Source organism: Bos indicus, chromosome 18 (assembly GCF_029378745.1).
Source record: "Bos indicus isolate NIAB-ARS_2022 breed Sahiwal x Tharparkar chromosome 18, NIAB-ARS_B.indTharparkar_mat_pri_1.0, whole genome shotgun sequence".
NCBI lineage: Eukaryota > Metazoa > Chordata > Mammalia > Artiodactyla > Bovidae > Bos > Bos indicus.
The window spans coordinates 26,127,102-26,379,547 of NC_091777.1; the positions used below are offsets into that span (position 1 = coordinate 26,127,102).

General features: G+C 51.7%; 5 protein-coding genes and 2 long non-coding RNA genes across 22 annotated transcripts; 5 read left to right on the forward strand and 2 right to left on the reverse strand.

Moving 5' to 3' along the window:
• Window positions 1-14,129: 14,129 nt before the first annotated feature.
• Window positions 14,130-15,350, reverse strand: LOC139177350 (uncharacterized). The gene is made up of 2 exons (XR_011561819.1): window positions 14,712-15,350; window positions 14,130-14,476 (listed from the first exon to the last, which is right to left on the reverse strand). It is a non-coding gene; the product is annotated as an uncharacterized lncRNA (long non-coding RNA).
• Window positions 15,351-38,165: 22,815 nt separating this feature from the next.
• On the forward strand, window positions 38,166-84,379 carry ADGRG1 (adhesion G protein-coupled receptor G1). Of its 6 annotated transcripts, none has more exons than XM_019979652.2 (14): window positions 38,166-38,291; window positions 68,942-69,035; window positions 69,586-70,008; window positions 71,597-71,729; window positions 72,591-72,738; window positions 73,110-73,241; window positions 73,831-73,947; window positions 74,159-74,204; window positions 74,464-74,567; window positions 75,281-75,399; window positions 77,821-78,089; window positions 79,400-79,508; window positions 81,055-81,323; window positions 82,921-84,379. In XM_019979652.2, exons 2-14 carry the CDS (start codon window positions 68,948-68,950, stop codon window positions 83,049-83,051), a joined length of 2,088 nt encoding a protein of 695 aa, XP_019835211.2. In that variant the 5' UTR covers window positions 38,166-38,291; window positions 68,942-68,947; the 3' UTR covers window positions 83,052-84,379. The 6 variants fall into 6 exon arrangements, with proteins under 6 accessions (XP_019835211.2, XP_019835212.2, XP_070626746.1 ...); XM_019979653.2 differs by lacking the exon at window positions 38,166-38,291 and adding an exon at window positions 46,478-46,948; XM_070770645.1 differs by lacking the exon at window positions 38,166-38,291 and adding an exon at window positions 58,383-58,576.
• Window positions 84,380-87,760: 3,381 nt separating this feature from the next.
• On the forward strand, window positions 87,761-116,059 carry ADGRG3 (adhesion G protein-coupled receptor G3). Its single transcript, XM_070770205.1, has 12 exons — window positions 87,761-87,812; window positions 94,975-95,137; window positions 103,675-103,813; window positions 105,336-105,482; window positions 106,290-106,424; window positions 106,950-106,989; window positions 107,155-107,246; window positions 107,403-107,515; window positions 110,103-110,383; window positions 110,592-110,685; window positions 112,002-112,276; window positions 114,758-116,059. Exons 1-12 carry the CDS (start codon window positions 87,761-87,763, stop codon window positions 114,868-114,870), a joined length of 1,644 nt encoding a protein of 547 aa, XP_070626306.1. The 3' UTR covers window positions 114,871-116,059.
• A 6,135-nt stretch (window positions 116,060-122,194) lies between these two features.
• Window positions 122,195-143,257, forward strand: DRC7 (dynein regulatory complex subunit 7). Of its 4 annotated transcripts, none has more exons than XM_070770646.1 (18): window positions 122,195-122,250; window positions 125,092-125,323; window positions 125,923-126,097; window positions 127,210-127,335; window positions 128,079-128,273; window positions 130,209-130,367; window positions 131,727-131,945; window positions 132,847-132,975; window positions 136,324-136,396; window positions 137,218-137,346; window positions 137,549-137,677; window positions 138,654-138,874; window positions 139,643-139,858; window positions 140,327-140,437; window positions 140,525-140,635; window positions 141,539-141,733; window positions 142,558-142,697; window positions 142,969-143,257. In XM_070770646.1, the coding sequence occupies exons 1-18, from the start codon at window positions 122,229-122,231 to the stop codon at window positions 143,060-143,062; spliced, it is 2,676 nt and encodes an 891-aa protein (XP_070626747.1). In that variant the 5' UTR covers window positions 122,195-122,228; the 3' UTR covers window positions 143,063-143,257. The 4 variants fall into 4 exon arrangements, with proteins under 4 accessions (XP_070626747.1, XP_070626749.1, XP_070626748.1 ...); XM_070770647.1 differs by having other exon boundaries at window positions 122,230-122,319; XM_070770648.1 differs by lacking the exon at window positions 137,549-137,677.
• A 2,971-nt stretch (window positions 143,258-146,228) lies between these two features.
• KATNB1 (katanin regulatory subunit B1) lies at window positions 146,229-164,188 on the forward strand. 3 transcript variants are annotated; one of them, XM_070770655.1, is made up of 19 exons: window positions 146,229-146,353; window positions 147,508-147,794; window positions 154,586-154,703; window positions 157,806-157,906; window positions 158,304-158,345; window positions 158,984-159,067; window positions 159,282-159,397; window positions 159,748-159,819; window positions 159,965-160,115; window positions 160,262-160,452; window positions 160,559-160,689; window positions 161,100-161,150; window positions 162,047-162,138; window positions 162,258-162,377; window positions 162,469-162,618; window positions 162,818-162,894; window positions 162,980-163,054; window positions 163,292-163,408; window positions 163,752-164,188. In XM_070770655.1, exons 2-19 carry the CDS (start codon window positions 147,546-147,548, stop codon window positions 163,882-163,884), a joined length of 2,070 nt encoding a protein of 689 aa, XP_070626756.1. In that variant the 5' UTR covers window positions 146,229-146,353; window positions 147,508-147,545; the 3' UTR covers window positions 163,885-164,188. The 3 variants fall into 3 exon arrangements, with proteins under 3 accessions (XP_070626756.1, XP_070626757.1, XP_070626758.1); XM_070770656.1 differs by lacking the exon at window positions 146,229-146,353 and adding an exon at window positions 146,689-147,377; XM_070770657.1 differs by lacking the exon at window positions 146,229-146,353 and adding an exon at window positions 151,986-152,116 and having other exon boundaries at window positions 147,544-147,794.
• A 999-nt stretch (window positions 164,189-165,187) lies between these two features.
• On the reverse strand, window positions 165,188-195,517 carry KIFC3 (kinesin family member C3). Of its 4 annotated transcripts, XM_070770651.1 has the most exons (21): window positions 195,352-195,517; window positions 192,883-193,025; window positions 189,031-189,169; window positions 185,904-186,106; window positions 177,306-177,371; window positions 176,693-176,836; window positions 176,312-176,551; window positions 175,617-175,790; window positions 174,988-175,135; window positions 174,772-174,902; window positions 173,495-173,606; window positions 172,010-172,191; window positions 170,918-171,022; window positions 168,923-169,053; window positions 168,288-168,411; window positions 167,931-168,060; window positions 167,612-167,841; window positions 167,070-167,204; window positions 166,565-166,673; window positions 166,050-166,078; window positions 165,188-165,853 (listed from the first exon to the last, which is right to left on the reverse strand). In XM_070770651.1, exons 1-20 carry the CDS (start codon window positions 195,515-195,517, stop codon window positions 166,074-166,076), a joined length of 2,817 nt encoding a protein of 938 aa, XP_070626752.1. In that variant the 3' UTR covers window positions 165,188-165,853; window positions 166,050-166,073. The 4 variants fall into 4 exon arrangements, with proteins under 4 accessions (XP_070626752.1, XP_070626753.1, XP_070626755.1 ...); XM_070770652.1 differs by lacking the exon at window positions 166,050-166,078; XM_070770654.1 differs by lacking the exons at window positions 166,050-166,078; window positions 185,904-186,106; window positions 189,031-189,169.
• Window positions 179,648-194,975, forward strand: LOC139177077 (uncharacterized). 3 transcript variants are annotated; one of them, XR_011561492.1, is made up of 5 exons: window positions 179,648-179,957; window positions 185,531-187,273; window positions 189,164-189,267; window positions 189,628-189,865; window positions 194,201-194,975. It is a non-coding gene; the product is annotated as an uncharacterized lncRNA (long non-coding RNA). The 3 variants fall into 3 exon arrangements; XR_011561491.1 differs by having other exon boundaries at window positions 185,531-186,957; window positions 187,062-189,267; XR_011561490.1 differs by having other exon boundaries at window positions 185,531-189,267.
• Window positions 195,518-252,446: the final 56,929 nt, after the last annotated feature.

Here is a 252,446-nt window from a genome sequence, read left to right on the forward strand (position 1 = left end):
TTTATTAAAAAAAATATATATATTATTTTATTTGGCTTTGCTGGGTCTTAGTTGGAGCACATGGGATCTAATTACCTAACCAGGGATTGAACTGGGATCCCCGGCATTGGGAACACGGAATCTTAGCCACTGGACCATCAGGGAAGTCCCTCAGATGCTTCTCTTAATTAAGGATGGCAAAGCTGAATAAGCTAGCCAAGATACAGAAGATCTAAACGACATAAGAGACAGATTTGATGTAATGGATATTAATTGAATTTTGTCTCCCATAATCAGATTCTCCTTAAGCACTTAAGGGCTATTTTTTAAAACTGACAGTAGACTAGATTAGAAAGCAAGCTTCAAAAAAAAAAAAAATTGCAAAGAATTGCTATTAGACCACATTCTTTGAACTCGATGAAGTGGAGCTAGTAATACCAAAAATATAATTTAAAAATCCCCACATGTTTGGAAATTTGTCACTGGGATAAACAAATTGACCAAAGGAATGGAAAGGAGAGCCTGGAAGCAGGAGAAGACATATGTGGGACTCTGGTATATGACGGTGGAAGCTGGCAGACCAGGGAAGGGGGCAGCATGTGGAGCGGGTGACACGTGTGGGAAAGAAGGCCACTCGAATCTCTGCCTTACAGTGGACTCAAGAATCAGCTCTAGGGACTTCCCTGGTGGCCCAGTGGTTAAAACTTGGGGTTCCACTGCAGGGGGTGCAGGTTCAATCTCTGGTTGGGGAACTAAGATCCCACATGCCTTGTGGAGTGGCCAAAAATCTTAAAAAAAAAAAAAAAAAAACCCAAAACCAAAAATAAAAACAAAACCCCAAAAAACAAGAATCAGCTCTAGATGAATTAAGGGTTTACATGTCAAAAGCACACCTTTAGTACTGTTTGAAGAAAATATAGATTAACATCTTTCTGACTTCAAAGTGGGGAAAGAACCCTTAAAGAAAACATCAAAAAAGTGTTAACCATGATGAAAAGATGGATACAATTGACCACATGCTAATTTGGGTTTGAGAGGGAGTCACAGATGCAGAAAACAAGCATGGTTACCAGGGGGAAAGGGAGGGGAGGGATAAATGGGAGACTGGATTGACATACACACACCACTATATAGATTCAGTTTAACTAATAAGGATCTACTGTAAAGCACAGGGAACTCTCCTCAATACTCTGTAATGACCTATATGGGGAAAGAATCTAAAAAAAGAGTGGCTATATGTACATGTGGGCTTTTCAGGCAGTGGTAGTGATAAAGAATCCACCTGCCAATGCAGGAGCCACAAGAAACTTGGGTTCGATCCCTGGGTGGGGAAGATTCCCTGGAGGAGGGTATGGCAGCATTCTTGCCTGGAGAATCCCTATGGACAGAGAAGCCTGGCGGGCTACAGTCCATGGGGTCTCAAAGAGTCGGGCACGACTGAAGTGGCTGAGCACACACACGTATGTATATGTACAACTAACTGATCACTTTGCTGTACAGCAGAAATTAGCACAACATTTTAAATCAACTACACTCCAATAAAAAAATTCTATTTCCCAAAATACACCTTAAAGGAAGTGAAAAGACAAGCCATATTTGGGAAAAGATGTAAGCACAGAGTTGGTATCAAGATCCCCTATGGATCAATAAGAAAAGATAAACAACTTAGGAGAAAAATGAGCAAAACCCATGAACTGGCATTTCCAAAAAATTGAAAAAGCCCTGGCCAGATAACATGTCATGGCTTCAGCTCAAAACCCTGAAATACATAATCAGCAGCCACTTACTCTGAAAGGAAAGTCAAGTCGAAGTCAGGTCATTAAAGTAATGGTAGCCTAGGGTCACTTAAACTTTGAGATTTCCATTTACTCACTTCTTTATACCTTTGAAACTCTTTGCTATGTTCCCACAAATCTTGGGTCTCTTCCTTAGTCATATGAATATAACTTAGGCAGGGGTCCCCAACCTCTGGGATCTAACATCTGATGATCTCGGGGCGGGGGCGGGGGGCTGCTGATGTAATAATAATTGAATAATGTGCACAATAAGTGTGATGTACCCTGGTGGCTCAGTGGTAAAGAATCCGCCTGCAGTGCAGGAGACCTGGGTTCGATCCCTGGGTTGGGATGATACCCCGGAGAAAGGAATACTCCAGTATTCTGGCTTGGAGAAATCCATGGATCGAGGAGCCTGGTGGGCTATAGCCCATGGGGTCGCAAAGAGTTGGACATGACTGAGTGACTAACATTTTCACTTTTTCACTGCTTGAATCATCTCCAAACCATACCTCCCCACCTTGGTCTGTGGAAAATTTGTCCTCCGTGAAACCAGTCCCTGGTGCCAAATAGGCTGGAGACCGCTGACTTAGAGGCAGTGCTTTATGCAGTGCCACTGGTAACCTGGGAAGGAGTGTGGGATAAAAAGAGATCCAAGATAGCCTTGCAGCCCAAAGGCTCACCGCTTGCTGACTGGCTGAAGTCTTGCTCTGTCACTGAGGTCACTGACTAGGGACACATTTAGCTGAGACTTGACCACCTTGTGGGCACCAGGCCCTGTGCCGTGGGTGTGAGCTGGTGGGAAGTCGGTGTCCCCTCCCAGGCCTGTGGTCCCTGGGGCGGCTCTGTAGGTAGAAGCCGAAAAGCTTCTGGAAGGCGTCCTCCACTGCCACCATCGCCGTAGAGCCCACAGCCGCCATCCTCCCCATTTTGCTGCGCAGCCTCGTCTCCATCTCGCTTCTGAAAAACAATGAAAGTAAGCGTGGCATTGCTACACTTGTGAGTTTTCAGGCTTTTCTTCCTCTGAGCCCCATTCCGCTCACTGGAATACCGGTGAGAGGGAGCCCTTGCTATGTACCCGATACTTCCTACATATATTAGCTCACTTAATTTTCACAGCAATCCTGGGACAGAAGTTTGATTATTATCAGACTCATTCCACCCATGAGGAAACTGAAGCACAGAAAGGTTAAGTGACTTGCCCAAGGTCGCACAGCTACTCAGTGCCGGAGCTGAGATTCAAATCAGCCTCTGGTTCCTTATCAGAACCGTGAAGGGGTGGGAACAAGCCCACCAGACGGTGAGTTCTGTGGAGCCAGGGGCTGGGTGTATTTGCGCTGTGGACCCACCGGGGATGCTCAGATAGTCAGCCACAATTGTCCCAGCAGGATCTGTCAGGGAGGCAGCAAGCTAGCCTAGGAGGGAATCTGAGACAGTCTGAGTTCAAATCCTGGCTCTGCAACTCACTCACTGTAGACCCTGGCAAGCCTCTCGAGGCCCCTCTGAGACTTAGGTTTCTCACCTGTAAAATGGGGGTCTAGTAGCTATTTCCAAGGCTGCTCTGAGGGGTCAGGGAGAGGTGAGTGTGACTTGGTCAGGTGTAGGCCCTTCGGTGTGAGTGAACGCCTGGCCTGCTGCCTCGCACACCATCGGTGCTGTGAGCTGTCCGAGAATATTTAGATGGGAACCTCAGCCTATGGGCCAGAAGGTCAGCGCCTGGAATTAGGGTGAAGGTAGGCTCCTTAAGCGGGGCCAGGATGGCCAGAGCTAGGCCCGGGGGCGGTCATTCCTATCCTGACCACCAGGGGGCGCGGTTGACCACTCCTGCCTTTCTCCCTGGTCCCAGAGCCCAGAGGCAGCCTGCAGAGGACCTGGGGGACCCCGACATTCCTGCCAACTGCAAGATGGGAACATTTCCAGCAAGAGTGCATCTGAGCTCTGACCTGGCTTTCCCAGCTCTGTTAAAGAAGGAAACTGGTAGATTTCCCCATCCTTCTGTGGGAATGTCTGCTGTTCTTTTATCCACCCATCTGTCTCTGTTCATTCACGTGTCTGTCCATCCATTCATCGTTCTGTCTGTCCATCTGTTCATTATTCCTTTATTTTCCATTTCATTTGTTCATCAATACACTTATCTGTCCTTTTATCCAGCCACCACCTGGCCACCATCCATCAATTTATCCTCCCATCCCCCCAATACCCAACCTCTGTCTACCTGCCCTCTATCTGTCTCACATGCGCAGAGACTGCGCTGGGGCAGGTTTGCTCAGCCTGGGGTTTCCCATGCAGGGAGGAGGCCAGCTGCTGCTCGAACCACCCCTCTCCCCCAGGCTCACCATCTGGTGGGACCAGGGATATACCAGACAATGGTAACATAAGATGATGTGTGTGGACAAAATTGGGGTAGCAAAAATGTCACATTTCATTATTAATTTTTATATCACATTAGGGTTTTCCCACCTTCTGCATGGGGATTGACATTGGTGGAGAAGGCCTATGAATTAAACAAAAATGAGAGGCTTCTAGCTGAATAGAGTAGGACAGGGGAAGGGGGGAGGGGGAGGTTTGGGGGTTAAAGGAAGAGAGAGAGAGAGAGTGCAGACACATGGGCTTAGGGGTGAAGATAGGAGAGGCAAGAGAGAAACCAGAGGGATAAGAGCCCCAGCATGGAGCTTGGGCAGTAGGGAGGCAATGAAGCTCTTTGACCAGGTGAGTCCCCCATCTGAGTGGTGTTTCCAAAGGGCCACTGGCAGTGGATGGAGACAGGTTGCAGGGACATCCAGGGAGGCGTAGCCGTCTCTGGTTGTCCTTGGGTGGACCTGAAATGCATCCAGAGTTGTGCTGACAGCAGGAATGGAGGGAGGGGCGAGGCTCAGAGGGGTGTCGGGAGGGGGAGCCCATAGGATGGAAAGCTTGCCTGGCCACCAGGTGGCCGGGAGCCATCAAGTCTGATGGTGGGTCCTGAACGGTGGGGTGGCCTGTCTGTAACTGCAGTGGGGAACTCACAAAGGGAGAGCAGGTGGTGTGCGTGCATCAGTTTTGTTGATGTAATCCTTTATTGGTGAACATTAATAAATTGTGAACTATAGAGAGTTCACAGGATATACACACGATTTAGCCAAAATTATAGAGCAAATTGCCACGTAACTCCCCCCCTCCACCCCTGAAACCTCCATCCTCCTTTCTCCACCCCACACCTTCCTGCACAGGGCAGGAAAACATCCTGATGTCTAGAGGCATCACTTCCTTACTAGCACTGACAGTTTTACCACCTGTATCTGCATCTCTGAACAACATAGTTTTGGTTTTTCTTATTTTGGAAGTTTATATAAACAAAATCCACGTTTCTTCACCTTTCCATTAAATTTGTGGGATTCATCTGTGTTGTTGGATGTAAATACGTTTTATTCAAGTTCATTGCTGTATGCTATTCCAGCACGGGACCACACTACAGCTCTGAACCCTTTCTCCTGTGGACAGATGTTTGGGATGCTTGCAGGCTGAGGTACTATAAGCAATGAGTGTTCTTGTACGTACATAGAGGTGCGTATTTGTGTTGCTCCAAGCTATGTATCTAGGAGTGGAATTTCTGGGCTACAGGTCATCTGCGTCTTCAACTTTACTAGACTATGCCATTTTTCTGAAGTGGTTGAACAAATTTTCAGTTCCTCTCTGCTCGGATGAGTATCCCCGTGGGTCTCTGGTGCCACACGTGCGTGCATGTTAAGTCGCTTCAGTTGTGATCCTATCCTCTTTGTGATCCTATCTATGGATTCTAGCCCACCAGGCTCCTCTGTCCATGGGATTCTCTAGGCATGAAACCTGGAGTGGGTTGCCATGCCCTCTTCCAGGGGATCTTCCTGATCCAGAGACTGAACCTGCGTCTCTTAAGTCTCTTGCATTGGCAGGTGGTTTCTTTACCACTGGCACCACCTGGGAAGCCCTTGCTTAATCTGCTGGGTGTGTAGTGGTGTCTCATTGTTACCGTAAGTTGCATTTCCAAGGCAATTTAATGAGGCAGAGCATCTCTTCATATATTTATTGGCTGGTTGGTTTCGTCCCTCCCCTTTTAAAAGCATCTGTTTAAATCTTTTGCCTAGTTTCTATTGGGTTGTTTGTAACATACACCCCGGCGTGAGCATCACTCTAATTTTGGCCATTGTGCAGGGTACAAAGCTCCCACTGCTAGAGAGCCAGTCTGTCAACGTTCTACCCAGGGTCTTTTCCAACACTATGGAAAAGACTGGAATGGGGGCATGATAGTTGATGGGCAGGCGCCCCAGCTCCTGACCTTCACGGAGACAGCTCTGACTCTCTCAGGAGTCCTGGAGGTCCCACCGCCTACAGCAGTGACCTTGACAACGTCCTGGTATTGGGATGTCTACCTGCCCTGTCTCACTCTCTCTACCCCTCACTCCTGCCTTGAGCATCATCTTCTAGACACCCAAGCCCTTGTCTCAGTCTCCCTTCTGCTCTTGTTCTTATTGATTTTTAGGGGATATTTATGTATTCTAGATATGACTTCTTTGTCGCTTATATTATTGCAATTATATTCTCCCACTCGGTGATCTTATTCACTTTTTCCCCTACAGTCTTTTTTTAAAAAATAATTAGTTTTGGCTGTGCTGGTCTTCACTGCTGCGTGGGCTTTTCTCTGGCTGCAGAGAGTGGGGGCGCTCTCTCGTTGTGGTGCTCAGGGCTCTCACTGTGGGGACTTCTCTTGCGATGGTTCCTGGGCTCTAGAGCTCGGACTCTGTAGTTGTGGCACGTGGGCTTAGCTGCTCCGTGGCATACGGGATCAGGGATCAAACCTGTGTCTCCTGCATTGGCAGGTGGATCCCTTATCACTAAGCCACCAGGGAAGCCCCCCCAACCCCACTCATAGTCTTTTGATGAACAGAAATTCTTCAGTTTATTATGTTCTAGTTGATTAAATATTTATCTGATGGCCCGTGTTTTTGTGTTAAATTCTTCCCTGACTCAAAGTCAGGAAGACATCTTTCTATATCATTGCCAAGAAGTTTTGTAGCTTTTCACCATCAGGTCTTTAAATTTACCTGCAATTGATTTTCGTGGCTTGTATGTGTTAGGGTTGAATTTTGTTTTTGTTTTTTCCTCCTCTGGAAACCCAGCTGTCTGAACACCATTCATATAAACGCCAGCCTCTCCTTGATGCTCAGAAACACCAGCTCTGTTGTAAATCAGGCAGCCACATATGTGTGAAACTGTTGGTGAGTGCTCTGGCCTATTTCTGCATGTCCCAATTAAATTTTAGAACTGTATCTGAATTGTATGCCTTTCTGGTTAGATTTATTTCTAGCCACTTGATCTATTTTTGAAGTGTTGTAAATGGTGGTGGTTATATTAGTTATCAGAAACTTATGACCAACCTAGATAGCATATTCAAAAGCAGAGACATTACTTTGCCAACAAAGGTCCGGCTAGTCAAGGCTATGGTTTTTCCTGTGGTCATGTATAGATGTGAGAGTTGGACTGTGAAGAAGGCTGAGCACCAAAGAATTGATGCTTTTGAACTGTGGTGTTGGAGAAGACTCTTGAGAGTCCCTTGGACTGCAAGGAGATCCAACCAGTCCATTCTGAAGGAGATCAGGCCTGGGATTTCTTTGGAAGGAATGATGCTGAAGCTGAAAGTCCAGTACTTTGGCCACCTCATGCAAAGAGTTGACTCATTGGGAAAGACTCTGATGGTGGGAGGGATTGGGGGCAGGAGGAGAAGGGGACGACAGAGGATGAGATGGCTGGATGGCACCACTGACTCGATGGACGTGAGTCTGAGTGAACTCCGGGAGTTGGTGATGGACAGGGAGCCTGGCGTGCTGCGATTCATGGGGTTGCAAAGAGTCAGATATGACTGAGCGACTGATCTGATCTGATCTGATTAACATGTAACAAATTATCCCCAAACTCGGTGGCAAAACCTCCAACATTTATCATCTCCATCTTTTGTGGGTTATTCACCTAGCTAGAGGCTCTGCCTTCAGTCTTTTATGAGGTTGCAGTCAAGTTGATGGCTAGGGCTGCGGTCTTACTTTTTTAAGTGTACAATTTCAATAGTTTCTAGTATTGGGTGGGCCCAAAAGTTCATGTGGATTGTTCCCACAAGATCTGGTTGTGCAGAATTGTGCAGCCATCACCACAGTCAATTTTAGAATATGTTCATTACCCCAAAAAGAAACCTCATACCCATTACCTCATTTCCGTTTCACCCAAGCTCCCAGCATCGAGCAACCATTAATCTACTTTCTGTCTGTATAAATTTGCCTATTCAGTACATTTCATAGAAATGGACTTATGCAATATGTGGCCTTTATAACTGGTTTCTTTCACCTAGAACATTTTCAAGGTTTTTCCATGTTGTAGCATGTATTCCTTTTTATTGATGAACAATATATCATTTGGACACACCACACTTTTATTTATTCTTTAATCTGTTGGTAAATATTTTGCTTTCTTCCACATTTTTAATAATACTGCTATGGGTACTCATGTACAAGTTTTTGTGTGAATATACATTTTCAGTTCTTTTGAGTATATACCTAGGACTGAAATTGCAAAGTCATATTATAACTCCATGTACTAGGGCTGTGGTCTCATCTAAAGGCTTTGATTCCCATGATGAAAAGCTGGTGGAAGAGGCTTGGTTCTTGTCTTCTTTGAAGAAAGAATTCAGCAAAGAGACCAATATTGTGAAAAAGTTAAAAGCATTGTTTGTGTGGAAGAAGTAAAGTATGTGTGGAAAAAACAATGCACGTGTGCAAAGCCACAGAGGCAAGCTCGAGGTGAGTAACCCAATAGAGGCAGCTCAGGTGGCTTATATAGAGGCAGTTTTCATTTGTTTTGTTTTCCTAGTCAATCATCTCCATATTTGGTCCTGGTGTGGCCATGCATCTCTCGGCCAGATGGATTCCAGCAGGTGTCTTCTTCATCCTTTCATCCTTTCCCTAGACTGAAGGCCTTCTCTGTGCATGCGTCAGGCCGGGAAATCCACAAGAATGCATCCCATTCAAGACCCAATCCTCCCACTGGTATCCCATTTTGAAATGTCAGCAGGAGGCCAGCTGCAGCTGCCCAGCCTGGGGCCAATCCACCTCCTACCTTGGCTTGACTTGTGAAGGGGACCCGTAGGGCTGCCTCAGGACCTGACAGCTGGCTCCCCCAGGAGGCAAGTAATTTGAGAGGGAGAGAGAACACCCAAGATGGGAGCCGCAGCCTTTTAATAACCTAATGTCAGAAATGACATGTCATGATTTCTGCTATGTTCTATTCATTAGAATATATATCATTAAGAAAGATGAGCCTGAAGAGTTGATGCTTTTGAACTGTAATGTTGGAGAAAACTCTTGAGAGTCCCTTGGACAGCAAGGAGATCAAACCAGTCAATCTAAAAAAAAAATCAACCCTGAATACTCATCGCAACGACTGATGCTGAAGCTGAAGCTCAAGCTCCAATACTTTGGCCACCTGATGCAAAGAGCTGACTCATTGGAAAAGACCCTGATGTTGGGAAAAATTGAAGGCAGGAGAAGGGGATGACAGAGGATGAGATAGTTGGATGGCATCACTGACTTAATGGACATAATTCTGAGCAAATTCCAGGAGATGGTGAAGGACAGGGGAGCCTGGCATGCTGTAGTCCATGGGGTCACCAAGAGTCGGACACGACTGAGCAACTGAACTGAAGTTACTAATTGCAGGCCACACATGAGGAGGGGATTACATAAAGGCACGATAGCAGGAAGCCAGAATCATTTTGGACCATCGTATAATGAATAGAACCTGTTACTGTGACTTTTTAAAAATTTTACTTTCTAATTTTGGCTACTATATAGTATTACATAATGATGTTTTAACATTGTTTTTTGTATCCTGCAAACTTACTGAACTCTCTTGTTATTTCTAATAGATTGTCAATTTTTTAAAATAGTTTTTCAATTTTTTAAAATATACTCATCATCACATCTATGAATGGTGAGGGTTTTTTTTGATGCTTGTCTGTCTTATCTCACTTCTTTTCTTATTGCATAAGCTAGGTCTTGACAGAACAATACAGAGCTGGCATAGTAATAGCAAGCTTCCTCATCTTGCTATCAGACTCAAAGGGAAAGTTTTTGACAGTTTCACCCTGAAGTATAATATTTGCTGTAAGTTTTTTTTTTTTCAGTATGTACCCTTTATCAGATTTAGGAAGTCCCTTATATTTCTAGTTTCCTAAGACTTTTTTTAAAACCATGAATGGATATTGAATTTTGTCAAACATCTCTTTTTCATATTTTGCAGTGATCATTAGAACTTTTGTTGTTATTCGGTCACCAAGTCATGTCCTGCAGCATGCCGAGCTTCCCTGTCCTTCACTAGTCAAAGCTATGGTTTTTCCTGTGGTCATGTATGGATGTGAGAGTTGGAGTTTGCTCACACTCATGTTCATTGGGTCAGTGAAATTGTTTTGTTATTATCTTTACCTCTAGTAATGCATTTTTGCCTTAAAGTCTACTTTGTCTTTTACAAATAAAGTTACATTAGCTTTTTGAAAACTAGTATTTTTATTTTATTGCCTTAAAATGTTCTCTATTCTTATGTTTTAGATGTGTTCGTTCATTTTTAAACAACATAAATTTCTCCCCATCCAGTCTGAAATTTTTGCCTTTTAACTGGAGCATTTCAGTTCAGTTCAGTCACTCAGTCGTGTCTGACTCTTTGCGACCCTATGAATCGCAGCACACCAGGCCTCCCTGTCCATTACCAACTCCTGGAGTTCACTCAGACTCATGTCCATTGAGTCAGTGATGCCATCCAGCCATCTCATCCTCTGTCGTCCCCTTCTCCTCCTGCCCCCAATTCTTCCCAGCATCAGTCTTTTCCAATGAGTCAACTCTTTGCATGAGGTGGCCAAAGTACTGGACTTTCAGCTTCAGCATCATTCCTTCCAAAGAAATCCCAGGCCTGATCTCCTTCAGAATGGACTGGTTGGATCTCCTTGCAGTCCAAGGGACTCTCAAGAGTCTTCTCCAACACCACAGTTCAAAAGCATCAATTCTTTGGTGCTCAGCCTTCTTCACAGTCCAACTCTCACATCCATACATGACCACAGGAAAAACCATAGCTTTGACTAGACGAACCTTTGTTGGCAAAGTAATGTCTCTGCTTTTGAATATGCTATCTAGGTTGGTCATAACTTTCCTTCCAAGGAGTAAGTGTCTTTTAATTTCATGGCTGCAGTCACCACCTGCAGTGATTTTGGAGCCCAGAAAAATAAAGTCTGACACTGTTTCCACTGTTTCCCCATCTATTTCCCATGAAGTGATGGGACCGGATGCCATGATCTTCGTTTTCTGAATGTTGAGCTTTCAGCCAACTTTTTCACTCTCCACTTTCACTTTCATCAAGAGGCTTTTGAGTTCCTCTTCACTTTCTGCCATAAGGGTGGTGTCATCTGCATATCTGAGATTATTGATATTTCTCCCGGCAATCTTGATTCCAGCTTGTGTTTCTTCCAGTCCAGCGTTTCTCATGATGTACTCTGCATATAAGTTAAATAAGCAGGGTGACAATATACAGCCTTGACGTACTCCTTTTCCTATTTGGAACCAGTCTGTTGTTCCATGTCCAGTTCTAACTGTTGCTTCCTGACCTGCATACAGATTTCTCAAGCAGCAGATCAGGTGGTCTGGTATTTCCATCTCTTTCAGAATTTTCCACAGTTTATTGTGATCCACACAGTCAAAGGCTTTGGCATAGTCAATAAAGCAGAAATAGATGCTTTTCTGGAACTCTCTTGCTTTTTCCATGATCCAGCGGATGTTGGCAATTTGATCTCTGGTTCCTCTGCCTTTTCTAAAACCAGCTTGAACATCAGGAAGTTCACGGTTCACGTATTGCTGAAGCCTGGCTTGGAGAATTTTGAGCATTACTTTACTAGCATGTGAGATGAGTGCAATTGTGCGGTAGTTTGAGCATTCTTTGGCATTGCCTTTCTTAGGGATTGGAATGAAAACTGGCCTTTTCCAGTCCTGTGGCCACTGCTGAGTTTTCCAAATTTGTTGGCATATTGAGTGAAGCACTTTCACAGCCTCATCTTTCAAGATTTGAAAGAGCTCAACTGGAATTCCATCACCTCCACTAGCTTTGTTCGTAGTGATGCTTTCTAAGGCCCACTGGACTTCACATTCCAGGATGTCTGGCTCTAGGTCAGTGATCACATCATCGTGATTATCTACTGGAGCATTTAGTCCATTTATAATTAATGACTGTGTATAGGTAAATGTAATGTACACCTACTGTAAACATTTATAATTAAATCTACTATCTTATTTTGTGTTTCTTATCTTACTCATCCTATTTTTTTCTTTTCTTTCTGGCCTTGAAAGAATTGTCTGTATATGTTTTATCATTTAACTCATATCACTTACTCTGTTGATAAGTTTGAAATGATGTACTCTTTTTCTATTCCTTTAGTGCAGGAGCTGGTAACTTTTTTCTGTAAAAAGCCTGATAGTAAATATTTTAGGCTTTTCGTGCCACTGATAGTCTGTCATAGATTCTTCTCTGATTGGATTTTTATAGCCCTTTTCATATGTGGAAACCATTCTTATCTGGCTGCTGCTGCTGCTAAGTCGCTTCAGTTGTGTCCGACTCTGTGCGACCCCATAGACGGCAGCCCACCAAGCTCCCCCGTCCCCGGGATTCTCCAGGCAAGAACACTGGAGTGGGTTGCCATTTCCTTCTCTCTTCTTATCTGGCAGGCCATACCAAAAGCAAGCTGGATCTGATCCATGGAACAGTGTCCTGATCCTTGTTTTAGTATTTACCCTAGATATTGTAACATGAACACTTAATTTATTAAAGCCTGAAATTAATCAAACCTTTATCATGCGCCTGAATACCCCATTGATACTATAACATTCTGATACTATTTGTTTCCCACTCCCAATTCATTTTAGATTGTTTGGTATTTTCATTTTAAATTCCATTACACTTTATGATTACTATTCCATACGACGTTTTATGCATTCGTCCGTATTTTATTCATTTATTTTGGCAGCGCTGGGTCTTTGTAGCTGTGTGGGCTTTCCCTGGTGAGGCGAGTCGGGGCTACTCTCCAGGCGTGGTGTGCGGGGTTCTCACTGCAGCGGCTTCTCCTGTTGCGGAGCACAGGCTCTAGGGCACATGAGTTGTGCTGCATGGGCTTAGTTGCCCTGCAGCATGTGGGATCTTCCTGGACCAGGAGTCGAACCCATGACCCTAGCATTGGCAGCCAGCCCCTCCACCAGGGGAGCTGGACCACCAGGGATGTCCTTTGTCGGTATTCTTTTAGCCACTTTCTTTAGTCCCTATTCTTTTTTTATACCCTCTACCTCCCATCTAGATAATTTTCCTTCTGCCTCAAGTACATGTTTTAAATTTTTCTTTAGTGAGGGTTTGCTGGTGATGAACTCTCAGTTTTTGTTTGAAAGAAAATGTCTTTATTTGGCCTTCATTCTTGAAAGATATTTTAGCTGAGTATAGAGTCTAGGTTGGCACTTATTCTGCTTCATTACATTAGGGATTTCATTCATTCCACTTTTCTATGGTTTCCATCATTGCTGTTGAGAATGATTTGTAAGTCTAATCACCATTGCTTTGAAAGTAAACGGTCTTTTCTCTCTGGCTAGGTTTTAACATTTTCTCCTTACTTTTCTATTTCTATTAAATATCAATTTTTTGTATTTGTTCTGTTTGAGATTTTCTGGGCCACTTGTATCTGTGGCTGGGCCACTTGTACCTTGCATCAATTCTGAAAAGATACTCAAGATATTCAACCACCATCTCTTGAAATATTTTCTCCTCTCTCCTTGGGATTCTGATGAAATATACATTAGATTTTTCTCTCACCATATCCTCTGTGTTTCTTACCATCTTATCAGTATCCTCCATCTTTTTGTCTTTATGGAGTACATCCTCAATAATTTCTTCTGATCCATCTTCAAGTTTCTAGAAGTTTCCTTTGGCTCTTTAAAAAATGTGTTATGCCACTTTCTATAGTTTACTATTCCCTGAAGCTATTTTCAGCTTGTTGTTCATTTTTGTAGAATATAGTAAGAGTAGTTGTTTAATCCTCTTTATCTGATCATTAAAATATCTGCAGTAACCATGGATCTGTTCCTGCTGATTCTGACTTACACTCCCCCTCGTCTTTGTGTAGTTTGTCATTTTTGACCTGGTTATGCCGTTGGCTGCGAAAAATTATTGTGGGACTTCCCCCAAGGAATGGATGTGTTCCCCTCCAGCTTTGTATTTATTTCTTTTTTAAATTATTAATATTTTTAAAAAATTTAGTTTGTAAGGTGAGCGCAGAGAAAAAGACAGCGAGCTGGGCAGTCAGGCAAGAAAAGGGAAATTTATTAGAGGGAAAAGAGAGGGTGACTGGCTCTTAAGGAGACCAAGCATCCTCCCTTTCTGATCGGGTGGGTCCTTCTTATAGCCAACAACGAAAAACTCTCTGAAGGGATGGTCACGGAGCCGGAGGTCTGGAATCTGGTGATCTTGCAGCTTTGAGAAGATAGGCACCAGCGAGAAAACAGCATGCCATTCAGGCAGTTTGGCCAGTCAAGCGGATCACTGTGATTTTATTCTTTGTTTGCGAGGTTGACATGATGAACCGTCTCATCGGTGAGGCCCCATGCGGGCCCTATCATAGTTGACTTACAGCGTTGTGTTAATTTCTGCTGCACAGCAAAGTGATCCAGTTATACATATGTATATGTCCTTTTTAAAAATCCTGCTCCATATGGTTTATCATAGGGTCTTGAATACAGTTCTCTGCACTACACAGTAGGGCCTTGTTGTTTTTCCATTCTATATTTAATAACTTACATCTGCTAACCCAACCTCCCACTCCATCCCTTCTCAACCACCTTCCCCTTCTTGTATTTGTCTCTGATAGGCAGTTGGGACACTTACAGATGGAAAAATGTCAGATGAGTTCACAGCTTGAGGCCCCCCGGTCTGCCCCTGTCTGCTGTACCCGGGGTGATGAAGTGCATGCACACCAGTCTACAGCTCTCGTGCTCAGAGTGGGCCTCTGAGTGGGCTTCTGCTCTTCTCAATCCCAAATTGCTTTCTGGGGCCAAGCGGAGGGGCATGATTCAGTTCTGGTTTACCGTTTTCTCGAGGAGGGGTCCCAACCTACGTGGGAAGGGCCTGCTTTACATCTCCCCTCCCTGGACTGGTCTTTGGCCTTGACTTCTGTCCTGCTCGCTCCGAAGTCCCCAGACTGAAGCCCAAGTGGGTGGCATCTGTTAATACCCTTCGTACGGAAGTGGCTTTGGTGTTTCTGTCGTGTTGTTTACCTCTCTGGGGTGATATTTTCTCCTCAGATTTAGCCTGCTGCTTCCCCACGACCTTTCTAGCGCTTCAAATAAAAATTTTTTTTTTAACTCAACATTTTAAACTGTGTTCAGAGGTAAAAGGAAGTCTGCCGTTGCTGAAAACAAAAATCTCAAGATCAGTTTTAGATCTACTGTGTTGGAGGGTCTGAGGGGACGTTTTGTGTTGGGTCGCATCAAAGAAAATCTGCTCTTTTTAATGATGCCAGTGTCTGCACACATCCAGCCTACCGCTTGTCTGCACTGTAGTGTACCGTTGCCAGGGTCCTGGCATCCTCTGAGACAGAGTGAGCAGAAGTGAGTCAGATACAGCCAGCAGAACTCAGCAAAAGGTCAGATGAACGGAGGCAGGAAAGTGGAGCCTGACTCCTCAATTCCTGGCACATCTCTCAGTGACCTCACCTCTGTCCACTTGTCCCCAGACTGCCACTGTAAGGACCTCCTGCCGCCTCCTCGGTGGACGGTTGGTGAAATGAGTGCAGCGCTGTGCCCGATGACACTGCTGACGGGGCAGAAGTCGCAGCTCCCTCCCATATGAGTTATGCAACCCGGGAAGCTACCTAACCTCTCCTGGCCTGAGGCGACAGATCTGCAATATGGGATGGGCATAATAGTAACCAGCTTATAGAGTTGATAGGAGAATTAACTAGCCAATAATTGCAATGCCCTTGAGAGAGTGCCTGCAACATAAGAAGGTCTATAAAATCTTTTTAAAATGGGATGAGGTCTCACGCACCTCTCCAGGTCACTGTAATAATAAACACAACATTACTGTTGCATTCGCTTTTTTAATCTCTTGCCACTCTTCAGTTTAGAGGTGAGAAACCAAGGCCCAGAGCGGGCAGGGATTCCACAAAGCAGCCCAGCAGGCCACCACCTCCTTAACCTGGAGAGGGCCACTCAGGGTCCCAGCCACACCTCTGCTCCCTCGGACTGGCTGTGTGGCTGTGGCCTGGCCTGTTCCCTCTCTGGGCTTTGGTTTCCCCGTTGGTGAACCAGGAGGAAAGGCCGGTCATCCCTCTGCCTCCAGTTCCATCTGACCAGCGAAGGGTGTTCTGACCAAGCTCCATGGTTTGTTCTGTGAGATTTTGGGGGGTTGCAATTGCTGAGGTGATTCAGGGGTCCAAGCGGGCTGGGAGGATGTGCAGTGGGTCATGAGAGCACCTTCCAGGAACCCAGAAGCTTGAGAACTTGCAGCCTCAAACCAGCTGCATCTACCACTTATAGCACTTAGAAAGGTGTTACCCAGACACTAACTTGGGTAAGTAGCTTCCCACGGTCGGGGTTGGGGGGTGGGGGAAGGGAGAGGGGGGTGGGGGAAGGGACGGACAACTGAGGGGTGAGAATTCACAGCAGCTCTCTGGCTGGGGGGCCCCAGGCAGGCACAGGGCCCTACTCAGTCTTGTCTTCCCTGAGCTGGGGCAGGACATCTAGGCTCTGGCTTCTGACTCTGGTTCAAGCCGGTCTCTGTCCCTCTCTGGGTCTCAGTCTCCCATCAGTGAAATGGGACCAGAGGCAGCACCGATAAGTCTCCAAGGCCCCACGTGACCGACCATCAGGCGAAAGTGTGACTGTCCCTGCTAGTGTGCGGACTCGAGGGCCTCCACCTGGCCCCACCACAGGGGAAAGGCTGCGCTGAGCGCCCTGCCCGCCTACTGTCTGACCTCTCTGAGCCTCAGGGCTCCTCATCTGTGCCGGAGGAGAGTGGCAACACCAACGTGACAGGGCTGGGAGGATTCCCTGAGATAATCACTCGGGGCCTGATGCAGCTGTCAGTGCAAAAAGTAATTCCCACTCACAGACATCCCCTGCTGCCAGGCCTCAGGGGCTAGAGGCAGCTCCCCAGCCCTTGCAGGCCCCAGGCCTCCATGCCCAGAGGGAGCCAGACCTGGGAAGAGGCCTTGGCTCTGGTGATTTTGAAGCAGGTGCTACAACCCCCACTCCTGAGGCCTGGGCTCCCACACACCCATATCCTGCCTCCAGGCCAACCCCCAAATTGGTTATCATTTAGTTAGGGCCACCAGCCTGCAGGCAGTTAATTGCGCCTGTCAGCAAAACAGGAAGAACTTTAGTGAGCAATTCATTAATAAAACTGGTGACTCCCAGAGCCGCTTCTTTCAGGAAGGACTGATTTCATTAACCACTTCATCACTCAGACAAAGGCTGATGATCTCAGTGGTTTGCATCCTCCAAGATCCTTGGGGGGAATATAGAATAACTGCTTCTCATTTATAGAGAGCCTGCTCTGTGCCAAGCGGTGTGCTTTGCAAATCCCACCAGATTCAGTCCTTACAATATGAAGGTGTTAGTCGTTCAGTAGTGTCTGACTCTTTGCAACCCCATGGACTATAGCCTGCCAGGCTCCTCTGTCTTTAGGATTCTTTAGGCAAGAATACTGAAGTGGGTTGCTGTGCCTTCCTCCAGGGGATCTTCCTGGCTCAGGGATTGAACCCGTGTCTCATATCTTCTGCATTGGCGGGTGGGTTCTTTACCACTAGTGCACCTGAATAAGGTACTATAATTATGCCCATTTTACAGGTGGGAAAATTGAGGCTCTGAAAGATGATTCTCTTCTCCAAGGACACGTAACTATTAATAAGTACAAATGGATCCCAGTCTGTCTGATTCCAAAGGTATTTTCTCCTTGCTGCTGCTAAGTCACTTCAGTTGTGTCCGACTCTATGCGATCCCATAGACAGCAGCCCACCAGACTCCCCTGTCCCTGGGATTCTCCAGGCAAGAACACTGGAGTGGGTTGCCATTTCCTTCTCTAATGCATGAAAGTGAAAAGTGAAAAGTGAAAATGAAGTCGGTCAGTCGTGTCCAACTCTTAGCTACCCCATGGACTGCAGCCTACCAGGCTCCTCCGCCCATGGGATTTTCCAGGCAAGAGTACTGGAGTGGGGTGCCATTGCCTTTTCTCCTTGAGTGGTCCCTAAGATACATGTTTCCTTTTATGGATGGAAAGTCTCAGAACCTGTGAGCTAAGAAACTGTCACAGGCTTGCAGGAAGTGGGTATGTGGACTCAGGTCTTTTCCTAAAGCAATTCCACTGTTTCAGTGCAAAAGGAACCCTTAGGTCCTGAAACACGCTGAGGCTGGCTTGTCCCCCCCTACCCCCCCACCCCGCCAGCCACTCTCCTGCCCCCCAAACCACCAGCCTCCATCCTCAAGATCTGGATTCTTCCTCTGCAGCTCACTTACCTATCCTCTGTCTGCAGCTCTCTCCATAAGAGGCAATCGGGATGGAATTTTAGATGGCACAGGGAAACTAATTTATTTTTTATATTTGTTTTTGGCTGCACTGGGTCTCTGTTGCTCACATGGGCTTTCTCTAGTCGTGGTGAATGGGGGCTCCTCTTCCTTGCGGTACATGGGCTTCTCTCAGCAGTGGCTCCTCTTGTGGATCGCAGGCTCTGGGCATGAGGGCTTTAGTAGTTGTGGTGTGTGGGATCAGTAGTTGTAGCTCGCATGTTCTAGAGCACAAGATTCAGTTGCCTCATGGCTTCCCAGACTAGGGATCAAACCCGTGTCCCTTGCACTGGCAGGAGAATTCTTAACTGGACCACCAGGAAAGTCCCAAGGGAGATTAGTTTTTAATATTAGTCTAATGGATAGCTTTTCGTTAATTATGACATGTGATCCTGGTCATTTAACACAGGATACTGTATTTTCTTTTAAAAGCAATCATTTGAATTAAGTTTAAAAAGATCCATCGATCTAAAATATTAAGTAAAAATTTGGCAGATTTAATGTCTGGACTTGGAAAAAACTGTGAGAACAAGCTTGCCTTCCTGAGTTGGGGATACCTAGCCTGGGTAACTCCTGCCCCCTTCTTAACCAAACAGATCCAGGGAGGTATTTGTCAGTCTCAAGAGGGTAGTCCTTTCCCGGAGGGGAAGTTGGCCTTCTTCCTCAGCCAACAGACTCGCGGTGCAGCCAGGTTATTTATTTCTCTGAAAATGTTATCAATGTACTACACACACACACACAGTTTAGCATCATGGTTGCCTGGGGTGGAAGTGGCGGGGAGGTTGACTGCAAAGGAGCACGCAGGAAGTTTCTAGAAAGATGAAAATGCTCTGTATCTTGATTGAGGTGTTTGCTACACAAGTGGGCATGCCTGTCAAGTAATTGACTTGTATACTTAAAACGCGGAGATTTTCTGCAGGGAGTTAAAGCTGGTTTGAAAACGATAAAAACCAAAGCCACAAGTATTCACTTATATTGGGAGCCGCTTGTATTCACTGCTAGTTCTAAATTCTGAGACCTGTGCTTTTTGCTGCATGATAGAATATGCTGGTCTCACTGAGCTGTTATTTTGGTTGCTCCCCTAAATCAGCATTTACAGAGTTCTGCCACATGCTGATCACAACAAGGGTGTTTAGACAGTCAGAGAGTTACATTTGGCAAAGGGACATCACAAGCGATTGTTGGGACAATTGGCTCTCCATTTAGAAGGAAATAAAATTAGATGCCTACCTCACACCATATGCACACATACAAACACTCCAGATAGATTAAAGATGAATGGAGTAAATGTTATTAAAAAACTATAGAAGTATTAAAATAAAATATGAAGATTATTCTTTTATAATTTTTTACATTTTTGGCTGTGCTGAGTCTTTGTTGCTTGCTGCATGGACTTTTCTCAAGTTGTGGTGAGCGGGGGCTACTCTCTAGCTGTGGTGCTTCAGGCTTAGTTGCTCTGCAGCATGTGGGATCTTCCCAGATCAGGGACCAAACCCACGTCTTCTGCATTGGCAGGTGGATTCTTTACCACTCACTGAGCCACCTGGGAAGCCCTGCTGCTGCTGCTGCTAAGTCACTTCAGTCGTGTCCAGCTCTGTGCGACCCCATAGACGGCAGCCCACCAGGCTCCGCCGTCCCTGGGATTCTCCAGGCGAGAACACTGGAGTGGGTTGCCGTTTCCTCCTCCAATGCATGAAAGTGAAAAGTGAAAGTGAAAGTGAAGTCGTGTCCGACTCTTATCGACCCCATGGACTGCAGCCTACCAGGCTCCTCCGTCCATGGGATTTTCCAGGCAGGAGTACTGGAGTGGGGTGCCATTGCCTTCTCCCTGGGAAGCCCTAGAAGACTGTTTTTAATAAGGTCCAGCCAGTAGGAGCTAAGACATGAGGGTCAAAATTCATGAAAGAACATTATGTTTGACTATGTGTTCAGTGGCTTCAGTCACGTCTGACTCTTTGTGACCCTATGGACTGCAGCCCACCAGGATCCTCTGTCCTTGGGATTTTCCAGGGAAGAATACTGAAGTGGGTTGCCATTTTCTCCAGGGGGATCTTCCCAACCCAGGGATCGAATCCACATCTCCTGAGTCACCTGCATTGCAGGCAGATTCTTTACGGCTGAGCAACCAGGGAAGCCCCATGTTTGACTGTCTAATAATGTAAAACATCCTGTGACCAAAGATACTGAGAATTTAGCTAAAAGGCATGCAGTAGACCACTGGAAAATATTGCCTCATATGTATTAAAGAATTAAAACTTTTAGCATGAAAAGGTGTCCTGTAAACTAGTAAGAAAATAAATTAGTGGCAAAAAGCCCCATTAAAAATGGGTGAAGGATGTATGCATTTGCTTCACACAAGAAGAAATAAAAATGAAAAGTAAAGTTATGAAAAGATGTTCAGACTCCTTCACAATTACAGATAGGCATATGAAAACAATGGCATCAGGACTTCCCTGGTAGTTCAGTGGTTAAGAATCCCTTGCCAATGCAGGAGACACGAGTTCAATCCCTGGCCCAGGAAGATTCTGATGCCACAGAGCAACTAAGCCAAATGCCACAACCACTGAAGCCCACATGCCTTAGAGCCTGTGCTCCGCAACTAGAGAAAGCCTGCTCACAGCAATGAAGAACCAGTGCAGCCAAAAAATAAATAAAAATAAATAAAATTAAACAAACAAACCCTCTTCCCCAAAACCCAGGGGCATCAGCCCCCTCCAGACTGGCATAAAAAAGTGGTAAGAGTATGGGAAAACGGACACTTTCACAGAGTTCTGGAAATCTAAATTGGTACTACTTTTTAAGGAGGGCAATTTAGCAGCATCTATAAAAATGTTAACCGCACAAACTCTGACCCAGCGATTCCCCTCTTAGGAATCTATTCTTCAGAAATAGCCGCACATGTGCCCAAAATATGTGTTCGTTGCTGCCAAGCATATTATACTAAAACTTGGAAACTGCCTAAATTTCCTTCAAGAGGAGGTTATGGCTAAATACATTTTATATTGTATGCAATAGAATTCTTGCATCAGTTAGAAAGAATGAAATAGAACTTCAGGTACCGGTCTGGAATAATGTCCATTATATCTTGGCAAGAGAAAAGAAAGCAAGTTACAAAAAACTATGTGTAGCATAATAACCCTATTTTTACAAACCAATTACATTTATGAATCATAGATGTTGTTGTTCATTTGTCAAGTCACGTCCGACTCTTTGTGACCCCATGGACTGCAGCACACCAGGCTTCCTTGTTCATCACCAATCCCTGGAGTTTGCTCAAACTCATGTCCATTAAGTCAGTGATGCCATCTAACCATCTCATCCTCTGTCATCTCCTTCTGCCTTCAATCTTTCCCAGCTTTAGGGTTTTTTTCTAATAAGTCAGCTCTTCGCATCAGGTGGCCAAAGTATTGGAACTTCACTTCAGCATCAGTCCTTCCAATGAGTATTCAGGATTGATTTCTTTTAAGATTGACTGGTTTGATCTTCTTGCTGTCCAAGAAAACTCTTGAGAAAACTCTCAAGAGTTTTTTCCAGCACCACAGTTCAAAAGCACCAATTCTTTGGCTCTCTGCCTACTTTAATAATAATAAAGACTCACAATTATATGCCAGCAGCATGGAGTTATTATTACTCCTATTCAATAGATGAAGAAACTGAGGTACAGAGTGGTTAAATAACTTGCCCAAAGTGGCACAGCTAGCCAGTTGCAAAGCAAGGATTTGAATCTTAGCAACCTGAATCCATAACGTGAGCATTTGACATTATTTTGGCTTCATAGGCCCCAAATACTTTTGTTAAGAGTTGTGTGTGTGTGTGTGCTCAGTCACTCAGTCGTGTGCAATTCTTTGTGATCCCTGTGGACTGTAGCTTGCCAGGGTCCTCTGTCCACGGGATTCTTCAGGCAAGAAAACTGGAGTGAGTAGCCATTTTCTCCTCCAGGAGATCTTCCCCATCCAGGGATTGAACCCAGGTCTCCTGCATCTCCTGCATTGGCATGGGGATTCTTTACCACTGAGCCACCTGTTAAAGAGTTATGACCTCCCAAAACAACACTGGAAGGGCTGAGTCCCTTTTTGACAAATACTTTTAAGAGATAGATATTTTAAAACATGAACTGGTAAATAGTACTTATCAGAAGGCCCGATTTCCTGCCAACCCCCTCCTCAGAGTCCACCACTTAGCAGTTTTAATTTATGTCGTGGTTACCTCCAGGGGAATAAATAGCATGCTTATACTGCTATTTTTTGATTTATTAACCTTGGACATTTTTTATTGACTTCCGTAAGCACTGGAAAAAAGAAAATTCAGTTTATCTTTTTTTCCCCTCTTCCTGTTATGGTGCGGTTTTCTGCTGTAACTCTAGGCTGGATCCTGGGCTGGGCACTTCATTTACCGTATTGTTGGTAGGATTAGGCCCACAGAGGCTCAGAGTTGAAAAGTCAGTGCCCAAAGTCAGTGTGAGTCAGTGATGGTGGCGGGGCAGGACCCCTGGTCTGCATGTCTCCAGGTCCAGGCTGTTTCTGTGACATCCTGTGGCCCACCCCATGGGTGACTGTGGTATATTCCTGGCCCGTAGCAGCCCCTTTTGCTCTGGTAGAGGCTCAGCACGGCTGGGGTAGGGTGGCCCTGGCTATGTGCCCGCGGGAGCCTGGCCTCAGGCCTGCTGCTCCGTGGCGTGTTTGCAGAGCAGCAGGTGCAGCCTCTGGGTGTTTGGCCAGCACGGGTTTCATTCTCTACTTCTGATGGGCACAGACTTTGACCTTCTGGGGCCTCCACCTTTCAGATCCTTATCCCTATGTTCCCTATAACTCCCGGGGAAAGGCCGAGCCAGTGAGAAATGGTAACCTGATACCCAAGACTCTCAGGAAGAAAACACCATCCTCCCCCTTAGCTGACGTGAAGTCACTTGGTAGGAGAGGCTTGAAAATAAATGACTAATGTTGGGCATTATCCAGGGCTTGCCCAGTGGCTCAGTAGTAAAGAATCCGTCTGCAATGCAGGAGTCACAGGAGACGCAGGTTCAATCCCTGGGTCAGGAAGATCGCCTGTAGGAGGAAATGGCAACCCACTCCAGTATTCTTGCCTGGAGAATCCCATGGACTGAAGGGCCTGGAGGGCTATAGTCCATAGGGTCACAAAGAGTCAGACATGACTGAAGCGATTTGGCATGCAGAGGCATTATCCAAAATCAAATAATTCAGAATGTGCAGCAGGAGGCCTTGAGTCTGGATGGGGAGGAGCCCAGAGAGGGCAGTGATTGGCCAGAGGCCACACAGCTGCCACGGGAGGAGTCTAGTCTTGAAGGCCACTTCAGCCTGGAGAGAAGCTGGCTGAGTGGGGCCATTGAGGGAATGCAGGGCTGGGGCAGAGGGGGAGGTGGCCACCCGGAAGGGCAGGTGAAACAGCGGGCAGGGCTGTGGCCGGTGTGGAGTCCTGCCCCAAGGCTATAGAAGTAGAACCAAGGTCACCTCCGGAACTGACTCCCTTTGTATGTGGGTGTACGCTCAGTTGCTTCAGTCTTGTCCGACTCTTTGCGACCCTATGGACTATAGCCTGCCAGGCTCCTCTGTCCATGGGATTTCCCAGGCAAGAATACTGGAGTGGGTTGCCATTTCCCTCTCCAGGGGATCTTCCCAACCCAGGGATCGAACCTGCATCTCTCGTGTTTCCTGCATTGGCAAGTGAGTTCTTTACCATTAGCACCGCCTGGGAAGCCCCTTTGTCGCCATTGCTGAAAGCCCCTGGTCCTTACAGGCCAGCTCCCTGACCCCAAACTAGGCAAAAATGCCCACCCTTGTGCTCAGCCTGTAGTGCCCTAACCAGTCGTCTAATGCCACCCTTCCAGCAGGAATTTTCTTTCTCTTGAGGATATAACAATTGGGCACTAACCCACAAAAAGCCTTGACTCTCCCTCGAGCCGGCCTGCTGTTCTAACACTGTCCAGCAACTCTCCCTGCTTTGTCGGTACGTCGGCCCGCTGTGCTCGCAGTGTCCACATTATCTTTGCTCTTTGTTCTTAATAAACTCACTCTTTTCTGCGATACTCTGTTCAGACTGCCACAACAGCCGCGTCTGTGTGCAGTGTGGTTGGCCTTCCTAGCCAGGTCCGGCATGACAGAGACGGGAGAGGCAGGGCAGGGACAGCCATGAAGGGAGATACATGGATGGCAATCCAGCCAAACCAAGCCCCGGGTCACTTCATCCTCAGCAAGAGCTGTGTGTGGATGGTGGGTGGTGGGGTGCAGGTGGGCTTCTCTACATGGCAGGGCTCTGAGAGAGAACACGGAAGAGGCAGTGGGATTTTGGGGGTGCAGGTTGGGGGATGGGAGAAATGTGGCCCCCCCAGTCCCAAACCCTAGTGCCTCCTCCTCCTCTTGAACTGTAGGGTCAGCACCCCCAACCCTGACCCTGGGGTGGCCCTATGACTCTGTATTCTGACTCACAGCAGCTGGGGCATCACATGAGCAAACCCAGCAGCTGGGGGGACCAGAACCCCAGGGGCCAGGCAGATGGCAATTGAGGGCAGGGCAGGGCTGGCAACGAGGGGCCTCTCAAGTGGGGTGGGGTCCTGGGTGGGCCAGCCTCCCCAGGCTTGCCCTCGGCCAGTCTGGTCCTCTCGCCAATCAGGAGTTCCTTGGGGCCCCCGGGGAGCCCTGCAGATTTGGGGGTCAGGTTGGGGTGCTGGAGGAAGGAGCAAAGATACACATTTTCTGACCCCTGCCTGGTGGCTGCCCTGGCACAGGTGGGCTGAGACGCCCCTACCCCCTGCAGGCCCCTCAAGCCCCAAACTCTCTCTGGTTCCCTGGGGGCTTGGCTGGACTAGAACAGTCCTGGATCCTTGCTGCCCTCGGACTCTGCAGGACCCTGGGCTCAGCGCTTTGCAGGTACCTTTGTTCCCACCAGTCATAAGCTCCTGATGTGCCCATTTTAGAGATGAGGACACTGAGACACGGGAGGCTTATCTGAAAGTGACCTCTTATCTTGGGGGCTCCAAGTGGACTCTTGTCCACTGCACTCTTCTGCTCCCATCTGTGGAGATGGGACTCCTCAGCCAGGCCAGACTCTGTGCTGGGAGCTAGAGGACATGTGCCCTTGTCTTGAACCCCATTCCTGCCACTGCCATGCCTACACTCTTCTAGGGAGACAAGACCCACAGAGAGAGCAAGGCTGCTTGTCTGGGGAGAATCCTGGCTTTGTTCCTCTTGGGTTGTGTGCACTTGGGCGTCTGCACCTCAGTTTCCTCACCTGAAAAAAGTGGATAAAATAGTATCTGCTGTGGGGCTGCTGTGGAGAAGGCAATGGCACCCCACTCCAGTACACTTGCCTGGAAAATCCCATGGATGGAGGAGCCTGGTAGGCTGTAGTCCATGGGGTCGCTGAGGGTCGGACACGACTGAGCGACTTCACTTTCACTTTTTACTTTCATTCATTGGAGAAGGAAATGGCAACCCACTTTGTTCTTGCCTGGAGAATCCCAGGGACAGGGTAGCCTGGTGGGCTGCCATCTATGGGGTCACACAGAGTCGGACACGACTGAAGTGACTTAGCAGCAGCAGCAGTGGGGCTGCTGTGAGCATGAAGGGGTTAACGTAGCAAAGTGTTGACAACTGCACGTGGCCCATATCAGTGTTAGCCTTTGTGATCTCCCGGTGGGGGCAGATGAGTGTACTCGGTCACGTGGCCGCATTTAACTGCCAGGGAAACTTGGAAGTAATGTCCTTATTCTGGAGAGCTGTGAGCCCTGCTAAAAGTGTGAGGTTCCATTCCACTGAAGGGGCACGAACATCGGGGAACACCCCAAGGCTCTGACATGAGGTCTAAATGCTGTCAGTGAGAGGCCCATGGTGGTATCTGGCCCTGTATATAGGCTTTGACTCTCAAAGGGCTTTAAATCCATTTGAAATCAATCTCAACCTTTTTTTTTTTTTTTTAAATAATTTTTAAAAATGTGGACTAGTTTTAAAGTCTATTGAATTTGCTACAGTGCTGCTTCTGTTTTTTTATATTTTGGTGTTTTGCCTGTGAGGCATGTGAATCTTATCTCCCTGACCAGGGATCGAACCTGCACCCTCTGGACTGGAAGGCAAAGTCCGAACTAAAAGTTCTAGCTTTTCTCAAAAGAACTGAGGGATCAGGCCACACGGGGCCCAAACTCTTTCGGGTGACATTTGGTTGGAGCTGGGCAGCACTCCCCAAGTTGGCCCTTACTCTCCAGTTCACCCCCCACCCGTTCTCCTCTCCCTCCTGCTCTCATCAGCTTTGCCTGCCCGGCCCTTGGCGGCCACTGCAGTTTGTACCTCCTGCTCCATCAGCTTCCGCAGACAGTGCAGCCGAGACACAGAGAAATGAAGGGACTTGGTCAAGGGTCACCGGGTGGGTCTGGAAAGAGTCGGGCCCCCAGCTCCAGCCTGCAAACTCAGCTTGGGCTTGTTTCTGCCACGCCTGAGGTGCAGGCAGGTGTCCACGTGCCAGGGAAGGTTTGGGGTTGGGGTGGAGGGATCGGAGAGAATGGCTCAGTGGTTAAGCCAGTGGACACTGGAGCCTGACAAGCCTAGGTTCAGGCTTGACCCTGCTGCTTTCCAGGGTGATTCACCTTGTGCTGTCTGTGGCTTGTGCTTTTTGTTTTATTTTGGTTTTGAGATGAGATAATAAGAGAGCCTGCCTTGCAGAGTCCAAGGCAGATTTAAGAGAGGTGCAGAGTCCTGGGCTCCTGGCAGTGAGCATCTCCTTACATTCTGTACCTGAACTGCCCTTTCCCCTACCCCCTGCCCCACCCTGCACTAGCAAATCTAATATTAGGACAGGAACTCAGAGACGAGGGAGAAAGAAGATTGGGAGAAGAGATAGCTGCCCCTTCTATGAATAGGGAGGGGATGGGGGGCAGACTTTCCTGCCTTGGGGGCCAAGGCGGCTCCCCAAGTTGCCAAGGCCAATCTCTGCAAGGCTCAGTGAGTGCTGAGGGGAATGGAACCCGTGTCAGCTGTGGAGGTGGGCCTGAGATGCGCCGGTGCTGGACTTCCCCAGCAACAACAGACACCCTCTCTGACTCAGGAGCTGCGCCTGCCCGCCTCCGATTTCCTCAGTCTGCTCAGGTTTTTAGTCCTGGCATGGGTTAGCATAACCTCAGAGAACAACCAGCCAGCTGCATCTCCTGTCAGCTGTTCTAAAGATACACCTCCTGGAACGGCACGCTTTGGGGCCAGCCGCGGTGTCCGGGGAGCAGCCCTCCGTCATACCCCCTCACCACAGTGTAACATTTGGTTTCAGGCTCTATTTATATCCACCCAGGTACATAGACAGCTCCGGTTTTTGTTTTACTTTGATTGTGTTGTGCAAAACAATTTTAGAACAGCCATAATGGAAACAATTCTAAAATGGAAAGAAATACCCACAATCCTTCCAACTGGCTTTACTTCCTGGTAGCATTGTTTCGGGCTTCCCTGGTGGCTCAGACTGTAAAGAATCCACCTGCAATGCAGAAGACCAGGGTTCGATCCCTGGGTTGGGAATATTCCCTGGAGAAAGGAATGGCAACCCACTCCAGTATTTTTGCCTGGAAAATCCCATGGACAGAGGAGCCTGGTGGACTACAGTCCATGGGACTGCAAAGAATCGGACACGACTGAGCAACTACCATACATACAGCATTGTTTAAGTGCCAGCTGCATGCCAGGCACTATGCTTTCTGTGATCAATCTCACTGAGGCTGCACAACCGCCCAAGGTGGTAGGAACAATTTACAGTTGGAGACACTGAGGCACAGAGCTGTCAGGTCACTTCCCAAGGTCACCCAGCAAGTGTGTGATAGAGCTGGGATTGAATGGGCTCCAGGGTCCCACACTTACCCACCCCTCAGGGTTGGGTCTCCTTTTCCCACATCTCTGCTATTGGAAGCTGGACCCAGAGGCACAGATTTGACACCACCGGCTTTGCAGAGCATTTCTGAGTAGACTCTGGGTACCAGCCTCACCTCAGAGCAGACAAACAGGTCCTCGGGATGGGTAGAGATGCCACGTTTGTTTTCTGCTTATTTTCACTGAATTTATTTTATTATTTATTTTTGGCTACACTTTTGTTGCTGCACTTGGGCTACTCTCTGGTTGTGGTGCATGGGCTTCCCTGGCGGCTCAGACGGTAAAGCGTCTGCCTGCAGTGCCGGAGACCTGGGTTTGATCCCTGGGTCGGGATGATCCCCTGGAGAAGGGAATGGCAACCCACTCCAGTACTCTTGCCTGGAAAATTCCGTGGACGGAGGAGTCTGGTAGGCTACCGTCCATGTGGTCACAAAGAGTTGGACATGACTGAGCGACCTGACCATCTTTCTTTCTTTCTTCTACTTGCAGTGCACGGTTTTCCTGTCGTGGTGGGCCTCTCTTGTTGTGGCTCAAGGGCTCTAGGGTGCAAGCTCAGTAGTTGTGATGAATGGGTCCAGCTGCCGCATGGCATGGGGGATCCTCCTGGACCAGGGATCAAACCTGTGTCCCCCTGCATTAGCAGACTCTCCACCACTGGACCCCTAGGTAAGCCCCATTTTCACTGAATTTGGTATTTATAAGCAGTTTTGGGGAGGTTGACCTTAAGGTGGGGATGGCCAACTGTCCTGGTTTGCCCAATACTCAGGCATTTCCTGGAACCCAGAATATCCAGGGCGGAAAGTGGGGACAGTCTGGGGCAAATAGAGATGGTTGGTCACCCTAGTGGGGCAAGCTGGGCTGCGCTTCCTGGCGCTGAGCACTTGGACTGTTTCCAGCTCTTGGCTGGCTGGGTTGGGAAGCCCTGTGACCACAGCTTGTCACTGGCACATCCTTCCCTCAGGACCCTTTCCTGGTAAGAAGAGACTGGGCTCTCAGGGTTCCTCAGAGATGTTCAGGACTTACCCCCAGATTTTCTGACCTGTCCCTCATCTGAGCCTGCAGGGAGGTCAGTCGGGGACTTGGGACAGGGCTGAGGGAGGCAAGGGCCTCCGATGTGTTGGAGCCTGTTCATACTGGCCTGCAAGAGCCAGCTGTTGGTTATGAAACAGTCCTTGTTAAGCATTAAATCACATAAACTTACAATTAAACTATAACCAAAATGGTAATAAATGCTCAAAATACACTACTTTCTAATTATTATGCCACATTTTGCTATTATCTATGGTTATGGGCTGAATTGTATCCTTCCCCTCGATTCATATGTGGGATTCCTCACCTTCAGTACTTCAGAATGTGACCTTATTTATAGATGGGGATCTTTAGGGAGGGAAACAAGTTAATATGAGGTCGTTAGGGTGGGCCCTAACCCAATATGACTGGTGTTTCTATAAAAGGGAGACATTTGGATGCAGACACACACAGAGAATGTCATAAAAAGATGAAGGCAGAAATCAGGGTGATGCTTCGACAGACCAAGAAATGCCAAAGATAGCCATCGAACCACCAGAAGCGAGGAGAAAGGTTTAGAACGGGCCCTTTCTCACAGCCAGCAGAAGGGACCAGCCCTGTGGATGCCGTGATCTTGGACTCCCACCTTTCAGAACTGTGAGACAACCCGTTTCTGTCATCTCAGCTGTTCAGCCTGCGGTACTTAGTCACGGCAGCTTTAGCAAACGAGTCATCTATGTGCTTGTGGGTTTTTACATCCATCGCACCGATACCATAGAAATGCTGTAGAATAAATAGTGAGCCGTGGCACAGCTTTCCTCCGATTCCACGTTCAAGGCATGATACATCTTATGGAAAAACACTCGGACGAACTTTTTGGTCAGTCCAATACCTTGATATGGTCCATGTTGGGAGTATCTATACCATAGAAGTCTGCACATGCTGCAATACAGATCAGGCCTTGATCGCTCGCTTTGTTGGTCATCTCGCTAGACTTAAGGAAGTGGTGGAGAAAATAGCGATAGAGCACATTCAATGCCGTGTGTCACGTCTGTGGCTGTTAGGTCGTGAAAGGCGCAAGACAACAGAAAACTGTTCTCCCATTCAGCAGTATATTCAGAAGCTTATCTGAGTCAGCAAGAATTCCAGGCTTTGAGGACTGTGATCCAATTCAGTTAAAAAAAAGAAATCACTCATGTCACTGATGAACAAGAAAAGTTCCAACATGTCTTTGTCATTTCACTCTTGTCTTAGATGTTGATACAAATAAAAATTTCAGTGTTTGGGACTTTCCTGGCAATTCAGTGGTTAAGACTCTGAACTTCCACTTCAGGGGCCACAGGTTTGATTCCTGGTCAGGGAACTAAAATTCTGCATGCCATGCAGTGTGGCAAAAAAGAAAGACAGAAGGAAAAAAGAAAATATCACTGTTTATGTCTGAACAATACACAGAGAGCCAAGTGTTACTGTTTAGCTGCTCGCTGTTGGTGAGGGGCAGGGGAGGCCAGCCCGGGACCCAAAACTGCAGAGGGCTGTTGGGCAGATAGACAGAGAGACTGCCTGATGGATAGACAGGTGACTACCTGACGGATGAACAGATGCCAGCCTTCCAGCTCTGGGGAAACTAGCTACTGTGGATGGACCAGCCTCAGTGTCTCCCTCCTGGATGGGAAGGGAGGTTGCCCTGCCCTCTGCCCTGGTGAATTTCTGCACAGTTCTTGCTTGACCCCACAGGACCCTTGATCCTTGACCCAGCCTTGATCAACAGCCTTGACCTAGTCAGGGCAGAGACTAGGTCTTCAGCTACTCTCCTTAAAATGTAAATGGATGCCCTCACCCCTTGCCTGAGTCCACCCATGGCTTCCTCCTGCTCTGGGATCAAGATTGCACCTCCCTCCCTGTCTCCACGGCCCTCCTTTCTGGCCTCATCTCTCTTGCCTCTGTGCTCCAGACACATTTACTAGCTGCCTGTTTCCCCAACGCTCTGAGTTCTTCTCCCACTCTGAGCCTGTGTGCACAAGCGGTCCCTTCTGCCTGGTACTCTGTGCCTCAGGCTCATTCTTTCCCAGACTGGCTCTTCCTCACCCACCAGGACTTTATTACAAATGTCACCTTCTCCAAGAATCCTTCCGCGCTTACCTGGCTAAAAGCAGGTTCCCTGTTGCATGTCATCTCTGCCCTTACGTGTGTGTTTTTTTTCCTTTTTTTGCCTTCTGCATTGCCCTTACATTATATAGAATTATTTTTCTTCATATTTATTGAATTACTTGATTCATGAATTACTTCACTGAATCTTTTTTTAATCCTTCACCCCATCTGGCTATAAATTCCATGAGGGCAGAGGTGATGTCTGTCTCATGTTCTAGGAGCTCAAGGGTGAGGTCTGGCATTTAGTGGGCCCTTGTAAAAATGTTTGTTGAATGAATGAATGAAATACATTTACTGAGAAGCTGCATAAAAGAGACAAATTATGGTCTAACACAGATATGGGTTCAAATGCTAACTCCGGCACTCATGGGCGATGTGTTCTGCGGTAGGTGACTCAATTTCTTTGGGGCTCCATCCCCTCACCTATAATAATAGCATCCCTCCATTGCATTGCTTCCTATGGAGCATCCCATGGAGCATCCCTCCATAGCTTCCCTGGTGGCTCAGCTGGTATAGAATCTGCCTGCAGTGCAGGAGACCTGGGTTCAATCCCTGGGTTGGAAGATCCCCTGGAGAAGGGAAAGGCTACCCATTCCAGTATTCTGGCCTGGAGAATTCCATGGACAGTATAGTCCATGGGGTCGCAAAGTCAGACATGACTGAGCAACTTTCACTTTTGATCTTTCAATAGGACTGTTATGGGCATTAAATGAATCTGTCCATGCAGAGTTTAGGCTTCCCTGGTAGCTCAGATAGTAAAGAAACTGCCTGTAATTCAGGAGACCCAGGTTTGATACTTGGGTTGGGAAGATCTCCTGGAGAAGGGAATGGCTACCCATTCCAGTATTCTTGCCTAGAGAATCCCATGGACAGAGGAGCCTGATGGGCTAGTCCATGGGATTGCAAAAAGTCGGACATGACTAAGGGACTAACATACACTTTAAAGCTTTATAAAGGAAAGGGCCTGGCACAGAGATGCTCAGGAGAGTTGGATGGTAGTATCCTTGTAGGTAAAGTGCTGAGGACTTTTGAGATGGTGGGACTCACGGCAGGCTGCTCCCAGTAGGCCATATTGGTGTATTGATTATTTTGAATTGAAGTTATTCAAGGACCAGCTGATGCAAGAAGGAAGCTCTGATCCTCCTCTGTCTCCTTGAAAAGCAGGAAACAATTCTCTGATGTGAAAGGTGCCCTTCCTGTGGATGGAGGAGGAAGGACACCCTTATCGCCAGAGACAGGAAATTTGGGCCGAGAAGCTGCATAAACAAACCTTGTTACTTCTTTCCTAATTTACAGCCCCGAGTCCACACTCTTGATTATTTCTGGCTGTGCTGGGTCTTCGTTCCTGTGTGGGCTTTCTCTAGTTGTGGTGAGTGGGGGCTACTCTCTAGCTGCGGTGCAAAGGCTTCTCATTGAGGTGACTTCTCTTGTTACAGAGAACAGGCTTTAGGGTGCATGGGCTTCAGCAGTTGCAGTTTGCGGGCTCTAGAGCACAGGCTCAGTAGTCGTGGCACATGGGCTTAGTCGCTCCACAACTTGTGATATCTTTCTGGATCAGGGATGGAACCCGTGTCTCCTGCGTAGGCAGGTGGATTCTTTACCACAGAGCCACCAGGGGAGCCCCCCAAACTCTGTTTAGATTCTTCACTAATTAAGTGATAAGTTTCTTTGTCCTGTTAATTCCTCACAAATGTATTGTTTCTCTGTCTAAATAGTATAAAACCTGCCACTTCTTGGGTTCCATTTTTTCTTTCTTTCTTTCTTGGCTGCACTGCATAGCTTGTGGGATCTTAGTTCCCAACCAGAGATCGAACCTGCGCCCCTTGCAGTGGAAGCACACAGTCCTAACTCCTGGACAAGGGAAGCCCCTTGGGTCCCGGTTCTGAGACCTCCCTGCTCACGAATTAAAATTTGTTTCTTTTTCTCCTGTTAATCTGTCTTGTGTCAATCTTATTATTAGTACATCCACAAGAACTCAAGCGGAGTAGGGTTGAGATGCCCCCCTTTCCAACAGAGGTTCGGAGGCTGAATTCCCCTAGGGAAGAATGGGATAACTCCAAGAGGACTGACTATTTGGAAGAGGGGACATTTGAATCAGGCTATAAGGGCAGAGGGTGGGGTTTGTCTGGGCAGACACGGGATGGGAGATCAGGAGAGGTGAGGGACACTTGGTCCCAATAAGGGACCCGCGGGCAGGTCAGGGCCACGCTGGGACTATGAGAGATTCTTCAAGCTTTCCCAGACATAGCCCCGGCAAGAGCTGCCCTGTTCTAGGCCCACAGCTCCTGCCCCCACAGTCTCAACAGCTGGTTTGTAACCCATTTCCTGTGTTTGGTTGCTACCCGGGGAGTGCTGACTTCAAGGAGACATGGGGGGGACCCAGCAGAAAATGTGACTCAGTTGTCCTAGAACTCAGTCAACTCGACAGAGGACCCCGGGACCACAAAAGGACAGCCTCTGCAGGGCCACGGAATGCCAGGGATGTGGCCTGACACCACCAACACACTAGGCTATGAGTAAAGTTCTCTCTCTGGGTCGCCCTGGTCTCAGACACTTGGGGACAGACCCTCGACAGTTGTTGGGATGGTGAAATGAGTCTTTTGGTTGGCAGAGTGGTTTCAGAGTGGTTCGCTGCCCTAAGTCTCCTCCTGTGATTCATTTGAAAACACTGTAGCATGGGTCATCTTATTATGTCCATTTCACAGATGGGAACGCTGAGGCTCAGAGGAGGGCCCTGGCCCGTTCAGCCTCACAGAGCCAGTGAGCGGCAGACCCAGGACTGGAACCAGCTTCTCCTGACCCTCAGACTGGGTGCAGATGAAGGAGCAGGTACAGACAGAGCCTGGAACACGTGTGTCCAAGGATGCAGAAGGTGGGGAATGAACTTCTCGTGCGAAGCAGGGTAATTCACTTGGCTCTCTCTCTGCCCATCAGAGCAGGGAGATGTGGTTTGTACACCCACATCTGGCCGGGGAGGTCACTTTCTTCCAAATGTGGCCAAAAAGGAGGAAGAGGCCAATTCTGTTCAATTCAGAGACAGCAGCAAAAACCATAACGGGCTTTGAAACTGAAAGTCAGTCTTGTCTGACTCTTTGCGACCCCAGGGACTATACAGTCTTTATAAGGTCCATAATTTCATTTCCCCTCTGCGTGTGGGTATGGCAAACACTGACTGAGCCCTTACCACATGCCAGCCACTGTTGGAAGCACTTAGCATTTTCTCATTTAATTCTCATAGATTGATACTGATATCACTCTAATTTTGCAGATAAGCAAACCAAGGGTACAGGAGGCAAACTGACTGGCAAGAGGAGCTGGGATGTCCCATCCAGGCAGTCTGCTCTAGAGCCCCACGCCCAATCACAGCGCTGCTGCCTGCCCATCCCAGCACAGTGAGAGCCGTGGGTTTGTTGAGAGCTGTGGGCTGTTTGCTTTTGAAAACATAAGGAAGGTCCTGGCACCTAGGAGTCATTCTGCAAGTATCAGTTTAGTGAATGGATAAGTGCATTAGTAAAAAATGACCCATGTGAATTAAGCTGTGATTAGAAAATTATTTTAGAGATCATTGAGGAGAATTCACGCACAGTTCAGTGGTTAAGAACTCTCTGCTTCCATTATAGGTGACACAGGTTTGATCCCTGGCTGGGGAACTAAGATGCCACATGGCATGGCCAAAAATAAATAAATAAATAAAGACCATTGAGTCCTCCTCACAGATGTGGCAAGTGTCTTTTCTGCAACACTTCAGCTTAGCACTCCTTGGTTTCCCCTGGGGATGGGGAGCTCACTCCCTGACAGTGGGTAGCACTAGCTCTCAGAGGGAGCTTGGACTGAGCCCGAGGCCCTGCTAGAGTGTGAGATGTCACAGCTGGGGACCCTTTACACCCCTTCACACGTCCCCCTTACCCCAACAATGAAGGGGTCTGCATTTCCTGAGACCTCTGAGTGGGGGTAGGGTTGAGCAGAGGGAGGCGGGGTTCACCTAGGGTCAGATAAAGGGCCCCAGTCCTGAGTCAGACTGTCTGGGTATGACCTCAGATGTGTTACTTAACAATCCCCCCACCCAACCCCACCTGTATCTGTAAAACATGAAAAAGCAGGTGTAGCGGGGAGTTGAGGGGATAATCTGCAGGTCCTGGATGGGGGCTCCTAGAGACCCAGCCCCCAGCCCCACAAGTTCTTCTCAGACACCTGCTCTGACAGGGCACTTTCCCATCCGTCCCTTCTCCTCCTCCTTTTGCCGCTGGAAGAGAAGCAGGGCCAAGGCCTGTGCTTTTATTCCATAGATGGCCCAAGGCACAGGTGTTAGGCAACCTCCCCCAGGTGCATCCAGCGAATGACGAATGACGGCTCCAGCCCCTCCTGTTCACCTGAAAAGCCTGCAGATGACATCACCAGCCAGGGCCCTGAGGGCACAGTGGGGCAGTGTGGAGGTTGGAATGCTGGTTCAGGAGTGGGGGAGTCACCAGCAGGTATACAGGAAATCACAGGGACTCCCCCGGTGTCCTTATCGGGGTGGGTGGCATCTCTGGGGCCACGGGTGCCGCTCTCAGAACCCCAGGGAAACTCCGTGGTTTTAGGGGTCAGGCTGTCTTCCTGCAGGCCTATTTCTCCCTGACACCCCACTGCTCTCCTGGTGCCCCCATCTGTGCTCAACTGTGGGCACATCTTGCTGCTGAGCAGAGCAGCCACCCAAGCTCATGGGCAGAGCAGCAGTCGTATCAGCAGTTAGAAATTTCCCTGGGGTGAAGACAGGAAGGTGATCTGGGGACCACAAACTGCAGTGGGGTATGGGCTAGCCTCCGGAAAGGGGCTGAGCTGTGGCCAAGAGGCAGACCCTCCCTCAGGGAGTTGGATCTCTCCCACACCTCACCAGACCCGCATCCCTCCCCTGTTCCCGTCTGTCCATCCATCCTTCCTTCATCTCCCTGAGCTCATCTCTACTTCGACCCCTTTATTCAGCAATGCCCAGCTCCTCCTTATTCCTCAAATGCATCAAGCGGCCACTCACCCCAGGGCCTTTGCACATGCTGTTCCTGCCCCCAGAATGCTCTTGCTCCAGACATCGCAAAGTCCACCTCCCTCATCACATTCAGCCTGTGTCGTGTCATACTCTTGGAGAAAATCAAAACCAACGCTCCCTCCTCCATCCTTCCCTGCCTCCCTTGCTTTATCTTGCTCCATAGTTCTTATCACTGAAAATATTTCATATTAATTTCCTAATCAATTTATTATCTGTCTCTCTCAGCTCTAGGAAGGCAGAGGTTTTTCGGCTGTGCTGGGTCCTCGTTGCTGCGCGTGGGTATTCTCTGGTTGCAGTGAGCAAGGCTTTACTCTCTAGTTGCAGTGCATGGGGTTCTCACTGCAGTGGCTTCTCTTGTGGAGTACAGGTTCTAGGGCAGGGGCTTCAGTAGTCGTGATGCATGGGTTAGTTGCCCGCTGGCATGCGGAATCTTCCCAGAGCAGGGGTCAATCCCATTTCTCCTGCACAGGTAGGTGGACTCCCAACCACTGGACCACCAGGGAAGTCCAGGCAGAGATTTTTATATTTTGTTTGCTGCTGTGTCCCTCGTGCCTAGAACAGTGTCTGGTACGCAGTAGGCCCTCAATAAGCACTCACTAAATACGTAGCTGAGTCTGTCCACCTGTCCATCTGTCTGTCCATCCATCATCCACTGCTTCTCCCCATATTTGCTCCTTCACCTACCAGTCACCCAGAATTTCTCTGCACTAGGCCCTGTGCTGGGGTGTGGTCGTCTGGCAGGGTTCACAGACAAGGAAAGAAATGACTCTGACCCTGGGGGATAGGCCCCAGAGGAGGGGAACCCATGGGAACCCTGTGTTGGGGTGGCGGTGGCAGGGGGAGGTGAGGAAAGGTGCTCAAGGCGTATTTATGTGGCTCAGGGCCTCACCTGGGGCCGAGTCCGCAGTGGCTCCTGGACTTTGCCAAATGAATCAACAACGGCCTGGATGGCTTCTTGGAAAAAGTAGTGGTTTAATTCTCAATACTATGGCACTGGGGTGGGGGTGGGCAGGGAAACAAGCCACCTGTGGAAGTGGGGCCAGAACTGCTGGCCTCAGGCAAGGCTGCAAGGGTGATGCAGGGGCCAGGCGGGTAGCACTGGGCAGGGGAGGTGGGGGTGGGCACGAATGGTCAAGAGGCCCAGGCCTCTGTGGGGACCTCCGGGATGGATGGAGCAGAGCCTGCCTGGACTACTCCCCACTGTACCCCTGGAAAGCTGGCGCAGCTGCCCACAATCCCTCCCATTCTTGCCCCCATCCTTCCTCTGTGTCAGCTCCTCTTTGTGCCCCACACGAGGCTGAATATCTGACAGCAGGGACCATGCCCCCAGTCCCCAGGCCCCAGAGCCCCACCCTCGCCTTCTGTCTCCAGCCAGCTGCAGGCTGTTGGCTTGTTCCTACTGCAGGCAGGTGAGTCTGGGCCCAGGCTTCAGGTGGGGTCTGAGCTCGGAGAGGAGGCAGGCAGGAGCTGGCAGAGCTGGTCATCACATACGGTGATGGGGGCAGTGACGCCCACCAGCCTTGGGGAAGGGGGCACTGAGACTCAGAGACATTGGGGAACCCCTGGAGGGCCACAACCCAGGAGGCCCCGAACAGAGGTGCAGAAAGCCCATTAAGGGCTGTAGTGAGGGCCGGGGAGGCTTCAGCACCCAAGAGTCCAAGTCAGCCCCTGCAGGGAAAGCCAGGAATGAGAGAGGGAGGCAGGAGCCGTGGGGCCACCGGAAATGGGAAGAGACACGCACGCGGGCGGAGCCATACCTGGGCCTGCCTGCCCAGACAAGCTCCGGCTGGGTGCCTGGGAGCCCTGGGAGAAGGTGGACGGGAGGAAGTCGCACAGGCAGAGTCCGGCCAGGGGCCTGTCCAGACTTGAGGTAAGAAGCGGCTGCTTGGAGCGGAGAGGTTGGGGCAGCGTGGCTCCCAGCCTGGCTCACTTGACCTTGGCTGATCTCAGTCTAATTCCACCTCTGAAGGCAGGTGTGCGGCCCAGCAAGGACTCAGGATTCTGCGCTGACGTGAAAGTCCTGGCGGTCCCAGGGTGGCCCCTCGGGGCTCTGAAGGGGGTTTGGCCATGCTCACGTGCTGGTCATCAGGGAAGCTGGCAGGCGCGGTGTGCTCCCTGGGCTCAGCCGGGGAGACTGCGGAAGGTGGGGGGCCGAGGGGAGGCTGCAAACCTCGGTGCTTGGATGGGGAGGCAGGAGGCAGGCACCCAGCACCCAGAGCCTACTTCCACCAGCGATCTCACAGGAAACCGGTTTGGGAGCTGGTTGGCCCAGGTTGTCTGACTTTTGACAAGGCGGGGGAAGGCAGTCTCCCTGGGTGAGACGGGCCAGGGTGCGGGCCTGGGGGCGTGCCTGCCCCTCTGGCCAGCACAGGGTCCTTCCCGCCGCTCCCCAGACCCCTCACCTAGCAGTGTGTCCCGTCCCAGCCTGGAGGAAAGGGCTGATCCCACCACTGCCTCCTGTGGGAACTAGGGCAGCCTGCTGTCTCTGGGGTGGTTCCCTATCTGCCTCGAGGGAGGTGGCAGGAGCGGAGATCTGAAAACAAAGACGGGAGCAGACATCTCCAGCCCCACCTCCACCCACACACACGCTGTCTCCTGGCCCCACACGGCAGCCAGATGGAGGTGGGGGAATGGAGCCGGGAGGGGGCCTGGCGCCCAGCCAGCTCTGCCCCCACGAGCTTGGCTCCCTGGGGCGTGTGGGAAGCAGAAAGGGCTCCCCATGTTCCCTCTGTTAATTAGGCCACCCCTGCTATTGAATGTCTGTCATCATCGCCCCATTACGCCTCCTGAACCATCTGCGCCCCAGCACTTATGGGGAGACCCTGGGGCGCCCTGGCTGCCAGGGCAGAGGCGCAGGCGGGAAGTGGTGCTTCTGGGAGATGCTGGGGGCGTCTCCCGGGGTGAGGATGGCCTTTCCACAAAGTACACCTGCCTCTTTATTTATCAAAAGAGGAGTGACGGTAGCCCCGGGTTCCAGGTAAGGACTCTGAGGCACCCTCTTTATGGCTCCCAGGTGCGTCTCCTGCAGCCAACCCCTTCCACACAGCTCTGTGTGCGTGTGTGTGTGTGTACGCTCAGTCGTGTCCGACTCTGTGACCCCATGGACTCTAGCCCACCGGACTCCTCTCTCCATGGGTTTTTCCGGGTTTTTCCAGACAAGAATACTGGAGTGGGTTGTCATTTCCTACCTCAGGGGATCTTCCTGACCCAGGGATCCAACCTGTGATTCCTGCGTCTCCTGCACTGGCAGGCAGATTCTTTACCACTAGCGCCACCTGGGAAGGCTGTGCTGTTGCGTGCATGCGTGCATGCATGTGTGCGTGTGCGTGTGTGTGTGTGTGTGTGTCTTGCCGGGGGTGTGGCACTGGCTGCCTGGGAAGGTCAAAGTAGAGAGCCTGAGCCCTGGGGAGCCTGTGGCAGTCAAGCAAGATGGCACCCTGTTACCCCACGATGAAGCGAGATCTGACGTCTTTGCCTGCTGCTGTGCCACCTGGCGGGTAGTCGCTCAACCTCTCTGGGCCTCATTTGCCTCCCGTGACTCAGGAGTGGTGATGCCTCACCCCTGACCAGAGACACCTGGCCCAAGTCTTGGGTGTCTGAGTAGCTGCCACCCAAACCTCACAGCCCAGGCCTGGGGGTGAGCACCGACCAAAGGGGCACAACCATCGAGACATCAGCAGCAGCTGGGGTGGCCAGCCTGGGTCTCCTGTCCAGAAAGGGAGGCTCCTATGGAGGAGTGAGAAGCCTCTTCTGCTCCTCCTAAGAGCCAAATTTCCCTTGAAAAGAGAGCCTGGAATAGTGAGAGCAACTGTGACTGCACTCCCTGGAAGCCCTGGCCTCAGACAAGCCTGTGCAGGCCCATGTTACACCAGTGAACACAGGCTCAGAAGCTCGAATCTGGACAGTTGGATGCCAGGTCCTGGGCTGTGCTGATTGGAGGACTTTGGGAGCAGTGTTGGGAGGAATCCAGGTGGGAGAGGGGCAGTAGGGAGCCTCCTAATCACCAGGCGAAGAGTCCACTCATTGGAAAAGACCCTGGTGATGGGGAAGATTGAAGAGAAATGGAGAAAGTGGTGGCAGAGGATGAGATGGTTGAATGGTATCAGTGACTCAATGGATACGAATCTGAACAAACTCTGGGAGATAGTGGAGGACAGAGGAGCCTGGCATCTTGCAGTCCGTGGGGTTGCAAAGAATCGGACACGACTTAGTGACTGAACAGCAGCAATTACCAGGTCTCTCCCAGGCAAGCCTGCCTCAGAGCAGAGCACCAGAGGTCCCCTTGGGAACAGCAGTTCTCCCAGATGTCAGCCCCCCAACCCCGGAGGAAGGCTGCACCCAGCTCACCAGCTCCAAAACCCTGGGCTGCAAAGGGGTGCCTGATACGTAAAGACAGCATGGGATCTCACCTGTGGAACCCAGACCTCTGCGTGCCCCGCCCTGCACCTACTTCCTGCAGCAAGGGTGGTTCAGGCTGGCGGCCTGGGGAGTGGGATCGTGGAGAGGGCTTGCGGCCCCCGTTTGCTGGGCCTGCCCTTGCCCTGGGTTCAGGGGCTTCTGGAGGCAGTAGTGTGGTCAGAATGGCCTTCCAGGCCTGCTCTGGCTGGATCCAACCTTCCTGGCACGTGTACTTGGGGGGCTGGGCTGAGGTCAGACATTCCGTCATGCCCAGGGAGACGGGGTGGCTGCCCTGTCTACCTTCTGTCTTAGGTAGCTGGTCACCCAGGCGTGCCTGCCTCCGGGGAAGGTCAGAAGGGTGGTCCGGGGAGGCCCAGCCAACCTGAACTTTGTCTAAGGACCTGCATAATGTGTCTATGCAGGAATAGGGCGACTGCAGGAGGTGGCGGGTGGGGGAGAGGGGTGGCGGTGTCTGTCTGTCTGTCTGGGGCAGGTCCAAGGACACTTCTTGTTGGCATGTGGTCAAGATGCCACTGGGAACAGGAAGAGGGTATTAAGGGAAGATGCTGGCCTTGAAGTCAGATCCTGTGTGACCTTGGGCTGGGTGCCCTCCCTCTCTGAGCCTCCATCTCTCCCTTCAGCAAAAGGGGCAAGACTTCCTCGGCAGGGCTGTGGGAGAAAACATAAGTCCCCTGCTTGGTACACAGTGAGAGCTCAATAGGGGCGCATGGACTCTGAGTCTAAAGCCTTCAGGGGGAAAGGTGGCGAGAGGTCAGTGCTGGGGACACAGGAGCCCAGCGGTTGGTATCCAGGGAGTGTCTTTTTCCCCAGACCACAAGCCCCATGCTTTTGAAACCTGATGCAGGTAATCATGGGTGGGGCACCTTCCTGGTGCCTTGGGAGGAGCCAATGGGGTTGAGTCTGTCCTTGGCCCTCCAAATAAGGCCTCAGAAAGCCAGCTTGGACCTGGGTGACCCCTGTCCTTCATTCCAACGCTGGAGCTGGCACCAGCCTCTTGCACCCCAAGTCTAGACTTGAATCTCCATTAAACCTGTCCCATTGGCTGAAGGATCCTCTAGCTCTCCTGTGTCTTGGATTTGTCAGGCTCCCTGCTCCTTCTCCAGCTGGGGGATGGGTGGTGGAGGCAGGCCCAAAGCACCAGGCACACAGCTCCCTTTGTGAGGGCGGCTGAGTCACATGGCCTGTGCCAACCCCCTGCGCCCTGGGGTGGCTGTGATGGTGTTATCATGGGACTGTGACTGCCCCCACGCCTGTGGCCAGGAAGCTTTCCCACGGGAATGAACAGGGAGGTGGCTGACAGCATTGGCCACCAAGTACATAGTCTGAGTCACAGGACCAGGGTTCGAATCCTGTCTCTCATGCGGATGCACTGTGAGGCTTTGGAAAAATTCTGAGCCTCCGTCTTCATCTCTGTTAAGTGGGAACAGCCATCACTGTCTTTAGAGGAGACACTGGACATGAAAGAGCTTTGCAAATGGTGGAGTGTGGGCCTGTGGCATTTGCGTTGACTTGGTGATAATCATGATATTGGCCAACATTTGTCAAGCACCTACTGTGTGCCAGGCATGGTGCTCCGTTATTTTCAGGGACACTCAACTTGCAAGGGGGAGACGCCTGAACTTGGACAATTCTTTCCAATAAGAACCCACCCATACACAGGCAGTGGTGACTTTCCTGACGGTGGGCACAGTGCTTCACTGTTTGCAAGGCTGCCCAGGCTGGAGGATTAGAGTCGGGAAAGGGTGAGGCCTCCAGGAAGAAGCCCCACTGTACCCTCCTACTTGCCCACGCCTCTGCCACTGTGACCACCACGAATGTCCTGTCCTCCCTCCTGTACTGGGGACCACACGTCCTCCCACTGTGCTGACAGCCTCACCTCTGTCTCCTGTGCAGGCTTCTCTGAACAGCAAAGCCCTTGCAAATACATCAGAGTACGCGTTTGTGCCAGGCTGGGCCAGGAGCTTGACGTATGTGGCCTCATTTATTACTACTGGTGGTGCTGTTACCATCTGCACAGATGGTGGATGGCTAGAGATGCTGCCTGAGTCCCTAGGCTGCCAGACCCAGGAGCAGAAGCCCGTTGGCCTGAGCCCAGAGTCTGAGTCCAGCCTCTCAGCTGTAGCATTACCACCTCTCCTCCGTCCCTTCAAATGAAGCCCTTTTCTGCAACTTTATGCACTCTCCACCCCATCTCTGGCCACTATCACCAGCCAGTAAAGTTCATGACCTTCCCTGGCCCTGAGGGACCCCAGCCCTTCACCCCTGAGCCCTAGCTATATGTTTCCAGTGAGCTTTCGGAAGGTTCCCCACTATATCACAAGGATACCCCATTCTGCTGTGCCCGAGGGCAGCCTCTTCCCTGTCACCCAGATCTGCAGTCTGTCCCATGCCCCCTGCATTTCTGGACAGTCTATGACATTGTATCCCCTCTCATGTGTGGAGTGGGGGTCCCAGCCTCTGCTTCTCATTTCTTGGACCAAAATCCCTAGCCTCCCACCCGCTTCCATCTCTAAAGCCCCAGCTGGGCTCTGGCCTCCCTTCCATATCCCATCCCCTCAATGCTGGTGCAGCTGCTAGAGCAGACCAAGGTTCCTCCTGCTTGAATAAATGCTGGGACCACCTAGGATCTTGTTTAAATACATACTCTGATTCGGTAGGTCTGGGGCACACCTGAGATGCTGGATTCCTAATGACTCCTCTGATCATGCTGTAGGTCTGTGGACCACCTTTTGCGTGCTGGTCACAAGAAATTTCCTTCCCTGGCTTCTCAGCAGCATTGATGAAACCCCTTCAGAAGCAAACTCCCTGCTTTCAAGATCTTCCTGAATCTGCCTTCACCCACTAATTAGATCCTACTTCTTTCCAAGGATGCCTCCCATGTTGGAGGCTTCTCCCCTCTCTGTTGATGCTGTCCCCTCTGCCCAGAAAGTCCTTCCTGCTGGTCTCTGTTCATTGAAACTGATTCTTTGAGACCCAGCTGCTCTCAAGGGCCAACAAACCTGTTTCAAACCCTGGCTGTGATCCTCAGCCTCTCTGAGCCTTGTCCCTCTTCAGTGGAGCAGAATAACAACTGTCCTGAGACGCAGGGGAAATCATGACTGTGATGAACCTAGCAGGAGCCTGGTGCCTGGCAGGTGCTTGGTTAGAGCCCATGGGTTGGAGACCCAGACACAGGCCATTTGGGTCTGAAACACAAGCATGACCAGCCCACAGGGTGGAGGATACAACGAGAATTCAGATAGAGCTGAGCATTTTACTCAGAGCCTATGGACACAGCCCTGGTAATCAGTCCCGGTAGCAGTACTAGGAACAGGCAGCATGCGTGCTAAGTCACCTTAGGCATGTCTGACTCTCTGCGACCCCATGGACTGCAGCCTGCCAGGCTCCTCTGTCCATAGGGATTTTCCAGACAAGAATACTGGAGTCGGCTGCTGTTTCCTCCTCCAGGGGATCTTCCCTACCCAGGGACTGAACCTACGTCTCTTCTGTCTCCTGCATTGGCAGGCAGGTTCTTTCCTGTAGCACCAGCTGGGAAGCACAGTAAGAGGTAGTGTTGTGATTAATAATAATTTATTTGGTTTCTCTTCTCCGACTCCCAGAGCTCCCTGGGGCTCTATGGTGCTGATAACTGACTCCCCAGTGTTGCTACATTGTGAGCCAGGCTTGTCCCCCAACCCCTGGAGCCTGGCACAGTACCCAGCAGATAGTAGGTCTCTGAGCAGGCTGATGGTGAGAGAGCAGGCAGAGCCTGGTGAGCAGCTCCTGCCCGGCTGAGCCACCTTCTAGGGCCTTTCCTACGTGGCCAGGGTGGCAGTTAGCTCCAGGCTTCTGCGTCCCTTGCTTGGACATCCAGCTCAGCAAGTCCCTGCCAACTGCAGAGTGGCGCTGCTGACCCTCCATCTGCACCCTGCTAGCCAGTACCCTCTGTGGCATGTGTGTGTGTGTGTGTATCTGGTTGCTGTCTGGCTGGCCTGGATCCCGGAGAACAGCTGAGGCTGCTCCAGTGACCATCTGGCCTGGCCCTGAAGGACAGACCTTAGGGGAACTGAACCTTAGCAGTGATGATTTGCCCAAAGACATGAATTTAAGAAATCCTGGATCCTTTTCCTGGGTTCTTTCCTCCCTGTCCTTTTTCTGGTGAGGAAGAACATCTTCACCCCTTGTTTCTTGGTCTCCAATGTGGACTGGCCCTTCCTGCCCTGGCCATGAGGCAGTGCTCACTGCAGCCCTGGGAGGGAGCAGCCAGCTGGACACAGACCCAGTGCCCACCTCTCCCAGGCAGGGGCACAGCTTGGTCAGCGGGCTGACTGGAGAGCACAGCACTGCTTTCCAGAAGCTCAGGCCTGGGGACTTCCTTGTACCCCGCTATGTAGCTTTATTGCCCTTCCTCTTCCCTGCAGCTTGATTTATACGAGCAGGTAAGGGATGGACTTCACCGGCAGCAGCCCCTGGCCTCCTGGGCTGCCTGAAAAGCTTCCATTCATGCAGCAGCAGGTGAATGATCCAGGCCCTTCTGCAGATCCCCGTGAGAGAGAAGGGACCTTAGGGCCCTGGGCATCCATTGTGTCCAGGGCCCGCTCCAGAGGCCTGGGAGTCTAAGTTCATGAGCGGTTAGGACGGATGGCTGTGGAGCCAGACCATCTGGGGTCCTGTCCCACCTCTGCCACTTCCCAGCTGTGCTATCTTGTGCAAGTTAATTCCCTTCTCTGGGCTTCCTAGCTCTTCCTTCTGCTTCAGCACATTCATGGCGAACATTGACTGAGGGCTCATCAAGTGTCAGGCGCTGGTCTGAGCAACGAGTTTTCCCATGGTGCAATGGGTATGGCGCCAGGGAAGAGTCTGGAATGTAGTAAATGGTCAGTACATATAATCCTTATTATTAATTATTATTATTACTGTTGTTATTGTTGCTCTCATCACTTGCCCTCATTAGGCTATGAAATCCTTCCAGCATCTGTGACTTGGAAATCATTGGTTCACATTGCAGGGATGAGGGAAGATGAGGGATTCCCCGCCCTCCACAGTGGGGGAGCGTGGGCCATCTGAAGTTTTCTGACTCCCAGGATGGCCGTGAAGGTTAACAGTGAGAGGAAACTGCAGACAGAGGCCAGTGGCCAGAAAGGGAAAGAGGGAGTCAGCCCATTTTCAAATTTCTCTCTCTGAGCTTTCGGAGCCCCCTGGAAGGGTTCCTCCCCTGGGCCTCAGTTTCCCCCTTTGACCCAGCAGACAAACTGGAAGGCCATTTCAAGAAGCCCCTGGAGTCTCAGACTGCAAGACCTGAGTCTGCTGAATGTTGTGAGTGCTTGGGGAGCACTGAGGTGGGTCCCTCTGCTGGGAGGACGAACTGAGGCTCAGGGAGGAGTCAAGGTCAAGTGGCCAGTTGTGTGTGGCCTGGCTGGCCGCATGCCAGGTGCTTGACACCGCCCCCCCCCCCCCCCCTTTCCACGGAGTCCCTTCCGCTCTGCTGGTCAGCACCGGCTCCTGCCTGCTGCCAAGGAGGCCGGCCTTTTTTTCAGGAAGGGGCAGTTGTTGCCGGGCCCTGGGTGGAGGCGGCGGCATCGGGGCAGACTGTTGCCATAGTAACCCTGGCCTCTCTGCGGGAACTTTGGGGAGAACAGCCTTGGGGAAGTAACAGATGGAGGGCGAGGAGGCAGTTATCTCTGACCAGCATCCGTCCACAAAGCCTGGCACCTGGATGGGGGGTGGGGGGAGGTGAGGCCAAAGTGCCCCCTTGCCCAGTGCTGAGTCATGGGCATCCCCCAATGTCCCCGCCTCGGTGCTCTCAGCCCTGCCCCCTCCCAGCCTCCCTGTGAGAAATCCGTGTGACTCACGTATGGTCCCGTCATCCCCGGCCGAGCTTGGAGGAGGGAGGAGCCCAGCTGGGGCAGGAGGGGGGTGTCCTCCCCCACCCCCTGCAAACACACCCCGGAGCCTCCCCCGGCTCCACACTGGCTGCTTGCCTTGCACTGCCTCAGGAGAGGGAGTCTCCACGCGCACCAGCTCCCTCGGCCCCTGCGGGACCACGGCTGGCAGGTTAAGCCTCAGAGGTGGATCTTTAAAGGTGGTTCCGCTGCCTGGTCCCACACGGGACCTTCTGCTCATCACCAGGTACCGGATCAAGGGCTTGACGGCAGGAGGGAGGCGGAACGGGGGTGTGTGCGGCTGAGGGTGGGGTGGCGGTGGAGCGTGGTTCTGAAGTCTCTAACCCACACATGAGCAGGGCTGTGCCGGGGCTGGAGAGTTGCAGGCAGATGGACAGCGAGATGCCGCGGGAGGGGGTGGAGCCGGAGAGGGTGGAACCTCTCAGAGCCGTTTGTTAGCGGGGGAAACTGAGGCTGGGAGTGGTAGGGTCCCTGGGTCCGACAAGCCTGGGTCTGCTCCGTGGACGGGGAGGTACCGTTGTCTCCTGCTCCTGCCGTTCAGATGATAGAAGCAAGGTTGCTGAGAGGGCAGGGGGCTCACTCAAGATCACAGAACAAGTGCGGGGAGGGAAAGCCAGACTCGGGCTTCAGGGAGGAGAGGATAGGGCAAGGCGGCTGGGCAGGGGCACTTGAGGGGCAGCCTTGCCTGTAGCTGCCCTGGGGCTGTGTGTGGGGACCCCCCCGCCGCCCACTGAGCCAGGGGCAACGTGGTTCTTCATGGCCCAGGCCCAGCCTTTGGGAGGAGACGAACCTGGCAGTGGGGTCTGAACATGGGGGACCTGAGATGAGAGAGAGCATCCTGGGAACCAGCGGCAGTCGATGGGGAAGTGCCCCCGGCTTGCTAACCGCCAGGCCCCAGGTCCCTGTCTGCTCGGAGTTGATAGGGCCTCCCCACCTGTGGGACTTCTGGTTTCTTTCCCCACCTCCTTCCCAACCAGCCTCCTTCCTGTGGTGCCGTTTCATGGGAGTTAGGGTCTCCCATGGCCCCCACGGACGTGGCTGGTGCTCATTTTACTGAGGAGGGTTGCGGGGGACATGAGTTGAGGCAGGGGCCCCTCTCACCATGCCGCCACCACTACCATCCTGCTTGGAGCAGCTCTTGCCTGGGTGAGGTGGGGTGGGGAAGAATAGCCTTTGTGGCTATAGAGGGCCCAAGAAGTTAATTATATAAATAATAATTGAGTGCCTACTGTGTGCCTGGTACTGTTCTAGGGGTGGGGACTCATTTGAATGAGACAAATGGAGTGTGGGTGGTCCAGAGCCAAGCCCCTGCCCTACCCACCCCACCCCACCCACGCTTGGGCTATGCTGAGGGCAGAGTGTTGATTCCTTGGGATTGAGTCGGGGAGAAGGGTCTGGAGTCAGTGAGAACCATCAGGGACTGAGTTAGTCCCCCAGATCCCAGGCCAGGGTCCCCGTGGGGTCTTCCCTGCCAATGACCAGGGTAGGACTAGCTCTTGGAGCCAGACCTGAGCCCCTTTGCTGCAGGGACCCCAGGGGCCTGAGATGCACCCCCACCTTGGTCTTAGCATCACCACAGCCACCTTGCCTTGCCTCTCTCTCTCTCTGGGTGCAGTTGGCCCTGCTGATAAGTGGAAGTGTGTGTTGGGGTGGGGGGTGGTAGCTGGCCCGCCTCCTCTCCTGGGCTTGGCTCCGAGAGGGTCAGGTTGTGAAGGACACCATTCCGGGCGGGTGTGGTTCTGAGGGAGGCAGAGGCTCTGCTAGACAGCCTGCTCTGTTGTTGCCAGCCTTGGTGGTTCCCTGGGCCACTGGGCAGGACACCCTCAACTTGTTAGGGATACAAACAAACAAGACAATTAGGATCTGAGGCCAAGGAAGGAGATAAGCTTGCTGACGGAGGAGGAGAGAGTTTCCTGACCTGGGAGGATGGGAGGCTCCGCAGAGGGCATAGAGGTGGCCTTGGAGGCTGGTGGGGAGAGGGGGAGGGCTGATGGGGTGGCAGGGGTGGCATTCCTGGCTGAGAAACTGCAGTGGGAAAAGGTTTAAGAATGATGAGAACTGGGGGGACTGGAGCAGATGATGGTACTGGAGAGCTGGCATGTGTCATTTTGGTAGCCTGAGTGCCAGGCTGGCGGGTTGCAATCTGCTCGCAGGGGAAGGGATGGTGGGAAGACTTGGCAGTACTGCAGCCAGGCCAGGTGGGGGATGAGGGGGAAGTTTCTGGGGGTGTGGGCTGCCACCCAAGCTGGATGAGAAGGGCAGGATTGTGATTGGGGTGGGAGGGTCTGGCTACCCCAGGCCCAAGGCTCCTGTTTGGAGGGAGGAGTTTCATGGCTGAGGGAACAGAGTGGGGTAGTGGTCGGCCAGTCCAGGAGAAGGACAGGTACAAGAGGCGGCAGAACTGTGGCCAGTCCATGTGCAGCGGGGGTGGGCTTCCTAGCAAGGTCCAGCATGACAAGTGCAAGACGGGCAGGGCAGAGTCTGCCATGAAGGAGGCCACGTGGACGGTGCTCTGGTTGAGTCTAGCCCCGGGTCACTTCATCCTCAGCAAGACCTGCGTGTGGATGGTGGATGGCGGGGGCTGGAGTGAAGAGTCAGGGGCAGGGCTGGTGGGGAATGGGGGAAATGTGACCACACAGCCCCAGATCTCACTGCTGCCACCCCACCTAGAACCAGAGCAGGTTCAGCACCCCCAAGCCTGATCCCGGGGCAGCCCTGTGACTCTGTGTTCTGACTCACAGCAGCTGGGACATCACATGAGCAAACCCAGCAGCTGGGGGGACCAGGACCCCAGGGACCAGGCAGATGGCAAGTGGGGGCAGGGCAGGCCTGGCACCGAGGGGCCTCTCAAGTGGCATGGAGTCCTGGCTGGACCCCAGCCTCCCCAAGCTTGCCCTCTGCCAGTCTGGTCCTCTCGCTCATCAGGAGTTCCTTGGGGCCCCCGGGGAGCCCTGCAGATTTGGGGGTCAGGTTGGAGCTGCTGGAGGAAGGAGCAAAGATACACATTTTCGGACCCCTGCCCGGCGCCTGCCCTGGCACAGGTGGGCTGAAATATCCCCACCCCCTGCAGGCCCCTCAAGCCCCAATTCTGGTTCCCTGGGGGCTTGGCTGGACCAGAACAGTCCTGGATCCTTGCTGCCCTTGCACTCTGCCAGGCCTAGGCTCGGCGTTTTGAACACTCCTCTATTCCCACAAGCTACAAGCTCCTGGTGCACCCATTTTAGAGATGAGAGCACTGAGGCGCAGGAGGCTCCTCCAGGAGTGACCTCTTATCTTGGGGGCTGCAGAGTCTGGGCTCTTGTCCACTGTGTTCTTCTGCCCCTCTCCATGGGAAGGGGACTCCTCAGCCAGGCCGGACTCCATGCTGGGGGCAGAGGACATGTGCCCTTGTCCTGAACCCCATCCTTGCCACTGTTAAGCCCATGTGCTTTTAAGGCAACAGGACCCATGGAGAAAGCAAGGCCACTTATCTGGGGAGAGCTTTGTTCCTCTCGGGTTGTGTGAACTTGGGTGTCTGCGCCTCATTTTCCTTATCTGGAAAAAGTAGATAAAACATAACAGTATCTACTTCAGGGGCTGTTTTGAGCCTGAAGGACTAATGTGGTGAATTGCTGACACCAGCGCTTGTCCCACAGGTTAGCCTTCACTATTGTGATCTCCTCCTTGGGCAGAGGGGTGCACGGAGGCCCAGAGACACGTAATAGCTTGAGGGGGGACATCTTCCTGCCTCCCATCCCCCAAGAGACCGAGAGCTACCTGGGCATCAGCAGGAACCGCCCCCCTACCCCCCCACCCACAGCCTGACTTGTGTTTTGGCGGGGAGGCCAGGGTGGTGGGAGTTGGGCTCTTGGGCTGGCGCTGGCTCAGGCTCAGGCAGCTTGTGGCGCACTTGGCAGTTCAGGCAGGCTGAGATAAAAGCTGAGCCCTGGAGGAGCTGGCAGGGCTTCCGGGCACCAGTAGACAGGCTTCTGCATTAGAGAGAGATGGCCTAGGGGTGGGGGCCTCTCTGTCCGGGAGCCAGCCCAGCTCTGGTCCCCTGAAAGGCCGGCGGTTAGACAGCTAATGGCTCCAGCCTGGCTCCCAGGGCCACTCACACTACCTCCAAGATGAGCAGCAGTGAGCGATCAGAGCCACCTCTGACTTCCCTCCAGTCCCGGGTCTTTGCCTTCCTCCTTCCAGAAGCCCTGCCCTTAGCTCTCTGGGCCCAGGGGTGAGAGCAGAGGACTTTCGGGCTTGTATCCTGCTGCCTAAGGTCACAACCTCCCAGACCTCAGTGTTCACACCTGTGCATCGAGGTGACCCCCCCCACCCCAGGATTATTGCTGGAATTTGGGGGAAATGGCTGCAAAGCATGTACTCAGCACAGTGTGCAGCATTGATGGGTCTTCCCTAAACCTCTGCTGGAAGTCTGGGCTTCAGGTTTGGTCACACGGTAGTTCAGTTAGAACTGAGTTTACATCCTTGAAAAGTGACCTTGAGCAGGTGGCTTAATTTCTCTAAGCCTCATTCCTTAGGCTGGAGAAGGCAATGACACCCCACTCCAGTACTCTTGCCTGGAAAATCCCATGGACGGAGGAGCCTGGTGGCCTGCAGTCAATAGGGTCACTAGGAGTTGGACACGACTGAGCGACTTCACTTTGACTTTTCACTTTCATGCATTGGAGGAGGAAATGGCAATCCACTCCAGTGTTCTTACCTGGAGAATCCCAGGGACGGGGGAGCCTGGTGGGCTGCCGTCTATGGGGTCGCACAGAGTCGGACACGACTGAAGTGACTTAGCAGCAGCAGCAGCAGCATTCCTTAGGCTGTCAAACAGGCAGAAGGATACCTGAATCCCTAAGTGAGACCCTGTGGGAATCATCTGAGTCAGCCCCGGGCTGTAGGGGCCCTTGAACAGTAGACCCCCCCCATTCCCAGCTGTTCTGGACCTTTGCTTTCCCATTGCCCAGCTCAGCTGTCCCCCTGGGGGAGGCAGCACAAGATGGGTGGCTCTGGGTTGCCCCATTCTGGCCCAGCTGTGTGAACTTGGACAGGTGTATTAGCCTCTCTGTGCCTATTTTTGTTATCTTCAAATTGAGGATAATAATGGCACCTTGGGGCTTCCCTGGTGACTCAGTGGTAAAGAATCCACCTGCCAATGCAGGAGATGCAGGTTTGATCCCTGGGTTGGAAAGATCCCCTGGAGAAGGGCATGGCAACCCACTGCAGTATTCCTGCCTGGGAAATCCCATGGATGGAGGAGTCCATAGGGTTGCAAAAGAGTCGGACACCGCTTAATGATTCAACAATAATAAATAACAGCAATGGCACCTTGAGAGGGTTAAGTGAGCCAAGAAATCTCAACCACTGGGTATAGGGCCTGGCACACCATTAGCGATGTCATCGCCACTCTTCTGGGCCATCACCGAGCCCTTCTCTGAGGGAGCCACAGTGAGCTTATCACAAGCATTAGCCCTGTCTTCCCATGACATCACTGGGAAAGGACCCAAGCCCCAGAGAGGCCCCCTGGACACCCTCATCCAATGGCCTCTTGATCTGCTGGCCTGAGGAACAGTCCCAGAATGAGGGTCCCTCCTGCCCCTGGAGACCCAAGGCCTGCCTGGCTTGACCACTGTCCCAAACCTGCAGGGGAGACCTGGGTTTGAGCTGGGCTGGTCTCCTGGGGTAGCTGAGTCCCCTTGACCCCTGGGCAGTGAGGGTGGGGGTCCCTGGCTGAGTCTGGCCCTCAGGGGTGTGGCTCTGTGGCTGGCATCCTGGTTTCTGACCCTATGGCAGGGGCACAACTGCCCAAACCCACCTGCCTTAATGGTGACAAATGTGAGGGGTGACCCCAGGGGGCAGCTGAGTCATGCTTGGCCTGGCACCCTCTGCCCACTGCTCCTCTGCTTTGTCACCAGTTCAGTGTGTGTCAACCGCCCTGGGCGACTCCTAACCAACCCCCCAGCCCTGGTGCGTACAGCTCCACTGCCTACAAAGACCTTCATTCAGTCGTGGTGCAGCTGCCCTCGGAGTTTTGAATCTGTACATTTCACAGATGAGGAAGCAGGCCAAGGTCCCCTGGCCGGTCAGAGATAGTCTCCTGACTCCGAACCTGGATCTTTGCCTGTGGCCCCGCAGATGATGTTCCCAACTGAGGTAGTGAGTTCCCCGCACCTGCTGGTATTTAAGTCTGACAGGGAAGTTGTAGGGGGACCTCAGATACCATGTGGGGATCTTCACGGCTCTTTCCAGTCCTGAGCTTTTCCGACCCTGCCCATTCTAGCATCAGGCAATGTTTGTGGGTAGGTGGCGCCTCCATATAAAAGCCCTCTCCAAGTCTTGCCAGTACACCCACCATTAGAACCATCCATTACATCTTCAGAGGCTCCTCAGTTCAGTTCAGTTGCTCAGTCATGTCCAACTCTTTGAGACCCCATGGACTGCAGTACGCCAGGCTTCCCTCCCTGTCTATCACCAACGCCTGGAGCTTAGTCAAACTCATGTCCATTGAGTCGGTGATGCCATCCAACCATCTCATCCTCTGTCATCCCCTTCTCCTCCCGCCTTCAATCATTCCCAGCATCAAGGTCTTTTCAAATGAGTCAAATCTTCGCATCAGGTGGCCAAAGTATTGGAGTTTCAGCGTCAGTCCTTTCAATGAACACCCAGGACTGATCTCCTTTAGAATGGATTGGTTGGATCTCCTCACTGTCCAAGGGACTCTCAAGAGTCTTCTCCAACACCACAGTTCAAAAGCATCAATTCTTTAGCCTGTAAACAGCTCAGTAAGCTGGATGGGAGGCACAGAGGGCAAGAGGACATCAGGGGAACAGGACAGGCGTGAGGAAGAAAGGTCTGATGGAGGAGTTGGGAAAGGTGGACACCCACCTCCTGAATTATCAGGTACCCCTTGCTCTCCCTCATCCAGTAGGTCTGCGCCTGGTAGGTGTGTGCCTGGCCTCATGGCACTTCCCCTCCCCCACACCTTCATGTGACATCACCTGGTGAGAGCTGCGGACAGTGGGCAAGGCTGGAAGGAATCCTCATGCAGTTTCCTCAAAGCTGTACTTATCCTTTGTCCATGACCACATCTGCCACACCCGCCTGGGGCTCTGCCACCTAGGTACACACCCCAGACCAAATGGGCAGAGTCTATTATTCAGTTCCTTGGCTAGAAGCCGAGAATATCTGGGTCCTAGTACCTGGGCCAGGTCTGGAGGCAGTGCACATTGCCATTTGTGGTGGAAAGGACAACCAGGGTCTCCCCAAGGAGACCCTGCAGTGGGTGTCAGTGCATCTGGGAGTCTGGCCTCTGCTCTCCCACCCGGGTTTAGGGAACCAGAGTTGGGAGCTGCAGTAACTAATGACCTGGAAGGATGGGAGTGCTTGCAAACCCCATGAGCCTATGGGTGAGGGTCTGACTTCTGGGCTGGAATGCTTTGGACACATCGTGTAGCCTCTTGGGTCTCATGTCCACTTCCCTGGAGTGGCTGGCAACTCCTCTCCATGTTCTGGAGATTCCAGGGCTGGGGCTGGGGGCATCACAGGTGAGGGAGTGCATAGAACTACCTGTAAGTTCAGTTTCACCGCCATGTGACCCCAGGAAAGAAGCTTCTCCTCTCTGAGCCTCAGTTTTCCCAGTTGTAAAATGAGCTTAATAATACCTACTCCTCTCAGGGCAGCTGTGTGCATTGCAGAAGGTCAGGTGCACATCATGTGGTTCATGCTCCCTCATGGTTCCTATCTCTGCCCCAGCTCCATCATGAGTCTCTGCAGGCTGGTCCTAGGGATACACCTGCCTCCAGGTGCCTAGACCCCAGGATCCTCCCTGGCCACAGGCACATACCATTTCCCCTCCTTGCTCCACTCTGGGGAGCCCACAGGGAGTCCAGATGGGAGATTTGGCATTTGGAGCAGTGGGTGCACGACCCACCTTCGTTGGTAAATTGCATGCCTGGGCCCCCTCTCTCCTGGGGCCATGGGAGCAGGTGGTGGAAGGTGTAGTAGTGTGTACTCTGCCTCCACGTAGAGAGAAAACTCTAATTTTGATCACAGTTCAGACAGGATCTCAAACATCAAATAATCCAGCACCTGTGAAAGTATGTCTGTGGTCCCACTGGTCTAGGAAAGCCTTGGGCTTCCAGGCTTGTGCACAACAGTTCAGTTCAGTCATTCAGTCATGTCCAACTCTTTGCGACCCCATGGACTGCAGCATGCCAGGCCTCCCTGTCCATCACCAACTCCTGGAGCTTACTCAAGCTCATGTCCATTGAGTCAGTGATGCCATCCAACCATCTCATCGTCCCCTTCTCCTCCCGCCTTCAATCTTTCCCAGCATCAGGATCTTTTCAAATGAGTCAGTTCTTGGCATCAGGTGGCCAAAGTATTGGAGTTTCAGCTTCCACATCAGTTCTTCCAATGAACACCCAGGACTGATCTCCTTTAGGATGGACTGGTTGGATCTCCTTGCAGTCCAAGGGACTCTCAAGAGTCTTGTCCAACACCACAGTTCAAAAGCATCAATTATTTGGCGCTCAGCTTGCTTTTAGTCCAACTCTCACATCCATACATTGCTAATGGAAAAACCATAGCCTTGACTAGACAGACTTTGTTGGCAAAGTAATGTCTCTGCTTTTGAATATGCTGTCTAAGTTGGTCATAACTTTCCTTCCAAGGAATAAGCTTCTTTCAATTTCATGGCTGCAGTCACCATCTGCAGTGATTTTGGAGCCCCCCAAAATAAAGTCTGCCACTGCCATTGTGCACTACAGGACTTCTTAAAAGCCTTTATCAGGTGGCTCTGGATGGGAGGTGAAGTTTCAGGTCCTGTCCTGGCTCTCAGGCTGTGCACAGTCTTGGAAGCCCCTCTCTGGCCAAGCCTCTGGCAGCGATGTGTGTGCCCCTAACTCAGATAGAAGCTGGGAAGCGGGGACGGCTCAGTGCTGGAATCCCCCTGCCCTAAGCATCGGGAATGGCTCCTTTGGAAACAGGCTTGGAGCCAGCCTGGCCTGGTCAGACTCCCAGCTCTGTCTCATTCACTCATCCATTTATTAACTAGCTGTCATTGAGCATCTACTGTGGACCAGGCTCTGTGGCATTAGGTACTGGAGATACAAGTGCTGAGCAAGATAGATAAGAAAGAGCAAACACAGAGAAATGGATGACAAGCAAATCACAGGGTCATTTCAGACAATGTTAAGTGCTTTAAAGTTTATTACATAAGGTGACATGGAAGAGGAGATGAATGGGGAGGCTATTTTGGTTGGGTGGACGTGGAAGGCTTTTTAGGAGAGGGGAGACTTGGATTAAGACTTGAGAAGGGGGACTTCCTGATAGTCCAGTGGCTAAGACCCCATGCTCCCAATGCAGGGGGCCTGGGTGCAGTCCCTGGCTGGGGAACTAGATCTCACATGCTACAACTAAGAGTTTGCATGCCACAGCTAAAGAGCCTACATGCCGCAGCTAAGACTGGGCACAGTCTAATAAATATTAAAAGAAAAAGAAAAAGTCTTGAGATGGAACCAGTCAGGGAAAGAACCCAGAAAGAATGTTCTATGCTGCGGGGAAAGCAGGTGCAAAGGCCCTGATGTGTGTCTGGAGATAGAAAGAAGGCTAGTGCGCTGGACCTGGTGTACGTGAGGAAGGGTGGGGGTGGCATAAGGTGGAGGAAATGGAGCGGGGTCACTAGCTTGTTATTTTGGCAGTCATGTTGCTCTCAGAGCATCAATTATCTGATTTATGAGGCTTATCACTTTGTCCCCGATCTCCACCCTGGTCAGGAGTGTTGTGGGTGTTAAGTAAGAATCTTTCCGGCAGACACTTGGTTATGGGCAGCTATGCGCTACTGTAGGTTTTTTTTAAATTCATTTTGATATTTGGCAAAACTAATACAATTATGTAAAGTTTAAAAATAAAATAAAATTAGAAAAAAACAAAAAAAAACAAAAAAAAATTGTTATTATAAGTGCTTAGTGACTATGGGTGGGACCAGGGATCCTGGGCCTCTCTTTCTCTGCATGTGGCTGCAGTTAGTGAGTACCAAGTGTGTGTACAAGGCCAGGGGTGCCCCATCTGTGGCCCCCTCTCTGGCTCCCCTGAACCACAGCCCCCCGCCAGGTCCTTTCAAGCCTAGGATCTTTTGATCCACAGCGACTGCCTTCTCTGGCCCAGCAGGCCCTGGAATCCTTTCCGGGCGAAGGTTCCACCGAGAACAGCAACTCCTTTCTTTGCTTTCTTTTCCTCTTCCTCTGGGCGCCAAAAATAGTGCCTGAATAGGACACAGCTCTGCGCCGCCAGTGAGACAATAGCCCTGGCTCTGGTCCATCAGTGGTGGGGTAGGGGGGCGATGGGAATGCAGGGGCGCACCATCCCATGGACCCCAGCTCCTGCTGCTTTTCCCATGGCCTCGGCCAGAAGCCAGCCCAGAGCCCCCTGGAGTGTGAGTGCCGAGGGGATCCTTGCTTATTCTGGGGAAGGGCTCTGAAACCCTGGGCTCCTTGGCGCCCTGAGCAGCCCCATCCTGTCTCTTAATCAGCTGCTGGTCTGGAGCTGAAGGCCCTCGTGGGGGCGTCCACAGCCCTGGGCCTCTTCTGGGCCCTGTATGGCACACAGAGGCCATCCTGTGGCTTTGATGTCCTTTTGCCTTTAACTCAATGGCTATGAAAGACTTTTCAGAGGTCAAAGAGATGTGTCCTCTTGAAATGAAGTGAGCCCTCATCAATGGAGGTAATCAAATAAAGTCCGGATATACATTGGATGGGGGTGGGATTAGTCAAGCATCAGATGGACACTGGGTCTTGATGTCTTCATGCCTCAGAGGAGATCATGGTTTGAATTCCATACATCTCTCTTACCAGTTAGGTGGCCTTGAACAGGTCACATCATGTGCCTGAGCCTCTGTCATTCCATCTGTAAGATGGGTTCAACAGGGCTAACCTTTAGAGTGGTGGAAATGGATTTCCAAAATGCCCAGTGGAGTGCCTGGCACATATGCAGGCTTGCAGAAGCTTTGCCTCTGTTCTCTTCCCTCCTCAGACAGGTACTTACTCTAAGGCATAAAAAGGACCCACTCTTGGCCCCTAGGGAGCTCTGGAGGAAAGCCAGGGGGAACCTCTGACTCCAGGGCTAATTCAGGAGAAAGATTCCTGGTGGGCTGTGGATATCTGGGACGGCTTCCTGGAGGAGGCACTCCTCTAAGACATTTCCAGGGAAGTATTGTACATATTCTGTGCTCTTGGAACCCAGTGGTGGGGATTAGATGGGTATCCAGGGGGATCAAGCCAAGGCCACAGGCTGGCAGCCTCATGGGCAAATATAGCTGATAGCAGACACTTTTGATCACAAGGGTAGACCTCACTAGTGTTCTAAAAAGATTTGGATTTAAAGTAAATGTTGACGAACTTAGGCAAGTGTTCCCCAGTGTTCCCCATAACTTAATGTACTAAACTCTGCCCTTCTTCCTGCCAGCTCCATTCCTGGCCGGCATCTGAGTAAGGGGATATGGGCACAGGACAATTAGGGGAACTGCGCTGTGCTGGGTTGGAGTTGGGTGGTGACGTAGTAGTCACTGCAGCTGCCAATGGTTGCCAGGGCAACGGTTGCCAGGGGTTGCTGTCACCTGCGCCCCTTTTCCTGGGCTGTGGGCTGGGGCTTGCAGCCCATCTTCCCGCTGCTTTGTTTGAGGCTCTGGTGAGGAGGCGGGAGCCGGAGCTGGGGTAGTTCAGCTTCAAAGTGCCCCTCTGGCCTCTTGGACTGGGAAGAAGCTGACCCACCGCCTCAGCAGGCTGCAGCCTGCAAACAAGGCAAGCCCTTAGCCTACTCATTCACGCGCTTTATGTATTGATAATCCGCTTGACGGCACGAAGGAGGAATCCAGGTATGATTCTTGCCCTCTCTCTCCATCCTTCTGACTCCCGCTCCCCAAACCCCACCCCCACTTCTCATCTCTCGCCTTTTCCTTGTCCACCTTCCCTGCCATCCCTCTCCCCCTGTATCACCTTCTGCTCCCTCTGCCTCTCCCTCCCATCCCCACAACCGCCCTTCCTCCCTAAACTGAAAGCTTAGCTGATGGGGAGGGTGGGGCTGGGTGTCTGTGACACCAGGGGCTCAGATGCGACTCCGAGGGGAATTGGTCAGTGAAACAGACAGCAGCCCAGAGTGACGAGGAAGTGGCTGGGGGTAAGGGCCTCATACCCCACATTCCTTCCCTCAGCCACACTCCAGCAAAAATTCAATTTCAGTTTATGGGCTGTACCCCCGTCATCGAAGACAAGCCTCTGCTGGTGCTGGGAGTGGGTGTCCAGAGCCTGCGGCGGACAGAGAGCAAGAGTGTTGCTGGGAGGGGGTCCTGACAGCTCCCAGGACCAGGGCTTCTTCAGAGGAAGGGATTCAACTAATACCAAGCAAACACATTTCTGGAAGCATCTTTTACTGGAAATTTTAAAGAGAAGCCCTTTCTAACAGGTAATGTCAAGCAGAAATGGACTGCAAAATCGAGAGCCTGTGCTCTGGAGCCAGGCCCCAATGCTGCACCTCAAGCCGCGTGATCTCCAGCAGCCAACCTGATCTTCAGGGCCTGTTTCCTTATTTGTTAAATGGACAGAATGGTATTTGTCTCAGATTTGGGGGAGGATTAAATGTGCTCCTTTGGGTGGAGAGCTTAGAATCGAGTCTTGCATCTTCAGAGAGCTTCCTTTAGTGCTAGCTGTGTGGCTGGAGGTGGTGAGCACCCCGCCCATGGGGGTATGCAAACAGTAGCGGAGGACCAGGTGAGGCAGCGCTGTGTGCTCAGTGAGCTGGGGTGGGATCCTAGTCTGTGCCTCCACCGACCATCCCTGGAGGGAGCGGGAACCTCAGGCTCACCCTGGCCCCCAGCCCCTGTTGGGGAGGATGCCTGGCTATGTGTCGGGTTTGCCCCTCAGCCAGGGATCTGGGACCCGGAGGAGGAGAAAGGAAAGGGAGGGCTGGCAGCTGACCTTGGGAATGCTAAGGGGTCCTATGCTCCAAAGGCAGGCATTCTGCCAAGGCCCCAAGGAACTGAAACACAGCCCCCAAAAAATGAACAGGGAGGTAACTGGGCTGACCTTGTATGCCTGGCCTTAGCCACTTTTGGAACACAGATGCAGAAGGGAAACTGCAGCCAGACAGCTGAGGTCAGTCTGTGGTTTGAGAGAGAAGACAGGCTGGGCAGGAGGATGGGATGGCCAGCACTGTTTTCCTCCCCGTTCGCTGTCAACCAGGAGGTAAGCTCTTCCCTTCCCTAGAAGCAACCTGGGGCTCTGGTCTATGGAGAAGACAGACGGGGGGACAGGGATCTTGTCACCTCCTCTGTAGAGGAGGAAGCTGAGGCCCAAAGAGGGGACTGGGTGCTACAAGAGTCCTAGGACCAGTTAGGTGTGGCACTAGTTCAGGACCCTATGGGCTTCTCTGATGTCTCAGGTGGTAAAGAATCTGCCTGCAATGCAGGAGACCCAGGTTCAATCCCTGGGTTAGGAAGATCCCCTGGAGAAGGAAATGGCAACCCACTCCAATATTCTTGCCTAGGAAATCCCATGGACAGAGGAGCCTGGCAGGCTACAGTTCATGGTGTCCCAAAGAGTGGGATATGACTGAGCGATTAACACACACACATGTCTAACTCCTGCCACCCCTACTCTGGGAGTGTGCATTCCCTGGGCAGGTGCTGACTGGTGAGGGCCCTGAGGCCCAGCTTCAGCTGCTCCTTGTGGGGAGGGCTGTGGGGAGCCCTGCATGTGGGTTGCAGGCTGCCCCAGGGGCATGGAGCTGTGCAGGGCTGGCACCACTGTCCCAGGACTGCTCATGACAGGTCCTGCTGTCTGAACACCACCCCCAAACTGGGCCTGACCCAGACCTTCCTAATCCCTCCCCTTCCCTGAGGTTCTAGATTTTTTCCATCCTCACTCAGATTCCAAAAAGGTTGTGATTCTCAGCTTCTAAAAGCTCTTGCCTCCCCATCACTTTTCTCTCTCTCTTTTTCTCTCTCTGCTCCTCCCTCATTCCCTTTCAGTCCCAGCATTCTAAGTGTCTCTGCTGCTTGAGGTGACTGTGGTTGACTTTAATGGCAATCTAGAAACATGCTGGCACTGCCCCTTTTTCCAAGAGCTGGTGCTGCCGGCCAAAGGGAGGTGTGATGGGGCTGCCATTACCCCAGGTTCCCCCAGGACCTCTGGCCTGGAAGTGTCAAAGATGGTGATGAGTTGCCCTGGGGAACATCACAGCCTAAATGGCTCCTGTAGCCCATCTCCTGCTAGTTAATGGCCTTTGGGACAGCTCAGAGGGGAGGAGAGGGGAGGCAGCTGGAGGGGGAATGCTGACAGCTTTCTTATCTGTGTGGTGTCAAGATTTCTGAGCGCTCCTCTTTTCATATTGGTAACAGGTGTTCTGCAAAAAAAAAGCTCGCACCATCACACTGGGCTGGGAAACTAAGCTCAACCAAGCTCTGTGGATTTTCTTTCTGCAGCACTTATCAGAGCCTTTGATATGTTAATTCATATGATCAAGTAGGACCTGCAGTATTTCTCTAGCTTGGGAACTAGTGCTTCTTAGGGAGGAACTTCCCTGTAGCTCATACAGTAAAAAAATCTGCTTGCAGTACAGGAGACCTGGGTTCGATCCCTGGGTCAGGAAGATCCTCTGGAGAAAGGAATGGCAACCCACTCCAGTGTTTTTGCCTGGAGAATCCCACGGACAGAGGAGCCTGATGGGCTACAGTCCATGGGCTTGGAAAGAGTCGGACATGACTAAGTGACTAAGCACACACAGCTTCTTAGGAAGTGCTTGGCTAAGTTACCTCATAGTAAAGTCAGGGAGATAGTTCCAGAGAAGGGAAGGAAGGGGCTCTGGTGACCGTAATGGCTGAAATCACGGGCTTTGATGTTTGGTAGACTAAAGTCTGAATCCTGGCTTGGCTACTTACTTGCCTGAGTATCACTTAGCCTGTTTGGATTTCCATTTCCTTTTTACATTGGGGCAATAATAGTATTTGCTTTATAGAGTTAAGGTGAGGATTGAATAATTATTTGTGAAAAGTACCTTGCACAGTTTTGGGCACCAAGTGAGTGCTTGCTCAATGGGAACTGTCATCCCCCGCTCCCCTTCTTGGATTCCAGCTCCTTTTTGCTGTGCCAGCTAGACCTCTGTTTATTGCCGTCTGCTATTCTGCCAGGCACTGCAAGGCTGGAGTGCAGGGCAGTCGGGGGAGGATGTGGAGGCTGAAGGCCAGTATATGGTCTGGGATCCCACTGGGGTCTGGTGGGGGCACCTCCTTCGTTTGTTGGGTACATGGCATTTCTAAGTTAGACCTTTACAGATTTGGCACAAGGTTGGCATCCAGTGGGGAGGACCGGTGTGTGCAGAGGTTTGGAGGAGGGAACACTCAAGCCCAGGCAAACCCAGAGCAAAGCAGAGCAAGCCCAGAGCAAACACTCTGATGCAGATAAAGCAGGTGTCAGGGTGGGTGGCTGTGGCTAACTGGCTCTCAGGGGAACCCGGCGTCCTTTCACCTGGGCAGGTGCCCCTCTCCTGCCCTTCCTCGGTCTCCCCCCAGGGCCGGGGCCTGTCTGGGCACGCGGAGGGAGCCGTAGCCCGGGGACCTGCTGGACGGAAGCCGTGGGGCGGCGGGGCCTGCGCTGACGGGGCAGCGCTCCAGAATGTGGGACTCATCCTGGGCAGTGAGCCGGCAAGGCCTTGGCACCCGCCGGCCTCCGGGAGGCAGGCAGCTAGCTTAATTTTTATTCTTTTTAATTGTAGAAAAATTCCTGGAACCTGAAGTCACTCTGTTTTCCCCGGCCAGGCCAGAACACCCTTCCTGGGGGGAGTTCTGTGTGGCCACCTAGCTTGGGCCTCGGTCACCCGGCCTGTGACTGAAGGTGGGGAGAGACGGGCTCCATGTTTGCAAGTGGTGCCCCCTGGAGCCCCGGGCTCTGCTGAGGGGCTGGGGGACTGGCTGAGAGTGAGGTGTGGTCGGGGGTCCCACTGGGGTCTGGTGGGGGCACCGCCTTTGTTTGTCGGGTACATGGTGTTTCTAAGTTAGACTGCATTTATGAGAGTTTGGAAAGGGCTGATGGAGGGTCCTCTCAGCCCCCCACCCCACCCCCATGGAGGAAACACCTGCTGCAGAGCCTCCGCTCTGTTCTAACGTCCCTCCTCACTCCCCTACACACCCGCACACATGAGCACACACACATGTGCACACCTCATGTGTTCTACCCTCAAGGACTTCATGCTCACCCACCCCTCTCTTGGCCAAATCCTTCTCTCCTAAGGCCCTCTGTCCAGGGCTGGGGGAGGGGGAGCCAGCATCTCCATGTTGTCCCCCATCCGTGTCCCCACCGCCTCCCACACTGACCAGCAGCTGAAGATGAGGGCTGGAGCTGGGAAGCTGGGCTGGGTCCTCCCACTGCTGGCCCTCCCCGCAGGAGGGCAGGACCAGGCTCACACCTGGAGACCCGCTGGGGCAGGGGCTCCCCTCCCCCTCACACCCCCCTGCTCCCAGCTGTGCTTGGGGAGGTCTCTTAAAGGTTCCAGGCACCCTGATAAATGCTAGGTGAGCCACCCAGGACTGTGATTCATCCTCACTACCACTGAGGTGGAGACGAGACGCCACGGGGGAGGCAGGCTGCCCTGGCTCCCGTCCAGAGCGAACTGTTTACCACCCAAGTGATCTGGGGTGGGGCCCCACCCACCTCTGACTCTGTAAGACAGGGCTCCTGGTGGTATCCCAGCCTTGTAAGCCAGTGGTTCAATGCCCGAGGAGTGCTGGTCAACGGGATGCCTGGTCCAGCTGGACTCCCAAGCCCCACACCCGGCCTGGAGCATCTGCCCCTCACATGCTGCTATTGTTTAGTCACTCAGTCCAACTCTTTTGTGACTCCATGGACCGTAGCCCACCACGCGCCGCTGTCCATGGGATTTCCTGGGGAGAATACTAGAGTGGGCTGCCGTTTCCTTCTCCAGGGGATCTTCCCAACCCAGGGATCCAGCCCGAGGCTCCTGTCACATCTTCTGCATGGCAGGCGGATTCTCTACTGCTAAGCCCCTCACACGTGTTCTATCACACGTTTGTGTATCCCTGACAGTACCCTGTGTGTGTGTGTGCACGTGTTTTCATCCTAATGTTACTACTCTCCTGTCAAAAAAAGGAAAAAAAAAATGAAAAAAAACCCCATCAAGCTCATAGCAGCTACTGGGTACAAATTCCCCCCTACTTCTGATTTGCTGAATGAAGAAAAAAAATCTTTTGTGCTATTTTCAGAGATACTCAATGTCAGTGTGGAGGGATCTGTGATAGTGCATTTCAGTGAACTTCCTGGGGTGGTTATGACCCATTGTGGGTTTGGGCACCTCTGATATGAACTCCTTGTGGCAAAGGTGGGCATATAGGGTTGAGTATAGGCTGTGGACTGCCCCCTTCCCCACAACACCAGAACACAGAAGTTAATTCTGTTAGGGAAGTTAGGGAAAGCTTCAAGGGGAGGGCGTGTCTTCACTGAGTTTAGAAAGATGAGTTTGTTCTTGGAAAGAGGGAGGTGATCCAGACAAAGAGGCTGGTCGGGGGATGGATAAGTCTGCGGTCCATGGCGTATGTTACTGGCAGGAGAAGGCCTGGGGGCCTAGGTCATCTTCCTGGGGCGGCGCCTGCCCGGGAAGGGTTAACCCCAGAGCCACCAAGGTCCTGTCCACTCAACTTCCACCTCCATCCTCCAAGGAAATGGGTTTTCCAGGGGCCTGGACTGGGCCAGCAGTGACTCGTGGCTCTAAACGGATGGCAGAGGAAGTGAGTCAGGACTCAGGGGAGAAAGTGAGCCATGAGTCCCCTGCCCGTTACCCTCTCCCCTACCATGAGGATGGGCAGGGCTGGGCCCGTGCTGGAGCCGGGGCATCTCCTCCTGGGCCCAGCCAGCCCAGGGGATGGGCAGCCAGGAGTCTTAGCTTAGATGAGCCCTGGCCCCTCCGCTCTGCCTGGATCCTTGGGACTCTGTCATGGTGGCCCCCATTGTGTCAAACTGGGCCGGATTGTTTTGTTCTCTGCGTGTGTTTACGGAAGGCCTGAGGTCAAGGGCAGCTGCTCTAGAAGGGGTGGGGCAGGGGGGGGCCTCTTTTGGGGACTCAGCCCCCTAAATTCTCTCTCCCAGGCTGGAGTTGCCTGCACAGCCTGTGGTCTCGGCTGTCACCCACCCACCATTTCTCTCTCCTTTTGTTTGGGGGTCTCCCCAAACCAGAGGAGCAAGCATCTCTAGAAACTATTGGCTCCAGCTCTCCAAGGAGTTCTCTAGAATGACACCAAGGTCCGTGTCTTAGCTCCACCAGTGGGGAAGCTTAGAACAGACAGCCCTGCCCTAGTCTCAGTTTTCTGATCTGTAAAATGGCAAAGCAGCAGGACCGGCCTCACAGGGTGGCTCTGAGGATCTCATGAGAGTGTAGGTGGTGCCCCCGTCCAGCCCTCCTGTCCCTCAGAGGCTTCTGGGGACAGGCTCAGGTCCGTGCTGTGAGGTGGGAAGTTTTCTGGGTGGGGTTTCAGTCTTCCCAGAAAGGAAATTTCATGCTCGAAGAATTTCCGGTCAAGGCGCTTTGGAAGTTGAGCTGGCTGTGGGGGCCACGAGGGGGTGACGTGGAGGGTGGGAGGGAAGGTGTAGGAGTCAGGACCTGTGACGGGCCCAGGGGCCTGGGTGAGGGGCAGGCGTGAGCTGGTCAGGAAGGATACAGAGGTATTGAGCCGATATCTATGGCACCTGCCTTGTGCATATTCCTGCTCTAAATCCTCTATAGATACCAATTCATTTAATTCTCACAGTGACCCTTGCGATAGTCTTGATTTTTATACCTATTTACAGATGACAAAAGTGAGGCCCAGAGAAGGTGAGTAACTAGTCCAGAGACACATGGCCATTGAGTAGAGGAATTGATATTTAAACCCAATCTGGCTCCAGAGTCTACTCTACTAAGGATGGGTTAAAGGAAAGCAGGCAGTCCCTCCCCCTCAAATTCCAAGAAAGTCTATGAGGCTAGAGTTGTTCACTTTGGAGTGGCTGTTCAAGCAGCCAGGGTAGAGTGGGGATGACCCAGGAATGTCAGAGCATGCCATTGACCCCTATCTGTTGGAATCATGGCATTTCACAAATGTAGCCTCACTTGTATCCCTCTGGTGATGGGAACCTCATTCCCTCTTTATGCTTTTTTGTTCTCGAAGAGATCAGTCCAGGAAGATAAATGAAAACAGATGACTCTGCCCTGTCCTAGGCACTGTATACTGATAGCGGTAACTCACTTTGAAAGTCAGTGGGCCAGAGAGATACTTGGATTCTAGCCAGCTCCATCCTTGCTTGCTGTGTAAGGTCAGGAAATCACTGGCCCTCTCTGGGCCATGAATGCAAATGCCGTAATGAAGAACTGGGGCCATATTTGCAAAGTGATCTGTGAACTCTGAGTTCATAGGTATAAAGCAAAAGTCAAAATAGGGGTTGGGGAGTTGCTTGGAGGAGATGTCGTTTGTATTGGGGATCAGGTACAGACAGTGACAGGGACTGGCAGAAAGGAGGAGGAAAGAGAAGGGGTCCAGCAGAGATATACTTCTGTCCCCAGATGCTGGGTTTCCTTCCACTGTTCTAGAGTGACAGTTTCAAAAGGAGTCCAAATGGGAGATACTGCTTTAGAAAGATGCTCGGTGTTCTCCTTACTTCAAGTAATAAATCCTTCATTCCCCCTAAAAAAAAAAAGAAAACACCAAAACCCAAAAGGAACCAAAATCCTCAGAGAGGATGCAGAGTGAAACATTAAAAATCACAATTTAGGAAATAGCAGCCATTCCCCCAAAGACTTCCACTTCTTTCTTCTCTGGGGTCTTGTGATATCACCAGGGCAGGGTGATGAACCCAGTTGACCAACGATTAGACTGACCAGACCCAAGAAATTAGGATTCCGTTATATATGTTGGGATACTGGAGACTGGCTTGAGGGGGCCAGGTCATTTCAGTGACTTCCTGTCTGGGCCACCCCTTCATTTTATGCTGCCCTCAAATAGTCCATCCAAAAGTCACTTTCTCCTGGAAGCCCTCCTGGGTTCCCCCAAATCAAACTCCTCACATGCCCCATGGATGCCAGGCTTCCTTTTGTCTGGCTTGTGGCAGATGACTGCATCTGTCACCACAGACATATGCAGCTCCCCACAGGATGAGGGTGTCTGTTCATGACTGCCAGCACCCAACTCAGTCACTGGGCCAGATGGCCGTTGGGTGGGCAAAGCCACCCGGCATCTCTCTGTAAGTCCCAGAAACGGAGGTTCCCTGCCAGTCACTACAATCCTGATCAGGCAGGGAAAGCCCTTGGCCTCTGGAACAATTAAATGGGCAAGTCGTTTAATTCCTTGGATCTCAGGTTCCCTATCTGTGAAATGGGTCGAATGGTAGGGCCTATTTCACAGGGTTGGAATGAGGATTAGCATACGTGTAGGGGTGAGGAGGCTGGGTCAGCACAGGCTGGCAGATAGTGGGTACTCAGCTAACAGAGGCTGGGGGAGTGACCCATTCTACACCAGGAGAGGGTTGGAGGGAGCTGTCTCCTCCCCAGCTTGGACCATACTGTTTCTCCCTGCCAGACTGGGACATCCCTCTGCCTTTGCAGCTGCCTTGGGAATGACTCCCCCTGGTGGCCATACCAGGCAGTGCCTCTCTCCTCCAGCCCCTGTAGAGGGCGCTGTGACCGCACTGATCCTTCACTCCAATACCCCTGCGGCCCGGATGCCCAGTAACCTCTGTGAACACTGGGCCTGTGCAGAGATGGATCAGGAGCTCCCTGTGGAGGAGGGGTGCACCGTCCTGTACCTCCCAGAGCTGGCTAACAGGAGACCCCTGGCTGGAGGCGGGAACCAAAGGAGTCTAGGACCGACTGTAGAGAGGTTGAGGAAGACTTCCTGAAGGTGTCCTCTGAGCTGGGTCTTAGGGGTGATCATGGTGAGGTTCCTGGAGGAGAACCCTGAGAACGTCCTTTTCCTTGTTTCTGAAGGCCCGGCGCGGGCAGGGTCGGGTGGTTCCTGGTGATGCTACCCTGGTTACCCCATCACTGCTGGGTTCCGAAGGGAGGTACTATTCTTAGTCCTGTTTTCCCTGACTTACACAGGATTATGCAGCAAGCCAGAGGTGGAGCTGGGACTTGAACTCAGTCACTGCCTTTTTTTTTTAATTAAAAAAATTATTTAAAAATGTATTTTATTGAAGAATAGTTGATTCACAACATTGTGTTAATTTCTGCTTATAGCAAAGTGATTCAGTTATGCAGTACTTATATACTCTTTTCATATTCTTTTCCATTACGGTTGGTCACAGGATATTGAATGTAGTTCCCTGTGCTACACAGCAGGACCTTGTTTTTCATGCATTCTGTGTGTAATAGTTTGTATCAGCTCACCCCAAACTCCCAATCTATCCCGCCCCACCCCCCTACCTCTGGGCAATCACAAGTCTGTTCTCATTGGTGTCATATTGTAGATTTCACATATAACTGATACCATACTGTACTGGACTTCCTGTGACTTGCTCCACTTAGTGTGATCATCTTTAGGTCCATTCATGTTGCTACAGGTAGCATTGTTTCATTCTTTTTTATGGCCAAGTAGGATTTCATTGCATATATGTACCACATCTTTATTCGTTCTTCTGTTGATGGAAGAATAGGTTGTTTCCATGTTTTGGCTATTGTGAATTGTGCTGCTGTGAACCTAGGGGTGCATATATCTTTCTGAATTATAGTTTTGTCCAGGCATATGCCAAGGAGTGGGATTGCTGGATTATACGACAACTCTGGTTTTAATTTTCTGAGGAGCCTCCACACTGTCCTCCATAGAGCTGCACCAGTTTACATTGCCACCAACAGTGTGGGAGGGCTCCCTTTTCTTCACACCTTCTCCAGGATTTGCTATTTGTAGGCTTTTTAATGATGGCCATTCTGACCTGTGTGAGACACCTCATTGTAGTTTTGATTTTCATTTCTCTAGTAATTAGCGACGCAGAGCATCTTTTCACATGCCTATTGGTCATCTGTGTGTCTTCTTTTGGCCACTGCCTCCTGATACTCCGCTCCTGGCAGCGCTGGGGGAGGTCCACGGACTGTTTCCACACATGCCTCCCTGCCTCGCACCCACATCCATACTACACTGGTTTGTCCCTCTGTAGGGCTGGCAATCCCCCTGGGGATCAGGACCTCGGCTAACACTCCTGGCCTCTTTCAGGCAGTGATGTCTCGGGTGCCTTGGGGGAGGAAGATGACTGCCCAAGTGCTGCTGCAGATGCCACTGTTCCTGCTGGGTCTCTTCCTGGTTCCAGGTAAGTTTTCCTGGAGGTGCCTTGGGACTTCTGTTAAAATGCCATCCTTGTGTTAAGAACCAGCACATCCACTAACCCCTTTGGGCAGGCACAGGCCTGCAAATACAGCTTAGCAAGTAGACGGTACCTTGGAAAAAAGATAGAGTCTCCCCTTCATCCTGTCAAATGCAGCCCCCGGCCCCAGTACACAGCTTGGGGTGGGTTTGGGCCCCACCCGCCCCTGCAGCCAGAGCACCCCTGTGCAGTGCACAGCCTGCGCCGCTGTCTGTGGCAGGCATGGCCTCATGAAATATTTTATTGCTATTTAAAATATTATTTTGCCTTTGAAATTTTTTTCTTTTCTTTCTTTTTTTTTTTTTAAACTGATTTTGAGTTTGTTCTTTTCCTATTTTTAAGCCAACCATCTTGGAACAGGGTAGATTTATATTTTTTGAAACCCTTTGAAGTAGGTCCTTGGAATGTGTGTGGGTCCCAGGCACTGGGCTCCTGTGTTCTGGGCCTAGGGCCTGCCTCCAGCCCAGAGTCTCATCTGCAGTCTCTGCCCCCTCAGGTGCCCATGGCGGGGGCCCCCGGGAAGACTTCCGCTTCTGCGGCCAGCGGAACCAGACGCAGAACAGCAGCCTCCATTATAAGCAGGCGTCCCAGCTCCACATCTCCATCAGGAATTCTGAGGAGGCCCTCACCATCCATGCCCCCTTCCCTGGAGTCCAGCCGGCTTCTTGGCCATTCCCTCTTCCCAGGGGCCTCTACCATTTCTGCCTCTACTGGAACCGCCATGCAGGGAAATTGCATCTTCGCTACGGCAAGAAAGACTTCGTGCTGAGTGACCAAGCCCTTGACCTCCTGTGCTTCCGGCATCAGGAGGAGACCCTGGCCCCGGGGCCCCCGCTGTTTGCCACCTCAGTCAGCTCCTGGTGGAGCCCCCAGAACACGAGTCTGCCCAGCGCAGCCAGCTTCATCTTCTCCTTCCACAGTAAGGTGACTTCCAGGCAGCAGAAAGGGATTAGCCCAAGGCCTGGAAACTGGAAAAGCAAAGTGCACGGGGGCTGGGGGCGGGGCGCTTAAAGCGGTCTGGGCTGCCTGTCATATCATGCAGTTGGGGGGGCTCTGTTCACAGGCAGTGGGGACTCAGGGAAGGTGTCTGAGGAGTGGAAGAGTGTGATGCAAGGTGTGTTTGTGGGAAGACAGGGGTGAGGGCAGAGGGGTGAAGTCCCATCCTGCGGCTGCAGCGTAGGTCCAGGTAAAGGAAGACAAGAGATGAACAGGGTGGGAGCAGAGAGAATGGAGAGACGGAGCTAGAGGTCAGGAGCTGGAGGAAAAATTCTGCTTCGTTAGCCTCATCTAGACTGTTTCTTCCCATTTCACAGAGGAGAAACTGAGGCTCAGTGAGGCACAAAGTTGCAAGAGTAAGGAGTAAGAGAGGGAGCCAGATTTGAACCCAGCAGCTGACTGGCTTGGGCCCGGGGGACAGGAAGAGAGGTCAAAGGTCAGGAAGTGGCAAGGCTCGAGGCTGACACTGAGGTGTGCAGACTGAGTCTTCTGGCTGAGATGTGACAGGTGTGGCCTGGCCACTGCCTTCTATTCAGTGTGGAGTGGAGGCAGGGAGGAGGGGCTGACCAGAAGGAGCTGGAGGCTTTACTTGGGGTCCAGGATTTCCCTGATTCTGGTTCCTTTCAGGCAGCTCCAGTTTGGGGCAGGGCTCCCAAGAGAGGGGGCACAGGGCTTTGAATATGTTAGCATCTCCAGGCCCATGGAAATGCTAAGGGGTGGTGGTGGGGTGGGAAGAGGGATGGAGGGGGCAGAGCTGGGGCAGGTGGGGGCGGGTAGACGAGGGTCCTGTCCCCAGGCCCAGATTCTGCCCCAACCTGGGAGGGTTTAGGGCAAAGTCAGGAACAGCTGTAAATTGGCCTCCTGCAGAGGAGATCTGGCCTGGTCTTACTTGGCCTGTACAGAGTTTTTGGAAAACATGAGCCAGGGTTTTCAAATGACTGAAAAATTAGGCTTTCTGCCTTAAAAATTCAGATGTGACCATGGGGCCTGCCTTATTTGATGGCATAGGGCCTGCCCTCTCCCACTATATCCCTATTTCCATCTGCCAACTTCATCAGAGTTCCATCTAATCCCTGGAGATGCCTGAGTCTGCAGCCCTTGGGTGCAGGGTAGCCTGGGTGGAGGCCCTGGAGCCACCAGAGAAGCCCCCCACCCCCCAGCTCCTCCTGAAGGAGGCCTGGCTGGTCCTGGGGAACTGGCCCTCCCAGTTCCCTCTGTGTGGTCAGAAGGTTGCCTGGGGTAGGGGTAGGGGTGGTCTAGTCCACCCTACTGGGGCTGGAGTTTCTGGGAGCTCCGTATGACAGAGGCCCGTCTGGCTGGCTACATCTCTGAGTGACCTGGGGAAGTCTACCCCACTACCTGGAGCCTCAGTTTCCTGTTCTGTAAAATGGGGACAGAAACTGTCAGAGTCACAAGGGGAGTAATTGAGAGTGTGATGAGTGTGGCCTGAGTTGAATGAGTGGAACCTCATTCAACAGCTTTTGGTGGCTCTGTCCATCCGTCTCCCTCAGATCCCCCCCACAAGGCCTCCCACAATGTCTTGGTGGACGTATGTGAGCTGAAAAGGGACCTCCAGTGGCTCAGCCAGTTTCTGAAGCATCCCCGGAAGACCTCAAGGAGGCCCCCCTTCACCTCCATAGGCCAGTAAGTGTGGGTCTGCAGCATGTGGGGTTGAGGAGGAGGCTCCCCCAGACCCGGGCATGGCAGGGATTTGGAGTGGGAGACCGTAGAGACCAACCAGTCCATTCTGAAGGAGATCAGCCCCGGGATTTCTTTGGAAGGAATGATGCTAAAGCTGAAACTCCAGTACTTTGGCCACCTCATGCAAAGAGTTGACTCATTGGAAAAGACTCTGATGCTGGGAGGGATTGGGGGCAGGAGGAGAAGGGGACGACAGAGGATGAGATGGCTGGATGGCATCACTGACTCGATGGACGTGAGTCTGGGTGAACTCCGGAAGTTGGTGATGGACAGGGAGGCCTGGCGTGCTGCGATTCATGGGGTCGCAGAGTCAGACACGACTGAGCGACTGAACTGAACTGAACCGTAGAGACCTCCCCTCGGTCTCCATCTTGATTCAGTCCCACAGGCCAAGCCCCACCACCTGCCTGAGTCAGAAAAAAAAAAGTCTCTCTTACCAGCACCCACGCCCTCCTCTCCACCAATAAGGAAAAAGGATTGACCCATTTTACAGCTCAGCAGACTGAGGCCAACTGATGGGTAGGGCTGTCCAGCGGCACAAAGTGGGTCGGTCCAGGCAGAACTGGACCCAGAGCCTGGTGGCTGAGTCTGAGGATAGGACCCCACCCCACTCCTTTCCTGTTTGCCCTGAGGCCCCAGTTTCCTCCACATCACCCCCGCAGGTCATTCTGTCGGGCCCCACACTCTTTCCTGTGTATCAGCCTGAGTCGCCTCTCTGCTCCCTCCGTCTTCCTGCCTGCTGGCCTACCTGGATCCACCCCTCACCTCCAGCAGTCATCTCTTCCTCTCTCCCCCTGCTTCCAGGCAGCTGCAGAGCCTGGAGTCGAAGCTGGCCTCTGTGAACTTCACAGGGGACGCCGTGTCCTTTGAGGAGGAGCGGATCAACGCCACAGTGTGGAAGCTCCAGCCCGCCTTCAGCTCGCAGGACCTGCACATCCACTCCCGGCAGGAGGTCAGGGGTCAGGGTCGGCAGCCAGGGCAGGAAGCAGATGAAGAGGCTGCGAGCGCTCCCTCCCCACACCCCCTCACCCTTCATATCCCCCAGCACACCAAGGGGCCATAGGCAGGGTCAGTGTCTGACACCCAGACACCGCAATAAACATGATTCTCCCAGGCCCTTATCCCCTGGGCTCTAACCACAAGACTCCATAGCCAGCACTGGTGCCAAGGAAAGGAGGAGTGAGTAGGGTTGCTGTGAGTCTGGCTTTGTGAAGGAGGTGGGCTTAGAGATGGCAGCATGCAGGAAGGCGTGTGCTGGGGGGACATGGCAGGGGCCTGGAGGTCCACTTCTGGCTGAGCCCCAGCAGGTCCTCTGGTCTGCAGGAGGAGCAGAGTGAGATCCTGGAGTACTCGGTGCTGCTGCCCAGCGTGCTCTTCCAGAAGGCCAAGGGCAGGAGACAGGAAGCTGAGAAGAGACTCCTCTTGGTGGACTTCAGCAGCCAAGCTCTGTTCCAGGTAGGGGGTGGTTGTCCTTGTGCCCTCCCTTGGGGAAAGCAGCTTCTGTCTAACAGAGAGGTGGAAGGTAGGCATTGAAGGTAGCCCTCTCCTCCAAGAGTCCTTGCAAAGTCAGAAATCAGATGGCAACATGCATGACATTTAGAGCTGCTGCTGCTGCTAAGTCACGTCAGTTGTGTCTGACTGTGCGACCCCATAGACAGCAGCTCAACAGGCTCCTCTGTCCCTGGGATTCTCCAGGCAAGAACACTGGAGTGAGTTTCCATTTCCTTCTCCAATGCATGAAAGTGAAAAGTGAAAGTGAAGTCGCTCAATTGTGTCCGACTCTTAGTGACCCCATGGACTGCAGCCTACCAGGCTCCTCTGTCCACCAGATTCTCCAGGCAAGAGTACTGGAGTGGGTTGCCGTGCTGGGAAAGATCTAAATGGTGTTATTCTTATTATGGTATAAATGACTACCTATGCAAGAACTGCTTCCAGAGGGAGACTCAAAATCTGGGAGCAGTGTACTGGGCAGAGACAAGAGTGTACTCTTCTTCTCAGTCCTGAGCCCCCTCCCTCCCCTCTCCTCCATACCCCATATATCTAGGATAAGAATTCCAGCCAGGTCTTGGGAGAGAAGGTCTTGGGTATTGTTGTGCAGAACACCAAAGTAGCCAACCTCTCGGAGCCCGTGGTGCTCACCTTCCAGCACCAGCCACAGCCGGTGAGTGTGAGCCAAGCAACCCAGGGGACAAGGGTCCCTGTTTGCCCATGTGCTCCCGTCTCTCCTCTCTTCTGAAAGAAAACTGATTGACTGGCTGAGGGCACTGGCCAGTCAGGTCAAAATAGGGTGGGGCCCTGGCACTGGCCCCCTCAGCCCGGCGGGGAAGGAGCAGACTGCCACAGGGCCCCCCCCTTCTTTCTTGTCCCTACAGAAGAATGTGACTCTGCAGTGTGTATTCTGGGTTGAAGACCTGACATGTGAGTGTGGAGGGGGCTCTGAGCTGGGCAGGTACCTGGAGGCAGGTAGTGGGGGTCCTAGAGGGTGGGGTAGATGGAGTTAATCAAAGAGGGCTTCCTGGAGGAAGGTAGCTTTGAAGAAAGAGTGATGGCAGGTTAGGGACCTGCTGAGGGAAGCAAAAACTCAGAAGGGGGATGCAGTCATGCATTTGTGGGGTACTGGGGATGACAGTGGGGGTGCTGAGCTTGGTCTCAGAGCCTCATGCTGGCCCTTCCTCAGTGAGCAGCCCGGGGAGCTGGAGCGACGCGGGGTGTGAGACCATCAGGAGAGAGACACAGACGTCCTGCCGCTGCAACCACCTCACCTACTTTGCAGTGCTGATGGTACATGAGCCCCTCCTGCCCCACTGCCGCCACTTCTCACATATATGGCATTCATTCCTCACAGCAAGCCTCAAGATGACTCCTGTTGTTGTCCCATTTTATCGCTAAGGAAACTGAGGCTCAGAGAGGTTAGGCAATTTACTCAAGGTCACACAGCTAGTAGTAAGTAAAAGGTCTCTGAAGTCCTTGCTCTTTATCCCCCAATTTGGGTGCCTGATACAAACAGGTTCCTGATCCTAACCTAGGAGTCTGATTCTAAAGGGCTTGGGTGGGGGCAGGACTGTGTTTCTGTAGAACCTTCCAGGGGATGCGGAGGCCCAATGAGGTGGCCCCCAAGATGTCTTTGTGTCTTACATTCCTTCTCCCAGAATTTTAGGACTTCCCATCTGAGGGACCAGAGTGGTCCTCTGGTGCTCTCTGGGTATCAGGAGCTCACTCCCTCCCAGGAGACTTATTTCTGAGTTGAGTGTTCTAGAAACAGAGTTAGTGCCAGGACAAAAAAGGGGTTCTCTGGTGGAGGCTGCTGGACCTTGGTGGGGACAGGGATCCATATGAGAATGTGGTGAAAAAATGCACTCATGGGACCCCACTCTGCTCCGCTGGGGGGCAAGAGTGGCTCATAGATGCCCAAGGTCCTGAGGGACCACGGGTTAGCCCCCGACCTGGGCACACCCTCAGCACGGAGGCCAACCCCGACCCCCCCTGTGGCCCAGGTCGCCTCCTTGGAGGTGGACGCCGTGCACAAGCACTACCTGAGCCTCCTCTCCTACGTGGGCTGCGTCATCTCCGCCCTGGCCTGCGTCCTCACCATCGCCGCCTACCTCTGCTCCAGGTAGGGCCTGGGGCTGGGAGGGAAAGGGGAAGAAGGGAGAGCCTCCATTCCCGGCCCCCGCGCTGGGACCCCACAGTCAGGGAGACCTGCCCTGGAGACGGGCCTGACTGACCCCGACGTGTGTGTGTGTGGTTTGTGGGAGCCCTGGGAGGTTCAGTCAGCTGACCTTCCCTCCTCAGATCTGTGATATTTGGCTAACATCGCACTGACAGTTTATATTAGCTGCCAATATTTAAAATTGGGCGAGTTGACGTAAGACTCTAGATGCCTGTCTTTGAAGGACCAGATGTGATTCCACTGGGGGCGTAAGTAATATGATGCATCTGGTGATGGTAACAGTGAACAATTACATCAAGCTTCCCACATGCCACACCCTGTTCTTTTTTTTTTTTTGAACATATAGAATACATTCCTTTATTTTAAATATCCCATTGTTTCCCTCTATTTTAAATGCATTTCAATACTTTATTTGCTTAAAGGCTACTCAAAGATCTGCAAATTTTTTTTAGTGCAATTTTTTTCTTTTTTAAAAAAATTTATTGATTTTAATTGGAGGCTAATTACTTTACAATATTGTAGTGGTTTTTGCCATACATTGATTTGAATCAGCCATGGGCACACCCTGTTCTGAGTGCTTTAGATGAACGAGGTTCATCCTCACAAGGGTCCTATGAAAGAGTGCTCAGAGAGGGTAAGTGACCTGACTGAGATCACACAGCACGGAAGTGGCAGAAGCAGCCTTGAACCGAAGCCCTCACGTTCCAGGCCTGCAAGGCCCCAGTTACTGAGCTGTCTGGCCATGGCCTCTGTGGAAAGGCAGAGCCTCCAGGGTTCTCCCCACCCCCATTCCCTGGTGTTTGTTTTGAGGCCCGGCCTCCTGGCTCCATGGAGAAGGCAATGGCACCCCACTCCAGTACTCTTGCCTGGAAAATCCCATGGATGGAGGAGCCTGGTAGGCTGCAGTCCATGGGGTCGCTAGGACTCAAACACGACTGAGCGACTTCACTTTCACTTTTCACTTTCATGCATTGGAGAAGGAAATGGCAACCCACTCCAGTATTCTTGCCTGGAGAATCCCAGGGACGGGGAAGCCTGGTGGGCTGCCATCTCTGGGGTCACACAGAGTCCGACATGACTGAAGTGACTTAGCAGCAGCAGCAGCTCCTGGCTCCATGGAGGAACCTGTCACCCTAGTCGTCTGGATGCCTGAGGAGAGAAGAGGTCACCTTTGGCAGAGTGAAGAACGCCTCCCCCACCCTCAGACGGGCTTGTGTGTGGTGTCTAGATTGTCAGAGCTGGGCTTCGCCTAAACTGAAGTCCACCTGCAACTGGGGCCTAGAGCCATTGCGGTAGAGGGGAGACAGCCTTAGATCTGGAGTGACACTTGGAGTGTGCTCACTGTCCTCGTGGGGAGGAGGGGAGGGTGCAGCCGTGTGCAGGCACGGTCACAGATGCACACGTGGTGGGCTGGAGTCGGTGATGAAGAGAGACGGCTGGCAGGCTTAGTGGAGGGCCAGGAGTCGGGGCACAAGCCCCCCAGCACTTACCCAGGACACAAAAGTGCCCCAGCACACAGGGACGGGAACGCTTCGGGACTGAGATCTTATCTGTTCTGGGTGCTTTATATCAGTGTAACCCTCACCACGCGCTTGGGGGGCCAGTCTTCCCACTTCACAGAGGAGTAAACTGAGGGTGAGGGGCGGGGCCAGCCAATTGTGGTGCCTGAGTCAGGGGCACAGCAGGCGTGGAAGTCCAGGATGGCAGGTGTTCTTCTGCGCCCTCTGGGACAGGCAGTGGATGGTGCCAGGCAGGGCACATTGGGGGCAGAAAGGCTGATGGTGCCCTGGACCACGTAGTATCTCAGGATGGGGGCAGGGCAGGCACACACAGACTTGCAGACTTAAGGGCACAGGCACACACAGCCTGTGCTCACAGAGGTACAGTTGTACAGACAGACATGGAACGTGGGTGGCGTGGATTCTCCAAAACAGCAAAAATTCCAGTCTTTCCCTTCTGACTTTGGGAGTATCTGGTTGATGGTTGTGTCTGTGTAATCGGAGCATCTATGCCTAGCTGAGGCTGCTGTTAAATGCACATACAGTGCCCGAGCCTGTGGGTGCTGGATACAGGGTAGGTGCCGAGGGACAGGTAGGCAAGAGCCTGGCTGCAGCCACAAGAGTAGGACAGGAAGCGTGTGTGTGTGTGTGTGTGTGTGTGTGTGTGTGTGTGTGTGTGTGTGTGTAGTCTGGGAAGGCTGCCTGGAGGAGGAAGGCTGCCTGGAGGAGGAGGGGTGGGTGGGTGGGGGTGGGCCCTCCGGGGTGGGCCCTCCCACCTCCCACCTCCCACCTCCCACCTCCCACCTCCCACCTCCCACCTCCCACCTCCCTGCCTTCCCACACTGACCGCCGCCCACCTGTGCAGGAGGAAGTCTAGGGATTACACCATCAAGGTGCACATGAATCTGCTGGTGGCCGTCTTCCTGCTGGACGTGAGCTTCCTGCTCAGTGAGCCGGTGGCCTTGTCAGGCTCCGAGGCTGCCTGCCGTGCCAGCGCCATCTTCCTGCACTTCTCTCTGCTCGCCTGCCTCTCCTGGATGGGCCTCGAGGGCTACAACCTCTACCGACTTGTGGTCGAGGTCTTCGGCACCTATGTCCCAGGCTACCTGCTCAAGCTGAGCATTGTGGGCTGGGGTAAGTTAGTGGAGGGGGTTTGTGGGTTCCCCCCAGATTGGCCTCCTCCTCTTGGCTTTTGACAACAGGTGGGCACTTCATTCCACTTCTCCACCTACCCTTCTGATTATTCCCTCACTGCTTCCTTCACTCAGCCATCCTCAGGGGTTCTTTACCTTGGCTGGATCAAGGTCCTCTTTAGTAGGATGAGGCGATGAGCCCTGTCTCCAGTAAATGCTTACATATTCTCTTCATCTCTGTTTTACAAGTGGGGTTTGCAGACAGAGCTGCCATGTGCGGATATGCAGGTTGGGCACTGCTCAAAGGCACCCAGTCGTGGATGAGTGGGACTGTAAACCAGTCCTCACATAATGCGCCTAGGCTGGTGGTGGCCCAGACTGTGCATCCCGATGAACCTCAGATAATGAGGTTCCCAATGGCTCTGGCATTTGTTCTTAGCCAATAGCAACCCAATTCACCTATGGCCTGGTCTCTCTTTTGTCAGACCCGAGGCCTAGGGGCACATACCACAAGTCCTTTTGATCACTGCACAGGCCCATCAACCTCCACATGTCCCTGATCCCAACTTGCTGCTCCTCCCATATTTTTCATTTGATTCCTTCTTGGTTCTTATCATTGATTTATATGAAATTCCTTCAGAGTTGGCTGTTTGTCAAAATCCAGGTGTTTAATGGTGGGCAACCCCTTCCAGGGAGCTCTCAGGCTCCACCTAATGGACAGAGTCAAAGCCCAGAACAGACATTCCATTGGAACATAACTCTAGATGTCCCCCATTGAACTGTCCTCCACTCCACCAATGTCTGCTTCTCTCATTTCTCCTGTGACATCCAGCCCCCCAGCAGGGACCTGCTGGCCCTTTCCCTTAGGGCCTTTCAGGATGGCGAGGGGGCAGGGGTTGGGTTAGGGGAGATAGGTCCCCCTTTGGGAAACCAGGAGCTTCCTTCATAGCTCAGTTGGTAAAAAGTCTGCCTGCAATGCAGAAGACCCAGGTTCAATCTCTGGGTCAGGAAGATCCCCTGGAGAAGGAAATGGCAACCCACTCCAGTATTCTTGCCTGGGAAATCCCATGGACAGTGGAGCCCGGCAGGCTACAGTCCATGGGGTTGCAAGAGTAGGACATGACTTGGGAAAGCAGAACTGGAATAGAGAAGGGAATGTCCAAGCTTGGAGGACTTGCCCCAAGTGGAGCTGGCTGGGCTCTGGGAGCTGAGGTCTCGGAGGGAACGTGAGAGGAAGAGGGCTCACCAGAGGGAAGGGGAGGGCAGACCTGGGAAGGTGGGAGACGGAGCTCCCTGCTTTGCTGTCCACAGGCTTCCCTGCTTCCCTGGTGATGCTGGTGGCACTTGTGGACGTGAACAACTATGGTCGCATCATCCTTGCCGTGCACAAGACCCCCGAGAGCGTCATCTACCCTTCCATGTGAGTGGCTTGTGCAGTGGGGGCAGGAGTGTGGTCCCCATGGCGCAGAAGTCAGAGCAGCCTGGGCCCAGGTCACACTGACCAGGAGACTCTTGGGTGATGGGTGCTGGGGGTACCGGCCTGGCCTTGGCTGGAGCCCTGGGCTGAGAGTGATGCTTCTCTCCGGGAGGGTGAGAACAGGCCTGGATCTGCCATTCACTTGCCAGATAACCTTGCGCAGGTCCTGGCCCCACTCTGGGCCTCAGTTTCCCCACTTGTGTGTGGGGGAGTCTGAGCTGGAGCAGATGAACCTCTAGCATGTTCCTTTGCTGCACACTTCTATCTCCCTCCCCATGGAAAGATGGAAAGACTGAGACCCAGAGAAGGCAGGGATCCACATCACCCTGCTCAAAGGTACCCAGCCAGGAGATGAACGGGGCTGAAATCCAGTCCTACATTCAGCTAATTCACCCAGGCTGGCGTGGCCTGGCCTGTGAGTCCCTCTGAGCCTAGAGTAGAATCCAGAGCTCCTGAGCCCTAGGCTAGGAAGGAATCCTTTCCATTCCTTCAGTGTTTGAAAAATTTCAGTTTTTTGCATCATAATCTTGTGACTTTTGCCTTACCTTGTATCATCCATATTATTATTGTTTAATGTTTTCTTTTAAATCTTCTGGCTTGTTAAATGTATTTTTTTAAGTCATAGTACACATAAATGGGAAATAAGCATTACTTGTCATAAACAGTGAAAAGTCATGAAAGGAACAAGAAAACCCTGCTACTAAATTCTTGATGAAAGCGGTGAGCCTAAGTCTGGCTCTGTTTGAAAAGGGAGACTAGCAAGTGTTCAGTTCAGTTCAGTTCAGTTGCTCAGTCGTGTCTGACTCTTTGCGACCCCATGAATCACAGCACACCAGGCCTGCCTGTCCATCACCAACTCCCGGAGTTCACTCAGACTCACGCCCATCGAGTCAGTGATGCCATCCAGCCATCTCATCCTCTGTCGTCCCCTTGTCCTCCTGCCCCCAATCCCTCCCAGCATCAGAGTCTTTTCCAATGAGTCAACTCTTCGCATGAGGTGGCCAAAGTACTGGAGTTTCAGCTTTAGCATCATTCCTTCCAAAGAAATCCCAGGCCTGATCTCCTTCAGAATGGACTGGTTGGATCTCCTTGCAGTCCAAGGGACTCTCAAGAGTCTTCTCCAACACCACAGTTCAAGAGCATCAATTCTTCGGCGCTCAGCCTTCTTCACAGTCCAACTCTCACATTCATACATGACCACAGGAAAAACCATAGCCTTGACTAGCCGGACCTTTGTTGGCAAAGTAATGTCTCTGCTTTTAGCAAGTGTTAAAAGTGTTAAAAACATATTAGCACCAAACTAAGCCTTTCTCTTGGCTGTAGAGAAGGAATATAGGATAGTTGAAAGAAGAGTGACTTTTTGGCCCTTGAGTCAGTGGTGTCTAAAGTAACTGCCCTGTAACTGGGGCTCACCACGGTGCTCGCCCATGGCCCAGGAGGCACCCTGTGAGCCCGGCCTTGCCCTGAGCCTTTGTACACTTGCCCACAGGTGCTGGATCCAGGACTCCTTGGTCAGCCATGTCACCAACCTGGGCCTCTTCAGCCTGGTGTTTCTGTTCAACACGGCCATGCTGGGTACCATGGTGGTGCAGATCCTGCGGCTGCGCCCACACGCCCAGAAGTGGCCCCACGTGCTGACCCTGCTGGGCCTCAGTCTGGTCCTCGGCCTGCCCTGGGCCTTGGTCTTCTTCTCCTTTGCTTCTGGCACCTTCCAGCTTGTCATCCTCTACTTCTTCAGCATCATCACCTCCTTCCAAGGTAGGTGTGGAGAAGACCCTAGACCCTGGCCCAGGAAGGGTGCCCAGACATAGAGAACAGGTCACGGATGAGATGACCCAGATGACCTGAAGCCTCCCCTTCTCTGGGCCTCAACCTTCCCGTTTGTAAAGTGGGGGCCTCTGGGCCACAGTTGACAAGTCTCTGTTTGTACAGTAGGTACTGATGAGTACCTACTCTGTGTAGACTCGATGTTAAGCCCTGGTGCTCCAGTTGTGAACTAGCCGGGCAAGAGCCTTGCTCCACAGAGCTCATCTCTAGTGGGGAAGACCAAGTGTGGCCCTGAAGACCAAGGGCCACAGGCATCAGAGGGCATCTGGGAGAGGAAGGAAGTAATAGTGGGCAAGGTGATAGACAGTCTGAGCCTGCTAGGGGACACTTGGAGGGGGAGGCCCCTCCGTTTAGGAGACATCCAGAGACAACAGAAGGATCCAGCCATGGATCCAGCGCGCCCTTCACTTCCCCTCCTTCACAACCCACCCCCATTGCACGGGGACCCCATGGAGGCCTCGCCTTCCCTGTTTTCCTGCCCAAGTCCTCCTCCTACCCAGCACGGTGAAAAACAAAGGTGGATCTCTCCACCCACAGAGAGATCAAGGGTCCCATTACTCCAAGGGTGTTTCTTGGACCAGCAGCATCAGCAGCATCAGGAGCTTATTGCAGATGCCACCTCTGGCCCGCCCCAGGCCTGCTGAGTCAGAGTGCTCCTTGTTACAGATGCCCAGGCGCACCTTAGAGGCTGAGGAGACCTGCTTTAGGGCTGGAGCACTCCAGGCAGAGGGAGAAGCGTGAGCAAAGGTCCTGAGGCCAGAAGTAGGGTGTGTGTTGGAGGAACCCTAAGGAGGAGCTGCGTAAGGGGTAGTGAGCTTGGGGGGAGACGGGGAGGAGGTGAGGGGGAGGAGCAGAGGGGCTGGATCCTGGGGGCCTGGCTTGATGCCATGAGGGTCTGTTCCTGCTCTGCCTGCACCCCTCTGCGCCCACCCCCCCAACATCACACACACACACACACACACACACACACACACACCTTTGTTTTTCACCATGTTGGATAGGGAGGACAGCTTGGGCAGGAAAACAGGGAAAGCAAGGTCTCCATGGAGTCCCCATGCAATGGAGTGGGGTGTGACGGAGGTGAGCCTTTGTTTTCCCATCTGTGAAGTGAAGGGAACTCTGTAAGGATGCCGATCAATTCACGCATTTACTGAGCTATTGCTAAATCACAGTAGTATTATTTGGGGAGAAATACTATCACCTGGTACTTAAGCAGGTGGCTCCAGAGCCCGCCCACTGCTGCTGGACCCCTGGCTCAGCCAAGCCCCTTATCTCCCTGGGCCTCAGTCTCCCTGTTTGTGAAACAGAATGGTAATAACGAGGCATGGTCTCAAGGGAGCTGGAGAGACTAAAGTGACATGATGCACAGAGCGTTGCCCAGTGCCTGGCGCAGTCGGTACTCCTGGGATCGAGTCGTTGTGGGGAGCCTGTGATGGGGGTGTGGGCAGACATGGGTCAAAGTGGACGGGAGTGGTGTCGGGGGGGCTGCTCCCAGCCTCTGAGCCCTGTACCCCCTTGCTGCCCACAGGCTTCCTCATTTTCCTCTGGTACTGGTCCATGCGCCTGCAGGCCCAGGGTGGGCCCTCCCCTCTGAAGAGCAACTCGGACAGTGCCAGGCTCCCCATCAGCTCGGGCAGCACCTCGTCCAGCCGCATCTAGGCCGCCAGCGCCCCCCACCGGTGTGAAGAAGCAGAGTCACCTGTCTCTCTTCACTGCTACCTGCAGCCCCTGCAGCCAGGCCCAACCCTGGGTGGGCCAGCTGAAGACTTGAGAAGGCCCAAGGACCTTGGAGGGATGGGGCTGTTGCCATGGCAGCCAGGAATTCCCAGGCTGGGTCTTCTGACTACTTGCCTCTTGGGTCCATCTCAGGGGACCCAGGAGTGGGACTGAAGGCTGGTCTTAATGCACCACCACTGGACCGGCCCTTGGAGCTGGGGGTTGGGAGTCTGCAGGACTTAAACCTTGGAGGCTGGTGGTACCCTTGGTCCTGTGCTCTCGCCCAGGACAGAAATGTGCCATGGCTGCTCTGTCTCTGGTGATCACCACGAGGGTACTCTGTAGCCCCATTCATTTTAACCTAAGGATGGCATGCAGGGAAAATGGGTCGAGGCAGAGCTTTGAGACAGACCCCTGGAGGAGCACAGCTTCCCTACCTCTGAGCCCAGGGCCCTCCCCCTTTGTCAGCCTCCCCAGCCTTCCCCTTCCTGCTCCTCCCTTCCTCTTCTAGGACCTCTCTAGCCTTCCACTCACAGCCCCAGGGTCCCTGATTCCAACCCTGGACTTTGGGCAGTGGTTCCCAAGAGCCGCCTGGTGCCTGCTGTAAACCTTTATTTACTGTGTGGGCCTTTGCCTGCCCCTGACTCAGGCTTAGTAGAAACATTTCTGGGCTGGGCTAGGTCCATCTTTCCATCTGGGCCTCTCCAACGCTGCATCACCCTTGCTCACCACTGCCGAGCCCACACCTCACAGGGGCCCACAGCTTCTCCCGAAGCCCTCTTGCCTCACAAACTATGGGACATTGCAGTCCAAAATCGTTTCCACCCCAGCCCTCCAAAGACTGAGACACGCCTCACCTGATGATGCTGGTAGAGCCTGACGTGCCCCTTAGCGCCCCCTGCAGGCAGTTTTGATCACACCGCAGCCAGTCACAGTTAATTCTGTTGGAACAAATGGTCGTTCCCCTCTGTGAGTTCTCAGTCTAGTGTGGGAACCATGCACAAACACAAGAACTCTTAGAGCTGCAGGCACAGGGTTGGGGGAGCCATCACTCCTAGCTGGGATTCCAGGAAGACTTCCTGCAGGACAGCAACATTTGACCTGGCTCTCAGACTCAAAAATGGGGAGGATTTCCTTTGTAATTACCAGTCCATTTGTCTTTTGATATTAAAAAGAAGTATGTGTTCATCGTAGAGAATTTGGAAGCTGTAGAAGAGTGCACAGAAGAAAATAAAAGTCAGTTGTTGTCACCTAACCAACAAATGCAAACATTTGGGGGCGTTTCCTCCTGAACTTTGTTCTGTGCTTCTAGTAAGGGTCACTGTGGGGGTGGGGCGGGGGGGACAGTGGAGAAACATGAGCAAGAGAAGACGGCCATGTATAAGAGAAACCTACTGGAAGTGTTATCAGGGCAACGGGGAGGAGAAATGGCGACTGGGTGTCAGCACTGGGGAGGCAGTGGCAAGCGGTGGGCTCAGTGGAAGGCTACGAGCCTCACGCTGAGGGTGCAGCTGCTACTCAGCTCGAGCCAATCACCACCTTGCAGGAATGAGGGCCCGTGTAGCCAAACCACACCTGCCTTTTATGAGGAGAAATCCAGATTGTGCTGGTGTAAAATCCCCTGATTTAAGAAACTTCACTAGGGACTTCCCTGGGGGTCCAGTGGCTAAGGCTCCGCTCTCCCAGTGCAGGACCCCTGGGTTTGATCCCTGGTCAGGGAACTAGACCCCACGTGCCTCAACTAAAAAAATCCCGCATGCTGCTACTGAAGATGCCACTTGCCACAACGATCAAAGATCGTTGATCAAAGATCAAAACCTGCGTGCAGCAACTAAGACTTGGTGCAGCCACATAATTAAATAAAAATAATAAATATGAAAAAAAAACCTTAGCTAATCCAAAATATTCGCCGGTCAAAGAAATCACATTTGAGGGCTGAATTCAACCCTTGGCTGGTCACGGGACGTATGTAACCAGTTTACTGACCAGTGTGCAGTGGGTGGGCTGCAGGAATAAACTGATTGGACCTCTCTCCCATCACTGCCTTCTACCTTGTCCCGTCAAGTCTCCCCTCTCTGTCCCGTGACACAGGTGAGGCAGGTCAAATAGCTTCTCATCCCCCTTCAGTTTACGGAAGCAGCCTTGTTTGATCACGGCTCTTTGTGTCTAAAGGTCCAGTGTAGCTCCAGCCCTGGCCCGCATCTGAGCTTTCCGTCCCCGCAGTCTCCTCCCTCCTGTCCTGGCTGCTCCAGGAGGAACATGGGCTGGGGAAAGTGTCCCAGTCTCCAGAGATGGACAGGAAGCGGGGTGAAGTGCCCTGGCAGCCAGGGATGGGCCGGCAGTGATGTCACAGGCTTGAATGTGGGATCTTTGGGGACCTGCCCAGACCCACTTCCATCGGTCCCTGCCTCTGCCTTTCTCCAAGTGGTGGGCTCCTCTTGTGCTCCAGCCCCTGAAGGCAGAGGACAGACCTCCTCTCCCACTCCGTTGTCCCGATTGCGCATCTGGGTGGGATGCACAGAGATCAGGGCCATCTCCCCTTCAGGGACCTCTCTGGGAGTCTCTCAGACCAAAATTACTTGGCTAGACCTTAGGAAACACCTCCAGCCATCCTCAGGGAGGGCAGGAAGGGCGACCCAGCCCCTTCCTCCAGGCCGGGAGCACGCCCCTCAAACAAATCCTCCCACTTCAAAGGCCTCTCTGGAGCACCTAGTGTCTGTTTACGGGGCCAGCTCAGGTAGTGGGGACCGGGTTTCTGGTCGGGTCTCATCCTCTCGTGACAGCCCTGAACGGGCCATCTGACAGCTCTGCGGTGCTCCTTAACCCAGATGGTTCTTATCACACACGACTCTGGGCTGTGGGACTTTGAACAGTAGGACCACTGGTCTCACCAGGCTTGTCTCCCTGTTTGTGTGGGAAATGGGCTGGAATAGCCAGGGGGTGAAAGCTGGCTGGGCCTGTCCAGAGTACCGGAGGCCTCGCACCAGGAGACTCCAAACCTGGAGCCGTTTGGACAAGCCGAGGGTGGGAGATGGTTGAAGGGAGGAGGTGTTCCTGGGAATCCCCAGGGCTCTAAGTAGCTCCAGGCTAAGCTCCAGCCACCATGGGGCCTAGGAGAGGTGGCCCCTGCTCTGGCTCTGTGGCACCCTCCCTCATCACTTTGCCAGTCCCCAGTCCTGTCTTCCCAGGTGGGCTGCACACACACTCTGGGTTCCAGTCTGTAGGGCTCAGGCTCTTTACAAAAAAGCATCTGGGAGTCCCTCTGGGAGTCCCAGATGCCAGATGGGTCTCCAGGTGTGGAACCTAGCAGTCATGGTTCACAGAGCCCTTGCCCTGACCTGCGACTGGGAGAGAGGAGGCGGCCAGTCAAGTGGAGGTGGGCGGAGGGGCAGGCCAGTGGCTCCCATTCACCCTCCCCGCCTTCCCTGACGAGGAAGTGCCTGGGGTCCTGTCAGATTCCCACCTGGCCCCTGTGTGGCCCTGACCCTCCCGGGGCCCAGAGGGCCTAGAAAGAGGCTGAGTCCTGTCTAGACACTATGAGTGAGGAAGGGGAAAGAGAGGCCAGCCAGGGCTGGGCGGGCCTACCCATCTTTTGAGTCCTCCCTGTGCCTCATAAAAAACTCGGAGAAGAGGTTAGCTCACGCAAGCTCAGGCAGCCGGAAAGTGGCCAGGACAGACGTCAGCCCAGCTCTGACCAAGCCCCAGGGCCCTCGCTCACATCTCTCCTGTTATTCCATCTGCTGGGTGGGGGAGGAAAGTGGCCCCGGGGGCCTCCAGGCCTGGCTCCTCCTCTCCTCCCAGGACCCTAGCAGGCCTGGGCTTGAGCCTTGGTCTTGTTCAAATCCTAGGCCTGAAGGAGGGAGTGTGAACTCTCTCCCCATCTTCATCCCTACAGCCGAGCTGCATGCCTGGCACGTGACGGGTCTCCTCACACACCCGACATAGCCCTAGGAGGCATTGCTGCATTGCTGTGTCTGTTTTGGTGGTTTAGTCGCTCAGTCATGCCCAACTCTTGTGACCCCATGGACTGTAGCCCACCAGGCTCCTCTGTCCGTGGGATTTTCCAGGCAAGAATACTGGAGTGGGTTGCCATTTCCTCCTCCAGGGGATCTTTCCAACCCAGGGATCGAACACTGGTCTCCTGAGCTGCAGGCCGTCTCCTACAATGCAGGCGAATTCTTTACCGACTGGGCCACCTGGTGTCTGTTTTACAAAGGGGGAAATTGAGGCTCAGAGAGGCCCCTCGCTTGTGAAAGGAGGATCTGAGAAAAGAATTGTTGATTCCAAAGCTTGGGCCCATCATCACTCCCCAGGAATCTGCTCAGAGCTTCCGTGGCTGCTGGATCCCCACACCCACCCAGATATGACCCCAGGAGCAGTGTCCCTGGTGTGGGTTCAGCAACTCCCAGGGAGTCTGGGCCCCTCTGCAGGTGGTCATGGGGCAGGATGAGGCTAGGAACACTGCCCAGTTCCCCACACTCACCTTTCACAACTTAACCGACGGTGCCATGGCACAGGAAGGGTGAGAAAGAGGCCACAGGAAGTGGTGACACTGCGGGGTGGGGGCCAGGGAGGGCTGGCTCAGCAGAGACTGGGACCAGAAGGACACACAGCTGCGGGGCTCTGGCCAGCGTGGACGAGGCTGGCCCAGGATGGTGGCGCCCAGGGCCCTGGGGATCCTGCTACTCCTGCATTTGGCCTCAGGTGAGCAGTGGGCTCCTCACCCCCTCCTGCCAAGCCTGGGAGAGCCAGGGTCGGGGACGGGGAGGGGGCATGTCCGGAGCGTGTCCTCTGAGGAGCCCACCCTGACGGCCGCCTCACCTCCTCTGACCTCTGGGCCAGTTTTCCTGTCCTGGTAAACTTGGGTCAGCAGTCGTCTTGGGTCCCCTTGGCTTCCCCACAGCAGCCTGGACATGGGAGGGGGCCATGGAGGGTGCTCCCCGACCCCTATACCTCACACTGTGGCTCTCTGACAGTCATGGCTCTGGGACGTGGGGTGAAGGGATGTGACAAGCCCTTCTCCACTGCCTCTGAGCTCCTTGGAAAGGAGTCTGGGACCCCCTGGAGGCTGAGGCCAGACATGGCCTGCACTGCCCTCCCACCACCACCCCCAACCCCTTTCCCCAGCCACACAGGCTCCCTTCCCTGACCCCACAATGGCTCCACGGTACCCAGTCACCCAAGCTGAGAATTAGACTTTCCATTCCTTCACTTTGGCCTTTTTTTTCCCAAAGATTTTTTTTTTTTCATGTGGGCCATTTTAAAAGTCTTTGTTGAGTTTGATACCTTACTGCTTCTGATTTTTTGACCCCGAGACATGCGGGATCTTAGCTCCCCAACCAGAGATCGAACCCACACCCCTCACACTGGAAGGTGAAGTCCTAACCACTGGTCCGCCAGGGAAGCCCTCACTCCTGGTCTGGCACACACCCACACGGTGGTTGTCCAGAGGCAGCCCGAGGGTGCCAGGCTGTGCCCTTGCTGTCCTCCTTCCTGGGAAAGCAGGCCCCTGCCCCGGCCCACCTGGCCAGCTCTCCCTGGCTGCTCTCTGCCTTCTGCAGCGACCCCCTGGGGCAGAGGACGATGCACTCTCCCCATGGGCTGTCTGTTTTTCTGAGCTTTGCCTGCTCCTCCTGTTTCACTCTTGATTCAGTGAGTGGCCTTCATGCCTGTCCTTCATCCCCACCCCTGTGTGTGTCCAGCTTGGGGTCACATGGCTTTGGATTGATCTCTCGGGCTTCAAGTAATTCTCTTCTCTTCAAAAGTTGGGAAATTCAGGGAAATGCAAAATTCAGTCTTTGGCACAAAATAGGGCTTCCCTGGTGGCTCAGATGGTAAAGAATATGCCTGCAATGCAGGAGACCTGGGTTCAATCCCTGGGTCAGGAAGATTCCCTGGAGAAGGGAATGGCAACCCACTCCAGTCTTCTTGCCTAGAGAATTTTGTGGACAAAGGAGCCTGTGGGGTCACAAAGAGTCGGACATGACTGAGCAACTAACACACATGGACATGGCTCAAAAAAGTGTGAAAAATGGCAACATTGTACCAGAGGTGTGGCAGCAACACTTGAAGGATTAATTAACTTCATAACCAATAGTGGCTCTTGCTTGACCTCATAAGGACTCTAGGCCCCTCACAGAAGTTGTAATTTTCTGGTCAGGCCTCGAAGTCCCCTTGGAGTGACAGAGTTTCCCCTATGGTAAGATGGGTGCTCTGGTTCATCTGTTTAAACAATGTGAGGAGCCCTGAGAGGTTTATATCTTGAGGTCAGTACTCTTGCCTGGAAAATCCCATGGATGGAGGAGCCTGGTAGGCTGCAGTCCATGGGGTCGCTAAGAGTTAGACACGACTGAGCGACTTCACTTTCACTTTTCACTTTCATGCATTGGAGAAGGAAATGGCAACCCACTCCAGTGTCCTTGCCTGGAGAATCCCAGGGACGGGGGAGCCTGGTGGGCTGCCACAGAGTTGGACACAACTGAAGCGACTTAGCAGCAGCAAGGTCTTTTCTTTGTGGGTGTTTTTGGGCAGTTGCCACACGTTCATTTGTTCTTTTCATTCATTCATTCCCAAATGAATGGAGCCCTCGACACAGTATAAGGCCCTGTGCTCATATACCATGTGGTCCCTACTCTCAAGGGACTCACATTCTAGCAGAGTGACATGGGTGTGTCAAAGGAGTAGGGACCCAGAGGAAGAAGTGTGTGCGTGCTCACTCAGTCATGTCCAACACTTTTGAGACCTCATGGACTGTAGCCTGCCAGACTCCTCTGTCCATGGGATTTTCCAGGCAAGGATACTGGAGCGGGTTGCCATTTCCAACTCCTGGGTATCTTCCCAACCCAGGGATCGAACCCTCTTGCATCTCCTGTGTTGATTGGATTCTTTACCACTGTGCCACTTGGGAGGTATCTAGAGGGAAGCAGACGGTCTCTTTAATAAAGGGTTACCTTCCTGGGACTTCCCTGGTGGCCCAGTGGTTGACTTCACCTTCCAATGCAGGGGATACAGGTTTAATCCCTGGTCGGGGAGCTAAGATCCCACATGCCTTGTGGCCAAAAATCAAAAACATAAAACAGAAGCATTGGGGAGTTTGTAATTTCCTTGGTTTTGTCTCATTGCAACAAAAATTTGAAGTGATGGACAGACTAGTGTTACAGCCCTCGGATGTGCCAGTGTTACAGCCCCATGTAATTTCCTTGGATGGACCTGTGTTACAGCTCCGTGTTACAGCTTGGTTTTTTTTATTCTTCTTCTTTATTTTAATTGGAGGCTAATTACTTTAAAATATTGTGGTGATTTTTGCCATACATTGACATGAATCAGCAATGGGTGTACATATGTTCCCCATCCTGAACCCCCCTCCTACCTCCCTCCCCAACCCATCCCTCAGGGTCATCCCAGTGCACTAGCCCTGAGCACCCTGTCTCATGCATCAAACCTGGACTGGTGATCTATTTCACATACGATAATATACATGTTTCAACAGTATTCTCTCAAAATCATCCCACCCTTGCCTTCTCCCACGGAGTCCAAAAGTCTGTTCTCTACATCTGTGTCTCTTTTGCTGTCTCGCATATAGGGTCATCGTTACCATCTTTCTAAATTCCATATATATGTGTTAGTATACTGTATTGGTGTTTTTCTTTCTGACTTACTTCTCTTTGTTTAATGGGCTCCAGTTTCATTCACCTCATTAGAACTGATTCAAATGCATTCTTTTTAATGGCTGAGTAATACTCCATTGTGTATATGTACCACAGCTTTCTTATCCATTCATCTGCTGATGGACATCTAGGTTGCTTCCATGTCCTGGCTATTGTAAACCGTGCTGCGATGAACATTGGGGTACACGTGTCTCTTTCAATTCTGGTTTCCTCGGTGTGTATGCCCAGCAGTGGGATTGCTGGGTTGTATAGCAGTTCTATTTCCAGTTTTTTAAGGAATCTCCACACTGTTCTCCATAGTGGCTGTACTAGTTTACATTTTTTATTTAGAAAGCAAAGGAAAATACATCCTCGAGGTGTGAGGGTGGGCCGAACCAAAAGACATGACGAGAAGAGAAGCCCCTGGCCCAGTTTTGGTTCCTCTTTTTTTATGTTTTTTCTCCTCCCCTTGAGCCTGCCCTTTGTAAATTGGGCTAGCCAGGAGGGCTGTTTGTTTTACCTGAGGTTCTCACTCCGGTCCTCGAATCTTCCTTTGTTCTATTTTCAGGGGCTTTTCCCTTCTTTGTTTTTGTCTTTTAGCCACTGCCATTCTGGACTCCCTTTTCCTTTCTAACTACCTAACAGAAGCAATATTGTAACAAATTCAATAAAGACTTAAAAAATGATCTACATTAAAAAAAATGTTTAAAAAAGGCGGAGGGGGGGTACTTTACTAAGCACAGGTCAGGAACAAGAATTTGTGGCTGTCGGCAGAGAGAAGCAGGCCAGTGATGGGGAGGCTAGGGAGGGGTAGGTACTGTCCTGCCCTCTGACCTCTTTGCCCATCCCCCACTCCCCGTATGAACCCAGTTTGAGGTGGTCCTTGGAGACCAACCTCTGGGTCAGAGCAGGATGGAGAAGAGTAGGGTGGGTTTGGAGGGACCCCACTCCAGTACTCTTGCCTGGAAAATCCCATGGACGGAGGAGCCTGGTAGGCTGCAGTCCATGGGGTCGCTAGGACTCAAACACGACTGAGCGACTTCACTTTCACTTTTCACTTTCATGCGTTGGAGAAGGAAATGGCAACCCACTCCCAGTGTTCTTGCCTGGAGAATCCCAAGGATGGCGGAGCCTGGTGGGCTGCCGTCTATGGGGTCGCACAGAGTCAGACACGACTGAAGTGACTTAGCAGCAGCAGCAGCCGGCACAAAGGCCTGGGTCAGGCTCTCCCTGTCTGGGCTAAATGCTTCTGATGACGTCTTCCAAAACTAATTGCAAAAAAAGATGTTTTGTAATCTTCTCTGCCCCGGGTACTTGCCAAGAGCTTCCTAAGTCTGAAGTCCCTAAAATCTCATGGCGGGCCAGGAGGGAGTCTCTGTTTACGCCTGCGGAGGTACCCTCTGTACCCCGCACCCATGAGTAACCCCTCAGGCACACAGAGGGCTGCCATTAAAAGACAATGTTCCCTCCCCTGGAGCTGACGTGACACTTTCCTTGGCTCCCCTCCTCTTCCTCTCTGCTCTTCTTCCTTCTTTCTTTCTTCCTCCTTCCCTGTTTTCTCTCTCTTCCTCCTTTTTAAAAATTATTCATTTTTATTTTTGGCTTTGCCGGGTCTCATCGCTGCCTGGGCTTTTCTCTAGCTGTGGTGCATAGGCTCCTCATTACGGTGGCTTCTTTTGTCTCGGAGCGTGGGCTCTAGGGAGCGCGGGCTCTAGGGAGCGCGGGCTCTGGGGAGCGCGGGCTCTGGGGAGCGTGGGCTCTGGGGAGCGTGGGCTTCAGTAGTTGTGTCTCCCAGCCTCTAGAGCACAGGCTCAACAGTAGTGGCTCCCAGGCTTAGTTGCTCTGCTTCTTGGGGGTCTTTCCAGATCAGGGATCGAACCCATATCTCCTGCAGCGGCAGGTGGATTCTTTATCTCTGAGCCACTGGGGAAGCCCCTCTCTTCCTCCTTTGCTTAAAAAGCAAACATGGATCTTGTTCTGTATATTCTCACCCACCCTGTGCTTTTTCCCCTTAAACAACATATTATGAATATCTTTACAATCTAACAGAAAACTAAAGTTCCTTTATAAGCTACTTAAAACATTGTCACATATAGCCCTAATTATTATAAAATCCACTTGAAAATGTTACTGTTTTACCCTACATTTACCCTAACTTTGGTGTGCTTTTGTCTTTACTATGTATTTCATTTTTGTCTTAAAATTTAACTGATTTCATTTAATGTGAAAGTAATACTGTACATAATTTTTAAAAAATCAAACACTGGAGAAGGGTGTGAAAAAATGAAAAGTAAATGTCTCCCTGCCCACCTCACCCTCAGCTCCTGGTGGGCCAGTCAGAACTTAAAGGCACAGATTGTCAAGATCCAGGCTCACCCCTGTAAAGGAAACAATAAAGCAGTTCATGGAAAAAGACATACAAATAGATGCTCAGACTCCTTCTAAAATAAAAATGAAATCCAATTTTACCCCCAGTCTAGCAAAGATTTGAAAGTTTGGTGAAGTCTAGGACTGTGAGCGTGTGAGTAAGCAGTCACTCTTGCCCATTTGGGTGCAAGTATAAAGAGCTGTAGCCCTTTTGAGAAGGAAATTTGAGGACTTTGAGGACTTCCCTGGTGGCCCAGTGGTTAAGAATCTGCTTGCCAATGCAAGGGTCATAGGTTCAATCCCTGGTCCAGGAAGATTCCACATGCCGCCAGACAACTAAGCCCACAGAGCAAACTGGTCTGTATGCCACAATCACTGAAGCCTGAGTGCGTAGAGAAAGCCTGTCAAAGACCAGGCTGCTGACTGGGTCAGCAGCAAAGACCCAGTGTAGCCAAATAAGTAAGTAAAACTGAATATCTTTTTTTTTAAAAGGAGGAAATTAAATAATATCTAGCAATTTTCCAAAGTGCGTACATTTTGATATAGAAATGCCGAGGATAGGAATGTTTTCTACGAATTCATAACATACACTGACAAAGATGTAAGTAGCATTATTCAAAATAGTAAATAAAATAAAACAAACCCCCCCTAAATGTTCACCAAGAAGGGGCCAACTGAAGAAGCATTGCAATACCCGTATACTGAAATAGTATGCAAATATATGATGAATGAGATGGATCGGTATGTGCCGACACAGAAAGCTCTTTTAGATATATTGCTAAATGATCCCGTTCATGTAAATTTGTAAATTCGCATAAAATGCTTGCATATGCATAGTCATTCCCTGGAAAGTTGTACAATAAACTTTTACAGGTAGTGAACTCTGGAGTGTGACCTGGGAGTTGCAGGGACTTTTACTTTTCATCTTATGTCCTTGTACACAGTTTGTTTTTAAAAACTCTGTTCAGATATTATTTTTGTTGAGAGATAGGTAAATATATAGACACATCCTTCCATCCAATGTAAATACATAAATATGCAAATAGTCTTACAATGCCTTTCTCACCTCCTGGAATAAATAATACTGACTCTTTGTACCCCTACGGTGAGCTATGTCCTTAACATGTATGATCTCTAATCCTCCCCACAACTAGGAAGGAAAGTATCATCAGCTTCATCTGGCCAATGGGACTGAGTATCAGAGAGTTTAAGTAATTTATCTGAGGTCACACAGCTAGTGACCCGAAGCTTGCACTCCATCCCCTACCAGGTGAAAGCTGACCTCTGGTCCTGGAGTCTCCAACTAGCTGTTGACCTTGCTCAGTCATTCTGCTTCAGGGAGCCTCATTCTGCTGTATTTTCCACCTAAACCAGGAGGTAGCCATGAAGGTTGTGCTGGGAATGTGGGAGAATGAGGCAAACCAAAACAGATCATGTCTAAGAGTTACACCATGTGTCCCACTTGTGAAGGTTGAAAAGTCTGATGTGGAACAAATGCAAAAAAGCCAGGCAGACTCCCTGGAGGAGGCAGGAAAGGGTACTCGCACTAACATGAACCTTTATCTATAGTCATGTGCCAAGCCTTTTGTATGTACTTTCCCCGAAGTAGCCCACTGGCCCTGTGAGATGTTGGGGGGGTGGGTGGTGCAGCAGGGGCAGGATATTATCTCCTTCACCTTGAAATCGAGGTCCAGGGAGGATATAAATCCATCTCAAGTTCACACAATTGCTGTGGATGGATGGAGTTGGGGTTCTAGTCCACACCACTAGACTCTGGACCCTGAACTCCTCTACCCTCTGCCCTTGTGGTGCCTGTTCATGCAGAACATTCACATTTTGCATCCCTCCGTTAGGTGAGGAAGATTCCACACCCAAATATGAAGAGCCAAGAAATGTCTGCCAGGGCTTCACCAATATGAACTCGTATGAAGACTTTGACCTTAACAGAACTGCTGGTTGCTTCTCAAAGTGTACACGGTCTCAGGAGAAACTGTGCCATCTGGGAAATTTGCAGAGGTAAAAGGCCCTCTGAGCTGGAGCAGGAATCTGGGCCTCTTCCATAAACATTTGAATTCTAGTTCTTTGTAGACATATGTTTTCATTTCTTTGGGAATGGAATTGCTGGGATATACAGTAAGTAAATGTTTAGCTTTATAAAAAACTGCCAAACTACTTCTCAAAGTGGCTATATCATTTACTTTCCCATAAGCAGTATAAAAGGGTTGTAGTTTCAACACATTTTAACAATACTGTTGGTATTTTGGGTTATAGCCATGTCACTGAGTATGGATGGTATTTCACTATGGTTTTATTTGCATTTAGCAAATGACTAATGATGTTGAGTAACTTTTCATGTGCTTGTGTATTTTCTTTGGTGAAATTCAAATCTTCCTCTCTTTTAAAAAACTGGGTTGTCTTCTTACTACTGAGTTTTAAGAATTCTGGATACAAGTCCTTTATCAGATGTATGATTTGCAAATATGCATTCTCTCCCAGTATATGATTTGTTTTTTCATTTTCCTAACAATGCCTTTTGAAGATCAAAAGCATTTAATTTTGATAAATTCTAACTTAAATTTAAAACATATCAAAGAAATGTTCATCAAGCAAAGCTATAAAATTTTTCTTCTGCTCTAAGTTTTCTGCTCTAAGTGTATTGTTTGAAGTCTTATAATTAGGCTCAATTAGCATTTGAGGTTCATTTTTTGTACACAGTGTGAGACAAATGTCTAGCTTTATGTTATTGCCGTCATTTTACATTTAGATAGCTAATGGTTTTGGCACTATCTTTTTTTTTTAATTAATTAATTAATTTATAGCTGCCCTGGATCTTTGCTGCTGCAAGGTGAGTGGTGGCTATTCTTCGCTGCACTGCGCAGGCTTCTCATTATGGTGGCTTCTCTTGTGTGGAGCATGGGTGTTCCACACCCGTGGAATATTCTGGGTGTTCGGGCTTCAGGAGTTGCAGCTCACTGGCCTAGTTGCCCCGAGGCATGTGTAATCTTCCTGGACCAGGGATCGATCGAACCCATGTCTCCTGCACTGGCAGGTGGATTCTTAACCTCTGGACCACCGGGAAGTCCAGTTTGGGCACTATTTATCAAAGAGATTATGCTTTCTTTATTGAATTGCATTTGCGAGGGCATTTCATTGAATGGCTAAATACTAGCTCCTGGAATGTCTTCTTCCCACTGAGATAGTAAACCAGAAACAAAACAACATCGATGGGGGCAAATATAGAGGTTAATGCATCCATGAAAGTCTTGAAAGAACCAGAAGTGATAATACCTGCCCTAACTCCATTTAACACACCATCAGTCAGGTGGGTCTTGGAGAATGACACGGACTGTCATAAACTTAATCAGGCAGTGAATCTAATTGCAGCTGCTGTCCCTGATGAGTATGTTTACACAAAGAAATCAACATAGCCCCTCGCTATTGCTATGCGGCTATTACATGGCTAATGTTTTTTTTCTCCAAACCATTTTTCAAGGACTTCCAAAAGTAGTTTGCTTTTTGAAAAAGTTTTTGAAAAAAATTTTGGCTGTGCTAGGTCTTCATTGCAGCATATGGACTTTTCTCTAGTTGCGGTGAAAGGGCTTCCCGTTGTGATATGTGGACTTCTTCTGCTGTGGAGCATGGGGTCTAGTGTGCTCGGGATTAGTAGTGTAACAGCACGTGGACTCTCTAGTGGCAGTGAGGGGGATTTAGTGGCCCCGAGGCATGTGGGGTTTTAGTTCCCCAACCAGGATTTGAACCTGAGAGTAGTGAAAGTGAAAGTTGCTCATTCGTGTCCGACTGTTTGCAACCCCGTGGACTATACAGTCCATGGAATTCTCCAGGCCAGAATACTGGAGTGGGTAGCCTTTCCCTTCTCCAGGGGATCTTCCCCACCCAGGAATGGAACCCAGACCTCCTGCATTGCAGGCAGATTCTTTACCAGCTGAGCCACAAGGGAAGCCCAAGAATACTGGACTGGGTAGCCTATCCTTTCTCCAGCAGATCTTCCCAACCCAGAAATCAACCCGGGGAATCCTGCTTTGCAGGATGGTTCTTTACCAACTGAGCTATGAGGGAAGATAGTTGAACCTGAGTCCCCTACATTGGAAGGTGGATTTTAACCATGGGACCACCAGAGAGGTCCCCGAAGTCGTTTCCTTTTACTTGGCAGAGCTAACAGTATATAGCCACAGTGTTTCCTCAGGGCCACATCAAGTCTCTTCACTGTCATAAGATAATTCACAGAGACCTCACTCATCCTGAGATTCTACAAATTTCACTACATTGACAACATTGCTGATTAGATCTGATGAGCAGAAAGCAGCAAGTAGTGAAGATGCTGTAGGAAGACACGTGTGAACCAGGAGATAGGAGACAAACTCCCTAAGAATTCAGGGTCCCTGCACCTCAGTGAATCTCCTGGACATTCAGTGGACTAGAGAATATCAAGATGCCCCCTCCAAGGTAAAAGACAAGCTGTTGAACTTCACACCACTTACAATGAAAAAAAAAAATGTACCATGAAAACAAACACAAACAAAAAATTATCTCAATAGTTAATTTAGTATCAGACAAAGAAGATGACCCTTAAATAAGTGTCAGCTTTACAATTAAAAATTCAGGTATACATCTATGGAGAAGGGAATGGCAACCCACTCCAGTATTCTTGCCTGGAGAATTCCATGGACAGAGGAGACAATCCATGGGACCACATAGAGTTGGACAGAACTGAGTGACTAACACTTTCTTTTCACTTTCATTTATGCTTTAGAATTTCTGAATATATGTTACTTTCACAACTAAAATAATTTTTTTAAAGTGCTCTGAAAACCAGATCAGAAAATCTTCCCTCAAGAAAGTAAATTCATGGTCTGTTTTGTAAGGGAAAGGAATGTTTGGAATGCATGAGGTGAGCTATTTGTATTGTGAAATACAATTCTCTATTTTATTTGGTAACAATAAAAATCACAAAACTTCTTTGTTTAGATTTTTGAAAGATAAAAAGTAGCATCAATTGGTGTATCTCAGTCAATGGATTTGGACAGTCTCATCCCACTGTTTCTGGCTGGATTTCTAGTTGCCTGATCCATCCAATCTCATTTGCACATGTTTTCATGGATTACATTTTACAATATTTTTGTCCTGTGGTTTCCTTGGAGTTTTATTCCTTGGTGCTGTGCTAAGTCACTTCAGTTGTGTCTGACTCTTTGTGACCCTATGGACCATAGCCCAGCAGACTCCTCTGCCCATGGGATTCTCCAGGCAAGAATACTAGAGTGGGTTGTCATTTCCTTCTCCAGGGGATCTTCCCGACCCAGGGATCGAACCAGAATCTCTTATGCCTCCTGCATTGGCAGATGTGTTCTTTACCACTAGCACCACTTGGGTAACTGTGACTATTCAAAAAACAATGTTGAAATAAAATTCTCCCTTTTGTCTCCCTTGCAAGCCCTCCGTAGCTACTCCTTTCCAGTAGCCTTGATCTGGCTCTATCTGCTCTTGTTCCACTTCTCTCTCATTGCTACTTCAGCCTTCACCTGTTTAAAATTACTTTTAAAACATGGGCAACACATCTTAGGACGCCTTGCTTAGGAAAAGGAACTCTGGCCAGAGAAGTTTCAGCACCATGGATAGCACCAGTACGGGGACCAGGTTGGGAGGCGGGACTTGCCTCACCCCAACTTTCTAGCCCAGTGGTCCCCGAAGTTTTTGGCACTAGGGACTGGTTTTGTGGAAGACAACCCCTCACCTCCTGCTGTGCAACCCAGTTTCTAATGGTCCATGGACCAATACCCATCTGTGGCTCCCGGGACTAGGGACCCCTATTCTAGCCTATGGCAAGAGGGCTACAGTAAAATAAATGACAATTAAATTTGTGTTCTATGTATTTCCAATGCCAGTTCAGTTCCCATAAGTCAGTGTCCATAGAGCTAAGTCTTCAAAGGCTGAATTCCCTGTATTCACTTAGCCCTTAGTAATAAATGTGAATGAGCTCTCACACAGGGGCTTCCCTGGTAGTTCAACTGGTAAAGAATCTGCCTGCAATGCAGCAGACCCCAGTTTGATTCCTGGGTCAGGAAGATCTCCTGGAGAAGGGATAGGCTACCTGCTCCAGTATTCTTCAGCTTCCCTCATGGCTCAGATGGTAAAGAATCCACCTGCAATGTGGGAGGCCTGGGTTCAAACCCTGGGTTGGGAAGATCCCCTGGAGGAGGGCAAGGCACCCCACTCCAGTATTCTTGCCTGGAGAATCCCATGGACTGAGGAGCCTAGCGGGCTGCAGTCCGTGGGGTCACAAAGAGTCGGACACGACTGACAGACTAAGCACAGCCCTCACACCACACACTGATCATCCCACAGTTTCAACTACTCAGAAGAATTTCTCCAAAGAAGATTTACACAGACCAATGAGCACATGAAAATGTGCTCAACATCATTAGTCACTCAGATCAGATCAGATCAGTCGCTCAGACATGCCCGACTCTTTGCGACTAGAGAAATGCAAATTAAAACCGCAGTGAGATACCACTTCACATCCCCTAGGATGGCTATATTTGAAAATGAAACAAAACAAAGTGGAAAATACTAAGTGTTGGCAAGAATCTGGAGAGGTCCAAACCCTCATCCACTGGTGATGGGACTATAAAATGATGCAGCTAATATGGAAAACAGTTGAATAGTTCTGCAGGAAGTTAAACATAGAATTACCAGCAATTCTGCTCCCAGGTATCCACCCAAAAGAATTAAAAGCAAGTCTTCAGGGGCTTCCCTGGTGGTCCAGTGGTTAAGACTTTGCCTTCCAATGCAGTGGGTGTGAGTTCAATCCCTGGTCAGGGAGCTAAGGTCACACATGTCTCCTGGCCAAGAAACAATAACACAAGACAGAAACAACATTGTATCAAATTCAATGAAGACTTAAAAAAAAAAAAAACACCTCTTTAAACAAAAGCCTCTACATGATTACAAGCAGCTCTACTCACAACAGCCAAAAAGTGGAAACAATCCAAATGCCTATCAATGGAAACATGTATAAACAAAAGGTGATATATACATGTGAAGTATATTATTCATCCATAAAAAGGAATGAAATGCTTACACATACTATAACATAGGTAAACCTTGAAAACATACTAAGTGGAAGAAGCCAACAGACCTGATAGCACATACTTCCATTTATATGAAATATCCAGAATAGGCAAACTCATAGATTAGTGGTTGCCAGAGCCTGGGCGAAGAGAAACTGCTTTATGGGCTCAGGGTTTCCTTTTAGGATGATGGCCATTTCTGGAGCTAGATAGCAAAGATGATTTCAAATGTTGTGCATGTCCTTCAGGCACCCAGAAAAGCAATCCAACTCTTCGAAAGGAGGTAGGAAAAAATATAAAAGACAAAAAAAAGAGACAAAAGAGGGAGGGACGGAGTTCCGACCCGGGAAGGGAGTCTTAAAAAGAGAGAAGTTTCCAAACACCAGGAAACCTTCTCACTGCCGAATCTGTGCCGAGCTTTGGAAGCACAGAGGGCAACATAACAGGAAGAAAAAATAAATAAACAATTAAAACTCGAAGATTGCGAGTCCTACGGTAACTCCCCCAGCGGAGAAGCAGCGCAGACGCCTGCACGCGCCATTAGCAAGCAGGGGCTGGGCAGGGAGGCGCAGCTGCATCGCTTAGAGTAAGAATCTGGCCTGAATACCCTGAGCACTATCTGAGCGAAATAATTTGGGCTAGCAAACCAGACTGTGGGATATCTACCACGCGAAAAGCCAGCCCCAACCTAAGACACCGCCAGGCCCGCGCACGGAACAAAGAATTGAACAGAGATAGCCGGCTGCAGACCTTCCCCCTCCGGTGACAGGCAGCCAGAGCCGGAAGAGGGCAATCGCAGCCCCAGAGAGACATTATCTATAAAACTGTAAGCAGGCTTCTTTGCTAACTAAAACTTATTGGGGGTCTGGATGGTTAACATCTGCCTGAGAAGGTGCGCCGGTTTTACACCCAGATAACCGAGTGGCGGGGAGGTGATAAGTCGCAGCATTGGCGCTCGCCAAACACCTCATCACTTGAGCTGCTCGGACCTGGGAAGAGCACAAAACTCAGGCCCAACTGAGTCTGCGCCTCTGAGGACTACCCGAGTGCCTGAACCTGAGCGGCTTGGACCTGGGAGGTACATGCAACCCAGGGCCAGCCTCGGATTGTTCCCGGCGGAACAACCTAGAGCCCGAGCAGTGTGGGCAGGGAGGCTACACGCGCCCTGAGCGGGGGCGGACCCAGTGTGGCTGAGGCACTGCGAGCGCACGCCAGTGTTATTTGTTTGCAGCATCCCTCCCTCCCTCCCCACAGCGCGACTGAACAAAGAGAAGAAATACAGCTCCACCCATCAGAACACCGACACAAGCTTCCCTAACCAGGAAACCTTGACAAGCCACCTGTACAAACTCACACACAGCGAGGAAAAGCCACAATAAAGAGAACTCCACAAACTGCCAGAATACAGAAAGGACACCCCAAACTCAGCAATTTAAACAAGATGAAGAGACAGAGGAATAGCCAGCAGATAAAGGAACAGGATAAATGCCCACCAAACCAAACAAAAGAGGAAGAGATAGGGAATCTACCTGATAAAGAATTCCGAATAATGATAGTGAAATTGATCCAAAATCTTGAAATTAAAATGGAATCACAGATAAATAGCTTGGAGACAAGGATTGAGAAGATGCAAGAAAGGTTTAACAAGGACCTAGAAGAAATAAAAAAGAGTCAATATATAATGAATAATGCAATAAATGAAATTAAAAACACTCTGGAGGCAACAAATAGTAGAATAACAGAGGCAGAAGATAGGATTAGTGAATTAGAAGATAGAATGGTAGAAATAAATGAATCAGAGAGAATAAAAGAAAAACAAATTAAAAGAAATGAGGACAATCTCAGAGACCTCCAGGACAATATTAAACGCTACAACATTCGAATCATAGGGGTTCCAGAAGAAGAAGACAAAAAGAAAGACCATGAGAAAATACTTGAGGAGATAATAGTTGAAAACTTCCCTAAACTGGGGAAGGAAATAATCACCCAAGTCCAAGAAACCCAGAGAATCCCAAACAGGATAAACCCAAGGCGAAACACCCCAAGACACATATTAATCAAAGTAACAAAGATCAAACACAAAGAACAAATACTAAAAGCAGCAAGGGAAAAACAACAAATAACACACAAGGGAATTCCCATAAGGATAACAGCTGATCTTTCAATAGAAACTCTTCAAGCCAGGAGGGAATGGCAAGACATACTTAAAATGATGAAAGAAAATAACCTACAGCCCAGATTATTGTACCCAGCAAGGATTTCATTCAAGTATGAAGGAGAAATCAAAAGCTTCTCAGACAAGCAAAAGCTGAGAGAATTCTGCACCACCAAACCAGCTCTCCAACAAATACTAAAGGATATTCTCTAGACAGGAAACACAAAAATGGTGTATAAATTCGAACCCCAAACAATAAAGTAAATGGCAACGGGATCATACTTATCAGTAATTACCTTAAACGTAAATGGGTTGAATGCCCCAACCAAAAGACAAAGACTGGCTGAATGGATACAAAAACAAGACCCCTACATATGTTGTCTACAGGAGACCCACCTCAAAACAGGGGACACATACAGACTGAAAGTGAAAGGCTGGAAAAAGATTTTCCATGCAAATAGGGACCAAAAGAAAGCAGGAGTAGCTATACTCATATCAGATAAAATAGACTTTAAAACAAAGGCTGTGAAAAGAGACAAAGAAGGTCACTACATAATGATCAAAGGATCAATCCAAGAAGAAGATATAACAATTATAAATATATATGCACCCAACACGGGAGCACCGCAGTATGTAAGACAAATGCTAACAAGTATGAAAGGAGAAATTAACAATAACACAATAATAGTCGGAGACTTTAATACCCCACTCACACCTATGGATAGATCAACTAAACAGAAAATTAACAAGGAAACACAAACTTTAAACGATACAATAGACCAGTTAGACCTAATTGATATCTATAGGACATTTCATCCCAAAACAATGAATTTCACCTTTTTCTCAAGCGCACATGGAACCTTCTCCAGGATAGATCACATCCTGGGCCATAAAGCTAGCCTTGGTAAATTCAAAAAAATAGAAATCATTCCAAGCATCTTTTCTGACCACAATGCAGTAAGATTAGATCTCAATTACAGGACAAATGTTGTGCATGTCTTTAATGCCACTGAATTGCACACTTTAAAATGGTTAAGATGACAAACTTTACATTGTAATGTATTTTGTTACCAAAAAAGAGAAACATGTACTCAGGGGGACCTCTGACTAGACTCCCTCAGAACCAGCATGAATCCCTCCCATGCACCCCTGTTCTTCTGCAGCATCACGGTCTTCCCTTTGATATCCCAGGTCACCCCTCCTACACCAAGAGCCTGATGATCGCTCTCCATGGTATTCCTCCTCCTGTCATCCAGGTGAGCGGACCAGGTGAGTGAGTGACTCAACCTGCAAGACCCTATTTTTCCTTGTAGATATTGGCTGAACTTCGAGACCTATCTGGTGGAGAGGAATCAGATGGACACATTGAATACGTCTTTTTTGACAGCGTTTGTCAAAAGCATCAACACCAATGTCTCAGAAGACCTGTACTTCTCTCTGACCCCCTCTCAGGTGAAGATTCCCCAGTCCCCTTTGTTGGGTTCTGGCCCTACTTTCCTCAGGCATGCTTTTCTGAGAGAATCATGGTCTGTGCTTGGTGTCCATCAACAGTTGTCCTTCCCATGTCACACTGGGTAGTTCTCTGCCACCTGGCTAGTGTGTGCTGGTGAGTTAACTGGGTGAGTGGATCCTGGTAACAGATTGTCCAGGGTGCTAGCATGAGACCTTCGGAAGATCGCCAAATTGAGAATCAGGGTTCTAGTCCTGGACTTTCTCCCACCTGACAAAGTGTCCTCAAGGAAATCCCCTCCCCTCTCTGGGCCCCTGAGTCCTCATCTATAAAATGAGCTTGAAGACTCCTCCAAAGTCTGACATTCCCACGAGAACTTCTAAAGGGTTAACAGGCAGACTCTGGATTCTGCCCCTAACTAGTTACTGTGATCTTGGGCAAAGTACTGAACTTTTCTGAGCCTCAGTTTCCCCATCTGTAAAATGGGGATGGTATTGCCCACTTTCAAGGTTATCAGACAGAGAAAATGTGATAACTTACAGGGAATATTTGGTGCAGTGAGGGCACAGCCTCCCTCCAGGCATAAAGCAGAGGGTGGAAGTTTGAGCGGCAGGAAAGTGGTCTGTCACTGAGACTTTTAGGTCAGCCTAGAGAAGGAGAGATGGAAGATGGAGGGGCCTTTCTCAACCCTTTATCACATCACCCTAGCAGCTGAGCCCTCTGCATGGGGTAGGCACCGGCCTCTGAAATCACCCACATGTCCTTTTGACAAGGTTCTGGGCTAGGAAGCAGAAAGTTGAGGCTCTCGGCTACAACACTTAGCTCCCCCTCTTTCCATGCCCATGGGTGCTTTTGAGGCAGGATCCAGTGGGACCAGGCTGCAGCCCCAGGGGAACAGTGAGGTCACAGAATGGACGAAACACGCTTGGCAACTACCCATGAAAATTTATTTTAATATTTTGACCATTCTTAGCTGTTACAAAATGTGTTGTTGGGTGGGAATGGCTATCACATTCAATGTGAATTCTTGAATTCTTCCTCTTTGTCCTCACTGTCTCCCTTCCCGATGGCCTTTTGCTTTTCCTTTATATCTGAGTCAGAAACCAGACACTCTCACCCTGGCCCTATGTCAGCACAGCAGGGGTCAGAACGCTGGCCAAAAGCACTACCACTGACCCTTCCTCACACCTGCAAACTGACTTGTCCAGGTGTTTCCCCTTCATAATCCACTTTCAGCCTGCCTGACTGGTGGCCACAAGGACACCTTGCTGGCTCCATTCTCCATATTGGGAAAACTGAGGCTCCACAAGGACTATGACTTGGCCAGGGGCTCACAGCCTGAACAGAGCAGAGGTTGGACTGTGTCGCCAGGTGTCCCACCACTCAGAGCTGTTCTCGGACCCTGGTGCTGTCCCACCACCCAGCGTACCTCAGGTTTTCCTTCCAGCTGGGGGAGGGGCAGGAACTGTGTTGGTGACTGGGCTCCTCGGGGAAAGACAGAAGTGGCTGGGTCTGTGGTTGCAGATTCCGAAGCAGGTGACCAAGGATGAGCACCAGCACCCTGACAGAGTCCGGCTGCCCAAGAGCCTTTTCGGATCCCTGAAGAGCAGCGGGCCGATGGTCCGGTTGGGCATAATTGTCCTGGACATCGGTCCAGGGAATGTCTTCAAGGTAAGCAGAGGCACAGGGTGGCTGAGATTCAATGCTGGGTTCACTGGGACATGCTTGCCCCCTCTGGAATCTTTGCTGAGGGACCCAGTGGGGATGAAGGAAGTGATGAACGTCTCCAGCCAAGGTCATCTAGACCCATGTCCTTAGAGTCTGGACCGCAGGGTCATGCTGGTTATTCCCACTTGGTATTTAGACACCACCTGCCCCCATCAGTGTCTGTGGACTTGTATCTGTATCCCAAGTGAGTTCATGTCCTGTGTGCGTCCTTGTCCATGCACAAATATGCATCTCTTTTCTTATTCCTGATTATATACATAATCATGTATGTGCTGGTGTGACCATGTTCACACTAACACGCACGCGCATTCCCTTGCAAATGTGTACCAGGTATGCCCCAGAGGTGTGTCTGCACTCACACAGGGGCTTGTGCATCCCTGAGTGCTGGTGGGCAGGGGCTCCCCACTGTAGGCATCCACTGTCCTCCATCTCTCGTCTCATCTTCCTTCTAACCCTGTGCTCCAGTTAAGAGGGCAGAGGAGGCCTGGGGACCAGAAATGGACAGCTATCAGATACACAGCATTGTGGCCATTCGGCCTAGAGTGTAGGGCCCGTCCTGGCACAGCCGGTGCAGATTCCAGGGAGCAGCAGGAAGAAGGTCGCCCATGACCCCTTTTCCCCTGGACCTCTGGCTCCAGACCTTTCCCTCCAGGCAAGGTGCACAAGCCCTAGAGGGTCCTAGGAGCCCCCACCAGGGTTGGGTCGGGGGAGCCCCTTGTGTAGCCTGGCTTCCCACGCATCCCTCCACAGGGCTCCCTGCTCAGCCGGGAGGACGGCAGCAGAGTGTTGAACAATCGCATAGTGGGCTTGACTCTGGGTCACATAAACGTCACCGAACTGGCTGAGCCTTTGGAGATCACCTTCTCCCACCAGTACCAGCCCCCCGTGAGTCCCCCACCCTGGACTGGCAGTTCCCAAGGGGCACATGGGCAGGTGGGCATCCCCAGGCATATAGACAGACACGCAGGGGACTCTGCACCCTCCTACCCTCCCACATCCACCTGGGAGAAGCCATTAGGACCAGACACACAACTGTGCCCATGGATACATGTCCAGCCTATGCATGCATGTCCTCCCAACATGCTCCACTCACGTGCTCCCAGAGGGGCCCGGTGGACCTGGGAAACCCACATGCACACACACGGCTTTGCACATCTGCTCACATGTGCGTGCCCCTAAAGGAGCCCCCAGATATACGCCCCTCCCACCCACACCAATCCACACCCCACACGCTGACCTGGGATACATGAAATGCTTCAAATGTGGTTCCTATGTGACCACAGGCTGAGCCTTGCTTCCACCTAATGCAGGCACATGCTGAGACACGGAGCACCCCCCTCTCCCCTCACCCTCCTCTCCCCGCTCCCAGTCACCCCTGCCTCGCCCCTGTCTCCCACTCTCTGGTTTTAGAACATGAACCTCAGCTGTGAATTCTGGGATGCGACTAAAGGTAGGGCCTGGAGGACCTTCCCCGGGTAAGATGAAGGGAGGGTAAGGGTAAGTCGGACTCCAACAGCAGGGCCGTCCCCTCTTCCTTTCCTCTCCGGACCTCTCTCTTCCCTTTTCCTGCCCTCCCCTCTGCTGTGCTCCCTCTCCTTCTCCCCTGGGTCATCAGGAGACTGGTCTTCCAAGGGCTGCTCCACAGAGGTCGGAGTCCTCAGGACTGTCTGCCGCTGTGACCACCTGACCTTCTTCGCCCTGCTGCTGGTAATAGTGCCCCCTCCCCGACCATCCCAGCAATTCCAGAAATGCCAAGGCTCCTGGGCCAGGGAACAGGGTGGCTGTGGGCAGGGGCCAGGCCTTTGGGGTGTGCGGGCCTGGCCTCCAGTTGATAGGATTCTCGTTCGGGGGAATCACCCACAGAGGCCAATCTTGGATGAGGTCACCGTGAGGGCCCTCATACACATTTCCCAGGCTGGCTGTGGAACGTCCATGATCTTCCTGGCCTTCACCATCGTCCTCTACGTTGTCCTGAGGTGGGTCACCCTGCCCAGCCCCACCCCCCATCTCCTTCCTGCCCTCAAGGACAGCAGCAGGGTAGGGTAGAAACCAACAGAGCAGTGTTAATCCTGTGTTATACTCATATTTTCTCCAAACCTCAGCTTCCTCATCTATAAAATGGGATTGGAGGCTGAAAAGTGTCTGGCTATTTCAGTTACAGGTGGCAGAAACTCAACTCAAATTGACTTAAAATAGATAACACATGGTTCACGGGATTGAAAAACCCAAGGTGATCTCATTTCAGGTGATGCTGGATCCAGGTGCTCAAAAGACGTCCCTGGGACTCTGTGTCCCTCTGATTCTCACCACTTCGCTTTCTCCTTTGTCAGTCATGTCAGGCAACTTCTTCATACTCAGGGGCCTAGGGGAGCCCCAGGCTAGCATCATAGCTTCTCAGCTGCCTAAACAGCTAATCTTCTGAACTAAGCCTCAGAATTGAAGTCTCTAAAAAAACTTTATTTTGAAATAATTATAGACTAACAGGAAGTCGCAAAAATAGTACCTAGAATCCCAGTTCCTTCATCCAGCTTTCCTCAGTGATGACATTTTCTATAACTGTGAAAGTGAAAGTGAAGTCGTGTCTGACTCTTTGCAACTCCATGGACTGTAGCCCACCAAGCTTTCCATCCATGGGGTTTTCCAGGCAAGAAAACTGGAGTGGGTTGCCATTTCCTTCTCCATCTAAAACTGTAGTAGAGTATAAATCCAGGAAATTGATATTGGCACAGCACTGCTCTTTGGAGAAGGAAATGGCAACCCGCTCCAGTATTCTTGCCTGGAAAACTCCATGGACAGAGAAGCCTAGGCGGGCTACCATCCATGGGGTCTCAAAGAGTCAGATGTGAATGAGCAACTAACACACACACACACACAGCAGCTAACGAGAATACAGAGCTCATTCAGTTTTCACCATTTTCCACATGCATTCAATTGTGTGTGTGTGTGTGTGTGTGTGTGTGTGTGTGTGTGTGAGCATGTTTGCACATACTGACAGGACTGGCTAAATCATTTGCAGGGCCCAGTCCAAAATGAAAACACGTAGCCCCTTGTTCAAAAATCATTAAGAATTTCAAGATGGTGGCAACAAAGCATTAAAACAAGCATAGAGCCCTTCTGAGTGCAGGGCCCTGCAGAGATCACACCCCAAAGAAGCTGAGCCTGTGCATGCCCTGTGTGTGTGTGTGTGTGCGTGCGTGTGTATTCAGTTTTGTCCCTGTACTGCAGAGTTGAGTCTCACTGGTGTAACTTAGACCATGTGCCCATGACTTAACAGGCCCACTGCGGTGAAAGGATGGATGACACTGATTGGTCAGGCCAGATCACATGCCTGCTCTTGGGTCTGAGGTTCATGGCTGAGAGTGGGGAAGGGTACTCCTTGGGGAAACCCAGGGCTGTTCCTGGAAGAAGGAGGAGCAGGGACAGCAGAAGCTGCTGTAGCCGGTCCCAGGCTCTCCCAGGCCCCAGCCATGGCTGAGGGACCCAAAGGAACTTCTGCTGAAGGAACCCGTGGGAGCAGCCCCATGCCTGGCCTTCTGACCCATGACTGGCTTGGAGCAGCCCTTGGTCTCCTGACTCCCAGTCTGGGCCCTCCCATTGCCCTTCTCCACATGCTGGTGCTGCTTTTCTGGGGAGCTGTGGCCCCCACCAGCTCCACCCCCCATCTCAGACCAAACGATGAGTGTAAGTGGTACCACCCCTGCCCCCATCCCCAAGCCCTGGCCCAGGACACTGCCTTCATCCCCAATAAGCTGAGCGTGACTTGCCAGCTGGTTGCCCTGCTGGACCCTGAGAGAAGTGCTTGGAGTGCCAGGAGGAAGTGTCAGTATCTCCCAAGGGTAGGGCCTGGCATCTCAGGTGTGGTGGACGTTATCCCTCATGCCCCCTCCCGGCAGCCCTAAGGGCCCATCCCTCGAGTGAGAGTCCTGCAGGAACTGATTGGCTAGGAAAGTGCAGTGAGCTCCACAGAGCAGGCGTGGAGCCGTGGGCTGAGAGCCTGGAGCCCCTGTCCTGCTCTGTGACTCTGAGTCCCTGTCTAACTCTGAGCCTCATCTCCTTACAATTTCAAGGCCTCGGGCATCCACGTGCCATCCATCCAGTCACTCAACTAATGCAGGGCCTCCTCCTGCTTATTGTGCTAGGCCCAAGGTCACAGCATGGAGAGAGATGGAAATAAGGGTCAGGAGAGTTACACCGCACTCACTTCTGGGAAACTTCCACCTAAGCCTGGGATAAGTGGCCTTTAGAGACAGCCTTCACAGGAGGAAACATCCAAGGAGGATTTTGAAGGTGGAGCAGGGAAGCTGAGAGCAGAGGGAAGCGCATGGGCAAAGTCTGGGAGCTGTGGAGAAGCAAACAGCATTCAGAGTTTCAAGTTGTGCAGTTTGGCTCAAGCATGGAGTCAAGGAATGAAGCCAGAAAGGTCCAGAACCCACAGGGTCCTGCAGGTCATGAGAGAGCCCCTGGACTTGAACCAGAGGGTGCTCACACTGGCAGAGAAGTGGACCAGAGGTGGTCAGATGGGGAGGTCTGAATAACCTTCTTCACTAGCCCTTCTTGCCCTAGGTTCTCCCGGCAGAGGTTCAAGTCTGAAGACGCCCCCAAGATCCATGTGGCCCTGAGCATCAGCTTGTTTCTCTTAAATCTGGCCTTCTTCCTCAATGTGGGGCAACGCCTGAAGGGGTCCAACGCTGCCTGCTGGGCCCGGGGGGCCGTCTTCCACTACTTCCTGCTCTGTGCCTTCACCTGGATGGGCCTGGAAGCCTTCCACCTCTACCTGCTTGTCATCAAGGTCTTTAACACCTACTTCAGCCACTACTTTCTGAAGCTGAGCCTTATGGGCTGGGGTAGGTATCTCCTGGCCAGGCAGAGGGTTGGCTGGCTCTGTCTGGATGAGGCCAGAAGGGGACCAGCCTTGGGGAGGGCCATGGGCAGTGGCAGCTCCCACTCTGATTAGTTCATAGCTCGAGGGATCAACGGTGAGAGGGGGATGTGAAGGAGGACGTGCCAAGGGAGCCTCAGCGACACCATACGTCCTTCCCTCCTCGCCCCTAGTCCTGCCTGCCCTAATAGTCATCGGTACTGGGATCGCCAACAGCTACGGCCCCTACTGCATCCGTGATGAGAAGAACGTCATCACACTGGAGCTGTGAGTGGTGGCTATGGGAGTCGGGGTGACCTCAGGGCCCTGGGGGCACAAATTAGGGCCAGAAGGAGGTGGGAAGAGGGGAGAATCCCGAGAAGAGAGTAAATCAAGGCCGGATCCTCAGATCCAGCTAGCTCATGGCCTGGAGGGGTAAACTCCAGAGAGGAAGGACAAGGAGAAGGGGCTGAGAAGGGGAGAGGACTGGACCAGGAGGCAGGACGCCCTGCTCCAGCCTGCGGCACCACCAGCCTCTATAGCACCTTTGGGAAATTTTTAAAAGGTACCCCCTTTATCCCTCTGACCTGCCATGCCAGGTGCCCAGCCTGGTGAGTGCAGGGTGAGCTGGATTGCAGCCTCCACCTGACCCCCCGCCAGGTGCCCTTGTGCAGGGCACAACTCTCCAGTGCTTGTAGCAGCTCTGGTTCTATGCAGACTCTGCCTCTGAGTTGCTGTGTGACCGTGGGCAAGTTCGTCCCCTCTCAGAGCCTGCGTCTCCTCGTCTGTACAATGGGGGTTGATCACACCTGCTCTGGGGCCTCTCACCCCTGCAGTACAGGGAACAGTGGAGCCAATTTGAGTCTCTCTCAGGGCTCCCACCTGAGACCCGTGACTCTGTGCTAAGAAGAGTTGGCGGGGCCTTGGTGCTGTGCCCAGGGCCTCGAATGCAGAGTCCCAGGGGCCAGACGGGTAACATAAATGCATGCAGCGGCCTGGGTGGGCACGGCCGCAGACCGGCAATCACACAGCGGCCTAATTGGCAGCTGATTACTATCCCTCAGGAGGGTGTCCACAGAGCTGCCAGCTGTATGGTTTTATAAGAGAAGCAGAAATTGGCATATTTAGGGAATTCCCTGGTGGTCCAGTGGTTAGGACTTGGTGCTTTCACTGCCAGTGCCTGGGTTCAATCCCTGGAGGGGGAACTAGGATCGAACCCAGGTCTCCTGCATTGCAGGCCGATTCTTTACCATCTGAGGCTCCAGCAAAGCCCAAGATCCCATAAGCCAAGTGGAATCTGGATGTATATGCCAAACCTTTCACTTTTAAAAGGGTGTTCCTTAATTCAGTTTTTTTTTCCCCCAATATAAGGTGGGGTGAACAAAACATGCCTTTGGGACCAAATTGGCCTTTTGTGCCCACTGGTCTGAAGGGATAGCAACCTGGAGCCTTATGACATCCCCTCTCCTGGGAGAGCAGGGGAAGGATGGATGGACATGTGGGCGGTGCATCTTCTTAGTCAGAGAAGAACAGGCTGGGGAGACTGCCCGGGGCTTGCTCTCAGGGGACTTCCTCTGGTCCCAACGGCCATCCATCTCCTCCAGGTGCTGGTTCCGTGAGAAAACTGCCCTCTATGTCACTGTGTACGGCTACTGCCTCATCATTTTCCTCTTCAGCGCGGTGATCCTGAGCCTGGTGTCCTGGAAGATCTTTACTCTGTCGAGTGCCACAGCGGGCAAGGAGAAGGGGCAGCACTGGAAGGGGGTCCTCACCCTGCTGGGCCTCTCGTGCCTGGTGGGCCTGCCGTGGGGACTGGCCCTCCTCACGTCCCTGGGCCAATTCACGGCCTATGTCTTTGCACTGTTCACCTCTCTGCAAGGTGAGGCTCCTGGGCTAGGGAGGAGACGGGCTGCCTTCCTGCACCAGAGGGTGTTGGGGGGCTTTGGGGGAGGGTGTAGCTAGCAAGAAACAGGATTCTACTCAGGCTAGCTCAAATCAAGGGTTGTTGTTGTTTAGTCGCTAAGTTGAGTCTGATTCTTTTGTGACCCCATGGATTGTCACCCACCAGGTTCCTCTGTCCATGGGATTTTCCAGGCAAGAATACTGGAGTGGGTTGCCAGTTCCTTCTCCAGGGGATCTTCCTGACCCAGGGATCAAACCCACACTTCCTGCATTGGCAGGTGGATTCTTTACCACTGAGTCACCAGGGAGGCCCAGTGGTACTCAAGGGTACTGATTTTAAATACCCAAGGCTCCCCCAAGGACCCCAGGGTAGAAAGACTGGCTGACTTCATGGGAGCTGATAGCAGGGTCAAGAACAGCCACCAAAACCAAAGCAGATACTTGCTCCATCTTTTTCTCCAGAGTCACAAGAAGTCTCTCACCTTCTCTTTGTGGTAACTTTTTCCCTCCACTGGCCCATTCTTACCCATGGTCTCCAACTGGCTGCCCAAGATGACCACCTCATCCCTATGTCATCTTCCCAGTCTGCTAACCGTGGTCTGGTTCAGTCTTTTCTATGTTCTTAGGAGAGTCAAGGATCTGACTGGGCCATCAGACATCCATCTCTGGTCCAGTCATCTGTGGCCAGGAGAGCAAGATCCTGTGATGTGATGGCTATGTGACATGAACAGAGTCTGTGGAGGCGGGAAGGAAATGATTAGTGGAGGAAATGATAGATAAGCCTGCTCCCTGCCCCCGCAGAATTTTTCCTCCCATATCCAGCAAAGGGGCAGGTACTCAGGGTACATGTGGGGCAGGGTTTCCCTGCCTGCACCTGTCCCGTTTCCTCCTCGTACTTCTGTTTCATACACACAACTTAAAAAAGTATATCACAGCCCGACTGTGAGGGAAAACAGCCCGGAGAGGAACAGCAAGTGTGGCTTTGACTCACAGTCTCATCCTGTCCAGAGCAGTCACTAGGGACGCAGGGTGTCTAGATCCAGTGGGTGCAAACCCACAGGAGCAGAGCTGGCTCCCAATGCCTCACGAGACTGCCTGGCAACATGGTTGGCCGCCGCTTGGGCTCAGGGCGTTGGCAGCATGGGTACAAGCAGTTCTTGTTGTTTAGTTGCTAAGTCATGTCCAACTCTTTCCTGACCCTGTGGACGGTAACTCGCCAGGCTCCTCTGCCCGTGGGATTTCTCAGGCAAGAATACTGGAGTGGGTTGCCATTACCCTCCAGGGGATCTTCCTGACCCAGGGATCAAACCTGCATCTCCTGCATTGGCAGGCGGATTCTTTACCACTGAGCCACCTGGGAAACCCGGGGAGAGGCAGACCTAGGTTCAAATCCTGCCTCCCCTCACCACCTCAACAACTCATTCAGCTCCTCAGATCCTTGTCATCTGTACAGTTGGGATTATCCCATACTTTTCTCACCAGATCTCATGATGAATACCTGAGATAATGTGTGTGTGGGACACAGTAAGCCTTCAATATGTGGGAACTATGTTAACAACAGAGTCATTATAATTAGGCCATCAGAGACTGGCCCTAGATGAAGACTCATGAGTCCACATCTGAGAAGTCTCAGGGGTTAAGGTTTGGGGGCACATCTTGAAACTGTGGATTGTCATTTTTTCTGAGGTTACCCATTATAGCTAAACCTGAACACTTCACCGCACTGAGGTTTTTCCACTGACTGTGAGTAACTCAGTATTTCTCTCTTTCTCACAAACAGAGCCCTCAGCCTACTTTAACTACCCTTGAAGTCTTTTCAATATATTTTTTAACAAGTTTACTTTTTTTTATTGTTGCCTGTGCTGGGTCTTCATTGCCGCACACAATCTCTTTGTTGTGGTGTGTGAAGTTTTTTAGTTGTGGCACACAGGCTTTGTTGCCTGGTGGCATGTGGGATCGTAGTTCCCTGACCAAGAAACCTGTGTCCCTGCATTGGAAAGCAGATTCTTTACCACTGGATCACCAGGGAAGTCCCCTCAATACTTCTGCTGTTGTATAGGGTTTTAGTTCTAAATTTCTTTTAAAAACCCCAAAAGATTTTTACTTCTCCCTTAATGTCTGTACTTACTACAGTTTTCACACCTCACACCTTCCCTCTTGATGAAGCGCATCCTGGAATAACTGTTTATAAGAAGGGCAGTGGTCGTTGTTTCGTATGGTTGAAAATCTCTTCATTTCGGCCTTTGTTATATCTGATAGATATGTATACAGATTTTATTTCAAGGACTGGCTTTCATTCCCAAGATATTGATTAGGTCCTTTTTCAGGAATAGATTTCATCTCGGGGGCTGATGTTTCTGTACATTCTTGAACTTTTACAGTGGAGCGGTTTCGCCTCTGAGCAGCCGCCAGCCCTGGCCCTGCCCCAGGCTCACTGAGGCTTTCTCCTCCCTGACAGGTGTCTTCATCTTCTGCTGGTTCATTGTCCTCTACTGCCCAAGCCAGAGCACCGTGACCTCATCTTCTGGCACTGCCCGGGTTGACCATGCCCAGACCGTGTCTCATGAATAGAGGAAGGCCATGTGGCCAGGCCGGGCCCGCCCTGCACTCTGGACTCAGCTCTAATTCGCCGTGTGACCTGGGGGTGGCGGGGAGGGGGTGCCTGCCTCCTGGGCCTCAGCGCCTTTCTCCGCACAATGTGACTGGGGAGCCAGGGGATGGGAAATATGTTGGGCCATGTTGTCTCAAAGGTCTTATTCAGATACACCTACGGGTCTGAGAGTTCACAGATCCAGGACGGCAGGAGTCTCAAGTCCCTGTGATCCTGAGACCCCTGCCGGTACAAAGTGACACCCTCACCCTGCCCCCACACCCACCACCCGCCCTCAGAGCAAAACGGCCTTCTAGTCTCAGAAAGCCTGAGTTCCAATAAGGAGGTCGGTCCTTCCCAGTCGTTCCCCTTCCTCCCTTCCCCTCATCACTGCCCTCCCACAGCTCCATCCTTGGGCCGCCTGTACCTGAGGGGACACTCAGGGCCGCCGCCCGCTCAGGCGTGGGGGGCTCTTGTGAACTGGAGGTTTGTTTTGAGGGGGTTGGGGGGGTTGCTCCTCCTCTGGTCTCACCTGGTCTCAGCCACTCTCTCCAGGGCCCATCCTCACAGAGGTCCCCCTGCCACTCAGGGGCGCTGGGAGCCCCTCAGGTGCTGGGGACCCTGAATATCAAGGAATGCCACTTACTCAATAGGTGGGCTACCTCAAGCAGTCCCCAGTTCCACCTCTGACTGCCTCACGGGTGGCCCTGATACCGACCAGGGTCCTTGGCCTTTCTCAATCAACAGACATTGATGGGAGGCCAGACGAGAAATTCAGGCAAGGCTTTATTGGGGCCCCTGCTGCAGAAGGGGAAAGTGAGAATTAACAACAGGTTGCCTTGCTTGCTCACTCCCTGAGGGCAGGGGTGGTGAAGCCGATTTCTTTCATGGGGTGAGGGTAGGGGTATGTCCAGGGGTTTGGCTGGAAGCCTAGCTTAGGTGGTTTGCCCATCCTTCTGGTGGTGCTGAGTACAGGGGGCATGCACAGTACCCAGCTTTTTTTCCTCAACACCCTGTTTTTATTCCTGGCTCTTCAGAAGTGGCATTAGGGACTTTTTTAGTTTTTTGTTTTGTTTTGTTTCTTTTGTCCAGAATTGGCCCAACTGCACATGCCCGCAGTTATTTCTAGTCCCATATAGCTTCTCTGCATTTTGTTGCTGGAGAAGAGGTCTGCCCAGGTTGCAAACATTGCAGCAAAGGGTCCCAGGTCCCAGCTGGTCTCAGGTGGACTGACCTCTGACCTGCTGTCTTGGTGGGGGTGGAGGGCATAAGGTTCAGGGCTCAGCACACCTGAGGGCTGAGGAGCCAGTGCGGGGGAAGGGGGGTTGTGAACCGAGAGAGGATGGACATTTCTTCTGGCATCCAAGCTCCCATAGTGCCAGGGGAGTGCCTCAGGCCAGACCCAGCTGGGTTTGTCACTTCCAGTGGCTGGGCTTGGTTTTGAAACCACTGGTTTCCTCAGTAGGAAACAAAAAAGAGGCAGAGACAGTAGAGATAGACACGGATATAGAGAGATGGAAAGATAGAGAGAGACAGAAAGATAAACCGAAAGAAAGATGAACAGATAAACTGACCCAAAGAAAGAAAACAAAAGGAGAGATAGACAAATGCAGGGACACGCTGGCCTCCTGGGCCGGCCCGACCAGGAGGGCAGGGCGCTGGCGTCCACCCCTCTCTTCTGCCCTACACTGCACCTCACCCAACTTACTGTTCAGCCTCACTCTTCAACCCCCACCCTCCCCAGTGTGCTTTGCAGAAAGTCTAGCACCTTCCGCAGGTGAGAAGTTATTATTATTAGAGCCTCACTACAACCCCTGGCTGCCAGTCAATTTGCTCCCCACAAATGCCCTGGACTTGGATTTCCCTTCTCCCTCCTCCCACTCAGCAAACAGATGAAAGAAAGGAAGCCCAGGACCCTGGCTTTATGCAAATCACTGTGTTCCTAGAAGGGAAATCTTAAGAGTGTGGACACTGCAACAGTTGAGCCACGTTATCAGTTTTTGGGGACAAACTTGGTGGGTTTCAGGGCTTATCTTCATAGACATCTGTTTCTCACACTGAAGTTCTCAGCAACCTTACCCCAAAGTCTCAGAGCTAGTAACCTGTCCTCAGGAAGAATGGCTGCTTCAGTGTCTGACAGGCCTGGCTTCAAATCCTAGCTCTGCTATTTAGAGGCTGGGTGACCCTGAGCCTGTTACCACACCTCTCTGAACCTCAGATTCACCCTACGTAAGATGGGGCTTGTTGAGTCTTATGTGTGCACGCTCAGTTGCTCAGTCATGTCCACCTTTTTGCGACCCCATGGACTACAGCCTGCCAGGCTTCTTGGTCCATGGGATTTTCCAGGCAAGAATACTGAAGTGGGTTGCCATTTCCTACTCCAGGGGATCTTCCCAACCCAGGGATCGAACCTGGGTCTCCTACTTTGGCAGGTGAATTTTTTACCACTGAGCCACTTGGGAAGCCCATTGAGTCTTAAGTGAGGTGGTCAAAGTGAAGTGCCCGACATTAAGTCAGCAGGAGTTAGTTTGCTCCATGAGAAACCCCTTGGCCTAAAGAGAAGACTCATTGGAAAAGACTCTGATGCTGGGAGGGATTGGGGCAGGAGGAGAAGGGGACGACAGAGGATGAGATGGCTGGATGGCATCACTGACTCGATGGACGTGAGTTTGAGTGAACTCCAGGAGTTGGTGATGGACAGGGAGGCCTGGTGTGCTGCAATTCATGGGGTCACAAAGAGTCGGACATGACTGAGCAACTGAAATGAGCTGAACTGAAAGCAAATTGTGAGCTTCTGCAACCTGTTTGTTAACTAGGAGGATATGAAGTTCAAAGCTCCCTTTTATCAAGAGGGAGGGGATATATGTATACCTATGGCTGATTCATGTTGATGTTTGGCAGAAACCAATCCAATATTGTAAAGCAATTATCCTTCAACTGAAAATAAATACATTTTTTTAAAAAAAGGCTCTCTTCCAGATTCCTTGCACAGCTCTGCCAAGTGAACCAGCCCTGGGTGGGGAGGAGGAAATTGAGCCCAGAGAGGCCCAGCAATCCCGCCCAAGACCACCATGAAAGCTGGGCCGACACTAGAGCTGGGGGCTCCAGGGGTTTAGAGTTATTACCTTGTCCCTGACCTCCGAGTCTCAAGGGAAATCCTGGACAGTGGTTTTTTTCTTGCCTTTTCCTTGCTTTCTCACTTAAGACATGCTCAGTGGGATGCGGGATGGATAGAACCACAAGCCCTGGATGGGCGGGGTTTCCAGGTGCAGTTGGGGAAAGCTGAAGGGGTGCGTAGCTAACAGCAGAGATGTCCTGTTTGCTGATTGGCTCTCCACCTCAGGGCTAGGCAGTGGCAGAGGGGCTGGGGTCCCTCACTGCTTGAAGTCACTGCAAAAGTGGCTCCAAGCACCAAGTTGAGCACATGCTAAGGCCAGGGAGGGCTATGGCGAAAAAACACCCCAAGGTCCACCTAGACAGACGAAGTTCTCCTGTCACTGATACATCCAAAGGACAACCTAGGAGGTGGACAGCCTGATGGTCAAAAGCACGAACTCAAAGGTCAGCCTGCTTGGTCCAGGTTCTTTGCCTTGGACCAGTTCCTCACCTACTGAATCTGCAATGCAGGGATAACGGCAGCTGCCTGACAAAGCTGATGATTACATGAGATACCGGCTAAGAGGGCTGCCCACCTAACACAGTGTGACTGTGACTAAGCCGGAACTCGGCTTTGGCTGACACCTTATCAGGCCGTAGGCGGCAGTGGTCATCTGTGTGCTGCAGGAAGGGTGTCCCCTCATCGTGGTTCCCTGCCAGGTTCTCTCTGTTCTGTCCCAGACTCTTCTTTCCTAATACTTTTTCATTACAATGTAATAAATAGGTAGGAAGTAAGAAGACCTACTTGCTTCATGCTTTCAGAGAAGTAATTTAATATCAAAAGATAAAAATTGTTTGCAAATTGATCTACAAATACAGTGTAATTCCAATAAAGATTCTAAGTCATTTTTTAGGCTTTCTGAAACTTATTATAAAATTTATATGAAAGGGTCTCCTTGGTGGCCCAGTGGTTAAGAATCTGCCTGGCAATGCAGGGGGTGTGGGTTCGATTCCTTGTCCAGGAAGATCATTTGCCCCCTGGTCTACATGCCGCGGGGCAACAAGCCTGTGGGCCACAACTCCTGAGCCTGTGCACCCTAGAGCACGTGCTCTGAAACAAGAGAAGCCACCGCAATGAGAAGCCCACAGACTGCAACTAGAAAAAGTCCATGCACAGCAGTGAAGACCCAGCACAACCAAAAGTAAATAAATAAAAAATTTTAAACTAAATAAAATAAAATTTATATTAAGGCATATAGGCCTCAAATAGCTAAGTCATCCTTAATGAAAGAGGGCATAGAAGGAAGAACTGACCTGCAGATATAAAGAGTGTACAAGGCCATAGTGGTAAATTCAACTTGGAGTCTGTGCAGGGATAGACATGAAGACCAGTGGAATAGAACAGAGGCCTCTGTGGCAGACACATGTACACCTGGGGACTTACTGTATGACGAGAGTGACATCACGAGAAAGGGACAAATGATCTGATGATGGTGTTGGAAAATTAACTCTTTGTAAGGGGAAAAATAAAACAAAATCCCTACTTAACTCCTCATACAGAGATGGACTTCCAGCAGGATAAAGGTCTAAATGGCATGGCAAAATTACAAAATTAACATAGGAAAATATGTTTTATTGGAGTATAATTGCTCTACAATGTTGTGTTGGTTTCTGCTGTACAACAATGTGAATTAGCTGTATACATTTATCCCCTCTCTCTTGAGCCTCCCTCCCATTCCCCATCCCACCTGACTAGGTCATCGCAGAGGGGAACATATTTTTGTGACTTTAAGTGCAAGAAAGGATTTCTTAAACAAAAATTTGTAAGTGCAAAACGTCAGACCAAAACCTGATAGACTCAAATACATCAAAATTAAAGTTTTCTGTTCAATGAAGGTCACTACAGGCAAGGTTAGTGGACCTGTGACAGAAAGGAGGGAGGTATTTGCAGCATCTGGAACCAGGGATTAACACCTGGAAGTCCTGCAAATCCAAACAAGATAATTCTGCAATAAAGCAAAATGGGTTGAGTTTTTAAAAGATAGTTTCAGAAGAAGAAACCCTTGAAGCTAACACATTAGCACATGAAGACAGATTTAAAATCTTTAGTAATCAGAGAGGCACATACTCAAATGACAGTAAGAACTTGTTGTACCCCTACGAAACCGGCAAACATCAGGAAGGGAGTGAATATCAACTGCTGGCGGGGGCAACGGTGCCAGGCTCCCTCAGGCATTGTGGGAGGTGGAGAGAGTATAGGTTTCACCACCTGAAAAAAAGTGCAGTGCTGCTGCTGAGCCACCTGTCCTGCTCCTGGTTCTTTAGCCCAAAGATACACTTGCAGGTCTAGAAGGGACTCCACCAATGACGTGTGTGGCATTATCTGTGAATAATGGGAGTTGATGGCAAAGTGGGGTGTCCATGGCTAGGAGAGTAAAGAGGAAATTAATGTGGGTGGATCTTTTTTTTTTTTTTAGTAAAGTCTGGTACAGCTTTTTGTTTGTTTGTCTGTTTAATATTTATTTATTTTCTTTATTCATTTGTCTATGCCAGGTCTTAGTTGCAGCATGCAGGATCTAGTTCCCTGACCAGGGATCAAACCCAGGCCCCCTGTTTTGGGAGCCCAGACTCTTAGCCACTGGACCACCAAGGAGGTCCAGTGGGTGGATCTTAAATACACAGTTCTTAGCAAATATCTAAGAAACAGAAAAGTATTCATACAATATCATTAACGCCAATTAAAAATGCTGACAGCGTGAGAAAGAATGCTCATTTGGTGGGGAGTTGGGGAGTGTCAGAATGATGCCTACGTGGGCTGGGAATGGGTAAAGAGGAATAAACAACTATGCGGAGGAAATTAGGTGTTGCACGAGACAAAAGGAAAAAGGAGACCTATGTTCCATTCCACCGGAGGCGCATATCACATTTTCCTTTTCCTCTTCCCTTCCTGGCCGCCGCCCAGGTGAATTCCCCAGAGAGGTAATTCCAGGCTGAACTCCAGGACTGAAGTCCACACGCCATCTTAGGAACTTTCCCTCCATCTAATTTATCCTTCTCACTTTATTTTATATGACTGCATAATGTTCCAGCCAGAAGAAAAAAAATCATTCTTTATTATCAGGAATTGAGATGATTTCTACATTTTCACCAATAGCAGCAACTATACAATCTCGTCCAGACATCTGCACGATTTATCTGGACCCCACTCCCCCCAACAAGGCGGCATCACAAGTTCTGTGGGCCCTTTCCTTCAAAAACAAAACAGAAGAAGTTATCTTTTGTGACTGCATTGGTACGAAGACAAATATAATCCCAGGCGGACTCATAATGTGCATTATCGGTCTATTCATTTTTTCTTTGGAATTTAAAAGAAATTAAAGTAAGCATTTTCATGGGCCACTAACCTAACAAGTAAGTTTTCTCTGTGCCATGAGATTTATACTAAATCAGTGGTCCAGCCTCGACTAGAACCAGGACTCAGGCAGCCTGACTGTCCACCATGACAGGCGGCCATGCCAGGACCCACACTGGTTTTTATCTGTTTTGATGAAGGCCATACTGACCATGCAAGCAGAAGCAGTGCTGTCCTGGTAAATGTTTAACAACACTTGATGAGAGAAATCTCTAGGATTCTTGCCTGGAGAATCCCATGGGCAAGCTACAGTCCACAGGATCGCAAAGAGTCAGACACGACTGAAGAGACTTAGCACGCGTGATGAGAGAAAAAGTCCTTGTCTGCAGCATTTGCCAATTTCTGTGGTATAAATAATCTTATGGACAATTTTAAGCTACCTATGTGATATCACTGAACAGAGTTGGAAAAAGATGTGGAGTAGCTTACCCTAACATAATATTTTCATTGTATAGATAACAATAGGAATAAATAACCTCTGGAGCTTAGATAACAATAAAATGCAGTAAAATAATTAGGAAGTGATGAGTTTTGAGTATTTCTTACCTCTGCTTTTAATATAGTCTATTTACTTATATGTTTTTGTAATTTAAATTTTACTAATGACTGTGTTCATCAATGGGTTCACAAACATTCCTAAAGCTTTAACCATCAGCTCTTGCAAACCGGCACACAAGCTGGTTCCAGCCCACCACGGGCTGAGGGACACACTGCAGTGTGTCTCCTGGACCCAGACCTGGTTAGTGACAAAAGACTACATTTCCCAGAAGCCTCCTCTCCCATGACCTGCCTTCGGCCTTGAAAGCTGTTACTATGGAGACAGGCTAACAGATGGTACAGGCTGTCCTCAAGGGTGAGATGGGAGCTGGGGTGTGCACTGGCTGAACCCCACCTGGCAGTGGGGAGGGCAAGGGCGCTGGTGGTAAGGGGGATTCTTCTGCCTGGGGCCTTTCAACCCCAAACTTTCTGGGGAAGTTTTCAGTGTGTGTGTGTGTGTATGTGTGTGTGTGTGTGATGGTGAAGAGGAGGTTGCTGCTGGGGAGAAAGACGCAGGGAAGGGCTTGTGGGGTGGGGAGAATGCTGGGCACAGAATTGCGGGAACTTTAAGGTGGGACTGCCTTCCCCAAATTGTGCTTTAGCTGAAGGGGCAGGCTGATGCCGGGAATAAGCATTGCAAGTTCTGGCTCAGCTCCACCTCTGATGACGTGTTCTGTGACCTTGGCCCAGAGCCCATTTTAGTGGCTGCCCACTGACACCTTGGCCTCCTCCCCTCCTATGTCTTTCCTTACTCACTCCCCCTCCACTAAACCATCCATTCCTTCTAGGATTTTTACATTTCATTAGGCCCTTAAATGCATGGATTTCAGAGCCAGAAATATACAGGTTCATGTATATTTCTGCTCCTTACTAGCTCTGTGACTTTAGGCCAAGCACTTAACCTCTCTAGGCCTCAGTGTTCTCCTCTGAAAAGTGGGTATCATAATAGTATCTGCCTCATAGGGTCCGTAATGGGAAAACTCAGTCTTCCATCTTCTGTGTGTCTCCTTTACTTCTCAGACAAAACCCTTTGCTTCTGACACTTCTGGTTTCCAAATGTGCAGTTTCCCCCTCACTGAGTAATTCCTTTTTAAAATATTCATTTATTTATTTGGCTGCATCAGTTCTTAGTTGCACTGCACACAGATCTACATTGTGTCATGCGGGATCTTTCTTTGCAGCTCAAGGGCTCCCTAGTCGTGATGCGTGGGCTCAGTAGTTTTGAGGAATGGGCTTAGTTGCTCCACTGCATGTGGGATCTTAGTTCCCTGACCAGGGATCAAACTGACGTCCCCCGCATTGCAAGGAGGATTCTTAACCACTCGACCACCAGGGAAGTCCCAAGAAATTCTCCATGACACCATTTGGGTGTCCTATAATTCAACTCAATTCTGACACTACCTACTTGGAGATGGCATCAGATCCCACAGGTTAAGGGCTCAGTCATACAAGACTCTTCCCACTCACTTCAGATGCCGATAGCAAGCAAGTAGTCGGTCCCTGGGTTACCCACAATTTATGTCCAATGTGGCTACCAACTGGGGGTTCCCATGACCCCCTCCTCGGGTTCTATTTATTTGCTAGAGAGGCACAGGGAAACACCTCATTACGTTTACCAGTTTATTAAAGGACACAGTAGAGGACACAGACAGCCAGGCAGGTGAAGAGATACATAGTGCGAGGTCTGGGAAGGTCCTGAGTGCAGGAGTTTCTGTCCCCCAAGAGGACGTTGCCTTTCCAGCCTGGAGGCTCTCTGAACATCCTACTATTGAGAGTCTTATGGAGGCGTCCTCACATAGGCTTGATCAACTATTGAGCCCATTTCTACTCTTCTCTCTTCTCTGGAGAATGGAGGAGGGGCTGGAAATTCCAAGCTTCCAGCCATGGCTTGGTCTTTCTGGTGACTGGTCCCCATCAGGGAGTCATCCAGGGGGTCACCCAGCCTTGCTAAAACAGAAAAAGAAAAAAAGATGTGCCTGGTGTTCTTATCACTTTGGAAGTTATAAGGGGACTGGATCTTTCGTCCACTTTAGTGAGGCTGGGCTCTCTGGCTGCAGACAAGTCCTTCTCTAGGGCACATGAGCATATATGGCATTTCAATGTCCATCCACCCTCCACCCCCCCCCACCCAAAGGTCCTCCATCCTGAGAGATGACACAAGGGCTTGGCCAGAAGAGTGTAGGCTGTGTCACTGCCACCTGCCCCTTATTCAGGTGCCTTAGAGGCAGCCCCATTCTTGCCCTCTCTGTGTTCCAAGTTTGGTGATGTTACCTCTTCTTTTTTTCCTTCCTTGCTATTATGAATGGGCTTCCTAGGTGGCGCCAGAGGTAAAGAATCTGCCTGCTAATTCAGGAGACATAGGAGACACAGGTTCCATACCTGGGTTGGGAAACAACAACTGCTTGTCTCCAGTGTTGCCAACCATGGTGCCACCCAGTCTCGTGAGGCACTGGGAACCAGCCCTGTTAGCAACTCAGTGACTGAGCATATAGGTGTCATATCTAAGAGGCCTAAAAGATAATTATGAATAAGTTTCTTTGAATTTAGACTTCCTGGACTTCATAAATACATTTAATAGGAAACTTCATAGTACTATCCATACAGCACTAACATCACCTGCCAGAAGGAGAAAGTAACTGGCGGAATAAATATACAAAAAGCAAAGCAAGGTTAATAAGTCTCAGCTACCTGCTCCTGACCTGACAACAGTCTCAACATGTGACCTGCGTCGTCTCTGCTTTAAGGGGAAATTTGCAAATGTCAGAAAGGTGTTACAGGTGTGCTCACACCACGTGGAGACTTTCTCTCTGATGGAAAGAACGTTTAAGAGGGTCTTGCCTCCTCCCTTTGTGATCTAAACCAGCGGTCCCCAACCTTTCTGGCACCAGGGACCAGTTTCATGGAAGATAATTTTTTCATGGACCAGGGGTGGAGGGAAGTGGTTTCAGGATGATTCAAGCAGATACATTTATTGTGCAATTTATCTCTATTATTATGACATCAGCTCCACCTCAGACCATCAGACCTTAGATCCCGGAGGCTGGGGGACCCCTGAATTCTAAAGCACATCAAAGCACCATCCAGGGACACAGCTGGTGTCATTGACTCCATTCTGGCCTGAAATTGGCCATTCTGAGTGCATTTAATCCTCCTGCAGCGACCTCCTCTCTAGACAGTCATAGACACGCCAGAATGGAGGTCCTAAAGGAGAAAGTGGAGGAGGAAGAGGCGGCGGAGCGAGAAGAAGCAGCTGAGCGGGCCGAGAGGGGAGAGAAAACAAAGAGGCCGATGGAGGTGCGGAGGGAGGAGACCACCATGACGCAGGAGATGCTCAGAGACCTGGAGAGGAAGCTGTCAGAGATTGAGGTCTCTGTCCCAGAGAAGCTCTTGTGAGTGTCAGGGATAGGGAGGGAGGGGACTTTGGCCCAGCCACCCTGGCGGGGGTCAGACCAGGGCTGGGCAGAGAGAGAGCAGGTCAGAATGGTGATGCCTGGGCTGGGAGGCAGCACGGGGACCTAGAAGGAGATGGTTAAGAGTGAGGACCATGCTTTCAGGCTGTCTGGTCCAAGTCTCTAACTCCTAGGGAGTTAACCCTCCCTAACTGTAACCTTGGGCAAGCCACTCAGCCTCTCTGTGCATCATTTCCCTCATCTGTTTAAAGGGGCATCTGATCAACCCAGTGCTCGGTGACAACCTAGAGGGGTTGGATGATGGAGAGGGGAGGGAGGTTCAAGAGGGAGGGGACATATGTATCCTTATGGTTGTTGTACAGCAGAAATCAACACAACATAGTAAAGCGATTATCCTCCAATTAAGAATAGATTAAAAAAATAAAAGAGCAGCTGATAAGAATGACACTTCCCTCCTAAGAAGTTATGAGGATTAAATGAGGACGGAGTAGAGCCGGTGGCAGCTAAGGTAGATGGAGGGTTCCCTGTGTGCCAGGCCCAACCCCACACAGGCTAATACCACCCTCTTGTGGGCACAGGGCCTTCACCAAGGACACTATCGACACCTCCAAGCTGCCCCTTTCCTACCAAAGCAACACGCTCAAGGAGGAGCACCTGCTGCAGGTGGCGGACAACTTCTCCCGCCAGTACAGCCACCTGTGCCCGGACCGCGTGCCCCTCTTCCTGCACCCACTGAACGAGTGCGAAGTGCCTGTAAGACCGGGTGGTAGAGGGCAAGGCCGGGGCTGGAGCACAGAGGGTGGAGGGAGGCGGGCCAAGCACAGACCTCTCCTGGAGGGTGGTGGGGGAAGCATATAAACTCAAATGCCCACAGGCCCCAGCAGACCTGGTGTGCGTCATCCCTGGGGTCTGTGGTGGCTTGGAGCCCCCATGCCCCACCTAAGGGGCAGTTGGACAGCCAGTGCGATCTCCAGCCCCCAAGGCCAGCCCTGTGCAGACAAAGGCAGAACCCGAGTGCTGGCCCCCTTCCTTCCCACCCTGGGACCCAGGGCACGTCCCTGATTCTCACTGGGCCTCAGTTTCCCCACCTGTAGGCCCTATGGCAGGAGATGAATGCGAAGTTACAATGCCGCAGCCCATACATAGGTTGACAAGGGGCTTGCAGACCGTTTGATCTGGCCCACTTGGTGATGTAACCCTTGTGTTAGCTGCCAGCACTTGGAACTCAGCTGTTCCCAACCAGATCCCTAGTCCCCTCTTTCCTGGATCTGGTAACCCCGGACCTGCATTTCTGCTACAGCCATCAGTGGGGGCTGCCCCTTAGGTGGGGTCATGTGTGATCTGGTGCTGGTGAAACCTTCCTCGAATTCACAGGGAGGGAGACTCCAGAGGCCTGGCTCCTGGCCCCAAGGCAGCAGAGCAACCCCTCAAAGGCCACAGAAGCACTAGGTCCCCCACGCTGGGCAGCGGTCTAGAGCCACAGACCCGACTCTTCTACTGACTGTGAACCTGAACAAGTCAGCTCACCTCTCAGAGCCTCGGCTTCCTCACCTGTCAGTGGGACCTGCCTCACAGAGTTGCTGGGGGTCAGGAGGTGATGCGGGACTGAGCGGCGCTAAGTGGGGTAGTGGTGATGATGCGGTAGTGATCACATCACTAGCACAGGATTATGCTAGATCTGGGCAAGAAGGGCCTTGAGGGAATCCCTTCCTCCAACTCCCAAGGCCCTGAGTAGGAACCTGCGGCCCAGAGAAGCCTAGAGAGCGGCCCCCAACCCCATCCTGAGGTCTCCAGCTTCCTTGGAGCACCGTGGTTTCCTCCCAAGTGGCACATCGCCCCAGGGCCTGTGGTCTCTCCCTTTGCAGAAGTTCGTGAGCACAACCATCCGGCCCACACTGATGCCCTACCCTGAGCTCTACAACTGGGACACCTGTGCCCAGTTCATCTCCGACTTCCTGTCCATGGTGCCCTTGCCTGACCCCCTCAAACCTGTAAGTACCACCTGGGGCTGCGTCCTTAGGCCACGAAGCCAGAGATGGGAAACCAGGCAGGTCGGGAGAAGGAGGCTTGGCCAGCCTCGGGCCACAGTCTATGAGTCTGTCGGGGCTGAACCCCTCACCGACCCCCTGGCTGGGAGGGAGGATGGGAATAGGCCCAGAAAGAGACAGCCACTTGCCTGAGGTCACACAGCATGCCTGATATCTGGACTCCCACCTCTTTGACTCCTTTGCCTCCTTCGGCTTTCAGAGTCTTCTTTTCAGGACTTTAGGAGGTGGAAAAGGAAAGAGGGGGACATGCTACCCACGTTTCAAGGCCACATTTTTGGGGTTCTGACCAGCTTAATCTCTTTAAGAATGGAGGGTGAAAGGAGGGAGAGAAAAGGGAATATGTACACAGTGGAGAAAGAGAGGAGAGAGACAGAGGTAGAAGGTAAGGGTAATTTGGAATAAAACCATAAAACATCCAATCAAAGATCCTCAGGCCAGAAGCCTCAACATCCAGACGGTCTTTCCCACCAGGAAGAAGTCCATGGCCCTTTGGAATTACAGGCAAATGTGGATTGCACTTTCTGGACGGGGGCTGTGGTTTTCACCCCATTCTTAGCAGACTCCCTAAACCAGCAAAGGGGAGGAGCCCCATTGGGGTTGAGCCTGCACACTGGCCCTGGCGCCCAGCCCTGGGGAGACTGGCGAGGGGCAGGGGGCAGCTGTACTGACCAGCCTGCTGTGCCCAGCCCTTGTACCTGTACTCCTCGACCACTGTGCTCAAGTACCAGAAGGGGAACTGCTTCGACTTCAGCACACTGCTCTGCTCCATGCTCATTGGCGCCGGCTACGATGCCTACTGTGTCAACGGCTACGGCTCCCAGGACCTGTGCCACATGGACCTAACTCGGGAGGTGTGCCCACTCACCATGAAGCCCAAGGAGGTACGGCCGGGCCCCTGCTGCCCTCAGCATCACATGAGACACGCCATCCTTACGGCAGCCTGTCCCTGCCGCTGAGCTCTACAACTGGGACACCCGCGCCCAGTGAAATCAAACCACTGATGATTTCTCTCCCCTTGGCATCTTCATGCACACAGCCCATTCCTCCAAACTGGCTGCTCCTCTCCACTTGTTGTCACTCAGTTGCAGCTACTGTGTTCCCCACATTAGTGAATGCCACATGGCGACTATCTTCAGCCAAATTCTTCCAAATTTATCCTGTGCATGCGATAAAAAGCCATCCAGTCATTTTCATATACGGAAAAAGCAGACAAATGAACAGATATGTAGTTCTGTCTTTTTTTTCCCCCTTCTCATGTAAAAAGATCCCTTTTTTAACAGCACAAAATTTCACCAAACCACGGCAGGCAGTGGTTGTGCTTGTATATATGCTGACTGAGTACACCATAATGACCCAAGGCAGCTGTGAACACTCGAAACACTTCTTAGTGAATTTAATTGTAGGAATCATTAAAGCATCTCTGTGCATTTGGAAAATAGCCATGCTACAGGCAAAAAGGACTTCCCAGATGGCTCTAGTAAGAACCCACCTGCCAATGCAGGAGACGTAAGAGATGTGGGTTCAATCCCTGGGTTGGAAAGATCCCCTGGAGGAGGGCATGGCAACCCACTCCAGTATTTTTGCCTGGAGAATCCCACGGACAGAGGAGCCTGGCAGGCTACGGTCCATAGAGTCGCAAAGAGTCAGACATGATTGAAGCGACTTAGCATGCATGCACAGGCAGATAATGCTTTTCATGAACTAGATTGATTCCAGGATTTTGTGATCCGGAGTCAAGGCCCCATGAGTATCTGCAGCTTGGGGCAGGGGATCCAGGGGCCTGAGGCAACCAGCATCATGCACCTGTGTTACCTGCGTGAGCAACTGGGGCCCCTGGGGCTGTTCTCTGGTGGAGAAGGAGAGGGAGGCACCTGGTGAGAGCCCAGCCTGCTCTCTCAGGCCCAGCTCCCCACGAAAGATGGAACAAAAAAAACTCCATCACTGCTTTTGGCTCCAAAGGCCTATGAACTCACATACAGGCCTCTTAGCTCAGCCAAAATTTTAATTATGAAATTGATATCAATAGCTAATGGGTGCTGAGAACATTCCGGTCTATAAACCACTTACATGTTTCTTGACTTGGTTGCTCCTCTCAAGAGCACTGCGTGGTAGGAATGATTGCTCTTGTGTTTTACATGTGAGTGTGTTGAGATGAAATAGCTTTTGTGACCAAAGTCACACAGCTGGTAAATGGGTCCCTGGGGGCTGAGGCCCAGTCTGTCTGACTATGAATGGTGGAGATTCGCTATTTCTCCCTCATACCAGGTCCCCATTCTGCAGCTTCTGTGGTGTCTTTTCCTGGACATTTTCTGGCCACCTAGCACACATTTGTGTACACACGCTCATGTGCACGTGCGCGCGCGCGCACACACACACACACACACACACACACATACAGAGGCTTTGTTCTTTTTCCGAGCCCAGGAAACTCTCACTTCAAGTCAACATGTGAAGCCCTGCAGTGGTAAAACCTGAAAATCTGATTCTCGACAATTTGCCCCACTTTCTAAATCAGATCCAGATCATAGCTAGTCTAGGCCATGGGGGATGAAGAACAGAAGTCACACCTTCTGAGCTCCGGCCTGGATGGGCAACTCATACAGACATTGTCCTGTCTGCATTTGACAGATCAAGCCTGGGGAAAAGGTTCTCACTGAATTTTGCAGAAGATGCTACAGTTAGGGAAATGGGAGGACATACCCACAGTCACAGGTCTGGAGCTGAGGCTCTTTCTGTGTTTGGGGTCAGAGAACCTGCAGACTCCAGGAGCAAGAGTGTGGGTGGCTGCCAATCCTTTTCCTCTCGTCTCGTGACAGAGTGTCAAGGAGGAGGAAAAGGCACCCCCTAAGAAGTACGCCATCAAACCTCCCAGGGACCTGACCAGCAGGTTTGAGCAGGAACAGGAGATGAAGAGGCAGGAGGCGATCAAGGCTGAGGAGGAGAATCGGCGGAAGCAGGAGGAGGCACGCCTCTTGGTGGGTCCACCATCCTCAGCCCTCAAGCCATGAACTCAGCTCCAGAGAAGGGGCTGCTTGGAATGGGGAAAAAGACGCAGGCCACAGGCCATGTGTTTATGGCCTCCAGGTTCAAATCCCCTCCTCCCTCTTCCAAAAACCCCACCTCCATCCCAGTGGTGGTCAGCCAGATGCTAATACTACAGAGCTGTGCTGCCTGGGCCAATTCATTGTGTGCTGTGCAGTTCTGGTGTCCTCCTTGATCCAGACCAGGAGCTCACTGAAGATATACCTGCATACACTCTACATCCATCCTACATCCACCTTCCCACCACCCTCAACCACCCTCCCACCATCCTCGAAAAACCCTCCCACCACCCTCCCAAAACTCTCCCACCACCCACCCACCACCGTCGAATCACCCTCCCACCACCCGCCCACCACCCTCCCAAAACTCTCCCACCACCCGCCCACCTCCCGCCCACCACCCTCCCAAAACCCTCCCACCACCTTCCCAAAACCCTCCCACCACCCTCCCATCACCCTCCCACACCCGCCCGCTACATTCTCAAAACCCTCCCACCACCCTTGCAAAACCCTCCCACCACCCTCCCATCACCCTCCCACCACCCTCCCACCACCCTTCCAAAACCCTCCCACCACCTGCCCACCACCCACCCACCACCCTTCCAAAACCTGCCCACCACCCGCCCATCACCCTCCCACACCCGCCCACCACCCTTCCAAAACCCTCCCACCACCCGCCCACCACCCTCCCACCATCCTCCCACCACCCTCCCACCATCCTTCCAAAACCCTCCCATCACCCTCCCACCACCCTCCCACCACCCGCCCATCACCCTCCCACCATCCTCCAATCTCTCCTCCTATCCACCCACACTCTCATCATCCCTTTCATCTACTTTGCTTCCCTCCCTTCTTGTCTTTCCTTCCATATAGTATTTATTGAGGGTCTACTGTGGGATGCAGTAGACCCTGGTGATGCAATAATGAACATGGCACAGTGACCCTTTTTCCAGAGGGGTGCAGATAGGGAAGCCATATGGTGTCCCCCTATCTTTCTTTGGATGAAATCTCACCCAGAATCACAACACAGAAAGCCAATAAATCCCAGATACCCTAGAGCTCCAAAAGGTCAAGTTTATAAACCACAGATCGAGCTAGATCCTCCCATTTTATGTATAAGCAAACAGGTTCAGAAGTGGGGTGATGTCCTCAAGGTCACGAAGTCAACCAGAGATGCAGTGTGGATCAAAATTCGATTATTTTGCCAGTTCCTCAGCCCCAGGGAGATGTTTGTACCCCTGATGATCCCCTTCCCATCCATTTGCCTCGAGGTCACCCACCTTTCCCGTGCAGGAGCAGGAGAATGCAAAGACCGACCCCCTGCACGGACTTCGTGTGCATTCCTGGGTCCTGGTGTTGTCGGGGAAACGTGAGGTGCCTGAGAGTTTTTTCATTGACCCATTCACTGCACGCAGCTACAGCACCCAGGACGATCACTTCCTGGGAATTGAGAGCCTTTGGAACCACAAGAACTACTGGGTCAACATGCAGGATTGCTGGAACTGCTGCAAGGTGCTGGGCGGGCCTGGGCAGGTGTGGCAGGCACAGTGGGGGAGGGTGGGTGTGACCAGTGGGGAGAGCTGGCCACCAGCCAAGAGGGCTTTGAGCTTTTCCTGGAGTACCCAGGGCCTACTGCTTTACCCATACATAATCATTCCAGTATGATTATTGTCACTCTGTTAGTTTCTGTATCCTTATAAAATGTGGATTGTTAGTTCAATTGATTTTGAAGTGCAATACACATGCAGAAAAATGCACTTATCCTACACGTCCAGCTCAATGAACTTCCATACATATTTATGTATAAAAACTCAGTGCCAGGACTTCCCTGGTGGTCCCATGGTTGAGAATCCCTTCCAAATGCAAGGGATGCAGGGTCGATCTCTGATGGGGAAACTAAAATCCCATATGCCCTGGGGCAATGAAGACCCAGTGCAGCCAAAACAAAACCCAAAACCTCAGTGTCATTTATAGAAGTTAAAAAATATGTGCACATGTTTGGAGGGAGGTGGTAACTGGATACCAGGGGACTTTCTGGGAGTGTGGATAATGTTCTGTCCTTGAACCGGTCTTTGCCATATAGTGACACCTCATCTCTTCCTGTAAGGACAATGCCAAATGAGCTCCACATTCAGGCCTATCCCAGGCCAGAGAGTCTCCGAGTCTCTCACCCAGAGACCAACACGGGAAGGGAGTCCCAGCCCCCTCAGGGCCTCCGTCCCCCTGTGGATATGAGGAGGGAGGGCGAGGACTCTCAGAGGCAGCCTGGAGCCACATTCTGGCCCCTTTGAGACCCAGCTGGGTTTCTTCTCACCCTGGGCTTGGCTGTTCCCCGCCCCCCTCCCTGCCCCTTTAGAGTAGGAGGGGGGTACACTGGCTGTGGGGTGTGCTCAGCGACCCCGTTCTCCATCAGGATTTGGTCTTCGACCTGGGAGACCCCGTGAGGTGGGAGTACCTGCTCTTGGGCACCGACAAGCCTTTCCTGTCCCTGACTGAGGAGGAGGATGAGGGGATGAATGATGATGACGACGTGGAAAACCTGGTGAGCCTCCATGGAGTGGGGGGACTTGACACCCTGTCTTGCTTCAGGCCAGCCTGACACACTTCCCCCACAGATATGTGTCTAGGGCGGGGCAGTTCAGATAGACCACTTATAGATTCCTTGAAGCAGAAGGGCCTGGACCATGCCCTTGTTTTACAGATGGGCAGACTGTGGCCCAGACAGGTCCAGCAACCTGCCCGGGACCCCCAAATGGTGCAGGGAAAGTCTGGGATGTGCATTCAGGCCTCCTGCCCATCGCCCACTCGGCCCCCTCTATACACACACACACAGCCCACTTCCTGTTCAGGGGTTGCCCTGCCCTTTGGAGTAGGGCAATAAGACCCTCTCCACAACCCATCCCTTTCAAGCCCCAGAACCATCCCTCACATCCAGGCCTCTCCTGCATGATCGCCATGATTCTCCACACACGCTTCCGGACCTTGCTTGTCCCTCCTATCAGCCCTTCTGAAGGTCATTGGCCTGGTCATCTCTGATCTCCTACTCGGGGGCAATCCAGGCAGGTCTGCATGAGGCCCTGTGAGTGGAAGTCAGAGGCCCAGATGCCTTCGCCACTGGTTCCGACATCTTGAGCAAACTTCCTAACTGTTGGAAACTTCAGTTTCATCATCTGCATGTAAAATGGGGGAATGGGGTCAGTTACATCACGGTAGTAATAACTGGGGTATTCGTTTGCTAAAGTTGCCGTAACTCAGACTGGGTGGCTTAAACAGTAGAAATTTCTTTTCTCACAGCCCTGAAGACTGGAAGTCGAGCTGTCAGCAGGGTTGGATTCTCCTTAGGGGTGCCCACCCCCGGGTCCTCACACTCTTTCCTCTGTGTGCGTCTGTGTCCTAATTTCTCCCTATAAGGACACCAGTAGTATTGGATTAGGGCTCAACTGAATGACCTCAGTTTAACTTCGATACCTCTTTAAAGATCCTGTCTCCAAATATAGTCACATTCTGGGGTTCTGGGTTCTAGGACATATGAGTTTTGGGGGGATACAATTCAGCCCCCAGGTAACACTCACATGGCCCTTTCTAAGTGCTGTGAAGCGGCTCAGTCATGCCTGATTCTGCCACCCCATGGGCTGTAGCCCTCCAGACTTCTCTGTCCACAGGATTTTCCAGACAAGAATACTGGAGTGGGTTGGGATCTTCCCGACCTAGAGATCGAACCTGGGTCTCCTGCATTGCAGGCAGATTCTTTATCATCTAAGCCACCAGGGAAGCCCTTCTAAGTGCCAGAAGGTATTTAACTTGCCAATATCTTCGCAGCTACCCGGTGTGATGGGTACTAGTATTGTCACCCATGATTATTATTGCCCCATTTTACTGACAGGAAGGCTTACACACAGAGGGGTGAAATAAATGACCCAAAGTTACACAGCCAATAAGTGACAGCTGGGATTTGACTTGGGATTTGACTGTCCGGCTCCCAAGTCTGGGTTCTCAAAGGCAGTTCTGTTCGGCCTCCTGGGGCTGCATGAGGACAAGTGAGACCACCAGTTTGATGTGTTTGGAAAGACGTGTAGACCCACCTGGAAATGGTGTTGAGTGTTCTCAGCCTCTTCTCCCTGGAGACCAGAGAGCCTCCTCTACTGTGCAGTAAATCCTGGACCACTGGCGCCTCCTGCTGGCCTCAAAATGAGAACAGACAAGCCAAGCGGATGTCAGACATCTGAGCAATTTGGCAAGAAGAGTTTTCTTTTTTGAATTTTTTATTTTATATTGAAGTATAGACGATTAACAACATTGTGATAGTTTCAGGTGGACAGCAAAGGGACTCAGCCATGCATTTGCATGTATCTATTCATGGAGAAGTTTCAAACCGAGAAAATCTTATGCAAGTTTCTGTGGTTACCTAACCTGAAGATCATTTGTCCAATGTAGTTGCTAAGTCGTGTCCGACTCTTTGCAACCCCATGGACTGTAGCCTGCTAGGGTCCTCTGTCCATGCGATTCTCCAGGCAAGAATACTGGAGTGGGTTGCCATGTCCTCCTCCAGGGGATCATCCTGACCCAGGATCGAACCCACATCTCCTGCATTGGCAGGCAGGTTCTTTATCAGTGAGCCACAAGTGAAGCCCTTAAACCTGAGTTTGTTTCTGTTTTGCATGTGTATTCATTTGTATTGTTTTTAAATTGAACAGCAGAGAAGTCATACTGGAGAAAGGCCTTATAAGTGAATGCATTCAATGTGAAAAATGTTTTACCCATAAATCCGCTTTCTATCAAAGAATTCACACTGGAGAAAGGCCTTCTACGTGCAGTGAATGTGGGAAATCTTTTATCAACAACTCCAATTTCCATAGACATCAGAGAATTCACACAGGAGAAAGCCCTTATGCCTGTAATGTATGTGGAAAATCTTTTATAACTCTGGCTGACATTTGTTATCATCAGAAAGTTCACAGCAGGGAAGTGCCATATAAGGGCAGTGACTATGGGACCTCCTTTAATCAAATGCACCTCCTCAGTTCTGGTAGGAAAATCCACACTGGAGAAAAGTCTTATAAGTGCAGTGAATGTGGGAAATCTTTTACTGCTAACTCTGGCCTTTGGAATCATCAGAGAATTCACAGTGGAGAAAGGCTTTATGAGTGCAGTGAACGTGGGAAATCTTTTATTGCTAGGATGAGCCTTCTCAATCATCAGAGAGTTCACACTGAAGAAAGGCCTTATAAGTGCAGTGACTGTAGAAAATGTTTTATTAGCAGTTTGAGCCTTCTTTGTCATCAGAGAGGTCACAGCGGAGAAAGGCCTCACGAGTACAGTGAACGTGGGAAATCTTCTCCTGCTAGCTGTGGCCTTCGGTATCATCGGAGAGTTCATTTGTCTAGACTAGGCCTTATTTGCCAGATGGGGAAACTAGGCTCAGAGAGAAAGAAAAACAATAAGGGCAACCAGGCAGTGTCCCAAACCCTTATGTGCATTTATCAGTCAATCCTCCCAAGCAGTTAGAAAACTGAGACTCAGAGCCGTTAAGGGACTTTACCTGAGCTGGTATTGGATGGAGACTCCAGAAGCCCCTCTTTTAACCAAAGGCCTGTGGCTTTGTCTCCTGCCTCTGCGGGAAGTGGGGAGGGGGGGGGTCATATGGGACAGGGCGTGGCTGTCCTCGCCAGGTACCAGGTGGGTAGAGGGGTAGAGCTGCTCCTCCTCCTCCCCTCTGTCTCAGGTCACACCAGGTCAGATCTCCAGCACCGCTGGGGGAGCTGACAAGCCACCTTGGGGGGCTTGGCCCTGGGGGGTGAGAGAGTAGCTCCAACCTGCCTGTAAGTCAGCCCTGATCAGAAGGCCCAGTCCTGATCAGAACTACCCACCCCACCCCCACCTCTCCCAACAGGGCAAGGAGGATGAGGATAAGAGCTTCGACATGCCGCCCTCGTGGGTGGAGCAGATTGAGATCTCCCCCGAAGGTACAGTGTCTCTGGACCTTTGGGGGCATCTGTGGCGGCGGGATGCCTGCAGAGGCTGCCTCGGCCCCTCATTTCCAAACCCCGGCCCCATGTTTCCTGCTGCACCCTCTTCATCTCTTCCTTCCCACCATACACGCTCAGCTCTGCGGCCGGGGGCCTGATCCTAGTCTGGCACACAGGACAGGGCTCAGTTACCAGACCCAGAGTGATGGAGTGTGGCAGGTGCTGGAGGACTGGGGACCGGGACACAGCTGTTCCCCTCCCTCAGCCCACTCTGCCAGGAGGAGACTACACACAGTACCCAGGGCAGGCAGGGAAAGCAGGGGGGCAGGGCATGCTTGTGCCCCATGCCAACCTCTGCTGATTGCTGAGATTTCCATCTGGGAGTGGCTGGACCCATGGGGAGGACCTAGGCTGTCCCATCAGGGCGGGAAGGGCTGGAGAGGGTGTCATGGGAACCCGGGGGTTGGAGGCTGGGGAGTGGGTGGGCAGAAAGGGCTTCTGGGAGGAAGGCTCATCTAAGCTAAGTTTTAAGGGGTCGGAAGAAGTCAGCACAGTAAGGGCAGGAGGGGATGGTGTTTCCAGCTGAGGTCTGGAAGAGTGCGGTGTGGTCAGGCTCAAGCTGAGATGTCCTCCAGGGCAGGAGCCGTCCTGACACCTACAAGTGTAGGTGACTTGTCCCCTCTGCCTCCCTGGAGTGGGCTTAGGGGCTGGAGGAGCTGAGCAAACCGCACAGTGAACAGAGGCTGAAGAGTGGTGAGGCTGGCCTTCCCTTCCCCCAGTCTGGGGAGGAAGGACCCCAGCCCACTCTGTGTCCTCAGCGTTCGAGACCCGCTGCCCAAACGGGAAGAAGGTGATACAGTACAAGAGGGCGAAGCTGGAGAAGTGGGCCCCGTACCTCAACAACAATGGTCTCGTGTGCCGCCTCACCACCTACGAGGACCTGGAGTGTAAGGGGGCAGCTCTAGCTGCGGGGCTGGGGGGGAGGGGGCAGAAGAGCTGGATCCCCGACATGTTATGTGACCTTGGTCATGTCACCACCCCTATCCGTGTGAGTGTGGGCCCTGCTGGTGTGCTCTGTGTGCTGGGAGTGGTGGGACAGCAGCTGGGGGATCTGGCCTGGCTGCTTCAGACACCGATCGGGCCCCACAGGTACCAAGACTTTGGAGATGAAGGAGTGGTACCAGAACAGGGAGGACATGTTGGAGCTAAAGCACATAAACAAGATCACGGGCTTGAATGTCGACTACTTCAAGCCGGGCCACCCCCAGGCACTGCGCGGTGCGTGGACCCCGTGACTAGGCCAGGGTGGGAGCCCAGGGTGGGGGCCTCATGTGCTCCTTAGAGCAGCCTCCACGGCAGCTGATGCGTGGTGGGAGGAACCAGCATCCTTATTGCCAGGGTTCTTGGGTGGCAAGCTACCGAAATAGCCCCTGCCTCCCCAAGCAAAGCAGATGTGTGGGAGGTCAGAGGAAGCACAGAAAATCTAAGGAAATGTGACAAGTGTTCTCCAGGAAAGGTAAAGCAGGGCTGCAGCCCATGCTGTGGTTGGGATCAGGTACCCATTCGGGCCACGTTCACAGGGGTTAGGATGCCTACAAGAAAACCAACAAGCACCCCCACAAGGGCAATGCAGGGGGCCGAAGTGTGGCAGTGAGCATGTGGCGGCAAGCCCAGGAGACTGGGAAGCAGGGAAGGACATATCCTGGGAGAGAATTAACAACCCAATCCAAGAATTCACAAAAGAAAAACATAGGCGCAATATACATCTAAAAACAGGACCAATCTCACTTGGTTGAGACAGGAAGGGGAGGGGAGGGAAGGGAAGGGAAGGGGAAAGAAAGAAAGAAAATCAATAAGGGACCAACCTACAACCCTTCAGTTGGCAAAAATGAAAAAATGGCCCTACCACGTGTAAGCAAGAGACTCCCCTTCATTCCTGGTAGGACAGCAAATTGGCACAACTTTTCTGGGGAGCGGTTGGGCAAAATAATCAATGATAGCTTTCAATTATGTACGTTTTTTGACCAACAGTTCTGTTGCACAAATAGCAGGCAAGAAGAAAACATACATCAAACAGATGTTCATCACGGTGTTGATTATAATAACAAAAAAGCTGGAAGCAGCCTAAACACCTAGCTCTAGGGCATTGGTGACATCACACATGAGGCTTCTCCCCAAGGCCTGGGGTCGGGTTATGAAGCCAGGGGCTCCGGGTGCTCACCTAGGCGTCACCCGGCCCCCACCTACCCCGCAGTGCACTCGTACAAGTCCATGCAACCTGAGATGGACCGTGTCATGGAGTTTTATGAAACGGCCCGCGTGGACGGCCTGATCAAGCGGGAGGAGACGCCCAAGACGATGACAGAGCACTACCAAGGTCGGCCGGACTTCCTCTCCTACCGCCATGTCAATTTCGGGCCCCGGATGAAGAAGCTGGCTTTGAACAGCGCAGAGTCAAACCCCCGGCCCATGGTGGTAAGTACTTGCTGGACTTGGGGATGGGGTGCCTGCCTACTCTGGTGGGCCAAGGTTACCCTGAAGGGGAGGAGCCCCGACTCCGGGGAGCCTTCTTTACTGAGTGACCTTTCCTTTTTTACCATCTCGGGTCTGTCTGATGCCAGACGTCAGCCACTGGGCCACCGAGGTATCATGTCCCTGTGTGGGTATACGCGCTCTTGACTAAACACTTGGAAAATATGTAAAATTATAAAAAGTAAAAAAAATCTCAGAATGCCATCTCTCAGCTATTATCACATATTAATAGATTAGATTTTGAGAGTCTTTTCAAAGATGTGGGTGTGTGCATGCATGTAGAATTCCTGTATCACTCTCTTCCCTTAAATTGTGTAGCTTTTTCCTCCATATCATCACAAGTTATTTTGCACCTATATTTAACTTCTGCACACCAAAGAAGCTCTTTTTAGCAGTAAGCATTGTCAAGTGATAGAGCAGGCTGCCTGGAGAGGTGGTGAGCTCCCCATCTCTGGAGGTGGGCAAGCAGAGTCTGGCAGAAGGAGCTAGAGAAGAAATGGCGCACCACACAGGGCTGGAGCACCGGGCACTGAGAACCCCTGGGGCCTTGAGAGCCACTGTCTAGCTGGGAGGGGCTGTTCTACATAAACCCCCACCCCCCAAATAACCCCAGACCCCAGCGTCCCTGAGGGTCCTTTGCGCCTGTCCTCAGGGCAAGCACAGAAGTCCCCCTTTTCCACCCTGCCTCCTCCGCATGTTTTGGTGTCCCAGAAAATCACAGAGAGATTCTTCCGCAACCCTGCAAAGCCTGCGGACGAGGACGTGGCCGAGCGAGTGTTTCTGATCGCTGAGGAGCGCATTCAGCTGCGCTACCACTGCCGCTCCGACCACATCACGGCCAACAAGCGCGAGTTCCTGCGGCGCACGGAGGTGGACAGCAAGGGCAACAAGATCATCATGACCCCCGACATGTGTATCAGCTTCGAGGTGGGCTTGGGAGTCTGGTGGGCAGGGGCAGGATGGGGTGGAGTGAAGAGAGAGCCCTGGGGTGGAAGGCCCTGGTACCCCGCCTGGAAATTCACCTTCGCCCCTGGGAAAATCAAGACCTCCCATCTGGGAATAATACTCTTTGAGCTCCTCTGAAAATCGTCTCCTTTTCCATCCTGCGACCAAGGCTGTGACAGATCTCAGCACCTCCACAGGGCTGGCTTTCCTAGTTCCAGTCCTGACTTTGCTGGCACATTCCTTGGCCCCTCTGAGTCTCCAGTTTCTCTTCTGTTGCTAGTTGTGCTTTTAGAGATGCAACAGTTTGAGAGAGGTGAAGCAACTGGCTGGAGGTCACACAGCTAGAAAATGGCAGGGAAAGATTTGAACCCAGGAGATCTGGCTCCAGAATCTGCCCACAACCCCAGCCGTTGCTGCTGCTTCTCCAAGTAAATGTGGCGGTTGTTCCAGGTGGAGCCGATGGAGCACACTAAGAAGCTTCTCTACCAGTACGAGGCCATGATGAAGCTGAAGAATGAGGAGAAGTTGTCCAGACATCAGGCCTGGGAGTCGGAGCTGGAGGTCGGGTGTTCTGCGGGAGAGTAAGCAGATGGCAGGTAGCAGGGGTGGGGGGTGTTTAACCATGTCTGCCCCCACTTCCCAACTCAGGTGCTGGAGATCCTGAAGCTTCGGGAGGAGGAGGAGGAGGCACACACGCTGACCATCTCCATCTATGACACCAAGCGCAATGAGAAGAGCAAGGAGTACCGGGAGGCCATGGTGAGCCCTGCTCCTTGGCTTCCCCCCGACCCCTCCCCCACCCACTCCCCCGGCCCCCCCCCCCCCACCTCCAGGGTGCTGAGGTTGATAGGGATTCTGGGGAGAAGCCCTTTAGAGGTGATGAAGTTATTGACACCGTGGTGGTCATCTTTGCTGTGAGCTGACCATTTCCCTGGATCACGCCCCAACACATGCTTAGGATACAGGCCAGGTCCCCCCACACCACCTCCAGGAGCTATGGCCAAGCCAAGACCTCCACTTGGGGGCTTCCCTGGAGGTTGTGACCTGGGCTGGTAGCACCAGTGAGCGGACTCTGGCCACGGGCCTGAGTTCTCTGGCCCCTGCACATACCTTCACATTACCCACTCTGGTTGCAAGACCCAGCTTGGTTTTTTTGAGGCAAGCTTCTAAATCCCCTTTACCAACCAAGTGGAGATTTCTAAAAAAAAAAAAAAAATAGATGAGGTTGGCAAGACAGGACTGGGCACCTGAGGTCTGGTTCTCAGACCCCCAGAGGTAGGGATGTCTGCCCCCACATCTCTAGCTTCACTGGGCTCTGGCGGCCAACACAGCACATAAAGAAGGCCCCAGGGTGGAAGGGAAAAAAGGGACTCACCAGCAGTTTTTAACGTCATTAACAACCATGCTTTATTACCATTTATCGAGCGAGCATCTGCTGAGTGATAGGTATGTACTGAGGCTCGAGTGGAGACGTGTGAACTCACAGACACCAGAGTTGGCCGTCACCAATAACCATGATCTCAGGAGACAGCGCAGAGCCCTCTGAGGCCTCAAGCACAGAGGGTTTGAGGTCCAGTTCTATGTGATCACATCTCGATAGAGCTGGTTGGGGGATGTCTGCGGCCCCTGCTGGTCCAGCCAACCCCCGGCCCCCTCTTACAGGAGCGCGTGCTACACGAGGAGCACCTGCGACAGGTGGAGGCCCAGCTGGACTACCTGGCCCCGTTCCTGGCCCAGCTCCCACCTGGGGAGAAGCTCACGCGCTGGCAGGCCGTGCGCCTCAAGGATGAGTGCCTCAATGACTTCAAGCAGCGGCTCATTGACAAAGCCAACCTCATCCAGGCCCGCTTTGAAAAGGTGCAGCCAGGGCCCTGGCAGGGGTGGGGACCTCGGCATCCTCCACCGGAAAACCAGCCCAGGGCTGTTGGCTCACCATCTCTTAGATTGTGAGGGACTATCGGGCAGAGGGGGAGGAGGCCAGTGCCTGGTGTGTCCAAAGGACCAAGCTGTCCTTCCTCATCCTTGTTTATTGGGTGGAAGGGTGGATGGAGGGGTGGATGAGTGAACAGAGGGATGGAGGTGTGGCTGGCTGGCTGGCTGGAGCATTATAACAACTCCTATAGTTTTTGACTCATGTCTGTTGGTCAGGTACACCCATGTAGTTCCCCTGCATTATCTTATTTAATCTTCCCAAACAGCTCTATGGTGGTGGGGGTGGGGTGGGTGCAATGACCCTCATTTTGCAGACGACAGATTGGAAGCTCTGAAAATGTACTTTGACCAGAGTCACGTGGCTCTCAGTCCTGACTCCTGCTCTAACCTTGTGGACATGTTGTTGTTTAGTCGCTAAGTTGTGTCCGATTCTTTCTGACCCCATGGACTGTGTAGCCCACCAGGGTCCTCTGTCCATGGGATTTCCCAGGCAAGAATACTAGAGTGGGTTGCCATTTCCTTCTCCAAGGGATCTTCGCCAGTCAGGGGTCTAACCCTCGTCTCCTCTACTGGCAGGCTGATTCTTTACCACTGAGCCACCTGGGAAGTCCTTGTAGCCATATATCCCTCTAAACAAGGCCCCAGGTTTTCTGCCTCTGCTTCTCTGGCTTCTAGGAGAAGGGGTGACGGGGCTGACCTTGTGGGGCTGTCTGGGTCAGCCCTCCTGCTCTCCTTCCCCGTGCCCACAGGAGACTCAAGAGCTGCAGAAGAAGCAGCAGTGGTATCAGGAGAATCAGGTGACCCTGACGCCTGAGGATGAAGACTTATACCTGAGTTACTGCTCTCAGGCCATGTTCCGCATCCGTATCCTGGAGCAGCGGCTCAGTCGGTGAGGAGGCAGGGGTAGGGGGAGCCGAGAGGACCCACAAGGATGTTGGAGCACCAGCTTTTGTTTTTTTGGTTGTGCTGAGTCCTCATTGCGGTGCATAGGCTTCTCCAGTTGTGGCACGCAGGCTTAACTGCCCTGCAGCACGTGGGGTCTGAGTTCCCTGACCAGAGATTGAACCCATGTCCCCTGCAATGGAAGAAGGATTCTTAATCACTGGGCCACCAGGGAAGTCTCAGAGTACCAGCTTTGTAACCCCTACTTGTAATTTCAGACACAAGGAGCTGGCCCCACTGAAGTACTTGGCTCTGGAGGAAAAGCTCTACAAGGACCCACGCCTGGTGGAGTTACTTAAAGTCTTTGTTTGATGCTCTTCACCCCCTACACCTGTGGTCCTCTGAGTCCCTCCTGAGGCCTCAGCAAAGCTGCCAGAGAAAGAAACCTCCCCAAAAGCCTGGCCCTTGTGTTCCCTATGCTCAGCTAATGACCATCCACTCAGGCACACTACCTTCCTGCTTTGCCTAATTTACCTGTAAATAAACACTTGCCATTTGCCACGTGTACCTCATGTTTCACAGACTCCAGCAGCAGCCTTTTTCTCCTTCCCTTCTTTATCTGTGGCCTGGGACCACCTTTACAGCCTTATCTTATTTAATACAGCAACTGCATCCCCATTCCACACATGGCTAATTAGTGGCTGATAAGAAGAGTCGGTGGAATTCAGTCACTTGCAGTCTAGCGTTGAGAACCCAAGTTCTGGCGCACACACCTTAGGCTTGCCATTCCCACTTTGTGAGCTGGGCCACCCCGGCCATGGTGGGGGTGCAAGACCCTCATTTTTCAGACGAGAAACTGGAAGCTCTGAAATGTACCGTATCCAGAGTTTCATGGCTGTCTCAGCCTTAACCCCGGCTCTGACTTCATAAGCATTATATCCCTTTAAACAATATCCCAGTGGCTTTCTCTCAAGACGTGTGTGTGACCCCTGCCTCTGCTCCTCCAACTTCTGTGGGTAGTGGCCCTTCCCAAAGCCCACCCCACCCGAGTCTCAAATGAAGTCGGCCTTTATCAGGTTCCAAATCCAAATTGGTGGTCCCCCTCAAGCTGCAGTGCACTCATCCATTAATCGAGGCCGTGGGGGTAGCACTCCCGGACTCCAAGACTGACTTGGACCCGGAATCAGACTCCGTTTCCCTCTAAGCCTCCTGTGTGGGATTCAAGCTGGGGTCCAAGCCAGAGAAGAGGGACAAAGTTCTCAGAGCACGCCAGCACCGAACCCGAGGAAAAAGAAAAAAACAGCAGTTTCGGTAAAGTGCTGACCAATGCCTCAGTTCAGTTCAGTCGCTCAGTCGTGTACAACTCTTTGCAATCCCATGAATTGCAGGACGCCAGGCCTCCTTGTCCATCACCAACTCCTGGAATTCACTCAAACTCACGTCCATCCAGTCAGTGATGCCATCCAGCCATCTATCTCATCCTCTGTCGTCCCCTTCTCCTCCTGCCCCCAATCCCTCCCAGCATCAGAGTCTTTTCCAATGAATCAACTCTTCACATGAGGTAGCCAAAGTACCGGAGTTTCAGCTTTAGCATCAGTCCTTCCAAAGAACACCCAGGACTGATCTCCTTTAGAATGGACTGGTTGGATCTCCTTGCAGTCCAAGGGACTCTCAAGAGTCTTCTCCAACACCACAGTTCAAAAGCATCAATTCTTGGTGCCCAGCTTTCTTCACAGTCCAACTCTCACATCCATACATGACTACTGGAAAAACCATAGCCTTGACTAGATGGACCTTTGTTGGCAAAGTAATGTCTCTGCTTTTGAATATGCTATCTAGGTTGGTCATAACTTTCCTTCCAAGGAGTAAGCGTCTTTTAATTTCATGGCTGCAATCACCACCTGCAGTGATTTTGGAGCCCCAAAAAATAAAGTCTGACACTGTTTCCCCTGTTTCCCCATCTATTTCCCATGATGTGATGGGACCAGATGCCATGATCTTCGTTTTCTGAATGTTGAGCTTTAAGCCAACTTTGTCACTCTCCTCTTTCACGGTCATCAAGAGGCTTTTTGGTTCCTCTTCACTTTCTGCCATAAGGGTGGTGTCATCTGCATATCTGAGGTTATTGATATTTCTCCTGGCAATCTGATTCTTCCAGTCCAGTGTTTCTCATGATGTACTCTGCACAGAAGTTAAATAAGCATGGTGACAATATACAGCCTTGACGTACTCCTTTTCCTATTTGGAACCAGGCTGTTGTTCCATGTCCAGTTCTAACTGTTGCTTCCTCACCTGCATATAGGTTTCTCAAGAGACAGGACAGGCGGTCTGGTATTCCCCTCTCTTTCAGAATTTTCCACAGTTTATTGTGATCCAAAATCACTGCAGATGGTGACTGCAGCCATGAAATTAAAAGACGCTTACTCCTTGGAAGGAAAGTTATGACCAACCTAGATAGCATGTTCAAAAGCAGAGACATTACTTTGCCAGCAAAGGTTCGTCTAGTCAAGGCTATGGTTTTTCCTGTGGTCATGTATGGATGTGAGAGTTGGACTGTGAAGAAGGCTGAGCACCAAAGAATTGATGCTTTTGAACTATGGTGTTGGAGAAGACTCTTGAGAGTCCCTTGGACTGCAAGGAGATCCAACCAGTCCATTCTGAAGGAGATCAGCCCTGGGATTTCTTTGGAAGGAATGATGCTAAAGCTGAAACTCCAGTACTTTGGCCACCTCATGCGAAGAGTTGACTCTTTGGAAAAGACTCTGATGCTGGGAGGGATTGGGGGCAGGAGGAGAAGGGGACGACAGAGGATGAGATGGCTGGATGGCATCACTGACTCGATGGACATGAGTCTGAGTGAACTCCGGGAGCTGGTAATGGACAGGGAGGCTTGGCGTGCTGCGATTCATGGGGTCGCCAAGAGTCGGACACGACTGAGCGACTGATCTGATTGTGATCCACACAGTCAAAGGCTTTGGCATAGTCGATAAAGCAGAAATAGATGTTTGTCTGGAACTCTCTTGCTTTTTCGATGATCCAGGGGATGTTGGCAATTCGATCTCTGGTTCCTCTGCCTTTTCTAAAACCTAGATCGCCGTTTTACCCCAATCCAAGATGGAAGGTCCGCGGCTTCACGCTGCTCTTGATGTCCCCTTCCTGTTGGCTATCCTGAAATTGGTTTTCCAATAATACGGTTGCTGATTGGTCAATTTTGGACGGTTGCTAAAGCGATTGGTGCAACCGCCCTTGGAGGGCGTTTCGAAAAAAAATTAAGTGCAAACTAGTTTTCGTGAGAGACGGAAAGGGGAGGAAAGGGAAAGCTTGAGGCGGAGGCGGAACCAAGAAAACGGCAGCTCGCATTGGTTCACTAGAGGCCTAGGGGCGGCTCTTGAACTCTCCTTCCTCGTGATTAGTCCAATTCAGGAAAAGAGGGCGGGGACTTAGGAGAGGCGGCAGAAGCGCCTGCTTCTATTGGTCATACCCGAAGGGCGGTGGAGTGCTCGCGGCGGCTGATTGGTGCTGGGGGTGAGGAAGGAGGGGCTCTGAGCCGGAGGTTTTGTTGTGAGGGTCGGTTGTCAAGCAGCGACCAATCAGGCCAGGGGATGGAGGCAAGTGGGGGTCGCGCCTGGAGCGGAGCCTCGGCCTGCCGAACCGCAGCTGCAGGTGGAGTGGGCGAGGGGGCGAAGGGGCGAGGCGGCGAGGGGAGGTTGAGCCCTGGGCTGGGCCGAGCCAGGCGGGGCCACGCCGGGATGCGACGGAGAAGGCCCTGGGCAGAGGGGGGCCGGAGCCAGTACTGAGAGGAGTGGGAGGGTTAGGCAAGGCCGAGGGACCATTTCCAGCTTCGGGAGGGGCGGGACCGGTGTGGAGGCCCAAGGGGAAAATCCTGAGAGGCCGGAAGGAGAGCGGGGGGTCTGCAGGAGGAGGGGGGATGAATGGGGACTCTTGAAGCAGGAGAGTGAATGAATGGGGATACTGATAGCAGAGAGAAAGGGGGGGACTTAAGAGGGTCTGGCGAGGCAGGGGCCAAGTTAGGGAGCCCTGGAGACCGGATGTGCACACATAGGCGGCAGGGAGAAGGAGAGAATGGAGAACTAGAGAGGCAGACCTGGGGAATCCAGGAGAAAGGCTTGGGGGAGCGGATAGGAGACTCCATGAGGTCGCCTTTTAATGCTGAAGAGTCATACCGACTCATGTCCAGTCGAGGCCTAGTTCCCAGCGCTGTCCTTGGGAATGGCAGGGACCTGGAGTAGTTCCCTTGATACATACTGGACTCCCAGGGCCCTCTTCAAGACTCTCCCTAGGGAAAACTTAAGTCTCTCTCTCTCTCTCTCTCTCTGTCTCTCTCTCTCTCTCTCTCTGTCTCTCTCTCTCTCTCTCTCTGTCTCTCGGGTGCCTCTCGTGGCCCCCTAAACTTAGTCTCTGACTCCGCCCCCTTCCCATACGTCAGACAAAACTGACTCTCTGAGATCTATCAGAACTGCAGACATGTGGTCTTTCTTCCCCGCCCCACTGCAGCATTTCAGCTGCATTTCAGGCAGCCAGCCTCCTGGAACAGAACCTCCTCCCGTCATCCTGGCCTCTGAGAGAACCTTCTTTTTCTCTGTGCTTCAGTCACCCTGCCTGAGATAGCCCCTCTCCAGATTCTCAAACCCAGCTTGCAGTGGACCTCTTGTTTCTGGTGTCTTTGGTGGGTGTCTGTTTTTATCAAGTGGCCTTGGTCATCCAGGGAGCTGCAGCTGCAGTTCTGTAAACCCAGCGACCTCCTGAGCTTCCCCCGAGTGTTTACTAACAAGCCATCACCTCTGTTTGTATTCCAGCCCAGTGTTGAGCTGAGATGGCTCAAGCCTGACATTCCATGACCCAGGATCCCAAAAGGCATGCACAGGGTGCTGCTGTGGATGATTTAAAACCACGAGGTGGTCTGGAGACAAGGCATTCCCTCTGCCTGCATGTGTGGAAACTCCCTGCCAACTTGATTGGTGGATCTGGGGGGGATCCACCCCCACCCCACAAGGAAAGCACAGTCTGTTGTGGGTGGAGCTTCAGGTGCCAGCCAGCTGAAGGATGGCCACCCCTGTGGTCACCAAGACAGCCTGGAAGTTGCGTGAGTGGCTTGCTTTCTTACCCCCTTTATCCCGGTAGCTGTTTGTTGGTGGGTGGCCTGGACCCTCAACCTTGTCTCCCATTCTTAGCACAAGGGGAGACTCCCAGGCTTTGGCATAAAAAAGACCAACATGCAAATCATGACTTTGGCACTGAGTGACATTGGCTCAGTGACTTAACCTCTCAGAGGTTTAGTTTCCTGTCTGTACGATGAGATCATCACGCTTCCATGCTAGAACTGCTGTGAGATTCAAGTGAGAAAATGAACATAATGAAGCACTTAACAGGATTTCCAGTTAGGCCGGCAGATGGGGTGGTGCCTCTCAAAGATGTCCTTGGTGTTTTCAGACGTCTCTCCAGTCAAGCTCCCCCATCAGATGAGAACATCTTGGGACTGGGGCGGAGGTGAGAGGGTAGGCAGAGGGCTGCTAATAACCTCTGCAATGTATCTGAATCCAGGTACCACCCACCCCACCATTACTGTAAACTGACAACTCTAAACTCTTTGATCTTAGGACGCTTTTATATTCTTAAAACTTATTGAGAATCCCAAAGAGTTTTTGTTTATGGGACTCATATCTACCCACATTTACCACTTCAGAAGTGAATATTGAGACATTTGAAAACATAATGCACAAACACACTGTTAGTGATGATGTCATCACATGTCATGTATCTTCTGGAAAACTCCACCATATTCTTGTGAGCAGATGAGAGAATAAAAGTCAAACTCCATCTTAGTATTATGATAAAAGTAGTTTTGTTCTCCTGGATCCCCTGAAAGGATCTTGAGGGTCCCACGGTTCCCTGGATCATCTTTTGAGACCTGTTGCTTTGCACCTGGTGCCTCTGTGGGCCATGTTCCTCTAGTAATAACTGGTTGGCATAGATCTGGTGTGTCCAAACTGGTCATCCTTTGCTATGAGCTGTCCCTGGGCTGTTTTCAGAAGCAGGGCCGGGCTCCTCCACTTTTTAACTGTGAGAACCTGAGCAAAACTCTCTGCTGCGTCTCAGTGTCCTCATTTGTAAATGAGAAGATTGGGCCACGTTCAAATTGCTCCTCAGTCCCAGGGTTTAGGGAGAATCATGTTATGGGCTCCCAAGGAGGTGCACTTTGGACAGAATGGCTCTGTATTTATTGGGGTTATGTATATATATACCTTTAACAGCTGGTTTTTCCTGAGAAACCAGGAAAGAACCAGGCACTGGGGAGCCAGTGGAGGGCAAAATAGGCAAGGTCCCGGTACAGTGGGGCTTAGAGTCTGGGGAGCACAGCACATGGGAATCAGGTAATCACACTCACCTGACTCTCCTTCTCTGATTTCAAGCTGGAACTTGTGCTTTAAATCAGTTCACTACATGATAGAGGGGTGGGAGTAGAGGAGTGGGGTGGGCTACCTAAACAGCATGTGGCAGGAAGCTTGGTGGGTTTCAAGGTCTTGGAGGAGGCCATGGGCTGCAGCACTTTGGGGGAAGAATGTGGTGTCGCATAGGCTGGTAAGGTCTTCTGGGACCTTACCCAGCCCTTCTGAGGCTTTGCCTTTATCTGAAAGGTGAAGCCAAGCCATCGGAGCATTCAGGTGGGAGGCGACGTGATCAGGCATTTGGGCATCTGCTGACATGTGCACAGCAGTTTCCGTGGGTATAAATTGTCTAAAGAGCTCAAAGGCCAAATGACCTCTGGCTCCTTGTGGCTCTAGAGTCTGAGGAGGATCAGAAAGTGCTTGTTGAAGCCTAGTTCTTTGCACCTTCTGTTGGCATGCAGGTGCTTAGCACTTCTGACCAGAACACAGTGTCCCCCTAGCTCTGGCTGGGATGTGGGGTCCAGAGTGTGCCCCTGAGCTTGGGAAATCAGCGTGAGCCTGGGGCCCCATGGTAGAGCAGCAGCCATCGGCCTGGCCTGCCGTGAGGACTTCTATTTGTTTGCATTTAAATTCGGTACCCAGGCCCGGGCCACTGCAGGATACCATCCTTCAGGCCAGACTGGGAGCTCTTGGGCCAGTGCCCTGTGCCGAAGCCTTCTCTGCCTGATGCCTAAGGAGTGCCCCCTCTCCCCACCCCACCCACTGGTCCCTCCAGGGGTTCCAGCCAATCCCCTGGTCAGGCTGCTTGCAGGGGAGTAGTCTGAGCCCTTCTAGAGGGGCCCAGTCTTCAAATTCCACTTGCCCTAAAATCTGTGGTTCCTTGGGCTGGATGCCCTGTCCCTGGAGCCACTGCCCAGGCTGGAGCATGGAGACGAGGACCTCATCACTGTCACTCCCCACCATCTCTCAGCGCAGGGCCTCTAGCGGACACCCAGGAAACATTCATGCTATGTATTGATGGCTGTCTCTGCAGGCAGCGGTCCGGAGATGCAGAGAGGGGTGACAGTGGGCCCAGGAGACCCAGTGTGGTGGGACCCAGCCCGAACTTCCCCTGGGAAGGCTGAGAGGCAGGGTGCGCAGCTAGGCCTCCTGGTGGGTCACGTGTGGAGGGCGTCACATGTAGGGAGTGTCTTCAGAGAAGGGGAGGGGCCGTGGGCTGGGGGGTCACAGTGCTCAGGCGGTTTGGCCTCTAGCTGGGTTGGGCAGTCAGTCTGGCCCAACAGAGGCTCATGAACAGATAACTCTGTGACCAGAGCCCCAGGGCACCCATACATCTGTGCTACAGTGTCCAGGGGACAGAAGGCTCCTTGCCGAGGTGTGGACCAGAGAGACGCCCAGCTTCCTCGACTCCAGGGGCAGGGTCCCCTAGGCCCTGGCTCACATTTGGGCCTGCCAGGAGCTCTCACCTGGCTGGGGCTGGCCCCGCCACCCCTTGAGGTGGGATGTCATCTGTGAGGTTGAGTCTGGGACCTAGTCCCCCAGGCAGTTCTGACATCCCCTGTGAGGCATGCCGCGTGGCCAGCATCCTTCCCCAGCCCAGCTTCCCAGCCTCCCTGCGGTCTGAGGCTGGCACTGCGGAGACCCCCAGGCAGGGCAGAGACTGGAGCAGGCACCGTAGACGGGCCTCTGCAGAGCAGCTGCACCGCCCTCCCCCTCAGCATCGCCCAGGCTGGCCTCCCAGCTGCCTCAGCGCGTCAGCATGTTTCCCTCGTCTGTGTGGGGACACTGTTTCTTTTCTCCCTCTTCTTAGCAGAAACTACTCAGGCCCTGGCTCGGAGTCCCAAGCAGCCTCTTGGTTCCTTGCCTGTTCCTTCCCTGGCGATGCCCTCTGAGACTTACATCTGCTGCACCCTCACCCCCCCCATGCCCAAGCCATGGGCCCTCGGGGCCACCCACAGTGACCTTACCTCCTTCTCTGTCCATTTGGCCCTCACACCTGACCCCTCAGTTCGACTGCCTCCTGCTCCCTCCTCACACAGCCCACCTCCTGGATTTCTCCTGGGCCGCAGTGCCCACTCTCCATGATGTCTAATCTGTAGCCTGCCTAGCAGCCATGAGTATTCAGCCCCTCAGAGAAGCTCACAGGATTGTCCTTAGTGAATCTTCAGCAGTCCAGTGAGCCACGTACCATTATTATCCCCATTTACCCAAGGACGAGTGCAGCACTCAGAGAGGGTGAGCAACTTGTCGAAGGCCACACAGCCTGCAATAGCAGAGCGCAGACCAGAGCCCAGGCCAGGATTGTGACGCTGTGGGCTGAAGCCCTGGCTGAGCTCACCTGGGGACAGCTTGTTTGCCTTCGACCTATACGGTTCTGAAAATGGGTTTCCCCAAGCAGGAACACCAAGCGGCAGTTGAGAGGTTCTTAGGTGGTACGTGGGTCAATATTTCTTATTTCAATTGTTGTTTTTATTTTTCTTTTTCTATCATAGAAAAAATGTAGTGAACATATCAAGCTTGTAATTTTCATGCATGTTATTGCTTAAACGATAGAGCTAAATAAAAGTAGCAAGTCAGTTTTTAAAACTGATCATAGTAACTTAATGATAGTACCCATTCATATGCAGAAAAAGGAAAAAATTCATGAGGCTTAAGGGTAGGATGGGAGTGACTGAAGTTGAGAAATTATTTCTGTCTCAGGCCCAAGCCCTGCACTGTCTCACCGCTCATGGGGTGTGTCTAGGCACCAAAGGGAACCGCAGGGAGCAGGGCCCTTCTTCTGGGCTTCCAGTGCCAGGGATGGGGGCCGAGCAGGATAAGGCCCAGCCTGCCTCCACGTGGCCTGTCAGGCCCCCGACTGTCTTCTCCCTCTGCTCTTCCCTGTATAGAGGAGATCGTGGCCCACGCCAGCAATGTGTCCTCGCTGGTGCTGGGCAAAGCCTCGGGCCGGCTGCTGGCCACGGGCGGGGATGACTGCCGCGTCAACCTGTGGTCCATCAACAAGCCCAACTGCATCATGGTGAGGTTCGGTCGGTGGGCGGGGTGGGGCAGATGGGCAGACCAGGGATGGGCGCTGGGAGTGGGCAGCTCTGCAGAAACCCAGCACATCAGTGCTCCCCCCACACTTGTCTACTCAGGGAAGTCCAGGACAACCCAGATGGCTGGGACAGTGGCCAGTCCTCAGGAATGGGGAGCGGGGGCGGTCATCTGGTTGTGGGAAGGAACTCTGGGGAGCCTGTATGAAAAGGCTAAAATAAGCCTTCAGGCCCGAATCTGAGCCTCCCCTGCCCATTGACCTGTCGGCTCGCCTGTCAGTTACATGCAGGGTTATTTTGATTCATTACCCACCTCATTCCACAAAAGGGATTTGAATGCCCCTGGTTGGAGCTGGTTAGAGGACTGGTTCTTTAATAGTGTTAATGAACTGAACTTCGCTTGGCTTGGGAGCCAATACATGAGAGGCAAGTGTTGGTTGAAAGGAAAGGTTGCTTTATTCAGGAGGCTGGCAGCTGGTGGGGAGGCGGTCTTGTGTCCAATAGCCAGTTCCCTGCTATTGATCAGAGGGCAAGAACTTTTACAGGGGAGTTTCAGAGGTGTGTAGTTGATGCAAGGGAGCTACGTGCAGAGCAGCATAACCAGGTCTGGCGTCATCTTGAAGTCGGTTGTGCGGTGGTCCACCCAGCAGCACCTTCAGCCCCACGGTCTGTTTGTTCCCGTTTCTTTGAGGCCAGTTCTCAGAACTGTGGCATCTTAGGCTGTGGTGACAGTCTGGTCGTCATGTAGTCAGCTTCTTCCATCTGGTGGGAGTTTCGATATCTACAAGACAGCTCACAAGATAGGGTTCAGATCAGTATCCACAGTCCTTGAGAAGGAACCAAAGTTCCTCAACTTTGTTTAATGACTAAGCTCTTATTATTTGGTCCTATTTGACTGCTTTCCTTTGCTTCTTCTGCATTTTCCTTATTTCTCTGATTAAATTTGTTCTCTGACAAAAGTTTTTCTCCAGACAAAAGGCAGGCAAAGGACATGGAGGTGGGTGGCGTCTGTCCTAGGAAGGCCCTGTAGGGTTCTGCTCCCATTTCATTAGCACTGTCCCCCTGGTTACACAACTATATTCAATGCCAAAAACCGTTTTCCAAAACAGGAAATCACACAGAAGGGAAACAAATACAGAAATGAGTTATATGCAGTTTGATTATCCAAGGACCATTACACCTGGTACTTCGGTCTGTGTGCTGCTAGGGCCTGATACAGACACAGGTGCGTGCACGTGTGTGCAGACTTGTGCCTATGTGTACACGGGCAAACATGCCCACGTGCACACAAATATATAACAGCATGTTTCCAGTACACTGTCTTACTCTTCTGTAGCCTGTTTTTTTTTTAATATAGCAACAGTGCGAGTGTTTTCCTGTGTCAGCAAATACCCTTTTACAACACGATTTTTAATAGCTTTGTGGTATCCCATTGTAGGGTTGAGCCTGGCTCCCAGCGTGGAAGTCACCGCCAGGTTTTTGGCTCAGCCCAGCCACAGTGGGGCACATCCTCGTCTCCCTAAATCTTCAAACAGATCTGCAATCATAAGATTGAATCTGTGGGTGTGTACTGCTTATAAAGCTTTCAAAACATATTGCCAAACTGCCCTCCAGAAGTCAATTTACATTCTCATCGATGGCACTGAAGCTTGCCCTCTCCCCCTACAATCTTGCCGCACAGGGAGGTATTCTTTTGACTCTTGACCGAGTAAAGATAAAAAGGAGGTGAGGTTTATTAGTAGAAACATAATCAACTCAGTGTTCTTATGAGATCCAGCAGACAGCTGAGATCTGACCCAAACCGCGGCCAGGGTTAAGGTCAGAACTGAGATCGGGTTAAGAAGAGAATTGAAATTGTTTTGGGGGGTTCACATGTGTTTGCCTCTCCCTGAAAGTCCAGAGTAACACACCCTAATTGAAAAAGACTCAACAGAGGCTGGTCTGAATTGCGAAGAGTGTCCGTGTTTCCAGCAGAATCACTCCCGGGTCCTCTGGTTTCCAGAGCCCCTGCCTGAGAGCGTGGCTGGGTCCTCTGGTGGGGGTCAGCCCCTGGGGACCTGGGGGCTCCAGAGGCCGCTGACGGGTCAGACCTCAGTTCTGCCGTGAGGGCTGGGCCAGGCAGAGTAGAGATGAGAGCAGTTCTGCCTCTGGAGGGCTGGGCCAGGCAGAGTAGAGATGGGAGCACAGTCCAGGAGGACAGTGCTTTGGACTTGGGACTGAAGGGTCAGCTACCCCCCCGCAGGGCCACTCCTGCAGGTGACGTTCCTGTCGGGAGCACAGCGGGCAATGGTGGAGCATGGCTGGGGTCTGGCCCACTTTCAGCCCTGGGAGCCGAGAGGCCTGGGGGGGCCATAGGATCCCTGCTTGATGAGCTTCCCGGGGATCCAGGATTGGGGGCAGCAGCTGAGGGTCTGTTGACACAGCGCACCAAAGCTGCTACCTTCTCTCCTCAGAGCCTGACGGGTCACACGTCCCCCGTGGAGAGCGTCCGCCTCAACACCCCCGAGGAGCTCATTGTGGCCGGCTCCCAGTCGGGCTCCATCCGTGTCTGGGACCTGGAAGCTGCCAAAAGTAGGTGTCCACGCCTGCCTCCCCCCACGCATGCCTGCGGTTGTGCTTGTCCCCAGCTTTCCCGTCCAGCCACTTTCTCCAGGAGGCCTGTGCTGACTAGGTTGGGTGCTTCTCTCCTGGTTCAGTGACCAGATGGTGTGTTTTAGGTTCCAGGGCTGCTTTGGGAGGTCATCCTAGATCCCTCACGCGGGACCTTCTTCTCTCCTCCCCTGCCTCTCTCTCTGTAGGCTTGTAGGATTTTCCTCCCAGTGTCCTCAGGTTTCACAGTGAAGGGCTTTGGTGGGCATGTTCTCGTCCCTGTACTGGGTCCTCACTGGGGTCTTGGTCTGTAGACTCATGCCCTCAGTTCTGGGCCAAATAGGGAGTCCCACTTTCCCTAGAATGGGAGCTGCCTCTCAGCCTCACTGGCTGTTGCCACACGGGAATGTGGGCGCAGTGTTGCTAGACTCTACAGATTTTTTAAGAGAAGCTGGGAATCTGGGCGTTTATGTGGAATCCACCCATTTCTAAAGGTTGACAGCTAACTCAACATACTTTTCAGAACACTGTGCAGGCTGACACTCAGAGGTCCAAGTAAAACCTGTTTGCTCACTGCTTTTGCCAGCCTCTAGTCTGGACCTCGCAGCATGCCAGGTGGGAGGCCATCTGCTCCCTGAAGGATGGGAGAGGAAGGAGTTGCGTGGTTTTTTGCCGAGTCTGCCTCTCCCAGAAACAATGCCCTCTTTGCTTGGCTGAGACTTAAAGGTCATTCTGGCCTCTCCTCTGGTGCCTGCAGGATGCTCTGCTGCAGGGTGGTGGCCAGTGGCCACATATGCCCAGTGGCCACACATGCCCAGTGGCCAGGTTCATTCTGCTCTCGTATAGGTGTTCCTCAAGTTAGGACCTCACTTGAGCCTCTTGGGTGGTACTTGCCCACCCAGTGGCAGACTGTTTCAGAAAGACAGAGCCCCAGGACCTCTTAGATAATAAACGGGCTGCGAGCTTAGCATCTCAGCATGCAGTCCCACTGCCTGGCCACACATAGGACCCACAAGGTGGGGGCATCGCTGGACAAGGGGCGAGGGAGGCTGGGCTCCAGCCAAGAAAGCAGAAAGGCTCAGGCAGCAGGTGGTTCACCTCTAGGAAGCCTCTGCCTGCACCCAGATCCCAGTGGAGGGTGCCAGCCATTTGCCATTCACAGAGGAGCAAGACATAAAGAGAAGGCAAGAGCTGTGATTTCACAGCCGTGACTCTCACGCACAAGGGAGCGTGAGGAATTTCTTGAGGTAGGCAAAGAATGGAGACTAAAGACGTCTGGAATTCCTGAGCCCTGGGCTCCCAGGGCTGGCTGTTCTACAAGCAACCTGTGACACATCCCAGACCTCACTCGCAGAGAGACTGACTCAGGAGAGGGATGGGCCCAGGATCTGGCTTTCATAAGCTTCTAGCTGGTTCTGATGCAAAACCAGGTTGACACTGTCTCCTTTTTTGACAGATGGGTAGACAGGCCCAAGGAGGGCCCTGAGCTTGGTAAAGACTCCACGGCTGGGGTGTCTGACCTCGAATCCTGGTGTCAGGACTCCCATCCCAGTGCTGTCTGCCCTGCCATTTGGCAGGGGTGGGTGGGTTTCAGTGACAGAAGAGAAACTTGCCCTCAGCATTCTCGGCAGGAAGAGGACCTTGGGCCCACCTCCACCCCCACCCATCACAGTGTGGGTGGGAATGATACAGAGGCAAACTGGCACCTCACACGTAGAAAGGGGTTGGTAAAGGGTTGCCTGGCTGTGGCTTCAGTTGCCCATCACTGTAGGGTCCAGCTGCTCAGCTGGAGGGTTTGGAAGTTCCCATGTGGGGTAGACAGGCCCTGGAGGCCCCTCCTCTCTGCAGCTCCTGGATCCCGTGACCAAGTGGGGCATCAGGAGGCTCCAAGAGTCCTCCCAGGACCGAAGAGCGAGGGCAGAAATCACATCAGAAGAATGTGGTCCTGCCTGCTTTCCATGGAGAGCCAGAGGGCGAGGGCGGGTCAGCCCAGGATCCCACAGGAAGGCGGTCTGGGCTTCATGAAGCCGGCCTACGCAGGGGTGGGACCTGCCGCATCCTCTGGGGTGGGGCAGGATTTTAGAAGCCTGGCTCTGGGATGCAAAGCAGGTGGGCTGGCAGGGGCGGCGTGGACTGGAGCATGTGCGAGAGGAGTGTGCACCCTCCAGGGCCTGGACTGGGCTGCATGTGCCCGAAGACCCCTTGGCCAAAAAGGCAGTGCTGAGCCCCCGGTGGCATGTGACAACTACAGTGTGGGGAGGGCAGCTGCTCAGATTTTAGGGTCTTCGAATTTTGTCCTTAAAGCATTATGTCTGGAGTCTGCTTGAACACCTGCTCCAACAGAGTGCTCACTACCTCACAAGGCAGCCTGTTTCACCTTGGCTCAAACCTGAGGATCACTGGACTGCCACACTTCTTTGCGCCAGCACCCCTGGCAAGATCAGTTTCATTCAAACAGCAGATCTTCTAAAAAGCAAGGCATATGAGGCCAGAGAGAAGAGGCAAATTTGAGTGGTACCAGAGAAAGCTCTGATACAGAAACGCAAGCCTCCCTCATCCACCACCTACTGACATCCTGCTCAGATACCACCTCCTCCAAAAAGTCCCCCTGGATTTCTGTTTTCAACCTAGCAGCTTCTCCCCCGCCTTGGACCGCTCCTGCATCCCTCTCCTCGCGCTGTCTCGGGTATGATGGGATGCCTGGCAGGTCATAAGCTCCGTGTCCACAGGGCCTAAACCGAGTGCAGCAGCTGCTCGACTCTGCTGACTCCGGGGCTTCACTCTTGTGAGAACACGTTGGCACAAGCCCAGTGGCACAAGCCACATGGCGCTTGCAGGGAGTTTTCTGGGGGCTCATGTAATGGCAGAAATGGCTGGCATCTCTCGGGAGGAAAATAAGAAAAGTTAGTTGTTAGGGTGGTAGGACTCTAGTTGAGCTTCCTCCCCGTCTTGAAAGTCTGTGTAACTGTTGTGTTTTTCTGTGCTGTCAGTATGAAAGCACACACAGAAACGAACACTGAAGCTCTTTCTCTGCTCGCCGTCCCGTTCGCCTCTCACACCACTGTCTGCTCTCTCCCTTGTTAGTCCTTCGCACACTTATGGGACACAAAGCCAACATCTGCAGCCTGGATTTCCACCCATATGGCGAGTTTGTAGCCTCGGGTTCCCAGGACACAAACATCAAGGTGAGACACCACTCAGCACCCTGGCTCTCCCAGGACTGGGCCGCCAGTGGAACCAGGCTGTTGAGTCCCACCCGAGGGGGTGGGCTTCGGCTCTGCGGGGGCACCTCCCACTTGTGCTGCAGCATCCATGTCCCCCCAGCCCCACCCAGGCAGGGAGATGTAGGAGCACTGGCCAGACATTTGTACTCGGAATGCCCAGCTTTACTGAGCAGTTTCCAGACCCCTGTCATTTTGGGGTGTAGTGACCTGGAGGTGCTCAGAGCCCGTCTCTGCTCATGGCCGTCTACTGCCCTCTGACCCAAGCTCCAGGACTGAGCTTGGCTAGGCCTCCCCAGCGCAGCCCAACTTTGTTGTGATCTGTCCTGACCCCGGCCCCTTTCTACTCCCCACTTCACAGCTCTGGGACATCAGGAGGAAAGGCTGTGTCTTCCGATACAGGGTAAGTGAGGCCCCTCTGTCCATCATTCCACAAGCACCCTGAGGGCATGGAGCCTGGGGCAGTGCCCAGACCCTGGAAGGGGCTGGAGGAGCTGCTCATCCAGCCTGGGTGAGAACGTGAGAAACAAGAAGTCCAGATGAGAAACGTGCATCTGGAGCAGAGCAGGGGTGCGCTGGGTGGCCCACCTGGACACCCAGCTTTCCATGCCTCCCCACAGAACCGTGTTCACCGAACTGTGCTCCACAGTTTGTAGGCTGGTAATAGGTGTTATTAAGTGAAGTGGGTTCCTGTTCATATGAGTTTCAAAGCACTGAGTTTAATAATTATTTTTCGAAGTTGTTAGACCCTTTGACATAAGAGGAGGCATTTAACTCTCCAAAAAGAGGCACAGGACACATTGCTCCTCAACCTGTAAGACCATGAGGTCTTGATCTCCTGGAGTGTCCTGTAGGACTGGGGGTCCGTGACCACCTGTGGAAAGGCGTTTCTCTGTGGCACCTCCCGCAGGTGGCCATCTGTCACCTCTCTGCCTGCTCCCGGGAAGCACTTGCTTGTGGAGGGCAGGGAGGAGTAGGGGGTGGGGAGGGAAGCCCACAGGGCCCAGCCCCTCCAGCGCTCATGCTGTGTCCTGTCCTCAGGGGCACAGCCAGGCTGTGCGGTGTCTCCGGTTCAGCCCCGACGGGAAGTGGTTGGCATCAGCCGCAGATGACCACACGGTGAAGGTAGCTCCCAGCCAGACGTGGGCCCAGGGCTGGGGACTGGGGTCTGCTGATCACACCCAGGTTGGGTCTTCACCTCCCTCCCCATCGGGCTCGCCCGCCCCAAGACTGTCCAGAGTGGGAGGTGGTTCGTGGATAAAGAGCACGGGCTGGATGAGAGGGTGATCCGGAGGCTGAGGACCAGGCTGGTCCTGACCTCCAGCCCACCCTGCCCCAGCTCTGGGATCTGACTGCTGGCAAGATGATGTCCGAGTTCCCTGGCCACACGGGGCCTGTCAACGTGGTGGAGTTCCACCCCAACGAGTACCTCCTGGCTTCTGGCAGCTCTGACAGGTGAGGAGGAGGAACAAGGCCTGTGGCCTGTGACTGCCACACCTCTGTTCTTTGGGTGTGTTTCTGTCCCAGTCTGTCTTTGGGTCCTGGGTGTCACATCCTACCTGGACTGAACTGACTGCCAACCAAGCCAGCCTGGGACCCAGTCACATCTCTCTCCTGACTCCAGTTCCCCGGCCCCAATGTCCTGGGCCTTGCTGGGGTGTCTGGATCTAAGGCAGATGTCCACCTCCCACATGCTTAAGAGTGGCCCTGACCTGGGGGTGGGTGGGCAAGTGTCTGCAGAAAAGCGGGTTTTCCCAGCCACCGGCCTGCGGATAAACCAGCATGGGGCCTGGCTTTCTCTGCAGAACCATCCGTTTCTGGGACCTGGAGAAATTCCAGGTGGTGAGCTGTATCGAAGGGGAGCCCGGGCCTGTCAGGTAGGCGGGCGGTGGGCGGGGCCTCCTCCTGGCCGTGGGGCATGGCTGCGGTGGCCCTTTCCTTTCTCCACTTCCGCTCTGGTCCTGGGTTCCCCGGAGCCTCTCCAGAGGCTTCTGACCCACGGGCCCCTCTTGCCTGGCCCAGGAGCATCCTCTTCAACCCCGATGGCTGCTGCCTGTACAGTGGCTGCCAGGACTCGCTGCGCGTCTATGGCTGGGAGCCCGAGCGCTGCTTTGATGTGGTCCTCGTCCATTGGGGCAAGGTGGCCGACCTGGCCATCTGCAACAACCAGCTGGTGAGAGAGCCACCGCCCACCTTGCATCTTGCTGCCGGGCTGCCGGCCTCCTCCCGCTCAGGTCCCCAACTCCCTCCTGGCCCTGTGGGGACCCTACCCTCAGAGCCCCATGAAGGGTCCCGCCCCAGCTCTTCCATTTCCTGCAGATAGGCGTGGCCTTCTCCCAGAGCAACGTCTCCTCTTACGTCGTGGACCTGACGCGGGTCACCAGGACAGGCACGGTGGCCCGGGACCCCGTGCAAGACAGCCGGCCTCCGACGCAGCAGCCGCCCCACCCCAGTGCCCCGCTTCGCCGCATCTACGAGCGGCCCAGCACCGCCTGCAGCAAGCCTCAGAGGTGGGGTGCTCGGGGCCTTGGAGGACACTGGGGGGTGCAAGAGGTGAGCCCCCCAGCCTCACCGCCCCCCCCCTCCCCGCCTCCCTTTGCTCGGCCGGCCCCCCAGGGTGAAACAGAACTCGGAGAGTGAGCGCCGCAGCCCCAGCAGCGAGGACGACCGGGACGAGCGGGAGTCTCGGGCGGAGATCCAGAACGCAGAGGACTACAATGAGATCTTCCAGCCCAAGAACAGCATCAGTGAGGCTCTCCCCTCCCTTCCCATCCCCGCCTAGCCCCACCATTCCCCTCTGGGACGCAGAGGCAGATGGTCCTTTCCAGGATGGTGTCCACGTTGCTGCGCCCCCCTTAGCCTAATTTCTCACCCACATCTGGGCCTGGCTCTGTCCCCAGGTCCTCTAGGCCCCAGCAGAAGCCCAGCAGCCCCTCGGTGCTCAGCTTGCCAGGGGCCAGGGCATGAGGAGGGGCAAGCCTGAGGGTTCAAACCCTAGGAACAGATCACGGTCTACAGCTGTATGTGTACCCTGGAACCACTTGCCCATCTCCTGCATCCTATGGGGCCCTGGGGTCCCCGCTGACTGGGCCCTGAGGGCTCAGACAGCAGCCCTGGGCTGGCCCATGTGAGTCCCCAGCCCCCTTCACCTCTGCAGGTCGGACGCCACCCCGAAGAAGTGAGCCCTTCCCTGCACCCCCAGAAGATGGTGAGTCGGGGCAGAGCCTGGCCTCCCGGGCTCCCCAGTCTTCCTCTTCCAGGCTGCCCCTCCCACAGGACAGTTCCAAGCCTCTCTCTCCCCTTGGGTCTTTTCCCTCCATTCACCCAAAAAGCACCTAGTGTGTGCCAGGTGCTGCGCTAGACCCTGGTAACAGCGTGAAAAAGTAGGCAGGTGCTCACACCCAGTGAGGAAGGCAGGTGGTAGACAGCCGTGTGGGAGGAGGAGCCAGGCGTGGTGAGAGGCACTAGGGCCCGTGTAGATGGGGAACTGTGAAGCTCTGCAGAGGCGGTGCATCAGGCAGGGCTGGGGACCAGGTGAGGAGATGGGAGGGAACAGCCTCAGGTGGGAGGGAGCTAAGAGGAGGGCGGGGGTTTGGGGGGCCAGGTCCCCAGGCCCTGGGAGTTGGGTTTCGCTGCTGGAGGATTTAAGAGGGGGGAAAAACCTGATCTGCTTTATGATTGGAGAAGGTGGGACGGGGCACCCTCATCTTCCAGCCCAGCCTCACCCCTCCCCCGCCATCAGCTTTCTCCTCAAGGGGCCATCTTCCCGAGCCCCTAAAGCTGGGATTCTGAAGCACCTCTCTCTCCCACACTCCTATTCACCATCCACTCAGCACCAACCCCCCCTGCAAAACACACTCCATTCCTAGTGAGGTGTCAGGGCCACCACTCCCTGGGTCCCATCCACATGTGGTGCTTGGTTCCTGCTTTCTGCCAGACCTGTGGTTGAGTAGGTGGAGAGGGAGGGGCCAGGCCCACCCCCTCCGCCAGACCTCCCCTGTTAGAGGCGAGGCGCCACCCAGAGTCCCAGCCCAAGCCCTGCCTTCCCGCCTGTCCCTTCTCCCGACCTGACCTGACCCAGTGATCTTTCCCTTCTATCTCCAGACATGGCCACAGCCAAGGAGGCAGCAAAGCCCAGCCCAGCCACAGACGCACAGTTCCCAGTGCCAAACATATGTCCAGGCGGAGCGGGCACGGTATGAGGCTCAGAGGGCCTGGTGTCCTGAATCAGGGCTGGGGTGACCCTTGCTGGAGAGAGGGGCAGAGGGGGAGGCCTTGGGCTGGCTGGCTGCCTGCTAACTCCAGACCCTTCCAGCTTGAGGTCCTATCCCGGCCCCCAGTTGTCACTTCCACCCCTGCACCCAAGGCCGAGCCTGCCATCTTTCCTGCCACCCGCAATGAGCCCATCGGACTGAAGGCCTCCGACTTCCTGCCTGTGAGTGGGGGGCCCAGGCTGAGAGTGGGTGGAGGCCCATGGGGCAAGGGCAGAACTTGGTTGCCACCATCCGGGCACCCGTCCCACACAGGCCGTGAAGATCCCCCAGCAGGCAGAGCTGGTCGACGAGGATGCCATGTCCCAGATCCGCAAAGGCCATGACACCATGTGCGTCGTGCTCACTAGCCGCCACAAGAACCTGGACACTGTGCGGGGTGTGTGGACCACAGGCGATATCAAGGCAAGTGCCACCTCTGCCTGGGCTTGGAGCTGAGCTGAGAATAGAGCTTCCTGGAGTGGGGTTGGAGGGGTGGCAGGCGGCTCCGGTCACCACACCTTGCAGTTTTATGTACACACCCCAATAAAGCCCGTGATCACATCACACCCAGGCAGGGCCACTGTGTCCCTGGTCCCCACTAACAGGCGCTCTGTTTGCACAGACATCGGTGGACTCAGCCGTGGCCATCAATGACCTGTCTGTGGTCGTAGACCTCCTTAACATTGTCAACCAGAAGGCGTGAGTGGCCATGACGGGGGATGGGAGGTGGGGGGCGTGGGCAGGGCCAGGTGCTGAGAGCACGTGTCCCTGGCCCTCTCCCCAGCTCCCTGTGGAAACTGGATCTGTGCACCACGGTTCTGCCGCAGATCGAGAAACTTCTGCAGAGCAAGTATGAGAGGTATGCGTGGGGAAGCCACACCTGCCTCACAGCGGGGCGGGGTGGAGGTGGACCACAGGAAAGACCCCCAGGGCTGGGGCACGTGTGGGGGGGCTGCACCACGCTGCTGTCCCCTCCGAAGTTGGAAGGCCAGTGACCACAAGTCCATGCTGCCTCTGGCCCCGGCTCTGCCCTGCTTTGTCTCCGTGAGCCATGCGCTCTGTGTGTTTGATTCTATCCATCCCTCTGCCCTTGCAGCTACGTCCAGACGGGCTGCACCTCCCTGAAGCTGATCCTGCAGCGGTTTCTGCCCCTCATCACAGACATCCTGGCGGCCCCGCCCTCTGTGGGTGTGGACATCAGCCGGGAGGAGAGGTGAGGAACCCGGGCAGTGGGGAGGGGTGTGTGGCATGTCTGTCTGTGTCTGTGTGTGCACGCCACGTCAGGCAAGAGCACACAGGCCTGCTTGTTGATGGCCCTGGTGAAACAGCCAACAGAGGCAATCACTGTGCCTGGGACAGTCGCTCAGGGCATGCGGTGGGGTTACCAGAGCCTGGGCTCCTCCATGGCCTGGTCTGGCCTGGGCCCTGCTCTTTGGGTCTCAGCCTTCCCCTGGGAGGAGGGTTGGTGTGGTTAGTACAGGAAAGGCCCTGGGGTTGGGCGGGGGTCATGGGACTGTGCCGGCTGGCCACCTCCAGTGCTGACCCTATGCCCACAGGCTGCACAAGTGCCGGCTCTGCTATAAGCAGCTCAAGAGCATCAGCAGCCTCGTCAAGAGCAAGTCGGGTTTGAGCGGCCGCCACGGCAGTGCCTTCCGTGAGCTGCACCTGCTCATGGCCAGCTTGGACTGAGGGGCCCAGAGAGTGGGGGCACCCTCAGGCCTGGCCTTGGCCCCCACTCCTGTTCCCTGTGCGCCCACCAGCCCATAGAGCCTCTGCCCGGCCCCCACTGCTGCCCTGTGGCCACCCTGGAGGCAGCAGCGCTGGCCCACTGGCTACTCCTCAGCCCTGAACTCTGACAACTTCTCTGCAGCAACAGTTGCCCAGCTTTGTCCAACTCCTGCTTCCTGGGGCAGTGAACTGAGCCCTGGGGCTGCTGCTGTAAGGGGCTGCTGCTGTAATTTATAAGGTGAATTTTATTAAATTTGTAACTATTCCCCGCTTTCCTTGCTGGGAGGTGCATCCTCGGGCAGCCACAAGGCTCTCCTGGGCCCCTGATGGCTTCTTCAGAGAGCAGACCGCTCCTTCTCCCAAGACCCAGAGGTGGTGCGCCACGCTGGGTGGCCAGCAGGGGGCAGCAGAGTGATAGGCCGGTGGGAAGGGGTCAGTTCAGACTAATCTGGGGGAAGGTGGGCACAGCAACTCCGTTTCATGGCCAGAAGAAACAGGTGAGGGGTGGGCTCAGGCTCTCCAGCCCAGCCCCTCTGTCTCAGCCACTCCCACCTGTCCAGTGGATGCCTCTGAGGCCAGTCGGCAGCTGTACCCTGCAGGGGGCTGGGACTCCAGCCTTGCAGTGGGGCCACTTACTGTGGTGGCTGATCCAGAGCTCACCGCCCTCCCTCCACCCCCGGAGGCCTCCAGGGATGGGACCAGAAAGGCCACTACCCCATGCTCTGAACAGCTGCCCCTCCCTGCAGGGCCCCCAGTGCTGGCTGGCCAGAACAGCTCCCCTGACCCAGAGGTCACCCTGCTTCTCCTCCTGAGGCCACTTCAGCTCATTTGGTGCAAGGACCCCACAGAGCCCTGCACATGTTTCCCCAAGGCTGGGACCAGGTGCAGACCAGCACCACTTCCATGGTGGGGAGCCTGGTGGGCATGGCACCCATGGTTGGGGTGCTGTAGGCAGAGGGAGGAGGTGGGTAGCACTGACCTATGGCCATTCACCTAAGGGGGCAAGGCCAGGGCAGACGGCAGGCAGTGGAGTAGGGACCACTGTGCTAGGTTTTTGGCAAGCCTTTGGAGAGCTTGAGTTTCCCGTTTATTAGGTAAAGGTGCCAGTACTTGTATGGGTCAATCATGATAAGGATGGGGGGAGGACACTTGATCCTGACTTAGTGGGTGACAAGCCAGCACTGGGGAACCACCCACAACATGCCAACACCCTGCTCCCTGCATCTGATCAGGGGCTCACAAGACCAACTCTTCCAGACAGTGCTTGTGTAAAAAGGTTATTTAATAAGTAAAAATGGCTAAGCTTCCAAAAGTTCTTAAATAGGATTTCAGAGGGAGGAAAATGTCAAGAGGCTAGTGAGCAGGGAGACAGCCTGGTGCCAGGCAGAAGAGGGGAGCAGCAAGATCCCCACCCACTGACCTCCTGCCAGCCATAAATAAAGCCCGACCCGCCGCGGGAGCGGGCCTCCTGTGTACATCTAGGAACACTGTATACACGCCTGGCGAGATGCTCTACTCCCGGAGAAGAGCAGGACAGGGCTGCCCACCAACCGCCCAGCTCCCACAGTTCCTGTGCCTTCTGGAGAGGCCCTGCGGGCTGGGGAGGGTTGGGCCAGCCCAGGCGAGGGCCCACCCTCCCACACGACACACTTGCCCTCCCCGCAAGGGCCCACACTGATGGCCTGGGCCTGCCCTTCCAGCCCGTGCCACCTGCACCCAGAGCCACAGCCAAGAGACATGGTTTCCTTCTGAACATGTTTCTCATCTCTAAGGGGAGATGGGGTCAAAGAGGCGCCTCCACTCTGGCCTCTGCTTCACAGGCTCCAGATGCTGCAGCAGGGGTGGGCCAGCCACGCATGGAGACCCAGTCGCTGGTCCCTGGTCCGGCAGGGTGGGCATGTCCATCACACAGGCAATGGCCTGGACTTCCCTATGGGAGGGGATAGGTTTTGTCAGCACCGGGACTGTCAGCCTCTGTCCTAGAGCAGGAGGCAGCCGCGCAGAAGCACACAGACAGCAGGCAGCGAGCCCCAGACCCAGCCAGCTTCCCGGCACAGCCCTGCAACCCGAGGCGGCCAGGCAGGCGGGTGGGCGGGCAGCCCTGGGCTGCTGGCCCCCACACTCACCTGGAGACTCTGCAGCCCCAGCCGTCAGGCTGAAATCAAAGCAACAGGTGTCTCACTGGTAGGCTTCCCTTGGGCTGGGACCCACCCCCCAGGACCCTGCTGCCCATACCCCCTTTAGACTCAAAACATTTGCCAGGCCCTTCTGTGAGTGGGTCAAGCTGGGGACTGGAGCCCCGGATTCTAATCACCCATCCACGGCCTAGTTGGGAGGCCATGTCTTTCATGAACCCAGCCTCAGAGAATTGCGTCCTGGGCCTCACATCAGCGGCCTAGCTAGGAGTCCAGAGGGCTGGCCTCCCCTCCTGACACTCCATCTCCAAGGGGCCTTCAGTTTCCCATCAATAAAATGGACCCAGCACTGTCTGCCCTGACTACTTCCCAGGGCCAAGGAAGGTTGTGAAAGTGGTCTGCAGAAGTTTTATAAATTTAAAGCCCACTCCAATAAGGGCAGCCCAGTGGCTGTGATCAGCCTATGGGGGAGGCTCCCCACCCTGGCTCACTCCCTGAAGACTCACCTGAGGGCTGCAGCTTCCTTCTGATGGAGCCTGGGCGGCTAGTGGTCCCAGAGCCGGGGGCCGAATGGGCTCGCGCTGAGGGCTGTGGTGTCTGGCAAGCTGACTCCCACTGTGGGCAGAGAAGGGCAGGTGGGTGGGTCCCCTGCCACCCATGTGTTTCCCCTCCCCAGCCACCCCAAACTGTTTTCTCATCTGCAAAATGGACATGACAATGATACAATAACTATGGGAAGACGGAATTAATAAAGAAGTAAACACTACTGAGCATCTGTGTGCCAGCCTGCACCTCCCTGCCCCACGTCCAACCAGCTGATGACCCCTAGGTACCTCTGAGGTCAACAAAAACGCCTGGACTGAAGAGACTACTGGGTTTGGGTTCAAGTTCTGGCTCCACCCGCTCTGGTATGTTCCCCTCTTCCCCACTCCAGGCTGTCCTCCCCGCCACACCCTCCCTCCTGCCCATGACCGGAAGTCTTTGACCCAGCGCCGGCGGGGGTTCCTGTACCTCTAGGTGCTCCTGGCTGGACCATGACCCGAGCTCTGTCCTGCGGGACCCAGGGCCCAGCTCCACAGAGCGCACCCTCTCAGCAAACTTGAGGGAGTAGAGCGTCTCACTGGTGTTCTTCTCCACAGGGGACACCTAGGGGACACACGAGAGCTCACTCTCCACCTGGCTGGCCAGCTGTCCTCACGGAACTGGAAGGGGCATCAGAGGGAGCTCACAACCAGGGGATTCTAGAAGGCTCCCTGGAGAAGACGAGAAGGAGGGGAGCTGGGGTGGGGTGGGGGGGCAACTTCACCAAGGTGGCTGAAGTGGAGGAAGCTGCAAGCAAAGAGTGACTGTGGCCAGGTCTGTTGGGAAGGCTATGGGGTGGGGGGCACATGTCACTGACTCTGAAGCTGCTGAAGACAAGAGGCTTTTCTCTGCACAGCCTGCGGGCTACCTGGGCTGCAGGGGAAGGAAGGGGGTGGGAACCCCTGTTCTTGGAACTGGCCAAGTCTGTACACACTGATGGCCACACTGTCTGGCCCACCTGAGGCCCTCACCTGCACCACCATGAGGGTCTTGCTGTCCCCGCTGAGCGAGTCCTGCAGCAGGTAGGTGAGCTTGGAGTTGCGGAAGGGCACGTGGCCCTGACGGGAGCGCAAGGCGGCAATGACATCGCCCAGGGCAGACAGCGACTTGTTGATGTGCTGCGCCTCCCGCAGGCGGCTGCCCTCCGCCCCCGACTTGCCCACGCGCTCCGAGCCGGCCAGGTCCACCAGGTTCAGCTTCCCTGTGGGGAGGGCGCGGGCAGGTCAGGGCCGCCCCGGGAGAGGCAGAGGTGGGGGGTGCTCAGGCAGGGCGCTGGGGGTCCTGGCTCACCTGTGGTGCGGAGGCCGGTGCTGCAGTCCACGCCGCGCACCGTCACGATGAGCAGGGCGTGCGAGCGCGAGCTGTGCTCGTTCAGGTTGGTGAACTCCGTGGTGCGGTTGGTGTGGCCGAACTCGAACACCTGGAGATGGGAAGGCCGACGCACCGGCTTTAGAGTGGGGTCTTCGAAATCCCCAGTCCTGGGGCATCCCTATCAGGGGGCGTCACCCGCTACCTCCTCCGCGGGAGGAAACAGGCTCCCAGAGGCCTGCAGACCCAAAAGAGCCTGCATCTGAGCCCTATCCCTCCGGGCGGAGCCAATCCGCTGTGGGCGGAAGCCTCCCAGCGTTGGCCCGCCCAGCTCCTCACCTTGTTGATGTCCTCCACGCTCTGCACCTGGAACTCGGTCAGCCCCGGCACGTATAGCTGCCCGCTGCCATCTGGACACAGCCGGATTTCCAGTTTCTCCTGGGGCTCCTGTCCCAGCAGGTCCCTGAGGGCAGGAAGGACGGTCACGCCCTCCTCCCAGTCTGCCTTCTGCTTACACTTGCACCGCCCCCCCGCACCCCCCCAACCAGCCTGGAATGTTCTCCCAACCATCACACTTCAGGATGCCTTCCTGGACACCAAGGGGCTCAGCCCTTCTCCCTCCCCAGCCCCAGCTCCTCTCGGGCACTCAGTTTGCTGAAGGGCAGAGGCAGGAATGTTCCCCAAAAGTCCTGGGGTGGTGGTAACTCCAGTCCCCATGCTGCACTGAACCCCTGGAGGCAGGGTTCCCCAAGACCCCACTCTCACTTTTCACCACCCAGTGCAGCCTGCAGGTAGGGTGAGGGCACTTCCAGAGGAAAGGAGGGCCTTGGTCTGGGTGTCCCAGGTGGGCTCAGTGGGCCTCCCCCGTCCTGCCTGCTAGTGCCTGGAACCGGTGGATTCTCTGGGCCTAGTCACAACATTCAACTCCCACCTGAGGCCCCCATCTGAGGGCCCTTCACCTGAGGGCCCCTCACCTGAGGACCTCATTGTAGATCTCTGCGGCACTGACGGTGATGGTGTATTCCCAGTCGGACGCTTTCTCCTGCACCTCAGAAAAGAGCAGCCGCAGGGCCCGCTGGTTGATGCCTGGGTTCTCAGGGGTCCCCTGGGGTAAAATCAAGGCCCCAGTGAGCCAGGCCTCTCCCCTTTCCCCACAAAGGCTGACCTGTGCAGATGCTCCCCACCTCCTCTGGCTACCCCTCCCAGGCCGGCCTCCCCAACTTAAGCTGTCACATGCCAGCCTGCCCCCTAAACACCCTCCACCAGCTACAAGCCGCTTCACCTCCTTGGGCCTCAGTTTTCTCACCTTTAAAATGGCCCCACCCTGCCAAGATTGGGCCTGAGACTTAAAGCAGAGCACCAGGTGGAACTTGGCCTGGGCCCTGCACACAGGGCCTGCTGATGGACACCTGGCCCTGCTGGGCCCCCTGGGAGGAGCCACTGGGAATGTGTGACTTCCCTGCTGCTGCCCAGAGTTGGGGCTCAGTGTCAGGTGGGCCGTGAGCCAGGTTCTACGGGAGAGCTGGCAAGTGAACTGGGGCCGGACGGGCTGGCTAGCCTTTCTAGAAACAGTCTGGAGTCCTCACCTGGGCCTCCCTTTGGATGGCACCTTCCACCCCCACTTCCACTTCTGCCACTGGGGCCTCAGTGTCCTCCCCACACCCTCCAGCCCCGTGGCCTCTGCCCCGCTGTCCCCTCTGCCCCACATTCCTCTCTGACTGGCTTCGGTGTCTGCACCAATGTCACCTCCTCAGGGAAGCTTCCTTTCCCTCCAAACACCAGATCCCCCCCCACCTCACTGTTAGTTCCTTGTTCCTGGATGAATTTTCCTCTCTAGCACCTGGAGGACACATGGTGACTTGCCGTGGGCACTGCCATCTCCCCATGGGTGGGCCAGCTCCGCGGGGCAGGCGCTCTGGTCACGGCTGAGCCCCAGGCAGGGTGCCTGATGCACGTGGAGCCTCAGCCTGGATGAGTTGGAGGATGGGTGCCCCTGGTGTCACCTCAACTCTGGGCGCCCCAGACAGAGCTGGGAGCCTAAGGGTGTTGCACACACTCCCCTCAACCACCCCCTCCCCCTTCCCATCTTCTTTTGGCCTGCCTCTCACTAAACAGTCTAATCAATCCCTTCTTGAGGGAAAAGAAGGTCCAGATTGGGGAAGAAAGGCCCACCACGGGAGCCTTCCCAAAGGGTGTCCAACAGCCTGGGCCAGCAGGGCCCTCTCCCAGCCCTTGTTGGGACACCAGGTCACCTGCCCTCCTCCTCTACCTGGAGAATCCCGTAGCAACCCTCAAGAGCCAGGGAAATGCTAACAAACCAAAGACATGCCCTGTGACCAGCTTTCCATTTTTGTCTACAGTCAAAATTCTTCCTCCTCTCAACACCCCTATTCCAGGCCACAGTCCATGGAGGCATGGGGCGTGGGGGGGGGGAGGGGTGGCACACGCGTGGAGATAAGGCCCTGCAAGCTGCAGGTAAGAGCTGGGCACCCCACAACAGCCTCCATTGGCCAGTCTCTCCCGCTGCCCAAGGATCTCCTTGAGGGTCGAGGTCCCCCCTCATTCATCCCGACACGCCCAGAGCCCAGCATGAGCAGCCATACAACAGGAGCCCAATACATGTGTGTGGTTGAAATGAGGGCAATCCTGAGATACGTCACAGCAATCTGCCCTGGACTCTTAGCCCAGGCCAAGACACCTCTGGGGCCAGAGGCTGTTGTCAGCACACCTTCCCCTCCCCCGTACCTACTAGGACCACGCAGGTGTGCTTAGGCAGGGCACCCCCACTTCAGGCCTGGTGCCTTAGGGTTAACACAAATAATTATGGGCTCAGCTCTAAGGCTGTGAAGCCCAAGTGAGGCAAAACACGCCCCACACAGAACCTCAAGACCAATGAGGGGCACCCCCATCAATAGCAGCAAGGGGGCAGTCTTCACTCTGAACCCCTGCTCCACCCAGTGGGTACCCACCTCCATTGTGTATGTCTTGCCAGCACCCGTCTGGCCGTAGGCGAAGATGCAGACATTGAAGCCATCAATGCAGGAGGTGATGAGGGCCTGCACCTCCTGGAACACCTGCAGAGAAGACGTAGGATGGAGGATGTGGAGCTGCCAAGGCTGCTGGCTGCCCCCAACCCCAGCCACCTCCTCCTGACCACTCCCCTTCTTCAGCTACAATATGGCACATGTTATCATGGGCAACCAGCTCACTGTGGAGGAATTTGTGACTAATGAGTCATTTACACTAGGCATCAGTGGGCAACCTCATTGCCGAAAGACTGAAAGGAAGTCAGGGTAGTAATTACTGCCCACTGGCACCTGAGGAAGGGGCAACCTGGGCCAGGAGCTCAGGAGCCCTCCCCCAGCTTTTCCCCCTCTCAAGGGAGAGGCAGCATGTGCCTGGCACCTCCACTGGCTTGCCTGCCAGCCAGCAACAAAGGACGGGGGCAAAGATAAAGCCTAGCCTGGGCACAAGCAAAACAGGCCTCTCAGGTTGGCCCTTGCAATGTGAGGGAAGAGCAGATGCTGAAAACACCTGGCTCACACAGGCTGCAGGCTCCTCCCTGGGGTCTGCGCGAGCAGCATGGAATCCCTAGAAAGGCCCGTGGGGCTGTTAAAGGTGGTGCTCCTGGCTGGAGAGGCCTGCCTCCACACAAGCCAGGATCCAGTGGGTGGGCGGGGCCATGTGAGTGGGAGGGGCTGAGAGTGGGTGTGGTTGATTATGGGCGGGGACGGTTGGGTGGGAGGGGCTATGAGGGTGGGTGTGGCTATAAGGATAGGAGGGATCACCCGAGTAGGATGGGCCCAAGAGTGGGTGTGGCTGAGATGGGCGGAGCCACGGGGGGGTTGCTCTAGCTTATACATGCATCTGCCCTTCCGAAGCCCTTTTTGCCTTCCCACCCTCTTCTCTCCTCCAGAGGTAAAGAGAGGGACCTTGTAGCCCTAGGCTTCTCCATCCTGTCTCCCCTCCCTTACGTTTATTTTCGTCCAGCCCTCACCCATCTCTCCCCCTTCATGTGAGGTGTGTCTCTCTGTCCCTCTCTCGGCAGGGGCCACACTCACGTCCTGCTGTGAGGCCTGTGAGGAGAAGACCTTGTCCAGCTCGAAGGAGACAGGCTTTCCTTTGTGCAGCAAGTGAATGATGGAGTCGTCGTCGGGATCAAAGGTCACAGCATTGGTCGCCTCAGGTCCTTCCCCGTCCTCTTTGGTGACTGGCCGGACACGGGCAATCACCCGGATGTTTCCTAGATTTGATGGGGCAGGAGAGATGGGTACAGGCCAGGTCAAGACCAGATTGCCTCCACACTGGTGTCCACTGGTGTCTGGAGCAGGCCAGTGGCTCAAGAGAGCCTACCTTCTTAGTAAGGCCCCCAAGGGCAAGGTGGCCCACAAAGCTGTTCTTAGTCATTCACACTATACTATGAATTCATGTATCAATACATTTTTTGCTAAGCAAAGCAACTGAGGGTGGCAGCCTCACCTTGGGGACATAGAGGAAAGGCCAGTTTTCAGAGTTGAGACTTTGCACCTTGCACCCAGTTTGAGTGGGATACCAAAATGGACAACTCATTACACATCTGGACTTCAGTTTCCTCACACACACAATGAGGGGCTTGGATCCCACTAAGCCTAGGAGCTTGTTCTCATTCTAGAAGGGCACTGTGAATGCCAGGACAGAGTCTGGGAATCAGATGGGCTGACGGGACCAGGCAGAAGATGGGCACAGGCAACAGAGCAGCCCCGGGGTTGACTGGGGCACAGATTCAATCACGCCACCCGCCTTGCTTCAAGCCCTTAGAGGGGATCCCAGAGGCTTGAATGAAGAGAATGAAGAGAAAACTCCCCATCACATCTAGCATGGCCCCACCTCCCTCCACCTGTCCACTGCAGCTCACAGTCCAGGTCTCAACCCTGGTTCCACCTCCTACAAGAAGCCCCCTCGACACCCTCAACTGTCAGATATTTAGGAGCTCTGAGAACCCCTCCCCAGCCCAGGTAAAGGGGCACTGATGGGGTTCTCAGGGTGATTAATGATCACTGTCTGCTCCCCTCCACTGAAACTGAAGGGAGCACCATGAGGGCAAGGGCAGGTTCTGTGGGGTCCAGAGACATATCCTCAGTGTCTGGAACAGCATGTGGCACAGGGCAGGTGCTCTCTGGACCGCTGGGCAGTGAACGGGTGCTCTCTCAAGCTTGACCAAGCCCTACATCAGAATAAGTGACATTCTAGCCACCCACCACCCAGTACTTCAATGCCCTGCTCCTCCAACACCTGGCAGGCTGCCATGGGCACGAGGAAAGGCTTCAGAGTTGGATGGATCCAAGGTGCAAAGTTTGTTTACTCGCCATGAAGTTTTGAGCAAATTCCCTGTGACATTCCTGTGCCTCTGTACCCTTATTTACAAAGAGGGCATCACAACAGTCCCTCAAAATGACAGGGCACAGCTCCAAGGACTGGCACTGGGGGCCAAAGGGAAGGGCAGGAGCACCCCCGAGGCAGGTCAGGGCCCCCTCTGCTGGGCACCCCCTAACCCACACGGCAGTCACCTTTCAGCCGCACGAGCTCATTGTGGCACTTTTTACGCAGCTGCAGCTCCCGGCGGTACTTGCGCAGCAGTTCCTGGTTGTTGCTATTGACCTCCTCGATGGCCTGGCCAATCTGGTGGGGGAAGGGCAGTGCCATCAGGGGGCCAGTTCCACCCACCTCACATGCCCGGCCGCTGCCCCTCCACTGACAGCCTGCTCATCACTGCCTGCCCTGGACTGGGCACCTAAGCTGAGCTGTCACACGTCAGATTTTCCCAATAACCCCTCTGGGTAGGTACTGTGACCAGACCCATTTTACAGAGCAAGAAACTGAGCCCCAAAGAAGCTAAGCCAACCTCAACGTTGCCCTGCTGATGAGCAAAGAGCTGGGACTCAGCCCTCACTCCACAGCACCAGCCCTTGACTACAGGATTCAGTTGGACCCAAATCTCAGCTCTATTCTGAAGAGCTGGGAGACCAGAAGCAACTGGCTCAATGTCTTCGAGCCTCAATTTCCTCATCTGTAAAATGGGAATTCATAGGAGCTGGTGATAAAGATTTCAAGTTCCATTCATAGGGAAAAGAAACAAGATGCAGGCTACACTCACACCTGTTCCCCTTTGTTGGGAGAAAGGGAAGTGCGTGTACATGCACATACATGTCAATAGTTTTCAACATGCTCAGGATACCCTTTAGGGGACATGCTGGGAGAGGTTTCTTTTGAGGAGCGGGCTGGGTGGCAGAGAGAGGCCTTTCCTTTTCATCCGACGCCCATCTGTGAAGTCTGTAGTTGCAACATGTCCATGTATTATTGACATGATTTTTTTTATTAAAGGAGAAGAACTATTTTCGAGTCCCCAAATATATGTCTATCCTGCGGAGCTGTCACACAGACTCAAGGAGCTGATGGCTATAAAAGGCTCGGCATGTAGGAGGCACTTTAGAGACATTGGTTATTCTCATACTGCACAAGTACAGCTTGAAAAAATTAAATTAAACCTAACAGATGTAAAGATATGTGTAGCATGTTTGAGATATAAAGATATGTGTAGCCCATATGGAATATAAAGATATATGTGACGTGTTTGCTTTACAGACTCATAACAAGACAAATATCCAAATACCTACCCTGATCAGACTGTTTTTCCAATGGTCTGAGGACAGCTGTGTGTGTGGTAGGGAAGGGAGCTGCCGTCTGCGGGTTTGTCTGAGTTTGAGAAGGGCGTGGTAGGGGATGCTGTGTCCACCCAGGGGCTCCAGAGCCTCTCCCAGCCCCGCCACCCAGGGCCTGCACTCACCTCGGCCTTGACACTCTTGAGGGCCTCCTGCAGCAGCAGCGGGAAGCCGCGCACCTGACGCTTGAGCCCATTGTAGTCATTGGTCAGGGTCCGCAGCGCTGGCTGCAGCGTCAGCAGGTTGGTCCGGACGCCTATGGAGACACAAAGGGGTGAGAGGCAGATGGGGTGAAGGGCCGTGGTGTGGGGAGCAGGCTAGCGCTCAGCCGGTCGGCTTACCTGCCAGGTTCTCGTGTACCGCCTTCATCTCCACCTGGGCTCTGGCGAAGGCCTCCTCAATGGCCCGGTTCTTGTCCTCCTCCAGGGACTGCATCTCTTCCAGCATCTGCCCGTGGGCCCTCTCCAGCTCCGACTCGTACATGGCGATCTGAAGCCAGGGTCAGGAGCTCAGTGCAATGCCCCACGGGAAGGTGAGATGCCCCACCCCCCCCACACACACACATGCACGAGGGAGGGATAGGATGGCCGTCTCTCTCCCCAAAAGGGCTGCCAGCTCCGTGCAGCTACTTCCCAGCATCAGCCCAGCACCATCCAAGGTCCCATAGGCCCTGGGAAGCAGGGGAGAGGATCTCTCATCAGTTATGATACGGACCAGGGTACCCTTCCAAGAGCGTTGTGTGCCAGGCCCTGAGTCAATCTTGCAATGAGGTCAAGCCTCACCGGGAGCTGGGTTCTGCGATCAGACCATTTTACAGATGAACAGAAACTTGCCCTTGGTCACGACGGCCAGCAGGGAGAGGGGGACTGGAACATGGGTCTGTGGGACCCCAAGTGCTCAGCCTCTGCACTGTGCCAGAGTGCGACCCCAGCGTCATGCCGCCCCGACAGCCACGCGATGACCCACGCACCTGCGCCCGGAGCTGTGCGGTCAGCTGGTGCGAGCTCTGCAGCTGCTGCTCCATCTCCTTCAGCACCTGCCTCTGCATGGCCACCTGCTCCTGCAGGTGCTGGTTCCGGGCCTGCGACTCGCTGAGGGCCTGCTTGGTCTTGGACGACTCTACCTCCACTGTCTTGATGACATACTGCGAGGAAGGGGCGGAGGGGCAGGCACACAGAGGTGTGTGGGTGCCTTGCCCTCACCCTGGGACCCTGAGGGGACCCTCAGGAGCATCCCACTAACATCCCGCAGAAAAAAACTAGAGGAGCCCTGAGGTCTTGGCTTTCCAGAATGCTGCAGGGGCCTCCTGGAATCTTCTCATTTTCACGAACCCAAGAGGAGCCTGGCTGTGGCCCAAGACTGGGCACAGAACAGACAAGGAGGGCAAAGACGAGAGCAGAACATAGTGAAGCATCACATCCACGCCTGGCTCATAGCAGGCACCCCAAGCCTCAGTTGCTGGACGCCTACATGGCCTGACCCTGGACAGCAGGAAGGGGAAGGGGCCAGGCTGAGTGCAGACCTGGAAGGATTCCTTCAACCCCTTGCACCTACTTATTCACCAAGACAAGCCTGTTCTACGTCTGGCCCGTCCTGGGCTCCAGAGACCAGTGCCGAGGCACAGCCCCGGTGCATACAGCAGGCAGCCACCCAGCCCCGGCTCACCTTGATGGGCGGTGACTGGGCGCGCAGGCTGGCGATGGTCTCGTGGCTGTCTCGCAGGCGCCGGCTGAGCCTCTCCTCCTCCTGCGCCTTCTCAGCCAGGCAGTCCTTGAGCCGCAGCTCCACCTCAGCCAGCCGGTCGGTCTTCTGCTGCACCTCCAGGTTCAGCTCTGACAGCAGGCCTTTGTTCTCCGCCACCTCCAGCTGTAGCTGGGACAGCCTGTCGCGGAGCTGGGCGCTCTCCTGCAGACAGACAGCCACAGAGGCATGGGAGGTGGGGATGGGTCAGGTGTGAGACCAGCAGGCAAGAGTCAGCGTGAGGAGCTGGGGTGACTGCTGGGAATCAAGCCTCCTGTCCCCCGACCACACTGGTCCTGGGCCCACCTGGCTGTGCTCGCAGCCCGTGCAGGGGGCTGCCGGCTTGGCCCTTAGCTCCTGCAGCTCCGCCTCGCAGCGCCGCATCTCCTGCCTCAGTCGCTCATTCTCCACCATCAGCAGGTCCCGGTGCTTCTCCAAGTCGGTGCCTCCCTGCAGAGAGCCAGAGTCGAGGTGGGGGCATGTGGCCAGGGCAGGTGGGGGGAAGGACGGGGCAGCGGGGAGGCAGAGACAGTACAGGGTGCAGTGGGCAGAGGGCCAAGATGGGGAGGAAGAGAGAAGGAGTAAAGAGAAAGAAAGGCCGGTGATGGACGGAGAGAAGAGAGAAGGGGCTCCAGAGAAGATAAAGACAAAGACGAGGGCAGAGGAGAGAAGAGATGGAGGAGGGTGGTGAGATAGGAACGGCTCCTGGCTACACCCCAGCCCTCTCATTCTATTTTCCCGAGTGTGAAAGTAACAAGGAAAGTCATATTTATATACACAGAGATCACACTCCTGCTTTACCTCAGCAAACAAGTATTAACCTCCCTCCCATTATGGGTCACGCAACCTCGTGGTGATAAGTACCCTGGAAGCTTCTCCCCATCCCTCAGCCCCGTTAGGATGGCGTTGTTGGGCTCACCAGCTCAGATCGAAGGCGGCTCACTTCCTGGGCCTGGCTTATAAGCTTCTCCTTCAGATGTTCCACCTGCCAGCACAAAGCCGGGGTGGTAAGCCTGGTTCTTCACTTCCAGGCCTCTCGCCCAACCCCATGGCCCCAGCCCTCCCTGTGTTCATACATCAGACCACACCTGAACTCCAGGTGCAATGCACCTGACCTGGTCCTGACAGCTCTCAGCACGCTCTCCCATCACAGGACTGGCCAGCCTGGGCTCTCAGGAGTCCAGGGAGCGAATGCAGAGAAGTGACCCCTGGGCCCACTCCAGGGGCAGCTTGACAGGGGCCTCAAGGGGCTGACCCTCAGGACACCTGCCTTGCCCAGACCCCTGCCCAGGCCTGTAGCTACTTTTGTATTTGTAACTTTATATCTTTTTTTTTCTTAAAAGGCCTCCAAATTGTATAAACTCCAGGTACTACAAAATGTGGATTGGTCCTTGTCCAGCCCCTAGAATTTTCCACTCTGAGTGGTTCTTGGGGAGTCTGTCTGTGGAGACACCAGCCTGCCAGTGACCAGCACACCTTTAGGATCTGCGTCCACCCTGGCTTCCAGTCTGCCTTGCCGGAGAGCTGTGGGATGTGCACTCCATCAGGAGGCGAGGGTGACCTGGTTCAGCCAGAGCCCAAGGAGGAGAAACCAGCCCCCAGAGAGCAGGGTTCCAGGGAGGCTGCCTGTTCTCCCCACAGGCCTAGACCCTGGTTCCACATCAGCCCGCCTCCAGGAACTCTCCCCTCGGAAATAACCCAAAATGCAGATGAGGACTTTGGCACCAGCATTCATCAGAGCACGTGTAGGGATTTCCCTGCAGAACATTCTGTGATGACCACAGGGAACCTTGGGAAAGGTACCGTGAGAGAGTCAGGCTTCCTCCACGGAGATAAGGAGATGCAGTTTACACAAGCAGGCCACAAAGCCTTGGGCTGGCTATTACTACACACCAGGAGACAAAGCCTACCGCCTACAGGGTCCACCAGCCAGAAAAGCAGGTGAAAGGCAGAGCAGGAGCAGACGCCCATGATCCAGCTGAAGAAGGTGGGAGTGAGGTGGGGACACAGGCCCAGTGTTGCCAAACTTCTGACCTTTCAAGCGAGGCCAGACATTGGGATTTTCAGGTTGTGCATATTAAATCTCCCCACTACGTATGGCTGAGATGTCATCAACAATCGGTTGAGCACAAGCTCAGAACCAACCATCTCCTGGGGCTGGAGAAGGCAGCTGAACCACAAGTTGGTCTCTGCTTCTCTGAGCGGGTTGGGGGAGGAACTGGGTAACAGGCGTGACCCCACCTCCGAGGAAAAGACCAGTGACACCAGCGAGCTGCTCCCTTATAGTTGAGGAGGTGGAGTACAAGACCCAAGACCCAGAGAGGGGTTGGGAGGACCAACCTGGCTGCCCAAAGCCTGCTGGCTGGCAAGCAGGTGACTTAAGGGAGGGCACCCAAGAAGGTCACCTCTGTCACCTGCTCCACCAGCACATTCCTTCCTAGCAATGCACTGGACGTGGACCAAGGCAGGTAGCAAAGCCTATGCCACTTCTCTGCCCACTCCAACGCCCCCTTCTGTTAAGAGCCTGACACACAGAGCGTTCAGTCCCTTTGCCCTAGAGGGGAGTTTGAATAAAGCAGCCTATCATTCCTTAGTCATGAAACTGGCAACAACCTGAATGCCCAGCATCAGGGGACTGCTTAGGTGGGTCACGGTAAATGCACTCATACACTACTGTGTAATTGTTGCTTATATGCTTATCATGAATTTTAAATGATGTAGGGAATGGCTCCTCAATGTATTAAGTCAAAGAAAAATACAAAAACAAAATTGGATTTGCAATACAAGAAAGTAGAGGGTGCTGGATAGCAGGATTATGTTTGACAGACGTTTAGCACTTTGCAGTAATTTTTAAGTCTCAAAGAATATATATTTCTCTTGTACTCCTCCCACCCTGAAATAGGTGGGAGTCCACCTCGTTTTGAAAGGTTGGGGTCTCCCACCTCCCTCCCCTTCCTCAGAAATCACCCAGTAAGATCCACTTGCACAGAGTTGGTGCCCCAACAGACTGCTTCCCTGGCACCGGGCTAGGGGTGCTCAGACTTCGTGTGTCCCCGACACCACTGGCACTCAGATCCAGTGCAGAGAAAGTGGGGGTTTCCAGTGTTTACCTGAGGGGGGTGGTCAGGATGCTTACCTGCCACCTGCCTGCAGCCCAGTTCCTATTCTCTTCTTACATCACAATCGGAACTCTAGGAGCACCAAGCCTCTCTCTGGAATTTCAGAGGGGTACCCCCAAAAGGCAGAGGCTGCCCTGGGGGCCCAGGCTAGGGGTGAGGTAGGGCATGAGGAAGAGGCTGTAAAAGGCCCCTCTTGTCAGAGATGTGAGACCCTCGTCCTCTCCCGGCTTGTGTCGGGCAGTGGGGGACACACCAACACCTTTGGTCAGGCAGCAACCACCCCATGGCGTGCGGTGGCTGCGCCCTAGCTGGCCAGCTCCACTAGGGGCCTGGGAGTGAAGAACACGTGCTGCCCAGGCGCAGGATCCATGCCCACCACAAAGAGGGCTCAGCTTTAGCGGGGGGGCCACGGGGAAGATGGCAGCTTTCTCCCAGCCTGGGAAGTGGAACAGGTGAGTCCCTGAGAGTCAGGGAAAACAGTGGGCAATGGAGACAGCGACAAGAGGCAGGCTCAGAGCAGAGACGGGGAGCTGAGGGTGAGCCTGACCAGAGGGCAGAGCTTCCTGTTGGAGGGGGCCCCACAGGCCCCCCCCCGCCCGCCCACCCAGCACAGCTCTGAATCAGCCACCATACCAGCATCTGTACACAAAGAGGGTTCAAAGAGTCAGCCAGAAGGCCAAGCAGGCTCCTAATAGGCTGCCGTGACGACCCCCAGAACAGCACGCAGGCAACCCCAGGCTGAGAAGGGACCAGGCTGAGTTTGTGCAACACTCTCCCTGGGGCTTCCCAGGTGGCACCAGTGGTAAAGAATCTGCCTGGCAGTGCAGGAGACATAAAAGACACAGGTTCGATCCCTGGGTTGGGAAGCTCCCCTGGAGGAGGGTATGGCAACCCATTCCAGTATTCTTGCCTGGAGAATCCCAGAGGAAATACAGTCCATGGGTCATAAAGAGTCGAACATGACTGAAGCGACTTAACATACACACACTGCCTGAGCTCAGTCTCCTCATCATCCAGAGAAACTGAGTCACAGGCCTGGTGCAGGGCAGCCTCAGGGGAGACCTGGGAGATGGGGCCCGTCTGCTGACCTGACGCCAACCCATAGTTACATCTCCCAGCAGAAGCAGGCTCAGCAGAGGGTGGGGCTGCTCGAGCTGGTCTGCGTTTTCCCGGTTGTCTGCACCTCTCAATGCAGACAACCTACTGATTACCTACCCTCGACCTCCCACCAAGCCTGGCCCTCCATCATCAGCTGTCTTTGGAGGAACAGAGGGCTGTCCCAGTGGCGAGACCAAGGGGTTCCTGAGCTGGGAAAATGAGAGGGCCTGCAATCCAGACAGCCCCAAGGAAACACAGTCCAGAGGCCTGAGGGGCAGCCCCGGGAAGCATACTGTCTTGCCCCCAACACACTCCCCATTCCACGAGACCTGACTCCTGGCTGCCTACATATGTGACCAATGACCAAGCCTGTCTGGCTACGTCCACCCACCCTGCCTCTACTGCTGGGTTTTCACATGTGAGTTCTCTGCCACCAAGGGTCACTGGGATCATGGACTCTCAGGCCGGACTTGCCCAGCTTTCTAATACAGACATTGCCCTAATGTGCTGGAAAACCATGGATATATCTCAAGTCCACCATGCCTCTCTCCATATCCTTGGCTGTAGAGTGAGGCTACCTTACCGAGGAGGTCTGGAGGATTAAGTCAGATTACAAGAGATAACATATATGCAAAGTGCTTAGGACAGGGCCCAGCACCGTAATGAGTTCTATTAACAGAATGAAAGTTCAGATAGGCAGAGATATTTGTCTATTGTGTCAGCGGTGTACTCCCAGTGCCTAGAATGGCAGCTGGTATACAGTAGGTGCTCAGTAAACACATATAGAAGAGTGTTGAATGCCTGAGTGAGTGAGCTGAAAGGCAGGGCACGGGGCAGCAAAGGTGGCACAGGCTGGGGCTCACTGAAGGGTGCTCCCTTCCACCAAAGGCAGGAGTTGGGTACTGGGCTCCAGGCAGCGGCTACCATGTGGGAATGTCGGCCCGGAGGTGCCACATCTTCCAATATTTTATGACAAAAAAAAAGGAAGCTGAGGTTTTTATACGAACTTAACTAAGATTTAAATGGTGGCAACTAACTTGAGCATTAAAAAAATCAGGCCAACTGGAACTAATAAATTCAGCCAAGTTGCAGGATACAACACATTAAAAATCAGTTGTGTTTCTATGCACGAATACTGGACAATACAAAAAGGAAATTAAGAAAACAATTTCATTTACAATAGCATCAGAAAGAATAAAATATGTAGAAATAAAGCAACGATGGAGGCAAAACCTTGTTCACTAAAAACTATAAAACGTTGCTGGAAGAAATTAAAGATGATAATGGTAATGGAAACACATTGCATTCGTAGTTTGGAAACAATATTGCTAACATGTCAACACTACCCAGAGCAATCTATAGATTCAATGCAACCTCTATTTAAATCCTAATGACATTTTTTGCAGAAATAGAAAAGTCCATCCCAAAATTCATATGAAATCTCAGAAGATTTCAAAAAAAAAAAACAATTTTGAAGAAGAATAAAGTTGGAGGACCCACACTCCTTGATTTCAAAACTTACAACAAAGCTCCAATAAACCAAAAAGTGTGGAATTGGCATAAAGACAGATATATAGACCAATGGAGTAGGACAGAGAGCCTAGAAATAAACCCTCATATATCTGGTCAACTGATTTTTGACAAGGGTGTTAAGATTTCTAATGAGGAAAGGATAGTCTTTTCAACAAGTGGTGCTGGGAAAATGATATCCACACGCAAAAGAATGAAGCTGGACACTTACTAACACCATATACAAAAATTAACTCAAAATGGATCAAAGATCTAAACACAAAAGCTAAAACTATATATAAAATTCTTAGAAGAAAACAAGGAGAAAGCTTCATGACATTAGATTTGGCAATGATTTCTTGATTAGATCTTTACTTTGAACCCCTCAATCCTCTGAGGTACATACTATTATTATCTCCATTTTACAGGAGGAAAAACTGAGGTCCCAAGAGATTAAGCCTTGGTTAATCTTGCTCAAGGTCACTGGACTATTAAGTGCTGGCGCTAGAATTGGAGCCCCTGCAGAGCCCTCAGTCTTAACTACTAGGCCACGTGGCTTTTCAGGAAGAGCAACATGGCAAAGCCAGTTGAGTTCAAAGACAAGTCTAGACAAGAATGGGAACCAGGAGGCATCCTGAGAATGAGGTGGAGGGTACTCCACGGTGGGCTTTTCTTAGAGAAGCAACATATAGAAAAGCCAAGAAGGTCAATCTGTGTCAAATCACAGTGAGGCTGACAGGAAACCAGAGCACACAGACGTGACACCTCACGAGGCACAGCATTTTACAGTTTATGGTCCACTCTTCTGTCCAGTTTCACAACTGAGCTGCTCAGTAACCATGAAGCAACATCTATTAAACCCAGTTTAGAGATGGGTAAATGAAGACTCAGACAGGAAGTGACTTACTACAGCTGCACAGCCAGTACTCAAACCCTGCGCACGTGATTCCAAATCCAACACTCCTCCCAGTAACAGTGAGGGTACTGATGGCGGTGACACCAATAACACTGGTCCTCTCACCAGATACTGTTATTATGTCCATTTTACAGATGAGGAAACTGAGGTGCAGAGTGGTAATTAACTAACCCAAGGTCACGCAGCTGATGAGCAGTGCCAAAGTCAGGACGTGGATGGGACTCCGGGCCCCTCAGCTCCACAGGGTCAGACCCTTCCAAGAGTGGTTCAGAGACCTGAACCTTCAGGCGCATCTCCTGAGATACTTTTTCAGACAAGAGCTTGCAGGAATAAAACATGACCCAAGACCGGGAACCATTCTGAATTCTCCAGATCATCCAGAGGAGTGGAGGCTGGGATAAGGGAAGGGGTCAGGACTGCCTGGAAAGCTGCAGCTCAAAGACACCAAAAAGGCTGAGATGCTTAACACTCAGCTTCCCGTCTAAAAAGTAAGTCAATTTTGCTAATTAAAGGGAAAAAAAAATGTTTCTTAAACATTCATTTAGGGGCTTCCCTGGTGGCTCAGTGGTAAAGAATCTGCTTGCAATGCAGGAGCCACAGGAGATGTGGGTTCGATCCCTGGGTTGGGAAGATCTCCTGGAGAAGGGCACGGCAACCCATTCCAGTATTCTTGCCTGGAGAATCCCAAAGACAGAGGAGTCTGGTGGGTTACAGTCCATGAGAGTCACAAAGAATCAGACATGACAGAAGAGACTTAGCATGCACACACACAAACATTTGTTTAAAGTCACAATAGGCCACATATTATTTCATTTATATGAAATGTTCAGAAAATATCAATCCATATAAACAGAAAGCAGGGCACAGGACTTCTCTGGTGGTCCAGTGGTTAAGATTCCATGTTGCCAATGCAGGGGACACAAGTTTGATCCCTGGTCAGATAACTAAGATCCCACATGCCATGCGGTGAGGCCAAAAGATTTTTTAAAAACCCAGAAAGCTGGGCAGTGGTTGCCAGGGGTTGGGGGAAAGGGGACATGAGGAGTGACTTAATAGGTCTTTGAAGGGTGACAAAAATGTTCTAAAATTAGACAGTGGTGATGGCTGCATCATCACCTTAATATACTTAAGACCATACATTGTATACCTTAAACGGATGAGTTCTATGGAATGTGAATTCTATCTCAGTAAACTTCTTCAAAAAACAAAACTTGTTTCAAAAGTGAAGTGCCCAGACAAACTAAACCAAGGGAAGTCGGGGAAGGAGGAGCTCTCCCCGCTACAGGTCCTGATCTCCCTGACAAAGGCATCTGGTAAGGGCCCGCATGCCCTCTGTGTGCGCCCGCCAGCAGAGACTTCGTTACTCTCCCACCTTTACATAAATGCAAGTGACAAATGTCTGTCCTCCCCTAGACTGCAGCTGCCACAGGCCAAGGCATGCCTGTCCACCTGGGCACCCCCACTGCTCAGCTGGGTGCCTGTACAGACCAGGCACCCAGCAGCCATCTGAGGCAGGAAGGCAGGAGGTAACGGTGATACAAAGTTGGTGTGTTACACCTGCCGTGAAGAGCTCTCACGAGTGGGGCACACCAGCCCAGGGCAGCAAACAGTGGGGTCAATGTACGAGGAGACAGACAGACTGGGCACCAGGGAGGCCCCAGGGAGGCCCACCCAACTCAGCAAAGGACGGGTGGTCAGGACAGAGAGAGCCTGAGGATACACTTATAAGCATTTTTCCAAAACGCTGCATCTGGAAAGTGCATGAGGACTTCCCTGGTGGCGCAGTGGACAAGAATCTACATGCCACAGAGTAACTAAGCCCGTGTGCCACAACTACTGAACCTCAGCGCACCTAGAGCCTGTGCTCCGTCACAAGAGAAGCCACCACAATGAGAAGCCTGTGCACCACAACGAAGAACAGCCCCCGTTGGCTGCAACTAGAGAAAGCCCACATGCAGCAACGAAGACCTAGTGCGGCCAAAAATAAAAAAATAAATAAAAGTGCATGAAAATAATCCGCTGCCCCCGGAACTGAGAACAAGTCACGGCATCCAGTAATGAGGAACAGAAGATCCACAGGCTGGGCAATCACAGAGAAAGAAGCTGGTCCACCTGAAGGCAGGGCGTTCTACAGAGAGCCAGGCCCAGGAGCGCAGGCACAGGTTCCAACACGGAGATGGTGTGCAGACAGGGCTGGGGAGCTTGGGGAAGTGGGAAAGGTCAGACTCAGGCCTGAGAGACACTGACGATTAGAGTGGGGAGTTGAGCCCCAGGAAAGGGGCCTCGGGGCCCACGTGATGGTGGGAAAGAGTGAATTGGCCAGGCACTCGGGTGAAGGCCAGGGGTCAGCCCAAAGGGCCTGTGGCATCCCCAGCATCCTCCTGGCCAGCTAATGCAGGAGACAACACTGGCCAGCATGAACCTTTGCTTTCTCTGGCTCCCAGAGATTTGCGAGCTCCCTTCTCTCCCTGGTACACACCCCAGCCTCTCTTCTCCTGCCAGTTTTCCATGGGGCGACCTCTGCGATGAGTTTGGTCCATGTGGGCTGCCCGAGCCAGGCCACCTCAGAAGATGGAGTGGACTCAGCACCAGCCTCAGAGCAGGAATATCCCTGCGCCTTCCTGCTCCGCCCACGTCTACACATGCTGCCTGTCACTCATGGAGATGCGGATCTGGCCCCCTGGTAACCACGAGGAACGGCACGTGGAAGACCAGGACGGGAGGCCCAGGCCTCCGTGTGTTCCCAAGCCAGGGGAGGAGACCCCATCTGTCCATTGTGCGGGTGGCCTGGAGGGTCCCAGGTACCCTGGGCGACGTCCTCCGACCTGTTCCACGGTGGGCAGTGGCCTCAGCCCGTCCCACCCTCCCCAGATACCTGGTTCTGCAGCTGCGTGGACGCGGCTTGCTGCTCACTGTCGCGGACAGCCAGCCTCTCCCGCAGGGCCACCAGCTCCTCCTGCAGCTGGGCTTTCTCCTCCCGCAGCTGGGACATGGCCTCCACCATCCTATGTACCACGGGGGCGGCACTGGGTGACCCCGACAGGCTTGAGCACCTCCCGCTGCCAAAGGGCCTCCCACCTATGAGCAAAGTAGCGGCTGATCAGCGGGGCAGCAGAGGCCTCAGCCTGGCTGAGGACAGGGGGCCTGTCATGGCAGGATGGACCATGGGGATGGGGAGTGGATGTAAGCAGAGGGGACAAAGGAGCTGGGCAAGGGCTGGGGTAGCAGCAGGAGTTAGCGGGTGCCGGTGGGTTAGTGGGGGGGCCTCCAGGGCCTGCCTTGGAGGAAGCCACTTTAGTGGGAAGTTTCTGGTGGGTAGAACTGCCTGGACCAGGAGTCAGGAAAGCAACTTCCACTCATTACTCCCCCAAAGCCTATGTTCTAGGTTTGATGGGCAATATCCTCTCCATGGCCAGCCTGCAGGGACCTGCAGTTGAGAAAGATGTGCCTCTGGCAACCGCTGTTGTCTCCCCGGAAAACACTATCCTTGGTGGAAAATGATTTCTTTACGCCCCAAACCTTCTCCAGAGTACAGAAGAGAGGTGGGGGCTCACCAGCCTGGCCCCTGCCCTCCGCAGGGAGTGATCACTGCACAGAGAGAGAGAGCAGGCGGAGGTGTGCGTGCGCAAGGGACAGACAGACCAGGACACAGGAACAAACGCAGCAGCATACAAGCAGGAACATCACCAAGCGTGCTCCCAGGCAACCCCTGTGGGACTGAGTACAGGGACCACACAGGCAAGAGGGAGGGATAAATACTGGGGTGGGCGGGGGGTCTCCGCCTTCCACCATCCTGTCACCAGCAGAAGAGACACAGACAGACGGACAGGACAGAGACACAGAATCAAGGCCTGGGACCTGCTAATGGGGCCTGGCATGCCCATCACAGCCTGCTTTGATGGCACCAAGAAGGACCACTGTCTCTGCAGGTGGGGAGCTGGCAAGGGGGTGGGGCAGTGGACAGAGGAGAGGCTGGAAGGGCAGGGATCTGCCTCCCGCCTTGGCAGCCTAATCCGGGTCCTGGCCAAAGTAGGTGAGGCAGGATGAAGTGTCCAAGAGAGGCGTGAAGAGTTGCTGCAAGCCTCCACCCTCACGGAGCACCAGAGCGTCCAGGCTCCCTCACATGAGGTCCCAGAAGCTGCAGCCCTGTGTGGGCAGGATGGCGGGGAGACCCCAGACTCCAGAAACAAAGCCATCTGCACCTGAAGTCACACAGCCCAGCTTCAACCCACAGGAAGGTGACAGGTGTGTTCAATGAGACGGCAGAGAAGCTGAAACGGCAGCCTGGCTCTTGGACTAAGCGGGAACATGGGGCACATATGGCACTGATTCCAGGCTGGACAGAACAGCTCAGCACTGGGCCCAGGAGGGGTGGACAGTGAGAAGACATCCACTATTGAAGGAGCAGGCCCTACACACACAGACTCCCTTTCCCTTCCTCCCAACCCCAAGGGTTGGCTCTGACTCAAGGCCTTCTGGAGAGCCGGAACGGGGGCCAACGCTGGTTGGCCAGGGGGCTCTGGCCAAGCGGCCTGCATGTGACACAGCATGCATGCCACACACAGCTGGCCAGGCTTCTGCTCTCTGTTCTAGAGAGCTCGAGGTCAGATGGATGCTTCCAGGCCAGCACCCAGAGCTGCCATAGACAGCATGTGACCAGCACAGCCCTGTGCTCTCTGCAGATTGCCATGGGGTGGCAGGAAACGCTCTCAGCTCTAGGTCCAAGAGTTGGCACTGCCACTTCAGAGCTGGGTGGGAAGATCCCTCTGGGGCTTCCCTTGTGAAACAGGGACCATGGTCCTTGTCCAAAGAGGCAACCTTGGGCAGGCACCTGGAACCCATGAGGGGTACACGGGTGTGTTGCCCAACAAGACTGGAATAGCCCTCCTTGCTGGAACACGGCTCATCTCACCCTCAGCCCACAGCCGGGGTGCTTCATCCTAACCTTGGCATGGTGCCCATGTGCCAAGGGAGCCGCAAGGGGCCTGGAGAGCATTTACTGGGGAGGAAAAGACCTTGAGGAAGCTAACAGAGAACAGCAGAGAAGGGAGAGATGCGATTAAAGGAGAACTTAAAAGGGGGCTAAGGGACCACTGCACCATCATAGTAGGTCAGCTGTCCATCCACATTCTCAGAAGACAGTTTCTTTCTCTGAGACCCTGCCTGGACACTGCCCCTCAAGGGCACCCAGGCTCGGGGAAGCTCAGCCCCGGACCCACAAACCAGAGTCAGAACTCTGGACTGGCTGGACAATGGCCCTGCTTCCACAGCCTGGCCAGACCCCAACACCCGGCCCCAAATGAATGCTGGGCCAAGACAGGTGAAGGAGGCCCTGGATCAACCTCAGAGAAGGGGGTGGCTCCTTCCACCTTGCAAGTTCAGACACAAATCAATCTCTGGTGACAGGAGAAGGCAAATAAGAGGACGGCCAGCTCCTTTCCCCACTCACTCTTGGCCTTCCCCTCGGGCTTCTTGAGAATGCCCTTCCCCAATAGCTGCTGGGCTCTGGGTTCCTGCTGGGGAACTCCACAAAGGGGGCCCACAGAATCTTCCAGAACTGTCAGCCTCGCCGGAAAAGACTGGAGCCATCAGCTCCTCTTTCCCAGCCTCGACACAGCAGAGCAAATCCCCGTCCTAGGGCCTCTGGGTCCCTGACGGACCCACAGATACACAAGTGGAGGGGGTCAGGCCTCTCTCTGCAGGCGGTGGCGTCTTCGCGGCTGCCACCCTTGCCCTGCTTTTGACAGGCGCTGGGGAAAAGACAAAAAAGCAGGGAAATTCAACCCCAGCATGTGCTGGCCAAAGCTGCTTATCACCGGCTGGCACCCAGCGGCACCGGGAGGAAGGTGTCCCTGGAGTCAGGATGAGCAGGCTGGGGTCTCCGAGTTCCATGTCAAGGCGGCCACTCCAGGCGAGGAGGACAATGTCTGGGGACAAGAGCCTCCCCTCCGACACCAGTGTTAGCCAGGGCTGTGCCAGGCGGGTGGGCAGACTTCCTTTACCTGTTTTCTCTACATTCATGGCGCCACCAGCTTCCTGGGCCTCCCGGTCCCTCCTGGGGGCCGGTGCCTGCCTCTTCAGGGGCTTCTCTTCTTTCGTCCCCTGACTCTTGCTCTCGCACCCCTTGTCCTGCAGGGCTTGCTGCCAAGACACAATCAGAATCCTCACGTGAAGAGGGGGGATCGCAGTGGGGAGGGGACCCCAGTGGAGCCTGAGGATGGTGCATGCTCCCGGAGCTGGTGAGGCCCCCAGACCTAGCCGGTCCACCCCTCACTGTGTGGGTAGATGGGAACAAGGAGGCCCGGAGTCTGGAAGAAAATGCGCCCAGATCTCACAGCGAGAAGGGGCAGTGAGTTCCCCTGGCCCTCATTGGCAGCCGGCCCTCAGGACCAGCAAACAAGGTTCTTGGGCACATAGAAATCCTCAAGTGAAGTTCAGCTGGCCGACCTGTGAGCCCTGAGTCACCAGTGCAGTGGCCTGCTTGCTTCAGGTGTACCCTCGACCCACCATTCACAGGCCTGTCCAGCCCCAACAGGCACACGGCAGTCTCAGGGCAACAACCCCAACCCGTGACGTCAGCTGCCTCCATCCCCCTGCAGACAGCACCAGCCTGGGACTGCCAAGGAGCGGGCACACAGGTCCACATGAGCAGGGCAAGGCCATGGTCCACGTGCAGGCATGGCTATCTGGGACCATGAGACCTTGTCTCCAGGAAGGAGGAATCAAGGCAAAGAAGGCTGGAGAGAAGAGACCAGTGAACTGGCAGGGAGATGAGGCGAGAGGCAGAAAGAGGCTTTCAACCAGAGAAAATCACGTGCAACTCACACAGGACAACAGGTAAGGTGTGAACAGAACCACAGGTAAGGTGTAATCCCATTTAAGGATAATGGAAATAAAAGAGGCTTGCCCCTCCCTCTCCAAATCTGGTTTCCTCTGGAGGCTGGGTGATGTTACAGGGGTATCATCTAAATTTGGGGGGTGGGCTTCCTTGGCGGCTCAGTGGTAAAGAATCCACCTGCCAATGCAGGAGATGTGGGCTCAGTCCCTGAGTCGGGAAGATCCCCTGGAGGAGGAAATGGCAACCCACTCCAGTATTCTTGCCTGGAGAATCCCATGGAGAGAGGAGCCTGGCAGCAAAGAGTCAGACATGACTGAGAAACTGTGCACACACGCAAACTCTGGGGAAATCAAAAGAAACTTGTTGCAAGAGAAAGTGGAGAGAAAGGAAAGGCTTTATGTTTCATTCTGAACCTTTCTGGCATTTGTATTTTTAAGCTTGTAAGCATCTGTGGTGTTCTGCTTTGTTACCTTTGATAACAGAAGCTATCCAGAATGGGAGATTACAGGCACTTTTTGGTGTGTCTTTGTGCCAACCTTATTCAAAACAAAAAGACAACTGCTATATTTAAAAAATATTCCAAATCTAGAGTCGGAAAGGCCTGGGTGTGCAGCCTGACTCAGGTGAGCTGTGTGACCATGGGCAAGTTACTTAACCCTCCCTAAAGCTTCATCGTCCCATTCTTAAAACAGAAACTCCACTTTCTACTCCAGAAGGAACGGTCGTGATCATGTCTCGTATTTAGGAAAATTCCCGCCGACTTAATTTTATCCCCACCCTCTGACCAACTGCCACACCAGCACGAGCAGCCTTGTCACTGGCGGCAACAGCGGCAGCTGGAAGTTTCCATTTGCCGTCCAGAGCAAAGGTTACACTATTTCTGGCCGGTTGGCCAAGCCACAGGAAGGGCAGACAGGCCCCTGGGGGTTGGGAATTTCTGCAGCCTCCAAACGAAGCAACTCGGGTTTTAACTGCTTGAGAAGCTGGTGGGGGAGGTCACCAAGCCCACCAGGTCACTTCACTGGGTCTGGGTCCCTGTTTGAGCCTCACAACCCCCATCTCGAAGCTCCTATAAACATAACGAAGCTTCACCAGCCCAGAAGAACACGCATGTGGAAACTGGTGGCTGGCGGCAGCGTCTCACATCCTCAGTAGATCTGCTGACCCCAGGACTCAGCAGCAACCACAACCCAACAGCCCATAATCAAAATTCAAGAACAGAGCCTCCACCCAACTCAAGGCTGCCTGTTTCTGACCACCTCCCGATTTAACTACCAATGGCTTGAGTTCGATTAAAAAAAAAAAAAATGATTCTCCAGTTTTTTTAACTGTTCCTGCACCAGACCTGCATTTCTAGCAGAACTTACAGTTAAAAAAAAAAAAACAAAAAAAAAACGGACCATTCAGTTCTATCTTCAGATGAACCACACCAGAGGGGATGAGAAAAACCAGGAAGCCCAAGACTATCTCTGAAGCAACAAGCAAGGGGTTCATGTTCAGATCAGGACTTGAAGCCACACGTTCAAAGGGCACCTATCTCCCACACCCACCCTGCCTTCCATCTGCATGGGTCCCTTCAAGGTAGCCCCTGCCACACACAGTCTTTCTTGTGGGGAGGGGCCTTGGCAACACCTCCTGATAACTCTGATCCTTCATCCTCAGCCATTATGTCAATGTTTGCCCATCCTGGCCTCTCTGCTAGACTGCCGGGTCTATTTCTCTTTTTGGCTGTGTGCCAGCACAGTCTTCTAACACAGAGTAGGCACTTGCAAAAATATCTGTTAACAGATGCATCCATTTAAAAAATTACAAGGACTTCCCTGGCAGTCCAGTAGTTAAGACTCTGCACTTCCAGTGCAAAGGCCTCAGGTTCAATCCCTGGTCAGGAAACTAAGATCCAACATGCTGTGTGGTACAGCAAAAATAAAACTGCAGAGCCTGTGCTATCCTGAAATTGCTCAAAGTTTTAGGTGCACAAATGCATCGGTATTTGTTTAAGGAGCTCTTTGCAATCAGAAACCATACAGAAGATCAGTGAGATAAACCCTGAAGTAGAATATTATGCGGCAGTTTAAAAGAATGAAACAGTTCTCTATATATTGACAGGCATGAAGAAATCACCAAGACTCACTGTTGAGGGAAAGAGCTAGTCACAGAATAGAAGGCAAAAATAAAGAATAAAAACTGTATAAACGCAATCAAGTAGTTGTATAGAAAAGATAAATAAATTAAGAGTGGATTTCTCAAAGACACAGGACCACAGGAGACATTCAGTTTCTAGATATTACATGCCACATGTGTGAGTTCTTTATACCATTTTTAAAGCTGATCATGTTCAGACCCCAGCTTGCTGTGTGACCAGTAGCAAGTCACTTAACCTCTCTGAGCCTCCTTTACTTCACTCATAAAACAGTAACTATGTCTTGGACTGATGTGAGACATATAATATATGCCACAATGTCTGGTATAAAGCCAGCGTTCAGTAAATATTATTACTGCTATTAGGACGTCTTCATTCTACAACCAAATACTATACATATAAATGTAAAGTCAGTGTTTTGAAAGTCCCATGATAACTGACTTGCAGTGATGACTGCAAGAGAAAAGAAATCAAATTTTGGTAAAGTCCTCACTTTAAATGAGGAAATTTAAGTATCGCTGCCCCCATGGACTCATATGCCCCAGTGGGAATATACAGCTCCCCTAAAATCCTGCCCATCTTTCTAATAGCTTCTCACTGAAGGCCCCACATTTCCCACTTTAACACTTCAGTCAGGGCGTGGCTGAGAAGCTCCTGTCATCTCCTGTGAGATTTCCCGCCAGATAACCTAATAAAGCAAATTGTCCCATGTAGGCAGGCTCCCAGTGGGTGTGCTATGAGGAGCTTGGCAGGAGGTGTGAGACCCATCTCCTTCGTGGCCTCCTTCCCCAGAGGAGCCGAGCGGCTGGTATTCAAAGGGCCATGGCACACCTGCCCGGCTAGACACCTGGCTTTTCTGACAGCCCCTGGACTTACCTGCAGGGTCAGGTAGAGCCTGTGGGGGCTCCCGGGGCCAGCCCAGTCCACGCTGAGGGCTCGGCACTGAGCCAGGGCCGGGCGAGCTGCACTTCGGGTGCCCGAGTCCTCGTCACCGCCAGCCGGGCTATCTTTTCCACGCCCTGTCCCAGGACAAGAGGAGACAGGTGAGATGCCGGATGCTGGTTGGAGGCTGCTGGCCAGGGATCAGTGGCCAGAGCTGAGGCTTAGCTCCCCTTTCACACACTCAGGGCGGCCCAGGCACCGCCAGGAGGGACTCACACGCCCTCACATGCTTGCCTGGCACAGAGGGAAGGCCTGGCGCTGAGCAGGGGCTGCGCTCTTTCTTCACCACAAACCGCCAGGGGATCCTCTGCAGGAGGTCGCCCAAGACCTCCCCCCGGAGGTGGCGGCTTCCTCTCCCTCCACGGTGGCCTTAGGGCTGGCACGTGCCCACCAGCAACCCACTACAGAGAGCAGCAGAAGGAAGCCGACGCCACCCCAGCCGTGCTAATCCTCACAGGAGGTGCACCCCGGGGCCGTGACCTCATTACCAAAGCCGCCTCTAGGTGGCAATTTCTCCCCTGCCTTCATAAAGAGCAACCCCACACTGGGTGGCCTGGTCCTCGCGGCCTTCAAAAGCGCATCCAGGACCAGTTAAAGCACATCCTCTCGAGTCTCTGACACATCGCCTCCCTCACCGGATGGCGGGAGAGGGCTGACTGTGGCTTCAATACCCCATTCACCCCTAATCCCCAGCCCTCCACCGCAGCTTGTGGGGCTGGACGGGATGGGAGAGGGGACACCCTGAGAGGTGTGAACCGGAGGCCCGGAAGGGTTAATAATATGCCCAGGGTCACCTGAAGCCAGTGTTCCAATCCCATGTGCTAACCCACCTTCTGCTTGCTGTCCCTTCTCCAAGTGGCAGTAAGTGGGGGGGGGGGGGGGGGGGGCGGGTAGAGGGGCCTAGGGACACCCATACTGGCTGAAACTCTACCCAGTGGCAGGCACCATGATTGGCATTTCACACACAGGATTTCATTGGACCTTTGTCTTAAATTTTAAAAGTGGATAAAAGTCTGTATGGTCATATAAGCCTCATAATACTAATTTAAGAGAGCAATATGCACATGCAGGACTGGAAGGAACTATATAAAATGTTTAGTGACAAGCTTCTAGGTGAGTCTTCTTTTTTATACCTTTCTGTGGTTTTTTTTTTTTTTTTTTGGCTTTCCAAGATAACATGTTTTTGTTTTTCAATTCTTGCTTTCTTTTTTTTTTTAAGCCAGAAAAGCAATACTATTCATTCATATTACAGTCTTAATCCTTTGGACAATCTGGTGGAGTAGAGACCATCTTCAGCTCCTTCCAGACAACTGGGGCCACCTGATTCAAGAGCCCAAGCTTTCCCAGGAGGACTCCAGGGTCAACCCCAGCCTTACTGTCCCCGAAGAAGAGACCGTGGAGGGCAGTGCTTTGGCTGCCACTGATGGTACAAGTGAGGTGGGAGACAGGGAACTGGAGCTTGCTATGTGCCCTCTCTGGGCCTCGGTTTTCCCTTCTGTACATGGAGGGGCTTGGCCTTATGTCCCAGAAGGGCTCTGCTAACTTAAGACAGGCTGGCCTTCTACAGCCCTCTCCCAGTAGGTCAGGAGCAGTCAGACAGCAAACTCCTGAAGGCCCCCTGCCTGAAGACACACCCTCTGCCCCCACACTTCCAGGAGGACCTGCCCAAGCCAAGGCTGGCAGACACCCAACGGCAGCTCCCCAGGCCTGATGATCTAGCCCCCACCGGGAATCACAGAAGCCGCCCACTTCTTGATGTTGGCAGCGCCAGGGGACATGACCCAGAAAGGAGAGCCCGTGTTGACAGCTCCCCCAGGGGGAGGGAGGGCCCAGACTCGGGGACTCCCTCACTACCCACCTGCTGTCGGGGCCACCTTGGATGGCACCTAAAAGGAGCGCATGGCACCCACCCTCTGCCAGGCCACGCTGGGGAACAGCCTTTCGTCCACTCCGCGCTATCCGCCGGAGAGCCCCGGCGGGATCAAGTGTCGGCACCGCGCAGGGCGCCGGGCAGCTCTGTACCTACCTTGTTTACCAGCTGCGGGCAGAACCCGGGGCGAGACCACGAGTGCTCGGCCGAGGACGGGCGGATCACAGAGCCACAGCGACCCGGCCGGTCAGGGAGCGCGTGGCTGTCCGCCGCGTTCTCCGCTCCGCGCTACAGACTGCGTTAACGTTTAAACTCGGCGTCCCGGGCCGGTCTTTACAGACGGGCGGGCGCGGGGCAGGAGCGCCCAGAGAAATTGACGCCCTGACTCCACGCCCGGCTCGCGGGCTGCCGGTACCCTGTAATTACCTGACAGCTCTGACTGAGTCTAGGAACTTGCGAGAAACCCCAGTCTCATCGTTGGTATCTGGAGGAAGGAAGGGAAATAAAGAGGCATTTTAAAAATGCGGACTCACCAGTTCTCAACCTCCCCGGGCCGGTGTGTGGGAAAGGGCGGGCGGCCGGGCTGGCTGGGGCGGGGCGAGCCATCCCCGGGTCGGGCTCCCCGGCCCGGCCCACTCGCCACAGGCCGCGCAGCGAGGGCGTGGCTCCCAGGTTCCACGTCCTGCGAGACGGGACCATGGCCCGGCGGGGCTTAGTAGCCTCCTCCGGGCACCGGGCAGCCTGCGGAGAGAGCAAGAAAAGCGAGATTGAAGCCCGCTGGCCGGCACCTTCCCCCGCCTCAACCCCAAGCAGATCGGAGACTGCCATCTGCAAGGGTCCAAGGGACTGGGTCACCTGTTAACCCAAAGCCCCAATTCCAGCGTCCCCCAGGGACCCCCCTGGGCTCACGCAATGAAACAGGCCTAGCACCATTTCAGGGTGCTCATTAAGGAGAAGGGAGGCTCAGAGGTGGGCAAGCAGCCCACCAGGTGCACCTGCAGCACAGCTGGAGACCCCACATCTCAGCCCTCCCCTCGGAGCCTGGCAGCACACAGACAGGGCACAGCCCCACATGGAGGCACCACCAGGGCCTCCAACAGCATCTCCATGAATCTATTATGAGGGGACCCTGACTGTGGCCCTGACAAGTCAGGTTTATATACATCAAAATTCTCTTTAAATCAGCTCATTCATGTATTCAACTACCCCTCACACTGTACTATGACTGGCAGACACCCTGCTAGGACTCGAAAATACAAAGATTCATTCATTCTTCATTTAATAATTATTTACCCAGTACCTGCTGTGTGCCAGGCACCTGCCTGGGGTCCTCTTTGATCAGCAGAGACATGGCCTCAAAGCTCCCTGTCAGGAGGGAGGTGAACACTTCAACAAACCTTCACAATCAGAACAGGAGGTAAGGGGGCTCCAGGTGGTATGGAGAATGGGGCTGGGGGTAGGAAACACTGGTCTGGGTAGAAAGCCCCATAGGGCCCTTATGCACTGAGCAAATGAACAAGACAGACATAATTTACTTTACAAGTCTATGGAACACCTATTGCGTGCAAAGTGACTCTGAAGGCATTTAAGGTGATACACCAAGCTACAGTCCCAGACTCAGACAATAAGTGATGCCATGTTTGAAAGAAGCCAAGTCAGCTCGGAGAGGTAATGTGGAGTTTGCTTTGGGTTTAAAATGGAGTTGGAGGCACCCAAGGATTTCCTAATGATGCCACCTGGGCTAGAGACCACTCTCCCCATCCCTCACTGCACTGATTGCTTTCTACCAGACTATTTAAAGCTATTTAAACAGTGTCCATTCCCCCTGACCTTCTACGGTTCCCCAGGGTGAGTCCCATGGCACCCAGCCTGGAGCAGCAGCTACATCCACACCAAACAGCTGGTGAAGGCTTACTAGGTGAATGCCTTGATAGGAATGCACACGAAAGCCTGAACTGAAAGCTTGGAAGACAGCAGGGCTAGAGATGAAATCACTGAGTTGAGAGGCTGATGGGGGTCACCGTGCTACAGGTGAGGATCCAATCATCAAAGGTAGTGCAAGATGAAAGGCAACCAGGGAGGACAGAGGTGACTCCAAGTGGGAAGGAAAGCTGGAGAAGGAAAGTCAGAGGTGGCAGAAGCAACAGACAGGTGCAGAGTCCTCAGAGGTGACCGGGAGTGAGGAGAGGATGGTCAATTACCAGGGAACCATGCCACGGACAGATCAAATTGGAAGAAAGGTCAATGGAGCAGAGCAGAGGGCAGGCCTGGGAAGGTCTAAGGTCGGGTGAAGGTGGCTAGAGGAAGCTGCCACTTCCTTCTCTTTGGAGAAGTTGGCTAGGACAGGAAAGAGAGGATGTGGAATTTAGAAAAGGAGAGATCTGCACATTCTGGGTCAACAGAGGAACAGGAACGACTGAAGCATCGAGAGGCAAGAGAAGGAAGAGCCCAAGGATGGGTTGCCTGAGGTTCGAAGAGCTGAGCCCTGGAAGACTGAAGAAGACCCAAGAAGGCTCTTGGCTAGGGAGTCCTGGTCTCTGCCTTCCTTGATTAAGGAAGACACCTTGGAGGAGGAGTCTCCTGGGTGCCCTCTCCCTGGCAGGGGTCAGGACTGCGGGCGCAAAGGGTAGAATGGACGTTAATGCTGCCTATAGGCAGCTCCGCTGAGGAAATGGAGACAGACCAGTGTGGAGTGGAGACGTAGCCAGACATCCCCTTCTCCAGGCTACTCAGCACAGAGCTGGGCACACAATCTGCCCTGAGGATCAGCTGCCCAGTGGGTAAAGAAGGAGGGAGTGAGATAGGCTCCACCTGCATGCTGAGCTGCTGGAAGGTGAGATGGCAAAGGGCACTGAAGGTCGATTCCATGGTTGAAGGAGACTTTCACGTGCCTCTGGGCTTAGTTGTGTTGGACTCTTTGCGACCCTTTGGACTGTAGCCCACCAGGCTCCTCTGTCCATGGGAATTCTCCAAGGAAGAATACTGGAGTGGGTTACCATTTCCTTCTCCAGGGGATCATCCCTACCCAGGGCTCATCCCAACCTAGGGATCGAACCTGCGCCTCCTGTGTCTCCTGCATTGCAGGCAGATTCTATATGCGCTGAGCCATCAGGGAAGCCCCTAGAAGACTTTTAAGGAGATCAGCTAAGCCTGCGGGGCAGGGACACAAGGACACATTATTTCTTGGCTTTCAGGAAGGGAAGTTGGGAGGCAGGAAGATATCAGGAAGAAAGAGGAAGGGTGTGTGCAAGATCCTGAAGAGGAAAAAGTAGCTGAATTTAGCAGTCTGTGGGATGTGAGAATCAAACGCATCAAGGACTTTCAAACAGCCCAAGACTGGAGACTCAAAGACCTAGGTCATAGGACGGGGTGATGGGGGCACGGCGTGGTTACGACCAAAAGCTAGTTCAGAGCCCAGCTGCGCCACTTAGTAGATGTGCAACCCTGGGAGAATGACTTTGTCTCTAAGCCTCAGTATTTCCATCTTTGAAATGGGAGAACTCTACCCTAATAGGGTTGGTGTAAAGTTTGGACAATACATATACACAACATTAAGAACAATACTGACATATACAAAGAACCCTCCCCCCCGCAAATTTAATGTTTCAGTGACCTATGTCCAGCGGTGGGTGAGCGCAGGGGCGGGCTGCAGGAGAGCCCCATCGACCTCTCCATGTTTAGGCCAGGGTGGCAGAGGTGCAGCCCCCTTCCCCCAGACCAGGGTTGCTGCAATGATTGAGGGACAGACTTGACAACTGCCCAGAGACCACTGCCCAGGAAACATAGTCTCCGTCTTCCTGGGAGAGGGGGCAGAAGGTCTGGGAGGGTGGACAAGGGCTGGACCTCCCTTGCGCACAGTCACACATCCTGGGTATCGCAGGTCAACCCAGATTTCAAAGCCTCTGTTCCTTGGTGCCCAGAAGGAAAGCAGAACTCATTACCCCCACATCCCTCAAGTCCAGTCACTGCAAATACAGGGCCCCATTCTCAGACTGCATTCTTCGCAAATGACGCTCTGGCCAAGGAGAGGGCTACTTTTATCAAGGGCATGGGGAACAGCCTGGGCCAGCAGAGTTGCTCGCTCAGCCTCAGGCGGACAGAAAGCCAGAGAAGGCGAAAGGCCAGGTGTGGCCAGGACCCCCAACCTTGAGACAAATGTGTGGGGGGGGGGGGGCGGGGGGGAGCTGGTGACAAATCGTACTTGAGAATTTAAATACAGCTTCCTCTTTAAAATCTGCCAGGACCAGGCCCTTCACTGCGCCAGAGTTCCGCTCTAACTCACAACAGGGTGCTGACAGAGGTGGCTTGGGCTGGCCCTCCCAGCTGGGAACCCCTCCCCACCAGGCTGCAGCTGTCAAAGGCTCAATTTCCCCACTGCCCAGGGGGACGCCGGCCCAGGCCCTCCTTCCTAACCTGCGGCTAGCCCACCCCATCCCGGCCCTGCGAAGGGGAAAGTCAACTGCCCAAGGGACCTACGCGGTGGGAGGGCTGGAAACTGCAGCGTTCAAGGGAGCCTTGCGGACCCGGGGACCTCGGCCCGGGGAGGGGGCGGCGCTGACCGGCACGCGGTTCCCCGGCAATCTCCGGCTTTCCCGGGCCATTGAAATCGGAAAGGGGGTCCCGAGGCTGCTCGCATTCCAGGGGACGTGTCGCCCCCATGCTCTGATCGGCTCCGGCTGGACAGCGCTGGGGGCGGGGGTTGGGGCGGGATAGCGCAGGTCTGAGTCTCCCGGGCCCGGCCCTTCCCGCGCCCCACCTCAGGATTGGGCAGGGGGATCCCGGACGCGACACCCCGAACGACGGGCTGGGCGGAACCCGAGCGCCCAGCCCTCCCTCTTCCCGCCCGAGCCCCGGACTCACCGGCCTGGCGGAGGCAGGATCCCGGCGTCGCCGCAGTGCCCGGGGCTCGGCCCGGCCCGGCCCGCCGGCGGGAGGCAGCTCCACGCCACCGCCTCCTTGGCCCGCCCCGCTCCCGCCCCGCTCCGGCCCCTCCCGCACACTTTCCACAGGAAATGATTAACTCGGGCCGCGGCGCGTTCCCATGGCAACCGGCTCAGACCCCGGCGGGGGGCGGCGGCACGCGCGCGCGCTCCCGCGTGCACACACACAGAGACTCACACTCTTACGCGGGGCCGCCCGCTCCTCTCAGACCTTTCTTCTGGGTCTCCCGGCGCTCCGCACAATCCCGTGCACACGTGCGCGCTCACCCCAGACGCACACGAGCCGTCCTACGTGCTCACATACAATACAGGCGGCTCTCACAGGTTTGCACACACGCTCTAGTCAGTCCACATGAACACACTCACAGTTCTCACACACATCCCAACGTTCGTTCCTACGTGCATGCTTTTGCACTTAAACTGACATTCTCATCCACACCTTCTCAAACCCTAGTACAAAACTTTTGCACACACTAGTTACTACTAACACACAATTCTCACAAGTGCTCCTTCGCCACCTTTCACAGTTTCTCACAAACAGTAGTACACTTTTTTTTAAACTTTCTAGCACACACACTCTAGCTAGTATGTGTGCACACTTGCACATTCTCACACACTTCCAATGTGCACTCACATTCCCGTATGGAGTTCAGACTTTCCCCCTTGTTTTCCCACAAATGCTGTACATGCTTCTTCACATGCTCTTGAACTCTTCCTCACATTCCACAGAGCAACATTCCTATGTTGCTAACCCCAGTACAGACTTTCATGGGCTTCCCAGGTGGCTCAGCTGGTGAAGAATCCACCTGCCAGTGCAAGAAACTTGGGTTTGATCCCAGGTCCAGGAAGAGCCCCTGGAGGAGGAAATGGCAACCCACTCCAGTATTCTTGCCTGGGAAACCCCGTGGACAGAGGAACCTGGCGGGTTACACTCCATGGCGTTGCAAAAGAGTCGGACTTGACTTAGCAACTAAACAACATACGCTTTGGTGAGCACACATGCACATGCATGCACTGTCACACATCAGCACACCCGTTTTCACACATACATTCTCACTAGCTCTAGTAGGAGTACACAGGCCAGGTTGCCTCCCTAGCCAGGGCACCACCTGCTGCCCCCTGTTCCTCCCTGGCCCTGTTCCCCTCTCATACCCCCTCTCAAGAGATAGATGTCTTGCAGAGCAGGGAAGCTGTTTGGGATTTTTTAAGGTAAAATATTCCTTTAATCTCCAGTGAAAACACATTCAGAATGCCGGCTCGGAGCAGACAGCAGCTCCTGGTGTAGACCCAGACGGCCTTCCTCAGAGGATGTCCCAGAAGCAGCCTGGGGGAGGCAGGGAGGCAGGGAGCCTGCCAGCCAAGGAGAGCCAGCTGACCCGGAGGAGCCACTCTGTTCTTTGTCTCCCAAACAGAGGCGGCATTTTATTCCAGAGTCAGCAGCAATATTCCCCCTCCAGCATGCGGAAGGAGGAGAGAGCAAAGAAATTCAGGAGCCAGCCCAGTGCAGGCTGATGGTTCCCGCAGATAATCCCAGGAGGGTGGGTGCTCTCTGCCTCTTCCTGTTTAACAGGAGGGGAGGATGAACCGACTGGAGGGGGACGTGCAGCTCCAGGTGGATTCTGTCTCGTGTTGCTGAGCAGGCACTGGGCTGGCGGTCAAGAATCTCAACCAGAGGCAGAGCCAAGGTCCTGGGCCTCAGATGGTCCTGGATGCTAGACCAGGACACTCCCAATCTCCTACTAAAAATGGATTCATGTGTTTTATCTTCTCACTGAGATGTCCCAGTGCAAGCCCAATAAAGGGTGCCTGTCACTCTTCTGGTTTTTGTTTTTATATTTTTGTCCAAGCCACAAGGCATGGGGGATTCTAGTTTCCGGACCCAGGATCAAACCTGCGTCCCCTGCATTGGCAGTGCGGAGTCTTAACCACTGGACCACAAGGGAAGTCCCGAGTCACTCTTGTGGAATGGTTTCCTATAGAGTTGGATTTCTAACTAAGAACCCCAGAAAACCCTCCCAATAGGAGAGCCGGTCATAATTTGAGAGGCACTTTCCCTTTGACTGCCCCGCAGACAGCAGTGGTCAGGGGGACTGCAAGGTCAGATGAGGACAAATTTTCTCTAGATCCTTGACCAAGTATCTCCTTTCATTGTAGACCCTAATGTTTGACTGGGCAGAGGGATCGGGTGGGAGTATCTGTCTTTCCAAGTCCTGATACAGAACCGGATGCCCTGTCTTACTTACAGCCGGCACGTTGACATTAACTGCAGGTTCCTTTCGACAAAGCCGAAGCCAGATTTTTAAATTAATAATAACATTTATTGTTCGTTTCCTCTGATTACAAAAGTAATAGATGTTCATTGTAACCATAATCCCACCCACTAGAGATAAGTGCTGCCAACATTTTAGTACAGTTTTTTTTCCTCTCTGCACATAATAGCTACCATTTATCACAGTTATCACTGTGCCAGGCACTGCGCTGAGCTCTTTAAAAACAAGATCTCGTTTAACCCCAAGCACCTATGAGGTGGGTACCATCATAGCCCCCATTTTCAGGAGGGGAAACTGAGCCTCCTAAAGTTCATTGATAAACCCGGTGTATGCTACTGCTGAGATATGAACCCAATAGGGGTGTGTGTGTGTGTGTGTGTGTGTGTACATGTTGTTGTTGTTGTTCGGTCGCCAAGCTGTGTTTCACTCTTTGCAACCCCACGGACTGCAGCCTTCCAGGGTTCTCTGTCCATGGGATTCTCCAGGCAAGAATACTGGAGTGGGTTGCCATTTCCTCCTCCAGGAGATCTTCCTGACCCAGGGATTGAACCCATGTCTGCTGCATTGGCAGGTGGATTCTTTACCACTGAACCACCAGGAAAGCCTGCGTATATATACATATACACAAACATACAGTATAACCATATATATATAGGTGCTGGAGTTTACTAAGTTCAAAGCACCAGTGAAGGAAAAAGAAAACTGAGATGGTTGAGGAAGCATTTGCCAAATTCCAGTAAAACTCTGACTTGAAATGCAACACCAAATTGCTTTATGATTGCTGGAATTTAGTTTAAGGTTGCACAATGTCAGAAACTACACATCAGTGACTTCGGGGTATATTTCTATCCCAGAAACTTCACTGATGGTTTGATATGGAGGCTGCCAATTCTCCCCAGCCACACGGAAAGTGAAACTTGGCCACCCCGATGCCGAGGTCCTGAGCCCACGAGTGAGGACTCTTGGGTTCAGCCTACCTTCCCCCTGGCAGAGGCATAGATGCCCCTGGGAGGGCCATAAGAATGCAGTGGCCAGAAGCTGAAGCTCCAATACTTTGGCCACCTGATGCGAAGAGCCGACTCTTTGGAAAAGACCCTTATGCTGGGAATGATTGAAGGCAAAAGGAGAAGGGGGCAGCAGAGGATGAGATGGTTGGATGGCATCACCAACTCAATGGGACGTGAGTTTGAGCAAACTCCAGGAGACGGTGAAGGACAGGAAGCCTGGCATACTGAGTCCATGGGGTCACAAAGAGTTGGACACGACTGAGTGCCTGAACAATGGAATGCTGCAGGCTCGTATCCACATTGACCCATCCTCCAGGAAAGAGGGGGCAACACCATTGTTGTTCAAAGAGTCTGAAAGCCCTTAACTTCAGGCACCCATCTGAGAGGTAGTCAAGGGCTCAAGGGGTTCTTCTGCATAGAGGGCAGCAAAAAGGGGGTGGTAATAAGCCAGTTCTGTTTGATCTGATTCTTGTAGCAATCAGAGTTAAGCACACCTAAGATGTACACGATTTTCCAGTTCTAATGACTGAAGTTGAGACTCAGTCACCTTCAGGCCTTTGTAATGCTGTTCTCTAGAGGCCTCTCTTCTCACCTCATTCCTACCAGCCTCCACCCACCTTCACCTGGGAAGCTCCTGTTTCTCCTTCAAGCTTAGAGGTCACCTTCCTTGACCCTACCAGGCACTACAGTCTCCTGACTGCTCACTCCCCTGCAGCACCCCCCATGCTGGATTGTAAAGGTCTCTCCTGTCTACACCATCGTCTCCTTGAGCTCAGGACTCATTCCTAACTGGATTACAGGGAAGGCCTCTGCTACAGACTCTGGTCCAACAGGCAGTAGGTGCCTGGCATCACATCAGGTAAATAAAGAACGAGATCACACAGGGATCACAGAGGGAAAGAACAGGCTGCGCTAAACATGTATGAACAGACTTTCTTCCCGTGTAAATAACATAAAAGACTTAATGAGACGTACACTGCTATATTAAACATGGATAACCAACAAGCGTGATCGGAAGATTGAAGGCAGAAGGAGAAAAGGATGATAGAGGGTGAGATGGTGGGATGGCATCACCAATTCAATGGACATCAGTTTGAGCAGACTCCAGGAGGTGGTGAGGGACAGGGAAGCCTGGCATGCTGCAGTCCATGGGATCTTGAAGAATCAAACATGACTTGGTGATCGAACAACACAGCCAAGGACCTACTGTACAGCACAGGGAACTCTGCTCAATGTTATGTGGCAGCCTGGATGGGAGAGGGGTTTGGGGGAGAATGGATACATGTATATGTATGGCTGGGTCCCTTTGCTGTTCGCCTGAAACTGTCACAACACTACTTGTTAATTGGCTATACCCCAATACAGAAGAAAAAGTTTAAAGAAAAAAAGGAGTAAGTGAAAGGATTCTTAGGGAATCATTCCAATGTGGTCAGTTAGGAGCCCCCTGCCCCTGTGAAAAGCGTGATCAGTACATGTTCCTGTAACAAACAGCTTCTTGAAGTCAGAGGGTACCTCCCGGAGCTGAGTCACACAGTAAGTAATTCTGACTCAATTAGCTGCTGTTTTGAAGCCTTTCCAGTAGACTTGATACATCCCGTCATGGACAGTGCAGAAAGAGCTTGGAGGATCCCAGGAGGGCACAGGCAGGGCTCTGCACTCAGCCCTGCAAGCACGAGTTTGACTCCTCACCAGCAGCAGGACTCAAGCCTTTGATCTCTGAGCATACTTGGGGGTTGGCTCTTTGCAGGGGTAGGGGGGTGCTGGCCTTTGATTCACACCTCCCAGCTCTGAGGAAGTCACGCTTCTCAGTGGACGTGAAGGTGTGGGCTCTTAGATGACCCCGGGGCTGGACTGTTAATCCTGACTCTCCTCTGTTACAGGCTCAGCTTAGCACTCAGTGCCCATCGGGTATTTGAACAAATGGTCCCCGCCTCTCCCCTCTCCCCTCCCCTCTGGGCCCTCCCTCCTTCTAAAAGCTGTATTAACGAGGAAAAGCTTGCTCCCACTTCCAAAGGTCTCTGCTGGGAATCAAGGCAACCTTCCCCCCAGACCACTCTTGCTCTAAAATATTTAGACAGTGACTGACCTGCTGCATTTGCCAGGGAAGTTGGGCTCAGCAGTGCTTCCCAGCTCCCAGGTGAGGGGAACCTGAAGCCTCTTGATGATCTGAGGAAGAATTTGGCAGATACCCCTCTCCTAGCATTCCAGGGCAGAAAGGAAACAGAGAGTTTTATCCCCTTATCATTTCCTGTAGTCTAAAAAATGAGAGGAATGCAGACACTAAGGAGATATGTACTTAAGTATACCAGGTAATAAAGAGATGGAGGAAGGGTGACCGAGGGAGATGAGCCCTGCCTCCACGGCTTCCCTTTGAGTCAGCCCTTTCCTGGGATCATCCAGAAGCCCTGGACTTCCTTTCCCAAAAAGCTCCCTCCCTGGCTCTCTTCTTGTTCCTAAATCGTTCTCTCTCTCCTTGTTCTAAGCCAAGACATGCATTATTCACATCATCCCTGCTTTTTTTCAACTTCCCCATTCATTTTTCCCCATCTGCTGCAAATTCTAGATTGCTGGGGTAGGGGTTTGTTTTTTAACTTCAATTTTTATTTTTTCCTGCACAAATGTAGTAGAAATCAAGAGAGGACAAATCATCCATGCCCCCAAACCCCACCACTCTTCACTTATTGTCATTGGCCCAGATTTTCTCTCTAGTGAAAGTGTGACAGTGTTAGACGCTCAGTCATGTCTGACTCTATATGACCTATGGACCATAGCCCTCCAGGCTCTTGTATCCAGGCAAGAATACTGGAGTGGGTAGCCATTCCCTTCTCCAGGGGATCTTCCGGATCCAAGAGTCGAACCCGGGTCTCCTACATTGCAGGCAGATTCTTTACTGTCTGAGCCACCAGGGAAGCTCAGAACACTGTTAACTTTCAAAAGACATTATTTCTGTAGTAAAGGGAGACAGTAGAGAGCAATGGTTAAAACTAGGTTTGAGGGTCAAGTGGTTGGGGGTCTGAACTCTGGCTCCTTCACTTCCTCTGTGCCTCAGTTTCCTCCTGTGACAAGGTAACTAACTCATTGGGCTGGTGTGAGAAGTAAATAAGAGCAAACACGTTACACCCAGAGCCCGGCATCTGGTGCACCAGCTGCGGTTATAGTGGGAGGCAGACCGTGGAGACAATTTTCTACTCTGCCTTTTTCTCACGTTACATCATAGAACAAGGGATTTTCCAAGTGACTTTTTCCTACTAAGGTCTCCCCTTTTCTGAACTGCAGGACCAAGACTGAGGATGAGGCCCAGGGCCCATTCGACCTTGGGCTTGCACGGTGTGGGGTACACCTAGCACCCTGTAAAAAATGACTGAAAAGAATAAACATTTTAAATGGCTGCATAATATACCTCTGAACGGCTCTGCCACCACTGAACTGGCCATTCCATGGGATCAGATATGTGAGTAGCTCCCATTTTTACACATTTATAAACAGCATTGCTGTGACATCTCCCTACACACAGCCTGTTCATGCCCTGGGGACAGGGTAGGAGACAGGAGAGGGGGAGTGGGGTTGTTAACTTCATAAAATCTGAATAAAGAGTCTGATCATTTTTTTTTTTACACTTTCTAAACATGTTGCCAGATTGCCATCAGATGGGCTGTACCAAATTTACACTTTACGCTGTCACTGGCAGCATTTTAGACGAGAGCTACTTTTTGTACTAATTTACAGTTTTTCTCTTGGATCTGGAATTCTCGCCTGGGCTGGTTCCCCCGTGAGGCATGAGGCACATTAGACGCCTGAGCGATGGCTGTCAGGGAGGGGAGTGTCTGGTTCCTTTGCTGGGTTTCTGTCTGCTGGGCTGGCCTAGGCCCAGCTAAGAGAGCTGAGTCAGCGCACCCCCTTTCTGTCTGCTCTTCAAGCCCCCAGACACCTTCCCAGGTGGGTTCTGGAACATCCCACAACCTTGGCAGACTGCTCAGGTGGCCATCAGCATTACTAAGATTGTCTCTGCTCTGACCCCAGCCTGCAACCTCATCCTGTGTTCTCGCGAGAGCCACTCACATGCTCAGTCGTGTCCAACTCATGTGTGACCCCATAGACTGTAGCCCTCCAGGCTCCCCTGTCCATGGGATTTCCCAGGCAAGAATACTAGAATGGGTTGTCATTTCCTACTTCAGGGGATCTTCCCAACCCAGGGATCCAACCCATTTCTCCTGCATCTCCTGCATTGGCAGACAGATTCTTTACCACTGCGCCACTTGGGAAGCACCTATCAGTCACTCCTGGAAAGTAAATCACTCAAGAGACCCTGGTATCTGCAATCACTTTTCATTTCTCAGGGGGCAGGAGCAGGTACGCAGAGGCAGCAGCCGGGTGAGGGAAGCTATGTTTTCCGGACAACCACAACCCCGGCTCCTGACCACCTGACAGCCTCTTGGCGCTGCCAGCATGGCTCACCCAGCTTCTTCAGCAGCCCCATGGCCTCTCCCCTGCCTCTGGTCCTCCTCCTCTGGGGGTGGCCCTTGTTTGCAAACAGCCACGGGAAGTTTTGATGCTGCTGATTAACCAGACTCCCACAGCTCTGGGTTGTTAGTCATCATGACAAGTCTCAACCTTCCGCCAGCCCTGCCGACATCACCAGCTCCCAGGTGACGGGGAAGCAGTGACTAGGACCTGGGCAGTTTCAGTGGCTCCCATCGTCATCTTCACGGGGTGGGGGAGGACCGCCACCCATCCCAAACAACCAGAGTGTGCAGGGCCTGGCATTCCAAGCTAAATCGATGTGATTTAACTTGCTTCTACCCAGGGATTGCCATGTGCCAAGCACTGGGCTAAACTCTACATACAGGATTGCTTTAGGTTTCATTTAATCCTCACAATGATATGTGAGGTAGGTGTTATAATTCTCATTTTACAAGATGGAGAAACTGGAGTACAATGTTATAAGAGTGACTGGGCCCAGGAATGTGTAGGGGGCAGCTGGGGGAAGGCAGCTTGGAGCTGAGAAAGCAGAGTACTCCAGGCCAGGAGTTGTGTTCCCAACCACTGCATGACTTTGGGCAGGTTTCTTCCCTTCTCTGGGTCTCCTGTCACCTCCCTGGATAAATGAGGAGGATGAGTGGGTGAACTAAAACCACAAGGGAGTGAGTAGGCAAGTTGGAAAGAATGACTGTGGGATTCTGAGGTTCTGCCGCCTGAAGTCCTGGTCTGAGGGAGGGGTAATTCCAGCTGCGAACCTGGGGCTCTGGCCTCACTGTTGACAGTTGCTTGACAAATGAACGCCAGGAGAAGAAAGGAGAGGAGTGATTGCCAGGGGCCTGGAAGGGAGGGGGAAATGGGGAGTGCTGCTAATGGGGCTTCTTTGAAGGGGTGATGAAATGTTCTCAAATTAGGTTATGGGGAATGGTTGCATAGTTCCGCAAGCATACTGAAAACCACTGAATTGTACACTTTAAATGAGTAAATTTTATGCTATGTTAATTACATTTCAATAAAGCTGTTTAAGAGAGAAAGGAAAGAAGAAAAGAAGGTAGGAAGGGAGGGAGGGAGACCACACAGAGGTTGGGCCAGAGCTCCCTCTGAGATTTGCCTCCTGGAGGCCTCACACCCAGCCCCTCCCAGTCACCCCCTCCTGCAAGCACCCTGAGCCTGGGAAATGTATGTACCAAGACACCCAAGTGGCAGGTGATGGTTCCAGATTCCAACCAGTAGTGATGGGAGCCTCCGACCTCCTTGGAAGCAGAAGGAGCCATGAATCAAACAGCAGGTGCAGGCCTGAAGGGATGGGGAAGAAGACAGATGGAGGCCAAGTCAGGGCACGTGGCTAGGAGGAGACCCTGAGCATCAGAAGTGTGGCTCTGATGGGAAGGCCCAGGAAACAGAGAGCCTGGGCTGGCCAGGGTCTCTCTTGGTGGCCTAAAAACATTGCAGCATCCCAGAAAGTGAGCATAGAAAGTACCTTCTGCTGCTGAGGGCCCCTCAAACTGGTACAGTCTGGCACTAGTGGGGTCCCAGACAGATGCAGCCATTCCAGAGGCAACATCGACCCAGACTTGACCCCGAGCCAGGTGCGCAGGTGCGGGGGGACCCAAAATGAAGGCAAAATTGGCCAATAGGAGTCAGGAATTCATTCTACTTCTGCTGTTCCGGCAACTTAACTGCTGCAAGAGGAGATTCCCAGAGGGTCTTAGAGGCACAGTTTTCCTGTCTAGATTTCCAAGGGCAGACGACCCAGAAAGCACCTTCCGCCAGACAAACCTCCCCCGTCCACGTAGGCACATCCTCTTGCACCCACCTCTTTGGGCAACTGGCCGTGGACAGTCTGGCCATAAGGGAACAAAGGAAGCTCTGTCCTGGAGATTGTAACTGCCTCTGAGCGTCTCAGCACTGGGGTCAAACCCACGTGCCTGGCAGCCAGGCTGACAAAGGCTGAGGGGACATACCCCGAGGCTAGGGGCTCCTGGCTTATTCCTCCAGCCCTGGAGTACATGTGCTGCTATTGGCCCTGTTCTGTGGAGGTGACCCCAGGCAGACTGGCTCCAGGGCCCAGGTTTGTTTGTTTGGTTGGTTGGTTTTTTATGGCTGCACTGGGTCTCCGTTGCAGCACATGGGCTCAGGAGTTGTGGCATACAGGCATGTGGGATCTTCCCAGATCAGGGATCAAACCCGTGCCCCCTGCATCGGTAGGTAGATTCTTAACCACTGGACCACCAGGGAAGTCCCTTATTTATTTGTTTATTTATTTGGCTGTACTAGGTCTTGTGGTGGCACGTGGGCGCTCCGATCTTCACTGTGGCATGCGGGCTCTATAGTTGTGGTGTGTGGGATTTAGTTCCCTGACCAGAGACTGAACCCGGGCCTCCTGCATTGGGAGCACAGAGTCCTCGCCACTGGATCACCAGGAAGGTGCCAGAGGCCTGGTCTTAAACCATTGTACCATACAGCCTCTTCAGGGTACAGTTGGTGGGGTCCTTGTCGCCCCGTGTCAGTCCTCCGCATACATTCAAGGCTCTTTGCCATCTGCCTGCAGCCTCCCTGCCCAGCCCTCTCTCCCAGTGCTCCACCCAAGGCACTCTCCTGTTCTGAGTTTACTATGTGTCTGCGCCTCCCTGCATTCGCACATGCTGTTCTTTCCATGATGACAGCCCATTCACCAAGTGAGGCCCTGGAGAAATATCACCTCCTCGTGGGACCTTCCTGCTACTGCCTAGCCAGAGTGCCCCCAGGACCATCTGCCCTTCCCTTAGCTCACTCAGGACACTGAATTGGAGCTTCTGGAGAACTAGTCACCCTCTCCCATTACCCTGGAGCTCCCTCATTCAGGCTCCCAAGCTGTGTGATCTTAAGCAAGGCACTCAAACTCTCTGAGCCTCCATGCCCTCATAAATGGCTGTCTTAATTGTAATAGCTATTATTCGTATGGGTAATATTTACTGTGCACTTACTATGTGCCAGGCACTATGTGCTAAGTGCCTTATGGGGAAGATCTCATTTAATCCTCACAGCACTCTAGGAGGTGGATGTTGTTATTATCCCTTGTTACAGATAAAGAAACGATCACTTGTGTTAGGACAACTGCCTTTATCACAATTGCTATTCTTTCTTCTGCCGCAAAGCTTAACATGTAGCAGATACTCAAATCCTGTTTGTTAAAGTCAAGTGTGGTTAAAAATAGGAGGGGACTTAGATAGGAAATGAGTTCCAGAAACATGGCCATGCACATGCTCCAGAATGCTGAGGTCTAACCTTGTCCTGGCTGAAATGATGCCATCTCTGGAGCCTGATGCTGGCTGACAGTGGAGACCGGGGACTGGGTGGCCCACTTTGGATTCTCCCATCAGCCCTAGCCTTACCTGTAGAAACAGATGCTGCCCACACCAGCCCTGCAGTGCTCCGAGCCCCACAGTTAACAGGGGTTTTCTGTTGTTGTTTAGTTGCTAAGTCATGTCCAACTCTTTGCGACCCCATGGATTGTAGCCTGCCAGGCTTCTCTCTCCATGGGATTTCCCAGGCAAGGATATTAGAGTGGGTTGTCATTTCCTTCTCCAGGGGATCTTCCCCACTCAGGGATCAAACCTTCCATGTCTTGCATTGCAGGCGGATTCTTTACCACTGAGCCACCTGGGAAGCCCCCGCCCATCCCCACACTGCAAACAAGCCTCCTAGGTAAATGGTGACTGAGGCTCTGGGGGTCCCAGGTGGTTGACTGAGGGCAGAATTTGTGCATATTCATAACTAGAATAGCCTCAGAGTTGACTTTGCCAAGCTCAAAGCCAAAGGTGCAGAGCACCCTGTGTGTCCATGCGCCAAGCTCCAGATGTCACAGTGTTTCCTAGGGGTCCTCTCCACCACTCCACACATTTCCTGAAAGCCTCAGGGGCTGCTTGCAAGGTCTCTGCCCATCACTCCCACTAACTGACCAAGGACCACATCAGCATCTGGCCTAATTGCAACCAGGATGCTCTCCATGACCAACGCGGATCCCTGACCCCACAGGACCCAGAAGGCTGCACCCAATGCTGGAAACATAGACTCAGAGAAAGTGAGGGGCAAACAGCTGAGAAACACTCCACTCAGGGAGAAATATCTACTGTCTTGATCAGGCTCAGACACGCAGCTCAGATGGTAAAGAATCTGTCCACAGTGTGGGAGACCCAGGTTCAATTCCTGGGTCAGGAAGATCTCTTGGAAAAGGGAATGGCAACCCACTCCAGTACTCTTGCCTGGAGAATCCCATGGACAAAGGAGCCTAGTGGTCTACAATCCATGGGGTTGCAAAGAGAATGACACAACTGAGTGACTAACACTAACTAATGCTCATCCCTTGGCAAAGATGCCTGGGTTTGTGGTATCACAGAGTCCTTTTGACTCACCACCAGCACCTCCAAGACACCAGATTCCTCTCCTGGTCACTGCTCCACCTGGACACACATGCAGTCCTCGGTGCCTCGATTAAGTCTGTGCCCTGTGGTAAGCTCTGCTCCAGGGGACCCAGCATCCATTCATACAGTGGACTCAGCTGGGCTACCCTCTGTTCAACAGACAGGCTTTTACAGCCTTGACCTTCAGCTGGGGCAGTCAAGAGTCCTGTCCCCTCTCCCTTTGAGGCCTCCTTGGCCCTAATGTAAGTTTGTGGACATAAGCAGAAGGAGAAGAGGGCGTCAGAGGATGAGATGGTTGGATGGCATCATCGATGCCATGGACATGAATTTGGACAAACTTCAGGAGATGGTGAAGGACAGGGAGGCCTGGTGTGCTGCAGTCCACAGGGTCACAAAGAGTTGGACATGACCAGGTGACTGAACAACAAGAAGCAGGAAACACCATGTTCAAACCCTCCCACCATGTGACCTGCTACTCACAGTCACTCACTGTGGGGCCCATTTGAGGGAGGGCACCTCCACTTCTTATTATTTCTCAAGCCCTCACAATATCTCCATTTACAGAAGTGAAAAACGAAGCTCTAAAAGATCAAGTGGTCTGTCCAAGGAAAGTGCCAGAACCAGGCATTCTGTGGCTACTTCTCTCCACTGCTCACTCTTACCTGGAACCCATACATCGACACCGCTTACCACAAACCCAGAAGCAGCAATGGGCCCCTGAGGGAGGCAAGAGATGAAGTCAGTCTGTCCTGGGGTGTCGGAAGGATTCCAGAGGCCCGCGCGTCCCTGCCTGCCTGCCTGCTGAGGGAGGGCCTCGGAAGATCTGCCTCCAGGAGCTGAACAGAAGCCAGGCGGAAGGCGAAGGATCTGAGCACCACAGGGGAAACGCTGGGCTCGGAACTGCCCAGTGAATCGCAGCTGATGTTCTTCGTCTACAAGTTAAAAAACCACAACGAGCTGTGGAATGACAGCCGGCTGCCCAAGTGTCGGAGGAATGTTGTTGCCAGACAGGTTGACGAGGTGTCTGCCAAGACAGGCTCCAGAAACCAGGCCTGGGCTGTTGCCACGCCAGGCGGCTCCTGGGAGGCCAAGGCCACAGGGGCAGCTGCCACCCTTCCCACAACAGGGGCCCCTGGAGATTCACCGCAAACCTCAGTAGAACCCCTCTAGATGCATGGGGGCCAGTCATTGCCCCCAGGGGCAGCCACCTTGTCCAGGCAAGGCTCACGGAGACCAGAGCTGGGGCAGCCACCCCTCCCCACCTGACTCCTAGCAAGGTCTGAGTTGGGAAGGCTACAGGGCTTTCCTCCAACCAAGTCTGTAGCCATGACAACCTACCTTGAATCATTAATAAAGATAATTCCAGGAATAGTGGGTTTCTCTGGTAGCTCAGTGGTAAAGAATCTGCCTGCAGTGCAGGAGACACAGATGTGGATTCAATCCCTGGGTCAGAAAGATCCCCTGGAGAAGGAAATGGTAACCCACTCCAGTACTCTTGCCTGGAAAATTTCATGGACAGAGGAGCCTGGCCGCCTATAGTGCATAGGGTCATAAAGAGTCAGGCACGATTGAAGTGACTGAGCACGCACAGGCATGATAACAGTGGCTAACTTTTCTAAAGCACTTAGCCATGCCAGGGATCACGCTGGGCACTTTTTCTGGATCTTCAAACTTATTAGTTTCCTGTGGCTGCTGTAACAAATGACCACAGACTGGACAGCTTAAACCAGCAGTCCCCAACCTTTTGGGCATCTGGGACTGGTTTCGTGGAAGACAACTTTTCTGTGGACAGGGGATAGGGTGGGGGTGGGGAACTCAGGCGGTCATGTGAGCAATGGGTACCAGTCTGTGACCTGTGGGTTGGGGACCCCTGGCTTAAACAACAGAAGCTTACTGTTGCCCAGTTCTGGAGGTTAGGGGTCAGAATTCAAGGTGCAGCAGAGCCACACTCCCTCTGCAGGCTCCAGGAAAGAAACCTTTGCCTCTTCCAGCTTTTGCTGGTTGCTGGCAGTCCTTGGTGTTCCTTGGTTTGTAGACGAATTCTTCCAAACTCTGTCTCCACATCATGCTTTCCTCTCTGTGTGTCTATTCAAACTTTCCTCCTCTTATAAGGACATCAGTTGTATTGGATTAGGGCCCATTCTAATCCAGGATGAGCTCATCTTAACTTGACCATCTCTGCAAAGACCCTATTTCCAAACAAGGTCATGCTCTCAGGTGCCAAATGGACATGAGTCTGTAGGAGACACTGCACTACCTCCTGTATCACATATAATCCTCCCAACAACCCTGGCACTGCTCTTATCCCCATCTTACAGGTAACATGACTGAGGTTCAGGGAGGTTAAGCAACTTGCCTGAGGTCACACAGCTGGAGACCCTGTTTTACTGATTCTAGAACCCACATTATGTTGTCCCAAGCACCATGTTCATCACCACCTCCTCCGGGGCCCAGTGGTTCAAGTTCACAAGGCTTTTCCTGGCCGTTGTTACATCTTCCTGCCATCACAACCTCAAAGGACCCTGTTTTCAGTTTACAAAGGAAACAGAGACTCCATTAATTAACCTGGCCACGGAGAAGGCAATGGCACCCCACTCCAGTACTCTTGCCTGGAAAATCCCATGGACGGAGGAGCCTGGTAGGCTGCAGTCCATGGGGTCGCTAAGAGTCGGACACGACTGAGCGACTTCCCTTTCACTTTTCACTTTCATGCATTGGAGAAAGAAATGGCAACCCACTCCAGTGTTCTTGCTTGGAGAATCCCAGGGATGGGGGAGCCTGGTGGGCTGCCGTCTATGGGGTCGCACAGAGTCGGACACGACTGAAGCGACTTAGCAGCAGCAAGGTTTCCCTGGTTGCTCAGCAGTAAAGAATCCGCCTGCCCATGTAGGAGACGTAGGTTCCATCCCTGATCTGGAAAGAGCAAAGGAAATGGCAACCCACTCCAGTATTCTTGCCTGGGAAATCCCATGGACAGAGGAGCCTGGCGGGATACAGTCCTTGGGGTCGCAAACAGTCAGACGCGACTTAACGACTAAACAGCAACACAAAGGTCAAAAAGTGGCAGTCTCTCAAACCCAGGTCCAGCCCTGTCCACAATGTAGACTCCAAATGGGGAGTTAACGGGAACATTTCAAGGCTTTGTCAAGGCAGTCAAGGCTATCTCCCCGGTGTGATCAACGGCTGCGCTGTGTTTACTGATAATACCAACTTCAGCTACACCTGCCAAGCTCATAGAAGGTATTGTAAATCTGCGGCTTAAATTCACCTCCTCAGGTTTCAGCCCGTTGCCCAGGACTGTTCTCTGCCAGCAGTAAGGCCAGCTGTTTCAGTGGCTACAAAGCAGAGAAAAACCAGGTCAAGAATCCACGAGGCTCTCACAGCTCACATTTGAGCCGCAGAGCTTGGGCCACAGCAAGAGATCCAACGGGCACCGTTTGTCCAGTCACTCCTGGCCCAGAAGGGCAAGACTCAGACACAGGCCCATCAGCCCAATGCCAGGCATGGCTCCGAGCACCATCCAGCTTTTTTCCACTAAACCACATAAGTACCCATGCGTATGTGCATGCTAAGTCACTTCAGCTGTGTCCAACTCTGTGCGACCCTATGGACTGTAGCCCGCCAGACTCCTCTATCCATGGAATTTTCCAGGCAAGATTACTGGAGTGGGTTGCCATGCCCTCCTCCAGGGAATCTTCCCGATCCAGGGATTGAAGCCACTTCTCTTATGTCTCCTGCATTGGCAGGCATGTTCTCTATCACTAGCACCATCTGGAAAGCCAATATCCATGAAGTAGGTGCTATTGGTACCCCTATTTTTCCAGAGGAGGAAACAGGCTCAGAAGAAGTACATGCTCTGCTGGTGAGTGGCTACACCAGGACTGGGCCACAGGTCTGCTTGAGTCCAGAGCCCCAGTCTTGGTCTCTAAGGAGGGACATCCATGGAGGCCCGGAGCCTGTAAGAGTGACCACTGTGATAGAAGTCCCTTAGAAGATAGAAGTTCCCTTAGAACATGCAAGGGACAGAGTGGGCCAGAGGGGGTTTTGAGGGAGGGAGGCCAGGCCTAAGGACCAGAATGCCTAGCAAGCCAGTGTGCTATGGAGCCATGCAGGGTGTGAGGGGATGCAAACAGGCACAAGCAGGAGGGTAGGACCCTGGGGGACCGCCCTCTGATCCACTGCAATAGCCAGAGAGGTTTAACATGAAAAGGAGACCACATCACCTTCTGACTTTAAAAGCACCATTGGTGGGACCTCTCTGGTGGTCCAGTGGTTAAGACTTCACCTTCCAATGCAGGGGGTGCAGGTTCAATCCCTGATCAGGGAACTAAGATCCCCTCTGCCTCACAGCCAAAACATAAAACAGAAGCAATGTTATAACAAAGTCAATAAAGATTTTTAAAATGGTCCACATTAAAAAAAGAAAGAAAGAAAGAAAGCACCAGTGGCTTCCTGTGAAGCTTACAACAGAATCCAAACTCCTTATTGTGGCTGATGACCCTAACCCCACGGCATCCCACAGCTCAGTCCTGCTCAAGCTGCACAGGCTTCCTTCTTGTTTTCCAAGCATGACACTGAGCCTTAGTACTTGCTGTTCCCTCTGCCTAGAATGCTGTTCCCTGAACTCTGCATGCTGGCTCCTCGTCCTTAGATTCTTAGCTCAGCTGTCCCCTCTTCAGAGTGGCTTTCCATGGTCGCCAGTCCAGAGTCAGTAGCCCCCCATTCTTCTCCAAGTAATCCTCCTGTTTTCTTTCCTTCTTAGCACATACTACATCCTGCAATTGCTGTTTGTTGATTGTTTGCCCTTTAATCTTCCTCCCATGAAGCCAAGGACTTCCTCTTGTTCCCTGCTGACCTCAGCACCTAGTACAGTGCTTCACCCATAGTAGGTGCCCAGTGGATATTTGTTGAATGAATAAATTCACTAGAAATATGGAGTCATAGATGGATCACCCAGAGAAAGACCTGGGAACAGACTGGGCCAGCAGTTGTGATGGGATGAGAAGAGCAGCCCAAGAGCAAGGCCCATGTGGAAGCTGCTGGGGAAATCCTGGGAAAGAGCAAGGCCCAAGTGGAAGCTGCTGGGGAAATCCTGGGGAAAGAGAGAAGTATAAGCCACAGGGGCCAGCCTGGCCACAAACAAGGGCAGAAATGCACAGAAAAGAGGTAGTTTTCTTAAGAGCAATGCAGACAGAACTCATGCCAACCAACGGGCACATGCCACAGTGGAAAGGCTAGTAAGAACTTAAGGGTGATTTGTCAGAGTGACAACAAAAGGTAGGTCCCAAGGCATCCTACATCCATTCATTCATTCATAGGTACTGAATATTTACCATGTGCAGTGAGTGAGGAAGGCTGTTCTGGAGGGGGCAGAGTCAGGGATGGGGTCAGAGTAAAGGACATAGGGGCTACCTTGGGTTGCTGGGCCTTCAGCTTGGAAGACTTCCTGGAGGGGGGTGACCAGGCCCCATGAGAAGATGTTCTACCTCAGGCTGCGGCACGGGGCAGGGGCAAAGGCAGAAAGTGGAGCCAGGTGACTCTGCCACTTCAGTTCCAGCCACAGAGAGACCAGACCAGAGAGGGTTCCTTGGTTCATATCCTGTTCCAACCCATAACAGGGACTCAGATCAGAACACAGGACAGGGACTCAGATCAGAACTCAGAACAGGAACTCATGTCATGGACTCAGATCAGAACCAAGAACAGGGACTCAGATCAGAAGGCAAGGGTTTTTAGACTCAGAAGTGAACTTTCACCCCATAACCCTCTGCACCCATCTGCTCACAATCTCAAGGCTCTCACGGTTAATTGCCCCCTCTTTTCTTACAAGGGAAAGTCCACAGGTCAGCCACCTTATCTCAGTCGGTATATGGAGAGCAGTTCTGGGTAGAGGATGGCTGGTGACCTTGAAGACAATTTGCTGATGTTAGAGTTCAGAAGTTAAAAGAAACAACACTTGCAAATAAAACGAAAACTCTCCGGGACACAATGGCCCAGCGGTTAGGAGGTTTGACTCCCGAGTTAAAATCCAGGCCTACCTCTCTCTGGCTGAACCACTTCAGGCAAGCGCTTTAACCTCTCTGCGTCTATTTTCCTTGAGTGCGCAATGAGCATAATTATATCACTTGTCTTTCCAAGGGTGGTTGAGGAGGTGAATGAGATATTGCATGGAACGATCTTGGTACATGGTGGGCGACATGGTAGCAGTTATACACAGCCAGTTACACCCCAGGCACTGCTGGAGGGCCCTGCAATCTACAAAACACCTGGCCTGTCCTCTTCAAAAACATCAACATCATGAAATACAAAGAAAAGATCAGGGCATTGTTGCAAGTTGCTGTTGTTTAGTGGCTAACACCTGTCGGACTCTTTGCAACCCCTGGGACTGTAGCCCACCAGACTTCTTTGTCCATGGGATTTCCCAGGCAAGAATACTGGACTGGGTTGCCATTTCCTTCTCCAGGGGATCTTCCTGACCCAGGGATCAAACCCACGTCTCCTACACTAGCAGGTGGTTTCTTTACCATGGAGCCACCAGGGAAGTCCAAAGTCTGTAATTATAGAAGGGAAAAAAAGAAAGGAATGCATAATCCCTGCCCTTGAAAGGATGCAGAGAGCCCTGGCATGTCCCTCTGGTGGCAGACTTCCAGGGAAGGTGATCAGCCATCCGGGTTTGCCCGGGACTGTCCTGGTTTTAGCACTGAAAGTCACCCATCCTGGGAAATTCCTCAGTCCTATGTGAACTTGCATAGTGGGCCACCCACTTCCAGTATTCCTGTATGGAGGAATACTGTGGGCCCCTGTGGGTCCAGTGAGCTTCCCTGCCCTGGTGGAGGCCTCCCCTGGGTTGTCTCTTCAGTGGGGGGACAGGTTTGCCATGAGTGGGCAGAGTGCAGGCTAGAGACCTCATCTCACCCAACAAGAGCCAGGCCAGAGATTTACAGGCGAGTGAGGTGTTCTCAGAGAACAAGATTTCAAAGCTCTGTGCTGTGAGGCCCCAAGAGTGGAATGAGGCAGCTTGGTGAGGCCAGTCCCACCCCATTGACATCTCTTGACTGGTTGCTCACTCTGCCTCAGGCAAATAGTTAACCGGCATCTGAGGCCTACTCAGCTCTCACTGTGATTGGAAATCTGTGAGAAGGATGGATGGACACCAGGCCTCTGGCCTTGTCAACCAGGTGCTTCATGGCTGAGGAATGTGACCTACAGCTCACACAGCCTGGCTGGCCTAGCAGGTTGGCAGCTGCCTGGGGCAGGCCCGTGGGCAGTCCAGGCTGCTCATGACCTCCTGATAGGACTCCCTTCCTGGGTGAGGTGGAGCAAAGGCACCCCTGCCAGTCGTCCTGAATCACAGCCCGGTTCCCTCCCTCCCATCCCTCCCCAACAGATGTCGAGGGTCTGCGCTATAGCCCCCCAGCCTCGAAGGACTCTGAGGAGAGTAAATGGGGTTTGCACATGTGCTTTGAGCCCCAGTGAAGAAAGCCCTAGGTATCATGATTACCACGAGGATACCAGCTTGCATGTAGCAGGCTCTCAGACCCCCTGCAAGGAGGGCGCCCCTCCATTGAGCTTGGCCGCTGTGGGGCCAGCTGTGAGTCAGCCTTTGACCTTGGCCACCTTCTTAATTTAGAAGAGTAGCAGCTGCCCACCCAAATTAGCCGCTCCTTGCTCAGCCCCCAGTTCTGCCATTCACAGGCCTCTCCTCTCAGGTCCTCTTGAAAGTCAAGTCGGCATATTGCCCTGTGGCGTTGTTCTCTGGTTGGACTGTTTTGACACCAGACGAGTTCAAACAGTACAGACTCTGATGAAAGCAAGCCTTCCTCTCACGCCTGAACTCTGTCCCAGAATTCACTTCCTCCGAGACGATCACTGTGGCCAGCGGCTGGTGGATCCTTCTGAGAGATAGTCCCCGCATACCGGAAGTGCCCGGCTCACCCACAAGTGTCAGCACAGCACACACTCTGTCCGGCACCTTGCTTTTCTTACTTCACTCTCCCAGAGAGCCCTCCAGATCACAGAGAGACTTGCCCCCAACTGTTGTGTAAAGGGTGAACACACCCAAATGATTAACCACCTCTGTTGGCTGATAATTGAGTTATTTTTAGTCTTTTGCAACCACAAACAATGCTTCCAGAAATGTTTCAGTCCCTGGATCTTTGCTGTCACTTAAAAGTAGTTGTAGATATTCCCAAAAAGTGGAATGGTTAGCATTAGCATTTTTAATTCTGGGGTAGGGACCACTGACTCCTTTGAGAATCTACTGCCAAATAAAAAATCCTCCTCTCCAGAAAAAAAAAAAAAAAAAAAAACCTATACAATGATTTACAGAAATTCAGATTTCTGAAGGGAGATTCACAGATACCATATTAAGAAGCCATTGCAAGGGGAACAGAATATATGTAAGAAAATTGCATCTGACTATCACTTCTGTGTGTGTCTATGTATATAGATTTCATCACGATATAGGAAGAAACCAATTTGTTGCACTGACAGTCACAGAAATAGCCAGCAAATTTCCAGTTCAGATTCCAGAAGTCAGATTCCTTATCACACTTTGTTCACCAGGGCACATACCTCTCATGGCTATCGTGCTTCTTGACCTCGGCTCCCCAGAACCTGGCTGTGGAGCAGCTGCGCTGGGCCAGGGCTGCGCCTCCCGGCAGGCGCGGGGCCTCTAGGCCCCTCAGACCCTGCCTGCAGCTGTCGTCTCGCCTCGGGATGTGAAACCAGACCCTGCCCCTGGAAGGCTCCAGAGCTCGCACACTCACTTAGGTATTAATATTTTATGCCGGTAGCCAATGAGCACTCGGGTTAACAACAGTCTCTCCAGGAAAACACCATGCAGAGAGAGTACAGACTTTGTCATCTCTCAGTCAGGATTCACGCTGGACTAAAGAGGGACTGCCCTGGTGGTCCAGTGGCTGAGGCTCTGTCCTTCCACTGCAGAGGCTGCAGGTTTGATCCCTGGTAGGGGAACTAGGATCCCACATGCTGGGATATGCAGCCAACAATAGCAAAGAAAAAGAAAAGAAAGGGAATCCACTAGAGAAAAGCTAAAAGGAAACAGAGCTGGGAGCAGCCTGTGGCTGGTCAGAGTCTGGCACCAATGAGTTCAGGGTCTGAGTCTGGGGCCCTCAGAAGCCAGAAGCTCCCCTTGGGCCCATCCTGGTGTCCAGCTGGCCCTGAGACCAAGGGCCCTGCCCACAGTGAGGACAGAGAAAGAGCTGAAGCCAGAGAGCCAAGGGCCTTGACTGACTGTCTCCCAGGCCACTCCCCTGACAGAGCTTCATGCAAGACTGTTTCCACAAATCCAGAGCAGAGCCAAGGAGCCACCTGGAGCCTGGCTCTGAGGAGGCATTCAGGACCTGTTATCCCTCCCCTTCTTCTTCCTTTCCTTCAAAGTTCCTGGAGTTCAAACTCTCTTCAGGCCCTCCTGCTGCCCACACAACCCACTGTGGTTATTATCAGGGTGACAACACCCCTGCCTCCGGTACATGGTCATTTCCTGAAGTGGAGAAGTCAACAGCTTGAGTCTCAGCAACCAAAAGGCCACGGATTTAGGGGAAACTCCCGAACACTCCCTGAACGACAAACCTTCCAGTGGGCAATTTGGAGAGGAAGGAACTGAGGACTCTCATTTCTGGAAGCTCATGTAATTTCTAGAAGGTTCTGTCCTGGAGGCTGTAGCCACCTTGCCATCTGTGGCTTGTGTGTGGGTGTGTGAGCACGCTTAGTAGTGTCTGATTTTTTGTGACTCCCATGGCTGTAGCCTGCCACATTCACCTGTCCATGGAATTTTCCAATTGGAACAAGTTGCCATTTCCTTCTCCAAGCAATCTTCCCAACCTAGGGATCAAACCCATGTCTCTTATGTCTCCTGCATTGCAGGTGGATTCTTTACCAACTGTGCCACCTGGGAAGCCCCTTTGCCATCTGTGGCTTGTGTATTGAGAAAAAAAATTACCCAGCATCCACTGAGCAGTCACTGCAGACCAGGTAGCATTGTGTTTTCAAACGTGTTCACTTTTATTCCTCCAGCGGCCCCTTGATGTGATTCCAGGATTATTCCACTTGGATCTGTAGCCCAAGTGGCTCTACCCTGGGCCGCACCCCGCCCCCAGGCATGGGCTTTCCCCTGAGCGGCTTCCTGAAGGAGATGGGAGGAGAGAGCAGCTCCAGGACCTCCTGCTCCTCAGGATGGAGCCCCGTGTGTGTGTGTGTGTGTGTGTGTGTGTGTGTGTGCGCACGCTGTCACCTGCGTCACCTTTACAATTGCCTCTTGAGGTAAGACGTGTGTTTACATCCCTTTCTCAAGTAAGCCAGCCGATGTGACGCAACCTGCCCGTCACTCAGTGGCAGAGCGGGGATTTGGCCCCAGGCTGGGCCGTCAAAGATCAGGCCCTCTCTGGGCGCTGCCTGTGGCGGCCCACGTGGGCACGTGGCCTTGAGGAAATGGAGCGGCAGCGGGGCGTGGCGGGGTGGCGGGGGCTGAAGCCTTTGCAATGTGGGCGGCAGGAGCAATGTTTTCAACAAAGTCTGGTCTGCATCTTTGCCTAGATGTGCTTGTGATTGTCTCCCTGAGGAGACAGCCTGGGGTGGGGCCTGCTGGCTCTGGGCTGGAGACCGAGCCTGGGTTTCTCATCCCAGCTTTGCCCTGACAGATCCAATCTCTCCACAGGCCTGGGCAGAGGGTGGGCTCTGCTCACTCTTCTGGCCATGATGCTTTGTGAGGCAGGAGTGGGAAGCAGAGCTGATGGCATAAACCCTCACCCATACAGACCTTTGACTATGTGCCTCAGAAGCAGCCCACCCGAGGGGAGCACCCAGTCCCCCTAACAGCAAGCCCATCACCCCCCAGCAGAGGGCAGTGACAGCAGCCTTCCCAGCTGAGCACTAACTAGATGCCAGGGGCTGGAGGCCACCTCTACACAAGCTGATTGCTATGGACCAAAGCAGATGCTGTCACTACACCCATTTTACAGATGAGGAAACTGAGGCTTAGGAAAGTCAGTAGGTACAGTAAACACAATGCCCAAGGTCTATAGTATTTGGGGGGGGTGGTCCATGAAAATATTTTAATATCACTTAAAAGCAGAAGGAAAAAAATTCAGGATGAAGAAAATGGCTTTACACATAACAAAATATTTATCTTTAGTGCCAACAGTGTGGTAAATACATTTTTAGAGTTTTCTTTTTAAAGAAAAAGAGAAAGGGCTCCCCAAAGGCAAAAGTGATGAGAGGGCTTCTGAAACTTGTCATGCTAAAACTTGAACCCAGATCCATGCCCTCTGAAGGCCAGAGCTGTCAAAGAACTGCCCAGCCTCTCCCCTGGTGTCAAAGGAACAGCACCACCCAGGAATTCCCTGGCAGTCCAGTGGTTAGGACTTGACCCTTTCACTGCCAGGGCCCCGGGTTCCATCCCCGGTCAGGGAATTAAGATCCTGGTGTATCCAAAAAAAGAAAAGGAACAGTACCAGGGTCTTCCCGGGAACTGCAGTATGCACCTGTTCCTGAGAACAGAATGGCCACTCGGCCTTGGTGCCACGCTACCTGCTGCTATCGCTGGTGTGCAGGCCACCCGGGCTTTATTCCTGGCCTCCAAGAAGCCACTGGAGCAGAGCAGTCATAGCTCTGAGGCCGGTTGGTTCATGGGGAGAAACTAAGGAAAAATGTGAGCCCCTGGAGGTGCCCACCTGGGAGAATGACAAAGATCATTCAGAAAAACACTCCCGCTTTCCTCCTCACCTGAAGAAAAGAATAGATAGATACCCTGGACTGTAGGAATTCTGTGTTTGATAGACTCACTATAGCCCGGGTGGACAGAGAGCCCGGTGGAGTAACACATGCCTGGATTTGGGTCCACAGTCTGTCATTTAATTTACTCTGTGACCTTAAGAAAGTTACTTTACTTCTCTGATTTTGTTTTCCCTTCTGAAAAGTGGAATAACAACAATACCCCTTCCTCTACTCATACCCCTCCAATAGGGTTGCTGTGAGAATTGGTGGAAATAAAATGCTTTCTATAAGATAGACATTTCAACTAGCAAAAGACAGAAGAATACTCATTTGTTTGGGAAAGAAAAAAAAAAAAAATTGATCCCAGCGTCCCTAGAGTCTTGGGTAATTGTGGTGCTGTGCACTTGCCTGAGATGTGATGAATTTGGAGAAGCCGCCAAAACCACCCTAACTGAGGACAGAACATGAGGTCGGCCTCCTTGTCCCTCCGATAACCTGACCCACGAAAAGGGAGTGTCATCTCCGATGAAGGCGTCACCGGAGCGGGGAGTTCATCAGCCTGGTGACTTTCGCCACATTTGAGCCTTGCAAGCCCAGGATTACACAACCGCAGGCAGAAACCGTGAAATTAGAACAGAGGCATGAGTAATGAGCAGACCCAGGGTTCCCTCCAGGTGAGCAGCGCTGTTGCCTAGCAGGTGAGCCTGTCTTACACGAAGGCTCAGGGCTATAGTTAGAACCACAGCTGTTCATGGCAGGGAGGCTGAACCCTGCTAATCCAACACGGAGCTTCTCAAGGTTCTAGAAACCTGTGGCAGGAGGCAGCCCCCTCCCACAAAGCAGCACTTCTCAAACTGCACTGCACACACGAATCACCTGGGATGTTAAGACGCAGCTTAAGATTCAGTGGCGGCTCAGTGGTAATAAATCTGCCAGGAGTGCAGGAGATTCGGGTTCGATCCCTGGGTGGGGAAGATCCCCTGGAGGAAGGCATGGCAACCCACTCCAGTATTCTTGCCTGGAGAATCCCATGGACAGAGGAGCCTGGCAGGCATACAGTCCATGGGGTCGCAAAGAAACATGAGTGAGCACACACGCATGCATACATTAAGATTCCGTGGGGCTTCAGATCCTGCATCTCTGACAAGCTCCTAGGTGATGCGGATGCGATAGCTAGGAGGAGGACCTAGTCGTTCCTCTGGTCCCATCGACACCTGAGGCTGCCCTTCACCAGGTGGACCAGGGCCCTGAGCAGTTTGCACTCCAGAACTTGGGATTCAAAGAGCCAGTAGCATTACCAAAAGTGAGATCCCTCACAATTTCTTTATGGGGGGGTTGGGGTACAAAAGGAATTAAACGTAAGCATCTGTGGCAGCATAATTTGTGAAAAGTTAATTTTCTTTTCTCCCAGCATACCCACTCCCTTTTCGGGCAGGTAGCAAGACCTTGCGCTCTCTTGCCACCGGGATTTTAAAGGACAGCTAATTGCAGCCATATGATGCTTTCCTTTTAAAAACAGAAGGCTCCAATAAAGCCGAATCCTCTGCCATTACCCCTTCTCCTAACTCCTCCCTGCTTAGAACTCCCCTGCTTATGTTTATGGAAAAGATTTTTGCAGAATCATCTTGGACTGTCTTTTTTCTTTTATAAAAATATCAGCCCAAGGACCCATGATGGGGGAGGGGACTGTGGCTCCCTCTTCCCATCTTGCGTGAGATGTGGTAGCAGGAATAGTAAAGCTTGGGGGTTGTCAGCCTCCCCATCAGCTCCACCAGGACCCCCTCCCCTAACTCTTGAACATAGACATTTAGCTATGATACTCTGGGGATGAGGGTCTGAGCACCCTGGGCCTTTCTCACCAGTGGGGACAAGCCTGGCACTGGGGAGCTGAACTGTGCAACCACTGAGCACCCATACAGGATTGACCTCAAAGTGGTGCTTCCAGCCATGTCCTGGGCTCCTGGCTCCAAGCATGTTCCAAATGGAAATGGCCCCCAGGGACACCCCTTTAGGATCCAAAGACCAGGACACCCCTGGTGTCAGCATCAGAGACCAGAACATCAATGGGCAGGGGCCTTCCCCCCACCTATGGTTGAGTTCGCCTTTATGACGACAGCTGGGAGGAGAGGAGGCCTTAACAACATTGAAAAGGAATTTGAGGCCACCCCCCTGCTCCCCAGGGGAGCCTGGAAATAGCACCAGAGCGCATCCATAGCAAGTTTTAAAGCAGTGCCATACCCACTGCATATACTTAGTTTAATGATATTCAGTATTTAGGAAAGCATTTACCATTTTACTTTTAAAGTAATACACGTATGGTGGTTTAGGCACACATGATCAAATACATTGTTTGATTAAAAATCACTAAAGGTTACCATCTGCTAAAATAATCTTAGTGCTGTTTCTTAGTGGAGCTCTCCTCATTTCAACTCTTCCAGGCCTAGGGAACATCAGTTGGTTCCCGAGTAAACTGTGCTCCCTTTCGTTTTTTAAGCAACTAAAAAAAAAAAACATCGCAAAGGTTATACACATTCTACAGTTCATTTATTATTCAGTAAAATATTCACCTTGAATTTTTTTCTTTTAAGTGTTCAAATTTTGAAATTTCTGTAAAAGAAAAATACCTGCGATGGCATCTTTTGTGTCTCTACCTCACTCCCTTCGGCAGAAGCAGCAGTTAATTAGCGATGCTCAGGCTTTCTCTCTCCCTGCAGCCCAGTCCTTCCCTAAGGAAGGAGATCTAGGAAATGGTGGTAGATACCTGCCTCTGATAGTGAAGTTCAGGAGGGTTAAAAAAAAAAAGCAACCACCAGAAACTTCCTTCTTTGGCTTTCCTCTTTGCTAAGACTGGATTCCTGCAGGGCCTCTCCACCCTCTGAGTAAGACCGGACACGGTCTTTTTCCAGGCACGGTCATGGGAGAAAGACTGCCTGTGCCCCACAAGGCACTTCAGCCCTTGAGATATTTGAGTTGGTGAAAGGAGATTTCATCATCAGGAAGTTTTGGCATCAGGGAAAAAATAAACCTTTCAAAAACAAAATTTTAAAATTACTAAATCAAATCAAATCATTTATCAAGAGGGAGAAAAAAATGAGTCTTTGCTTATTGCATCCCAACTGGCTCTGAAAGAAGAAGCTGGAATGTATTCTAAAAAACAGCAAAGACACACATATGGAAAGTTTAAGCACACGTCTTCCAGTGATGACAACTGGACGGTGCACTTTTCCTTTGTGGATTTCTGAAAGTGATCGGCATGAATAGAATATGGGCCTAATCTAATGGGTCCTCGTTGGTCGTTAGTCCCTCAGTTGTGTCTGACTCTTTTGAGACCCCATCGACTGTAGCCCACCAGGCTCCTTCTGTCCACAGGATTCTCTGGGCAAGAATACTGGAGTGGGTTGCTATTCTCTTCTCCAGGAGATATTCTGGACCCAGGGATTGAACCCGTGTCTCCTGCACTGGCAGGCAGATTCTTTACCACTGAGTCACCAGGGAAGTCCATTGGGTCCTTACCCCATGCCAACAATTTCTATGGCATTTCATTTAATTATCAGAACAGCCCCATGAGGTAGCACTCCATTTGTCAGCCCCATTTCATAGACAAACAGAGGGATTAAGCAACTAACTCAGGGTTTCGTAGCTAATAAAACTTGATCCAATCCAGGTATCTGTCTCCAGGCCTTTGCTCCTCCTCCAAGCTGAGCTGGACTCCACAGTGAAGCTGAGCCATGACCAGCATGCAGGTCACTCTTCAGGGGAGTGCAAAGGTTGCAGGCATTTTCTTGTTAGTCTTTATAAGGCTGCCCTCCTCTCCCCTCCCCTCGTAGGGCTAAGAGCATTATGTTCTCTTGATCAAGAGCTAAAACCCCCTGCTCAAGGAGTTGAAGAGCTCATGCAAGGTCAAAAAGAAAATTCTAACAGGAGAGTCTTTCTGGTGTCAGACTGGACATTCTATCTCTTTGAGCTACCCCCAAAAGTCACAAAAAGAACACAGGAATGTGCCCGCTTGCTCCAAAATAATTTTCCTGGCTTTTATCTCAGCCCTTTAAAATGCATCATATGCTCTGTTACAAACCATTGTAAACAGTGTGTGAGTACTTGTGAGTGTGTGAGCATGAGTGTGTGGTGTGTTGAGAGGGTGACAGAGATGGGGCAAGAGGCAACAACTGAGGAATTCAATCAACCCAATGGGAGGAAAATAATCACAACGCTGCAAATGTAGCCTCAAACATGAGATGGGGTTGCCATAGCAACCATTTAATTGACATTTTCATTTTCCCAGCATTTGTTCTGGGCAGGTGTGGGCAGATATGTGTCCTCTGGGATATATGAGGAGGAGGGTGAGCCCATCTGCCACTGTCAGTGTTCACAACTGGGGAAGGGTACTGCCCCCCAGGTAAGACCCTTGGAATGGGGGTCTTGGACAGCAGTGCACAGAGCATCCATGCCACACACAGCATCATTACTGTGTAACAGAGGTGGAGATGATGATGTTCCCATACTTCATCACTGCAAGATGGGACAACGGGGCCCAGGCTGAGGGTCATTCAGAGCGGCCACGGCAGAGCCCGGCTCACACACAGGTCCACTGACTCGTGGTGGCCGTTCCATACTGGCTTGCTGAACCAGGGTCAAGTAGGAAGGGGGGTGGTGATGGGGAATGAGGCAAGGCGGCAGCACAGCACAACTTAAATCCACCCACAGAGCGCGGTCGTCTTTTCTCTTCTCAAAGAGCAGTAGTTTTCTGCACTAAGCCATGCATGGCCAGCGAATCTGCCTCCAGAGGACAAAGAACAGAGAAATGGGGGTTGGGGATGGGGGTGGCAGCATCCCCAGGCTCAGTGATCCAGGATGGAATTAAACTCCGATGTACCTGGAAACAGCTTATGTTTTAGCTACAAGCCTCCTCCAAGCAGCCTCAAGATTCTGAACTCCCGTGCTTCGCAAGCTGCACAGCAATCCTAGAGGCAGCCCTGGCTGGGTCCTCGAAGCCCCGACGCGTATGGAATACTAAACACACCCTGCGTTCCCGATGCAGCCACCTGGTTACAGCCCTGCCCCAGCTTGTCTGCAGCAATTTCTCCGAAAGGCGAAAGGCGAGGCTTCACGCGTGTTTGTTACCAAGCACCCAAAGACAAGACGGTGTTCCAAAAGCACCGCGCCGCGTGGGAAAATATGAGCCATCAGCCCATCATTTGGCAGGGCCAGGAAAGCCTCTGGGTGGAAAATACTGCTTTTATGATTTCCCTGAGAGGAAAGAACCAGCTGAAATTGCTATGCGCTAGAGCTTCCATTTCCAGAAAGCAAAATGCCTTCAAAAGCCCATCAAGGTTGTACTGTAGCATAGCTTTGCTTAATCCATTTCTTCCCAGGTTTGTATTGTCATATTGGCTTCCTGAACCATTCCTGAATTTTTTTTTAGGCTCCACTGTGCGGCACGCAGAATCTTAGTTCTCGACTGGGGGTGGGGGTAGGGGGTTGAATTCCTGTCCCTGGCATTGGGAGCTCAGAGTCTTAACTCCTAGACCTCCAGGGAAGTCCCACTCCTGCATCTTATAGTGATCACAAGTTTTGCATCTCTGTGTGTGAAAACCAAACGACAAAAAGGCACCACTGTAGGAGATGCACTAAACCCTAGGTGGTATGGTGACTTGGTTAAAAATTATTTTTAATTGTAACTGAAAGGCTAAAAAGAAATCCTATATATTGGGGACCTTCCCCATGGTAATTCTCTTCATTGCATTTTAAATTCCATTGAAATTTATTTTTGAGCACTTCTTGTGACTTAAAATATAGGCATTTTGGCTAATAATATTATCATTATTGTTACTGGCTGCACTCACAGCATGTGGGATCTTAATTCCCTAACCAGGGATCAAACTGGTGCCCCCTTGCAGTGGAAGTATGGAGTCCTATACCACTGGAACGCCAGAGAAGTCCCTGGCTAATACTATTATCTGATGCTTTGTGCTTGAATGTAGTCAAAGCATCAAGTTTATTTACCCAAACTTAGATCTAGGTTTTGGATTTTTTTTTTTTCTGGATCTAAAATTTCAAAATACTTGAGCAACACATATTTGTCAGTTTGACAATTTCTCCACTATTTTAAGCACTATTTTTTTAATCACCATCTTTGTGCCATTGACATTGCCACTCTGCTGTCTAACAGACTTCTCAAGTTGACTCTTCCAACTAAGTTGTCCCCTCTCCTCTCCTGTTCTCCCCCTACCTGTCCCAGTAAATGGCCCCAGTTGCTCCAGTCAAAATCCTAAAGCGGGTCCTTTGATTCTTCAAACACTTACTCCAGCCATTAGCAAGTCCAGTTGGCCCTACCTGAAAGGCAATGTCAAACCACCTCCATACCCTCATCCGGGGGCCAAGAATGCCATCTCACCAGGCTCTCCATATCCCCCTCCACGAGGCAGCCAGAGGGACCTAGTAAAAGCAGAACCTACACCATTCACTTTATCCAGTCTTGCATTTAACAAATATCTTCACACCTCTGGGCCAGCACTGTTCAACACTTTCTAGACCTTGCTAGACATTGCATCCTCATCAGGAAGAGGATAACCAACAAAATTAAAGAGGGAAACATAGAGCGTGTTAGAGAATGTTAGAGCTGTGGACAAAAAATAACAATGGGGCGGGAGGACATAGAGTGTGGTGACTGGCTGACTTCATTCCAGTCCTTTAAACAGAGGGTTGCCATTTTACGTAGGGTGGTCAGGGAAATCTCACTGAAAGGGGAATATGAGACCGGAAGGAGGTGGGAGAGCCATCCGTACCACACCTGGGAGAAGAGTTACAACCCTTCAAGGGTTCCCTATTACACCAAAATAGAACCCCCGTCCCTTAGAAATTTATTTAGTTTTGGCTGTGCTGGATCTTTGTTGCTGTGCACAGACTTTCTCTAGTGGCAGACAGTGTGGTCTACTCTGTGCAGGCTTCGACTGCAGTGTTTCCTCTTGTAGAGCATGGGCTCAGTAGCTGTGGTGCACGGGCTTAGTTGCCCCATGGCATGTAGAATCCTCCCAGACCAGAGATCGAGCCTGTGTTCCCTGCATTGGCAGGCAGATTCTTTACCACTGGACCACAAAGGAAGTCCTGCCCTCTGTTCTTCAGCCACCACCTCTCGGGTCTGTCACCATGCCAGCCAGGTGCTGCCCTATTTCAGGGTCTTTCCTCTGGGTGCTCCCCTGTCTGGGACACCCCATCCACCACTCCACACATACTTCATGCCCCTTTCCCCTTCTCTCAAGACTGGTTTCTGTCCATCCTTAGGTCTTAAGGATGTCACTTCCTCCAAGAGGCCTTCTCTGACCACCCCCAGCCCCCCACCACTCACCCTCTCGCTATCTTTTATTGTCATCATGGTTCTTATCGATGTCTGAAATCATCTGGTTTCCTGTCTGCCTCCCCTACCAGGAATACCAGCTCCAAGACAGAGAATCCGGTCAGCCTGTTTACGGCCTGGAATGGGCCCTGGTACTGAGCAAACATTCAATACATATTTATCAAGTGAAGAAATCAATCAGTCAAGTGAAGCTAGATAATGAACTTGTAAATAATTAACGTGACTCAGGGCAGCAAATCGAGAATCACCCAAAACAAATCAACCCTCATCCCAGACTCCACCATTTTATCAGCAATAAGAACAAATAGCAATAGCAATAAACAATAAAACAGTTCAACAATAATTCAACAATTCCATCCCATAATTCAATTCCATAAGACAGTTCAACAATACTAAAAACGTGAACCTTTATTGAATTCCTTCACCTCTACCATTTTTTTTAATCCTCATGACAACCCAGTGAGAGATGGATAGCCCATTATTCCCACCTTAGTAAGTCCAAAAACTGAGGTCAGGGGATATTTTGTGACTTGTCCAAGGTCACTCAGCTAGTATGGGGCAGAATCAGCATCCTATCACCAGGTCACACAGTGGTACTCAACTTCCTCTAAGTATCACGAAGCATCTACTGTGTGCAAGGAATTGTGAGAATTTCAAAGGCTAATTATCTCACAGGCAAATTGAGATGTCTTAAATAAAAGAATTTTCAGCTAATTCTAAACCACTTGAAAGAGATCCAACTATACTATAGGGAGAATGTGAATACCACATATTGAGCATTTACTGCCCACAAGGCCCTGGGTGATGCCCTTTGCATGCATTACCTCATTACTATGTTTTATTACCCTACTTTACAGATGAGAAAACTGAAGCCAGAGTAATTAAGTGGCTTGCTCAAGGTCCCATGACCAGGAAATGTTGGAACTGGGTTACTGAACTCAGACAGGGAAAATCTAGTACTCTATGGGTTAGATCTGATCCATTACTAGAACTTCTGTGAATATAGAAGATACTAGAAAAGTCTAAATCTGGCACCATCAGACATGTTTGCAGGACTTGAAGGAAAACATTCATATATTCCATTTTCGGAGAAGGTTCTTTCCTTTATCTAAAAGCAATGTGAGCCCCTGGGCAAGGTCTGGTTCCTCAGCTCCTTACCTGTAAGCCATGGCCCACCATTGCCAGCATGCCTCCTAGGGAGGGGGCTTGGAGTTTGGCAAGAACAGCTCCTTTGGAAGTGCAGGGGCCAGACCAGTGGCACCCGTGACAGCCCAGGGCCTCCTTCTGGCCTGTGCTAGGGTCTTTCTTCCATCGCCCTCTCTGCAGGGCCCAGCTGTTGGAGACCAGTCTTAGTAGGGCTGGAACCATGAACATGATGGCCTGGTCCGGCTCACTCTGTCAGGCCGTGGAAGCAGAAGCTTCCAGACTGGAGAATGCAAGAGCCTGTGCCCTGGAATGTTCTGCCAGGCAGCGGCTTTGGTGGGGAACAAGGTACGTGTTCAGTCTTTAGCCAAGCAATTAAAAGGCTTTGAGAACAGGATCTTCAGCTTCCAGGGGGATGACCCAGGCTATAAGTAGAGGTCTTCAAATATCACCTGTTGAGTTTTCTACCCAGTGCCTCTCCTCTGTGGTCCATTCGGTCTTGAAAAGACTTAGAATTCTAGAGCAGGGGGAGCAAAAATAAAGTAAATTAGGCTCCCAACATTCCAGTGGGAACGCAGGATGTCCAGAACAGAACCTTAGTTTTCATCTTTTCAAAATCCTGCTTCATTCCCCAGTCTTCCCAGCCCAGCTAAGAACAATCACCTTCTTCCAGGGACCCAAGTGGAAACTGCAGGCGTCCTGGACTTTCATGCTCTTTCACACCCCATAGCCTCTCAGTTACAGCTCCGGGCAGTCCCACCTTTGAATATCATCCAGAACCTGACCGTTTCTCCCCACCTCTACTGCGCCCGCCATCTCTGTCTGAGCTCCTGCAAGGCTCTGACTGGTCTCCCAGCTCCAGCCCTTAACGTGTTATTGTCACTCCTCAACTCAACAGCAGAGCTACTGGCCATGTTAAAATTAAAGTCGAATCTCATCACCTCCTGCTCAGAGTCTTCAGTGGCTCTCATAACACTCCAAGGAAAAGCAAGACCTCTCTGCTCCAAGTCCTCACTACTCCCCAGTCCTCCTGAAATCCTGAAATCCAGTCCTCCTGAAATCCACCAGGCACCCCCAGGGCCTTTGCACAAGCCTGATGCGTTTCCTCTGCCTGATACTCTTTCCCCATGGAAATTATCCACCTAGCTTCCTCCCTCCCTGCTTTCCCATCTTCTCAGATGTCTTCTCCTCAAGGAGGCTCACCCTGACCTTATTGGAGGTGCCAGCTTGTCCCTTGTCTTCCAGCTCTGCCCCCAGCTCTCCTGCTGTCCCTATGCACTCTGGTTTTCCTCTGTTCTTTCACAGCACTTAACGCTCCTGAACCACTAAATGATGCACTTCTGCGTTGGGCCTGTTGCTCATGATATGTTTTCCTCTGTGACAGGGGTCCCCAGCCTCTGGGATCTAATGCCTGATGACCTGAGGTGGAGCTGATATGATAATAATAGAAATAAAGGGCGCAATAAACATAATGCTCTTGAATCATCCTGAACCATTTCCCACCCCTGGTGTGTAGAAAAATTGTCTTCCACAAAACCAGTCCCTCGTGCCAAAAAGGTTGGGGACTGCTACTCTGTGAAACAAAGTCCTACCAGGTGAAGCTCTTTCTCTGTTTTATTTCCTAGCATATCTTGGGCAGTTGGACTGAGCCTGGCATGTGGAAGGAGCTCAGTAAAGATTTGTGAAATGAAGGGGAGGCCCTACAAAGCACAGAATTCCCACCAAACAAAGATGAGAAAGAGAAGAGAGGAAATATTTTGGACTTTCCTGCCCCTTGGGGAGATGAGATAGAAGAGGAAATTGGGGCGGGGCCAGAAAGACCATGCAGGCACCTCCCATATCCACTCATAAACCTGTGCCCACCCCCACCCCAACAGAGAGGGCAGGCCCTTGACCGCTAAGGGCTGGGTAGGGGAAGACCTCCACCCACTGGGTCCTCAGCTGCTCTGAGAACACCATGACCCCGAAGTCAGGCAGGGAGAAGCAGGGAGCGCTGTAGGAAGCCTCTTTCTCTACCTGTGGCCTCCCAGCTGTCTCCAATCCGGTGGAGGACTCTTCGAGGCACTCAGCTTTCTAAGTAAAGATGTCGATTGCTGAAGAAAGTGAAGGGCTAAGAGTGATGTTAAGAGATGCAGCCTCTCTGCAGATACTGGCGTGCCGAGTCCTGCTGGGACACCCGCCTCCCAGGCCGAGAGAGGATGGCACTGCTCCCCCCACACAAGCACAAATTCAGTCCATCCTTGGCCCCGACTCTTTCACGAATCTGGTCACAGCCTGTCCTTCCTCTCTCTCTCCCTCTCCATCTGGGTGTTAACAAGAAAAGCAGATTAGAACTGTCACCTCCATGACCGATTCAGAGCTGCACCACCGGTCCGCATGTGTTCCATTCCAACAGGTCCAATTTCCTTCCTCAATCAAACACTCAGATATTGGGTTCTGAGAAACTTTCTACTTGTTTGGATTTTGTGAGCTTGACTATGACCTGGGGTCAGTAGCTCTTTTATGAACAAAGTATAGAAAAGGCCAATAAAAAGGAGTTTGGTTTCCTTTGTGACTGCAGATGGAGTCCGTGCATGTCCAGTACACACAGGGCTGCCCAATTTTTATTATAATCAGGGGAGGTGAGTCCTGTAAGCGGATTTGCAAATAGTGTGGGTGAAAAAGAGAAGATTCTTTTTCATCATCTTATTGTTTAAAAGTGCATACTTTCAGTAAGTCCCGAAGCTAGACGAGTCCTTTACAAAACAATTTTTAAATACTCTGAAAAACTATAATTGAGGCATCTTGGTTGTTAATTAAAAAATAAATCGGAAGCCAAAGTTTTACCGTCATTATTTTATATAGAATGTCCTGAAATAGCCATGTGTTTAAAGGCGTCTACTAAAGCTATAAGCTCATTTTATCCACATGGGTGTTCATGGGTTATTATGATGCCCTTGGGAAGTAAGAGGTGTCCTGGAGTGATTGTTATTTAGTCTTTGTTTTCTTTAGCATGAAGCTGAAGATGAACAGGCGTGATTTAACTGGGAAGGAGGACCACACAGAGAGCTGAAATTCAGGACCAGCGTTAAGATGCCTCACGAATCTCATTCAGTTCTACCGACCACTAAAGCGTCTCTAAACAGAAGCCCAGGGAATGACCACATAGTGTGTTTAACAAAGACATCATAGCTTAGGACTCTCTGCCTGTGATACACTCAGCCAGCCTTAAAGAAAAACTGCAGAGGTTTACATACTTTTTCAAAGTGTTTCTGTAAAGAAGAAAAACTCAAGAATTTAGATTCCCTGGAAGCAGTGACCTTAAACTTTGTTTTGTTTTCAACCTGGAAAATAATCACATAAAATTAAACTTCTCAAGAATGTTTCTATGATGATTTAATTTCAACTTTTTCTCCCTTCACTGAAGCACTAACTCTAGAATCTGAATAATATTCTCCCCTTAGATGTAATGATCAGTAACCCACTTTTTAAGGGCTTTTTATTAAGCAGACAAGGGCTTCCCTGGTGGCTCAGCAGTAAAGAATAATCTATCTGCAATGCAGGAGACTCAGGTTCAATCCCTGGGACGGGAAAATCTCCTGGAGAAGGAAATGTCAACTCACTCCAGTATTCTTGCCTGGAAAATCTCATGGACAGAGGAGGCTGGTGGGCTACAGTCCATGGGGTAGAGAATAGTAGGACATGACTTATGACTAAACACACACATAATAAGCGGACAATAATAGTATTGAGTGATCAGGTGGTACAAGGGATTAACAGAGAGGTTAGCAAGAAGCTTTAGAGGGTTATGTACCTGGAGCTCCATTATCAGAAATTGGGCTGCACTCTTGGAAGCAAAACCCGTTAGCCAATGAAGGCACTTAATCATAGCAGTTTCTGTAATGGGTGATCTTGGTAGAAAGGGTAAGTTGTAAATAAGCACATCAGATACCCAGTTTTCATGCATTAATTTATTCCCGAAAGACCAGTTTAACTGTGATGAATTACCTTGTAGATAATAACAATAGAACTTACACACACCAAATCAATTGAGATCAACCACTGTGTGTGTGTATCTGTGAAAGCATTTACTTTGCTGATCCTGAGAGAATTGTCTTAAAGCACCGACCCAGGAGACTGGAGGGCTGCAGTCTATGGGGTCACAATAGAGTCTGACACGACTTAGCAACTAAACATCAGCAGCTTAGTCAAGTGCTTATTTGAGGCACAGTGTAACTTCCCCAAGAATCTGAAAGTCAGTGTAGTCTTTTAAACCACAGTGCTAGCATCCTGTTTTTTGGGAAGGGAAGGACATAAACCCACTGCTTCTAGAATAGATGTTGAATAGAGGTGCTTAGGATGAGTGCTTGATGTTCTTCACGGCATGATGCTAAGATTCAAAGGATTTCCAGTGATTCACTCGTGTTTGTAATGGGAAATTTTTGAAGGAGGAATCTTTATTCAGGGAGAGAGAAACTACTTTTCTTCTGCCTCTTAATAGTGGAAATCTCTGACTAACAAACACACTGAAAATCCCTGGACAAACCTGAGATCTATGACTCCTTAAAGAGTCTTAGCAACTACACTGTATTGCTTACTCTTAGCAACTGCGTGTTGGGCGTATAGCAGGAGACCTTCCATCTAGAAACTCCTGTACTTCAGGGGTGGAAACTTTCCTGTGTTATTTCTTTGCCATTTTCCTCCCCTCCATTTTTATTGGTTCTCCCTAGAATTCCTTTGGCTCCGTTTTTTGTTTCTTAATTTCTGATTGGTTCTACCATTCTTTTTTATTTTTCATCTGTCTTTTTGCTCTAGCTCCTGAGAAATTTCCTCAACTTTATCTTCCAACTCACCTACTGATCCCAGCACACACATTATATTTTTAATTCCCCAGAGGTTTTTATTGTTTTTTTTGAATATTCATTTTTAAATAACATTTCAAGAGTGCATTTGCATCTCATCTCTCTGGGATTATTAATTATAGGATTTCTTTCCCTCTTTTCTGATGCCTGGACTGTCTTCTCTCTCCTGTCTCCTGTTTGTTTTATTGTGGTATCTACTTTTGAGTTAGACTTCCTGTGAGATTATCCTTGACTTTCTGTTTATATTTAAGGATAAAGCACTACAAAGTCCAGGAAACTGCTGTGTGGGAAGAGCTCGTGACTGGAGGACTTCCTGTAGAAGGATGAAGTGGGGAGGGGACCTTTCATTGGAAGGCTTTCATTGTCAGTTTCATTAGGTCCTTTCTCTTGAGATGATTAATTTCCCTGGAAATGAATAATCCTGTCTCCTGCCTAGGTTGGATAATAGTGCCAATTTTCTGAGACCTAAGAGAGGAACGAACGCCAGGCGCCTCATTGTTCAGACTCTCACTTGATCCCCAAACCCTCACCATCCCACCCCTCGGTGCTAGGTGATTCCAAGTCCAGATTCCTGGACATCTTTTAGCCTGCCGTTGTTTCCTTTTCTATTATCTTCATCCTCGTGGGGTTTTACTTTTAAAATCCTAGTACAGTCATTTCACTTGGGTTCAGGAAGGGATGAAAATAAATGCACACGCTCTCGCCTCCAGGCCTAACTAGAAGTCCTGCCCATTCATCTTTCACTTCAAGAGGTTTAATGCAAAGCACATTCACAGTCGGGTCAATAGTTGTTCTCTGAGCTCCAGTGAGCCCAACGCGGGGAGAGTAAAGAAAACCATATGGTGCAAAGATTTCCACATTCCACTGAGGCGGTGGAACGTCACATCACAGGTGGCCAAAACTGTGGTCTGAGCAGCTGGCACTTCCCAGTGGACACGCATGACAATGTTCACAGCAGAGTGGAGGGCAGAGAGGTGCCCTGTGATCAAAAGAACCCTTTTCTACAGGTGAAATATTTTCAGGTTCAGGGAGTAGGAAGACTAGTCAGTAATGTGTTTAGATCATCAAAGAGTGAGGACAAGCTTCTGGGTACGATGCTGGCAGGGTGGGCCTCCTCAGGACAGCCCATGCCTGAGAGCTCCACTGTTCCTTCTGTGGTGGCTCCCTCCCACCCTTCAGCTCAAGCGCCCCCTTCTCAGAGAGGCCTCCCTTAACTGCTCTGTTTAAACTAAGTACGTATTCAGGCTTCCCTAGTGGTTCAGTGGTTAAGAATCCACCTGCCAATGCAGAGGACATGGGTTCGATCCTTGGTTGGGAAGACCCCTCTGCTGTGGAGCAAATAAGCCCAGAAGCCACAATTACTGAAGCCCGAGTACCCTAGAGCCCTGCTCTGCAACAAGAGAAGCCACCGCAATGAGAAGCTGGAGCACCGCACGTAGAGAGTAGCCCCCTGTTCTCCACAACTAGAGAAAAGCCCACCTGTAGCCTTGAAGACCCAGAACAGCCAAAAATAAATAATAATAATAAATAAACTAAGTACGTATTCAGTGTACACATGAGTAATGGAGCGGAGCCCATAACCCAAGTTGCAGTTTCCTCCTTTGTAATGAGGAGGGTCAACACTCTCTGCAGACCTGCCCAGAGCCCCAGCACACGTGGACAGAGTGAGGCCTGGGGGTGAGAGGGGAGCCAAAGAGGAGAGCAGAGCAGGGGAAGATCCCAGAGGATTAGAGACAAAATATAAAAACACCTGCCACGGGGTAAGCCCTCAGTAAATGGGAGCTTTTACTGCCTCTTAAAGACAACCCCAGACTGGGAAACCTATGTAAACAAAACAAAGAAATGATCACGTGCTTCGGACTTTTAAAGGTTCCTCATTCTACCCAGGACTTGGCTCTCTACTCACAGCCCCCCTCCCCAGGCATATTTGAAATAGGATTCAGTTCACAGGACTTTTCAAATTTTGGACGCCAAGAGATCTTAATCGTAATAATAAACTCATGAGTGCTTGAATGGGACAAAAGGGAAATAGGGTGATTCTAGACTGGGAAATTCTTAAAAAGACAAAACCCTCCAGTGGCAAGGGGCAACTCAGGGCCTGCTCAGAGAAGCCCCTTCCCCCCGCCCCAAATTGTGCCAAGCCTACTACAAGGAAAGGCACAGCTCCCCAGCAAGCAGCCCGCTTAGGCTGCTCAGGAGAGAGAGATAATGCCCTCAGCCACCATCAGTGGTAGCAGCTGGAAGAAAAGTGCTGTGGTGAAAACAGAACTTGGACAAATAAAAGGGAAACATCAGAGGCATGACCCAGAAGAGGAGGAGCTTGGTGGTGGTGATGAGGCGAGGTCTGTTTCTTCCTAGTTCTAATTAGTTGGTGCGGAGGGAGGGGGATGGGGACGTGTGTTCATAATCCCATTAAATCTGGTGGGGGAGGGGTTGCTCTACAGGAGGATTTTCTGTGTATCAACTTGGAACACCCTTGAATTACATTCTAAAAATAATTTCAGAAATGTTATCCAAGTAATATGTGTGGTTAATTAAAACAACTTCTTCAATGCTTTATAAATAGTTCAAGCACCAGAGTCGTCACAACCCTCTAAGGATATCGACAACAGACCCGGTCTCTGTTTTTCAAAGAGAACACGGTGGTCAGTCCCACTCCTGACATCTCCCTCGCAGCCCCAAGCCGCCCCCACCCCGCACTCGCGTCTCTGGGACACCAGCCACCGGCCTTCCTTGCCTCAGGGCTTCCACGCAGCTGCCAGGGTGCTCTTTTGGAAAGCACATTTGCCCACACCATTCTCTGAGCTCTCCTCCTTCCTGGGCCGTCCCACCAGATCGAGCAAATCCCTGAGCCCAGCACTTCAGATGAAACCTTCAGACACCGGTCCCCTCCTTCCAGGATTACCAGCTGTCCCCTCGCCCTGTGCCCTCTGGCATCAGCCACAGCAGCTGCTTCCAGCAGCCTCTCCTCCTTCACCCATGCTGTCCTCTCTCTGGAAGCCCTTCCTTCCATTTCTCAGCCTCCATGACCCTATGTGTCCTCGGCCTCTAACACTATCTCACCGAAACCTTCCCTTTAAAGTCCTCATGCAGCTGATGGTGAATTCCTCCAAGTGATCAGACTGTATTGTCATCACCGCTATTAATGTGACTTTTTTTTTTTTTCCATTTCTGTATTCCCTAGGAGAATGTGAGTTTGTAAAATCTTTATCTGATTTGTTGGTTTTTAATTATTCCCAGTCCCAGGCTCTGTGCAAAGCAAAAAGTAAGCATTTGATACCTGTTTCTTGGATGAACAAATGAATGAATGAATGAATGGTACCTGGTCAATGGTACCCTGCAGTTGCCAGAATGCTCCTTCTGGAAAGCAGATCTGATCATCACTCCCTGAGCTATATCCCTCCTCAGGTGATGAGGTTATAGAGGGAGCTAGTAATAAACAGGGGGAGAAGGCGATGGCACCCCACTCCAGTACTCTTGCCTGGAAAATCCCATGGACGGAGGAGCCTGGTAGGCTGCAGTCCATGAGGTCGCTAAGAGTAGGACACGACTGAGCAACTTCACTTTCACTTTTCATTTTCATGCATTGGAGAAGGAAATGGCAACCCACTCCATTGTTCTTGCCTGGAGAATTCCAGGGACGGGGGAGCCTGGTGGGCTGCCGTCTATGGGGTCGCACAGAGTCGGACACGACTGAAGCGACTTAGCAGCAGCAGCAGCAGTAATTAACAGGAGGAGCAGACAAGGGGGCAAGGGAGGAAGAGAGGAAGAGACAGGAGAGGAAATGGAGAGGGAGGGGAGGAGGAGGAGAATAGAAAGAAGTCTATGTGACTTTGACAAATTACTCATTTTCACTGAGTTTCGGTTTCCTCATTTGTATGATAAAACGGAAGTGCTGGCCAGATTACCTTTGAAGGGATCTTCCAGTTATCAAATTCCAGCCCTCTGGACTCCCAACTAGTCCTGAGTCCCTGGCGGCTATAACCCTGGTTTTAGCGCCATCTAGTGGTAAACAGAAGCAGCAGCGAGGAGAAAGGCAGAGGGGCTCGGTCATGTCCGACTCTTTGTGACGCCCCCGTCGACTGTAGCCCACCATGTTCCTTTTCCATGGAATTTTCCAGGCAAGAATACTGGAGTGGGTTGCCATTTCCTACTCCAGGGCTTGAAGCCACAGCTTCTTCGGCTCCTGCATTGGCAGGTGGATTCTTTACCACAGAGCCACCTCAAACTTAATTATTTTATGAGGCAGCAAGAAACGAGATCAAGTCAAAGTCGCTCAGTCACGTCTGGCTTTTTGTGATCCCATGGACTACACAGTGCATGGAATCCTCCAGGCCAGAATACTGGAGTGGGTAGCCATCCCCTTCTCCAGGGGATCTTCCCAACCCAGGTATCGAACCTAGGTCTCCCTCATTGCAGAGGGTAAAGGGTTCTTTACCAGCTGAACCACCAGGGAAGTTTAAGAATACTGGAGTGAGTAGCTTATCCCTTTGCCAGCGAATCTTCCCGACCCAGGAATCGAACTGGGGTTTCCTGCATTGCAGGCGGGTTCTTTACCAGCTGAGCTATCAGGGAAGGGTATTAACCAGGGAATTCCATTAACCTGGTAATGGAATAATTAATTAACCTCAGAAAATATATGAAGCAGCCAATTAGGAGGTCTGAAATGAAGACAGCAACAAAACAATTCCTGTGTACTCCTGTTTTCTTTTTTAAAATCAGTTTACTGCTTGCCATCCTGATTAAATCTTTACTTTGGGAGGAAACATACTTTTGAAGCACCTGTGGTGTGGAACTCTAATACCTCAATTAACCACATGCTAAATATTTAATTTAAACTGTACTTGTTTCAAATTTCTTTTTTTACCTTCACTGAAGTGTGATAAGAAATGTCAAAATCCAAATATTGCCAATTGACACTGTAGAAACTATTAGGGACAATTCTGAGTGAGGCAGCAGAATAGCAAACTCCAGGATCTAAATAATGCTCATGTGTAAGTTCCAATAAAATACACTGACCTAAAATTTTTATCAACCTGGTATTTGGTTTCTAAATTACTTTCTAGTTGCCACAAATAAGAATCAACCAACCAACTTGAACTAATACATAATTTTTTTTAATTGAGCATATATTGAAGAATGACACTGAATTTTTCTATAATCTATCCCCAGAGCTATGCTCCTGAAATGACTTTCTGGGCAAAGCAAACATTTAAAAGCGTAGGTATTTTATAGACTCTTAAGTACATCTTTGAGTGGGAAGGAGACAAATTGGTCCTACATTTAAACCATCTCTAAAAGGGAGATCCCACTGCAGTGTGTAATTAGCTTTGCGAGTAATACTAACCTATATCTGCAGAGCACATTACTTTATAAACCTGTTCCTATTCATCCTACCTTATTGTGGTCTGATAGAATCTTGCTAACTGTTGATGAATACAATACACATGCAGGAATTATTTTTGTGTAACCCCAGAAATGCATATAGTATGACACTGAAACTGAGCCATTGCACTGCACTGACTATATTTTCCAAACGAAAATTCAGGCTGCTTGGATTTGTTTTTAACTTTTTATTTTATATTGGAGTATAGCGGGTTAACAATGCTGTGATAGATTCAGGTGGACCACAAAGGGACTCAGCCATACATATACATGTATCCATTCTCCCTCAAACTCCCCTCCCATCCAGGCTGCCATATAACATTGAGCAGAGTTCTCTGTGCTGTACAAAGGCCACTTGTACTGACAAGAATATATGTGCCCATGGAGATGGAGGTTAAACTGGAACTGCCAGTATGTATCACCTGCAGACTACTGCTTCCTTGAAAAATTTATAATCTAGAAGTGTTCGAAACGATAAAAGCTACAGAAGTAAAGTCGGGCAGTCTTTTTATGACTAGAATCAGAATCCAAGTCTCGGAGACAGCTTTGAAGAAAGGTATGATTCTGGGTATTATTAATAACAACATGAAAGAATGTAGTGAGTTATGGATGATGGACTTATGAGGCAGGTCTGTGCCTGACTTCTATATTTTATCTGCCATTACATATATGCCTTAACCTGTAAGCTTAAAGATGTACCTCGTTTATGCCTAACATAGTTACATAAAGGAGGATATGTTTTGTTTGGATAGGCTCAATTTATTTGACAAAGTCCAAGAGAGTTTCAAACATACAGAGTTAAAAAACAAACTTGCCAGAAACAAAATGCTAATAATGCTTAAATGCTTCCCTGGTGGCTCAGTGGTAAAGAATCCACCTGCCAATGCAGGAGATAGGGGGTGGGGGTTCAATCCCTGGGTTGGGAAAATCCCCAGGAGAAGGAAATAACGACCCACTCCAGTATTCTTGCCTGGAGAAGCCCATGGACAGAGGAATCTGGCAGACTATAATCCATGGGGTCGCTAAGAGTTGAACTCAACTGAGCAACTGAGTGCACACACACACAATGCTTAAATACGTAGCCAGAACACTTGGGGAGAAGGCCCGTTAGCCCAGTGAAAAGTCATCAGCTCCACAAAGCCAAACAAGGAAAACACCTGCGATTCATTTCATGGTGATTTAAAGCATATTAGGTGATTGCAAACAACTACCTTCCTGAATAGGGCTTCCCTGGTGACTCAGTTGGTGAAGAATCCGCCTGCAATACAGGAAACCTGGAGTCAATCCCTGGGTTGGGAAGATCCCCTGAAAGAGGGCATGGCTCCACTCCAGTAACCTTGCCTGAAAAATCCCTATAGACAGAGAAGCCTGGCGGGCTACAGTCCATGGGGTCACAAAGAGTCGGACAGGACTGAATGACTAAACACACACACCCCTTCTGAATTGGCATCCATTGAAATGTAAATATTTCTCATTCTCCCCCCTCCCCATTATTTTCCATCCTGAAATTCCATTTGGAAATCGTATACCCATAGATGTCACAGTCGTTGCCTCTTCTTCGTTGATAAGGATGCTCTGCTTAGAGGTTTTTATAAGTGTTATTTTTCCTGTAATGAATCCTCAGCAATTCAAGCCTGTCTTTTCAGCTTGCTGCATGTAAGTGTCCCTTGATTAATGGACCTGTCACCTCCACGAGCTGATATCCAACAACAAAGGCTCAGCTGAAAAACATCATTTCTTATCCTGGTTGCCCAAGCACTTCTGGTTTCCAAGCTTTGTGCATATAACATATGTCCCCAGTATTTCATTCTGGGTTCTGTTAATAATAAGGAAAGTTACATTCACACAGATAATTGAATTGTTTAATTCAATAGAAATAATTTCTTTTCTTCAAATTATGTGCTTCATATGATGGAGGTTTATTTCCCCCTTTCTGTTTTTTCACTACCATCAACTGAACTGTGACGTAGCCATTTAAATCAATGCATAGGTCAATATAAACATTTTTTTTTTGCTTGATTCCCTCTGGAGGTAAAAACTTGCAAGAATAGAATTGTTTGAGGTGGGGGTGGAAAGTAAGTCTGTAAATAAAAATATTTTGCTTTAGTAACAAAGGCATCAGTTCAGTTTAGTCACCCGGTCATGTCTGACTCTTTGCGATCCCATGAACTGCAACGCACCAGGCTTTCCTGTCCTTTGCCAACTCCTAGAGCTTGCTCAAACTCATGTCCATCGAGTTGGTAATGCCATCCAACCATCTCATCCTCGGTTGTCCCCTTCTCCTGCCTTCAATCTTTCCCAGCATCAGGGTCTTTTCCAAGGAGTCAATACTTCGCATCAGGTGGCCAAAGTATTGAAGCTTCAGCTTCAGCATCAGTCCTTCCAATGAATATTCAGGACTGATTTCCTTTACGATTGACTGGTTTGATCTCCTTGCTGTCCAAGGGACTCTCAAGAGTCTTCTCCAGCACCACAGTTTAAAGGCATCAGTTCTTCGGCGCTCAGCTTTCTTTATAGTCCAACTCTTACATCGATACTGACCACTGGAAAAACCATAGCTTTGACTATTCAGACCTTTGTCTGTAAAGTAAAGCAAAGGCACAGACTCAGTTAAAAGTGAAGGCTGTATGCTTAGCCCATTTTGCTTGTGTTTTATGTTGTCAGATTCCATTTCAGTGGAAGAATCAGAACTCTCAGATTATAAACAAGCAGAATCATGGGCTACACCAAGCTTCTAGATAGACAACATCCTGAAAAATGACATAATTTGGGGGGTAGGATAGATATCAAGGGGATTACCAAGACAAGTGGCCCCAAAGTTATAAATCAATGGACTACCTCAAAAAATGTATTTCATGATGTGAATGAAAAAAAGAAAGGACAGAATGCCATGCTGAAGCTCACTGCAAGTAGGAAAATGAAAAACTTCTTTGAATGCCTGGGGGTGGAGGGAATATATATAAAATGCAGGCCTCAAAGAAAACAAGGACCGGAGTATAGGTCCATGCACATATCATTTCTGTAGCCATAAAATCCTAAAACGTTTTCTAATAATAAGAAAGGAGGACTTCCCTGGTGGTCTAGTGGTTAAGAATCTGCCTTGCAATGTAGGGGATGCAGGTTTGATCCCTGGTCAGGAAACTAAGATCCCACATGCCAAGGAGCAACTAAGCCCATGATCTACAACTAGAATCCTCCCATCTCAACAAAAGATCTGGCATGACGCAACAGATTCCTCCCGGGTGCTGCAACTGAGCCCCCGACACAGCCAAATTAATTAACTTTAAAAAAAGAAAAGAAAAGGGATGTAAACCTGGAGCGCAGATGGCTGGACACAACATCCAGGGGAAAGGAAGCAGAGGCTGGCATTCCCAGGGCTGGCAGGCACGCAAGGACAAGAAGGCTAAGATGAAGCAGCGACGCCCAGGAACGCACACACCACACCTAAGCAATACTAAGACCAAAGGCCAAACACCCAAGAAAGAACCAGTGGCAACGCAGGGGGCACAAGCGTTCGAATGGCACTGAGGTCAGCAGCTGTGTGCTAAGTATGAGTAATAAGACACTCAACTGATCACAGTATAAGAACGCCCATTGAAGATCCCGGAAATATGCAGCTTACTAACACATGGGATACAAAGAGAATTAAGGAAGCTTTCAGCCGAAACCGAAGTTTGGGATGAAACAAAACATGAAAGAAACACATGCATTTTCTATAGCTGACCACTTCCTTATTTTGTTCTCTTTTTCCAAAAGAGTAAATTGCCTCTTCTGTTTGATGCTGTTCAGTAGTAACAAGAAATCGCTGAGTAGAACAACTCCAAATCCCCAAGCAATACATAGCTTTGGGTGGTTTGTTAGTTGTGTCATTCAACATCATATCATTAGCTGACGAATTAAGAGAAATACCCTTTTTTTTTTTTTTCATATTGGCAATCTCATGCAGGTATTATTAGGGTTCTGCCATTAAACGTGTGTGTGGGGGGAGTTGCCCTTAAGACTTCCTTCTAACCACGTGTGAGAAATGCTGATTCAACAAGCATTATTATTTGTTTCAGTTTCTTGTTTTCAGGGCTATTACTCATATCTGGAAGAACTACCCTAGACTGAAATGAATAATTCAAATCTGAATCACGCAAAGTTTCTAATCTCCTTTTTCAGTCTTCAAAAATTTCTTTTCCACAGTCATCATGTAGTGATCCAAAGGAGTAGCATTAAAAAGGATCTACCTACATCCTTAGCCCTATCCTTTTAAGTACATTTAGACTCTGATAGTGACTGCAGCCATGAAATTAAAAGACGTTTACTCCTTGGAAGGAAAGTTATGACCAACCTAGATAGCATATTCAAAAGCAGAGACATTACTTTGCCAACAAAGGTCCATCTAGTCAAGGCTATGGTTTTTCCTGTGGTCATGTATGGATGTGAGAGTTGGACTGTGAAGAAGACTGAGTGCTGAAGAATTGATGCTTTTTAGCTGTGGTGTTGGAGAAGACTCTTGAGAGTCCCTTGGACTGCAAGGAGATCCAACCAGTCCATTCTGAAGGAGATCAGCCCTGGGATTTCTTTGGAAGGAATGATGCTAAAGCTGAAACTCCAGTACTTTGGCCACCTCATTTGAAGAGTTGACTCATTGGAAAAGACTCTGATGCTGGGAGGGATTGGGGGCAAGAGGAGAAGAGGACAACAGAGGATGAGATGGCTGGATGGCATCACTGACTCAGTGGATGTGAGTCTGGGTGAACTCCAGGAGTTGGTGATGGACAGGGAAGCCTGGTGTGCTGCAATTCATGGGGTCGCAAAGAGTTGGACACAACTGAGGGACTGAACTGAACTGACTGAGACTCTGATAGAATACAAAGTATTACTTTTAGTACAAACTTTTGTGGCCCTTACTCCTTCCTGATGGCTTTCTATCCTGGTGAGTGCTATTTTGTTTTTGTTTTGTTTTCAAATTTGCCCAGTCATTTAACATAGTATTGAAATGTGGTGCTGGAGAAGACTCTTGAGAGTCCCTTGGACTGTAAGATCAAACCAGTCAATCCTAAAGGAAATCAGCCCTGAATATTCATTGGAAGGACTGATGCTGAAGCTGAAGCTCCAATACTTTCCCACATGATGCAAAGAGCCCACTCATTGGAGAAGACCCTGATGCTGGGCAAGACTGAAGGCAGAAGGAGAAGGGGGTGGCAGAGGATGAGATGGTTGGATGGCATCACTGACTCAATGGATATAATTCTGAGAAAATTCCAGGAGATGGTGAAGGACAGGGGAGCCTGGTGTGTTGCAAAGAATTAAACATGACTTAACACTGACAACAACAACATCCTCAGTCTATTTTAAGTAAATTTAGATTCTGATGGAGTGCCAAGTGTTACTTTTGGGTACAAACTTTTGTGGCTCTTACTCCTTCCTGGCAACTTTCTTTCCTAGTGGGTTGTTTCCTAGTTGTTTGTTTGTTTGTTTTACAGATTTGCTTCCAAATCATTTAATATAGTATCCTCCATGGAATTCAGGTCAGTTTGATTTTAAAACCTTTCACGTACTTTAGGCTGATAACATGGAAGCTTTCAGTACGATAGGAATTATTCATTTGGACTATCTGGGAACACTTCAAGTTCTTTTTTCCCCTTTATTAAAGGAGCAAAACACTTTGAGTTTCAGAAATCTGGAGGTGTGAAAGGTGGGGTTGACTACCCCACTCTACAGGCACGTTTTTATAGAGACTATGGGGGCTTCCCTGATGGCTCAGTGGTAAAGAACTTGCCTGCCACTGTAGGAGATATAAGAGATTCAGGTTCGATCTCTGGGTCAGGACGATCCCCTGGAGGAGGGCCTGGCAGCCCACTCCAGTATTCTTGCCTGGAGAATCTCACGGATAGAGGAGGCTGGCGGACTATAGTCCATGGGGTCACAAAGAGTCGGACACAAATGAAGTGACCTAGCACACACACACGCGCGTAGGGAAATAAAGCTACTCTGAATTTCTCAGGGCTCCAGGAAAAGCCCTGACTCCTGAGACTCTTCACATACCAGGATACTTAGATCTGTAGCCATTTGTCTAGTTAATTGCCCTCCTCTGAAAGGATGATCAAGTTCTTCTTATCTCAGGGAGAGGCCAAAGAGCTCCAGTTGGGCCCAGACACCAAAGTTAAGCCCCTAGGTGCCAGAAGACACCAGGGCCTTCTCCCCAGGTATTTACTTCAAAATGGAGAAGTTCCAGAACTTGGAGACTGTATTAGATGATAAAAGCAGACACTAAGGGCTGTCTAGCTCAAGAAAGACTTTTGGTATACAAAATGGTTGGAGTTAGGTTTCAAGCCCATCTAAGTTTTCCAAGGAGAGTTTCAAGGGAGGGGGATAATGACCTCCTTCCTTCTTCTTTTTTAAAGCACAGAAAAATGCCTTACCTGTGGCATGTCCCGCTACAAGTGTGGGACTGCTGATCCCTGGCCAGAGGGGAGGCCTGGAGTAAGTGGGAGCCATGTGCTTATTTTTGTTTGTTGTTGTTTTAGTCAGTAAGTCGTGTCCAACTTTTTCTGACCCCATGGACTGTAGCTCGCCAGGCTCCTCTGTATGGGATTTTCCAGGCAAGAATATAGGCGTGAGTTGCCATTTTCTTCTCCAAGGGATCTTCCTGACCCAGGGATTGAACCATCTTCTGCTTAGCAGGCAGATTCTTTACCACTGAGTTACCTATTTATGCATGCATGCTAAGTTGCTTCAGTCGTGTTCAACTCTGTGTGACCCTATGGACTGTAGCCTGCTAGGCTCTTCTGTCCATGGGATTCTCCAGGCAAGAATACTAGAGTGGGTTGCCATTTCCTCCTCCAGGGGATCTTCCCAACCTAGAGGTCGAAGCTGCATCTCTTTGTCTCCTGCAGGCGGATTCTTTACCACTGGTGCCATGTGGGAAGTTCCTAAACCAAAGATAAATGTATTCAAAATATGCAAGGTAGCTCTTGTCACTCGGGAAAAGCTGAAGACCAGGCCAGGGAGTAACAAGAACCTGAACAATCTTAAGTATCCATCAATGGATGAATGGATAAAAACTTGTGCTACATACAAATTGAGGTTTTGTGGTAAGTTTTCATCAAGCAAATCTATCAGCACCATTTTCCAGCTACATTTGCTCACTTCATGTCTCTGTTACATTCTGGTAATTCTTGCAATATTTCAAACTTTTATTGTTATATTTATTATGGTAATTTGTGATCAATGACCTTTGATAGTTTGTAATGGTTTTGACTTTTTAGCAATAAAGTATCTTTTAATTTAAAAAATCTTGTGACAAATATGATATGTATATTCCATATAATGATGTGGAATATTATTCAACCATAAAAAAACAAGGAAATCCGACCACAACATGGGTGGCCTCTGAAGGCATTATGTGAAATGAAATGTCAGACAGAGAAAGACAAATACTGTAAGATCTCACTTACACGTGAAATCTCAAAAAACAGATAAGAAAACAAACCTCTTGAAAGAAAATCAGACTTGTAGTTACCAGAGGCAGAATTGGGTGGGGAGGGGTGTGAAATTGGAGGTAAGTGGTTAAAAAAGTACAAACATCTAGGAAATGGCAACCCATTCCAGTGTTCTTGCCTGGAGAATCCCAGGGACGGGGGAGCCTGGTGGGCCGCCGTCTATGGGGTCACACAGAATTGGACACGACTGAAGTGATTTAGCATAGCATAGCATAGCATAGGGAGGTAATGTACAATGCAATGACTAGGACTAACACTACTGTATGATACATAGGAAAGTTAAGAGAGTAAATCCGAATTTCCTTTCCTCTTTTTTAAATTGTATCTATACGAGAAAATGCATGTTCAGTTCAGTTCAGTTCAGTTGCTCAGTCGTGTCCAACTCTGCAACCCCATGAATCGCAGCACGCCAGGCCCCCCTGTCCATCACCAACTCCCGGAGTCTACTCAAACTCATGTCCATCGAGTCGGTGATACCATCCAACCATCTCATCCTCTGTCATCTCCTTCTCCTCCTGCCTTCAATCTTTCCCAACATCAGGGTCTTTTCAAATGAGTCAGCTCTTTGCATCAGCTGCCCAAAGTTTTGGAGTTTCAGCTTCAACATCAGTCCCTCCAATGAACACCCAGGACTGATCTCCTTTAGATGGACTGGTTGGATCTCCTTCCAGTTCAAGGGACTCTCAAGAGTCTTCTCCAACACCACAGTTCAAAAGCATCAATTCTTCGGGGCTCAGCTTTCTTTACATTTCAACTTTCACATCCATACATGACTACTGGAAAAATCGTAGCCTTGACTAGACAGATCTTTGTTGACAAAGTAATGTCTCTGCTTTTTAATATGTTGTCTAGGTTGGTCATAACTTTTCTTCCAAGGAGTAAGTGTCTTTTTATTTTATGGCTGCAGTCACCATCTGCATGATTTTGGAGCCCCAAAAAATTAAGTCTGCCACTGTTTCTCCATCTATTTGCCATGAATTGATGGGACCGGATGCCACGATCTTTGTTTTCTGAATGTTGAGCTTTAAGCCAACTTTTTCACTCTCCTTTCACTTTCATCAAGAAGCTCTTTAGTTCTTCTTCACTATCTGCCATAAGGGTGTTGTGATCTGCATATCTGAGGTTGTTGATATTCTCCCAGCAATCTTGATTCCAGCTTGTGCTTCATCCAGCCCAGCATTTCTCATGATGTACAGAGAAGGGATGGCACCCCACTCCAGTACTCTTGCCTAGAAAATCCCATGGATGGAGGAGCCTGGTAGGCTGCAGTCCATGGGGTTGCGAAGAGTTGGACACAAATGAGTGACTTCACTTTCACTTTTCACTTTTCACTTTCCTGCATTGGAGAAGGAAATGGCAACCCACTCCAGTGTTCTTGCCTGGAGAATCCCAGGGATGGGAGAGCCTGGTGGGCTGCCGTCTATGGGGTCACACAGAGTTGGACATAATTGAAGCGACTTAGCAGCAGCAGCAGCAGCACTCTGCATATAAATTAAATAAGCAGGGTGACAATATACAGCCTTGATGTACTCGTTTTCCTATTTGTAACCAGTCTGTTGTTCCATGCCCAGTTCTGACTGTTGCTTCCTGACCTGCATACAGATTTCTCAAGAGGCAGGTCAGGTGGTCTGGTATTCCCATCTCTTTCCTATTTGGAACCAGTCTGTTGTTCCATGCCCAGTTCTGACTGTTGCTTCCTGACCTGCATACAGATTTCTCAAGAGGCAGGTCAGGTGGTCTGGTATTCCCATCTCTTTCAGAATATTCTGAACTGAACTGAACTGATCAGCATTGCAAGGAAGAAAGAGGGACCAAAGCACAGGGTGGGGTTCCTTTATTAGGGCGCCTGCCCATCATCCTTCCCTGTATATTCGTTGGTTAGGTTTGGCTCCAATGAGCACCTCCAGCTGCAGGGGAGGCTGAGAGAGTGAATGTCTGGCATAAAGTGTCTGAAGAGCAGTGATTGGCTTACACGGGGGGCTTCATCCCCTGAGGCTGGACATGTTGCTGCCCAAAACTAAATCAGGGTTCTGCTAGCAAGGAGGATGGGGCAATAGCCCTCAAAATTCAGATTCCCGGCTAAGAGTCAATGGGCCTAGCCTGGGTCATCCTGCTTGAGTCAGGAAACATGATTGAAAGGTAAGCTTTTGAAGGGGAAGCAGGAAGAAGAAGCAGGAAGCTGAGTACAGAAGAGACACAGCTCCATCTCCCTCCTCACAGGTCTTTTCAGATAGCAGGCAGCCTATGTAATTTGTGGAGCTCAGTACAAATAAAAGTGTGAGCCCTCTTGTTTACAAATTATTAAGAATTTAAATATGCTGACAAGCACAGGTCCATGTGTGACCGCATGGGTCATGTACCCATGAAGGCTGCCCATGAAGGGTGCCCAGAATGGAGTGACCATCCCAAGAGAATCAGCCTTGGTTGGGTCTGCTTTTTGTATGAGATTGGATTAAAGACATTCAGGGATGGCGGGGGAAGCTGTGGTTGACATTGTTATAATTCACATATATCCAGGCTGTTGTACAAACTATTAAAGAGCAAAGAAAGAGGTGATCACACCCCTTCTGCATGTGTAATAAC

What these genes read in the sequence shown, in the direction of transcription:
- DRC7 (XM_070770646.1), top strand. Translation starts at nt 122,229, where the DNA reads ATGGTACAGGCTGTCCTCAAGG. An exon ending in TGAACGAGTGCGAAGTGCCT is followed by an intron (nt 126,098 to 127,209) that starts GTAAGACCGGGT and finishes CTCCCTTTGCAG; the next exon opens with AAGTTCGTGAGCACAACCAT. An exon ending in AGGAGTACCGGGAGGCCATG is followed by an intron (nt 140,636 to 141,538) that starts GTGAGCCCTGCT and finishes CCCCTCTTACAG; the next exon opens with GAGCGCGTGCTACACGAGGA.
- ADGRG1 (XM_019979651.2), top strand. Translation starts at nt 59,820, where the DNA reads ATGCAGAAGGGAAACTGCAGCCAGACAGCTGAGGTCAGTCTGTGGTTT. An exon ending in CTTCATCTTCTCCTTCCACA is followed by an intron (nt 70,009 to 71,596) that starts GTAAGGTGACTT and finishes CGTCTCCCTCAG; the next exon opens with ATCCCCCCCACAAGGCCTCC. An exon ending in CATCATCACCTCCTTCCAAG is followed by an intron (nt 81,324 to 82,920) that starts GTAGGTGTGGAG and finishes TGCTGCCCACAG; the next exon opens with GCTTCCTCATTTTCCTCTGG.
- KIFC3 (XM_070770652.1), bottom strand. Translation starts at nt 195,517, where the DNA reads ATGGTCCCGTCTCGCAGGACGTGGAACCTGGGAGCCACGCCCTCGCTG. An exon ending in GGCTCTACCTGACCCTGCAG is followed by an intron (nt 189,170 to 192,882) that starts GTAAGTCCAGGG and finishes GTGTCTTGGCAG; the next exon opens with CAAGCCCTGCAGGACAAGGG. An exon ending in GCAAGACATACACAATGGAG is followed by an intron (nt 169,054 to 170,917) that starts GTGGGTACCCAC and finishes ATTTTACCCCAG; the next exon opens with GGGACCCCTGAGAACCCAGG.
- ADGRG3 (XM_070770205.1), top strand. Translation starts at nt 87,761, where the DNA reads ATGGTGGCGCCCAGGGCCCTGGGGATCCTGCTACTCCTGCATTTGGCC. An exon ending in TCTCTCTGACCCCCTCTCAG is followed by an intron (nt 103,814 to 105,335) that starts GTGAAGATTCCC and finishes CTGTGGTTGCAG; the next exon opens with ATTCCGAAGCAGGTGACCAA. An exon ending in GTCCTCTACGTTGTCCTGAG is followed by an intron (nt 107,516 to 110,102) that starts GTGGGTCACCCT and finishes TTCTTGCCCTAG; the next exon opens with GTTCTCCCGGCAGAGGTTCA.
- KATNB1 (XM_070770655.1), top strand. Translation starts at nt 147,546, where the DNA reads ATGACCCAGGATCCCAAAAGGCATGCACAGGGTGCTGCTGTGGATGAT. An exon ending in CAAGACAGCCTGGAAGTTGC is followed by an intron (nt 147,795 to 154,585) that starts GTGAGTGGCTTG and finishes TTCTCTCCTCAG; the next exon opens with AGCCTGACGGGTCACACGTC. An exon ending in GGACCTGGAAGCTGCCAAAA is followed by an intron (nt 154,704 to 157,805) that starts GTAGGTGTCCAC and finishes CTCCCTTGTTAG; the next exon opens with TCCTTCGCACACTTATGGGA.